Source organism: Trichosurus vulpecula, chromosome 6 (genome assembly GCF_011100635.1).
Source record: "Trichosurus vulpecula isolate mTriVul1 chromosome 6, mTriVul1.pri, whole genome shotgun sequence".
Lineage (NCBI taxonomy): Eukaryota > Metazoa > Chordata > Mammalia > Diprotodontia > Phalangeridae > Trichosurus > Trichosurus vulpecula.
The window spans coordinates 243,943,623-244,187,838 of record NC_050578.1 but is presented as its reverse complement, the minus strand read 5'-3'; the positions used below and the strand labels follow the sequence as shown (position 1 = coordinate 244,187,838).

General features: G+C 38.9%; 2 protein-coding genes across 2 annotated transcripts; one reads left to right on the top strand and one right to left on the bottom strand.

Moving 5' to 3' along the window:
• Window positions 1-2,707: 2,707 nt before the first annotated feature.
• On the top strand, window positions 2,708-129,443 carry CCDC73 (coiled-coil domain containing 73). The gene is made up of 17 exons (XM_036763670.1): window positions 2,708-2,854; window positions 42,106-42,177; window positions 46,679-46,750; window positions 48,700-48,735; window positions 53,527-53,601; window positions 60,329-60,367; window positions 65,190-65,325; window positions 65,598-65,677; window positions 89,582-89,710; window positions 90,512-90,571; window positions 96,508-96,612; window positions 102,763-102,873; window positions 105,639-105,779; window positions 109,339-109,534; window positions 111,387-112,970; window positions 117,965-118,098; window positions 128,827-129,443. Exons 1-17 carry the CDS (start codon window positions 2,723-2,725, stop codon window positions 129,052-129,054), a joined length of 3,330 nt encoding a protein of 1,109 aa, XP_036619565.1. The 5' UTR covers window positions 2,708-2,722; the 3' UTR covers window positions 129,055-129,443.
• A 5-nt stretch (window positions 129,444-129,448) lies between these two features.
• Window positions 129,449-154,315, bottom strand: EIF3M (eukaryotic translation initiation factor 3 subunit M). The gene is made up of 11 exons (XM_036763671.1): window positions 153,868-154,315; window positions 144,278-144,410; window positions 142,648-142,786; window positions 142,352-142,475; window positions 142,122-142,216; window positions 138,372-138,455; window positions 137,520-137,619; window positions 136,539-136,620; window positions 131,144-131,287; window positions 130,281-130,341; window positions 129,449-129,740 (listed from the first exon to the last, which is right to left on the bottom strand). Exons 1-11 carry the CDS (start codon window positions 153,907-153,909, stop codon window positions 129,620-129,622), a joined length of 1,125 nt encoding a protein of 374 aa, XP_036619566.1. The 5' UTR covers window positions 153,910-154,315; the 3' UTR covers window positions 129,449-129,619.
• Window positions 154,316-244,216: the final 89,901 nt, after the last annotated feature.

Below are 244,216 nucleotides of genomic sequence, written 5' to 3'. Positions count from 1 at the left end.
AACACCATACTCAGCTAGTAAGTGTGAGATTTGGGAACAAGAGTCATAATACTTTGACTCTAAATCCATTGCTGTTTCTGCTATATCATTTTACGCTATACAGTTTGACCCTTAATAGTTTTCAATCGGCTTTGTTGTTCAGTCATTTTTCAGTCATGCCTGACTCTTTGTGACCCTGTTTGAGGTTTTCTTGGCAAAGATACTGGAATGGTTTGTCATTTCCTTCTCCAGTTCATTTTATAGGTGAGGAAACTGAAACAAACAGGGTTAAGTGACTTGCCCAGGGTTGCACAGCTAGGAAGTGCCTGAGGCACTCTATCCACTGCATCACCTAGCTGTCCTTTTCAATCAATAAGCCTTTATTAGTTCTTATCATGGGCTGGCACTGTTCGGGGTATAGGGGGCTACAGAGAAAAAAAAATGAAACAGTTTCTCCCTCAAGGAACTCAGATGCTGTTGTACCTAGATGTTTATAAATACAAGGTAATTTTGGGTGTGAAGACACTTGCAGCTAGGGGGATCAGAGAGGTTTCATGTTGAAAGTGGCTCTGGCCTGAGATTGAAGGAAACGGAATTGAAAGGCTGTGGTGAATTTTGTGTATGTTGGTTTTATCTCTCCATGTTCCCGGAAGGGAAAAAAACATTTCATATACCTCTTTTCTCTTCCTTCTTGTGTATTCAGATGTATTTCGAGGAAGTTTGTGGTTAAGCTTATTTTGTTTGTTAAGTGAATAATATATTTCATAGTGCAGTTGAAAGTCCATTGGCTCATTAGTATGAGGGCTTGAGTTTGAAGCTCCATTCTGCTGCTTACTTCCTCTGTGACCACTGGCAAGTCACTGTATGTCTCTGGGCCTTATTGTGCTCATCCATGGCACTGATTTCTAGTGCCAACTTGGAAGTTCAGTAGGTAGGTGTTCAAAGAAGGGAGAGACTAGCAAGGGATACAGTTGCTAGAGGTGGTTTCGTGGAAAGGTTAGGAATTGAGCTGGGCTCTGAAGAATAGATTGGATTTGATTAAGTAGAGGGGAAATCTGGAGTATTTCAGCAGTCTGCATTTTATGTCTTGCTCAAGGGCATTTTAGAAGCAATACTGGATTGGTGATTCCATCAGTATAGGGAAGACTGTTCTGTAGGACAGAAGTTGGTATACCGTGTGTGGCAGCATACGCCAGCAGCTCACACCAGTGGCTCTGAGTTTGAATGCAGTTGTGGCAGTGTCTGGCGTTTGGGACCATAGTGGCTTGATGGAAAGGGCACTGGGTTTTACGCTCAGAAGACTTGAGTTAAATAAAATCCTGATTCTGCTGTTTACTTACCTGTGTGATCTTGAGCAAGTCACTTCCCTGGGCCTCAGTTTCCTCATCTCTCAAATGAGGAGGTTAGAGTGGATGACTCTGATGTCCCTCCCAGCTTGAGAGCTAGAGTCCTGTGAGCTCTTTCTACCAGCGCAGATTGGCGATGATGGGCAACTGTGTACGGAAGGAGGGTTTCACTATCCTTTTTAGAGTTCAGTTTCTCAGGATCCATGGCTATGGCAACGTCTAGTTTCTAGGTGTTAGATAATAACTCCCGGAATAGCCCCAAGGATCCTAGAGAGTAGACAGCCCTACTGCCGCTGTGCCATGAGATATGGGGGGGTGACGTAATTGATATTTACTACACTTGTGCAGAATGACCACATTGCTAAAGGTAACCCATGAGCACTGGTTAGTGAGTGGGGAAAACCATGGGGAAGCCGTAGGGGAATCTATGTGTGCCTTGACTGGCTTGAGGGGATTTAGGGGACTGCACAAACTGTGCCTGTCTTGATTGACCCTGTCGAGATGTAGGGGTAGTTGCCCCCCTCCCCGGCTTCTTGACCGCTCCTGCGAGAAGGGTGATTAGGGAACTCTGTAGGAGCTGGTGCTCCCATTATCAACAACCCTTCTGAGAAGACTAGACTAGGATAAAGTAAAGATTATTAACCCCTCAGAAGCTGTCTTCCCTGCCTTCCTGCCTCACCAGATCAAGAGTGGACCTGGTAGAGGCTGGAGTCCAGAAACTCCAATGCCTCCTGTATGTTATCTGTGAAACAGCAACTTAGAGCCTTGGGCACTCAGGGTCACAGTGCCTGGGGTACTGATAGTTGAAGCACTATTCGAACCTGGGTTTTGAGGACTCTTGAGTTCAGCTCTCTGTTTTCTACTTTTTTTTGGAGGGGGAAGGCAGGGTAATTGGGGTTAAGTGACTTGCCCAAGGTCACACAGCTAGTAAGTGTGTCAAGTGTCTGAGTCCGGATTTGAACTCAGGTCCTCCTGACTCCAGGGCTGGTGCTCTACTCCCTGTGCCACCTAGCTGCCCCTAGCTCTCTATTTTCTAGAGGAAGCAAGGTGGTATAGTGGGTAGTATGCTGGCCTGGGGATCAAAAAGACTTGAGTTCAAATATTGCCTCAGACAACTTATTATGCAAATTACTTGACACTTGTCGGCCTCAATTTCCTCATCTGTAAAATGAGATAATAGCACTTACTTCACAGAGTTGTTGTGAGGATCAAATGAGAAAATACCACCTAACTACTAGCCAGCTGTTATCATTCGCTGTGCCATGCTGCCATGTCAGAGGTGTAGAAGTCAAAATTAGTACAGATTGAAGTTTTTACTATAATTATGCTTCATCTAACACACTAGTATTTAATCTTTTTTTAAAATAACTTTTATATTACAGGAACCAAATTTTATTATGGATAAAGACTTTAAGACTGAGTCAACTTCCTGTTCCCTTCAGAGTTCTTCAGAACCATTGTTTTCAATCCAGATATTAGCATTCAAAACAAGTTTGTTAGAAGCATTAGAAGAATTACGCATGAGAAGGGTAAGCACTTTTTAGTTGTTATTATTTTGAAGACAGTATTTGATTTTGATCATATCTTTTTTATCACTTTAAATATTTCAGAAATTATTTCCCTAAAATATTAGTCCTAATGTAATACTTAAATGGGTCAGTGATCTTTCCCAGTGTAAGTGTTTCTCTAAAGGTAAAGACTGAAACCCATTGATGCTTTCTCATTCTGGGTAACTCTTGTCCACATCTTTCCACTGAACTTCCATATGGGATCTGCCCACTGTGCAAATATCCTTGTTTAGGTCTTTTACCTTTACCAGCATATCTGTGCAGCACCTGGGCTATTTGTCACTCCTCACTCTCCGTATATAACTGATCACTTCCTCTTCTAATCAGACATTTCCTGAATAATTTCTTTTATTCTACTATACAAGTCATCATTGATGATATGTAGCAGACTCCTTACTCCCACTGTATGTCTTTCCATTGTCCTTTGTGTCATCCAGAATTCTGATTCATCAGAGATGGTGGTGTTCCATGACTTATTGCTCTATGGCACTATGAGAAGAATATAGGTATTCACAGATGGATTCTTGTTTCAGGGAGCAACTTGGGATCATTGACCACATGAGCAGCTTCCCAAATGCAGCCCCTACTAAACACTGTTAGTGCTAGGCACCGTGCCAGCCACGGGGGCCACAAAGGCAAGAATGAAACAGCTCCTCAAGGAGCTTATGTTCTAGGAGGGGAGGCAACATGGACATATCTAAGTGAATATACAAAATATATGCAAAGTAAGCTACAAGGTAGTTTTGGTCAGGGGGTGTTTTAACAATCTGGCTAGCAGCTGTTGTGGGAGTAAAAGACCAACACAAGCCCAACAACAAGAATGCTAGCAGCACACTGCAAAAGCACAGGTTCTTTTGATCTGCTTTAGTAAGGAAAACAATGTTAAGGGGTTGACAAACTTATTTTAATTCAGCATACAAATACCATTCACTTAGTTCAGGGGAAAAAGCCAGCAGCCTGAATTTCGGAACAAAATACAAATAAAGTACAAACGTCGACAGACAGACCTTGTCTGATTCAAATCCCAACACATAATTACCAGAGTTCAACAAAATCCTAACATCCAGGTTTACGAGCTGGAGGGCTCTTAGCTACAGTTGCCTGGAGTCTCCGCTGCCACCAAGAGTGAGAGCCCTAAACAAATTACAAACATCGACAGACAGACCAAATACAGATTCATAGTTACCAACATTTAGGTTCAGCCCAGGAGCTCATAAGGAGGACTGGCCCAGAGTCACTCACGCCACCACTGCTGTGAGTAAGAGCTCCAAAGAAGAGAAGGCCAACCCCTGGTTTTATATCTTTTTCAGGGTCAGGAGTGAGCCACACATACGACTCACCCGCATAACCTAGAATCATCACAATGAGGCGACTTAAACCCATGTGGTCTAAAAGCCTCTGCTGTCCCAGACATGTCACTCAAACTCATGTGTAAACTAGGCCCTCCCCTGAGGCAAGGAGGCACCAAGGACACCCAAATCTAATCAAGGAAACAAAGGCCAAACTCTCCAAGGGCACTTAGTTGAACTGAGTGCTAAGAGCCCGTTTTGCTTACCAACACAGGAGGACACTAGCCACTAGGGAGATCAGGAAAGACTGAGTGGAGAAGGTGGTGCTTGAGATAAGTTTTGAAAGAAGCAAGGAGGTCTTGGAGGTAAAGGCATCCCAGGGAGAGAGGGTATGCCAAGCAATGCAAAGGCAGAAAATGGGCAATGGAGTGTTGTGTATGACAAACAGCAAGAAGAGCAGTTTGCCTGGATCACAAAGGGTAGGAAGGGGAATGATGTTTGGAAAAGTAGGTTGGGACCTACTAATACGTGAAGGGATTTTAAAATCAGCCAAACCTAAAGAGAATATTTTTGATCTAAAAAGCAATTCATTCAATAAGCATTAAGTACCTGCTATTGTACCAGATGTTGTGCTAAGTGCTGGAGATACAAAACACAACCTGGTCTAGCTCATTACCCATCTGTTCAGAGATGTGTACTTAGCTCTGTGTGATCTAGCTCAATGGGCTGCCTGTACCGACTGCCTATCATAATCTGTACTCAGCTCAGCACTTGAGCTGGCCCTGGGGCAGAGTTGCCCTGGCTGAAGATTGAATTAGGAGTAAATGAACCATACCTCACCCCTCTTTGGCTATCCAGGCTCTAGACTTGGGTCCTTCTAGACTGCAACACTTGCCTTTGACTGTCGGGCCACTGGTCTCTGGGCAGGACCAGGGATTTGCCATCTGTCCTACCATTGTCCATGCATAGCCCAACCCCCACTATCATTTCCGCTTTCACTTCTTCTAAGAATGATAATCAAATCAACAGTCTCATTGCTCCTGTGAAGGATTTGACACTCTTATTCTGTAGTCTTCAGAATCCCTGTTTTATATTCAGAGTCCCAGGCTGCCTAGGCAGAAGCTCCCTTCCCATATTGCCACCCTTTGTTCCCTCTTACTCATCCATCTCATTCTTATGTCTCCTCTCTCTATAGCCCAATCAAGTTTCCCTTCTAGTGTGCCCTAGGGATCCCTTGTTCTTTTGATAACAAACTGCCTATCACATTAAACTTCCTCGTTTTATGTTCTTACTTTTCTAAGTTTATTTCACATTATTTCCCTTTGAACACTCTGCATTCCGGCAAAATTTACCATTCTCTGAATCCAGGATTCTACCTCTTGCCTTTGTGTTTTTGTCCAGACTATTATCCTTAGGATATACTCCCTTCTTACATCTACCTTAGAATCTTTGCTTAGCCCTTATAGTGTCTGCTATGGAAAGTTTTCCCTAGTGATGGTGCTCTTTCTTTCCTCAAATAACTGTGTATATATTTATCATTTTATTTATATGTTGTATTATCTCCCCCTCAACATCTCCCCTGTTGCACAGAATGTGAGCTTCCTGAGGTCAGTGACTGTTTTTTTATCTTTAGTTCTCCACAGCCTAGTACCTTGTTGTCCTGATTTATATCTTGCCCTGGACTTAGATAGCTACGGAGGAAAAAGTGAGGCTGATGACTTTGCACAGCCGCTGTCCCTCACTTAGATTCAGTTTACTTGCATGTCTTGGCATCACCTCCTTGAAGTCATGGTCCTCTTCAAGAGTGAAGGACAAACGACAACCCAACAAGTATCTGCCATTGTCTTCCTATCATGCCCCAGTGCTGGTTGAGCTTGTATTCTATTAACTTTTATCTAGAAGATTCCTGAGGATCTGGGCCTGATGGGGTCTAGCCCCTTCAACCTAGAGGACAGTGCTGTACTAAGAAGGCTATCTGCCATCCCTCTTGGTTGGATTGTGGGCCATGAACCAAAAAAGGATTGAGGCCACTGTAAGGTTGTGTCCTTGGACCTCAGCTGGGCTCTAACATGAGATTGCAAATACAGGAAGGGTCTGTTTTCAGTGAAAGTTGGCTATGCTTGTGACCAGTGAACTGTTTGCATTAGAAAAAGGCATTGCTAAGGTTCTTGACTATCATTGGATAATTAACTTAAGGATTCAACAAAATAACAATTAAATTGGCTGACTGACTACATTGGTCTAGAGGAACTATATCATGAAAGAACTGGCTGGTTGCTGCTAAACTACCATCAGCCGTCGTATCTAGGAAATCTGGTGCCTAGGGCCAATTATTTGCATTTGGAAGGAGATCAGCTTATATGAAAGTTTGCCTAAGTATAGTGTTGACAAGAAATGAAGTGGCCTATGTCTCAGAAAGTCTGGCCCAATTTCCCTGCAGCATTCCATGAGGTTGCTGGCTGTCAGTAAGCATTTATTAAGCACTTACCATGTGCCAAGCACTATGCTAAGTGCCAGGGTTGTAAAGAAAGGGAAAAGACAGCTCCTGTCTTCAAGGAGCTTATGGTTTAATGGGGTGACAATAGTCAGACAAATATGTACAAACAAAATAAAGAAGAAATAATTAACTGAGGGAAGGCACTAGAACAGACCTGCAGAACTTGGCAGTAGGAAGGGGCCAAAATTAAAACAGGGTAAACTTCTTCGGGCAGCAGATAGGTTTTTAGTGGCTCACTTTCCAAGTAAAAGTATAATAAATTATTAAACTATTTTGCAAATAAACCATATTTAAAAAGGGAATTTCAATTACTATCAGTTAATTACACTTATTACTTTGGATTTTTATTTATCATGAAATCACATTAATGTTAAAAAAATTACTTTGCTAAGTGGTACAAGTTTTTTCAGGTTTTCTTACTGTTTACATTTTGTTAATGGGACTTATTATATGTGTTGTTAGCAATCAGTTTATCGTACTCTGGAATCATGTTTGGAATTTGAAATTTGATTTCTTTAGAAATCTGAAAAATAACCTTAGTAGCCACCTCATTTTCTGAGTTTACTTTCATGAAAAACTGTTGATCCTCACTGAGATTTTCCACAATTTGGACACTTTAATTGGCTTTTCACTGGTGTCCAATTTACTTAAGCCAGTTACTTAAGTTTTGATTTGAAATGGTGACGAAGATCATATTCCTTTGGGATGGCTATTACTTCTCGGCAAATAAGGCACAATATTTTGTCTCTCGTGTTAGTAAACAAGTATCTATTTGTTCATGCTGGATTAAACACTCTGTGTTCTGATTCGATCTTCTGTTTCTTTTTATCACCCATTTTACAAAGTCACCCCAAAACTTTAATGTTAGAACCAAAAAATCCCCACAGCAACTGCTCACATACAAAGAAATACTGAACTGAGTGTCTGACCTTGGAGAGAGCTCCAGACACTCATGTAACTTGGAGGATGACTGCGCAGCGAGGGTGGGGAAGAAGCCCTTGTATTGTTGCAGAGCGTCAGCTGTGGCTACACTCACTTTGTCCCTGTTCAATGCAAGTGATGATTGAAAACACAGTGAAAAGATACAACTCTCGATCCTCTCAGACTAGAAATAGACTGATGATGGTTGCCAGGGGTCATGTGACAAACAGGAGAGAGTGCTGAGTGGCAACCTGCCCACCAAGTTACATGATGAGCACAATAGTGACTAGTGGAAGGTGGGTTAATGAGGACATGGACAAAGCACTTGTTACATCTTTTCTTTCTTTTACATCTTCTACATTTTTCAAATGCTTCCCCAAATCCTTTGGCTGGCCACAAACAGCCCATGGGTCATACGCTGTGCAGGCCTACACTAGACCAAGGATTGAGAAAGGTTTACTGTAGAAGTTGGGATGTTAGCTGGGAAGCCAGTTGGCAGAGATGAGGAGAGAGATTATTCCTTTAATGGGGAGCAGCCAGTGAAAATGGCCAGGCAGATAAAATGTCTTGTTGATGTAACACCAAGGAGGCTAGTATCATTGGCTCACAAAATATGTTGTGGGGGAGGGAGAGGGAGAGGAGATATCCCATGACCTCCTGAAGTGATCCATCTCACTTTTGGATAGCTCTAATTGTTAGGACATTTTCCTTACAAGAAACCTAAATTTGCCTCTTGGTGACTGCTCACCATTACTCCTAGCACTGCCCTCTAGAGACAGACAGGAAAGGTCTAATCCTGCTTCAGGTGGCAAAGTCCTAATCTGAAGATATTGAATATGTTACTCCAAGTCTTCTCCAGGCTAAACATCCTCAAGGCCCTATACCAATACTCGTACTCTCTTCTGAATACTCTCTAGCTTAAAAATGTCCTTTCTTAAATATGTCACCAAGAACTGAACGCAACACGTCAAATATAGTCTGACCAGGGCAGAATACAACAGGATCAGTGTCTCTTTATTGCTTCAAGCTATGCTTTTTTTAATGCAATGCAATGCAGCAAGATCTTACTAGCTTTTTTGACAGCCAAATTACTTTCAACAGAGAGCACAGTCCACTAAAACTGCCAAATTCTCCTCAGAAGAACTTCTCTCTAGCAATGCTTCCCATGTTTTGCACTTAGGACGTTTAGTTTTTGAACTCAAATGAAAGAATTTGTATTTATTCCTGTTAAATTCCATCTTATTCAATTTAGTCCAGCGTCTTAGCCTGTCAAGATGTTTTTGAATTCTGAGTCTGTCATCTGTGTGTTAGCTATCCCTTCTAGCTTTCTGTCATCTTAATAACTGATAACCAGTCATTGATAAAAATATCAAACATAAAAAGCATAGCTCTCTGGGGTGCCCCATTGAAAAGCTCCTTAGAAGCTGACAAAGCTCCATTAACAACTCTGTAGACAGTCATTCAGTCAATTCAAATCCATCTAATTGTACAACCAGTCATCTAGCCAACATTTCTTCATCTTGTCCATAAGAATAACATGAACATTTTATTAAATGTTTCACTAAACTATATCTCCAGCATTACTCCTGATGAGGAATTCATGACACTTTTTCCCAAGTGAATTTGGGTGCCTGCTTCTTGAGGGGGGAGATGATGAGATTCAAATAGAGTGGTCAGTGAGAAACCCATTATCTCAAGTAACACTTAAAGCCACTTTAGGAGACAATGAGATTCAAATAAGCTAGTCAGTGAAATTTTGAAACTAACTGGGGCCTCTATGCCCTGAACAAATGGGCTGAACAATGGAATAATGTTGTGTCTAGATATTTGTGAAACACTAAACTACTGTCCTTGGTCACCTCATCTCCCTGCCCACTGCAGGTTTTACTCATTTACTCTATAAGAATTCCTAGCCTTTCCTGGCTAATCAGAGGGTATGCCCCTTAAGGGCATCTTTCTTAAGGACCCATCTCCCTTAAGTGGCACTCTCCCTTAGGGGGTGTAACCCCCCTTAAACTGCATCTCCGTCAAGGGGCAGAGGAGCCTGATTGGTGTGTTATGCTTGGTGTGTTGTGTTACCCCCTATAATGCCTTTACTTGATCTGGAGACAGCCTGAGCAAATTCTTTCAAGACGTACACGCTGCACCTCAACGTTTTGGGGTGCCCCTAGGCCTCATCACTCTGAGCTACAATTTAGCAACTGTGTTCAGAAAGGAAATAAATAAGGCCATGTCTATGTATGGGCTACTCTTGATGAACTTTTCTTTTTCTAGATTTACACTAACCATGTCTTTAATAGTATGCGAAAGAATTTGCCGAAATCAAAGTCAAGCTTACTGGCCTATATCTCCCTCCTTCCTGGCTCCCCCTTCCTACAGTCACTTTTAGAGCATGCTGTAGAAGGAATTCTTTTCACATGTTGGTTGGGTAAGATGGTCCCAGAGGTTCCTTCCAAATTGGAATTCTATGATTTTGTTACTTCAACACTTGGTATCTAATGAACTATATGAGAATATAGAAATGGCATTTAAGGACATGAAGTAGAGAAGAGTGTGTAGACAAGACAAAATATTTAGGTTGGAGGCAACTCAACTTTAAAGAAACTCAGGGACTGATTTTTCAAGCTCTCTTAAGGAGGAGGAAACTCCAAAATAGTAAAATAGATCATTATTATCAAAAAAGGTAACTAAGAAGACATTAGCAGCTGGGTGACTTGTTCACCTACATTCTCCTACCTGTAAATTTCTTATAAGAATGCTAAAATAACAAAACAGGAAAATGATGAATGCTAGAGAGGATGTGGGAAAATTGGAGCATTGTTACATTGCTGGTGGAGTTGTGAGATGATCCAGCCATTTTGGAGAGTAATTTGGAACTACGCCCAAAGAGCCACAGGAATGTTCATACCCTTTGACCTAGCAATACCACTTCTAGGGTTGTATCCCAAAGAAATCACACAAGCGGGAAAAGGACCCATATGCACAAAAATATTTATAGCGGCTCTTTTTGTGGTAGCCAAGAATTGGAAATCAAAGGGATGCCCATCAATTGGGGAATGGCTGAACAAGCTGTGGTATATGAAGGTAATGGAATACTATTGTGCCATAAGAAATGGGGATGATACGGACTTCATAACAACCTGGAAAAACCTACAAGACATAATGCTGAGTGAGTGGAGCAGAGCCAGGAGAACATTGTACACAACCACAGATGTATGGATTCCGTGAGGACCAACCCTGACAAACTTCGTTCTTCTCTGCAACACAAGGTGCAAGGACAACTCCAAAGGACTCACTATGGAGAATGCTATCTACATCCAGAGAAAGAACTATGAAGTTTGAATGCAGATTGAGGCACACTTCATGCTTGCCTTTTTTTTCTTCTCTTTTGTTTTTGTTTTTGGGGTTTTTTTTTGATTCTGTTTCTTCTTTCTCATGATTCATTCCATCGATCATAATTCTTCTTCACAACTTGACTAGTGTATAAATTAATTCAATATGAAGTTATACGTGGTAGTTATATGAGATTCCATGCCATCTTGGGGAGGGAGGGGGAAGGGAGGGGAGAAAATCTGGAACTCAAAATTATGTAGAACTGTGTGTTGTAAACTAAAACTAAAAATAAAAATTGAAAAAAAAGAATGCCATTGAGATGATGGGCATTCCACTGCATTAGCTTTTCAGTACATAGATCTTAGCTCCATCCTCCAGAAAGACAATGAGCTTGTCCCAGAATTGCATAGAAGAGCAGCTGGTGTCACATTTGGGAAATGGCACAGCATTTTCAATAATCCTGAAGTTGTTCCCAAACATGAAAATCCATCTTTTGAGTCATTATTTCCTCAGTGTTACCATAAGGCTATGAATACTAGGATTTTAGAAGAATGAAAATTGCAAGTACTGTAAAAGCTATCAGAAGGGCATATAGTTGCTGCAATAAATTTTCAAGGATGACCTAGGTATAGGAAGGGATAATAGATAGACACCTTAAGTATTGCACTAATATCCAAAAAATACTAAAAGGTTCAAAGGAAGTCCTTCAGTATATTAGATAGGTTTTCTTCAGAGAATTTATGAAAGAACACGGACAAGAATTGAATAGGATAAGAAAATATCTGATTGCTGTCTGTGTTGATGGAGAGAATGTTCACATCAGTTAGATCATGGATTTATTGAAGTAAATGAGAGTGAACAAGTTCTCAGAGGTTGAGTATAAAGAGAAATTCAAGCACTGGGGAGTAAGCATCAGTGAACAATGACTGTTATGGTTTAAAAACCATGACAGGAGACAGAGAACGAACAAAAATGTAAGAAGAGAATCAGTATATGGTGGTAACAAGTGCTTCAGAGAAGTCATAGAGAATTGATAACTGAGGTTTAAAAAAATCTTCTGATTTTGGTATTTCATTATGGGGGAGAAATTAAAGCTTAATTACATGGAGGTTAAAAAGTGAATAGATAGATGAGGAAATGAAAGCAGTGAGTATAGAGTACACATTCCACAAATCTAACTGTGAATGAGAGAAGAGAAATAGAATGTTAGCTTCAGGAGATTATGGGGTCAAAGTTTGGTTTTCTCAGTTTAGAGGGGATGTGTATATCTGGAGGTAAGTGGGAAGTGGGTATCACCTATTGGTGATGGCCACTTGGTGAATAAATTTTTGGTTGTGGCAATTCATGAAACAAAGAAAAATACGAAATGGCTTTTAGTCCAATGCTGCCCCTTATGCTTCTTCAGGGATAGTGGTGGGGAAAATGGTGGAAAAGGGACAAGAAGGCACCAAGAATCAATTTTTAGATGATCTTAAACTTTAATTTGACTGTTAGTATTTTATATGTGAGATCCTTGTCCTTTGACCCATGAATTAATGTACCTATCAGTGGAGGAACTTAATCATATCATTATTGATATTGATTTGCTATAAATGAAACCAGAATAAAGAAAGAAATTGCAGGTTAATGGAAAAGATGGATCACAGGGTACTTCTTCTTTTTTACTATTTATTTGCTTTTAACATTTATTTTTAAAAAATTGAGTCCTGAATTCTTTCCTTCCCTCCCATGCCTCTTTCACTCACTGTGAGGGCAAGAAATGTTATATTAATTATACATGTGAAATCATGTAAAACATATTAACCATGTTGCAAAAAAAGGCAAGAAAAATAAAGAAAGTGAAAAAATATGCTTCAATCTGCATTGAGACTCTATCAGTTCTTTCTTTGTAGGTGGGTAGAATCACATGTCTTCCAAAATTGTATTAGAATTGAATTATTGAATTAGAATTGATCATTGTGTTAATCAGAATAGCTAAGTCATTCACAATTGGTCATCATGTAATATTGCTGTAACTGTGTGCAATGTGCTCCTTCATTTTGCATCTATTCATATAAATCTTCCCAGGTTTTTCTGAAACCATCCTGCTTGTCATTTCTTATAGCACAATAATATTCCATCACAATCATATACCACAACTTGTTCAGTTGTTCCCCAATTGATGGGCATCCCCTCAGTTTCCTATTTTTGCCACCACAAAAAGAGCTGCTATAAATATATTTGCACATATAAGTCCTTTTCCTTTTTTAAAAAATCTCTTTGTGTTACAGATCTAGTAGTGGATCAAAGCTGGATCAAAGGGTATGCATGGTTTTATAGCACTTTGGGCATAGTTCCACATTGCTCTCCAGAGTGGTTGCATCAGTTTACAACTCCACTAACAGTGCATTAGTGTCATAATTTTCCCACATCCCCTCCAACATTTGTCATTTTCCTTTTCACTCGTATTAGCCAATCTGATAGTGTAAGGTGGTACCTCAGAGTTGTTTTAATTTTCTTTTCTCTAATCAGTAGTAATTTAGAGCATTTCTTCATGTGACTATAGATAGTTTTGATTTCTTTATCTGAAAACTGCCTGTTTGTATCCTTTGATTATTTAAAGAGGTCTATTCACTGAATGGGCATTACCTCCCTCAAAGTAAGAATCTAAAAAGACCTTAGCCTGAAAGGGCCAGGGTCTCCCAATGCATCCTGGGCTATCTCCAGTTGTCCTGGTGTCCTGGCTACTGGACCCAAATGGCTCTGGAGGAGAAAGTGAGGCTGGTAACTTTGCACAGCCCTCCCTCACTCAAATCAAAGTCAACTGCAAGTCATGTTATCATTTCTCTGATGTCACAGTCCTCTTTAAGAACGAAGGACTAACACAACAACAAGTTGGGGAATGACTCGTGTCTTATAAATTTGACTCAGTTTTCTATATATTTGATAAATGAGGTCTTTATCAGAGAAATTTGATACAAATCCCTTCCCCCACCCCTAGCTTCCTGCTTTTCTTCTAATCTTGGCTGAGTTGGTTTTGTTTGTGTAAAACCTTTTTAATTTAATGTAATCAAAACTATCCATTTTCTATCCTGTGATCCTCTTTATCTCTTGTTTGATTGTAAATTCTTTCCTCATTCATAGATCTGACAGATAAAATTTTCCATGTTCATCTAACTTGCTTATGATATCACCCTTTATCTCTAAATCGTATATCCATTTTGACTTTATCTTGGTATGAGATTTTGGTTTATACCTAATTTCTGCCTAACTGCTTTCCAGTTTTCCCAGCAATTTTTGCCAAATAGTTAGTCCTTGTCCCAAAAGCTTGGGTCTTTGGGTTTATGAAACACTGGGTCATGATAGTCTACTTAATACTGTGTCTTGTGCACTCAATCTATTCCACTGCTCCACCACTCTGTTTCTTAGCCAGTACTAGATTGTCTTGATGATTACCACTTTGTAATACAGTTTGAGATCTGGTACTGTTAAGCCACCTTCTTTCACATTTGTTTCCCTGTTGATTCCCGTGATATTCATGACCTCACTGGTACTTCTCGGAGAGGCAAAGAGTGGAGTTGATGTAATTGCTTTTTTATCATATTTCTAAAGGTAACAAGAAATATTATTTCATGGAATATCTAGTTATCTCATTTTCTAGTACTTAAAAGTGTTTATAAAAAGACTATCATGCAAATAATTGCAGATTATGAATCAGCCTTAGTTGTCAAAGATGAAGAAGTAGAGATATATGAAAAAATCAATCAGATTAATCCAAATTAAATCAATATAGGATTGTGGGATCTTAGATTCAGATGGGAAGGGACCTTAGAAGTTTTGGAGCAGGGCCTCCTCATTTTGCAAATGTATTCTGATAAGTCAGTAACTTTGACGTAAGGGTGGGAAACAGTGAGGAAAGTTCAAATTGTGGGGAAACCATGGTTCAAGAAAAAGGAACACAGGAGGCCATAAACTTATAGGCTACCCAGAAGCCACACACTTATACAGAAAGAACAGTTTTGTTGAAAAAGGAAATAGTAAGTGCTAGACATAATGATTAACAAGGAACATTGTGAAAAATGGAATCAGTTATATTTTAATAGACAGGAAAAGACTTGTAGTTAGTGTGGGAAGTATATTTCAGTCAGTTGTCTATATATATACTGACTTGCCAATGTGAAGATCAGAAGTAGTTTTTTAAAAAAAGCAAGTAAAATGAGTAATAATGGGAAAAATACAGTGTGCAAGTAAAGGAGTTCAATTCTGAACTATTTAAACAAGTAATAAGTAATTAGAAATGGGAATTGGACAAATGACATCAGTGCCCACTGTAATACATTTAAGTGTTGTAAATTGATTGCCACAACCAGAAAACCAAAAGAACCCAGAAAGTAACTTAGCAAACGTGTGACTTGCCAAATGGAAAGAAATTGTGGACAGAGGCAGCATCATTTTAGAATATGAACTTATTTATAAAATCTTATGAAAAAGGATGTTAAACAGATATATTAGAGTGTTTCATAAGGCAGAGAGAAGTAATGGGAGTAAAACTAGCTTAAAGAAAGCTTGACAAGAAGTTCAGTTAGGCATAGACATCCCAAGAGGATTTAAGAACAAAAATGGAAGGAGGAGAACAAATAGAAGAAAAATAGAAAAGATCTGCAAATATTACTATAATAAACTGTTTTTGCTGTCAAGAACAATGGAACCACCACACTTGTAGAGGTAGAAGTGTCAGTGAAGTGAATGAAGATGGGGAAAGCAGCCAGACTGGACCAAGTATACATAAAGGACACATTGCTGGAGGAAACACAATTGTGAAAATGCTGAGGAATCAATATATAAGATATTTGAAGGGGAAGATACCAAGATGATGGGAAAAAAATCTGATTGCTTACTAATACTCCAAACTCCTGCTTTGTATTCCTATTATTTCACTTATGCAAGTTGTTTGTTTGTTTTGTGTGCAAGTCATATCTATAAAAATGGGGGCTTTATAATGAGGGTATTAGTAGGGAATAAGAAAGCTTTTATAAGCTGTATTCAACAATGAACTTTATCTTTACCATTTTGCAATTGACTAAAAGATGTAGAGAACATAAGATCCCATTGTGCTTATTATTTGTAAATTACAAAAAAAAAAAAAAAAAAAGAAAAATTGATTTGGTAGTGTCTTAAAGGCTCTTTTCTAACAAAGTGTTTCCCATTCATGCTTCAAAATCATTCAAGATTCCTTGAAAGACTTAACAGAAACAACTCTAATCATTGACACTGATTATAAATATCAAGTGAGACACAAAAAAGGGAGATGTGTACTCACCAAAGGTGTTTTCCACTGTGAGGGAGGAGAGGCTTCATAAAGTCCAAGTTGAAGATGGTTTCTTGGTTTATAGTAAGTTCTTTCAGATGCTTCTGTTTGTGGGTAACATTATACTGATTGCATTAAACTCTGAAATATTAACAGGTTCCTGTAAGAGATCTGTAACCATTCAAAAGAGTTTGATTTGATCACAGGAAAGACCAAATGAATGAAGAATATGGCATATATTTGGGTGGAATATCTATAGAACTTACCTGTCTATTTGAGACAGGTAGTACAGATAGTCAAATAGTTGGTTTTGTAGTTGGTCAGGAAAAGACTGGGCTGGAATGCTTTTGGGGAATTGCAAAGTTCCTTTAGTGATTTAATTACAAATTCCTTGAATGATTCCAAGTTTTCCATAAAACAAAGGGTTATCTTTCTAATACCAATATTCTGTTGATGGTGTATACAGTGAGCCATGGAATATAACAGTTTTTGAAGATTTAGAAATATATATCACAAGGCAATGGAGAAGTACATGGTATGTGTGAGCAAGCTGCAACATACAACTGATATGGAATTTGAAGTAGAGTGAATAGAAATAAATGATCATCAAGGAAATGTATGATAGTAAATGAAAATGGGTTGGTCATGTGGTGAGGATGAGAGATGACAGATGGATAAGAGCCAGAGTGCTACACTGGTACCCTTGAAATGTCAGAAGAAATTGAGGAAGACTTGCTGCACGTTGGGTAGTAAATATATGAGAGGACATGGGCAAGAGTGATACAGGATGGTCAGATATGGATGGATTGCAACCTGCTTTGTTGGAGTAAACACCCATATTGATAAGATCACAGATCCATCTGATTATTTGAGTAAGAGATGGAGACAGTGGAGAGGGCAATATTGAAGATGCTAGATAAAAGGGAGTACATAATTTAAGGGACAAGATCCTAGAGGAGAAAGATGAGATCAATAGCATGGGTGAAAGGGCTAGCCTTGGAAAGGAGGAGAGACAATTGTTCCTGTGAAACAATGATAGAGAAGATGCTTTGAATAGGAAAGAAGGGAGAGTGAAGGAGCTTTCAGTAGATGACTTTAATGTTGTATCTATTTAATCTCTGATTGGGGAGAAAGTTTCATAAGCCAGATTATAAGGGAGTAGAAGGGCTTGTGGAACCCTTACCTTGTAGGAATTTGTGTGGAAAAAGAGTAGTATATCATTCATAGGATAATCCTAGACTGTTTAGTACCACACTCTATCCTAATTTTAGCATTCCATTTTCCTCTGACTGATAGAAGAACATGAGGGCAGGAATGGATTAAAAGGCTGAGGGAACAGCTGGAGATCTTAATCTTAGACTACTAAAATTAGTATTAAAAGGCAGTAGAATGGTGAGGATCCAGCTGGAAAAATTCTTTGGCAGAAACAACCAGAAAAACTTTTCATGATTTTTAAAAAAACTTTGAATTTGACTCAGAAAACAGTAAGCCAAAAAACAATTTTAAGAAATTCCATTGGATTTGATTTTATTGCAAATAGCTTCATAATGAATGATTTGAATTTTTATACTTTAAAAATAGATTTCTCACATTTCATTATATTTTCTTGAAATTTTTTCTAAAGAAGCAGTTAGTATATTTTCATCCATAAAACTCAGGTCTATTTTGTATGATTAAAAGGATGATCCTATTTCACTTGAATTTTGGAAAAATAATATAATTAAAGAAACAAAATATTTTATAAAACAAACAAACTTAAAAGAAGTTTTACACATGTGGGCATTTGAAATATTATGCAAAAGTATTTTTGTACAAAACAAGAAATAGTGCTATTTTAAAAATATTTTGACCCTCTAGTATATAAAATAATGGAAATTAAATATTTTGGTGACAGTTTGAAGGAAATTCAACACATCATTTTATAAGATAAAGTTACTTTTTAAAAAAATTGTGGAACTAGTAAACACTGTACTACATACATATTTGCTGTGAACTTTGTAGAGCACATGTGGGATAGAAAAATGGGCTTTGGAGTTTCTTTCTTTTGATAATTTATCAGACAAGCTGGCTGGCAGTTTTCCCTCTAGGCTAATATATTTTTGTCTTGTGGTGGCTTATCACCCTTTATATTTTTAACACAGCCACCTCTATTATATTTGGTTAGAGTGCTAACCTGTAAAAATGACTGTTTTAAATTTAAAAGAATTTTATGAGTTTGTTATTTCCTGTTAGTATGTACTAGAAAGAAAACTTTTGTTCTATTTATATTATTAAGATTTGACTTAAACATTAGGGAATCGAAAGGGTTACTACTGTATTTCTACTTTTAAATGTTGCATTTATTGGTTATCTGTGCTAAATAAGTTTTTTTATCATAAACTCTTCAAATTTATTTTGCAATGATTAATTAGATTTAAAAGTAAAGTAAAAGTGGGTATCAACAAATGAGAAATACTTTTATTTAAGCAAATACACTTCCTCTACGAGACTATTATTTTTTTAATTATTACATGTAATGCCCTATTCTACATGCACTCCAATTTTACAAAGACATAGCATTTTAATTGATTTATATTAATCAACAAATGTTTCTTTTACATTTATTGCGTGACTACTACTATGTTAGGGACGATGAGTCATACAGAAGAAGTATAAAACAGGATCCTTGTCCTCAAAGAACTTATAATTTAATTGAAGAGCTAAAACTAATATGTGAAGTTAACTCAACTGTAAGATGGGGATAATAGTAGCACCCACCTGGCAGGGTTGCTATAAGGATTGAATGAGATAGTTGTAAAAAGCACTTAGCCTTGTACCTGGCTCATAGTAGGCACTACACAAATGCTTTTTTCTTTCTTTGGCCCCTGAAGTGATTAAGAAGCAATTAAGTGATAATAGTATGTTTTTGACTGCAGTTATGGTAGAAATTACAAGGTGTGGAGGGAATGTTTTTTAGGTATGGGCTGGTCTAGAGGTCCACTGAGATCCCCTGTAACCCTGAAATTCTGTTATTCTAAGTTTAGAGAGGAGAAGACGAATTTGCATTAGAGAAGGAAGCTTTCTAGACAAGTTGGGAATTAAATTAATCTTTGAAGGAAGATTAGGAGTTTGGTAAATTGGCAGAGGAAGAACACTGCAAGGGTCTACATAGCATAAGAACAAACATGGTGTGTTTAGTTGAGAGTGAAGAGATTGATTCGCCTGGAGAGGAGGTGTTCTTGGTGGAGAGAGAACTGGACTTGGGGTCAGGGAACCTGGATTTGGGTCCCTCTTCAGACGTTTACTAACTGTGTGATCACAGGTAAGTAACTTAACCTTTCTGTTTCCTCATGAAGGCTATTGTGAAAAAGTGTTTTACTATTGTGAAGAAAGTAATTTTCAAAACCTTTAAATTATGTAAGTGTGAATTATTATTTTTTGTGGGGAATAAGGTTGACAAAGTAGGGTGAGACCAGATTAGGAGAGCCAGGCAGAGGAGTTTAGATTTGATATAATAAGGTAGTAGAGAATCATTGTAGGTTCTTGAGATGGGAATGATAGGTTGAAAACAGTGGTTTGAAATGACTAGTGTGGCAGTGGTATACAGGAAGGACTGGATAAGGGAGAGACTGTAGGCTGTGATACCGTATAGGAGGCTGTTGGAGTAATTCAGGCTGGAAATAATAAGGCCTTAGACTAGGCTGTGGCAGGGGGAATGAAAAGACACTATGTATATGTGAATAATAAATAATAATTAAAACCAGAAAGACACAGCACATCTCTCTCCATACAACAGAAGGCCCAGGCCTGGAACACATTCCTTACCAACTTCCACACCTTCATATCCTTTTCTTCCTCAGCACCAACTGACCTTTCCATAAAACCTTTCTTGATACCTGTAGCCTAAAGTGAAATCAGTCACCTATGGATCTCTTCCTATAATAGTCTGCCTTCTGACATATTGTTTGCATACGTGCTTGATTTCCTCTTTGGCTCCTTCCTACTCCCTTCTGACAAAAATTTAAGCTTCTTAGGACAGGGAGTGTCTTGACATCTTTGTATTCATGCACCTGGCACAGTGTCTTGTGCGTAGTTGGTGCTTAATAAAGATTTGTTGCTTAATAAATTCCAATTGAATTGACATGATGAAATGAAGATTGCCATTTTAGTTTTCTTAACCTGGATTTTACCATTCTCTTCTCCCTTGACTATTGACAGAGTGATTTATGGTAGAGTGAAAGGGAAGGAATTGAGCAAGCTTTTGCACTAGGGTGAATACTTGAATAAATACCGGGATACATTTTTCTTTCTGAGACTCTACAGCACAATTATCTTATTCTAGAAAAGATGGAAAATAATTTTTAAAAGTGATTTAATTATACCCTGATTATTTGATGTAGCATTTCAAAAGATAAAGAAAAATGAACTCTGGATCTATTTTCCTATTATTCATATATGTTTTTTACTCTAAAAAATACATTGGAACAGTTTGTTCAAGGTGAAATTCAGGTCTTTAACACAAATACTAAATGGTATTTGGAAAGTTAAGACTTTTATACTGTTATGTTTATTTGAGATAGATTTCTTTTATCTCTAATCAAAAACCAAACTCCTATGAAAGAATGATAACTACTTGATGGAACTATATGAAAAATTGAATAGTTCAATTTCGTAGGAGTTGTATCATGAGTTTGAAAAACATAGTACAAGTACCTAGCTGCAGTTTTGGCTGCTTGGTCATGAGCCAGCTGTACTTTGTTCCTAAATCTGTTCAGGGTCAAGAATTGAAGAGGCCTGACCAATGCACAGCCCATCTTGTAAAACTACAGCCTGAAGCAAACACTTTAAAAAAGCATGACACTTTCTAAAGGTTATAACGAGTAAATAAACCATCAAATTACTCCTCTTTTATTGTTTTTGTAAAAACACTTAAATCCTTGTAGTCCTAAGGCATATAATAAAAAAAAAATAAATGGTAGGTTCTGTTGTACTTTATTCAAGTTACACTGCATGCTCTTCCTAAACTTATTAACTTTTTTATGAGCAACTTAATTTAGTGAACATTTTTTAGTACTAACTTTTGAAAGTGCCCTATTAGGTAGATGGAAAAAAGAAAAATAAAAGTTTTTAAAAAGTAAAATGACAAGACTTTTCTGTAAAAATCATGAAATTTAATGAAAACAAATACAATAGTAGAGGCTAATTAAAACTGGTGTTAATGAATGAAGATAGTCACTTTTTAGGCATTTTGTTTTTGTTATAGTGAGAGATATCCTGTACATTACTGTTAGAGACATGATTTCACCCACAAAATGGCAAACTTTTTTAGAATAGTGAGATGTTATTTAATATGGTTTACAAATACTATTTACTGTGTTATTGCTGGATTTTTCCATACAGTATTTCTATCACATCATTATAATTTATTTGAAAGTCAACAAAAGTTCTCCAAAATTGTTGTGGCTTCCTTTATTGCTAATTGAGAATGCCAGAGTTTCTTTCTGCTTAGTTTACTCATCCATCTGAACTTCCATAACACCTGGTTTGTAATTCTTTTACTCCAGTTACTTAAATCTGCTTTATTTGTAATAAACTTCTTGAGAACAGAGACTGTTCTTTATTCATCTTTGTATACCTCACAGTGCCCTGCAGGTATGAGGAACTTAATAAATATTAGAAGGAATGAATATTATATAGGTGGATAAGGAAGTTGGAAAAAGTATTTTTGAGGCATTTCTCCCCATCAGTTATCTTTTAGAGAATCTTTAGAACCTGTGAGGCACATATATTCAATGTGATCTCTGACTTGTAGGAGTTTAAATTATAGATTCATTACAAATTTTTTAAATTTGAATATTTAAATTTATGGGTTATTACTGATTTAAAACAAAACTGTTCAACTTATAAAATCCTTAAAATTATCATCAGTTTGAAAAAAATTCAGTATTCTCCTAAGACACTCCCATCTCACTGTTGAACCATCCCTTGTTACAAAGAGTTAAGCAAAAACATCCAATATAGTAACTGTATCTGATAATCTAGATAATATTTGGTCCTGATAGTTCTCCACTTCTCATGAAGGCAGAGATATTTTCCATTATCTATTCCCTAGGGCCTTCATTGATTTTTCATTTCATTGGATGACTTTTTAGCCAAACAACATGAGAGTTTTGCATTCATATTTACTGAGTAGTTTTCTTCTAGGCACACTTTTAGTTACTTGAGACCTAGAATATTATTTCTGAAGTTATACTTTTTTCTTTTGTAAGTAAACATACTTTCCTAAAATCAAAGTGGCTTACTTCTGAGAAGGGAAAGAAGTAAAATATTGGCATGTATAGACATGTATAACCATGCTGGTACTTGTAGGGGATTCCTGGCCCTTAAAAAGGGTTGAAGGTCTCAAATAGCAAATACCACTCTATATTGATAATAGGTTTGGGAATTTTGAGTTTCTTTTTATAGTTTGAAGCTATAGTTCTTATATGAAGTGGAGTACTTGTACAAATTGGGGAAATGGTAGTAGCAAACAGTTTTAAGATCTAACGGTAGATTCTGAATTATCATTTGAAGACTCCTGCTGTAAAAACTTAATAAGTAAGTCAATCATTTGTCTTGAATTATTTGTAGATGTATTCGTAGCATTGGGGAGGAGAATGAATGAGATTAGACTCTTGGAGGCCATGTTAGCTCTAATATTTTGTGACTGTGACTGATTTCTTTGGGGATTTTACAGTCCAGGTGCATTACACTATCATTGTTATTACAATCTAAAGGCATTTATTAAGTACCTAATTATGCATGACTTTGTACTAGGTCATGTTCCCTGGAGTTTTACAATTGAAGGCAACACTGAAAAGGATAAACATTTAAGACAGACAGAAATAGTAAACCAATACCGAGTTAGGAAAGTAAATACATTATAGATATATGTATATATATATTTTTTTTTCCACTACCAAAATAATGATCATTGTCCCTGGCTACAAGAAAAAAACAGCAACTCTAAAGTAGAAAGCTTTAATATAAATAGATTTACAAAATCTCATGCAGTATCTTTGTGGACAAGATAGAGAGGTATAGGCAGATGGATTAAAAACAGGTTGAATGACTGGACTCAACTTGGAGTGAAGTCTCTAGTGACATATCCTAGGGATTTCTCTTTGGTCCTGTGTTTCATTTTGCTTTTTAAATATTTTTATTTAGTAGTTTTGGATGAAGAAGGCATAAATAGAATATTTATCAAATTTGCGGCTGACAAAAAGCTGGGAGGGATAGCTAATAGGTTGGGTGACACTTAATAGGATTGATATTCCTTCATGGTCTATGGTACCTTTTAGCAAGATGTAGTTTCCTTTCTTATCTCTTTTAACTAGATCTATTTTTGCTTTTGCTTTGTCTGAGATCAGGATTGCTACCCTTGCTTTTTTTTTTTTTTACTTCTGCTGAAGCATAATAGATTCTGCTCCAGTCACTTACCTTTACTCTGTGTGTGCGTGTGTCTGCCTGCTTCAAGTGTGTTTCTTGTAAACAACATATTGTAGAATTCTTGTTTTTGATCTACTCTGCTATCTGCTTCTGTTTTATGGGAGAGTTTATCCCGTTCACATTCACAGTTATGATTACTAATTTGTATTTCTCTCCATCCTTTTTCTCCTGTTTGTCATCTCCTTTCACTCTTTCCCTCCTCACCAGTGTTTCACTTCTATCTACCACCTCTCCTGATCTGCTCTCCCTGCTGTCAGTCCTTCCCCTACCCTGCCCCTTTATATAATTTCCTCCCCTCCTACTTCCATGTCGGTTAAGATAGATTTTTATATTCTACTGATTGTATATATTTTTCCCTCTTTGAGCCAATACTGATGAGAATAAGGTTCAAGTGATGCTTATCACCTACCCTTGCATCTTCCTCTACACTCCAATAGGCCTTTTGTGGCTCTTCATATGAAATAATTTACCCCATTCTACCTCTCCCTTCCTTCTGCACCTACTGTACTCCTGTTTCTCATACCTTAATTATTTTTACATCATTCCCTCATATTAACCTTATACCTGTACCCTCTGTCTATGTGTATTCCTTCTAGCTGTACTATTAGTGATACAATTTTTAAGAATTACACCTGTCTTCTTCTCATGAAGGGATATAAACAGTTTAGTTCTATTGAATCCCTTATGTTTTCTTTTCCCTTTTTAGCTGTTTATGCTTCTCTTGGGTCTTGATATTAGAGCTCAAATTTTTGGTTTAATTCTAGTCTTATGAAAGCTTGAAATCCTTCTATTTCATTGAATGACCATTTTTCTCTTGATAATGCTTAATTTTGCCTGGTAAGTGATTCGTGGTTGTAGTCTTAGCTTCTTTGCTTTCCAGAATATCATGTTCCATGACCTCTGATCTTTTAATGTTGCAGCCTAAGTCCTATGTAATCCTGATTGTGACTCCCTGATATTTGAAATGTTTCTTTCTGGCCACTTGCAGTAATTTTTCCTTGACCTGATAGTTGTGAATTTGGCTATAATGTTCCTTGGAGTTTTTAATTTTGGATCCCTTTCCTGAGGTGTTCAGTGGAGTCTTTCGATGCCTATTTTTCCTTCTGGTTCCAGAATATTAGGGCAGTTTTCCTTGATAATTTCTTGAAAGATGCTGTACAGGTCCTTCTTTTGATTATGACTTTCGGGTAGTCCAATGATTCTGACATTGTCTCTCCTGGATCTACTTTTCAGGTCAGTTATTTTTCCCATGAGATATTTTATATTTTCTTCTATTTTTTCATTCTTTTGAATTTATTTGATTGATTCTTGATGTCTCATAAAGTCATTAGCTTCCACTTGTCCGATTCTAACTTTTAAGGAGTTCAGTGAGCTTTTGTGCTTTCTTTTCTATTTGTCCAATTATACTTTTTAAGTTGTTTTCTTCAGTGCATTTTTGTATCTCCTTTTCCATTTGGCCAAATCTACTTTTTAAGCGATTGTTTTCTTTTTTCCAAGCTCTTAACTCTTTTTTTTCATAATACTCTTGCATGACTCTCATTTCTTTTCCCATTTTTTACCTCTCTTATAAACTCCTTTTTGAGCTCTTCCATGAGTTCTTTCTGGGCTTGAGACCACTTCCCTTTTTCTTTGGGGTTTTGCCCATAGGTGTTTCGACATTGTTGTCCTCTTCTGAGTTTGTGTCTTGATCTTCCCTGGCACCATGATAACTTTCTAGGGTCAGATTATTTTTTTTTGTTTTTACTGATCTTTTTTTTGTTTTTTTTTCCCTTTCTTTTAAATTTGAGCTCTGTTCCCGGGGTAGAAGGGGCACTATCTCAGGCTTCTTGTGCTAGTGGCTACAGGCCCTGGTTGTTTATCTGGTGCTGCACTGATGTTGCCTTGAAGCCTTGGGGATCTTGTGTCTGGCACTGTGCAAGGGGATGGGGTGGGGAGTAGTTGGTGCTGTTGGAGTCCTTAAGGGTCTGACAGCTTACCTCCTGTTGAGCTGGGATCCTAGTGGTAGTGTCTGGCATGTGCTTAGGCCAGTGGGGCATTTTTGCTTTTCCCCAGGTTACACTGAAGCATGTGGCAGTCTGGCTGCTGGAGATTGTCTATTAGCAAGCTAGAGTCTGCCAGTTCCCCTAGCTATGCTGAGATAGTAGGGGGTCATGGTGTTGCCTGTTCCACTGCACTGGGGCACTGGGACTCAAGGTCTACTGCTGGTTTGCTGGGACACTTCCTGTCCTGGACTGTGCTCCCCTTTTACCTGAGTGAGACAGACCTTTCCTGCTGCTCTTCCAAGTTTCTTGGGTTCAAAGATTATTTCACTCCATCTTTTTGGTGGTTCTGCTGTTCCAGGATTTGTTTTGGGGTGCTATTTTTTGTTGTTTCGAGGTAAATATGGGAGAGTTATGGTGATTTACTGCTTATTCTTCCATCTTGGCTCTCAGAAGTTCCAATGAAACTTAATAGGGATAACAATAAGCTGCAGATGACTACATGGTTATAACAGGTCATATCACAGGCAAATTAGAGGAAAATGGAAGAAGATATCTTTCAAACTGTGAATATGGGGGAAAGAAGAGAAATTTTCAAGTATGACAGGAAGATAAAATGGCCAATTTTTCTTATATAAAATTGAAAAGCTTTTTCACAAGCAAAATCAATGCAGTTAGAATTAGAGGGGAAAATAACTGGAAAAAATCTCCACAGCAAATTTTTCTGACAAAAATCTGTTACGCAAGCTGTATGAGGAATTTGTACAAATATGATAAGAATGAAAATAACACGTAATAATATAATGATAACAAATATATAATAACAAGAGCTTTTCCCAATAGACAAATAAATGGTCAAAAGATTATGATAGGCAGTTTGCAAAGGAAAAAATGGAAGCTGTCAACACCTCGTTGGCAAAATACTCCAAATCACTAATAGTGAGAAAAAATTAAAATAACTCTGAGATTCCCTATTAGATTGGCAAAAGGGAAGAAACTAGAAAATGGAAATTATTGGGAGGATGCTTTGGGAAGACAGACACACTAATGCTCTATTGGTATTTGGAACTGTACACAAAAAGTCATTGAACTTTGCATGCTTTCTACCCAAAGATACCACTACTAGGCTTGCACTTCAAAGAGTTAAAACAAAGAGAGAAAGGACCTATCTATGCAAAAGCATTTATAGAAGGCCTTTTTATTGTAGCAAAGAACTGGAAACAAAGTCAGTACCATAATTAGGGAATGGCTGAATAGATTATGGCATATAAATGTAATGGAAGATTATCATTCTAGAAGAAATTATGCATCAGTGTATTGTTGGTGGAGTTGTGAACTGATCCAACCTTTCTGGAGAGCAATTTGGACCTATGCCCAAAAGGCTATAAAACTGTGCATACCCTTTGATCCAGCAATAGCACTACTAGGTCTGTATCCCAAAGAGATCATAAAAAAGAGAAAAGGACCCATATATGCAAAAATATTTATAGCAGCTCTTTTTTGTGGTGGCAAAGAATTGGAAATTGAGGGAATGCCCATCAATTGGGGAATGGCTGAACAAGTTAATATGATTGTGCATGTATAGCCTATATTGGATTGCATGCTTTCTTGAGGAGGGAGGGCAGGGAGGGGGAAAAAATTGGAACTCAAAATCTTATAAAAGTGAATGTTGAAAACTAAAAATAAATAAAAAGAAATTAAAAAAAAGAAATGACAGCTATGCTGGATTCAGAGAAGCCTCAGGGACTGCAGAGTAAAATGAGCAGTACCAAGAGAATAATTTACACAGTAACTATAATAATGTAAGGGAAAACAACTTGGAAAAAGCAGAACTCTTATTAATACAGTGGAGATTCATGACTCCAGAAGACTGATGATGAAGCATGTCACCCATTTCTTTGTGGAAAGGTGGAGGACTAGAGGTCCAGAATGAGACACGCATTTTCAGAATGGCTGATGTGTTCATTTGTTATATATGATTATACCTCTTCATTTTTTTAATGTTTCACACTGTTTGCTTTTTATAAACTATATAAATATTAAACATTGTTTTCAAAGCCACTCTGTCATCTATGCTTCCTTCTAAATTTTCTTTTATTCTCTACTGTTCACTGTTAGTATTTTTTTCCTCTCCACCCTGCCCTAAGGGTGGCTACCATTTGATGCGCATGCACACACACATACACACACACACACACACACACACACACACACGTAGAGTTATGCTATACATACTTCTATTTATCAGTTCTTTCTCTGGAAGCAGATAGCATCTTCCTTCACAGGTGCTTTGTAGTTGATTTGTATATTTATAATACTCAAAATGAGTTAGTGACTTAAAGTTGTTCTTAAGGCAATATTGCTGTTACCATGTACAATATTCTCTTGGTTCTGCTCGTTTTGCTCTTCGTTATTTCATGTAAGCCTTTCCAGGTTTTTCTAAAATCACCGAGTTCATCATTTCTTATAGCACAGTAGTATTCCATCATGATCATATACCACAGCTTGTTTAGCATCCCCACAATTTCCAGTTTTTTGCCACCACAAAGAGAGCTGCTATATTTTAGAACATATAGGTTCTTTTCCTTTTTCCTTCATCATCTTAGCAAACAGATCTAATAATGGTGATTATACCTATTCATTATAGTGAAGGCCTTCTGTTGTGGTGGGAGAGAGGGAGGATGAGTTGGTGAGGTCTGATGGAGATACAGAAAAAATCAATAAAGGAAAGAATAGAATTATCAGTAAATGTTAAAAATATACACAGAGGAGAATGGAAGGAAATTCAGGGAGGAATAGACAAGTAGACAAGCTTTGTTACTACTGTGTTAAATTTAATACAGGTTGTCCCAAAAGCCCTTAAAACTGCACTGTATACATTAGGAAAAAAACCCCAAATAACAGAGATTCACATCTTCATATTGTGTCCTCTGTTCTTTGTATAAAGAAGTGTTCAAATTTGCTAAATTCAAATGAAAAATGAAAAAGACTTCATAGTAATAAACATAATCAACTTTACATATACAGTATAAGAAAGGTATCAAGAAAGCAGTTTATCTGGGACTATACATTCAATATGAGGCAATTGTATGATGTGGCAACCAGAAAAAGCCAATGTTATCTTAAGTTATGGTAAACAAATGTGGTGGTCAGATTGAAGGAGTTGATAATGGCACTGTCTTTTGTCCTCTGTCACATCTTGAATACCGTGTTCAGTTCTGAGTGTTGTGTTTTAGGATGGGCAAGGATAATTGGAGAACGTGCTGCAGTTAGTTAAGGTGGTGAAGAGCCTTGAGACCATGTGTCTTAGGCATTACTCCTTCTGCCCAGACCTTGGACTCTGTATAGCATTAGTGATATAAAGCACATAGGTAGCTATTACATAGAAAGAGGATTGGTTAAATGCATGAAGGTCCACTTTTGGGTGTATCTTGTATAAACCAGTGTCAGGAAGAGGGTGTAGCTCTTTGGACCTGATCGACTTTTTTTTCCTGCTCAGCAAAGTTGTTGTCAGTCTGGGTGCATTCCCATAGGTAATGATCTGGAGAATTGTACCTATTTATTTATATTCTTGCCAGATGTTTGTTTGCATTTGGCAAAAGGTTTTTTGTCTTGTATTGTTTTTTTAACCATTTGCCTCACTAACTCAGTCTCTCCATATCCTAATCCATCACTGTGCACCAGAATCTACTTGGACTGAAATAACATGCTCTTTTAGGGTAAGTTGGAGGAACTGAAGAGATTGTCTGCAGAAGAAAAGACTGAGTAAGAATCCAGCTGGCAATCAAGTTTTACAGAGAAAATCAAGCCAGATAACTCTTAGGAGAACTTCTAACAGAATTTAGCAAAGGGGACAAGAGAATTCTCTTTTTCACGCCTCTCATTAGCCTTTTAGCAAAGTTCTGAAACTATCAATTGTAGGTAAATTGCTGATTTCTATCAGTAGAGGGTGTTTTCACATAGGTAGCTTCTCACAGAGATGCAGTCATACTCAACCAAAGCTCAAACATAACCAAAGCTAAAACAACTGTATGATGACATGTACTATGGTGAAAGATCAGTAACTTATAGGAAAAAGTACTTAATTGTGAAGTGTAATTGTTATCTGTTTTATAGTCTTCATTAGTATGCCTGTGAAACTTTTGTAAGGGTTGGGGTCTGCCCACTCCAACTGGAAACAATAGGCCCAGACTTCTTGGACATCTCTGACTTCTCAGATTGCATCAAACAATCTATCAGTCACCCCATAGTTCCTAGGTACCTCTGTTAAATAAATAAATTAGCTAGAGGTATATACTAGTTATGAAAAAATCCTTAATTTGGAAGGAGTGAAATGCTTTAATCTATGGGATAAGATGTGATGATGTTACTCAGAAAGTGTACTGAGATTGGTTGAAGAGAATTGTTCAAACTCTTGGAGTGTGGATGAAAGAGTAAGTCATTTTGGAATCTGGTATTCAAATAGCAGGCCAACCCAATGGTGTATAAATTTCTAGTCAAGCCAGAGGGAATTGCATGGTGGAGGAAGAAGAATCTTTCTTTCCTACTTCCCAACAGCTTTGAACTTCAAATGGCTGGAAGATTTGGACTTCTTATTGATGATGGTAAGAGTGTCCCTGGAGGCTGATGGCAGCATTTGCATTGAGAGCCAAGGACAAACTAGATACAATGAGGAAAAGCAGCTTCAGCATTCTACAAAGGTACCAATCTTCAGAGCCCAACCAAGAGTGATACTAAAGGAGAATTCATGAAGACTCCAGGAAGGGAGAAAAGAACTTTCAATAACCAGCAGTGATCAGTAACCCTTTGGCTTTTTTAAAAATTTATTTGTTTATTTTTATTTAAAATTTTTTTGGTTTTCAACATTCATTTCCACAAGATTTTGAGTTACAAATTTTCTCCCCATTTCTACCCTCCCCCCTATTCCAAGATGGCATACATTCTGATCGCCTCATTCCCCAGTCAGCCCTCCCCTCTTTCACCCTGCTCTGCCCCCATCCCCTTTCCCCTTACTTTCTTGTAGGCAGGCTAGATTTCTATGCCCCATTCCCTATATATCTTGTTTCCCAGCTGCATGCAAAAAAAAACTTTTTTTATTTGTTTAAGCATCTGCTTTTAAAACTTTGAGTTCCAAATTCTCTCCCCTCTTCCATTCCCACCCACCCTCCCTAGGAAGGCAAGCAATTCAACATAGATCACACATCAATCATTAGGTAAAACACTTCCACAATGCTCATGTTGTGAAAGGCAAACTATATTTCCTTCCATCCTATCCTATCCCCCTTTATTCAATTTTCTCCCTTGACCCTGTCCCTTTTCAAAGGTGTTTGCTTTTGATTACTTCCTCCCCCATCTGCCCTCCCTTCTGCCATCCTCCCTTTTTTATCCCCTTCCCCTTTCCTGCAGACTAAGATAACCAATTGAGTGTGTATGTTATTCTCACCTCAAGTTGGATCTGATGAGAGTATGATTCACTCATTCCCCTCACCTGCCCTGTCTTCCCTTCCAACAGAACTGATTTTTCTTGCCACTTTTATGTGAGATAATTTACCCCATTCTATCTCTCTCTTTCTCCTTGTCTCTATATGTTCCTCTCTCACCCCTTCAATTTATTTAATTTTTTTAGATATCATCTCTTCATATTCAACTCATCCTGTGCCCTCTGTCTATATCCCCTTCAACTCCCCTTATACTGAGAAAAGTCTCATGAATTACACACATCATCTTTCCATGTAGGAAAGTAAACATAACAGTTCAACTTTAGTAAGTCCCTTATGAATTCTCTTTCTTGTTTACCTTTTCATGCTTCTCTTGATTCTTGTATTTCAAAGTCAAATTTTCTATTCAGCTCTGGTCTTTTCATTGGGAAAGTTTGAAAGTCCTCTATTTTATTCAAAATCCATATTTTGCCTTGGAGCATGATACTCAGTTTTGCTGGGTAGGTGATTCTTGGTTTTAATCCTAGCTCCTTTGACCTCTGGAATATCATATTCCAAGCCCTTTGATCCCATAATGTAGAAGCGACTAGATCTTGTGTTATCCTGATTGTGTTTCCACAACATTCAAATTGTTTCTTTCTGGCTGCTTGCAGTATTTTCTCCTTGACCTGGAAACTCTGGAATTTGGCGACAATATTCCTAGGAGTTTTCTTTTTGGGATCTTTTTCAAGAGGCGATCGGTGGAGTCTTTCAATTTCTATTTTACCCTCTCGTTCTAGAATATCAAGACAGTTTTCCTTGATAATTTCTTGAAAGATGATGTCTAGGCTCTTTTTTTGATCATGGCTTTCAGGTAGTCCAATAATTTTTAAATTATCTCTCCTGGATCTATTCTCCAGGTCAGTGGTTTTTCCAATGAGATATTTCACATTGTCTTCCATTTTTTCATTCCTTTGGTTCTATTTTATAATATCTTGATTTCTCATAAAGTCACTAGCTTCCACTTGATCCAATCTAATTTTTAAGGTGGTATTTTCTTCAGTGGTCTTTTGGACCTTCTTTTCCATTTGGCTATTTCTGCCTTTCAAGGCATTCTTCTCATTTGCTTTTTGGAGCTCTTTTGCCATTTGGGTTAGTTTATTCTTTAAGGTATTATTTTCTTCAATATTTTCTTGGGTTTCCTTTAGCAAGTCATTGACTTGTTTTTCATGATTTTCTGGCATCACTCTCATTTCTCGTCCCAATTTTTCTTCTACTTCTCTTACTTGCTTTTCCAAATCCTTTTTGAGCTCTTCCATGGCCTGAGTCCAATTCATATTTTTCTTGGAGGCTTTTGATGTGGGCTCTTTGACTTTGTTGACTTCTTCTGGCTGTATGTTTTGATCTTCTTTGTCAGCAAAAAAGGAATCTAGAGTTTGAGTTTGAGTCTGAGTTTGAGTCTGAGTTCGTTTTCGCTGCCTGTTCATGTTCCCAGCCAACTACTTGACCCTTGAGCTTTTTGTCAGGATATGACTGCTTGTAGAGTAGAGAGTACTTTGTCCCAAGCTTTAGGGTCCAAGCACTTCTGTTCTCAGAGCTACTTCTACTCCACTGCCTCCCCAGGCTCTGTCCCAGCAGCACTCCTCCTCCCTCAAGAACTGCCAACCAGGACTGCAGTACAGATCCAAGCAGGGCACAGCAAGAGAATCTGCCTTTGTGCCCACAAAGTGCTCCTTGCATTCCTGCTCTGATCCGCTGCTAGATTCCTCCCACCATGTGAGCCAGGGACTCAGGAAGCAGCTGACACTGGAGTTCTGGAAGCAGCCTCAGGAGTTTCCTGCTGCTGCTACCGCTGGTGCTGCACCACCTCCTCCACCCCCAGAACTGCTGGCCAGACCTCTCTGAACTCCATCCTGCAGTTTCCCCCTAACCTGCTCTTTGGTGTTTGTGGGTTGAGAAGTCTGGTAATTGTCACAGCTCACTGTTTCATGGCCCCAAGGCCTGTTCCAGCCGGCTGATTCTGGGTCTGGTCTGTCCCGGCTCAGTCCATGCTGGGCTGCCCTCCACTCTCAGCCATGCGATAGACCCTTCCTGGTGACCATCCAGGCTTTCCTGGGCTGGAGACCTGTTTCCCTCTGCTATTTTGTGGATTCCACAGCTCTAGAATTTGTTTAGAGCCATTTTTACAGGAGTTTGGAGGGATTTGGGGGAGAACTTAAGCAAGTCCGTGCTTTCCAGCTGCCATCTTACCCTTTGGCTTCTTTCAGAATTTAAGCCCATTTTCCCCTGGGCTCTGTATGTACTCATGGAAGAAAGTGACCTGGACTTTTGGGAGGATGTTTGTACATTGGTTCTTTCTACATCTTTTTAGTAAATATTTCTTCGTAACAGTTAATTGATGTTAGTTGGTTACATGATATTGGGAAAATATCAACTGGTTTAATCAATATTGGGGAACACAGTGGTGAGGGGTTGTAAGTGATAGTATTACAAAAACCACTCATAGCTCTTCAGTGTTACCCCCAGAGCCCTGAAGGGGAAAAGTAGTGGCCACCTTCTGGTGACCTAGTTCACCAGTATGAGTGGGAGTTGGGAGGTAGTCTTGAAAGGGTATTATAGTTTAATTTTCTAATTTGGGATTTCATCAACATAGGTAGTCCTTCCACTGATGTGAATCACAATATTCCCACATCTTCTCGTTCTATCTTGTCCATGTCTTTCTGTAAATCTTCCATAGAGAATCTAATTAATGTGCAGGAGACCTTCTCTAGGCCTTTAAACATTCCTTGAGTAATAGTGTGGTAGTCAGTATGCCCAGCATACTGTGTGCTGGTACCTTTTCTAGTCCTACATGCTTTTTTATGTTGTCTTTTAGACCACTTCTAATATAAGTCATCCTTGGTGATATGCTGCAGCCTCCTCACTCTCACAGTTTGTCTTTCCATTGGTCTTTGAGTCACTTGCATTTTTCATGTTTTTGAGATATTGGTGTTGCTTGATTTGAAGCTATAGAGCATCATTGGAATTAAAGAATATCCCTGGTGTTTGAAAGATGAGCTTTGGTGGAACAGGGAGCATCCTTTAAACTCAAGGCATTGCTAATCAATTTATAATGACTTGTTGGACAGTTTAGTTACAAAACTTTGACTTCTGAAAAATGTTCACAATATTAAGATGTATGCAATCTATTTTTATGATGTACATACAGTATGTAAATAGCACATTTTAATTACATTTACAACTAAAATTATTTGGGATTATATTCCTCCTTCCATGAAGTCGTAAAATAATCCAGATCATCCTTTTGTTACTCATGAAGAAGTGAAGAGGAATATTTGGATTTATTGTTTATGTATTAGTATACAAATGAAATTTGTTGTACTAACAAAGTACTGTTTAACATAGTAACAAAAAATTTATCATATTTTATTTTATTTTCTCTCCTTGTTATGTGCTACGGAACATTTTCCATATCTGGAAAAAAATTAGGAAATAATTGTGAGTATGAGTACTGTGCTTACAAAGTAAAGGCAAAGGGAGTGGATTTTTAAAAATATAAAATGTCAAAGCTAGAAGGGATCTTTGAGGTCATCCAATCCATCTCATTTTACAGATGAGGAAACAACTCCAAATCACACCTCGGGTTATTAGCAGAGCTTATGTCTCCCAGTTCTCTATTATTTCCACAATTCTATACTGTTTACCCATCAAGTGAGAGCACTGCTGATAGTCTGCAACTGAACAATTCTAAAACATCTAGCCCTCAGATTTTACCGTGTCAGAATTCCTAAGGACCTTTCAGGGTAGTCCAGAGATAAGCATAAAATTCATTTCCACATCATAAATGGAAGCGTTATTCGGTACTGTATAATTGCTGTATTTTATATTTAGAAGGTAGAAATTCTTTATATGAAAAAATTGCCTCCATTTTCCGACAAATTTAATTAAAAATTTTAATGCCAAGATGTATTTGACTGAATTTAACTACATGTGCGAAAAGTCAATTGAGGCACATAGATGTGAGGGGAAAATAATTCAGAATTAAAAAAATATTTAGAGATTTGTTGGATGACAACTGGCTGGCAAGGGTTGCTGTTAGTGTCTAGTAATAGAAGGTGGTATTTTAGGCATGGCCTTCATACCTACTATCTCAAGGGTAGGAATGAATAGATGATGAAGAAAATGGGGGCAGTGCCTATAAGTCACATATTCTCACCCCTCTTCCCCCCACAGAAGCTGCTGTAGGATGAAATATCTATATCAGAAAATGAGATGGGCTAGTAACATGACTAGAGTAGGAAAAAGCAGGTGACTACTGCACTAGTACTCATGGAATGTGCTGAAACCCAGAGGAAGGTGTCTTGTGAATTGGGTAGATTCTCTGTGGATGAGTCATAGGAATGCATGGGAAAGACTTTCTTAAGATGAAAATGTCAGTTAGCAAGCATTTAATAACCATCTACCATATGCCCAAGCATAGACTGTGCTAAGCATGGAGAGATGTAAACACAAAAGTGAAATAGCCCCTGCCTTCAAGAAGCTTGCATTCTGGGGGATAGAATGTGGAGAAGAGGGAGCAGAGACATAGTGGGTATGTTCCAAGTATAAACAGAATATATGCAAAATGAATATGGTAGTTTGGGGTGGGGGTCCCTAGCATAAGGGGGTGATGATGTAAGATATGGCTCATGTAGAAGGTGGAGTTCAAGCTGAATCTTGAAGGAAATGAGGGATTCCAAGAGGTGGAAGTGAAGAGGGGTTACATTCCTGGCATGGGGGATAGCCAATGCCAAGGCTCTGAGACAGGAGATGGAGGATTGTGTGTAAGAAATAGCAAGAAGGCCACAAAGTATATTGATAAGAAGGATGCATAAGAAAACTGGCAAGGTAGGAAGAGACAGTTTGTACCCTTGAATGGAATCCCACATTGCTATGAATGGATCCACTGAAGTTTTAAATGATAGTCAGCTGAGAATAAGCATGGGACACAGGATGATCATTTCCTGCTGTAGATCTATAGTACTGTGTTTGATTTTTGGAGGAGGAAAAGGTACCAAAAAGAGCTAAAATGCTCCAAAATATTACCTATACCAACCACTCATTTAACCTTTGCCACTGATCTAGTGTAAGTATTGGGAGGACTGCTCCTGTCTCTGACTATCAGAATCGCACTTATCTTTAAGGCCCTGCTTCTAACTCCTCTATTGAGTCTTTTCGAAATACCCTGGTCCACACTGATTTCTCTCTTCTCTGGTGCCTCCTTCTGTAGCTCTTATTGTCTGTATTATTCATTTGGGACTTGTAAAAAGTTAGTTTGAGGCAGTGTGTGACATATGTATGTCTTATCTTCCCAATTGGTCATAAGTCTATTGAGGGAAGGGCTCATATCTTATAGAGTCATAGATTTAGAGCTGGAAGGGACCTTGGAAGCCACAGTATCTATCACAGCGCATTAAATATAGTAGGCACTCAGTAAACACCTTTTGACAGATTCATTTGTTGACTGATTGATAAAGGTGGGATGCAGGGGAGGTGCCAGCCTCCAGAAGTCAGCATATTTTGGGCAGGAAGCCACTCTTTATTAAGGCTATAGACAAATAGGTCCTTGTCTGTGAGCTGCTTGTGGGCCTCTGCTCTATTCTTTCACTGGCATTATTAATAAGGTCAAGAGGTGCAAAGTTGCCAAGAACAGTACTATGTATTCCTGAGGTCCTCCCTTTCTGTAGATAACTGAGGCTCAGGGGAAACCATAGTAGAGGGAGTTTCCTCTCAAGGCTGAAGTTGTTGTTTAGTTAATCTTTTTTTGTCTGTAACAGCCTCTTTGTTCCATAATAGATTTAATGTAGCTGAGAAGACCTATTTTAAAGTTATTTAAAACAATTGAACATTAAAGTTTCATGTACATGCACAGATTGACTATTTTGACTGCCTAATTAGTTAATGGTTAATCACTGTAGCCAAATAGCCACTTAGTACAACTAGTTATTTTAGTTGTACCAACTGGTTACTGGTATTGGTTAAATACACAGATCATCTCAGGATCACTTAAAGATGAACTGGAAAATCAACAAACAGGAAGAAAAATGGAAAATACCTGTCAAGATTTTTATAACAAACTATTTCCTTTGTTAACAACAGTGGAACCACGCCAGGTACAAGCTAGTTATTTTAGTTAAAACATTTTAACTGAAACATAACAAACCCTAGTCTCTTTCTCCAAATTCCAGTCCCATATCACCAAATGCCTATTGGATATTTCAAACTGGAAGTCCTGGAAATGTCTGAAACTGAACTCATTGTCTTCTCCCCAAGCCCATTCCTCATCCAGACTTCCCTACTTATGTCAAAATGATTTTGTCATCTTTCCAGTGACTCCAGTTCTTAATCTCAGCATTATCTGGAGCACTCTTCATTCTTGCTGTTTCTACCTTCACAACATCTTTCACATTTGACCTCTCTCCACTCACACAGGTGCTACTTTGGATCAAGCCCTCATCACCTGTCACCTCGATTATTGCAAGAGATTCCTCATTGGCCCTCTGCCTCAATTCTTGCTACATTCCAACCCATCCTACACACTGCTGCCAAAGACATATTCCTGAAGTATAGATCTGCCCAGGAGACTCCCCTGCTCAGCCAACTCCTGTGTCTTCCTATTGCCTCTAGAATAAAATCTAGACTCCCCTAGTTATTTTCCTACAGAACCTGGGCCCAGCCTTCCTTTTCAGCCACTTTGGACATTGCTCCCTCTCTTACATGCTGCAGCCAGTCAAACCGTCCTTCTCTCTGTTCCCTACTCAAAACAACCTCACCTAATGGCTTCACACTGACTATCCCAGATGCCTACCTTTTTTTACTCCTGCCTTGTAGAGTGTCTTTCTTTAAGATGCAGTTCAGGCACCATCTTCCACATGAAATTTTTCCAGATCTTCCTTCCACCCCCAACTGCTAGTGCTCTTCTTCCCAAACTATCCTGTATTTAACAATTTTTTGTATGTATGTATCTATACATACATATACACATATATATCTATGTATTTATTTACTTAATATTTTTGTTGTATATCTTTATAGATGTGCTACGTATTTCTATTTGTTCTATATCTTATATGCTGTACATTTACATTTATTCTATATGTCTGCATGTATGTATATTCTGTATGTTGTACTATATAATCAAGTGACATTGTCATTCTTAATATTCCTTATATACAGCACTCACATTTCCCACCTCTGAGTGTTTCTGCTGCCTGTCCTCTATGCCTGGAACGCTCTCCCACCTTGTCTCTTCCTCCTGGCTTACCTGGTTTCCTTCAAGTCTCAGCTAAAGTCATTCCTTCTGTAAGAAGTCTTCCCCTATGCTCTTAGTGCCTTCCCTCTGAGATTACCTGCAATTTATCTTGTATGTATCTTGTTTGTATATGTATATATCTTTGTATGTAATCTCCCCCATTAGACTGTGAGCTCCTTGCGGGGAGGGATTGGTGTTTGTTTTTTTAATCTTTGTATTTCCAGTACTCTGCACGGTAATCTGGCACAGAGTAGGCCCTTGATAAATGCTAGTTGACTGAGTGACTGCATATATTTTATACATACTTGTTGTCTTTCCCATTAGAATATGAATGATATGAATAGGGAATACTTCGTTCTTTACGCTTGTATCCTCAGTGCCTACTACAGTACCTGGAACATATTAGCATTGAATGCTTGTCGATTGATTCCAAATAGTTGAATCTTGGATTCTGGCCAAGATATGGTATTTGGATTCTAAATCCTGTGCTTGTTCCTATTAACTATACCGTGCATCTTTAAACTTCATTTTACTCTGCCTTTCCATAATGATTGTCTGATTTCTTATATCCTTAGAATGTCAGATTTTTAGAAAATAAGCAATAATATTTGTTTATAATAATACCTAACATACAGCACTTTGAAGTTTGCAAATTACTTTTTTATATGTGATCTCATTTGATCCTCACAGCAACTTTATGAGTTAGGTGCTATTTATTATTTTCATTTTTCAAATGAGGAAACAGGCTGAAAGAGGTTAAGTGACTTGCCCAGAGTCATACAACTAGGAAGTATCTAAAGTAGGGCTTGAACTCAGGTCTCCCAGATTCCACTCTATCCACTGTACCACCTAGCAGCCTAATATATGCATCATAACATTCTTTTAAAATTGCATAGCTTGTTAAGATACTAAGACATAGCAAAGGAAGATACTGCAATACTTCAGTGAATCTCTAAACCTTTTTGTCCATTGTATGACTATAAAGATGTGGACTATTCTAGAATATTGTCTGCAAAACCATGTCTGTTTCCATCTCCTATTTTCATCAAAGATTCCTCAGTATGTGTAGAGATTATTCTTATGAAGGTTTGTAGGTATGAAGAAGTAAGTGTGTTGGTTGGTATTTATGAATGTCTTTTTTATGGCAATTTTTTGATAGTATTAGCATCTGTGATTTTTTTCAGTAACTTGGTATTTTATTTATTTCATGTCTCTTGAGAATTGATCTTTCAGGGCTCTCAAAACTGTGTTTCATTACCAATGTATAATTGGTCCAATCCAGCTACTTCTTCACACATCACCAAAGGTAATGTGATGTTACAATCCAAATGCTGTGGTTCCACTGTTGTTAACAAAGGAAATAGTTTGCTATAAAAATCTTGACAGATGTTTTCCTTTTTTTTCCTGTTTGTTGACTTTCCAAGTTCATCCTTAAACGATCCTGAGATAATCTGTTTAATTGTGTACCAAACTCTCTGCAAATTTGTTTTTGCCTCTAGCATTCTTGTCTTTTAAGAAAATACTGCGCATCATCTACTGTTCTCCTCCATAAGACTGTACCATGGAGTTTATATTCTAAATTATCGTTGCTTCTAGTTGTGATTTGTGTCAGCTTAACAAAGATATAAATCATTTGTTGAGTGTGGCTGTTCCTAAGGTTGTAAATTGGTTCAACTATTTTCAAAAACAGTTTGGAATTAGGGGAAAAAGATTCTCAAACTGTTCATTCCCTTGGGCTTGAACCCCAAGGAGGTTGAAAAATAGAAAGGTCCAATATGTGTCATGTTTATATTAACACTTTTTATATTAGTAAAGCAGTGGAAACAAGGTGGGTGTCCATTAATTGAGGATGACTAAGAAACTGTGTTTGTGACTTAATGAATATTATTGCATAATTAAAAATGACAAGAAAGCTAATGTGGTATATTGGATAGAGACATGGCTTTGAGTTAAGATGACCTAGATTCATGTCCTGCTTTTGACACAAACAAAATCAAATTCCAAAAATGACATTAAAAGTAATTTAATCATGATTGTGCCCCTATTCCTGTCCATTCAGGAGAGTTAGTAAACATTCTTTTTAGTTTATACCACATTATATAGTAATTTTATGCCGTTTGTTCTATATATGAAAATGAGCGTATTACTCCTTTTATAATTTGGCTTTCCTATCTTCCCTCATTTGTTTTTAGGGGTAAAGAGATTTTATTCCAAAATTTGAATTATTTAAAATTGACTTGCTACTGTATTATCAAAAGGCGAAAAAAACCGTATTAAAATCAGATCATGGGGCTGTGAATTAGAAAACAGGGATTGTTCTCAGCTTTGGCAGTTAACTTCTCTGAAACTCAGCTTCCTCATCTATAAATTGGGAATATTTACTCTACCTACTTCACAGATTCATAGGAAAATTCTTTGTAAACCAGGACATGTCATATAAATATGAACTATTATCATTATACTGATTTAGTATTCATATGCTCTTAAAAATTAATTTTATTGTTATCTTTTGTTTTTTGACATTGCCTATATTTTTGCTGTATCCTTCTCTTCCAAAATTATCTCTTATCACTAATTTTTTTAAAAAAGAAAAAAACAAAAAGGAATGAAGAAAAAAATTGAATAAAAAATCTAAAATTATATACAGTGTTCAATATCTGTGGACTCCTCATGCCTGCAAAGGAGTGGGGGGAGGTGTCTTCTCCTATCCTTTTTTGGGGGGGGGTCAAACTTGTTCTTTGTAATTTTGCAAAATTCATTTTCACTTACTTTGTGGTTGTTATTTTTTCTGTGGACACCATTGTGTTATAGTTGATTGTTTTCTTGACTCCATTACTTTGTTTTGCATAAGTTCATGTAAGTCCATGCTTCTCTTCTCGTGAAATTTGTCATTTTTATAGCACAGTAGTATTCTATTACATTTATATAAAATCAGCTAGCAATATAACAGCTGGAGGTCTCCTGGAGAGGCAAGCAGCCTGAAGTTAGCACCAGAACTCTGAACTATGCCTATAGAACAGGAACTCCCAGAGCTGATCTTGGACTCTGGACACATCCCAGGCCAGTAAATCTGGAATTAGGGCATGCACTCAGATGAGACCAGATTTTCTGATCCCTTAGCACATGACCAAGCAGAGCAGGTAGGGAGCCCTTTGTTCAGGAAACCAGCACAGGATGAATCTTCCAGAGGGACAGAAACTTGGCCTCAAAAGAGGTCCCAACCAGGCCAGCAATGCTGGGTTGTCTGAGCAGATTGCTAAAGGAATAACTAAACCAAAATAAAGATAAAGAGCTTTTATGAGGTAAAAGATGCCCGAGATACAAACCCAGAAGAGGAGAATGGCTTCAAAGTACCTAAAGCAAAGACTCAAAGAAAAACCAAGGTTACTCACAAGATCAATTAGAATTCCTAGAAGAAATGATGCAAGAGTTAAAAAAATTAGCTTAAAATGATATTATAAATGAAATGAGAGTGATAAAGGAAAGAATTGGAAAAGAAATAAGAGCTGTAGAGGAGAGATTTAGAAGGAGAATTAACAGTTTTGCACAAGGGGTACAAAGCCATGACCCCTCTAACACGGCTATTCCCATCTTTTCTTAGCTTTGCCAATTTGCTGGCAGAATTTGAAAACTCAGAATTGTTTTGATTTGTATTTCTGTTATTATTAGTGATGATTCATGTGCTTTTAGATTTCAATTAGTAGCTAACTTCTTTCATTTTTTAAAACTAGGAAGCAGAGATTCAGTATGAAGAGCAGATTAGGAAGATAATTGTAGAAAAGCAAGAACTTCAATGGCAAAAGGTGGGTATTTTTTATCAAATTTGAATTTTTATACATAAATTTCAGGTTAAATCTGATGCTTATTAAGAATTTGGAATTTTACACTTGAAAATATGTTAAAAATTATCATGTCATGAAAATAAAATCTTAGGCTTAAGCCTTCCTTAAATTCTCAGATTTTAACTGACAAAAGCCTAAAAGTAAATTTTTATCACAAACTTTCAAACATCAGTATATTTAGGATTACTGTGAAAATTAGCCTAAGCCCTCGTTTCAGGGCCTGGAAATGATAAGGTTTTGCTTTAAAGAAATAATCTACAGTTTAGTATATTGGAAGCAGCTGTGGTTCTGGGTTCAATTCCTGTTGTGGACATTTACTCCTTGTGACCTTGGGTAAGTCAACCTCTATGATCTTCAGTTTCCTCAACTGTAAAATGAGAGGATTGCATTCATAGTTCCCTTCTAGCTCTAAACCTATGCTGATGTGTATCTATGAACCGCAATATGCCTTTAGCACCAGAACTATGCTTTCCTCGAGGCCGTTTGTGGTGGAGTAGGAGTAGCTGTTGTTCAAGCCCTGACTCAAACACTAACTAGCTTATTAACCATAGGTAAATCACTTTAACCCTTGAACATCACTTATCTTACTTATAAAATAACAATACCTGGCTTGCTTTACCTCACAAAGTTGTTCTAAGGATCGAATATAATAATGTGAAATCAATATTTAATATACTGCAAAACACTATAAATTTAAAATGTTGGTGTTGTATAGATTAAATTAGAATGATTCATTCCCTCAGTCTCTCTAGACCCAAGGACCATGTGTCTGCTGATTGAGAGCTTCATAATTAGAGGGCACTCTGCTCATTATTGATAGCCAAGATGTGTGCTTCTTTAATCTAGAGAAATTATTTTTATATTTTCTAATTAAATATTCATGTTCTCTCACTTCAATATATTATCTCTTTTGATGCTCTCTGGAAACTTCTACTTTACAGGTACCCAGACAGTATTATTTCAGGTGCTACCCTCCTTCCCCCAACTAAGTATGTGGTCTGATCTTATCATTTTGATACTAATACTCCTCCTTTATCAAATGGATTATTCTTACTCATTCTAGGTCCTGAAGCTAAATTTCATTTTGTATTTCTTATCAACACTCTGGTTTACATTTAATGCTCTCCACACAGGAATCAGTGGTCCTTCTTCTTCCTCCTCATCTCTCATCACTCAGACATCTTCCTCCACTATATCCTCCTTTACCCTTGTCGCTCATGAAGAAGTGGACCTTCTCCTTGCCACGGCAAACACATTTACTTGTATCTTTAATCCCATCCCTTTCCATCTCCAGCAGATTGTCCCCTCTATCATCTCTACTCTCTTGATAACCTTTAATCTCTCCCGATCTACTTATTCCTTCTCTATTGCCTAAAAACGTGTCAAGTCTCTCCAATTCTTAAAAAACCTTTATGTGATCCTGCCATTGCTGCTAGCTGTTGTTCTGTATCTCTCTTCTTCTTTTTCTTCTTCCCCCTAAACTCCATGAAAAATTTGTGTATATTGGTGTCTTCACTTGGGCTCTTCTCATTCCATTTTAAACCCCCTGCAGTCTGACTTCTGATTTCATCATTCAACCAAATTGCTCTCTCCAAAATCATCAATGATCTTTTAATTGTTAAAGCTAGTGGTCCCAGGGGTGGGCAACCTGCAGCAGCCTTGAGGCCACATGTGGCCTTCTAGGTCCTTGGGTGTGGCCTTTTGACTGAGTCCAAGTTTTACAGAACAAATCCTTTTATTAAGGGGATTTGATCTATGAAGTTTGGATTCAATCAAAAGACCACACTTGAGGACCTAGAGGGCCACATGTGGCCTTGAGGCCACAGGTTTCCCATCCCTGGTATAGATTTTTGTGACACTTTTCTCTTGTTTCTCCCCCTATACCTTCTCATTCTCCTTTCCTAGTTGTTCATCCAGATCACACTGCTTAGCCATGTGTGTCACTTAAAGCTCTGTCTTGGGCCCTATTGTCTTCTCCCTCTCTTTATTTCACTTGGTGATCTACACAGCTCCTGTGAGTTCAGTTATCATTTCTATGCGGATGATTCCCAAATCTGTATGCCTAGCCTCTCTCCTGAGCTCCAGTCTTGCTTCACCAAATTCTTTTTGGCATCTTGAACTCAGCAGGTCCCAACCAGAACTCATTATCATTACTCCTGAACCCTCCACTCTTTGCATCTTCCCTAGTACTATGAGGGCAACACTATACTCCTGGTCACCCAGACTCACAGCCTCAGTAGCAGCTAGACTTCTTTCTCAGACTCATTCCCTATGGCCAGTCTCTCCCGAAGTCTGGTCTCTGTCATCACAACATCTCTCGTATATGCCACCTTCTCTCCTTGCTCACACAGCCACTACCCAAGTCAGGCTGTCTACTCTTCATGCCTTCAGGTTGGTCTCCATGCCTTCACTCTCTCTCCACTCAAGTGATCTTCCTAATATGCAAGTATGACCATATCACTCCCAACTCAGTGTTCCAGTGGCTCTCTCTTACCTCCAAGATCAAATATAAAATCTTCCGTTTGAATTTTAAATCCCTTCGCAACATGACCCCTGCCTACCTTTAGAATCTTCCATATATTCTGGGATTCAGCTTCACCGGCTTACTTCTTCCCTCTCCCATCTCCATACCTTGGTACTGCCTACTCTCCATGACTGGTTTGTTCTGTCTTCTTACCTCTGTTTCCCAGCTTCCCTGCCCTCAGCTCTATTCCCACTTTCTGCAGGAGGCCTTCCCTCCTCCTAATCCCTTCCCAATGGCTAGTGCCTTCCCTCTGAGATTACCTTCTATTTACTTTGTATATCTCATCCATAGATTGTTATTTGCATATTGTCTCCTCCCTTAGAAGGTTAAGCTGCTTGAAGGCAGACAGTGTTTTTTCCTTTCTTTGTGTCTTTGGTACTCAGCACCTTGCCTGGCACATAGTAAAAATAAATAATACTTGTTGACTGATTGACTGGACATGTGGAGATATGAGTTACACACAGTAGGTCAAACACAACAGAGTGCAGGGAAAAGAGCATTGGATTTGGAGTGAGAGAACTTTTGTTCAAATCTTTGTTCTGCAATGTACTACCTTGTTATAGACGCTGAACTTCTCTAGGTCTCCATTCCCTTATCCGTAAAATGAAAGGGTTGGGTTTCACATTGTTACAGAGATGAATCATTTCATTGATATCATGCAAGGCCACATAGGACTTTGATCTGGAAAGAACTTTATAGATTATCCAGTCCATCCAATACCCCCATTTTATTTTTCCTCAGTCTTTTTAAAAATTAAATCTTTTTTTCAATGAACAGACATTTATTTTATCTCCTATCCGCTTCTGTCCTCCACCCTCCAAAAACTATAAGAAAAACAAAACCCTTGTAACAAGTATTTATAATCAAGCAAAACAAATTCCCACATTGGCCATGTCCAAAAAATGTATCTTATTGTACAGTTCGTTTGTTCTGTTTTACTGCAAGAAGTGACACAAGGGATGGTTTCTGATAAACCTGGGAAGAATTGTATGAAGATCATGACGCAGAGTGAAGTAAACAGAACCAGGAAAACAATTTATAATATGATAACAGCATTGTAAAAAGAAATAACTTTGAAAGAGTTAAGAGCTCTGATCCATTCAGTGACTAACCATTATTCCAAAGAATCAGTAATAAAGAGTGCCAACCATTTCCTCATTTTAGGTAGTGGAAACTGAGGCCCAGAGAGGCCCAAAGTGACTTTCTCAAGTTTATGCACTTGGTAAATAGCAGAGCCAGGGTTCAAACCCAAAGACTACTGACTCCAAAGCTTTTAAGTACACCATAGTAAACTAATTGCTATGTCTAAAAGAATCACCTATATTTTTGGTACGTTTAGCTGAAATAACATTTTAAAGAACCTGAAATTTTCCTTAAAAAATTAAGAAACCAAAGGTCAGATGGTACATTTATTATATTTGTATATTTAGGTAAATGATGTTCAAGTTATATTTATTGGCTAGTCCAACAAATTTATAAGAACATATTACAGTATGAACCTCTAAGTTCATTTTGTGAACCTTGTCTCAAAGCTACCTTCTGGGAGTCCTAAAATGTAGTATACTTAACTAATAAAATTATTTCTTTCAGTGACCATTAATTAACAGCTCTTTTCCTGAAGGAAGCTATGTCCAAATTTTCTATGCCAGAATAATGGCACATATTGTGAAGGGGAAGTAAGTGATATCAAACATAATTTATGTTGATTTCAGAAGAATCAGTAAATCCAAAATCTCATATAGTCACCAAGCATTTTAAAGAGCTTACTGTGTATTAGACACTGTTAAACATAAAACAAAGTTAATTTTTGCAAGAGAAGGAAATGATACATTTGAAATGTTTAACCTTTCTTTAAATTTCAAATACATGAAACATAAGAAATAAAATAATATCTAATTCTTTTGAGATTTTTTTTAATATGCCTCAATTTAAAAACAGGAAGATCTTCAACATCAAAAAGAAACATTAACAAAGCAGCATAAAGAGGCTATGGCACTTTTTAAAAAGCAGGTAATTCAATAAAGATAGAAAGAAGTTCTACTTTTAAAACTTAATCTTTACCTCTTTAAGGTCTCATTCATTACTAGTCTGCATCTTCCCTAAAGACAGAAGAAGAGGAATGGTGAAGTTTTTGGTAGCTATAATGGATTGAAATTGACAGTAAGAATTAGGTAGTAGAAAGAATTATACAGTGGTATTGTGGAATCATCTTTTCAAAATACCTAGAAGTACTTCTGGGTCCTGAGCTTTAAGTAATTTGTTTGAACTTTTGCCTTTCACCGTAGGGGTTCTGGCAATCTCTCTTTCCCACATTGCCCCTGTGCATACACATAACATGGAAAACTAGCAGAATTTCTAGAGTGTTGAGAAGTTAGGGATGGTTAATGAGGTGATAGGGATGTTAAAGTTCAGAGGAGGAGATTACTACAAAGTAGGCTCTCAGTTGAGCAGTTAGTAATAAGAAATACCTGTCAAGGGGAACAGATACCTATTTAAGAAAACAGTTTAGAAGAACTGAATGACCATAGTCTTTAGTTATTTGGGATTCCAGAGTTCTGGCTTCTGTGACTACTCAAAACTTCCCTTCTTCTCCTAACTATTTCTATAATGTTTTTACACAGGTTTAGGTGGCACAGTAGATAGAATGCTGGGCTGGACTCAGGAAGCTTCATCTTCCTGAGTTTAAATCTGGCCTTAGACACTTACTAACTGTGACCCTGAGTGAGTCACTTTACCCTGTTTGCCTTAATTTCCTCATCTGTAAAATGAGTTGTAGAAGGAAATGGTAAACCACTCTAGTATCTTTGCCCAGAAAACCTTACATGGGGGCATGAAAACTTGGATATGACTGAAAAATGACTGAACACACAGGCTTAAGTGTGTCCTAGAAAAAAGAGGATGCCCCTTTCAGGCTTTTCCCAAAACTTATGTAGTCTCTTCCTCTTCTCTTTATCCCTCTTTCCACCTACAACAGACACTCCATACACACATCTATATATCCATAGCCTTTCCCCACATATATACATACATATGTATATGTATGTGTATATATATATGATATGTGTGTATAAAAGGGATATGGAGATATATGTAAAAGCATATATATATATACACACAGAGACACGTATGTACGTCACATGCACACCTGTAAATGCTGTATATACATCTATCTATATAGCTTAAATGTCTGATGGGAAAGAATTTTGGGAGTTGGCTAGGGATACTTGGAAAGACTTCTTATTAATCTCTCTGCAGTAATTGACCACCTAGACATTCATTTAGATTTTTACCAAATTTCTCTTTTAAACTGCCACTGCTTTTATGCCCTCAGGGTTAAACATATTAATTATACCCTTTGTGTGAATTCCTTTATCCCCATATCTTTCTTCCTTATTCCCAGCTGAGGTCAACCTAACCAAGAGAATCTGAGCTCTTTTTGGAGGTTGGGTTAATTTGGGAGGATGGTAGGCTTAGGGAGAACCTGGCTGGAATGCTATAGAGAGAGGCTTTGGGCTTCCAGAAAGCAACATAAAGACTCTGGGGGTGGAAAGCAGAAAAGATTCCTGCTAGGAAAGTAACAGAACCAGAGGATTTCATATGTGGAGGGCCCAGATAGGTTAAGGAGCCAGATCACACTGCTAGCCAGTGTCAGGTTTGGAACTTGAATCTGGTCCTCTGTCTCCCAGGCCACTGGTAGGAAAAGGGTACATTTTTTTTTTAAAAAAAAGCTTTATTCTTCAAGCCTTTCCCTCTTCATCTCCTTTTCATCTCTCTAGGATTTAATTTTCTGATTTATGAAATAATATAATTAGATAGAGTCTTTTAGTTAGAAAATTCTATGATTTTATGAATGTAATATGCATTATGATAGAAATGTACATTTATTTTATTGATTAGAACATAATATCTAATTGGTATGTTGCTATTTTGTATTTTTAAATTTTTCATTGTTTATCAAGTTGCAAACAAGGATGTGTGCTATGGAAGAAGAAAAGGTATTTATATTCATTATTATTAATAATTTACAATGTAATTGAGAGTTAACTATCAAATGATAGTAGAGACATCTGAAAATATTCTGTATTTACTATTGGATGCACTCTGTAATTACTTCCTCCATAAGATTTACCTTTTTAAATATGGTAGACTTACACAAACTAATTTTGATATTAGCCTCGTTAAGAATATACCAACTAGAATCATGAAGACATGGCCTAGAAGTGTGCTAGATAGGTGGAGGCTAAGATGTTCATAGTGAATAATTCACAAGCTATTAAACAGTTGTTGATTGTAGTAGAGAAAATCCATTTAAGACTTGTTAGGATTTAGAGATCTTGTGATTTTTAGCATGAAGAGCTTTAAAAAAAATTCTTGTTTTATTGTAACTGTAGGGCATTTATTATATACCTTACTATAAATGGGTGGTTTTGGGTCCCCTCCACAAAGTCCTACTCTGTTGTATTGCTGTGTTGAGTTCACCCTGGGTTCTCGAAGGCATTACCAGGTGATGACGAGCTCTGGGAAGGCTTTGAGTATAATCCCAGGAGCAGATTGAGTCTGCTTTCTGAGAACCAGCCTGAGTATACAGAGACTTATTACCAGTAGACTGGCTTACTTGGTAATAGATTCTTTAGCCACAGCAAACCACGAAGCAAAGAAAAATTTAAGAATGTTCTTCAGTGCTGTGTGGCACCCTCTGCTTCTGCAATAGTGGCGGCAGAAAAGGGGGCAGAGGGTGCAAAGAATCACAATTTTTATGTCATTTATAAACTTTAATTTAGTTATTGGCAATCCAGATTTGAGAATCTTGTGAGACAATGAGTTTAGGTAGAGAATATGAGAGGTGTGTGTAGCAGTGTATTGGTCCAGCCTTAGCTTCTTCTGCTGCTTTCTGCCACTCAGGAGAACAAGCAGCAGGCTATCATGAAATTGTAGTGTATGGCTTGGCCACCAGATGGTGCTTTGGCTGCCTCTGAATTGTCTCTTCCTCTCTCCAAACCCTTTTGGCTTTAGGGGAGCCCCTTTGACACTAAGCTGGTTTCTAGGTTCAGTAAAGGTCTATTGATATGGTCTGGACTATGCCCCAAAGTAACCAAAAAATGGAAAATCTCTCTCTTCTCAACTTGTTCAGCCCTCTACTTGGGCATTGGATTTGTCACTCCTTCCCTCCTTCTTCCTCTTTTCCCTAGTCACAGCTCCCCAAGTCATAGATTTGACAGTTTGCTCTTAATGGCCACGGGGTTTTATTAAAACCGTCAGGTGGCATAGAAAGCCAAGCAAGCAGTAAAACGGAAGGCTGTCAGGTAGCAAGTTGCAGGATCTTTCGAGCTTGAGTTGTTTCTCTTTTCTCCCAGCTCTGGGCTGGGGGGGCAGTGGCTTAAAAGGAAAAAATTAGATAAGTTTTGGAACTCAAAGTAGATTTCTTCCGTAAGTACTTAGTAAACAGAGGAAGAAGAAAACAAAAGGAAAAGATCTCATTAATGGATGTGTTCCTGGCAGCTGCTAGTCTTATTCACTCCAGTTTGAACCTCAACTGCCTTGAGGCTCCTCTTTTTACTGTTCCCCCACTAGAGTCCTGGACCCAGCTACTTGGATTCTGCTTGGGAGCCTAGGCTAATTTCAGTTCTCATTCCACTCTTGTCATCATACCTGTTTTAGCCACTGATAAGGAAAACTCAATATGGAATTTATATGTTGGTTTCTCTCTTCTTTTTACCCATATGGCCAAGAAAACCCCAACTGGAAATCTCTACAAGGGCAAAGGAGTATGGATACTTGATGACTCTGAAAAAATGTATGCACACCACATATTTTCTAGCTTAGTTGAGCCTCTAGAATCCTCGACCTCGGCTCCTTCTAGGAGTTCTTGGAAGGCCAAATTTCACTTGTCTGGCAACCAACAAAGGAAAAATTGCTACTGAAATTTTGATTAGAAATGAAATTAGAAGACCAAAGGATGTTGAAGATAAGTGGAAGGATAAAGCAGAATCTCCTTGGAGTAGCAGATAAAAAAGGTGCCTTTATTGTGTTTTCAAAGGCAACAAGAAACAATTTCATTGAACATTTTTTCTGTTAACAGTGTTCATGATAAATACTTACAAAATAATTTTCAAGCTGGATGCTTCATATATATCTCAGATTCAATATGTCTGAAACCCAACTCATTGTCTATTTTTCCAAATCCACCACTCTTCTGAACTTTCCTGTTTCTTTGAAAGGCACTATTTTCTTTCTGGTTACTCACTTCACAACCTCAGGATCATCCTGAGAGAGGGGGAAGGGAGGGGAGAGGGAGAGGGGGAGAAGGAAGGGGAGAGAGAGAGAATAAAGGGAGAAGAAAGGAAGATGACCTAGGAAAGAACTTTGTGAAATATCCACGGAAAGTTTACAAGAAGTGGATCATGAGCCAGCTAAGGAGACTGAGGAGTGATCAAACAGGAAGTCAAAGAATAGTGTCATGGAAATGCAAAGGAATGAGTAATCAGGAGGTGAGGGCAGTCACATAGGTTGAGAAGCTTTAGGACTAAGAAAAGACCATTAGATTTAGCAATTAAGAAATCATTGGTAACTTTGGGTTCTTTTTTTGTTTTTGGCAGGACAATTGGGGTTAAGTGACTTGCCCAAGGTCACAGGCTAGTACATGTATCAAATATCTGAGGCCAGATTTGAACTCAGGTCCTCCTGACTCCAGGGCCAGTGCTCTACTCACTGCACCACCTAGCTGCTCTGAAGAGAACATTTTCCATTGAGTGATTGTATCAAAAGCTAGATTGAAAGTGTTGAGAAGTGAGTGAGAAGAGAGGAAGTTAGTGTAGACAACCTTTTCTATGAGTATGAAAGAGAAAGGTGATATAGGATGATAGTTTGAGGAGATTGTAGAAGCTAGAGAAGGGCTTTTTTGGGGGGGAGCGTGATTTGAGTATGTTTGAAGACAGTAGGGAAGGAACAAGTTGATAGGGAGATGTTGAAAATTTGAGAAGAGGGGAATGATTGAGGAAGCAATCTGCTAGAGAAGACATGAAATGATAAAACTGTGCATATGTAGAAGGGTTGGCCTTTGCAAGAAGGGCTACTCCCTTCTCAGAGAGTGTAGAGGAATGATCACAAAACTATGTCCCTATTAACAAATTCCAAGATCTCATTGGCCTTCTTGGCTGTTGTCATGGTGCTTGCTCACATAGAGCTTGCAGTCTGCTAAAAATCCTAGTTTTTTTTCAGACAAACTGCTATTTAATCATGTTTCTTTCATCTCATATTTGCAAAATTGATTTTTTGAGTGCAAGTGTAAGACTAATTTATCCCTATTGAATTTTATATTGTTGAATTCAGCCTAATGTTCTGTCAAGTTCTTGTTCAATCCCAACTATCATGTAAGGTGTTAGTTATTGGTCTCAGCTGCCATTTGTGCCTCTATTCAAGTAATTGATAAAAAGCATTAAAGACTGAAGGGCCAAGCACAGATCATCAGGGTGCTCCACTGGAGACCTCTTGCCAAGTTGACCTTAAACCATTAATGAAGACCTTTGATTCCCACCATATAACCAGTTCTGAATCCATCTAATTGTATCATCAGCTGGTCTGCGTTTTTCTCTCTTCTTTACAAGAATGGTAGGAGACATTTTGTCAAATGCTTTGCTAAAATCTAAACTATGAACATTCTGTTCAAGGTTTGATTTCCTTCCTGCTAAGAGCTACTGCTATGCCAGGATGCAGCTCTTGGGAGTAGAAGGTATTTTTAAAAATGCATTTATTAGAATTAATGAAAGTCCTTTCTGTCTTGTATCAAACTTTTGTCTGTTTTCAGCCTCATATACCAATCCACTTATTAATTTACTTTGTGTTAGAGTTTTCTTATTTACCTTGCCTGTCTTTCCAATTATCATCTTTCCTCCTTCCCCTGCCTCCTGCCCCAAATTTTTCTTGATCTTGTCCTTTCTCCATCTCCTTCAGCCTTCTCTTCTAGAAGACAGAAGTAAAACCTAGACTGGTATATGGACCTGGAGATGTTTTACCTCCATATTTTTATCAATTTCCCCAAAAATCCTTTTCCCCAATTCAATCTCTGGGTTTTACTAGTCTAAGTCACCTACGCAGTTTCCTCTTATTCAGCTCAATTCTTGTCTTTCCTCTTGTTTTTTCACCCACAACTTTCTCCCACAAAAGCCAGTAAGATTATGACTTTATGCCATGGAACACTGCAGGCTCAGAAGAATTAAAAATAACTCTCAACTGGAGGACCACAGAGAGGTGCATCATGAGTTTGTCATATAGCTAGAATGAAAGGTAACCAATGGAAACTCCTGCATGCTCCACTGGTGTCCTCAGAGTATCAAGAGAAGGCAAGAAAGACCCCTCAGATGGTCCTCAGAGCATCCTCTGTGGTGAATTTATGGGAGGACACGATTGTATAGGATGGGCCAGCATAAATGTATTGCAGTTTGCTTTGTTGGAGGAAAATAGCCATATTGATGAGGTCACAGGTCCATTTGATTATTGGGCACTCATTTCTAGAACTACTTCCTATTATGCTTTTTTGTATAATCATCATACTAACTCTTAGGTAGGCATATTTCACTAATGAAATGATTTGTAGCTATACAAATGCTTTGGTTTCATAGCAAAAAACCCCCAAAACTTTAAAATATTTTAAAATTTAAAAAATTAGAACAAACAAATGTTTATTCTGTTAAATATAATATTTTAAAGTAGGCCTTTTATCTTAAAGTCTTAGAGTTTTATCTTTTTGTAATGACGTTTATACTTGAACATCAACTTTTGATTTAAAGGGGCAATATCAACTTGCTTCAGAAATAAAAGAAAAAGAAATAGAAGGACTGAAGGAAACATTAAAAGGATTACAGGTAGAGTAACTGTTAATTTCAGTCTTTTTTCCTTATGTTCCCTTATGGCTCACTTTCTTACTCCTTCCCTTTCAATGGCATTCGTGCTCTGGCAGGGAGGTGTGGAATGGGGTGGGCAGGAGGTGCTTGACCTTAAAGTTGTGCCAGCCCCTTCCCACACTGGGAAATTCACTTTTTCACTGACCTCAATCTCTGTCTCAAATGACTTTTTGGGGGGCAGAAGTGTCCTCAGATGTATGCCATTCATTCAAGCCTGTTAGACCACCCCTTCCCACCCCCATCCCCACACACTGTTATCCCGCTTTTGTTCCAAGCTGACCACTTTCATAGCACAATGTACTGCCATGCTGCCCTCTCTGGTAGGGCAGGCTTTCTACTTTCCTTAGTGCATGGGGATGCTATACAGAGTTGAGTTCTTTTGTAAGCCCTGCCAGAGTATGGTGGCAGGTGGGGGAGGGTATGCTGAATGAGCCCTTTAAAGATTAGTTTTCTCTGTTTTATTTTTCCCCAATTACATGTAAAAAGTTTTAACATTCTTTTCTTTCCAAATTTTGAATTCAAAATTCTGTCCCCTCCATACTGAGAAGGCAAGCAATTTGACATAGGTTATATATGTGTAGTTATGCAAAACACATTTCCATGTAAGTCATGTTATGAAAGAAAACATAGAACACAAAAAACCCTAAAAATAAAAGAATATAAAGAAAAAGTATATTTGATCTGCATTCAGGCTCCACCAGTTCTTTCTCTGGAGATGGAAAACACCTTTCATCGTAAGTCCTACAGAATTGTCTTGAGTCCTGCCATTTTAGGACTTAGAAAAGATGTGCTTTTCAGTGGTCATGGAAATAGGGTAAGGGTGAAGAATGTGGTTTGCTTAAACTATGACTTCATGAGTCTTTAAAAAATTACTTAGGGTGTGTTTTATATGCAATATGAATTGTAGCAATTTAATTACATTTAGTAGTTGAATTTTTCAATTAAAAGAGTGAGTTTAGAAAATAAAGTCTGGATAGCGGAGTACTAGCTCTCCTAACTACTAACTTTTTGGTCTAGTCACTTAAGATCTCTGAGCTTCAGTTTTCTTATATATATAACATGAACATGTTGGACAAAATTATCTCCAAGTGCCTTTATAGTTCTCTTCTTGCTGGACCCCCAAAATGTACTTTGACCATTTTGAACTATTGTAGCTGAATTATAATAAGTTGTGTATACCAGAAGCAAGAATGGGAAAAACCATAATTTATTGTAGATGGAAATGCTATTTTCTAATAGTTTGAAGATGTTTTCATACATACATATATATATATATATATATATATACAAATATACAGATATAAAGATATGTCTGTTATTGGAAAAATAATTATTATTGAAATTTTCAAAGGTTTACCCTAATTTTTATGAAATATTATTGTTTCATGCCTTAAGAAAATTAAATTCCTTGATTCTCATTAAATCTTTTTCTTAACTATTGAGTTTCCTCTCTTAACTATAGCACCAGTTGATAAAGGGAGCCTATTTGTTAGTATTGCTATTTACACTCTATTCTGTTAACATTCCTTTAAAAATAAATTGGTTTCTTTTGCTGTCATTCTCTTTATGTTTAATTATCTGGTTAATGTAGAGAGTATTTTAAAAGCTAAAGAAATTCCTTCACATGGCTGACCTTCTGTGCAAGAGCTGTAAGGATTTGTTTTGCCTTGTTCAACCCATGACATAGTACAGGTGATGTATAGTGTACCTCATGGTCTGCTGAACATGATCCATGGATACCATAGAGCAATAAAAGTTTGAATTTTTCCGAAGTAAGAAAAACTTAAAGAAAGAGTCTGTTAAGGATCTGATTTATATTGTTAGAGCAAAAGAAAGTACTAGACAAAACCCAAACCCCTTATATGTGCATCACTTAGATTCTTCTGCATTATGTTTTTTTTCTCCTCCTCTTTTCTCTCCTCTTGTCACAGGATCCTTCTAATCCCCTTTCCTTAACCTCACCCCCCATAAAAACCAAAAACCAACAACTCACAACGAAAACATTGAAGAAATTATTTATTGCTTAATGGATACATCCATTGAGCTCTCTCCATGAGCATCTAAACTATGTTTTTAAGTACTTGACAAATACTAGACTATAGGAGGCAGTGTTACATTGGGTGTGGTGGAATGTTGACAATTTCCATTCAAATAACATTATATGTAAGTCACTGTGTATGGAAGTCTTAGTGTCCCTGAGAAGTACAACTGCATTAGAGGGGTAACCAAATTGCCAGTGGTACTAGAGGATTTAGGTGAACTAGTCCTGGCTCTGTCAGTGACTTACTGTCACTGATACTTGGGCAAGTCACTCATATGAGTGAGCTGGAATTCATGAGAGCTACAGGTCCCTTCTAGTTCTAAAATTCTGTGTTCTAGAAGGCAGCTAGGGGGTGAAATGGACAGAGCACCATGCCTTAAACATTTATGAGCTGTAAGACTCCTTCGCTCTCTGCCTCAATTTCCTCACCTGTAAAATGGAGATAACAATAGGATCATGAGATAATATAAGTAAAGTGTTTTGAAAACCATAAAAGCGTTGTATAAATGAAAGCTTTTATTTTAATATTAGCAAATTTCAAGCTAACTGAATTGATAAATGGATAAATTGAGTCAATCAATCAACCGATAACCATTTATTAAACATCTTTAGTATAATTGAAGAAAAATATTGTTCTCTACATTTTCGTAAAAGCCTGCCAGAGGCAATTTATCATATTATTTTAATTTTAACATTTTTGATTAGAGAGATAAGTCCTAACAGTCACCATGCCTTTAGAATTAGAGTCATTTAATTAGTAAATCATCTCTGGAAGGCTTATGCCCCAAAATGCGATAATATAATTTTGTACTTCTGTGATGTAGTGTGTGCTGAGCACTATGCCAGGTACTGGGGTTAAGAAAATGAAAATGAAATTGCCTCTGTCCTCAATGAGGGGACATTCTTTTGGGAGAGACAACATGACCGTATATAAGTTAATGTTATGTGAAAAGCATTAGTAGCTGAGGGGATCAAGAAAGGATTCGAGCAGAAGGTGGCATTTACACTAAATTTTAAAGGAAACAATCGATTTTGTGAAGTGACAGTGAGGAGTGAGTATATTCCAGGCATAGGGCACAGCCAGTGTAGCAGAATGGAGCCTGGAGATAGAACATCACATTTAGGGAGCAACAAGGACATTCTGGCTGGACCAACAAGTGGAGGAATGAATAACAAGGCTGTAAGGGTGATTTGGAGACAGGTTGTAAGGGGCTTTGAAAGTCAAGTAAGTACAGTTGAATTTTCATTTGACCCTAAAGGAAATAGGGAACGTTTAAGGTTTATTGGGTAGGGGAGTCACTTGGTTAGACCTATTTTTTTGGAAAATCACCTTAGCCAAAGTGTGGAGGATAAACTAGAGCAAGGAGAGACTGAAGGCAAGGAGATTGCTCAGGATGCCATTTCAGTAGTATGGGAGAGAGGTAAATAGACCCTGAACAAGGGTGGTGTTTGTATGAGTGGAGAGAAGAGGGCAGACACAACAGAGGTTGTAGAATCAGAGTTGACCTTTTTTGGCTACCAATCGGATCTGTAGAGTGAAGGGAGAATGAGAGCTGAGGATAACTGAAATTTCAAACCTGGACGACTGGAAGGATATTGATGCTCTAGACAGCAGTAGGGAAGTTTGGAAGAGGGGTGGGTTTGGGGGGAAAGATAATAAGTTTTCCTTTGATCATGTTTAATTTGAGAGGCCTGCATCCAGTCTGAAATATCCAATAGCTATTTGGTGATCTGAAATAAGAGCTCAAGAGAAAAACTGGGGCTGATATAGAGATCTGGAAGTCATACACAGAGATAATTAAACCCATGGGACTTAATGAAGTCACCAGGTGTGAATGTAGGGAGGAAAGAATCTAAGGTAGCACTTTGAGATAGACCCACAGAAGAGGACATGATATGGATGATAAACCAGCAAAGGAGACAGAGGAAAAATGGTCAGAGGGGGGAGAATCAAGAAAGAGAAATGTCAAAAAAAAATCCGGAGAAGAGACACTATGTTACACTAGAAAGTGGCTGAGAAGGATGAGGACTGAGAAAAGACTGTCATATTTGGTAATTAAGAGATAATTGGTAACTTTGGTGAGCTAGGTGAGGTGGTGGATATAGTGCCAGGCCTGGAGTCAGGAAGACCTGAGTTCAAATCAAGTCTCAGGCACTTCCTAGCTGGTAACCCCAGGTGAATGAGTCACTTCATAGTATTTGCCTCAGTTTCCTCGACTGTAAAATGAGGATAATAACTACCTACTCCTCAGGGTTGTTGTGTAAAGCACTTAACACAGAGCTTGGCATATAGTATATGCTATATAAATGCTTATTCCCTTTCTCCCCAACCTCCTCAGCACTTGGATGAGAGCAGTTTCACTTAAGAACTGAGGTTGACAGCCGGAACAGAAAGAGTTGAGAAGTGAGACAAAAGACAAAGAGTATATCATATATTGCATAGTAGTGCCTCCTGTTGAAACCTAATGCCCTCTAATTAATCAAAAAGAGGAAAGGGAAACTAAGTTCCAGCCATGTCAATATGGAGTTTCTAGGGGATTTTCAAATATGAAAAAAAATCTGTTGTTTATAAAGAAATAAGTGAATGAAGACAGTTCTTGAAAAAGAAGAGATCCTGGAATTGAGAAAGCAGGCTTGGCTCTACAGCTTTCACTATGACACTGTCCAAATTATTTCCTTACTCAAGGTTTTTAAATGTTGAGAAATTTTTTCCCATGGAGATAACTTCCTAAATATGTAGCAAAAATTGATGGGAAAATAGCCTTCACCTTACAGAAATATCTTTTATTAGGCAAGGTTAAATGTAACATCCTGCACTTTAAACTTGGGTTTAAGACGTATAAAATGAAAGAGGCCTGGTTGGATGACAGCTCCTGTAAAAAAAGATGTGAAGGTTTTAGTGGATTTGCAGCTTATTTCGAGTCCATAGTGTGACATGGAAGCCAAAAACGCTGATGATAACTTAGAATGCCTCCCGAAGAAAAGGGATGTTAATACTGTTTATTGTACAACACTTACCAGACCCCTTCTGAAGGATCCTGTTTAGTTCCAGGTGCCACAGGCATCAACCAACCAGGGTGCAATCAAAGAATGGTGACTAGTATGATGAGAGCATAGGAGACCATAGGATCCAAAGAGCAGTGGGAGGAACTGGAAGTATGTGGCCTGGAGAAAGTACTTATTGGAAACTGGCTATTGGTCTTCAGGCGTTTGAAGTGCTGATGTAAGACTTATACACAAGGCAGAATGAAGAGCGATGTATGGAAAGTTTCATAGGGGAAGATATAGATTTGATCTAAGGAGAAAGCTTCTAAGAATTAGAGCAATAACACAGTGTAAGTTATCTGAGAAAGTAGTGGTTTTCTCGAATTGGAAGGTCCCAAGTGCTCTCTGACATGTTGCAGACTGGATTTCTGTTCAGTTGCAGGTTACAGAGGGCATCTGAGGTCCTTTCCAACTCTGAGATCCTGCAGTTCTGTGATCACATCTTTTACACAAAATGAGCAGTACCTGTAAAAGAGAAACAAAAGAAAATCAGTATCTGAGATTGAATTTTACAAATAATGCAAAAATTGGCACTTGCTGAGTTTTTTTCTTATGATGGGGAGTTGCTTATCATAGAATTGCAAAAACTATGTAGTTGAAAGAAACATTCTTACACCTAATCCTCTAAAAATCTATGATTTCATAGCAGTGGGAAATTTTAGTCCATCTCTAACTTAGTAGAAAAATCTTAGAGAGTTGCCTGATGTTCAGAAATTAAGGGCTCACAGGCACACAGCTGGTAAGTAACTGCCAGAAAGAGGATAGGGACTTCCTGACTTCAAGGACAGCATTCAGTCCACTTAAGCCATACTGCCTTTCCAAATGTCAATATGGCTGCAGAAATATTTCTATGTATATTATGAAATAAATATTCTTATTGAAAACCAAACTTGAATGTAGTGCCCAAGTGTGCCTATAATCAGATAGAAAGATATGGATAAAAATAATGTTTGGCCTTAGCTTTCATTTAATGTATTTTAGAGTTTTATTTCTTCTTTGTTGCTTTTTAGTGTGGTGTAGGATTTGGCATTAATTATTGTCAGGTGGGAAGAGGGCATCAAGTTAAACTTAAAATTTAGAAGGTGCTCTGGAAAGGTTGTGCTGGTTTGGGAGGTAGTTTCTGATGAAACTTGATTGTGAACTGTTAGGCAAAATGTACATCGAAGAGAATATGGTGGTGTTCAAAGAATAAGAATGAGAATTCATTTGACGGATTTACCCTGGATTCCCATCTTGCAGTTGTGAATTAGGTAGCCTTTCCAGTTTGAGCTGCCCTTTCATCCTTTTCTCTTGTCTCTCAAACACCTCTGCCCCTATAATTTATTATTTTTTTCTGTTCCATTTAAACACTCTCTGACCACACATTCCCCATTCTCACAAATTGAAATAGATTATCAGCTAGCTAGGTTGTAGTTGTATGCGGAGAAATGTGCCTCTCCAGAAGTGCAAAGAAATATCTGTCACATTTTTATTTGAAGATGCACTAACCAAAAAATAAATGTCACATGGAAAATGAATGCCACAGTTTACAAAATGCAGTTTTAACATCAGGAGGAATTTATAAAAAGTAACTAATGTAAAATGTTTTTCTTATTTTTCAAGGTTTCAAAATATTCTTTACAGAAGAAAGTAAATGAAATGGTAAGGAAGTTACAGCATTGTTCATTATTTCTAATGTGGTAATAAGGGACAACTTAATATTCCTTTCTATTAATGTAAAATTGAGATAGATAAGATTGAGATCAATAAAGTAGTTGATACTTATAAATTTGTATCATTTTAAGGTTGAACTCATTTAAAATATTATTCTCAAAATTGTTTTCTAAATTTAAGATTGCTTAATATTTACCTTGTTAAAAATAGATTTTTTGAATAGCTACCAAATTATTGATAGAAGTGGTGACATTTAAAAAAACTACTTCATTTAATGAAGTTATTATTGAGTATATATGCAAACCTAGATTTTAAAAAAAGTTACAGCCCTTGATTTTTAAAAAGAAACTTCATTTTGAAATAGTGCTTTAGTTAGATAATATTTTAGCTTTACAGTACCTCAATGTGAAGCTGCATCTGAAAATCAAAATTAGGAAAAGATTCATTATTTATCAAGGGAGGGCTTACTGTGTGCCCAGCATTATACTGTGTATTTAAAAATTAATATTTTAGCATGAAAAAATAAGATTTTTGTGGAGTATTAATTACTTATGGTAGTGTGCCTTCTGAAAACTATATTTTTTCCCTCTAGTACAGTACTCCTTTCCCATTTCCATCTGCACAGGACTTCTTTGCAGAAGTTAATCTTATCCTAGTCTGATTAGAGAATGGGAGGATAGCAAAATTTTTTATGGAATTAAATTGAGGTTTGTTATTAGGAAAGGGCTGGAAACATGAGAGGATGATTTCTTGTGACATCAAATACAAAGCTGTACAAAGTAACTGTTGTGCCTCTTGGAAACCTATTTTTGCTGTATTAGGAAATAAAAGAGAGCTGTATAAAGATTGCTAAGCTTGATTGAATAAAAGCTGTGAAAATTCTGCTGCTGTTCAACTGGAAAGAATAAAGATAATATTGTCAGACTATTATAAACTGTGATTTTAATTAAGAAGCCGAAAAACTAGAGTCCGGTTTAGCTTTAAGTACCATGACATTTGTACTGAAAGTCATCTTCAACGCTACAGTGGTTTTACACAAAATATGGTGAAATTGAATAATATGTCCTTTGACCTGGGAGATAAAGCTACAAGTTAAAGATCAAAGGCAACATAAAATGTGTTTTGTCTTATTTCACTTTTAAATTTTATTAAACAAATATGTATAATTTAAAGGGTGTTGCAATATTTAAGAAAATCTCCATAGTTTTATGTCACTTCTAGGTTGCCTTTTGTTATGAATTACAAACTCATAGAAGGAAGTTATTGGAATAATAGTTATGGCATAATTGCATCATAGTTTTTATCTAAATAGCAAAGAAAAATATTATTTGCTAAAAGCAAATGTTAAATGTATGCCTTATATTTATTTTATAGCATCTGAGAACATTTAAATTTCTTACATAATTGTTTAAAAACTTGGAAATCAGTTTTAAAATTATTCTCATCTTCTATAACCTAAATGTTTTTTATCTTTTTTTTGAGTGATTCTGTGATTTCATATGCTTGTGGATCTCTCTCTACCAATACATATTAGCACCTGTTCTACAATTTATGGTTTCAGGGAGTTGCCTGGGGCACTAAGAGGTTAAGTGACTTGCCCAGGGTCACACAGTCTATCTGTGTTAGAGTCAGGACTTGAACTCTCTTTTATCTGTTTGTAATGGCAATCCCAAAATGTTCTGTGGAATTCACTCCTATTGTTTGATGCTATGGCAAACCTAGATGACCAAGACATTAACTGGAAATAAGATGCTTACCCATGACCAGTAAATCAAATTTTCAGGGCACTAGTATATAAAATATATAATTTGGTGCTCTGAAAGAAGTAATTTTGAAAATAATCCCCTGCAGCTTTTCTCCCTGCTTTTATCTCCCATGGGTAAGCATTTAACTTCTAGTGAATTTCTAAGTCTTCCAGAGGTACCATTCAGCCAAGTTGTGACTAACCAAATAACTTAAAAGAGAATATTGAAACTGCCATAGACAATAAACAACTATTAACCCAAACTACTCCCCCGATAAGAATAATTCCTTTTCCTCATGAAAAAAATAATTACAATCATTATTTAAAAAAAACCAATGGTAACAAACTCTAGGGTGACAAAAGAACCACTATTTATAATCTAAATATTGACTTATTAAGGTCACCATAGGGAAAAATCTTAAATTTTGATCAGCGATTGCTTTGGGGACTATAGTGTCTCATTAGGTTCTTAATATAGTTTAATAAGGGGAATGAAAACTTATTAAATCACAATTACAGGACCTGAAACCATGTCTTTCCAGGACATTCTAAGGACCTGGGAATATTCAATCAATATAAGATAATACTTGGATACAATGGGCATATTTGAAGGGCTGGCATTTAGAAGATGGATTAGACTTGTTTTGTGTGGCCCCAGAAGGCAAATTTTGGAGTACTGCCAGCCTTGGAGACGGAAAGATCTGGGTTCGAGTTCTATCTCTGACACATACAAGCTATTTTACCATGTTACACTTAAGTTCTCTGCCTCCCCAGGCACCTCTCTAAGACTGTCCTTTATAGCTGTTGTCATAGAATGGAAGACCTCCCTCCTTATTTTCTGTGATTACATGTCAGTTTATCTCTAAAGAAAATGAATGCTGTCTGGATTGAGAGGAAACAATAATTTTTCTTAAAATTAACTTGATTAAATTTTAATATTGAAGCATTCAATAAAATGATCAGTGAAATAGCCATTCCCTTTTATACAGTGTTTGTTGAACTAAAAAGAGAGACTAATAGCTTTGTTGGGTTTTATAAATAATACTACCAACATGTTTATATAATGTTATGCCTTTATGTAACTTTAGGTTGTCATTACAGTTTAGAGTTTGCTTGATAATTATGACTCCAAAGATTAAAGTCTCTTAAAAGAATGGACAAAAAAATTGATTTTTTAAAAACCATGACAGTGAGGTTAACCAAAGAAATTTGTATAGCAGCTTGCAAAAGAGAAAATAAAAGTTTAAGTTTTATTTCTGAATTTTTATCCCGGCATCCAAAATTCGGTGATGATGGAATTAAGGGAAATTTCTTTGACTTCTGAATATCCTTGAATCAGGTGAGAAGGTGTACAGGTTATATTTTATTTTAACCAGCAGATATACTCCTGAATATTTGCAAATCTGATTGTTACAAATATTTTTGTAAAGTCTTACTCTGATAAGTCGGTCTTGTTGAGTTCACCCTAGGTTCTCAAAGGCAATGTTAGGGGACCCCTCTGTCACAGATTTCTTTATGTTCTTCCTGACAACCAAATTGATATAACAACTTGCATTTATGTAAAGTCTTCATGTTTACAATGTGCTTTTCTCACAATAACTGTGTGAAGGTACTAAGTTATACTTAATACAGATATTATTACCTCCATTTTCAGATGCTCACAAAGGTTAAGTCACTCAATCACTATCAAGTGTTGGAGCCAGGATTTGAATCCAGGTTTCCTGCACCCAAATTTAGCAGCTTCCTGTTATACCATGGTGGCTCTCAATTCAGTAAATATTTGCTGTGTGCTGTATTTATGATGTGCTGTGGGGAATGCAACATGAACAAGACACGGTCTGTCTGCTCTCAACTTACAGGCTAGTAGGGAGATGTAAGACAAATAAGCAAGCAAGCTAAGTATAAATACAAAGTATAATATGGCAAGTGTTATAAAAGGGGTACAAAGTACTATAGGGGTTTAGAGGTAGGAGAAGTTGTGTAGCTGACAGGATCACAGAAGGCTTCCTTTGGACTGAGCCCAGAAGAATGGTAGGATTTTGACAAAGGGAGGGTATTAATTGTGTTAAGAAGACCTTGAACAAAGGCAGTGAAAGTTAAAGTGGAGGACATGTTTAGGAAATGATGACAAGTCCAATTTGCATGAAACATATGGGAATAATGAGAAATAAGGAAAGGAAATGTAAGCTGGGGTCGGAGCATGTGGGACCCTGAATGCCAGGCTAAAGAGAATGGACTTTTACTTTGTAGGCAGTGGGTAACCACTTTAAATAGGGGGATAACATAATCAAAATCGTTTTAAGAAGGTGCATCTGATAGTGACATATAGAGATGGTTTAGACTCAAGTGAGGAGATCGTGGAGGCAGGGAGAACAGAGGATTACAGGAGTCTAGGTGAGACTTGATGAAACACAATGAGACATGAGGTGGAGCAGTAGACGGATGATGTTGTTTTGTACCAGCTACTCTACTTGGTTGTAACTCCTCAACGTCATGCTTCCTCATTGGGTACCTTCTGGCAGCATCCCTTGGTTGTCTTCCCCCACTGGATTATATAGTCCCTGAGGACTGCAGCTGTCTTTCTTTTTCTTATTTGCATCTCCAGGACTTAGCATAGTGCCTGGCACATAGAGGTACTTGATAAATGTTTACTGTTTTACAGTATTTATTGAAATTGTTCAGGGATTTGATTGTTTTATAACATGAGCCTAATTTTTTATACTAGAAAGGAGAATTGAAGACATTTAGGTGATTAACCAGAAAATTGCTTTATTTCTGTTCCTCATTTGCTAATTGATCTTGAATAAAAAATTGGATACCAGAGAGATATAGCCCCTAATATGCATTTCTTATGAGAATAAGAAAATTACTACAAAAACCAAACTTATGTAGATTTAATATATCATAAAACCTAAACATTTCCACACCTAATTTTGAGAAATCAATAATATGTGTACTCTGGAATTATTTGTTACAGTTGTTATGAAGTAATGCATCTGCCTAATGTTATATACTGAAACTAGGTATTATATAATATTTAGAGTTTAACATTATTGTACAAAATAGGAACAAAAGCTTCAGTTACACCTTCTGGCTAAAGAAGATCATCATAAGCAACTGAATGAGATAGAGAAATATTATGCTACAATCACATGTCAATTTGGAATGGTAAAAGGAAGCCATGAAAAATTAGAACAGAATGGTAGGTATTACACTTCAGACATTTTATACATTTATTCAATGAAAAATATTTAAACTGCTTTAAATGAGATGATTTAAAATGGGTTTTACTGTAGTTTTCAGTAAAAAAAAAAAAAGAAAAGGCAATTTGAATACTTCTCAAATTCTCTCCAGTAAATAATTATGTTATCTTTGGTTTAATTTTTATTTTATCTGGGCAGGTGGTTGCACAATAATAATGATATAGCATATTTAAAATATAACATTTTTCTAAATATTTTTATCTATTTGTAGTACATGAAGCAATCCAGTTAAATAAGAGACTGTCAGCAACAAATAAAAAACTGGAATCTGAAGTATGTAGTTTAAAACAGGTATGAGCCATAGAGTTTGCTAGTATTCTATGAGATTATGTTCTAAGATTGAAAGACAGCGTGGGATGGTGGAGAGAGAGCCAGAAGGCCTGGGTTTAAGTCCCACCCTCTGACATTGAGCAAGTAATTTAATCTCTCATTTCCTCAGGCAACTTAATTAGACTATCAGCTTCAGAACAATCTGCACTGGTAGAGAGTTTCCTCTCTTGGACTTGTCTGTGCCAATGAAATCACAGGTCTGATCTCAAAAGTTGCTTTAAGATTCTTAATCTTGTAGGATAATGGCTGAAAGTTGTTACGTATTTGGTAGTAGGGCTGCAAAAAAAGTGTTGGCATGGTAATATGAACTTTAAGTTGTCTGATTTTTTTTTCTAATTGAGCCACAATTCACTCATTCTTATTCTTTGTGACCAATGGCATGAACTTTGAAGATGGCTTAAAGAGCCCACAGAACCTTTGACATTTGTCTAGTTATTAGCATCTCTAACAAACTGAAACAAATTAGACATCCACAGATAAAATGGCAACTATTGCCCAATTTCACTATCATTCTTATAGCACTGATTATGTTATGTTGTGGTGGAATCATCAATGCAATCCTAGTGGAATAAAACCCTGGGGTTGAGAGTCAGGAGTCCTGGATTTTGTTTTGACCCTGTCAATACTGGGAGTTTGACCATAAGGAAGTCTCAGTCCCTCAACACTATCATCTGTTAAATGGGCATATTATTTTCTTTCCTACCTATCTATATATAGGGTCATTGTGAATATGAAATAATAATGTTAGTGTTTTCACTTCTAGTGAAAAGAGAGCTAGACTAGCAGTCAGGGAACTCTAGGCTTGGCTCTGCCACTAAACAATTTTGTCACTTTCGGCCATTCCACATGCTTTGGCCTCAGTTTCTTCTGTTTAAAGATGAGAGACTAGATCAGGGGACCTTCAGGAGTCTATGAATTTGGATGAGAAAATAATTACATCTTTATTTTCTCTAACCTCTAAGAGGTATTTAACATTCCCTTCAATTATGAATAAAAAATAACAATCTGAGAAGGGCATCAGATTTCCACAGGGGTCCATGACTTGAGAAAGGTTAAGAATCCTGGAACTAAATTATCTCTTAGGCCTTCTTTATGCTAATATTCTATGATTCCGGGTAAAGGTGCTTTGAAAATTAAAATAAAACTCCATTCAAATGTACAGTATCCTTCTCTTTGTAAACCAGACAGCTCCAGGGTACAGTTGGATAGAGTGCCTGACTTGCAGTTAGTGTGAATTGAGTTCAAACCCTGTCTCAGATACTGGTTAGCTATATGGCCTTGGACGAATCACTTTAGCTTCTTTCAGCCTTAGCTCCTTCAAATGAAAAATGGGAGTAATAATGGCCCCTACCTCACCCGATTGTTGTGAGGATGAAAATAGACGTTTGTAAACCTTAAACCTTTGTAACCTTAAAGCTATGTAATGATAGTTCTTATTAACATTAAAATACAGTCTTGCCAAACAGAGTGTGGGGGTCCTTGAGTCCAGCTAGTACTCAAATAAGAATCTCTGGTATCACATTCAGAAAATCAAGAAGTGAATCAAGAAGTACTTATTAAGCGCTCAATGTATGCTAGGCCCTATACTAAGTACTGAGGATGCACGGGAAAAAGCAAAAACCGGCTCAACCCTTAAAGTGCTTACATTCTAGTGGGGGAAACAACATATGTGTACAAAGAAACCTACAATGTCTATAGAGAGGAAGAAAGATAGCTGGAGAGATGAAGACACAGCAGTTAGGGGCTGAACTGAACCTTGAAGGAAGCAAGGGAAAAATGGTTGGCTAGCTTTTGTATTAAAACCTCAGTCAGTAAACATTTATCAAGCACCTTTTGTACACCAGGCACTGTGTTAAGCAGCGAGGATGCAAAAAGGTGCAAAAGGCAGCCGGGTCCTGAAGGAGCTTACAGTCTAACATGGGAGACAGCAAGTAAATGAGTATTTACACATGGGGAAAATAGGAAACAATGAACAGAGGGAAGACATTAGAATTAAGAGGGACTGGGAAAGGCTTCCTTTAGAAGGTGGGATTTTAGCTGGGACCTAAAGGAAGCCTAGGAAACCAGTAGATGGAGATGAGGAGAGGGAGCACTCCAGCCATGAGGGAAATCCAGAGAAACTGTCCAGAGCTGAAAGATAAGATTGTCTTGCTTGTGGAACCACCAGGAGACCAGTATCTCTAGATTGAAGTGTAAAAGTTGGGGAATGAGTTGTAAGAAGAATGGAAAGGTAGGAGGGTGCTAAATTATGAAGGACTTTGAATTCCAAATAGAACCTCCAATAACAGGGAACATATCACTTCCCCAGGTAATCCATTGCACATTTGAACACCTCTATCAAGCACAATTCACCGTTTTGCCACTTCTGTTCATTGTTCTTCCTTCTGCCTTCTGGGGCCAAGGAGAATAGTTTAATCCCTTTTCATATGACAGGGCTTTAGGTACTTGAATACAACTATAGTGTGTCCCCTAAACTTTATGTCTGTGTTCAGCAAAATCTATCCCATTGTCCTTTTCCACTTCTTTAATGTATAGTTGACTGAGAGTCTGGAAGATCAGGGTTCTTCCTAGAATTCAGAATTGGAAGGTCATCTAGTCTAATTCACACCTGAAAAAGAATCCCATTAGGTAGAGCCTTTGCTGGAACCTACCACCTCCCTTCATAGAATTGATCAGCTTTGGCCTCTTCAGCTTTAGTGGCTGGAGCATAGGCTTTTGTTACTGTGATATTGAATGGTTTGCCTTGAATCCAAGCAGATATCATTTGGTCATTTTTGAGATTATACCTCTTTACAGTATTGGACTTTCCTTTCATCACCAGATGCATCTGTACCTGAGTTTCCTTTTGGCTTTCACCCAGTCACTTCAGTAGTACTGGAGCTACTTGTAGTTATCCTCTGCTCTTCTGCAGTAGCGTGTTGGACATCTTCTGACCTGAGGACCTCATCCTCCAATGTCATCTCTTTTATCATTTTAGTACTGTCCATGGGGTTTTCTTGGCAAAGATACTGGAGTTATTTGCCATGAATAACAGGCAGGTTTGGCCTTGGAGTACAGAATGAAGCAGGGCAGAGAATAATAGAGTTTTTCCAAGATAACTCACAGGTCATAACAAATACTTTTTTTCAACAGCCCAAAAGGTGACTGTACACATGGAAATCACCAGATGTTCGATATAGAAATTAGACTGGTCATTTACTTTGCAGCCAAAGATGGAGAAGCTCTATGCAGTCAGGTAAAACAAGTCCTGGAGATGACTGTGGTTCAGATCAAAAGCTAATTTTTGCAAAATTCAGACTTAAATTGACAAAAGTAGGGAAAACCATCAGATAATAAAGATACAACCTAAATAACATCTATTATGAATATGAAGTGGAGGTAATAAATAGATTTAAGTGATTAGAACTGGTAGATAGAGTACCTGAAGAACTATGGACAGAGATTTGCAATATTGTATAGGAGGCAGCAACAAAAATACTCTAAAGAAAAAGAAGAGCAAAAAGGCGAAATGGCTGATGAGGCTTTGCAAATAGCTGAGGAAAGAAGGAAAGAGAAAGGGAAAGGAGAAAAGGAAAGATATGCCCAACTGAATGCAGAATTCCAGAAAATAGCAAGGAGAGATAAGGTTTTCTTAAGCGAACAATGCAAAGAAATAGAAGAAAACAATAGAGTGGAAAAGAGCTCTTCAAGAAAATTAGAGTTATCAAGGGAAACTCATGCAGATGATAAAAGTTTCATGCACAAAAATAGTAGAATTTAATGGAAGCAGAAGAGATTAAGAACAGGTGGTAAGGATACACCAAAGAACTATATAAGAAAGATTTTAACATCACTGATAGCCACGATGTAGTGGTTATTGATCTAGAGCTACATCCTAGAGAATGAAGTCAAGTGGGCCTTGGGAAGCATTACTAACAATTAGGCTAATGGAGGTGATGGAATTCCAGGTGAGCTATTTAAAACCCTAAAAGATGATGCTGTAAAAGTGCTTCACTCATATGCGAGCAAATTTGGAAAACACAACTGTGGCCACTGGATTGGAAAAGATCAGTGTATGTCCTGATCCTAAAGAGGAGCAATGTCAAGGAATGTTCAAATTACTGAACAATTATACTCATTTCACATGCCAGTAAGGTTATGTTTAAGATTTTGCAAGCTAGGGTTCAGCAATATGTGAACTGAGAATTACCGGAAGAGCAGGCTGATTTTTGGAGAGGCAGAGGATTTTGGATTATGGAGAAAGCAAGGTAGTTCCAGAAAAACATATACTGATTCATTGACTACATGAAAATCTTTGACTATGTGGATCACAACAAAATGTGGCAAGTCCTCAAAGACAGGTGACTAGCAGATCATCTTACTTGTCTCCTGAGTAAGCTGTATGCAGACCAAGAAACAACAGTTAGAATTGAACATGGAACAACTGATTGGTTTAAGATTGGAAAAGGAGTATAAGACTGTATATTGTCACCTTATTTATTTAACTTATGTGCAGAGTACATTATGCCAAATGCCAGGCCAGACAAATCAAAAGCTGGAATTAAGGTTGCCAGGAGAAATAGCAACAATCAACAACTGTGATGTTAGAGAAGACTTTTGAGAGTGTCTTGGACAGCAAGGAGATCAAATCAGTCAATACTTAAAGAAATTAATTCAGACTATTCACTGGAAGGTCAAATACTGAAGCTAAAGCTGAAATACTTTGGCTACATAATGAGAAGACAAGACTCATTGGAAAAGACAGTGATGCTGGGAAAAATTGAAGGCAAAAGGTAAAGTGGATGGCAAAGGATAAGATGGACAGATAGTGTCATCGAAACAATGAATGTGAGCTTGGACAGACTTTGAGAGATCGTGGAGGACAGAAGGGCCTGGTGCGCTGTGGTCCATGGGATAATGAAGAGTTGGATAGGACTGAATCACCGAACAACAACACCTCCCTAAGCAGCCCTTTTCTTTATTTGGATAGCTCTGATTGCTAGCATGCTTTTTTTTCCTTTATCAAATGTAAATTTGTCTGCCCAGGCAACTTCTACCCTTTGTTCTTGATCTGTCCTCTAGGGTCAAGTAGAAGTCTAATTCCTCTTCTACATGACAATCCTTCAGTTACTTGAAAACAGTGATCATGTTCTCCATGGGCCTTTTCTTCTTCAGGTTAAACATGCCCATTCCCTTCAGTGATCTGTATATGGCATGAACTTGAAGTTCTCAACCATGCCTATGGCTCTCCTCTGGATTTCTACAGCCTTTGAATGTCCCTTCTAATGAGCACTATACACATCAGAGGTGGTCATCTCCTGTCTCCTCAAAACTGTGCATCTCAGTCCAGCCCAAGATCATGTCGGCTTTCTTGACTGCTGTTACACTGTTGAATCTTGTTGAGTTTGTAGTCCACTAGAACTCCCAGATCTCTTTGAGACAAACAACTGTCAAACCATACCTCTCCCTGTCTTGTACTTGTGCAGTCAATTACTTGAACTCAATTATTAGACCCAAGATTTAGCCCTAATAAATTTCATCTTATTAACTTGGCCCATGTATCAAGCCAGCCAACATTTTGGGGAGATCTTGACTGTGGTATCCACTGTGTTGGCCCTCCCTCCTAGCTTTGAATCATCTGAAAACTTGATCAGCATCCCACCTGAGCCTTTATACAAGTTATTGATAAAAATTGTTAAATAGCATGGGGCTTTTCCACTGGAGAGCTCCTTCCCTGTTGATGCCAAACCATTAATGACTATTTGGGGCCCATTATTTTACCAATTTTAAATCTACCTAAGCATACTATAGTGTATTCCACATCTTTTCCTCAAGAATAGCATTAGAGACTTTATAAAATGCTTTTCTAAAATCTAGGTAAACTATTTCTACAGAATTCCTCTCATGTACTTTTTTAATAGCCCTGTTAAATAAGGAATGAAGGTGAGTCTGATATGATCTGTTCTTGAATAAGCCATGATATTTGTAATCATCACTTCCTTTTCAAGGTACTCACTAATCATCTCATTAATAATCTGTTCTAGGATGTTGCCAGGAACTGAATTCAGACTCTAGTTCTAACAACCTATTCTCTTCTCTTTTCTGGAGAGCAAAACACCATTTTCTCTCCTCTAGTCCTGCATTACTCTTCCCACTCTGCCTATTCTTTCAGATACCATTGACAGTGGCTCAGCAATCATATGTGCCAGTTCTTTCAGCACTTGATGATGTAACTCATAAGAGCCAGATGACTTGAAGTCATCAAAGAGGTACTTTTGTGCTATCATCCTACTTATCTTGGTACCACCTCCTTATTAGCTGTTTTTATTCCTTCTAGCCCAAAGACTCTTTTACAGAGAAAACTGAAGCAAAATGAGAATGGAGTAACTCTGCCTTTCTCCCTCTTCCTTGTTATCATTGTTCCATCTACCCCAAGCAGTTCTATCCCTTTTTTGATCCACCTCTCTTCCAGGAGCATGGATGTAAAAAGCACCCTTTTTTATTGTGCTTAATTTTCCTCATCAGCCTTAAGTCATTCTGTGCATTAGTATACTTTTAAAAAATTATATATATATATATATATATATATATATACATGTATATATATATACACACATATATACTTTTCAATCAGCAAGAAATTCTCTCTCTTTCTCTCTCTCCCCACCCCCACCCCAGAATGAAAAAAGAATCCCTTTTGCAAACATGTATAGTCAATACTCTCTGTTTCATTGAAGAACCATTCTCCCTCACCCCACCCCCTGAAGGGTTATACCCTGTCTTGCTGGATAAGTTGTAAACTTATATTCTTCTGGAATATCATATTCCAAGCTCTCATCTTCTTTATGGTGGTGGCTGCTGAATCATTTGTGATTCTGATTGTGGCTCATTGGTACTTGAATTCTTTCTTTCCTGCTGCTAGCAGTGTTTTTTCTTTGACCTGGAAGCTCTAGATCTTGGCTATGGGGCTATTTGGCTCCTGAGAATTTATGTTTTGGGGGTTTCTTTCAGGAAGTGAACAGTGGATTCTTTCCATTTCTATTTTACCCTCTGGTTCTAAGAGATCTAGACAATTTTCCTTTAAAATGTCTTGAAACAGGATGTTTAGGATCTTTCTTTGGTTATGGCATTCAGTCTAATGATTTTTAAGTTATTTTTCTTTGAACTGTTTTGTAGATTAGTTGTTTTTGCTATGAGATCCCTTATATTTTCTTCTACTTTTTTCAACTTTTTGATTTTGTTCTAATATTTCTTGCTGTCTCATGGAGTTATTAGATTCTATTTGGTCCATACTCATTTTCAAGGAGTTTGTTACTTGAGCCAGGCTTTGTACCTCTTGTGTCATTCCTCTCTTAATTCCTTTTCCAATAGCTCTTATTTTCCAATTTTTTTCAATTGTTCTCATTTCACTGATTAAATTTTTATTTAGCTCTTTTAAAGTTCTTTTTCTTTTCCAGGGATTCTAGTTGAATTTGTGTCTGAGCTATGTTTTATTTTGAAGCTTTGCTGGTAGATGTTTTAGAATCATTTTTTTCTGAGCTTGTATCTTGAGCATCCTTATTGCCACAATAGCTTTTTATGGTGAAATTTTTTTTGCTCATTTTTCCTGCCTACTTCCTGAGTTCAGACTTGATATTAGGGCCAGGCTCTGCCCCCTTCTGAAGGGAAGGTCTGGGCTGAGTGCCCAGGAACAGTTCAGACTGGGGACTTGCAAACTTCCAAAGCTCTTGACATGATTGGATTTAGGACAAAGTCTGACTGCTGCATCCCTCCTCCGCCCCCCACCCCTAGTCTGAACTCTACAAGCTCTTGACCTAATTTTGAGTCTGAGCAATAGTAGACTGCTGCTGGGCTCAGTCACTATTGGCCAGCTGGGAAACTCTGCTGGCTCAGAGTGACAGAATTGCAGGCTTCACTTTGGTATGGGATTCCTGTCTTGAGGGCTTCGGACTCGACTAGTAGCTAGAATTTAGACCCTACTCTGCTCCTGGCATCTGAGTCCAAAGCATCTGCTTGCTTCTAAACCTGTTTCTCAGTACACCACTTAGGGCCTAAGATTATTCCTTTCCCTGGAACATCACCCTCCTGAGCAGGCACCCTTCTCTATGTACCCTGGATTCATGACCTGAAACTGAGTAGTGAGTGACAAAGCTGCCAGTTGTCACCTCTTCTCACTGAAGTGCCTCAGTATGGATCTGTGGCCTCCTCAACAGTGAATTCCTGGCCAGACTCTGTAACCAGCATCTGCAGATCTCAGACCTTTTTTTCTGTCTTCCTATGCTGATCTGGGCTAGAAAAATGACTCACTGTGATTTTTTTCTTGGATTTCCCCATCATGATTCTATTTCATTTTTTAGATCTGTTTTGAAAAATTTGGGGGTGGGGAGGGAAGGGGCTCACTGCACCTCTTCCTGCTATACTGCCATCTTGGCTCTACCTCCCTGACACAGTTCTTCTTTTTAAAGTTGTTTTTCGTTTTCAACATTCACTTCTATAAGATTTTTGAGTTCTAAATTTTCTCCCCCTCCCTCTTCTCCCTCCTCCTCAAGATGGCATGCAATCTCATATAGGCTATACATGTACAGTTATATTAAACATTTCCACATTAGCCTGACACAATTCATAAAGCAGTATTCTATCCTTTCATATTCATTTTTAGTTATTTGTTCTTGAATCTATCTTCTTTCCATGTCCTTTTAAAATGAGAGTTAACTGGTAAGTTCAATATGCCTCCACATCCTTTTCAGACACCTTCCCTTTTTCCTCTTCATTGAAATTGTTTGTCTTTGTATCTTCTGAAATTCATTTTTGAGTCTTCCTGGACTAATTTTCTCTGCTGAACTTTAGGCTTTGAGAATCTATCTGTCCCATTACATAGGAATCCAAAGAAACAAATACATTTAATGTTTATTATTTATTTAAAATATTTATTATTAGTAGATTTTATTTTAGAGGTAGTTACTCAAAGAGTAGCCTTCTTAGTTTACTATGTTCAAATGTGATGCTAATGAGGCCAGTGTTGTAAGGTCTTTTTCTGTATGGACTATTCATCTTTGCTTAAAGGCAATTCTGTTTCTGTGGGCCAAGTTGCCCATCCTGTTGTTCTCCAGATATGTGCCATTAGTTAGAAAGAACACTGGGTAAGAAAGCATGAATAGTTCAGTCCCATATTCTTATAATCTTGAAAATTTCTTAGTCTTTTGGGTCATCAGTTTCTTTTTCTGAAAAATTAGGGTGTTGAACTCTGTTTTTGAATTTTCTCTCTTGTTCTAGATCTGCTATCCATGGTACTGTTACTTTGTTAAGAAAAAAAGCTTTACTGATTGTGCCATGCATAATACTGGTTTGCATTATTATTATTATTATTATTATTATTATTATTATTATTATTTTAAAACTAGCTTTATTGATACTTTGTGTTTTTGCATCGTATTGATTTCTGGATATCCTCCTCCTCCTTCCCTCAGAATCGAATTCTCCTTTGTAACAGACAGTTAATAACAAAACAGTTGGATAAAAAAGTGATAGGTGACCTTGTCTGACATTAGATGCAACATTCTCCCCTTGTAGTTCAATATATCTCTGCCTAGAGGAGTAAAGTGTGTTCCATTATCATTGCATAAAGGACAAAACTTAAAAAAATTAAAATGTGGTCCTGAGAGAGCAAATATATTCTTTTTGTGCACATCAATGATAGTCATTGCATAATGCCACTGTATCTTTTCATTTAACTGTAATTTTGCCCTAGATAAAATCTAGCCAAATAAGGATCTAAAAAGGGCAGAATTGTTGACAAGGGAATGTTTTGTACTGCCAGGTAGAATGTATTCTTTAATAATTAATTATGAAATAATACTACTTATTTAACACCATTTCAGGGGAGCAATGAAATAATCAGTTACCCAGGTTGCAGAATTGGGGTTATGGGATTGCTAATGTAATGTGCATGCATACTGAGCTTGAGGTGAAAGATTGTCTACAGTGGAACACTGCTTATAACTATATGCAGCTCTTTATGTATACTAGATGTCCAAAAGATGTGTCATCTTTTGGATCTCTCTCTCATACTTGAAGAGAGGGGCACACGTAGAATGAATAGCTGAGTCTATTCACTTAACTCTATCTTCCCTTCAAACTGTCATCCTATATCTTTCACTCACAACCAAATTCCTAGAAAAAAAATTATCTGTTCTCATTGTTTCCAATTCTTCACCTCTCCTTCACCCCTCATCCCTTTGTATTCTGGCTCATACAAATGATTCCTTAATTTTCAAATCTGGTAGTTTTTTCTTGGTAGCTTTTTTGACTTTTCTGTAGCATTTTACTCTTGACCAATCACTTCTCCTTGAAATTCTCCTCTCTCTGTATTTTGTGACACTGCTTTGTCTTGGTCTGACTCCTCCTTCTGACTCCTCCTTCTTAGTCTCCTTTGCTGAATCCGTGATACCCCCTAACTGTGGGTGTTCCTCAGGGCTCTGTCATGGTCCCCTCTTCATACACATTCTTTCTTGGTGACTTTACCACCTCCCCATGGGTTTATTGTATCTATGAATAAGACTCCCAGATCTACATATCCAGCCCCAGTCTTTCTCCTGAGCACTACTAATCTGATATCAGTATCTTTCTATTTAAAGCTATTTCTCCCTGGAAGTTCCATAGCCACCTCAAACTCCAGTTGTCCAAAACAAAACTCATTATCTTTTCCCCAAAACTTAATCTTTCTTCTGAACTTCCCTCTGTCAAAGACATCTTTCTCTTTCAATCACACAGGTTCACAACTTCAGAGTCGTCTTTGAGTCATTACTCTTTCTCCTTCCAACATATATAATCCATTGCCACGTGTGGTCAATTGTGTCTCCATACCATCCTTCACATTTGTTTCCTCTCTATTTGTGAAGCTATCACCCTAGTTCAGGGCTTCTTCACCACTTAGCTGGACTATCTGTGGAGCCTTCCTTAATTGATCCTCTCTCCTCTCTAATCTATTTTGCAAAGAACTGCTAAAGTTATTTTTCCTAAAGTAATGGTCTGACCATGCTTGCTTCTGTGCTTAAGATAATCTAGGTTCCCTATAATGCTACAGTTAAATATAAATAGCTCTGTTTGGCATTTAAAGCCCTCTATGACCTGGTTTCAAATTAGCTTTCTAGCCTTATTTACATTACTTCTCTTTATATACTCTTTGGTCCAGCTACACTGGCTTTCTTGCTGTTCTTCACACATGATAATTATACCTTCCATCTTTCTTCTCTACGCCTTTGCACAGACTTTCTATCCCATGTCTGGAATGCATTCTTTCTTCTGACTTTTTGAATCCCTTTGTTTCCTACAAAGCTCAATTTAAGCACTACTTCCTATACAAGAACTTTCTCTTATCTCACCTTCTTTCCCAGCAAATTACCTCATAGCTATTTTGTACCTATTTTATGTATAGGTATATATGTACATGTTCTCTCTTGCATTAGAATGTTAACTTTTTGAGTACAGAGACTGTTTTATTTTGTCTTTGTATCCTCAGTGCCTAGCACAGAGCCTGGTCTATTGTAAGTGCTTAAATGTTTGTTGATTGATTGCTAGTATGTCCTAGACTTCATAAGCCTTATCCCCAACAAGTTACCCGAGAGAGAATGTTATGTATGAATCATAGGAGGAAAATCTTTATTTTCACCCAAGTTGTAGACTATAAAAGATTTTCTTACTATATTTAATAAGAATGCACATAAAAAAGATGCCCCTTTTAATTCTAAAAACAGCTGATTTTGGACCTCCAATTTAAATTTCAAGAATCTAACATTATGTAATACTTTGAAAAGGTAATTCATTTGACTAAATAGAAGATTAAAATGCAAATGACAACCAAGAGTTCATTCATCAACACACATAGGTATATTTGCAGTGATTTATACTGTTTTCAGTTCCGCATCTTATATTTTTTAATGTTTGTTTTCTTGAATTGATCAAATAACTTATCTTTTAATTTTGTACATATTATTAAGGCTTTATTTATGTAGCCCTACTTTCAGAAATGGAATTTTTTCCATTTTGGCTTTGCTTCATGATGACATGATAATGCCTCAGATATTGTTTATTTCATGTGATCACTTTCAGTAAAATGAATTTCTATATTAGAATACACATTTTCTGCATAGAGTAGGATAAGTATTTCATTTTAGATAAATAGGATATTATATTTCTAAAATATAGCTTGATTTCTTGCTTAGAGATGAGAAACCAGGCTCATATAAACTTTAGAGACATATTCTTGGCATATTTACAGAAGCATGTGGTGAATGTCTCTCCCCAGGTATGAGTGGAATGGCATTATGATCAAAATCACTGTATTCTTTTTCCCAGGCTTTGTAGCTCTGAGTCCAAGACAAGGGCAACTATAGTCCCTACTGGGCATACTATAGGATATAAAATGATCTAGTAATGGCCCCTGACATTTGGATACTTTTCAATCCTTTTTCAAGTAAAGTATTGGAGCCAATGACTACACATTATCAGCTATGGGAGAGTGCCAGATTGAAAGGAGAGTATATATAGTCTATAAAGTAGAATGGCTTTCTTTTCTTTTCATGGCTCCTCCAGAGGACATATAGCTGGAAGGTTGATAATCAGGACATATTTTTTAAAAGTTGAAATGTCATGCTTTATTTTATTTTAGCCCTTAAATTTTTCAGAAGTAATTTATTTTCTAAGGGTAATGTTAAAAATTAATTATTTGGAACATCAATTGACAGCATTAATATTATTCATATTACTTATTTCTAATATATATTCATTAATTTCCCCAAAGATAATCTTCATTTTTCTTTTATGCTGTACTATGATTTTCTCCAGAACATTTAAACTGTTGGTCTGTGATAAGATGGAATTCCAGTTTTGTGGAGAAAAGTTAAACAGACCAAACTTAGTTGTTAGATAAAACTAGGTATTGCAGTTCTGAATGCTTGGTTCACCATTATGGCATCATGAAGAATTCTTGATACTATCTGTGAACAGCATTCATAACCCCTGCTATTTGTCTGAGTAAACGTCAGAGCGCTCAAGGAGAGAGCGATATTAAACAGACTACCCCATTCCAGAAAGGGAGGGGTGGGGGAGAAAAGGGCACAATATTTATGACTCCAGGAACTATAAGTTGTAATTTAATGAGATCAAAGCATGTGCTGTTTATTTGCTGCACTAGCAGCTTTGAATAAAATAGTTAGAAAACAGACAATGTATTAAAGTACAGGATATTTAAAAGACTATGAGGTTATAAAATCAAAGGCATATTTTAAGTGGAAAATCATGCTGTGGATGTCTCTAATATTAATTTAGTGCTCCCTTGAGATTAAGTAATTAATATGTTAGAAGAAAAGAAAGGCTCAGAAATTTATTGTCAATACTTGTTTCTGCCTGCTATCTTCCTTCCAGTTTTACATTTCTCTTTTCTCTTGCTGTTTACAGTATAGGTTGGTATATTTTTAAGGCATTTTTTTCTTGTGTGGCATTGCACCAACTATAACTCAACTGCTCATGTTCATTCATTGAAAGAGGTGAGGAGATGATGGGTGGTGAGAAGAATGCAAAAAGACAGTATTTATATAGAAGCTTTTAGTATGTTGAAACCTTGAAAAAATAACATAGTACCTCTTAAAAATCAACTCTATATTTGACTTAGGTTAAATATCTCAGAATATTGGAGGTCAGCGTGCAAGTTCAGAGCTTCATCAGATTTCTAGATTTTCATATCTACTTTTATTGCCTTACATAAGTTAGGCTTGGAAGTTAGCTTAAAGGCAGTGATCTGTTGCAATTTTTTGGGAAAGCTCTTTTCATCAAAGTCCCACTCATAAGCTCTTACTCCAATGCTGTTTCTGCTATATAGTAATTTACATGAAATTTTGGGGAAATCACTTGCCTTTCATGTAAAGTAGATAGTCTTGCATCTCTTGAGTATTTTAAGAAAAGCCACAAATAAGGCTACCATTATAAATATTTGTCATTATTTTTTATTTTTTTACTCAGACATAGTATGAGCATTACAAAAGTACATTTTATCATCTTTTGTTGTGATATCTGACAGGTATCAAGAAAGTTCTACCTTCTGAATTAATGTAGAATGAATCTCCATATCCTTAACAAGTTTAACTGTTTCCTGAAATCACTGATTTACTTTGATGTCCCTTTATTCTCTCTAGGCCTTTTAGTTTTCTTCCCAAAGCAAAATACTTATTTTCTCTGTGTATGTGCTTGGGATATTTATCCTTTGTGGAAACAGTGGTCAAGTCCTAGAATTCTATAATCTCAATGAAGTCTACAGCCACTTAAAAAGAGAACAGACTGACATCCTCTTTTCAGTCTTCATCTTTCTAGACTTCTCTGCTTTACTGAATCTGTTGATCACTTCCTCCTCCTGGATACTCTCCTCTGGGTTTTTGGCATTGTAATCTCTTGATTCTCTTTCTATCTGTATGACCAATCCTTCTTGGTCTCCTTTGATGTATCCATATTGCTCTGTTCTGGGTCTTCTTCTCTTTTCTTCCTACATGCTGTCACTTGGTGATCTCATAAGTTCTCGTGGGTACCATGATTATTTCTATGCCAATGATTCTCAGATCTAGATATTGAGTTGTAGTCTCTCTCTTAACCTCTAGTTCTACATTACCAACTATCTTTGAACATTTTGAATGAGATGTCTGAGAGGAATCCCACATTCAGAACCTCCAGAACTGAATTTACTGCCTTTGCTCCTAAATATACCTGTCTTCTGAACTTGTGTATTTCCATCAAGGGCACTAATCAGCTTCCTGGTCACTCAGGTTCACATCGTTGATGTCATCCTTGATCTCCATTCTCACCCATATAGAAAATCAGTTGCCAAATCTTTCTTTTTCTCCCTCCACAACGTCTCTAACATGCATCCCTTTTTCTCTATTTATATAGCCATCATTCTAGTTTTATTACCATTTGCCTAGACTATTGTAATAACTTGCTAACTGGTCTCCCAGCCTCAAGTCTTTCTCTATTGCAGTTTATCTTCCACACAACTGACAAAGTGGTTTTCCTAAAGTTTAGGAATGATCATGTCACCCTCCCTCCCCTCACTTAGTAAATTGAAGTGGCTCATTATACCTAGGTCAAAATAAAAATTCCTTTATTTGGCATTTAAAGGTTCCCATAGCCTGGCCCCATCCTGTTTTTCCAATTTTCTTCCCTCCATGTACCATATGATTCAGCCATTCTTTGACCATTTATCAACAGGGGCTCTTATTCTTATAAATTTGAAACAATTCTTTATATATCCTGGAAATGAGAACTTCATCAAAGAAACTTGTTGCAACTCCCTCCCCCCAGGTAACTGTTTCCTTTTTAATTTTTATCAGCATTGGTTTTGTTTATACAAAAAACTTCAATTTAACATAATCAAAATTGTCCATATAATCTTATGTGATGGTTTTTTTTTATTTGTCGTTTGGTCATGAACTCTTCCTCTGTCTGTCAATATGAAAGGAAATTTCTTCCTTGTTCTTCTAACTTGTTTATGATGTGATCTTTTATATTTAAAACATATATCCATTTGGAACTAATTCTGATCTGTGGTGGTAAGTACTGGTCTAAACACTGTTACTGAGTTCTTTTGCTTCTGTATGTCATATACCTAAACTGTTCCACTTGATCTACCTTTCTATTGTTTACCCAGTACCAAATCATTTTGATGATTACTGCTTTGTCCTATAGTATGAGATCTGATACTACTAGGTCCTTTTCCTTCTAACTTTTTTTTAATTATTTCCCTCGAGATGCTTGGCCTTTTGTTCTTCCAGCTGAATTTTGTTAAAAAAAATTTTTGTTAAAAAATTTTGCTTTATGAATCAATACTTTGATAGTTTCATTGGAATGGCATTGAATAAATAGTTTAGGTAGTTTTGTCATTTTTATTATATTGGCTCTGCTTATTCATGTGCAATTTATATTCTTTCAGATTTGTCTTTATTTTTGTAAAGAATGTTTTATGATTGTCTTCATAGAGTTTCTGTATGTATCTTGGTAGCTAGACTCTCAAGCCTTTCATACATTCTGTAGTTATTTTAAATGGATTTCTCTTTCCAGTTCTTCCTAGTAGGTTTTGTTGGTAACATATATAAATGCTGATAATTTATGTGCATTTACTTTATATCCTGCAACTCTGAAGTTGTTAATTGTTTCAATTAGTTTTTTAGTTGACTCTAGGGTTTCTTACGTAAACTATCATATCATCTGCAAAAACTAATAGCTTTATTTTCCCTTTGCCTGTGTTTATTCCTTTAATTTCTTTTTCTTGTCTCACAGTATTTGGCATTTCCAGTACTATATCAGATAGTGGTGATGATAATAGGCTTTCTTGCTTTACCCTTGATCCTCTAGAAAAGGTTTCTAGTTTATTTGCATGACATATAATGCTAGCTCTTTGCATTAGGTGCTTGCCCTATTTCAAAAAAGGTCCTTTTATTCCTATGTTTTTCTAAGGCTGTTTTTTAAACATTCACAGGTATGATATTTTGTCAGAAGCGTTTAATGTATCAATCAATACAATTGTATGATTTCATTGCTCTTATAATTAACATGTTAATTTTCCTTATATTTAGCCAATCTTGTATTTATGGCATAAATCCAATTTGATTTTAGTGGATTTTTTTGTGTGTGCTGTGTTGCTGTAGCTTCTTTGCTAATATCTTATTTAAATTTTTTGCATCTAACTTTGTTAATAATATTGGCCTATGGTTTTCTTTTTCCATTTTGACTCTCCCTGGTTTAAGTACTAATACTATATTTGTGTCGTAGAAAGAATTTGGTAAGATCCTTTCTTTTCCTATTTTTCAAATACTTTGTGTAATATTGGAATTATTTATTCCTTCAATTTTTGGCAGATGTACTTATAAATCTGTTTGGTTCCAGGGTTTTTTTGACTTGGGAGGTTATTTGTGGCTTGTTCAATTTCTTTTCCTGAGATTGAATTATTTAAATTATGATCAAAATCACTGTATTCTTTTTCCCAGGCTTTGTAGCTCTGAGTCCAAGACAAGGGCAACTATAGTCCCTACTGGGCATACTATAGGATATAAAATGATCTAGTAATGGCCCCTGACATTTGGATACTTTTCAATCCTTTTTCAAGTAAAGTATTGGAGCCAATGACTACACATTATCAGCTATGGGAGAGTGCCAGATTGAAAGGAGAGTATATATAGTCTATAAAGTAGAATGGCTTTCTTTTCTTTTCATGGCTCCTCCAGAGGACATATAGCTGGAAGGTTGATAATCAGGACATATTTTTTAAAAGTTGAAATGTCATGCTTTATTTTATTTTAGCCCTTAAATTTTTCAGAAGTAATTTATTTTCTAAGGGTAATGTTAAAAATTAATTATTTGGAACATCAATTGACAGCATTAATATTATTCATATTACTGCCACCCACCTTCACTAAGAAGGCAAGCAATTCAATATAGGCCACCTGTGTATCATTATGCAAAACCCTTCCACAATACCCATGTTGTGAAAGACTAACTATATTTTGCTCCTTTTTATCCTATCTCCCTTTATCCAGTTTTCTCCCTTGACCCTGTCCCTTTTCAAAAGTGTTTGCTTTTGATTACCTCCTCCCCCCATCTGCCCTCCCTTCTATAGTCCCCCCTTTTTTATCTCCTTCCTCCTTCTTTCCTGTGGGGTAAGATACCCAATTGAGTGTGTATGTTATTCCCTTCTCTGGTCAAATCCAATGAGAGCAAGATTCACTCATTCCCCCTCACCTGCCCCCTCTTCCCTCCCAACAGAACTGCTTTTTCTTGCCACTTTTATGCGAGATAATTTATCCCATTCTATCTCTCCCTTTCTTCCTCTTTCAATATATTCCTCTCTCATCCCTTAGTTTGATTTTGTTTTTTTTAGATATCATCTCTTAATATTTAACCCGCCCTGTGCCCTCTGTCTATGTATATGTAGATAGATAGATAGATAGATATAGATATAGATATAGATATAGATATAGATATAGATATAGATATAGATATATTCCCTTCAACTACCCTAATATTGAGGTCTCATGAATTATATACATCATCTTTCCATGTAGGAATGTAAACAAAACAGCTCAACTTTAGTAAGTCTCTTATGCTTTCTCTTTCTTGATTACCTTTTCATGCTTCTCTTGATTCTTGTGTTTGACAGTCAAATTTTCTATTCAGCTCTGATCTTTTCACTGAGGAAGCTTGAAAGTCCTCTATTTTATTGAAAGTCCATATTTTGCCTTGGAGCATAATACTCAGTTTTGCTGGGTAGGTGATTCTTCGTTTTAATCCTAGCTCCATTGACCTCCAGAATATCATATTCCAAGCCCTTCGATCCCTCAGTGTAGAAGCTGCTAGATCTTGTGTTATTCTGATTGTGTTTCTACAATACTCAAATTGTTTCTTTCTGGATGCTTGCAGCAGTATTTTCTCCTTGATCTGGGAGCTCTGGAATTTGGTGACAATATTCCTGGAGTTTTCTTTTTGGGATCTTTTTCAGGAGGTGATCGGTGGATTCTTTCAATTTCTATTTTACCCTCTGACTCTAGAATATCAGGGCAGTTCTCCTTGATAATTTCTTGAAAGATGATGTCTAGGCTCTTTTTTTGATCATGACTTTCAGGTAGTTCAAAAATTTTTTAAATATCTCTCCTGGATCTATTTTCCAGGTCAGTGGTTTTTCCAATGAGATATTTCACATTGTCTTCCATTTTTTCATTCCTTTTTTTCTGTGTTATAATATCTTGATTTCTCATAAAGTCACTAGCTTCCACTTGCTCCAATCTAATTTTTAAGGTAGTATTTTCTTCAGTGGTCTTTTGGCCCTCCTTTTCCATTTGGCTAATTCTGCCTTTCAGGGCATTCTTCTCCTCATTTGCTTTGTGGAGCTCTTTTGCCGTTTGAGTTAGTCTATTTTTTAAGGTATTATTTTCTTCAGTATTTTTTGGGTCTCCTTTAGCAAGTTGTTGACTTGTTTTTCATGGTTTTCTCACAGCACTCTCATTTCTCTTCCCAATTTTTCCTCTACTTCTCTAACTTGCTTTTCCAAATCCTTTTTAGCTCTTCCATGCCCTGAGACCAGTTCATGTTTTTCTTGGAGGCTTTTGATGTAGGCTCTTTGACTTTGTCGACTTCTTCTGGCTGTATGTTTTGGTCTTCTTTGTCACCAAAGAAAGATTCCAAAGTCTGAGTCTGAATCTGAGTGCGTTTTCGCTGCCTGGCCAAGTTCCCAGCCAACTACTTGACCCTCGAGTTTTTCATTGGGGTATGACTGCTTGTAGAGTAGAGAGTACTTTGTCCCAAGCTTGAGGGGTTGCGCTTTTGTTTTCAGAACTATTTCTACACAGCAAGCTCTGCCACACCAGTGCTCCTCTTCCCCCAAGAACTGCCAACCCAGACCTCGACTCAGATCTTAAGCAGGCTCTGCATTCCTGCTCTGATCTGCTACTTAATTCCTCCCACCAGGTGGGCCTGGGGCCAGAAGCAACTGCAGCTGTAGTTGCTCAGAGCTGTACCACCTCCACTGCCCCTGGGGTGGTGGCCGAACCACAAACTCCTTTCATTCTGTCCCCGCAGTTTTCCCCACTAACCTTCTCTGTTGTCTTTGGTGTTTGTGGGTTGAGAAGTCTGGTAACTGCCACAGCTCACTGATTCAGGGCGGTAGGGCCTGTTCCGCCCAGCTCCCAGTCTGGTTGGTCCGGGCGCAGCCCATGCTGGGCTCTGCTCTGCTCCACTCCCAGCAGGGTGCAACAGACTTTACCCAGTGACCATCCAGGCTGTCCTAGGCTGGAGCCCTGCTTCCCTCTGCTATTTTGTGGGTTCTGCAGTTCTAGAATTTGTTCAGAGCCATTTTTATAGGTTTTTGGTGGGACCTGGGGGGAACTGCCATCTTGTATCAGCTCTCTGAAAACTTTTGGAGAGAATATTATAGCCATGTGTGTTCCTGATCTTTATTTTCTAGCCCTCTGACACTTTGTTCTCCTATTATTTAGTGTCATGTTCTTGAATGATCATGAAGCATCTCAGGCCTGGGAGCTTCAAACTTTTAGAAGGCCCTAAATGATCTGACCTAGGATATAGTCTTTCATTGGCTTGGATGTCCTAAGCTCTAGTCTAGACCCTAGTTTAAGTCTAGCCCATACAGCTGTAGACTTGCCCCTGGATTAGAGTTCCAGTAGACAGTTGCTGGCCTCCATCATTGTTAGCTAGCTAGAAGTCTCTGTAGGCTCAGAAGAACAGAGTTGCTGGTTAACTTGTTCTAAGCCTGGAAGAGTGAATTTGGGTATCTTCTCTGAGGTCAAAGTGACACAGCTCCAGGCCTGCCTCTGTTCCACAGGTCCTTTCTTTATCACCATCCTGTGGGCTGAATTCATGATCTCTGGCTGGAGAAAAATGGTCCCTCGTATGTTATCTTTAGATTTCCTGATCACAGTTTATTCTGGCACTCTTCTTAGATCTTTGTTGGAATGTTTTGCATGAATGCACATATATAACCTGTGTCAAATTGCTTACTGCTTCAGGGAGGGGGGAAGGGAAGGAGTGAGAATTTAGAACTCAAAATTTTTAAAAAGTGAATGTTAAAAGTTGTCTTTATATGTAATTGGGAAAAATATTGTTTAAAAAAAGATCTCTGTTGGAGTAGCTGTGAGGAGAGCTAGGCTTTACTGCTTCTTCCCACTCTCCCTTTTTGTAGGTAATTGCACTACTAGGATATTGCTTTATTTTTCTTATCTCTTTTAAGAGAATAAGAAAAATACGCATACGCACTCCAAAAGTATGTTGATTTAACTTCCTAAGTATGCAGCATGAGTTAGTAACATTTTGCTTTGAATTTGTCTTGCACTTCTTAAAAGATTCTGTTGCCATTTTGGGCCAGTAAAATTCGTTTCATACTAATCCATGTTTTCTCTTTACTCAGGTTTCAGAAATCATCATGTGTCTTTGTACTTATATCCTCAGGGCTTAGCACAGTGCCTAGCCCATAGTAGATACTTAATAAGTACCTTTTCCCTCAGATGGCACCCTACTGTTGAGAAAATGGCAGAGGTTTAAGCTATGCGACAATTATATCATATCATTATGTGATGCTGAATGTTACTTATTGGTGCTACCAACATGTTGCCCTACTGCATGCTAAACTTGCCTATCTCTGAAAGACACCTTTCAAGTTAGCATTGGTGAAAAAATTCTTATCAATGTATTACTATCTGCTCTTTTTAAAAATGATTTGTATACCTATAATCTTTTTTTCAGTGATAACCTACTTCAAAACTAAGAACATTTTTGCACGAGATTATGAATCATATTGTTAATAAGTCCTGTGCTGGCAAATGCACTAAGTTTCTCGTAATTATCACTCTTTTGGTGTAAGACTCTTACCATGCTACACAGTAATAGCAATATTGTAAAGATAATCAACTGTGAAAGATTTAGCTACTTTGATCAATACCATGATCTACTACAGTTCCAAAGGACTCATGATGTAAAATACTATCCACCTCTAGTAGAGAACTGATAGACTCAGATTGCAGATTGGAGCATATTTTTCCCCTTTATTTTTCCTTGCTCCCCCTCAGAACATAACTAATACAGAAATGTTTTGCATAACTTCATATGTGTGATGGGTATCACATTTCTTGCATTTTCAGTTGGTAAAGGGAGAGTGGAAGGAAGAAGTAATAAATAAAATTAAAACAAATGTAAATTATAATTTGAAAAGACTTTTCCCATGCCTTCCAGGCTAACAATGTGGAACAGAAAAGGTTTGCCTCAGTCTGCCTAAGCCAACACTGATGCATGAGGGGGCCAGTTGATTAAGTCCTTAAAAACCTGTTCACACTTTTTGTTTCAGAAATATCCAAAAAGTATCAAGGATTGGGTCAAATTGACCTTTCTTACCTGTCTATTTTTGGTTCTTCTCAAACTCCATTCATGGTTGACCTAGTGATGATAGCATAGTTCCTTAAAAACTGTTGATAATAGCCACTAAATCCCAGAAAATTCCTTAGTTATTTTAGGTTATATGTATTGGCCTGCGGTGAGTACTTCTATCTTCTCTGGGTTAGTCAGTCACCATGCATTTATTAAGTGCTTATTATGTGCCTTATGTTGTGCAAAGTGCTGGTGATACAAAGAATGACAAAACAGTCCCTGCCTTTAAGGAGCTCACATTCTAATGGAACAGACAATATACAAAAAAAAATTGCATACAGATTACCTCCAGTGTAAATGAAAGGCAACATCAGAAGGAGGGCATCTGGAAGGGCCTCCTGCAGAAAGTAGGATTTGAGGTGACTATTAAAGGAAGCTGGGAGAGAGAGCATTCTAGGCATGAAGCACAGCCAGGGCAAAGGCCTGAAATTAAGAGGTAGAGTGTTGGGTGTGAGGAACACCAAGATGTCCAGTGCTCCTGGATCGTAGTGTATAGAGAGGGGACGAAAGATAAGAAGACTGGAGATGCAGGAGTGGGTCAAGTTTTGAAAAACTGTAAACGCCAAACAGAATTTGAGGGTCCATAATCATTCCTTCATGAGACAGGGTATGTCCCACATTCTTTGCAGAGGCCTTTTAAAACTGGCAGTGGTCAATTAACAGCTTCAGCTGAATTTCTTCCAGCTGATCTAACACTCTCATTAATCTTTTCACATGCTTTTCTCCTGTCATCTTGAAAATGATGAAATCATCCAGGAATTAAAGTTCAAGGATGATTGATTTGCCCAAGGTCACATAGCTGGCAAGTGGTGAGGACTTCATCCCAGGTTTTCTGACTCCAGTATATACACAAGTAATTGTATGGATTGGAGCAAGGAGAAAAATAGAGAGACTCAGGAAATTATTGCAGGGGTCCAGGTGAGAAGGGATAAGGGCCTGAAGAAGAGCAGTGGTAAGAATGGAAAAGGAGGGGATTGGGCAATAGATATTTTAGAGGTAAAATTAGTAATACTCTCACTAGGGAGAGAAAGGAGTCAAATATGTCACATTCATTTGGGTTTGACTAAATCATCTTTGGAGATTTGGGAGAGAGCTTAAGTGAATCCCTGTTTTCCAGCTGCCATCTTGGCTCCGCCCCCTTAGACTAAATCATCTTTAAAGTTCTGATCTTTAAAGCGCTCTTACTCTTGTTCAAATCCAACCCTAGACACTTACTAGTTATATGACCTTGAGCAAGTTATTTAATCTCTGTTTGTCTTAGTTTCTTCAACTATAAAATAATATCCACCCCCAAGGTTGTTGTGAGGATCAAATGAAATAATGCTTGTAAAGTGCTTAGCACAGTGCTTGGCACATAATAGGCACTATATAAATGCTAGATATTATTATTAATGAATGATCTTTGGTTGACTCAAATACTTGATTCATTTAGAGACAAAATGGTATTGCAATGTAATCAATAGCATAACAATTTATAAAAATATTTTTGGCATCCTAGGGATCTGTTGAACTTTGGGGGAAAGGAAATGTGGGAGGAATGGCTAAAGAATTTCACAAATGTCCTTCTTTATGTACAATATGCTACCTGTAGTTGGTCAGTTGGTTGTGTTCATGAGACCTGTATGTCCCATTAAAGCATTTTGCCTGGCTCCATAGCCAGAGGCTATATTCCTACCCTTGAAAGTTGTTATAGATATATGCAATTGGTCAAAAAGAGAATGAGGGACAGAGTATGGATAGACCAGCACTATTAGGAAGACAACTCAAAGTGCACTGCCATATTGGGGGTTGAACATTATCTTCATATATGAAAGACAACAAATTATTATTTTAGATGGATTCAGGGACTGTCAACAAGAAGCTACCGAGATGTGATAGTTGTACTGAATACACTGTTTAATATTGTTTTCCTTTGTTAAGGAACTGAAGAAAGTAACTGCAGATCTGATAAAGTCCAAGATCACATGTCAGTCCAGGGCAGAAGGAGAAGATTTTAATCTTACAATAAAGCAACAGCAATTTCAAGAATTACAAGAGAAACTCCGAATGGTATTTAAGCAAAAATTCATTTGGCTGATATTCTTTGGCTATTTAAAAAAAAGTTTTATAATAGCTTATATATCATAAAACAAAATCATTTCTTTCAAGTATGAAATCAATATATATAATAGAAATAATTATAGCTAAAATAATTTGGTTTTGTTTTACTTAGTTTTTCAATATTTTACTTTTTTAGATCAGAAGATTTGGTTTTAAGACCATTAGCCCACCGTGCTCTACCAAAGAGCATTTGTTTATGTGGATTGTGGTTATTGAAATTTACTACTTTAGAAATTAAAATGTCTTAGTATTATTTTGAAAATAGTTTTTATCTTTTAGGCCCCCTGAAAGGGTCTTGGGACCCCCTGGGGTCCTTGGACAACACTTTGAGAACCAGTGCTCTAAACTAACAAAATTTGGTAATATAAACAATTTAGAAGCCACCAACAGAGTCATACATCTCACACGTTTCAGTGGTCCAGAGATGCTTTTAGGTTTAGGAGGCCCTACAAACTTTCATTATCAGTTACCATTTTCACCAAGCTATATAGTAGGAAACCTTCTGAATTTCACTGGAATCAATGCCCCAGGGAAAGAAAAATTATGGTTAAGTGGAATATTATGGGGTATTTAATATATAGGTTTCTCCAAATTTATTGGGCAGCCAGTAAATCAAGTGACAATAGATGATGTTAAATTTTAGGTTGAAATAATGAAAGTTCCTATTTTGAAAATATGTTAAATAAAAGGATTTTTTCGTCATTATGTGTCTCTAATTGATAACCTTTGGAATCATTTAAATTTTTAAAGGAAATTGAAATAAGAAAGAAGGTTAGTGAAAAAGTTACCTACATTCAAGAAGAAAAACAGGTAAATAATATTTTCATACTTGAAACACAATATTTTTGTGTCCTTTATTCTGGGAAAGTTTCCATTGGGTTCACTTAGAATCTCTTTGGCATAAAGTGATGGGACCAATCAACCAATGAATGTTTGAGTGACTACTACATTTTTTGCATTGTGCCAAGCACAATGGAACACAGGTTAAAAACAGATGTGGTCTCTGACCTCAAGTAGTTTGTACTTTGGGTAGGACCTGCTTTATAAATTTAACATGATTTAGTTGTATGACAATTCATTTTTTATAATAAACCTAATTGGAGAAAGCAAGACCAAAAATATATTTTGGAGCTACTGTTGATGTTGCCTTGAATCTTGTGATAAGGGTATTTATTTCACTTCTAACCCTTCACCTATTTTCTCCAAGGTTAGTGATAATCTCTTAATTGCAAAATCCATTGGCATTTTCTAGGTACATGTTGTATTCCACTAGTGGAATGTAAGCTCTTTGAGGGCAAGAACTTTTAAATTTTTGTTTCTGTATCCCAAGAGCCTAGTATAATACCTTTCACATAGTAGGCACCTAATAAATGTTTGTTGAATTCAATTGAATTCTTAAGTATAAAAGAAGTATGTTTGTGCAAGAAGTTTGCTTACTATGTATTTTTGTCTTCTCTTTGCCTTGATTTTGAACGATTTTCATGGTCTCTCATGTTAGCAGCAATACAGCCTCTTAATAGCGTTGGTTTTGGGGAACATAAAGTACAACATAAAAGATAATTTTGTGGTAGAATTAGTTCTTTCTGTTTCTCATTAGCGTCAGACCTCGTCACTTAAACTTTTAGTAACATGTATGAAAAGTAATGTGTAAGTGTGCGATCATTTTCAGTAGTTTTGTCAAACATAGATCAGATGTTTATGAGCTGTTCACTAAGCCATGTAACTCAGGTCTCTAAATACAATCTAGTTCTTTAGGACATGTTTATTTTTCCTATCTGCTTATAGTTTAAAAAAACTATTAATTTGCCTGTGGTGAATTTGTGATCTCTCATACTAAGCACTTGATAAATATTGTTGAGGGATTTTGGATATTCTCTCCAGCAGTACAGGTTACGTGTTTTTTCTTATACAACTTTTGTCCAAGTCCTCCCATAAATCTTCCACCACAGGGGGTTCCTCCTAATGTGCTGAGGCTTTCCCCAGATCTCATCATATCATTTAGTTACCAATAAAGCACACGAGTACTATCACCAATAGGGCACAATAGTTGGACTGTCCATCTGTTAACCTTTCCTTTTGCTACGTAACAGGCTTATCTCCATTTCCAAGTCAATAGATTCCAATGGCTTATTTTCTTTAGGATAAAATATAAACTATTCTCTTTGACATTTAATGTTCTTTTCAACCTGGCTCCAACTTACCATTCCAACCATACTATACACACCCTTTACAAAAGTCCATTTAAATTGACTTCTTACTCCAAAGAGATCAAAGAAAGAGAAAAGGATCTAAATATATAGAAATATTTTTTGTTACTTTTTTCTGGTGGAAAAGAGGTGGAAATTGAGTGGGTACCTGTCAATTGGGGAATGGCTGAATAAGTAATGGTATATGAATGTGATGAAGTACTGTTGTGTTGTAAGGAATGATAAAGGGAACAGTTTCAGAGAAGCCTGGGAAGGCTTGTATGAATTGCTTTGGGGTAAAGTGAGCGGAACCGAGAGAGGAATTTATACAACAACAACAATATTGTAAAAATAAACAGCTTTGAAAGACTTAAGAACTCTGATCAACACAATGACCAACTACAATTCCAGAGTATTGTAATACAATACGCTCCCTACCTCCTGATGGAAAGGTGAAGCCCTCAGAGTGCAGACTGAGATGTGTTCTTCTTTTGGTCATAACCAATGTGGGAGTTTATCTTGCTTGATTTTGCATATTTTTACAAAGCCATCTTTTTCTTTTTTAGTTTGTGTGTCTATGTGTGTGAGGGGAGAGGTAGGAGAAAGAGAAGGTAAATTTTGTTGAATTGAAAAAATTAAACTTTAATTAAACAAACAAAAACAGATTGATCTTCTGACTCTTGCTTATATGTGACACTATTTCCCTTCTTCATATCTTTGTACCAGCTGACCCCTCTACTTGCCATGCACACCTTCCTCATCTCAGCCTCTTAGAATCCTCTGTTTTCTCCAGATTAGGCTACTCCAGTAGTGCCTTCTACTTGATGTCTTTCCTGATCCTCACAGGTCCTAGTGTCCTCCTCCCCACAGTCACCTTGCATTTGCTTTATATACATTTTTTACACACTTGTATGTTTAAATGTTGTCTCCCCCTATAGAGTGTAAACTCCTTGAAGGCAAGTACTGTTTCATTTTTGTCTTTTGTAGCCATAGTGCTCAGAGCAGTGCCTGGCGCATAGTAGGTGCTGAATAAATACTTGTTGATTCATTGATACCAATAATATGTGGCTATAACTGGAAGGAGGACAACAGAGGAAAGATGAAACACATTTATCAATAACATGATAGCTGATGGTACAGTTAATAGAGCTCTGAGCCTGAAGTCAGGAAGACTTGAGTTCAAACCCAGCCTGAGACACTTACTAGCTGTGTAACCCTGAGCAAGTCACTTAACCACTGTCTGCCTCAGTTTCTTTAACTGCAAAATGGGGATCAATAATAGCACCTACCTCACAGCATTGTCAAGATCAAATAAGGTAATATTCATAAAGAGCTTAGCACAGTTCCTGGTATGTAGTAGGTGCTTAAACGCTTGTTCCCTTCCTCTCCCTCTCTTCCCCATTCTATAATAAATTATTTTTTCATCAATGACAGAGGAATGGTGTTTAACATGTTAGTTTCCAGTTTGGTATATGACAAAGTGAAAATGGTACTAATGGAGATAAGAATAAGAAAAACGGTTGGAACATACCAAGTACACACAGAAGAAATCTGTGCTGTTGAAGACACAATTTTGAAAGCATCAAAGGATTGATTTCCAGGATCTCTGAAAGAGGAGAAGATAACGAATGATTGGGAAGAAAATCAATGATTATACTATATATTTTAAAGGCAATATAACTACAGATCTGTGTGCCTACTTTCACATTTTTATAAAATCTTTCCTTTATGAAGTTAGCAGATGGAAACAGGAAGGCACATCACAAATAGTCGTGATTTACAGTAGACTTGGGAGATGGGCAGAGTCAAGATGTTGGAGTAAGAGGAAGAAGCACAGCCCAGTTCTTTACCATATCTCCTCCACAAAGAAAATACCCCTGACTGAATTGTGATTGGGAAAGACAAGAAAAAATCCCAGTGAGTCATTTTTCTGGCTTTGGGTAGGTTAGGGATATAGATTCTCAGACATTAGGGACATGTTTGCTTGTAAATGTTATAAAGTTGTCCTTTGCTTTTGTGTTTGTGTCCTGGGCGTTCTTGAATCTGGTGCCTTCTTTTCTTGACTCATTTTTAAGCATAATTCCTGAATTGGGGCTTTTTTTTTTTCAATTCTAACTCTATACATCTGGGGGAGTGGGCAGGGGCTGTTTGTTCCTGGTCTGTATTATCCTGCTGCAGCTTTCTCTTGGTATTGAGCATGTGTATTCTTCAAGGATCTTAGGTGTTAGAGGGAACTTTTCAATTGATGAGATCACAGATCCATTTGAATATTTGATGCAAATAATTTCCCCACTCTATAGTTTCTCTTTTTCTATCTTCATGTATTTTGTTTGTGTATGAGACTTATATTTTTATGTAATATAATTGCATATTTTGTCTTTTCTGATTTCCATCCCTTGTTTATTTCCATCCTTGTTTGTCCATCTCATTCTCCCCTACCTCTAGTTATAAAGGATAACTTCTCTCATTCTCCTTTAATTTTTAAAAAATTGTGAGAACTTTTATATTTTGGAGGACTTTATTTTGAATTTATTGTGGTATATGGTGTAAGATGCTTAGTTGAAGACTAATTTCTGTCAAACAGCTTTCTTTCACTTTATTTTTTAAATATGTTATTTATTTCATGAAATATTTCCTATTTACATATAAAAAATTTTTAACATTCATTTTGAAAAATTTTGATTCCCAATTTTTTCTCCTTTGAGAAGTTAAGCAATTTAATATTGATTATACATGTGAAGTCATGCAAAACATATTTCCATGTTAGCTATGTTGTGAGAGAAAACTGACAAAAAATACCCAAGAAAAATAAACAAAGTGTGCTTCAGTTTGCATTCAGAGTTCATCAATTCTCTCTCTGAAAATGGATAGCATTTTTCATTGTGGGTCCTTTGGAATTGCCTTGGATTATTGTCTTGATCAGAATAGCTAAGTCTTTCATGGTTGCTCTTCCTTACAATATTGCTATTATTGTGTGCAATGTTCTCGTGGTTCTTCTCACTTCACTTTGCATCCATTCATATAAGCCTTCCCAGATTTTTCTGAAACCAGTCTGCTCATAATTTCTTTTTTTTGTAATTTCTCCCACCTAATAGTATTTTATTTTTTCTTATTACATATAAAGATAGTTTTCAACATTCACTTTTATAAGATGTTCCAAATTTTCTCCTTCCCTTCCTTCTCTCCCCCTCCCCAAAATAGCGAGCTATCTGATATAGGCTATATGTGCACAATCATATTAGACATATTTCCACATTAGTCATGTTGTGAAAAAAGAATCAGAACAAAAGGGAAAAACTATGAGAAAGGAAAAACAACACAAAAAGAGAAAATAGAATGCTTTGATTTGCATTCAGACTTCATAGAGTTTTCTCTGGATATGGATAGTGTTTTCTATCATGAGTCTTTTGGAATTGTCTTAGATCATTGTATTGCTGAGAAGAGCTAAGTCTATCAAAGTTGATCATCGCACAAGGTTGCTGTTACTGTATACAATGTTCTGGTTTTGCTCACTTCACTCCGTATCAGTTCATGTAAGTCTTTCCAGGTTTTTCTGAAATCTGCTTGCTCTTCATCTCTTGTAGCCCAACAGTATTCTATTACATTCATATATGACAACTTGTTTAGCCATTCCCCAATTGATGGGCATCCCCTCAATTTCCAATTCTTTGCTACCACAAAAAGAGCTACTATAAATACTTTTGTACAAATAGGTCCTTTTCTCTTTTCTTTGATCTCTTTGGGATACAGACCTAGTAGTTGCATTGCTGGGTCAAAGAGTATGTACCATTTTATTACCCTTTGGGCATAGTTCCAAATTGTTCTCCCAAATGGTTAAATTAGTTCACAACTCTACCGACAACGCATGTGTCCCAGTTTTCCCACATCCCCTTCAACATTTGTCATTTTCTTTTTGTGTCATGTTAGCAAATCTGATAGGTGTGAAGTGGAATATCAGAGCTGTTTTAATGTGTGTTTCTCTAGTCAGGAGTAATTTAGAGCATTTTTTTCTTGTGACTATTAACAGCTTTGATTTCTTTTTTTGAAAACTGTTCATATCCTTTGACCATTTATCCACTTGGGAATGGCTCTTATTTTTATAAATTTGGCTGTTTTCCATGAGGCCTTAATCAGAGAAACTTGCTGAAATTTCTCCCCTTCTTCCCCCTAGTTTCCTGTTTTCACTCTAATTCTGGCAGCATTACTTTTGTTTGTATAAAAGCTTTTTAATTTCATGTAATCAAAATGATCCATTTACTGCCAGTAATGCTCTCTATTTCATTTGGTCATAAACTCTTCCCTTATCCATAGATTGGACAGGTACATTTTTCCATGCTCCCCTAATTAGCTTATGATAATCACCCTTTAGGTCTAAATCATGTATCCATTTTGACCTTATCTTGGTATGTGGTGTGACACGTTGGTCTATGTCTAGTTTTTGCCAAACTGCTAGAAAATATTTTAAAGAAACTAAAAGATTGTAATGAAAATAAATTTTGATAACACATCTATGCTGTTTATGTTTTATAATGTTCCTAATATATACTTTTTATTTAAAAGGGCATCATCAGTTCTTTTGAACATATTCAACAGTTACTTCAGCGACAGACTCAAAATAATATCAGAATGGAGGCAGAGTTAAAAGCACTGAAAGACAATAATCAGGTTAGACTTTTGTTCATTATGCTTCTTTGCTAGTGAATTCTATCCTGTTTATACACAAACACACAATACAAGTTCAGAGGTCGTTTTGAATTTTAATGCAGGGGTGTTAAGCATACTGTTAGTGACTCAAGAGCAGACTCTATTTCATCATCTACGTCATTGACCCACATTCGAAATGATAGGAGGCAGGAGGCACAACTTGATGTAGCGGGGAGAGTTCTGCAGTTGGAATTGGAGGATGCTAGATTGTCACAAGGAACTTCACCTCTCTAGGCCTGTCGTCTTCTACAAAAAGAAAGTGTTGTTATCTAGGTGACCACTAAGATCCTTTCCTGCTTTCAGTCTCTGATAGGTATTATTTGATTTCTATAGATTCAATTGAATTCTATAGTTCAATTGAAAAGTCTTAGACCAATAACTCTTTTTAAGAATATTTTGCTACCTATTGTATCTCTTCACAACAACAGTATGTTCTAGATAGTTTCCCAACTTTCTTTATGAGTATAATGGCTATTTTATCAGGACAGACTAAAAAAGCCAGACATAGAATTTTCTGTTTCTGTTTCAGAAAGAGATTGAATTATTAAAAGGACAATTTGTGAACACTTAGGAAAGGAAAAAGATCTATGAAGAACAAATTGTGCTATTCTCAATGCTTATCCTTTTGTAACAGGATTACTGCTAATCATCTACCAGAGGAATTCTGTGAAAGCAGCATATCTTAATTTCAGCAAGGCCTTTCAATACTAAGTTTCTCACGTTACTCTTATAGCAGACAACTGGAGTGACCTAGATTGGATAATAGTAGAATTCGTTGAGTTCACTGTTAATGAGTGTTTTGACCAATGGATCAATTTCAACCTGGGGTTGGGGGGTGTCTCTAATGGAGTAGCCCTTAAAATTATAGGATTTTGTCATTGACTTTATTCAGATTGTTTATCAGTGGCTTGTAGGAAAGCATAGATGGCATTACTTTCCAAGTTGGCAGATGGCCTGAGACTGTGAGGGATCCCTCAGATGCTTGATTACAGAATTAGGAGCCACAAAGATCTGCCTAGGTCAGAACTGTGAACTGTAGCTAATAAAGTGAAATCTAATAATCAATCTAAGTCCTACACTGAGGTTTAAAAAATCAACTGTGCAAGTGTAGAATGGGCAGTATGTGGTTAGCCAGAATTTTATGTAAGAAAGATCTAGAGGTGTTAGTTGACTTTAAGCTTGATGAGAGTTGTATATGAAATGTCAGACTAAAAGATCCTAGGTTGCATTAATAGAAATATTCTCCCAAGCAAGGGATATGGCAGTCCCTGGTCAGATCACACCTGAATTATTTTATAACTAGGATTAACGTATAGAAGTTATAGGGGGACAGAGTTTGTTCAACATAATTAAAAACTTACTAATAGTGCTATCTAAACCTCTCTGCTGATTTCCATTATCTCAAACTGAATATCCAGTAAACATCTTAAACTCATTATCTTTCCTCTTAAACCTCCCCCCTTCCTCTCTCCATTCCTTCGGAGGACAACACCATCCTTCCAGTTTCTCAGGCTTGTAATCTAGGAGTCTTCCTTGACTCCTTACTATCTCTCACTCCCCAAATCCAATCTATTGCCAAGGCCTGTTATTTCACCTTTGCAACATCTCTTAAATGTGCCCTCATCTCTCCTCTGATACTTCCCTGACCCTGCTGCAGGCCTTCATCACCTCAAATCTGGACTGTTGCAGTAGCCTGTTTAAAGGTCTGCTTGCCTCATCTCTTCTCGCGCCAATCCACCAAAAGGATTTTCCTAAAGCACAAGTTCAATCATTTCACCCCACTACTCAAAACTCCAGTGGCTCCCTATCCTCCAGGATCAAATACAAAATGCTCTTTTTGGCTTTCAGATCCCTTCATAATCTAGCCTCCTCCTCCCTTTCTAGTCTTCTTGTACCTTACTCCCTGTCATGTACTCTAGTAACACTTGCCCCCTGACTGTTCAACAACAACAAAAAAAAACCACTCCATCACTTAGCCCCGTACATTTTGTTTGTCTCCCATGGCTGGAATTCTCTCCCTCCTCAACTAGGCACTTACTAACAGTTGCTTGATTGTCTGCTATGGAATGATCTGCCTCAGGTGTAGTAAGCTCTCCATTACTCTGTGGTAGATGTTTAGGCTAGGTGACCGTTATAGGAAAGTTGTGGATGAGATTCCTGCTGTCACTAGAGGTTATAGTAAATGTCCCCTGAGAACTTGAATTCAAAGGTTCTATGACTCATCTTGTCCAACTTGCTTATTTTCTAGATGAAGCAGTTGAGGCCCTGGGAGGTACATTGACTTGTTCAAGGTCACACTGTAGGTTAGAGGCAGTCAGAATCACATTGGAGCTCTTCTGATGCCCAAGTTGATGCTCTTCCCATTAAACGATGCTGTGGAGATAGTCTTTTAGCCCTACCAGACCTGTCAATCTAGGATGGCGTTTTTCTTAGATTAGTGACACTCAGCTTGATCCCTCTTGAACTTCCTGTGATCCTTTCTGCATTCTCTAGCCGTAAGTCTCTAGACTTTGTACTAGGAAATATTATAGTACTGTACTTTTATACAAGAGTAATTTGGCTCTTTTAGTTGATGGCAGCTATGGTTCCAGAGTCATATAGCTGTGAATATCCCTGTCTTATATAAGCTAAATACATCTTTCTTGGTCCAGCACCCCTCCATAAGCCTTGATAGGCTTGTGTTGTATGGGGTGTAATAATATATTAATGTTAGAATGACACTGTGGATTGTGCTGTCATGTGGCTCAAGTGTTTTGCTCAAAGGGAACTCTAATTCCACCTGTACTAAAAGGGGTCATTACTCTTGATAATAGCCTACTGTTTCCTGGTGCTTTGGATTCATGCTGCCATCTATCTTGCTTTTTGAGCCATTCAGTTTAGTAGTGCTGAGACATAAATCCCCATGATGGAGAAAATTTTACTCAACAATGTTTTTAAATCATATATTTATATATAACTGTATGTACTACAATTCTTCTAGAAATACCATGTACGTCTATATGCTGTGTTTATATGTAACTAGCTGCAGTTGTCATAGTTGTTTGGTAAGTATAGTTTTCAATAAGATGATATACTTATAGTTGCTGTTAAGTGAAACTTGTAGCAGGTGATGTTTAGACCTTTACCACATGAAGTTGTTTTAACTTTTGTGTTTATTCAAGTGTAAGTATTCTTGAATAATTCATAAAGATAAGATATCTCAAATTCAAATGTGACATAAAGCTAAACTCTTTAAAAATACATAACAGTAATAACAGCTACTTAATAAGAATATTTCCTTTATCAACCTTTATTATTCCTTTATCATTACTGACCTTCTTTATTGTTATTCCTTTATTATTTCTGACCTTGATTTTTGAAGTTCATATGTCATAGTGATTGTATAGCTGACAGTGATTGTGATTCACATGTATGTGGATATAGTTGTATGCATATGTATTTATATACATATGGGAACATATATGGATATGGATATGGATGTGGTGGAAAAGAACTCTGAGATCAGTAATAGTTCCTACACAGTATGCCTGGAAGTTTATATTTTGGTATATCAAAAAAAATAGTTTGGTTTGCTTTTTTCCATCAGAACCAATTAAAATACTATAATTAAAATAAATTATACACAGAGTTTCAAAGTATATTCACATTAATGATATCATTTAAGCTTTACAACAATCCCGTGAGAGGTAAGTAGAGCACTTATTGCATTTTATAAATGAGAAAATTGAGAGGGTAAATAACTTGTCTATGATCATAGAGCTATTAAATTTCAAAGGTGGGTCAAACCTAGATCTGCTGAATAAAAGCTCAGTGCTCCAAGAAATCCTTTGTTTCAGACAAAATAGCTGGATTTCTAAAGCTTCCATGATGACAGTGATGCCCACTGAATCATATGTAGAATATTCCTGGGATTGCAATTACCTTTACTTTGCTATGCCCTTCAATACTGGGGAAAGGGGACAGTATTTATAATTTCTTTCATTTATAAGGAGAAATAAAAATATACCTGTCATGGAACATTACTAATGAAATAACATACAAAATTGTACTAGTGGGGTTCTGTTCACTTTGAGATTTTTCCTGTAAGTTTGGCTCTGAGCATCAATCTTCCTCCTTCGTTGAATTGTGTGGTGTTAACAAATCCAAAGCATGGATTTGGTCTCTCTATGGGCTGGGGAACCGAACAATTTGTGGCCACAGACTGCTGCCAGTTACCCCTCAAATGCCATTTCTTACCAGGAAAGATACACAAGAAAGTGGATAGATCAACATAAATCTATGCCTATTGGGGAAGAAACAAAAAACAAAAACAAAAAAAAACACAAAAAAGTTTAGCAAATTGTGAATCAACAAAACCAACACATATAAAAGACAGAATCTTGACTAGATAAGCTCTTATATGGTGGTCTGGTTTTTTTTTTAATGTTAAGTACTAATGAATTCTGCAATCAAGGTTGTTCTGTTTTTGTTTTACAAAGTATATATTTGTTGATGGTTGCAAATGTATTTGCTAGTTGCAATCTAACTGGTGAGTTGGTGGCAAACGTTACTTTTGCTACTTCCTTCCTATCTCCTATCCCCTTACCTAAGATTTCCATTCCCACAGTGACAAGTATTACGACAGGAGAATGATAGCAAGCCTAGGAAACATAGTTTAGTCTAGTAATAGGAGCCCAGTGTTAGGAGTTTGTAAAAAGGCAGTTTTTCATTCATGCCTACCTTTATGCTCATTTTTTTGAGTTGAAATTGACTCAAAACGACACCAAGCATCATGTGAGTAACTATCCCAAACAAGTTTCCTGTAGTTTCTGTTTTACCTGACTCTTCCCTGCCTTTCCCTGGGAGGCCAGTTAGTACTACCTCTGCCTTTAAAGTCCCTTGGTTTGACTCCAGACTCAACTGAATTTCATTGTGAGCAAAATGATTGCTATGCCATTCGTAAGCCCTTTTGGATGTTTCTGTATGAAATCTTCTATGTGGTTGTTAGCTATTATTAAAACATCACAAAGTCATGTACTATTGCTTAATTAAATAGGAGCTATGGTATATTCTCCCACATGTCCCTCCTATTTTCATATGTATAATGATGTGCCCACTATCTTCAAAAGTGCAGTATATTGTCTTCATATTGTAAAGTAATTGTGAGGGTGTGATTATACACCTGTTAAAAATCATTGTTAAATAGATCAAGAATTTTCCCATTATTATTTATACCGAGAAATGAAGACTAAAAAACATTGTTGGATTAAACATTCTCCTGAAGAGGATGCAATGAAAAGTTGTTCAGATTGTGAGCTAGTAAGTATTCATGGAGTGCCTAGAAAGTACGTAGTACCTTATGAACCTGAAGAGTTTCATATCAGGTTATTATAGTCACTAGCTTTTTGTCTTTATTTGACAAAAGTGCATCACAATTTCAACATTCCAGATGTACTTGAAACATGGGAAGGAATTCTTGCTATTAGTTTGTAGAAGTTAATTTTATCAATATGACAGTAGGGCAGACATCAAGGAGTTCTTACTGGTGCTGGTAGCTCTGGTTACATAGCTTCAAAAACCTTGGCTGCATATTTTACTTTTTAGTGCCTCTTTATAGGATTCTCTTTCATGAATCAAAGTAAGTTAAATAAACATGATAAAAATTTTAGACTCCTGTGAAACACCATTAACAGTTTGAAAATAAGAAATTAAACTTATTCCAAGAGGTATTTTATTTTTTAGTAATTTGAATATGAAGAAAATGTTATGAGATAGTTTAAAATTTTAATTTTAGTACAGTTAGGTTGGATTATGCTACATTTCATATTTCCCAGCTCTGTACTTTATAATACTTTTTCAGCACATTAAAACTTATGCAGTGAAACTGAATAATGGCAATGTTTTTATACCCTTTTATAGCCATTTCTTTTCCATAACCTCCCCCTGTTTCCTGTTAGCTAAACTATAAGCAGCTTTCTGTTAATTTATGAAAATGATTGTTGAGATGGCACATTATCACTGCTCTGGATGGCCCTTTCAGCATGTTAGAAGCAAAGGTCCAAGCAACATAAAACACATCAAAATTCATTAATGTGGTATTGATTATTTTTTGGATAATTAATTTTATTGCAGACCCTTGAAAGAGATAATGAGCTGCAAAGGAAGAAGGCAAAAGAAAATGAAGAAAAGTTCCTTAATCTTCAAAATAAGCATGAGAAAGCACGAGGAACTTGGGAAGAACATGTAGGTTTATTAAACTAAGTATTACAGTGCTAAACAGATTTTGAAATAGTTATAAACATTTCAAATAACTACTAACTACTTATATTGCAAAAATAATGCATGAGCCAAATCAGACACTCTGGTTGTTCTTGTACATATTTTGTTTTAGAAATGCTCTTGAAAAGCTAAGTTACAATGAAATTCTGGCTAACGCGGTTGAGTTTGGAAAGCTAAGAGTTCAGTGTCCACATATATATACATAAATGTACATTTACAAAGCCTGTATGGCCTTCCACAATGCAGGAGGCAGAAATCTCCTTACTTCTTCCATTAAACCATTGGCTAATGGATATTGTAGTATATGGTTTGAATAGCTAGCAGATGCTCTTATTGGTAGCTAAGCTGTTCAGTTCTTCCTTGGCTATGATGCAGTATATGATGGATTGCCATGTTTAGAGACTATGTATGGTATCTGAATTTTGTATGCTTTACCATCTTATCATAAGGCTTTGCTGTTTTCCTAAACTGTATCTCAGATTTTTTTGCCCTTAATTTTAATTTCAGTGAAGTACATAATAAAATAATGATGTAAAGCTGTGTAAATTAAAGTTGTAAAATATGAAGGCTCATTTTGAAGATCGGTAGACCCCAAAATTAGCTTTACTTTTTAAATATGCACTTAAATTGTTCTCTTTATTAAGTATTCATATAATAAAAAATCACTACCTCTAAGCATATGGAAAATATATTTTTTTGAAAGTAAATAGATTTTATTTCAAACTATTACTGTTACAGACATGATCGTAGAATCCTTTTTCTTATTTTTTTTTATTGTACTTGTATACCAGCTTGGCAGTGTTTTTCCTGGTTATTTTTTCTTTTATGTATTTGATCTACTTTAGGACAGGAACCATATCTTTTTTTACCTCTACATCTCCCTGTGCATGTCCACTGCACATAGTGGGGCTTGACAAATATTCTTAAAATTTGGTACACATTGTTCTTTTTTAGGCTTTTCAATGCAGTTGTAGCATCATAGTTTCCAGTAATGATTGAATGTGATTATAATTAATTTAAAGGATATTATTTACCAATTAACTATTGCTTTAAAATAAATAGCAGACGGTTGGTTGGTTCATACCTTTTTTGTAAGTTACATTGTTAATCTTTTCTAAATACATTTTTAAAAATAGTAGTATTACTTTACACTCAGTAAAGGATAGTTTTTAATGTCAAGAAACATACATAATTATTTCCATTTTTGTTTATCATAGTTAATGCATATGCAGAGAAATAAATAGAAAATAATATTAACTAAGAGACCATAGAACAGAATAAGGGAAGCTATAATAGAGAAAGAGAATATGGCCCTAAACCTTCCACCTGCATAAAAATGTCAACTGAATTTTAAAAAAATTACTCATAGTACCCCACATATAGAAATTGTAAGAAATCAGTCTTATTCTATAGTTTCTAGCTTCAGCAACAATTAAGCCCACTCCCACAGCATTTCAGTACTAAGTAGAAAATAGTTTAGTAAGGCAAAGCTTATTCATGGCTGTAAGTGAATGTTTTGGAGTAGGAGATAGGCTCTATTTTCTTTATTTCTATTTTGATCCACATTTAGTTTCTCACTAAATTTAAGAAGATGACTAAGAAAATAGGAATGCCTAAAAATTTGTGAAGGTATAGGTAAAATATTTTAGAAAATATATCAGAGAAGCATAAAGTCATGCTTTATGTCACTGATTCTTTATATTACCAATTCTACTTTTTGTCAAATAATCAGTTGACAAAAAAATGAATCAAATTCTATAAAAACGATTGAATATTTTTGAGCACTTGAAAGAATCATGTTATGCATACCAGTTTGTATTGTGGCTAGGTATAGGGATAGTGAACCTGGATTTTAAGTCATGCAAGCATAGAGCCAAAAGTGGGAAAGTAGTTCCCTTACCTGTAGAATGAAGTCAACTACACAATCTTTAAGTCCACCTCAGTCTATGAATCTTGAACTAAATGAAGAAATGAAAGAGAGACAGAGACAGGGAGAGATCCAGAAAGAGAAAGAGAGCCAGAAAAGAGAGAGATGAGGAAGGAATAAAACATAAATTTAAATGACAACAAACATAAAAAGCACTGCTCTCTGTGTGCTGTGAAAGAAAAGTTTAGGTTCATAGTCTCTGTCTTCATAGGGTTTATAGTTTAAAAGAAGGATCAGACACATACACAGATAACTAATATACATTACGTGATGCAAGTTTGCAAAGTGTAGAGTCCCAAGGAGAAGCTTATTGACTAACAAGGTAAGTGATGTTAACACTGAATTATTTCAGGCTTTCTTGCCAGCAGGCACTTTCTTGTGGGTATGATTTTACTTATTGCAGAACTGGCACTCTCGAAAGAGAGAACTTTATGAATTTTCATGATCAGGCGAACAAATGTTGGCTATAGTTGCTAGGTTGAATTAAGCTTCCACCAAATGCATAGTACTTCTCAATTAGCTTACTAGGGTAAATTAATTTCAATGCAATTTGAAGCAAGCATTGCAAAATTTTAGAAATGAATCAAGTAATACATGTACATATAGCCTTTTATACTTTTTCATTTACTATATTTTGCAACAACTCTTTTTCATATTCCTTAGAGATTATTTTTATTTTTGATCATTTTCCAAACTGTCATATGTCATTAATATTTTTAAATGTTAACTCAGGCACAGTAGATATTTCTTAGTTCCAGATAAAATTTAAATTGTCTTGCTTATTTATTTGTTATTATTATAGGAGAAAAAACTCATTGAAGAAATAGATGAGATTAAAAATGAGTTGATGTCAGTTAAAGAAGCTCATCTTAAATTACAAGAAAGCTGTAATGAATTATCTTCTCAGAAGAATGTATTTTTTGAGCAAGATAATAAGCTTCAGGTAAAACTTAGGTATTTTAGTGGGTGTAACTATGCAAAAATTAAAACCATTATTGAAGACTTCTCCCTACTTTAGCTATATTTCATATTTTATAACTTTTTAAAATGTGTACCCATATTTTATAGCCTTTAATATTTGATCATGATGTAATGTAACATTTGATTATGAATGACTAAAATCATCAGAGCAGTAACTGGTCTTCTACATTAGGTTTCCAATGAATTAATAGCTTTTTATGGATTTCAGCAAACTTTTTTTAATCCTTAAAAAAAACCTTAATTCATACTTAATCATGAAATTTCGACCCCTGTTTTCATTGTTTAATTTGATTTATTGCTACCGAAAAACAGAGTGAAATTCTAAAAGATCCCATAAATGCATAATTATCAAATGTTAATAAAATTGCTGGTGTTTTCCTTTGCTTTTCATTTGAAGATGAATAATATTGTTTTTAAAACTTCACAGAATTTGACATCACCATTGCTCCATGAGTTTTATAATTATTAGAAAGTCATTATAGTTATTTAAGAATTGTTTTGTACATTCAAAATATGTTCAGTTGAGAAAAAGAACAGGTTTTTCCCTTAAGGGAAAGTAATAGTTAGTTATGAAGTTGTTGGAAGTATCCACTTATTCATCCAACAAACAAGGCCCATTGTGTATAAATTATTAATATAATGCCTACTACTATGCAGAAGTCACAGTGCTAGAAACACATCAGGAAGGGATTATAAGATTTGTTTTAGTTAAGCAAATTCAATCGAATGTTAAATAACCTTTGGGGAAGGAGAACCTATAAGAATAATAAATGGATAAGACCAATAAATACCTACCTGTGTTAATAAACTAGTCAATAGTGTTACTCTCTACGAATTAGAAAGCAGGCATTGTGAGGTCTTAAGTAGATATACCTGTATAATATGTTGATTTTGTTTCTATTGTGATTGAGACAAGGAAAGATGGAAGAACATTAGTGTAGGGGAAAAAGCCAGCTGGAGCTATTGAGTGATATGGAAACAGTGGAGAGGTGATGGGGCAAAGGAAAAAATGTACCTTCTGCTATTGCCACTATACAAAAATGTGTCAAGTAAAACTGATACTGCTGATAAAACAAGCAGCCAAGGCTTTCAAATGGCAGAGCCACAAACAGATGGAGCAGGCCAGATAGAACAAAGACCACGAGCCAGTGCGGTCAACATTCATATTGTAAGTGTTCTGTAGTTTTAGGGACCAAAGCACCAAATGACATAGCCTAGAAAGGCCTTGGACTCTGGAAAATAAAATCCATCTATAATGTTAGATTTAATTAAATAAGGATTGATGATAATTTAAGTTAGTTAAAAGTACTAAAATTCTTTATTTTGATAATAAACATAGATTAATCCACAAGCATTTATTAAGTATCTACTATGTCCCAGGCATTAGGTATACAGAAACAGAAATGAAACAGTCCCTGTCCATAAGGAATATGAGTATGTAGGTATATGCAAATTATAAACAAAACAATTTAAGTTAATTTTGGGAGGGGATCAGGAAAGGTCTTGAGACATAGGATGTGCTACTTGAGGTGAGCTTGGAAGAAAGCTAGAGATTATAAGGTGGGGGGAGCTGAGGAGGGAGGGCATTCTAGGTATTATGGTGGATAGCCTGTATAAGCCGGGTGATATGTCATGTGTCTTGCATGAGGAAGACTAAGGGGGTCACTTTGGCTAGACAATAGAGGATGTGATGAAAACTAGTATAAATTGAAGTTGGAAAGATAGATTGGAGCCAATTTGCAAGGTGCTTTACATGCCTACCAGTAGAATTTATATTTGTTCCTAAAGGTAGAAGGGAACCACTGGAATTTGTCGATCAGGGAAATGACATGGTCAGAACTATGCTTTAGGAAGATGTGTTTGGTAGTTGTGTGGAGAATGGAATGAGATAGGGGAGGGACTTGGCAGAGAGACCAAGTAAAAGAATATTGTAAGGGTCTGGGGAGAAGCAATCAGATCCTGAACTAGGGTGTTGGCCACGAGTGGAGATAGATACAAGAGATGTTATGGAGGTAACTGATTGGTTATGCACAGTAAGGGAGAGTGAGGAATCAAGGCCAAGCTTATCAGTTTTTCAGATAACACAGAAGTGAGAGGGATAATAAACAGAGGAGGGCAGTCAGGATCCACTCTGGTCTAAAACAATGAGCTAAGTCTGGTAACATGAAATTAATTAAGATGTAAAGTTCCTGACTGGTTCAAAAAAATCTACTTCACATGATGGGGGAAGCATGGTTAGGCAACAGTTTATATGAAAAAGATCTAAGGTATTTAAGGGATGGAAAGCTCAAAATATGCCAACAGAGCAAAATGTCAACCCAGAAAATCAATGAGACCTTAGTTAGGCTGCATTAAGAGAGGCCCAGTGTTGTCCAGATCATAAGTGATACTTCCACTATACTTTACTCTCACCGGATTGTATCTAGAATATTGTGCTCTGTTTGGGGTGCCTCATTTTGCACAGGTCATTGGCAAGCTGGAGCCATTCATATAGGGGTTCCAGTATGATGAAGTCTCTTAAAACCATGCTATATCTTCATATCAATTAAAAAATTGCTCAACCTAAAGAAGACTCCAGGACCGGGGAATGATTGTCTTTGAGGGTTTGAAAACCTGTTATATTGAAGAGGAATTAGGTTTCCTTTGGTGGGCCTCAGAGGGGAGAACTGAGAGTTGTGGATGACAGTTGCTTAGAGGGAGGTGTGAGCTCAGAACCTAAAGGAAAGCTTCCTAACAATTCGAGCCATCTAGACATGGAATATACCGCCTTTTGGGGTAGCAGGTTGCCCCGGTAGAAGTTGTAAAATGACGGCTTTTTGACCTTTTGTGGGTGTTGTGAAGGAGAGTTGTGTCAAAATTCAGGTTTGATTAGGTGACATTTGAGGTCCCTTCCAGTTCTTAGAGACTGTGATTTTTGTGAATTATTTGGTAACATAAATGATTACTCCTATTTTGTTTTATAAGTTGGTTGGGCTCCTTAAAATATTTATTTCTTAAGTTATCATTGCCAAATCATTGTTATATATGAAGATTTCAGAACTTGAAAATGGCCGATTGTAAGTAATTCTAGCATGAATGTCTGTTTGCCTATAGAAGGAAATGTAGAAAAGCACATAGGACCAAATAATTGGGCAATTGTTTTAATCCTTGGAGAATTGCAATCATAAAATTATTACTAAGATGTTAATATTCAAACAATACAATATAATGCCTAGCCTTTAATATACTAATTAGGTGAACTATAGACCTAATTTGCCCATTTGAATATTTTATTGATCATCATTTTATTTTAGGATAATTGATAGACCTATTAAAAAAACTGATCCTGATGACCATAGCAAGTGTACCAACTTTCATCAAAATCATTTGTCTTTTGAAAGATTAAAGAAGACAGACAAATGTGAACTGCTGATTTGAAATCCCACTTTGTTCAGTTAAATCTAGTCTCATAGTTAAATAAATACACTATATGTTCTTACAGTTCTTTTAAAATTTCAAACCATTTTTCCATTTTATATTAGAATGGTAAAGAAGCAAAGGAAAAAGGAAATGAAATTTCAACAGAGCAAAAACAATCCGAGTTGATAGAAATCACAACCATACAAAAATGGAATTCTCAGCAAGAAATAACTGCAGTAAATACTGCGCATTTTTGTTCAAATGCTGAATATATACTAATAGGAAAAAATAACCAAGGCCAAGAGAGAAATTCGGAAGGTAATATTATTGAACTAATAGTTTCATATTTGCATTCTGAGATCATTGTTTTACTTTTTGGGAGATAACAAAAATATATACACTATGGTTCTTTCTCTCAACACTCTTACATTCCAGTTGGGAAGATAAAATATTTGAAGTAAAAGTTACAAGGTAGACAACCAACAATACAAGGCCAAATGAGGTGTTTAGAGCTTAAGTACTATAGTTCAGAGAGTGAATCACTCATTTTAGACAGAGCTAATCAAGGAAAGATTGTCATACAGAAGGCAGAATATGAGAAGGGCTCTGATGGATGGATGAGATGTAAATAGTTGGAGAGGAAGACAAAAGGCCCTTTTAAAGAGGGAAACAGTATGAAGCATGGAGGTTGGAAAGTAGGTAGTGTGTTTTGGGAGTTTAATGAATAAGCCAATTGGGCTTTATGTAAGGATTTATATAAGGGAGTAGCCAAAGGTCATGCTATAAAGATCAATTTGGGTCAGATTGTAGAAGGTCAAGCTGAGCAATTCAGACTTTATTCTGAAGCTGGTGAGGAACCACTAAAGATTTTTGAGTAGTAATGACTTGATGAAAGCAGTGTCTTGTAAAGACCAATATGGCAGTGATTTTCAGTATGGATTGTGGCAGAGAGAAATCAGAGGCAAGGAAACTAGTTGTTAGACTTTTAAAATATAGGTATGACATAATGAGGATCTGAAAGTAGTAGTAGTAGTAGTAGTAGTAGTAGTAGTAGTAGTAATGGTGGTGGTAGTAGTAGTAGTAGGAGAAGAAGAAAAAGAAGAAAAAGAAAGCAAGAGATCTGTGTGAGAAACATTTTGAAGTAAGAACTCAGGTTTTGTGGTTGATGGGATCATTTCATTTAGCCTATATTCTCAGAGCAGAAAGTAGTAGAAACCAAAAGGCGTTCAATTAGAGGAATGAAGAAAACCATCACAACTTTAGATACTGAGGTTTTTCTCAAAGGTAAATCCAAGACTCATAATTTTAATCTGTGCTTAGTTGAGAAAAAATGAGCAGATTTATCATTGATTCCTCTTGATTTTAGATATTTTTACTCAATTTGTGCAAGCCAACTAGTTTTGTATGATGAAACCATTCCTGACATTTGAAAGATTCAAGTTAGTAAAAAAAATTGTAAATTTCTGATCTCAAGAAAGCATTTGACAATTTAGGTCTGAAAAACTTGGGTAGTGCTGGAGATTAGAGTAGAACCCATCAAACAAATTGGCCTTTTAATAATAATTAATGTCTAGAATTGTACTATACATATGAAAAGACCTAATAGTCTAGAGAAGTCAAAATCTTATGTATTAACTAATTTAATTATCTCTTTTAAATAAGATTACATATGAGTACTTTTCTCAGCCAAAACTGTTTCTGTAATTATACTCATAAGTCAGTTTGAGTAGCATTAAATATCTTTACCTTGTTTGTTTCTGTTTTTTTTCCTTTAGCATGTTAATTGTGTCTTTTACATAGATTATAGAATTAGAGATAGAAGGAACCTAAAAGGTTATCTGGTCCAACCCCTATATTTTTATATGGGGAAACTGAGGCCCAGGGAAGTCCTATAGTAATCACTGAAATTTTATATACTGTCTTAAAATTTATAAAACATTTTGCATTTATTATCTCTAGGTATTATGTCCCTTTTTGCAGGTGAGAAAACTGCCATCCTCGATATAGATAATGTCAGTAAATTTAAAACCATTTTGTATTTGGATGACATTGATATAATTACATTTGAGTTCTACTGATCAGTGAAATAGCATCTAAAACTAAATTTGACATTAAAAAAAAACAAGTATTCTGGTATTGACTTCTTTTTTGTATGTTGTCTTCATGGCAGAACTCCAGTTTTTTGAAAACAATGAGAAAAAAGAAATTCATCCAACTAAAGAAAGAAAAACTGAAGAACTCCCTGAAGAAAAACTAGTTAAAACTTCCCAAAGCAAAGCTTTCAGTCCAGATAAAGATTTACTGCGTCAAGGGCAGACCTGGCAAGTATGCACTGCTGACTTGAGAAATGCAGAAGCTACACAAACAAAAGACAAAATGTGCTTAGAAAGAGGTTTTGGTTGTGTGGAAGTTCAGACACTGAATAATCCTTACTCAGTGACAGAAATATCAGTTCAGACAGAAAGGATTCTTCAAGACAGAACTCAAGAGTTCATTCTCCATGGTGCAGATGAGGCTTCAGAAACTGGTCACAGGAAGTCTGTCCAGGAAAAGCTTCCTGATACCAATCATAATATGAGTAATGTACAATGTGGTGAAGATGTCTCTGGGAGTGAAATATCAAAACAAGAATCCAGAATGAGTCTTGGCACTGAAGAAAACTCTGTAAATGAAGAAATCCCAAATAATGGCCTCAAAAAAGCTGAATTGAATCCTTCCCTAATTGCAAAAGATAATTCTATTGAGTGTCTGAAGGACAGCTCAAGGGATTCCAGTTATTGTGTCTCAGATTATAAAGAATGTAAATCAAATCAAACACCTCCATCATACAAAAGAAAATATGATGGTCCACGACATAAGCAAACTCATTCTCATGCTCAAGAAACACATGATACTTTGGGGAAAATGGGCCTAAATAGTACCTGTGGTATAACAATTAATAACCCAATTTCACTTGCTGCCTCAAATGATGATAGCAAAGTGTATTGTGAGAATCCAAAAAAATCTTTTAATATGATGCCCATCTCAGGAAAAGCCACCCCAGATCTGAAGGAAATAGTTTGTTGGAAAAACCTGAATGAAATACAGAGCCATCAACCCAAACAGGATGGTCCTAAGCAGGTAGAAGGTGATGAAAATGCAACAGTTTGTCTTTTTCAAGTTAACACTTATAATATAGATGTTTCACAGGCCAAAGATGTGGAAACTGCTATTCGAAAGCTTCCTGTCAGAAAAACCACGGCAGGTACAGCAAGTCTTTCCAGCAAAGAGAGTCAAGTGAATGATACTCAGATGAGTGAAGCTAAGGATAAATTCATCACAAAAAATGACCTCTTCCTTGTTAGTCATGCTAAGGCACATCAGCATACATTGTTAAACAGTACAAGAGAGAAAACAGACTCATTAACTAACGCAGTTTCAGAAAGAAAATATATTGAAGGACAGCTGGAAGAATCATGCTTGGTTCACATAAAGCCATCTGGAGATTTAGTAAACAGAAGTGGAAGGTCAGCCTTTGATCTTTCAACTTCAGATAAAGAAACTGAGAAAACGCCAGTATACTTAGATTTTTTAGAACCTCGTCCTTGGTCAAAAGTAAATCAAGTTGAAAGTCAAACAATGAACACTTTGGCTTCCAAGGTGCCTTTGTTGCTAAAAGAGAGACTGGTGGTTTCATCAGAAAACAAAAAGATTCCTTCAAAGACACTTTGTCAAAATCTTGGCCTGGATGCTGTCACGAGGGAAATAAGAATGGGTAAGAGGAAAAATTATTTGACTTAGAATTATGGTTTTGTTTCAAATCTTCTGGTCTGCTTTTTTTTTAAGAAAGATCATGTTTCAATTAACTTATGAAACTTGGAATATTTTTCCTTAAGCTTTATTAAGGGTAAAGGTAGAGAAAGTTATATTTACATAAAAACTTATCTTTTTCCTTTAGCAGCAAACCTGGACCAACACCATCAGCTTGTATACAATGGGAAGTAAAATTGCATTTTGAAAATTTTAGTAAATAATTTATCTCTAAAAAGAAAAATGAACAAGATAAAAATTATAATAAAGTTGCTCTTTTTTAAAAAAGGCCTGGGATAAATGGAAATAGGACAAACATAGCCAAAGTCCTTTATTGAAATTTATGTACAATCTCACTGATTTTTTTGTATGGGTAAGGGAGGGAGAAAACTAGAAGACTGCACATAATATAAGATTTCTTTGTTTAGTTTTGCTGAATTGTTTTTTTCTCAGCACTGAGCATTCTGAGGGACTCAAAGGGAAGCATCTTCTATTCATCCTTAGGCTAAGGATTAATTGTTGGCCTATATGAAAAAATAGTAGCTTTTTAGATGAAAAGAACACTGTAACATTCCAGCTGAAGAGAGCGCAGTACTACCCAACTGAGACAAACCCAGGGAATCAAGCAAACTGGGTCTACCAGCAGATTCACTGTGCCCTTTAAGAGAAAAGCCCAGTGGCGAGATATGTGCTTGGTCCAGTCTGGCAGCAGCTTAGTGATTTGCCTGGCTCAACTCTGAAGTGTATTAACCTGTCCAGATGAGACACCAGACTCTATAGGGAAGCAGTAGACATACTATGAACTTCAAGAGGGCCCTCTGGAGAAAGAAAGGACATCAGGGTTATGTGGAAGTTACCCGGTCAATTCCTATATTTTAGGAAGACAACACTTTGGCAGCTGAGTGGGGAATGGAGGGTAATAGTGGGAGGAGGAAAGGAAGGGAGGCTTGAGGTAGGCAAACCAGCCAGAAGACTGTTGGCAATCATCTAGGTGAGAGGTGATGAGGGCCTTACTGTGGGCTCCCCACAAGACTGCCCCCTTGTCATTTACATATAAAATCCACTTTTGACTATTTAAAATGCTTAACAACCTCAACCTTTTCTACCTTTTGAGACTTCTAGTGTACTCCTCTCCATGTATACACCAATACAGCTACAGTGGTCTACTTGCTACATCATACATAGCACTCCATCTCCAAACTCCATGCCTAGAATGCCCTTCCTTTTCACTGCCACCTCCTGGCTTCCTTTCAATTAGCTCAAGTCTCACTTTCTACAGGAGTCCTTTCCTTCTCCTTACATGTCTCCCCCCACCCCAATGTCTTCCCTCCGAGGTTATCTTCTATTTACTTTGTATAGATCTTGTATTTACAAAATTGTTGTTTGATGTCAGTCCCAGTAGATTGTGAGCTCCTTGTGGGGAGGGACCACGTTTGTGTTTTTTCCTTTCTTTATGTCCCAATTGCTTAGAACAATACCTGGCACTCAGTTTCTTCAGAACCAGCAGTGGGTGGAAGTTGAGAAGATGTATATTTAGGCTTGATGTCAGGAAAGACTTCTACCAATCACAGTTACTCAGGAGAAGGATGGGCAGCCTCGAGAGGTGGGGAGTTACCCCTCCTTGGAAAGTTCGACAATCACTTGCTGAATCTGTGATAGTGGGGATCCCTTTCAAGTATGGGTTGGCCTAGCTGTCCACCTAGAGCCCTTCCAACTCTCAAATTCTATGATCCATATTATGATGCTAAAATTATAACTTGATAAGTTATAAATTTTTAAAAGTATAACTTTTGAAATATAGCTTATGAAAATAATACATTGTTCATTATGTCATGAACATTGGATGTTTTTTAATATTCATGATAATTATGATATAGTTTTAAATATATCATAATCATGAGGAAAATCTTGTTTATTTTTCTCTTAGTAATCTCATGCTAGAGTTTAGTAGGATTAGCTCCTGAGTGAATTGTGCCACTTTAGCAAAATGCATTTATTTAGTTAAGGGAGTGTAGAATCTAAAAATGGTTCTCTGGTGCTTTCAGATTAACAGCATATGGACTTCCAAAGGAAGCTATGTAAAATTGAAAAGAAAAATAGTTTTTCTATTTAAATTATGTAGTTTCTTCAATAGAATTTATATTCAATCATATTGTAGCTAATGCCAAATCATGTTAACATGCATTGATTAAACACCTACTGTGTGCCAGGAACTGTGCTATGCATATATTAATGTCACTAATTGGTTTTTGGCAAAGCACAGTGTTAGGTGAGACAGTGTTACATGGAACAGATACTAAGTTAATAATCAATTTTTATTTTACACAGTTAATTGGCTAAGTGACTGTGGGGTAGCATGATGTTATTCTGGGGGTCACTTATCATATATTTTAATGTATTAGTTACATTCATTTGAAAATGCTGAATTTTTACGTGGCTTATCTCATGCTACATGGTGGAGAATAATAGCTCATATTTATATAGCACTTTATATAGCACTTTACAGTTCCTCACAACATGTTATTAGGTAGATAGCACAAGGATCCTTATTCCTATTTTACAGATGAGGTAACAGGTTAAAGAAATAAAGTGACTTGCCTAAAGTCATAGAGCTAGGCAGTGTAGTGGCCTGGATTGGAATCTGGGTACTAGAGTCCTGACCCCCATCACAAGGCTTTTTCCACTGTACTATGTTTCTCCAATGAGATATTTCACATTGTCTTCCATTTTTTCATTCCTTTGGTTCTGTTTTATAATATCTTGATTTCTCATAAAGTCACTAGCTTCCACTTGCTCCAATCTAATTTTTAAGGTAGTATTTTCTTCAGTGGTCTTTTGGCCCTCCTTTTCCATTTGGCTAATTCTGCCTTTCAAGGCATTCTTCTCCTCATTGGCTTTTTGGAGCTCTTTTGCCATTTGAGTTAGTCTATTTTTTAAGGTTTTGTTTTCTTCAGTATTTTTGGGTCTCCTTTAGCAAGTCATTGACTTGTTTTTCATGGTTTTCCTGCATCATTCTCATTTCTCTTCCCAATTTTTCCTCTACTTCTCTAACTTGCTTTTCCAGATCCTTTCTGAGCTCTTCTATGGCCTGAGACCAGTTCATGTTTTTCTTAGAGGCTTTTGATGTAGGCTCTTTGACTTTGTTAACTTCTTCTGGCTGTACGTTTTGGTCTTCTTTGTCACCAAAGAAAGATTCCAAAGTCTGAGTCTGAATCTGAGTCCGTTTTCACTGCCTGGCCATGTTCCCAGCCAACTACTTGACCCTTGAGTTTTTCATTGGGGTGGGTATGACTGCGTGTATAGTAGAGAGTACTTTGTCCCAAGCTTGAGGGGTTGTGCTGTTGTTTTCAGAATTATTTCTATATAGCCAGCTCTGCCATACCAGTGTTCCTCCTCCCCCAAGCACCACCAACCTGGACCTTGACTCAGATCTTAGGCAGGCTCTGCACTGCTGCTCTGATCCACCATTTAATTCCTCCCACCAGGTGGGCCTGGGGCCAGAAGCAACTGCAGCTGTAGTTCTGTAGCTGCACCTCCCCCACTCCCCTCCAGGGTGGTGGCTGAACCTTGAACTCCTTTCACTCTGTCCCCCGCAGCTTTTCCCACTAACCTTCTCTGTTGTCTTTGGTGTTTGTGGGCTGAGAAGTCTGGTAACTGCCACAGCCCACTGATTCAAGGATCTAGGGCCTGTTCCGCCTGGCTCCAGGTCTGGTTGGTCCGCACAGCCTTTGCTGGGCTCTGCTCTGCTCCCCTCCCAGCTCTGTGCAATAGACCTTACCCAGCGACCATCCAGGCTGTCCTGGGCTGGAGCCCTGCTTTTCTCTGCTATTTTGTGGGTTCTTCAGTTCTAGAATTTGTTCAGAGCCATTTTTATAGGTTTTTGGAGGGACCTCGGGGGGAGCTCACGCAAGTCCCTGTTTTCCAGCTGCCACCTTGCCTCCATCCCCCTGTACTATGTTTCTCAACAGGAAAAGTAGAAACAACCATTGAAAAGAAATTTTGCCAAAACAAAATCAATATTTGTTTTTCCAGAGTAGGATTGTTTCTAAGTAGTAATAATTAGTTTGGATTTCATGAATTTCAAATTTATAAAAACTGGGACAGGAGCTGGGCCAAACTTTACCTTTGTCTGCCAAATTCTCCATAATTTAAATAGATGAGGCAAGAATGTTTAAAATATTGTTGAGAATCACTTTTCAAAATTCCCTCATCTATTATAGAAGCATTTACCTAATGGTATCACATTGATCAGCTAATTCTAAAATATTTGTACCTGTTCATTAAAGCCCAAGGACCTTTTCTGGACAGTGGATTGTTTACTGTCTGTTTCAGTACTCTGGGATCTGTGGTTCCAGGGGTGTGTTCAAACACTATTATTTCCAATCAGCCTTAGTGGACTGTCTTTATTAATTGCTCTATGTGCTCCAAATTAATAGGAGTGTATATCTTTAAACACGTTCTATAGTTTCAACTGTCCACTAATTCTATCTGCCCTCTCTCTCCCTGGTTAGTTTGAATTAGTGAATGTTCAAAAACAACAAAAACGCCCTGATTTCAGACTTTGCTCGTGTAGGCAATGAAGTGATCCATAGAAGAAAAGACAACATTTTGTATGTGTTACATTGTTTCAAAAGATATCACCTTAATTTTATTTCAGTTGTATTTATTGGTATTATTTGTGATAGCCTATACATCTTTACATTGTTAATGGATAGTAATCAGCAGGTTTTAGAAAGGCCTTGTCTTGAATATCTTTTTCTTTGCTTGTCTTCCTAAATGAAATGCCATAGTAGGAGATCAGAGCATAGGAAAACAGTAAAGTATTCATAGTAAAAATAAAATAGAAATCTGATTACTTTTTTTAAAGCATATGATCAGAGATAAACCAGAAGTTCAGTCACTAAAATGAGTGTCTAGAGAATAAAATGCAATTGTTGCCATTTCCTTTTTGTCAATCAGATACTACCAGCATTAGCAGAGAGGCTGACACTTGGACTAACTCAAGTATCCAGCCAAATCCCAAGAGAGATCCCAGGGAAGAGTGGAATGCGATTGCAAAGACTTTTTATGATTCTCCTTTTCCCACAGAACATGTGAGTCAATTAAAAATATGGCCAAGCAGACCTTAGTGAGCTAATTCCATAGATATGTGTAGAACTGTATGCATCTGGATGCTTTAAGACCTAACCCATCTCCAAAATAATATCAAGAGGGCAATGTGGCACTATTTTTCACAATTAAGGTTGATAGAAAACACCAGGAAAAAGTCACAGTCTATAAATCAAACAGATGTTATCCAGCCTGTTTTTGGAAGGAGAGTGTGAAGTGGTGGTGCATTGTGTACTTCCAGAAAAATAGTCGCCAAAATATAGGAATAATGCCGTATTTTCTCATTCTTTGTTTGTGATATTTTATAAGAATTATTTCTGGAAAAATAATCATATCAGATAATTTTTAGTTTTAATAATGGTTTTAATATAGATGTTTTCCTTGTGAACTCAGTTTTTCTTTTAAAAATATGTTTAATATAGTAAATGTATAAATTGATTTAAAATAGATACTCCAATAAGAACAAGGAGTACTGTGTGTGAAAATGCCAAATACTTTACATACCCTGCTATGCTATATGTACTGGAGCCAAAGTATCCAAAAAGAGATTATATGGCTCCCTAGAGTCCATTTGTCAGTGGAGAGGTAACTAACCATAGCTGACAGCTCATTTGGTTAGATCTATAAAGTTTACAATATCTTAGTGGGCAAAACTTTCAAAAGGAAAAATCTTTGGTTTGTTTGTAGTCCAAAAAGTGACACTTATGGGTACTACAAATTTTTTTTTAACAACAGGATTGGCAAAGATTGCTTACAAAAGTGGATCGGTCTCAAGTGCAGAGTCACCAGTGATGTTCACACCCCATGTAGCCAGAGACCTTCAAAGCTAGAACAAAGAACTCCTCTTTCAGTGTTGTTGAGTTGACTGTCTGCCCCGGTCATGTCCCCTACATGCAGGGAGGAAAAATGAGAGGTCAAGCGATTTGCCCACAGTCACATGGCTGGGCAGAATCAATGCTGAAAGTCACAAAGAAGCCTCCAGCTCCTAGGTCCAGTGATTTGTCTGCTATGGCCCATGGGGCCTTGTGGCTGATGTAGGTAAACAGTGATTTGTGTCCAGGTTTGATCCATAAGGCATTTCTGCTTTTACTGGTTCATATCCAGCTCTCTCCCTCTCCATCTGCTTTACTTATATGTATGTTCTCCATGGTATATAAACTTTCTTTCACTTGGAGGCAGCCAGGGAGCAGAGTGGATAGAGTGCTGGGCCAGGAGTCAGGAGGGCCTGAATCAACCTCAGACATTTACTGGCTTTGTGACCCTGGGCAAATCACTTAATCTCTCTCACCCTCAGTTTCCTCTTCTGTAAAATGAGGATAATAATGCCACCCACCCTCCCAGGGCAGGTGTGAGGCTCAAATGAGACACTTCTAAAGCACTTACCACAATGTCTAGCATGAACTGGACCTTCATAAATGCTTGTTTTCTTCCTTCCTTGACGCTATCGAACTTTGTTATAATTTTTACAGACGTTGCTCTAGATTATCAGGCTTATTTTCATTTTATTTCACCCTTCCAAAGTAACCTTTGCTCAATTTAGTGTCACATGCGAACTTAATGAACACATTTTAAATTTCTTCATTCTAGTCTCATCTCTGTTTTTTGGACTTACCTTAAAACATATTATTAAATAATGAAGAACTCATAACATTTAACCATTAGCAGTCACCCTCTGGTTGTGATCCTAGACAGCTGTGCATCATTTAACAATAATATGGCCTAGACCAGATTTTTCTGTTCTGTTGATGAATGTGTGGGACAAACTCAAAAGCCATCCTGAACCATTTATGCTTTCCCTTTGTCCCTATTACAGGACAAAAAATTAAAGTTGTTGAATGAGTGAGTGAGTTAATAAGATTAATTCCAGCAGACATAATTTGCTAGGTAGCTTAAAATACTTTTGATTGTCCTCTGATAACTTACATTCTTTTTGGTGATTGCAAATTGATTTTCCTACCATCTTTTTACATGATGTAAGGTTTTTGACTAGTGTTTAACACTTTATATTTGTAAAATGCCATATTCTTTTCAACTTATTTTCACAACCATTTTATCTTTAAAACAACCCTGTGAGATTGTTAGAGTGGTTGTTATTTGCCTATGTTATAGAGACAATACACAGAGGGTACCCTCTAGTAATTAAGTCAGTGACAGACTAAGGACCAGAACCAATGTTCTTTTTCCTGTATCACTAAGATACACTTGACATTTGATGTTTTCCAGGCTTCAGGTACTTTTCTTCACCTTCCAAATATTCCTCAAAGTTGGTGTCTCTATACTAATATTCACTAATTTCTTAAGGACACTAAGATGGATGTCACTAGACTTGCTGATTTGAACATACCCATCTCTTCACAGTAGTATACTCTTTGATTCATATATAAATTGGATTTTCTATTTATTCCCATCACAAATGATATTCATTCCAAATAAGCTGAAAGAACTGAACTTTTTCATAAATGAAATTTAAAAAAAAACCATACATGTTAAAAAGCCTCAGCTTTTTCTTTATCTTGCTATAAGTTTTCTGATCTGTTATAGAGACAATTTCCTTTGTCCCCTTCTTTTGCTTTAGATCAGGGTTGGGGAACCTGTGGCCTCAAAATTCGTTCTGTGAAGTTTGGATTCAGTCAAAGGGCTGCACTTAAGGACCTAGAGGGCCACATGTGGCCTCGAGGCTGCAGGTTTCCCACCCCTGCTTTAGATACTTAAAGAAATGTCTTTCTGTTATATTGTTTCCTACATGTTGCATGTTTTTTCACTTTCATTTTCTCCATTCTCTTTGCATAATTATGCTATTTCTTTGAATTCTCATTTAGTCATTTAACTTGTGATGTTTTCTCTACTTGTAAAATGAGGCTAATAAACATAAACCTCCCTGTGCATTTTTCTAAGTTTGGCTTGAACACATATGAAGCAGCAGGGCATAATGGAGAGAACACTGGGTTGGGAATCAGGCTGCAAATCCCGTACTTCACAGAGTTGTCATAAGAATCAAATGAAAGAATGTTTGTGAAAGCATTTTGGAAATGGCAAAGCCCTGCAGAAACGATGAGTTCAAGTGACCTGCCCCAGATGAACTCTTCCTCAAGCACACAGCCAATAGATACTTAGTAAGCCCCTGCTTCGTACCAGGCCCTGCACTAAGCATCAAGGATACAAAGAAAAGCAAAAGATGGTGTGTGCTCTCAAGGAACTCACAAGTCTAACATGCAAATGGTGATGGACAAACAAGTTCTGTATTCATGAAAAACTGGAAATCATCAACAAAGGGAAGGCACTAGAACTAAGAGGGATTGAAAACGGCTTCCTGTAGAAGATGAGATTTTAGGTGGGATTGGAAAGAAGCTAGGGAAGTCAGGAGGCAGAGATGACTGTGAGAGAGGACTGCATGCATGGGGGATAGCCAAGGAAGAAGTCCAGAGTCAGGAGATGGAGTGTCTTGTTCAAGGAACAGCAAAGTGCCACTGGATCCCATTGTATGGGGCAGGAGAGGTCTGAGAAGACTGGCGAGATTCTGAAGGGCTTTCAATACCAAGCAGAGGATTTTCTATTTTATCCTGGAGGTTATACGGCACCACTTCAGTTTGTTGCATAGTGAGGTGACATGGCTGGATCTGTGCTTTGGGAAGATCACTTTGGCAGCTGAGTGGAGGATTGATTTGACTGAGGACAGACTTATGGCTGGTTGACTAACTGGAAGGCTATTGAAATAGACCAAGTGAGGGGTGGTGAGGTCCTCCACCAGGGTCAGGCATTGTCAGGGAAGAGAAGGCGGGTATATGTGAGAGATGTAAGGAAGGTGAGGTTGACAGGCCTTGGCGGTGAGAGTGAGGAGTTGAGGATGACAACTAGGTTATGAACAAGCCTGGGTGACTGAAAGATGGTGGTAACCTCAACAGTAATGGGGAAGTTTGGAATGGGGGAAATTTTAGGGGAAAAGATAATGAGTTCAGCTTTGGACATGTTGAGTTCAAGATACCTACAGGAATCCAGTTGGTAGTAGGAGATGGGAGACTGGAGGACAAACAGATTTAATAATCATCAACATGCCACTACTTTGAAAGATCATGGAGAATGGGAAAGGTCAAGATTGGAGAAAGGTTAATACTTTATTGATTTTCAAAAAGGAGAAGAAAATGGAGTCCACAAATTATAGGCTATTGAATTTGACAATGATTCTGGCAAAATTTAAGAATGTATTAAGGAAATTAAACAAGTGATTAAACAAGTGATTAAGTACAGGCCATATCAGACTGATTTAATTTCCATTTTGGGCAGATCTATGGGACTGGTAAGTTAGGGGAATTCTAAAGATATTGTTGCCCTAGATTTTAGCAAAGCATCTGATAAAGACTCACATTTTTCCTGCGGAAAAAGTTGAAAGATATGGGCTAGGTGATAGTACAGTTAGGTGGATTCAAGATTGGTTGAATAGCCAGATCCAAAGAATAGTTAAGGGTTCCATGACTGCTGCGACCCCAGTAGAGTACCCCAGAGATCTCTGCTCATGATTGTGTGCTATTTAATAGTTTCCTCAATGACCTGCATAGATGATATGCATATCAAATATACAGATGACACAAAGCTAAGAGGAAGACTAAGTCCTGGATGACAGAGTCAGGGTTCAAAAAGACCTGTGTAGTATCAAACATTGGGCTGAATCTGTTAAACTATACAGAGAGATACAGTGCAAGATGGAGAAGGCCCATCTAGACAGCTTGTACCTTGTAGTGGAGGAAACATGAATCCAAGTACAATCTATAGTGTACTATACAAGTACAAGCTATAATGCTTGTTTTGAAAATGTGAATTTGTTCCAATCTGATTGATGTATGAGGGAACAATTGAGGCGTAATTTGAATTTTTTTGTTTGATAATGTACATCCTTCAAACATCAAGAAAACACAGAAGACTGTACTTCATAGTAAATCACAAGCTGCAACCCTTCTCATGCCCACTTTCACAAGCAAACTTCAGGTCCTTTTGAGGTAAAGCACCATATTTATTATCTGTCTGACGGTCCAGTGGGAGCTGTGGGCTAAGGAAAATTGGTTTGCTTCTCTCCCTTCCCCCATTCTTTATCATGGCAGAGGGCCCAAAGTGACTTCACTTTGCCAGCCCAGGCCCTGCGGGAACCAGGGTGTAGGCTGAATGGCCACCTGAGGCCACAGGCATCACCACTATTTATTGTAGTATTTAAGTATTTTTAATAACCATTTAACATGTATGAAACTGTGCTGTTTTAATTTGGTGCCTATGTTTTTATAATGTGTCAACGATGAAGTTTTGAGCGTTATGCTTCTAACCCCTTTTTTTCTCCATTCACCTTGTGGTTTTTACTGTAATTTTGCAGAGTTTGGTGATATAGGTCTCACTATAGCAGATTTGACTTTAAGTACTATTTATTTGTAGGTGTGCTAGTCATTCCTTCTAACAAAGAGTGTAAGGTCCTTTGAAGGTAAGGACTGTGCTATTTTTCATCTTTGTATTTCCAGAACCTAGTGTGTAGTGGGCATTTAATAAATATTGAATCATGCCAAGGGCCATAGTAGAGAAGATGATATAGACTTGTCTTTTTGTTTCTCTGAGGATTGGGAAGTCAGTGCTGGAAATTCATGGCTCTAGCCCTCCATACTTCTTTTCCTTATGGCTGTAGGCCAGTAAAAAGGTCACTTATTAACAGGTGAGCATTTATTCAACAAATAATCTTGATCAGGAGCAAGCAGCTAAAATTTTTATTTTAGGCTGTGTCAGTGATTCAAGCCATTCCATTGATCAAGATTGGAACAAGATGAGACACTTGTAGCCATCTACATTTAACAAAAAAGTTTATTTAACAATAACATCGAAAGGAAATAACATCGATTTAGTTTGGTGCAGCTCCCTCATCTCCATGTTTGCCAGGGTGGTGGATCTATTCAGAAGGATGAACCCGAGACACTCCCTGCTCCTTGTGAGCTCTTTTATACTTAGGCAACCAGAAATCTGTCAGTGGTTCAAGCCTCAGTCTCCTGAAGTAATCACTGCCAACACTCTCCTTCCATGGATAATTCCCAGATCTACATATCCAGCCCTAATCTCTCCTGACCTCCAGTCTCACATCGACAATCACCTCTTGTTCAACTTGACCTCTGTTTACTTTAGTTTCAGCTGTAAAATGGGGATGATCAATAAAGCACTTACATCCAGGGTTGTTCTGAGGATCAAATGGGATATTTGTAAAGCCTTACCACAGTGCGTAGGACATAGCAGGTGTTTTGTAAATGCTTATTTTCTCCCTCTCTTCTATCTCACCCCACAAGTGGTGAAGAGACAATAATCCCCCCTTGCCTTTGGGAAAGTAGGAAAGAATTCCCCTAGCATCTAAGGCCCTACCCATGCCAGAGACTAAATTGGCTGGTGGAATGTCTTGATTGCTTTTTTCAAATAAGTTGATTAGTTATTTTGAGATCATCATGGCACAGTATTAGTCTTCATATCCTATTTGGGATTTAAATCCATATAGAAAGACTTTGAGGTGTAGCAAAAAGTACTTCATTTAGAGTAAAGGAACCTTAAGTTATCTAAAAAAAGAATAAGAATTTCTGGACCATGGTTTAAAATACAGTAATTATGGTTTCTTAGCCAGGGAGAGGGTGTACTCCAAAACTGATAAAAAAAAAATAGATTTGCCTGAAGTCTTGCAAACCTGATCAATAAGGCTTTAAATTAAAACCTGTCCACAAATACCAATAAACCCTGATACAGAAATTTGGAGGCATTCACAAAAAGACTATCAACAGAAAGGACCAGTAATTCATAGGAGACAAGAGGGCACCAAATAAAACCTATGGTCTCAGTTGGCCACATGAAAATCACAACATATTACTATCACTGAGACTTATTGGGGTGTGACCCTTAATTGCAACATGGTCATGGAAGGGCATCCATCATTCAAAAGGAACTGCAGTAGGAACATTTATATAGTGCTGTAAGGTTTGCAAAATACTACATTATCTCATTGGAACCTGGCAATAATCCTGCGAGGTAGGTGTTATCCCCATTTTATAGATAAGGAAACCGAGCCTGGGAGTTTAATTAGCTCAGGTCATAGTTAGTTTCTGAAGTGGTATTTGAAGCCAGTTCTTTCTGACTCATAGTCCAGAGCTCTTAACCACTGTGCTACCCAGATGTCTCCACAACAGACAAAAAGGGGCAATGGAGTGTCCTTTTATATTAAGGTATACTTGTGAGGAAATACAGAAACCCAAGGAGGAAGCTGGGTGGAGAACATTTAGACCAGGATCAATGGAGGAAAAACGCAATACTGTACTGAGTAATGATGGGGAAGGCTGATTATCCAGAAATCTGTAGGGCTATTTCCAAACCAGATACATTCTTAACCTTCCCTGATAATTTCCTTTCTCTACAAGTCTGAGGACTTCATGAGGGAGATTGCTATTCTGGACAAGGTTTCAAGCACCTACTTGCTAAAAAGATGATAGGAACTTTAGAAAGATAGGATGTTAAGTTTATCCTACCAGTTGCTCTCTTCTGAGGCTTTTTAGCATATCGATAATTTTTCCTAAACATAGTACCCAGAATAGAATACATTATGTATTATAACAGAATGTACTAATAGAATACTGCGGATGTGGGTCTGACCAGGTGGGATACTGTGGGACTATCCAGAAGCCCCAGCCCAGGACCCCAGTAGCTTTGCTGACTGCCAGACACAGGGCTGCTAACTCGCAATGGTCTGTCAACTAAGAACTGATGCCTTAGTCACCTTATACTTGCTAGGCTGATTTTTTTGAACTCAAGTGTAAGATTATATGTTTATCCTCATTGAATGTTGTCTTCAGAGATTCAAGCTAGTGCTCTAGCCTGCTGAGATCTTTTTGGGTCCTGCCCCATCTCCTGGTCTTAGTTAAAAAACCTCTAGTTTTTTAGCCCACTTACATTTTTGAGAAGCATGCCATTTATAATTTTATCCAAGTTATTGGTAAAAATGTTAAAACTGCTCAGGAGTAAGTACAGATACTTGGGGCATGCCACTGGAGATCTCAAGCCAAACTGTTATCAGCTACTATTAGTAATTACTGGGTTTAACCTTTCAACTAGCTCTGAATACACTATTGATACTACCATTGTCTCAACATCTCTCCAAACTTCTCACAAGAATAACATGCAGAGTTCAGCAAGTACTTAGCCAAATTCTAGGAAAATCATATTGATAGACACCCCTGACAAGTCAGCCACCAAGTCTAAGTTCAGTAACTGCTGAAAAAGGAAACGAGATTGCCTGGCTTGGTCTGTTCTTGATGAAATTATGCTGGTTCTTTGTAATCAGTCACTGCTTCCTTGACTAGAACTTTACCAACTGTCTCTTTAATGATCTGTTCTACAATTTTCCCTGAAATCAAAAGCACTGCTCTTGAGTTTGCAGTCTGCTCACAAATCAGAACATTTCTCATTCTGCAGTATCTCCCACTCGCTATGATCTTCACATTATCATCAGCAATAGCTCAGCATTACATCTTCCAATCTTTCATCCTATCAAATCTCAGCGATGTGCCTCTATGGTCAAATTTGTTTCCTGAATTTGGCCTCTCAACTCTAGTCACTGTTCCTTCCACCATACCAGGATGCTTTTCCCTCTTCCTGGCTCCCCCAACCCTAATTCAGGGAAATGGAATGGAGATTAAGAGGGGCAGCAGCCATGAAGAAAAGAATCAAGGGGGAAAAGGGCACAGCCATTAAACTTCTGGTATTCTCTGCACAAACCCATTCTGACACTGAACAGATGTTAGCGCCAAGAGACTTGGGATAGCTTCGTTAGCAGCTGATTCTAAACTCCAGGAAAACTCCATTGCTTGTTTGTTTTCTTTCTCATAGACAGCATCTCCTATGTGCTGCCTTATCACACATTTTAGTCAAAAAGTTTATTTCTCTGAAAAGTGTTATAGAGGCACTTTAGTGAAAGCTGTTTATACAAAAGACCAGCATTTTGCACACTCAACATGCTCATCCCAATGGGCTCCAAGACAGTTTAATTAAGCCCTAAGTAACAGTATTAATTGTGCTAATATTCAAGTAGTATTGTTACCTCTGTCATTATTGACAATTAAACTAATCTATGGTCACACGATTTATCTATACCATTAATGGAAAGGGCACAGAGTTTATATACAGAAACAATTTAGAAAATGATAGATGAGCCTGGGTCCTGGGTTTGCCAAATAATTCAAATTTATTTTAATAACATGTTTTTATTGGTAGAAAGACTCGCAAAACTTAAAGTGCTAGGTAAATGTCATGTTATTATAAAGCTGAAAAAGGGCATGAAGCTAAAATTATTATTAAGTTTGGAAAAAAATAAAAATTAATACCCCATTTAATTTTATTTTCCAATTGGATAGCCTAGGCTTAGAAAAGTTCCTTAAGAAATAGCTTTTGCAGTACTTTCACTGCTAAACAGATTTTTAAATTGATGGGGGAAGTGGAGAAACCTAGATTTGGAGGTTTTTTTATTTGTTTTTAGTGTAACATTTTTCAATACACTGGGTTCTCCATTTTAAAGTTGTGGAATTGACAGGCCTTTATTATCAGCTAGGTTAAAACGCCTTATTTTGCAGACCAGAAATTTGAGACCCAAAGAGTGAGATAGAGAGGTAGGAAGTAGTTGAGTTTCAATGAGAATCTAGAATCTCGGTACTGTAACTTGGAAGTCTATTGTCCTTGCCCTTGTGACCCTTCAGTCCGAGGAAGTTAAAAGACTTTTAGAATCAGGTACTGAATCATACAGATCAGATCGCTGACTAGAGGAATACACAAAGAGGCCCCAGGATGTTAAGTGACTTATTCAGGATTAAAGAATGGCAGAGAGAGAGGGCCATGAGACTTGGGTTCTGGCTGTAAATCCATTTCACTTTGAGATGTACTCTTAACTCTTCTGTGAAACAGTTTGGAGAGAATAGCCAGGTTAAAGGCTGACTCTGAGAGCACTCGCTGGTGGAGAGCCTCCTGCCTCCTCTAGGGCAAAAAAGGTGAGAGCTATGCAAGGGGAGAAGTCCTTACAGTTCTGATTGTACAGGTTTTTAAAAAAAAAAAGACTAAGTAGAAACTATTTAAATAGCTGTACTTGGGGGGGAAGGGAACCCTTAAGTTAAATAACTCCATGTATACTAAAAGTCACAATATTGAAATGTGACCCAATGTGGCACACCTTGGAAATCTGCCAATTTCCACCTCCCTCGCTGCTTTCCTGTTCCTTCAACAATGGCATTCATTCTGCAAGAGGAAACTTGAAGGAAAAGGCAGTTTTCATGTTGTTCTTGACTTCCGCTAGTATTTAACCTTCAATTTTTCCCTGGCTTGGATAAAGTATCAGAAAAAAATAGACACTTCTTGTGGGAAGGGAAGGGAGTAGAAGACCAAAAGATTTTTATCTTGACTATTTTAATTTAAATCTCTTCTCCCTTTTTAATATCCACTTGAATTTTTTAGAGTTCCTCTGAAGACCTATTACCTATTCCTTAAAATGTAGTAAGATCTCTATGTTAGGCATAGTTCTAAGGATCATGTATCAATGTAGGCAAAGGTAATGCCAGATTTCTGTGCTGTAGCCACCTTCCCCCAGATGTTGTTTCTTTCTAACTATACGTAATCATGATGAATGATGTACAACAGACTAGCTTCCAAATGACAGCTGGTATGTTCTTTTCTAGGACAAACCACAACTCCTAAAGGCTGACCCGCTAGCCCGACCTTTTCAAGCAGTCCAGAGTAAAGATACAGATGATTTTACTGACTGTTCCCTCGGTGAAGAAGAGGATGATTGGCAATCCCAAGACATTTTAATAAAAAACCAAATTAGTGAAATAGAAAAGTTTCTGAATTTGGAAAAGTCTAAAGAAACCAAAAAAAGAAAATCTGAAGAGATGTTAGATAACTAGTTGAAGAAGGTTGAATAGTGAGTGGATGCTCTTTACAATGCAACTGGTTAACTAGACTGCTGTGTTTTGACCTAAATAAGTTATGATATAATTAACATTCATTTTATCCAATTTAAAAACATCTTCACTTTACAACTTTTGTTAATACAAAGAAGCCACTTTATTCCAGTCAAGCATCCACTTCTGCAAACACTTGCTTATGATGAGTGGCCATCCTGTTGGAAAACCTTCCCTTCGAAAATTAAATTCTGACTATTTAGAAATCTTGATTCCTTTCTTCTTCCCTCCATGAAGCCTTCCCCCTTTCAGGTCTTGATGCTCCCTTACCTCAAAAGAGTTATATCCAAAATGGCCCCTTTCAAGAACAAAACTTACAGCACAGAGATCAACAAAATGGTTTCCTTTATGTAATTTATTATTTTTGTTCCTAAAATTTCTGGTATAGCATTTTTTTTAACTTGAAATTTGAGACAATAAAATTCAAGACGGTATCAAAATTTGTTTTAGAATGTTTTTACTATGATTTAGAATTGTCTCTAAAGAGAACAAAATCATGTGTAAAAATTTAGGTATCAGAAAGACTGAGAAGGCTGTTTTTCACTTGGTTCAAGTTTTGTTTCCAGGCGTTTAGTGTGTCATACAGTTGCTGCCATTGCTGCTTTCCAAATGTCCGATGTGTGCTATGACTACAAAGTGAAGAATCGAAATAAAAGGTTAGCAAAATAGTGTTTTACTCTATAATAGTATTTTCTTATTAAAAGAAAAGCTGAATTTAAGAAAAAGCAAATGTATACCCTCATCAGACTAGACTTGTGTGAGATTATATACATGGGAATATATATATGTGTGTGTATACATATATATGCACACACATATATACATGTATATATAATGTATACAGTTGAAGTATTCACCACATTGACTCCAGACCTTCTACTGCTCTGCACAACTATATAAAGCAGACACAAAAGTCATTAGTATTCTTGCCAATGCTGGGTCATTAAATGAAATGTGCTGGAAAATAGGACTCTTTCATTAAATAAGCTAATCACATTCAGTCTGAACTTTAATAAAAATTATGATAAATAGCAACTATTTAACTACAGGCAACTGATAGGAACAATGCCTTGCTTCTAGTTAAAATAGTAAACAGAAATATAATAAGTTAAATAATTAAAATACATTAAATTGTCCTATAAAAAATTGCAAAGAATTACATGTCTTACCTGACAACTACTTTTTTCTGTGTTTGGTCAATTTTGCAGTAGACCATCTTAGTTCTTACAGCTAAAAAAAAAAAATTTTTTTTTAATATGATTTGTTTTAAGGAATACTTATAAAACATAGAGGATATACATACTTGAATAAGCACTCCATTAGAAACCTTTATATATGTTGAATTAACAGAATATTCTAATGTGTTTCTAATATTTTCAACAAATAAGATATTCCAAGCTAATGACACTCAAAGTAACATGAGGTAGTTAAGAATGAAGGTCATACATGCACCCTATAGTGGATATGCGAATCTGTTAATGCAATATCCTGTATAATTTTTATGAACTGCTCCCTTTTACAAATATATCCTGCCTTAATGACGGTAAGAAAAAAAATGACTAAATATTCTCTATAAATTATTAGACTCAGGTCACTGAGAGCCATTTAGACAACCTACATGTTTATAAACTTTTGCTTTATGAATCAATTTTTGTTTGCTAAATTTGTCTTTGGAAATTCATACACATATAGGCATATATGTAAAAAACAAAAACTACTCATAGCTGAACATTACTTAATGGTCTTAATGCAGCTGAATTGCTTAACATACTACTTCTGGGGGCTTAAGGAATAAAACCTATGTACGTACAGGCTAACTGCATATCCATCAGATTTTTATTGTTTTAGGGCAGTATGATTTAATGAATGGTATATCTGAATTCATACAAAACAATGTCATACCAAGGGTCTACAGTATTAACAGAGCTAATGAGGGTTTCCCAAGTACATCTGAAGAGCCAAATCTCACATGCTTAGGTATTCCAAATACAGAAGACAATTAACTCTTAGAAAAAGATCTAATGGCCCTTACCATCAATAACAAATGCTTCCACATCATCGGCTCCAATCTGAAGTTCTTGCTGCATTGTGTCAAAAGAGATTTCTTTATTCTCTACTGCCATTCCCATAAAAGTAAGGAGCCTCATTTTTGCCATATTCTGTTCATGCAACAAGCCTGAAAGATAAAAGAATTTTGAAGAAGCCCAATGAGTATCAAATTTTAACTAAAAAAAACCCAACACTTATAACTAAGTCTAACCTCTGGTAGAAATCATTGTTATAAAGGAGAACATTTGTCATTAGGCACTAATTATGCTAAAATAACTTGAAAAGAAAATCATTCAATAAATATTGGTGTTTTACGTGGGCAAATCACTTTGCAGTTATTTTTGCTATCAAAACCTTTATGAGGTAACCTTTAACTTAATGACCCTATATTAAGAACAAATTTCATGTAAAACAACTTTTTCTAGAGATACTTTTTCTTGCAGTGATATTAGCAGAGCCAGTCACATAATGCTAAAAGAAAGTGAATTACTTCCTTTTTAGGTAATGAATTAAAATATCATTTCCTGTAGTAGTTAGATCTAATAAGATAGTCCTATTGATACCCAGAACTCTCTTCCAATCATTACTTATTAGCTTTTATACTAATCCCATTTCTAACTTCAAATTTTAATAATTTTCCCTACCTAGCAAATGTAAAGTAAAATATTTGTATCACTATCAACTAACTAGTTGTTAGCTGGGCAAAATGTCCATTTATATGCTTCTTGAATAGTTAGACACTGAGAGCAAGAATTTATATAGAGAACAAAACATAATAATTAGTGCCACTTTCCTTCCAATTAACACTACCAAAAGCTGAAATATATACAAATAAACTTGTTCAACCTGTTCATTTATTGGCCAATTAATAAGCTGTATCTTGCATTCATGTATAGTAGTACTTGGATTACAAAGATCGGTGCTCCAGTCAAATGGTCTCATCTTACAGATGAAGAAAGTGAAGCTCAAGAAAGTGACTTGTTGAATGTCACATCAGGCCCTAACATTTAAATACTGACAGCTACAAACAGTAAAGAAGTATCCACTGGGTATTAAGGGCCAAATAGGGGACAACCTTGTTCAAAGCCAGAGATGAGAGATGACCGCGTATCAGTAGTTTTGCCACTAATAGTAATGCTGAGTTACAAAGTCAGTTAGTGTAACTGCTTGTATGAATCAATACACAGACAAGTTTCCAAAAAATTAAGATTCTTTTGCCAGCCTCTTTTCTCTTTGGTCATTTCTTAAAATAGTCTTAATAGCTTCAACATTTATGGAGTCCAGTTTGTTCAAACTGCCTTTAAAAAGATATAAATAAAAAAAGTATTTCTTCTAAGCAACTTGTTAATTTAGCTATTAGCACTCTGAAAATATTTAAGTTTGAAATTTATAACATTCCTACATTAATGGAAGATCAGGGAAGCACATTAATACAGGGCACAATCTTGTGTTAATTAGCTGTAATTATGATGCAGGCTCCCTATCTGGCACAGATTCAACAAAACCATGATCATCATAACTCAAATGAATGAGGTACACCAGCAACTATTGCTAACTGGGCTTAATGGAAATCTACAAGCACCAAAAAATCAATTAGTGCACATTAACCCTAATTAACAAATGCAAATGAGATGCTGATTAACTTTCTGAAGCAAGAAGGTAGCAACTGAGTAACATCAGATTAAATGTGTACATGTTAGGGCGATTCAGTTGACACAAGATTATGCTACTGTTGGCCCAAGTTGTCAGTGTTAATAAAACAACAAATTCTAACTGATGCCACCTGTAAGAATCTACAAAAGCTATCCAACAAGACAGCTTCTTCAACCTACTGAAGTTTTTAGTCATTCTCAAAGGCCTACAGCTACAATCTTTAATGCAGGTATTTAATAAAAGAGCTATTCCTTTAAAAAAAATTGGTGTTAAACCTTAACTCACATTTATAGTCTTTTATAATTAAACACATATCCCCAAAGATATGCTTGACATTAATAAAAAATTGATTTGAGAGGTTCAATTCCAACAAATAGCACACTCACTGGAAGATTTCATTACATTTTAAGAAAAAACTGTGAAATGTTTTTATCCTTCCCCCCCAATTATAGCTTAATTATTCTGTTTTCTTATCTAACACAAACTGTCCCTATACTATTCATTCTATTTACACACTAGGCATTTTACCTAAACAGCTTCTTAATAAAATGGGAATGTGACCATGACAAACAAAAAAAAATTTTTTACAACACAGGTGATACACATTTAAAAATATCATTGAAATAAAATGTAATTGCTGCATTTTAATATATATAATCACCACACACTAACAAATCCTAAGAGAACAAAGTTCTTTTTCTCCTAGAAGCAGCTGATAATTCTGACAGTTTTCTCTTTTGAGACAAAAGACCAAACCTTTAGCCTTTAGAGCTATCCTCAAAATCACCAACTGTTAAGCCAATGCTGTTAAGTGTAAAAGGCCCAATGCCCTGCACTGTGCTTTGTTTTGGAAAATGACACTATTTTCAAAGATGAAGTCACAGTGTGTTCAGTGTCATATTTCAATTTCAAAGTTATAAAAAAAATCTAATTTTATGGAAACATTTATTCATTACTAATATGTCAAAACCTTAATGCAGTAATAAAAAAATTTGCATCATTGAACAATTTCTGCATTGTCACTGACCCCTGTCCTACAAAGCTGCAATATAGAGAACGCAATTTTAATGCATGCAATAGCTTATGAACCAGTGCTCCTTTGAAACAGTCAATTACACATCAATGGGGGAGTGTCAAAGTGTTAATTACTACTCCTTTTTTCCACAGTGTGTAAATAAAGAGGTTGCTGACATTAACATTCCATCACAGAGCTTCATGCCATGAAACAAATTAACTGGGGCAGAATGTGGTTTTCTAGGTCTAATGCACCTGGCAAAGCATTACATAGAGAAACACATTTGCCTCTAGTTTATCTGACTGTACCTTCAGCCTTATGTTTTGCTACTTAATCAGTAAGCAGGAGAAGTTTAGAAAGACACCTCCCCCCCAAAAACAAACCAACCAACCAACCCCTTCCATGATTCCTACGTATTCAAATTTAGAATATAAACTAGCAAACGTACAGAGTATAACAGTGTGATATGGGGAAGATTCCAAAATCTTAACTGTGCAGCCCTCATCCAGACCTAAAACAGGCTAGGCTTTTTCTAAAAGTATATGTTTATGGATGGGGAAAACAATAATCCTAAAATCTTGCCTTTGACCTATATGGATTTCTAGACCAGATAAAGCAGTAAAAGCCTGAACCCTAAACTAGCAGTTAACCTATGGAACCAATTTCAGCACTAAGCTGTTCTGGGTGTTTTTTATTTAATGACTAAGTCTAAAGTATTTATTTGGCACATGAATTTTGAATAAATGGTTCAAAAATATGCCTTGGGAGGAAATTAAAGCCCTAATAGACTAGATTGTCTATAGAAAAGAAACTTGTTTTCTTTAAAGTCAAAAGTGAAGACAACAGTTACTTCACAGTCAAAAAATCCCTTGACTGCTCTAGACCCCCCCGTTTCTCACCTGTAAAATGAAGGGGTACACAAGATTATCTCTGAGGTCTGTTCCAGTCTTAAGCCTACGAGACTCAGGCCAAATTTAATTTCTCCAAATAAGAAATAGATTAGAACGGGTTTAGCACAATCTATATTGGTTTGGTCTGCTGTGTATTTTCTGAAGTTAATAAATCAAGAACACTAAGTAATACTGAGGGATAGGGACTGAACCTGTGCTTTGGAGGGAACTCCTGGGTGAAAAGACTCTCGACACTGAGATCAGTGACTTGTCCAGGGTCACACAGTCAGTTTGTGACAGAGGCAGGTCTTAATCACATCTCCTTAGACAGCTCACTACATGACACCTCACTGCTTCACCAAAATTCACAGCACTAAACACACAAGAACTATGTAACACAGGGCCTTGCATATGGCAGATGTCTTCTAAAAGTTTGCTGACTGACTGAAATATGTGAGAAAATTATTTTTTCCTTGTCTTATAACAATTATATAGATATGATCAAGGGAGAAAGAACTATTCAACAAATTACCCACAACAGGAATGTCTATAATGTTGAAGAAAACCACTACACTTAAGTCTGTTTTTATAATGAGTGTCTCTATTGCCATTTGAAAAATCTGTTAGTCTAATGTCTTTTTCCTATTGTCAAGAAGTCAGCTTATCTTCTACCTAAAGATAAGTGGCTTTATGTGCCTAATACAGATCAAGTTTAGCGGTAGAAGACACTCCCTCAACAAAGTCAGATTAGCATCTTGCCTGCAAGTTCTAGCCCTCACTAAGAGCAGCTGCCTAGAGCAGAGGCAGCCAACACACTCTCCATGTCAGGCCCAAGGCATGAACCAGGTCCTAATATAATTGGGAAATGTTTAACCCCACAAAAATAAACAAAACCACAGATACTGTTTTCTAAGTATCTCCTCACTGGAAAGGATCCTTCTAATTGATGCCTCTGGTCTAGAGCACCAAGGTCAGTGATCTGCCCAGAGTCATCCTAACTCTTAAGGCTGGCTCTGCACCTGTTCCCCTCCCCCCAGGGTGCCTCATTTATCTATATAACCACTTTGAATTTCAAGAAAAAAGTAATATAATATCATTAAAGTTCAGTATCTGAGTTTTAATCTTCTTAAATGCATGTCAAACTCAACCCTAAACAGTGCCCCTTGGGGAAAGTTAAAAAAAAAAATACTGGCAACTAAGTAATTTTCTCGGGGTTTCAAATGGGTAGATTTGTTTCATTCTCCCTAAATATTTAATCTTTTAATCTAAATAGACTCTCAACATGTTTTTTTAAATAAAAGGAATACTTTAAATTCTTTCATTCTTAGTAACATACTTGGATAATGCTGTTCACCTTCTTACTATTCCTTACTACTCCTTAGTATTCCTCCCCAGACACTAAATCTACACTTGGTTGGACCAGGTTCCTTTGTATTTCCAAACCCCTTGTTAACATTTTCTTGACTGATATTCCCATATTCACAGGTGGTATTTAAGAACTGGAAGAAATCTTAAAGATCATCAGTTTAACGTGTCGTTTTATAGTTAAGAAGCCTGAGGCTCGGAAAGGTCCCAAGGAGCAGAGAGATGGGGCCAAAGCCCAGGTCCCCAGTTCCTATAGTGATGCTGTTTCCATTATGTTCACAGACTCATCTTTTCTGTTTCCCACCCTACACCAAGGGCAAATGCATCTTTTTTCCCTTATTACCAAGATCAGCCCCCCCCCAAGAGACCCCAGATGACAAACAGAAGTAAAATGACCATGTACCCCTCTATCCCATTTCTAATAACAAAAAACAAAAAAAAACCTCAACACTTACCAAGAGAATCAATGAAGTCTTTATTATTCTGGTAAAACTTAACATACGATGCCAATTTAGCACTCACGAAAATGGTTAAAAGCTAGATAAATGGAGGAAAACAAACCTATGATATGGTAAAGCACTGTAAAAATAGAAGCGAGCCATGACATTTAAAAATTTTTCAAACTAATTTTCATTACTTCTAGTAACAAAAAGTAGCACAAGGATCTTTGAACACATTCCTCTAATTTACTTTGAGATATCATTTAATTAGGAGAAAGCAATAATTCATAGTAAATTCGAAATTATCCAAGTTAATGTGGGCAACAGCACAGATAATACAGAAACAAGAAACAATTTGAAATTCATTAAAACTTGCCCTTAGAAAATTTGGTTTAATGAATTCCAAAAGATTTCTCTTCCCAATTATGCTTTATGTTCATATTATAATAAGGTGAGTTTCTTGAATATATTGTTATTGTTGTTGCTTAGTCCTGTCTGACTAGTGACCCCATGGACTATCACAGCATGCCAATACTGTCCAAGGGGTTTTCTCAGTAAAGATATTGGAGTGGTTTAACATTTCCTTCTCCATTTATTAAGGCAAAAAGAAGTTAAGTGACTTACCCAGCAGTGTATAAACAGAAAACTATTTCCTATTTTATAGCTAGTAAGTGGTCTGAGGCTGCATTTGAACTCAGGGCTTTCTGACTCCATGCCCAGAGCTCTATTCACCGAGCACCTAGCTGCCCCCAAGAAGCAGTCTGAATATATAGATTGCTTAATACTAGAGACTGGACAGCTAGGGTGGTGACAGGTTGTGTGGCAAAAGCTAACTTATATCAGAAGCAGACCATATGTGGTTTCTCTCTCTTCTACCCACACCCTCTTGTTCACATTTAGATTTAATGTTCACTGATAAAGAACAAAGTCAGGTGTTGTTGGCAATGCAAACTTTATGAACAGAACATTTTTATGTTAAAGAGATAAACTACTTACATCATGAATAAGCTCCCCTTCCAAAAACTTGACTGGTTTTAAAGTAAGAAGGTGGTCAAAAAGGAAGGCGTTTGGATCTTTCAATGCTCTTACAATACACCTAGGATGAAAACAAAGCATCTTATTTTTAAAGATAAGAATCTTTTGAGAGTCCACTTGTTATTTTCACAGCTTTTGGCAGAGCATAACCTACTTCTTTTATAGTATCAAAATGCTGTGGCACAGCAAATGCGCAAAAGCCAAACTTATAAAACCATGGAAGATACCAAGCAAGGAGTTCAAATGTAAAGGCAATAAACTGAGTTCATTAGGCCCAGATGCCCAATTAAAGAACTCAGCTATGTCTCAGCAGAAGCATTACCCAGTTCGGGGCCTCTCCCTTTCTAGTCACATAAATTATGACTTATTTTGAAAATACTGGCTGCCAACGCTTACTGTGAACTTTAGAGTGTCGGCGAGGCACCAGATTTTCCTGACCTTCACAAACCATACTCATTAGGAAGGTCTTAGAAAACTCATCAATTTGATGGCTCCACACTATTTTAAAGAGCTCCGATTAGCTGGGAGCCTTCTAGTTCTTCATCTGGGACTGGAGGAGGTTTTAATCCCATACTACTGGTACATCATAGTTCTCAAATCTCATGTGGTTCTTTCATGCAATCTCTGGTGTTCTAACACCTCTCTAATTTCTGTTTATAAATTTAATTATGCTAAACTCTCTGAGTAATGCAGTCAAATGAGTTTTAGCTATAGTCACAAATCTAGCACAAGAAGGTACCAGTGTTACTAAACGAGTACAACTGTCTTACAAAAAGGTTTTGAGGGACTCTTCCGAAGCAATCTAACAATTACCTGTGGGCATCCACCCGAGCCTGAGAAGCATTGTCCTCTGTGTAACTTCCTAACAATTCCACCATAACTTTTGAAGCAGTGTCACTAAGGGAAAAAAAAAAAACATTTTATTTTAGGAACTCTGGAAAGTCATTACAACTATCAACCAAATATTTCTATAATTTCATTTAAAGACAGAGTTAAAATGAAATTATCCTCAAAATGACATGGGTGATCAATTTTAACCAGCAAAAAAGGGCAAATTAGCTAAACTAAATTGGGATTTTTACAAAATGTTTATCTTCACTCTTCACTTCATTTTCTTTAACTGATCAAGCACCAGTCAGAGAAAGCTTTTCCTAGCTAGAAGGAACAACATTTTGTTATTTACTAGACTACTTTTCATATACACATCTGGATTCAATCAGGGAAAAATAAGTAGGAGTTGTACCACTTATTTCAAAAATGTAAATGCTATTCTTAAAAAAAAAACCAAAACCCAAAGTAAGGTTTGCCAGAGATCTTTTTCTTTCCAATTTATAGTGAGAATTTGTACACTGATTAAGAGAAAATGTAAATGTAGCAAAAAAAATGCTAGGTGTCACCCTCCATCTCAAATAAGAATGACGTCCTAAGTATGATACCCATTTTACAAAATGAAACATTAAGTGTAGACTGCTGGTATATTGGACAAGTGTGCTGGGCTATGCTGCCTTGGACAAGTCATTAATCTTTCTAAGCTTCACTTTATTCATTTCAAAATATGATAATAATGGCACCTTCTTTGAGGGGTTCATTGTTGAAGACCAAATGAGAATCCCTGAACAGTTATCTCTTCCTCATCAAGCCTTGATGACCCCACTGAGGTTTCAATATGTTGCAGGTTGGCATAAGAAATAAACTGGGAATTTTGAGGGAGTTTTACGGAAGCCACAGACAACATGTGAAGGCCAGCAGATGACACAGAAAAAGTTTAGAAACGCAGAAATACATAAAATATATGTATAGTATTGTATGATATCAACCCAAATTTTACAATAAGGCACGTAAACACTCCACAAAAGAAAAATTAAAAACTCGGACTCCTTTTCTCAGGTACGAAGGGAGAGCCAACAATTTTTTTTGCAGATTTTAGACCACTGGGGTGCCACACCCAGAACCCCCCACAATGTGGAAGGGATAACTGTCAAGAGTTTTGTAGACCTTAAAAGTGTAAATGTCAGTTGCCATCTCCCACTGTTTTTACTTTATCTACAACTAGATGCCTTGGGGCATCACCACAAAAACTGGTGTTCTGTTTTGCCAGACCTCTTAACCTAATATTAAAGATTTCCCTAATGTATCAGTTCCATTATACCTCATTTTATCAAATGATAAATCTGTGAAACTCAAGGTGATTTTCCAAGAGGCATAACTTCATTTGTACTTTCAACAAATACAGTTACAAATCTTACTATAAGGGGATGCTCACCCAGTCTTCTGAAATGTTACTTTATGAGGAACAATAAAGTTCAAAATTTACTATTTAGGAGATAAAATCCACTTTTAGGTTTTGAGGGGAGAGGGAGATATTTGTCATTAAACATTCTTTCTCTGGTTCAATTTTTAAGTAGCTTAATAATCAGCCTGGCCTAGTTTTCACCCAAGTCTACGGAGAGCTGGAAGGAATCTTTGTGATCATGTCTAAACCATCATTGTACAGATAAAGAAAAAAGGTAACTTGTTCACACCACTCAGTGGCAGAATTGGGACTGTAACTCATGTCTCCTGACTCTTAACTCTCTCCTTTCCTATTTCTTGGCAAATGAGCTGACTCCAGAACTCAAGACTAAGGCAGCCAATTAGCTCATCCATGGCTTCTTCATGGTCCAAAAAAGTCTAAGTCCCTTTCCTTCTTCCACGATCAGTTTCAGTTGTCAAGCACAAGGGGGGGTAATTCTCTAATCACCACCATGACATAATGTGGATGGTGTGCCCTGGCTGAATTGGCAAGTGCAGGTAGGAAAATTCTGGGCTAGCAGCTTTGATAGCAACACTGAAGTCAACACTTACTAATTTTATATCATGACATAAAAGAAAATTGAGAATGAACCTGTTCAGGAGCAACCCTGGACTACAAAATGACAGCATCTAGTCAAGGGCAGACCCATTGTCTGACAATGAGAACATTAATAAAGGGCAGGGTGTGACTGGGGGTGGGGGTGAGAGGAGAGAACACTGGAGAAGATGCTTACCTTCTCACCTTCATCTAAAATACTATTTAAGGTGCTTGCTGAACCTTGCTACTTGGGAAAGGACAGACATAATCTGTATCTTATGATGAACTTAAAAGAATATTTGACAATTTTAAAACAATTTCAATCTCAAGAGTCTTATCCACAAATGGTTCTAAAAATCTGGGGAACTTTAAATTGTGAAAATCTGAAGCCAACAAAATATGGCTCTAAAGCAAAGGATTTCATTTATAAATGCCTGGGATTTTTTTTTTATTACCTTCTCTATACTGCCTCTACTGACATCTTAAAAGCATTAAGCCAGGAATGCTGCTATGGACTTCCCAGCCTGTTGTAGATGGTGCCCACTGACCCAGGACAATGAACCAGGTCATAAGTGCAAGGTCACTACTTGTTTTCTTTTCTGCCAAAGAGGGGTAACTGCTCTGAAAAACTTTCTGATTTTTTCTAATTCTTAAGATAAACAAAATTCCAAAATTTCCTACAGATCCCGTATAATAGGTTGTCTGCAAAAAAGATTTACATGATATTAACTCAAGTAATATTTAATAAAGAATACAAATTAATCCACCAGTCAGGAGTCAGGGGGAAGGGAGGCAGAACACTGCTGTTCTTGCTTGATCTCTCAGCCATGAGAACCATGGCAAAAGTGTATGCTGAAATTACCCTGAAAGACCAGTCTTCTAAAATAAATGAAGTCATTTAACAAACTGCTGTGGATGATAAGATTTCTGACCAGTCAGAAGTTGATATGATATCCCAATCTCAGGTTTTTCAATTTGAAAATGAAGGGCTACCCTTCACTAGTGAAAACACTATACATATTAATCCCATTGAATTGCACCAAACCTGTCATTTCTAGGTGTACTATTAAGTTAGTGGTACTCTAAAAAAAAAAAAAAAAAAAAAATGAACACTTTGTGTGTGAGAAGTCTGCTAGGTTCAAGACTAGCCTTAGAATCCCCAAATAATCTTTTGGGAAAAGCTAAATAGGTTCTCATTTAGCACTGTCTACCACAAAGTTTTGTCTCAAAGGTACTGTTTACACAAGAGACTTTGATTGTGTTAACTTTGATTGATAGACCCCCTTTGCCATTAAACAACAGAGATAGCACTACCACGCACGAAGACATCAAAGCACCATTAAATAATAAACTTGGCATAAAGCTATGAAGCTTGAGGATTAACATTTGTACCATTTTCAGAACAAAAGCAAGAGTTTTACTTTTTTTAAGTTTAAAGATTGCAAAAAGATTCCACTATTAACTTTACAGTCATCTTTCTAAATCGAATTGTTTAACTTAGAATTAAACGAAGAAGCTCTTAAGATACCAATCTGAACAGATGCGGTGAAAAACTATGTTCAAACTCAGTGGGGTAAAAGGCACAGAAAGATTTATGGCAATTTGGTGATTCCGAAAGTGGAGTCAAACTACTCGCCCTCCTTAAATGTTATCCAATATACCTGTCTATAAAAGGACCCTCGCCCGCCTCTAATCCCTGGACAATTCTAAATTCCTTCATTAGCTCTGAGTACCTCTTCTTGCAGTCCACAAGGGCTTCATAAAGTAGCCTCAAAAGAGTATGCTTTTTTTCAGTGTTGAGGTTCCAGTCAGAAATCCATTTCCGAACCTACAGGAGGGAGAAGAGTTCAAAGCTGAACTTGCAGGCTAATACAATTCCACAGTTTAAAAGAAGTATCATTTAGAACTTTGGACCTTTTTCTTTTTACAACTGGCAGGGGGTGTATTCCGTGAAATAACTTACTTGATCCAATTCAGTTGGAATGTACTGGATGGCACCACAAGATGCTGCTACTTTAATAAGACTGCAGTAGACTGTATATCTTACAGGGGTATTCTTATCCATTCCATGGAAAAGATTGCTCAATCTAGTCAAAAAGAAAAGGTTAAGAACAACTACTGCTACTTAAGATTAACTTGTATGCTTTCCTATATGTACGGTGTTAATCATTTATGTCTATTAAATATGGATATTTCCAAATATCATTCTAGTGTGAAAATATTTCCTCAAATCCCAGCCTCCTCTAAATTTTTGCTTACAATTGCAGCCTCAGGGATGGACGTTCACCTTCCCGAAATTTAACCAGCTTTTCACACAGGCTTTCAATCAAAGCTTCTTGTTTGTCAGGCTCCAGGATCAAGAGGAGGGACACGACGCTGTTCATCACACTCTCGACATCTGTGCAAACATCAGCGGCGGGATCAATTGGGATTCAGTAATGCTAATGCTTTTGCTAAAAGAATGTTTACACATAACGAGTGTTTTGGTGGAGTAAAGACCTTTACATAGGGTTCCATCTGTAAAAAGGTCTCATCTGCTTCCTTGCAACCCTCTGCTGCGAGCGAAGAGATTCTTTTTCTTTACCATACTGCCATCAAAAATGAAGTCCTTCATTGCTTCAAATTATGCTAATTTTTAAAAATTACAACATTCAAGGATGGAGATATATATATATAATATGTATGTAATATATGTAATATATACATTTATATATTCATATATAAATATCTGATAACTGTATTATTAGCTATATACATAAACGGTTAGGTTTGTATAATTCCTCAGGTTTTAAGACTATATTAATTTAATTCCAAAGTAGAGAAGACAGTTTAAATATTTCCACAAGTTTTTATTACAAAAGGAAAAGCCAACAAATAACAAGCAATGTTAAGCTGAAATATAATTGAGAATTCAATTATGAATGGGCCACTTCCATTTTTGAGTGTTATAAGCATATGCCTAATATAATATCAGGTTGTGGTGAGCTGCTTTAAACTTTTTCCACTTTTTACAATTTTCCTGTTTTATAACAGTAAACAAAACTTGGTCAATATATGTAATGTTCAGTTTACTACAACTTACTTCTAAAGAACCTGAAAATACATTATCTGTTCTTCTAATATAGATGTCTTCAAGGAGAAAGGTAAAACATCCTTTGGCCTTCTTTTGTTCAAAATCACTTCAAGACTGTCTAATAGTAAGGGTTTGTGGTTTTTCTGTTGTTGTGTGGATGCCACTTTCCTCAGTGTAGATTATCTTCACCAATTGAGGTAGGCAATGTCTCTGTAATCCAGTCTTAGAGAACTGCCTCAGGCACTTAAAAGTAGCTTGCATATGGTTCTGTAGCTAGTATATATATGAAATTTAATTTAGGTCTTCTAGATCCAGGGCTTGCCCTCTCTACTATGGCACACTGCCTCTCCTCTGAGAATTTACCTAGCCTAATAGAAATGAGTCTGTAATAAATACAGGCAGCCCTGGTCTAACTCTTTAGGTTAATATAATGTTTGGTAAAATAATGTAACTTAAGGGGCAGGACTGAGTCAAGAACTGCAGCTTCCTTGACAAGGAATAGTGTAGAATCTGGGAGGTTGAGCTGGAGGGTGGCTAGAGGTATTCACATCAGAGGTCAAAGAAAGTCAAGGCTGAGCCAGGCCAGTTCACAGGAGGCTGGCCTAGCATTACATCTGATGGGCTCAGGGACATTTTGGAAGAATCTGGCCATCATGCCTTAACTGCAATACAGGTCAAGAGACCTGTAGGACAGAAATTTTACAACAGCCATTACTAGAAAAGTAAATAGTAAGTTTCCTATGAGCGATAATAACACGCTCAATGAAATAGTACCTGTGAATTTTCTACAAAGAAAAAAGAACATCATGGACAAACCTTTATCATCTTCTTTTAGACAAACATCGCATGCTTCAATGATCTGAGCTAAATCTACATGGAGTCCGCCTTCAGAGTTCTCTTCTGAGATTTCAGCTCCTTTAGATTTCAGGTAAGCTCGAAGTTCTGCAGCCTATCAACCCGAAGAAATTGTATACAGGATTTATATTTTTATATACACACACATATCTATGTACCTGCCCATGGATCTGTACAAACACACACACACACACACACACGTACACAAACCTGTTTGGGAAAAAAAAAACCAGAAGAGTCTATAGTTATTGGCTGAGAAAAAAAACTCTGAAACCAAAAAAACCCCTAAATCCATTTCAGAATTCTGCATCCCCAAGTAGTTTTCCTTTGGAATGAGAACACTATTGCTCTCCCCCCGCCCCATCTCTAAACAGAAATATAACCACAATCAGATACAAAGAGAGAAAACTATTTAGAACTCTAAAGGACTTCATGATGACCCTTAAAGTATTCAAAGCTATAACAGGTTCTCCTAAAGTATTCTGCATGTCCCACGCATCCAGATATTTTAAGGTGGGGGCTCTTAACCTGGAACCTGTCAAATTTTTTTAATAGTTTGATACCTATTTTAATATAATTAGTTTAATTTTAATCTCAAATATTTTTGCCTTTAAAAGCATTATTCTGAGAAGAGGTCTATGACCAAAAAGAAAGTTAAGAATCTTTGCTTTAAGATATACATTGCTCCCCTCCCCAAGGAAGTCTTTGAGAATTTCTCTTCTCACCTAGGCACTTTCATGATACAGCAAAATTCACTCCAAAAAGGGTGAAGAGCAATCAGTTTGACTTGGTAAAAAGTCAAGGGATTTTTTAAAAAAAGCAGTATAAAGAGTACCAATGCTGATTGGAAAAGTATCATAGTAGTGAATCTTGTAATTGCTTTTACAAGTAATTATTCTTTCCTTCTATCAATAAATATTTATTGAGCCCCTACTATGTACATACAACTCCCTGGGACATCAAAGGCTGCATTAGACTCTTTAGGAATATATGGCTCTTTTGCATAAAATAAATGGATAAACCTATACTTGAGTGTTAGCTCATCTCAGGTGAATAGTGCACTAGGAATAATGAACGGTTAGCCTTAGAGGAAAGAAGCAATTCAAATCTAGAGCTAGAATGACCCTTTCTACCAAGAAAAACCCACTTAGGTCACTCTTTAATCACTGCCCCCATTCTCCAAATATCCCTTCCCCCACCCCAATCTAACCTTAAATGCCTATTTCTTCTTATTACCCATCCAACTGTTGTCCTGGAGTCCTCTGAGCTCTCTCCGCCTTCTAACACAATCATTTGCTAATCAACTAAAACTGTTGAACCAACGTGCTGAGACAAGGCAAGAAAGTCTCTAGATAGGCTTGACAGCTTTCCACAAAATCTGCTCTTTTACTTTTGGTCCTTCAATTGCTAGTGTCCTGCCTATCAAACTACCTTGTGCTTATTCTGGATATACACACACAAACAAACACACACACACGTTTCTCCCATTAAAACGTTCCCTGTTAGTAGGGATTATTTCATTCATTTTATTTGTTTTCCTGGAACTTAGAACTAGCACAAATCAGAGCTTAATACTTGATACTTAATAACATAATTTTTAAAAAATCCCTATTATGCTAACTGGTATATATTAAAAATTAAAGCATAAGTCCATTTAGAGAAGACTGGCATTACATATTTGGAACCAATGGAGATACAAAGTATACACATATACACATTTACACATAATATACACAAACTTTTCAAAAAGTTACAATCTAAGGATATTTTAAAAATGCCTCATCTTCCTTAAGAGTTTATGACTTCTGTAATACAGAAAATAACAGTGTTAAATATAATGCTGTTGTATCCTAAAGGCACTTACAAATAAGCAGGAAAAAGCATTTTGTTTGCCTAGACTATAAATTTTTTTAAAGGATGAAGTTGAATTGAAATTCTTTCCCCCTTTGGACAGAAATTTAGATCTTCAAATTAACAACCTTTTATGGTTGGTGGATGTTTTGAAGGATTCATGCTTCAGGTAAGCATCAGACTAGCAGACAGCTTGGGTCCTTCCAGCTTCAAGTTTCTATGATTCTAGACAGCCCTCCTCTCTAATGGACACTTTTGTTATCTGAATGCCACACTTTATTTGGCAGCTTAAAAACAAAAAACTTAGTTTTCACTGTTAAATGGGCAAAGCAACATCAACCTTTATTGCAATTATCCTCCTGGCTGCTCCCCAGGTACCTGGAACTTAACATGTCCAAAACAAACAGAACTCCACTGCACCTAAACCTCCCTACTTCCTTTGAGTGAATCACAAAATTCTACTCATCTCGGTAATCTCCGCCATCCTTGACTCTCCTCCACCATTTTTAAACTGTCCTTGTCTATTCTACCTCAACACTTTCAGTTCTCTCCGTATTCTCTGCACCCATCCTTGTTCAGGTCCTCATGCCACTTAATGGGTCTCCCTGCTTTCAGTCTCTCACCTCTCTGACCCATCCTCCACACAGCTGCCAAAAGAACCTGCCTGAGGCATAACCACCGAATCGTTCAGTATCTCCCAGACAGACTGCTCAGCCTAGCATTTAAAGGCCTCCACAATTCAGGTTCTTATTTACTTTTCTAGTATTTCTAGTATTTCATATTTCAAATCATTCAACTTGCCTTTATAAACTCTATGTTCCAGCCAAACTGGATACCAAGCTGCTCCTTGAACGTGGCATACAAACCCCATTTTTCCTGCTCTCACTCACTGTCTCATTCCCCTCTTACAGATATCCTCTTCTCTTCTGAAGGCTCAGCTCAGGAAGATGCAACCACCCTGAAGCCTTCCTTGATTCCTTCCTAGCTGCTATTGTCTATTCCCTTCTAAAATTATCCTGTATTATACTTATCCATGTATATGTCATATCCCTGGTATGGTGCAGGCTCCTTGAGGGTAGCCCTATATTTTTGTCCTTTTGTTCCCAGCCCCTAGGACAGGGCTGTGCACTGTGGCACTTAATATATGTGTGCACAATTATCACAATTTCTGAATTAGGCTTTATTGTACTCATAAAACAACACAAATGCTGTACCTCACATTAACATTATATATAAAGTCTTGTAAGAACATTTCTTCACTAAATTTGGCCTATTTTCCTTTCAACTTGGCTTGATTCTCAGAAAAGGCTCACTAAGTACATAGTTAGACTATAGGAACTATAATAGCTAAGGAGGGAGGGAGCAGAAGGCAGAAGTTCAGTTTGCTGAAGCTGCTGAATTTTTGTCACAGGCAAGAGAATCACCTAACTGGGAATGTCTTCGGCAGAACAGAGCTGAGCGCTTCTATCTTCTGGCCTTTCTGGTATCTCCCTGATCCTTCATGTATCTAAATCTTATGGTGCAAGGTATTTCTGCATTTCTCTTCCTTTTTCTAGGACAGGGGAATAACAAAGAAACATCAAGGGATATGTAAGTATAAACGTAAAAATAAAATATGAGTCTTGATCTTTTAAAAAAATGAAATCAGGGTGGGACCAAAAGGTAATCAGGCTACAAAAATTATATATTTAAGCATCTATCTCTATGTATTTCCCATTGTCCAGCATAGGCAATACTTGTGAACCAGCATGTATTAAGAACTCACTATACACCATGCACTGTGCTAAGTGCTGGGCATACAAAGAAAGGCACTTAAGGACATAACAACATGCAAATAGGCATGTACCTAAGAAACAGATAGAGTGTAAAGCAAAGGCAATCAGAGGAAGATGTGGGACTGCTGCTACCCTTGTTTAGCTGGATTCCTATGAACCCAACTGTAAGAACTACTTTAGGCAGATGGACAGATTTGTTTTTAGGAGTGAGATGAGGAACAACAGGTAAATACAGAGTCCCTAGTAGTAAATGGACCAGTAGTGAGCTATCTGAGCAAAACATTGTTTGGAGGCCTAGAGATGAAAAAAAGCCCTTAGAAAGTCTGGCCAACCCAATCAAACACCGACATTAAACTGGTTAAACTGATAGGGTTGGATGGGGGGAAGGGGGGTCCTTGGTCCTTTAAGGTCTCACTTCTAGTTCTAACTCTAGGCTATCATTATGACTACTCCATATACCAAGATGTCTATCTTCCTGCACAATTAGCTTTTTGGACCTTGACTGCAACCACACCAGAACACTTAACTATGAATGGAAATATAATGTTGTTGTCCTGTTCCCCTCAACCCAAGCATGCAATGGCCAGGTGGTCAATTAACTAGTGCCACAAATATTTGTAATCACCACCCAAGGGGCATTGGTGCCAAAGGAAATTATATCGTAATATAAAACATATTATTATAAATGGGATATGAAGTTATCAACAAGCTTTTACTGGGCCTGGGGTGTATAGGGTGGACAGGGAGAGCTAGCACCTCTGCTGTGAGGGTTTGCTGAGCCCTTTTCAGGGCAGTTCATCCATCTTTGGTTCTAAGAAGCTGTAGTATGTGCAGCAGCCAGATCCCGGTAAACTGTCTTAGCAGAGGAGCTAAACCAGGTTGAGGGTAACTGACAGGCCTCAAACCCATCCCTGACTAAGAGTGGTGTCTACCCTGACTTTCCCAGAAGAATGGCCAGATGAGAACAATTTGTTCCAATGGCCATGCACTGTGGAGTGCTTAGAGCTTGGTCAGGCATTGAAGACGGCCAAGGGTCATCCTTGCCATCCTGAGCCATCCTCAGTCTTCTTAACTTTGGGCCTGCTACTGGACTTGGATGACTCTGAGAGAGTGAGGCTGATGACTTGGTGCAACTCTGCTTCACTTAAATCCAATTCAGGCCATTAGTCAAGACATCACCCTGTGATGTCACTGGTCCTCTTCGAAAATGAAGGATAGGGGCAGGAGGGGTTGTGTGTTTGAGGGGATTATTATTAGGTGGAATAGCAGGAATGGGGCATCTGGGAAAGGGAGCCAGTAAAGTGTTGGTCTGCTTTCCACTAATCACACTAAGCCATGGTGCCTAATGCTAAGATTTTACTTGCCTCAGGAGACGAAAATAAGAGCAACAGATAGAAGCAGCAAAAGTGCAAGTTCAAGCTTAATGTAAGGAAAAACTCAACTGGCTATCCAACACAGAAATGGGCTGCTTCAGAAGGCAGGGAGTGCCCCAGAGGTCTTAGGTAGGTATAGGTTGGACTTAACAGCCCAAATTATCATACATACATACTTTTCTGTTCACGTATTGTTTTCATCCAAATAGAATACAAGTTCACTGAAGGCAGGGACTGATTTTTATTTTGTCTCTGTATCTCTAGTACTTTGTCCATAGTGTGCCCTTAAATGTTGTTTGGATTGGAATGCCTCCAAAGTTTCTTTCACTCTGTGATTTTGTGAAGGTAGAAGACTGACTTGTGTGAGATATATACTAGAATACAGTCCCAACAAATCAGAAGATACTCACTTTTTGTCCACATGTGAATCATCTCTAGTATTTATTCCATGAACATGTAGTTTTCACCTATCATCTTCACTGGCCCCAACTGCTAAATTTGGATGAATCGAGGAGTTTAAAGCAACAAGATACAACTCCAGATTTGATTAATCTACTACCTATTTTAGAGATGTGAAAATCATGACCTGATTTAGAAATTATACCATGATACTAAAAGATGATTACCAGACTGCGGATTCAGAGAAAAAGGGGACCTTAAAGGTGACCTACTCCCTCATTAAGAGGGGGTACTTCTGCTTTTCAGGGCAAACCTCTTTATGACCTTATTCCATTATTCTTCTCTGACAGCTTATCCCCTCTATTATCCAAACTTTCAGATCTTTAATCTGTCTACTAGTTGCTTCCCTACTACCTACAAACACACCCAACTTCCTCATCCTCAAAAATCTCACTTGACTTATCTGTCCCTCCTAGCTCTTATTCTGTATCTCTCCGACCTTTTACAAACCAACTTCCTTTCCTCTTATTCTCTTAACTCTTCAATTTGGCTTCTGACTTCATCATTTTTCACTGCTAAATTTAATGACCCTCTCTCAATATGCATCCTTGATCTCCCTACAGTCTCTGTCACTGTTGGATCGACCTCTTCTCTCTAGGTCTCCATGACATCACTCTGTCCTGTTTCTCCTGTCTCACCCCTCAGTTTCCTTTGCTGGATCTCCATTAAGGTTACAATGGCTATTAATGGTGGGTGTCCCCACAGGGCTCTGTCCAGGTTTCTCTTTTCTTCTCCCTCTTTATTATTTCACTTGGTGATCTCATCAGCTCCCATGGATTTAATTATCATCTCTATGCCTATGATTCTCAGATCTACTCATCCAACCCTGACCTGTCTGCTAACCTTCAGTTTCACAACTTCAAATGACATTTGACATCTCAAACTGGATGTTCCAAAGACATCTTAAGCTCAACCTGTCCAAAACTGAACTCCTCTTTCCCCTAAGCCCTCCTCTCTTCCTTTCTTATTCAGTCAAAAGTACCACAACCCCTCCCAGTCACTCAGGCTTAGAAGCTAGCTGTCATCCTTGTCTCCTCACTCTCTCTCCCCTTACATATCCATCCATTCCATTGCCACAGCTTGTCTATGTCTTCTTTATGCTTCTATGCTGTGACACTACAGCCACCCTGGTGTAGGCCCTCATCACCTCATGCCTGGACTACTGTGCAACAGCCTATTGGATGGCCTTCTTGACAAAGCCTCTCCCTATTCAGTCCATTCTTCTTTCAGCTGTCAGAGGATCTTCCTAAAGTGCAGGTCTCCCCACCTCCACTCAATAAATTCTGGTGGATCCCCATTACCTCCAGGAATAAATATAAAACCCTCTGTTTAGCTTTTAGAGGCTTTCATAACCTGGTACCTTCCTACCTTTACAATCTTCTTCCATCTTCATCCTCTAGTAAACATCAGGCTAATTAGTTTCCATCCTATCACCCCTACTATATATACCTTTTTCCTTTTCTTCCAACTCAGTGGCCCACACTTTTTCATTCTCTCCTGCCAATTTAATCCACTGTCACCTTCAGGGCTAAAGAGGTTAGAATCATAGAATTCTAGAGTTTGAAGGAAGCACAAATGGTATTTCATTTTACCTTGGATACAAGCCTTCTCTGTTAATCCCTAGCTTCCTAATACACTTACTTAAAATTCTAAGTTCTTGTTGAAGAAAAAAAAATAAGCTTTAAAACTTCAACTTCATCATTTCTTTTTGTTTTCAGTCTAGGCAAGGGATTTTTCAGAGGCCAACTACAAAGCCAGTAATGCTGCATTACCAAAAAGAATTTCAACAAGATTGAAACGAAACTATTCACAGTTAAAGAGTGTCATTTTATCTTAAATATGCATTTTACCACCTGATAATTCTTTACAAGGACAGGATAATCATAAAACGGTTCTTCAAACAGAAAACCCCACTTCCCACCTCCTTCCTGCTGCACAGGTTGCCCCCATATCTCTAATACATTCTTTCCTCACACTCATACCTAAGAATCTAGCTTTAAGGCTCAGGGATGCCTCAGCTTCTACTATCTCCCCCACCTCCAAGCACTACTTCCTTTTTTATATATTCTGCACATGCATTAGTATACAGGATCTCGACCATGACAGCATGTCTTCCTTTGAGGGCAGGGGCAGTTTTATTTTTGTCTTTGCATCCCCAGCCTCAACAAATTAAACCTTTCAAGTCACAGGGAAAACACTAAAGAAAGGCGAGCCATAAAAATACAAGTTTCACACAGATCAAACAACTGCCCCAGCCCCAGGAGAACATCTCATAAATTAACATAATAAAAAGTACAAGGTGTGACTACCATGAAATAGCGTAAGCCAACAATATGGACCAGTGCAATTCCAAAAGTGTGCATTATATACCTATATATAATAAAGCTTAAAACTGCACTAAGACTTTGGGCATCCTGAGCCAGTGGAACAGCAGACAGATGGCTAGCTTTGGAGTGGAGTTTTTCCTCTTGCATATTCTTTTTATCATCCTGGGCAAGTCACTTAACTCTTGTTATTGCCAAACAGCTGTATTCTAATTGTCAGTTACAGAGAAATTGCTGATTTGCTCAGCTAAGGGTTTCCAGATAGGATTTTTGATGTAGAGTTGGAGAGGACCTTAACAATGATTGTGTCAAGTTCAATTCTTCATTTTACAGATGAAGAAGGCTAAGGCTCAGAGATATTTAGCTACTTGCCCAAGGACACCCTGGGGTCTAACATCCAACTAATGGTCAACTAAATTCAACATGTTTAAAACTGAACTCATCTTCCCCCCAAACCCTCACCCTTCCAAATTTTCCTACTACTGTGGGGGGTATCACCATCCTCCCAATTGCTCAGGCTCACAACCTCCTAGGTGTCAAACTTTACTTCTCCCTACCTCTCACTGCCCCCTCCATCCAAGCTGCTGCCGAGGCTTGTTGTTTTCTTCTCTGACACCTCACCACCCTGGTCTGAACCTTTGTCTCTTCCTGTCACTTCACAGCCTGCTGGTGGATCTACCTGTCTCAAGCTTCTCCCCACTCCAATCCATCCTCCAGCTGCCAAAGTGATTTTCTTAAAGCACAAATTTGACTATGTCACTCCCCTACTCGAACCTCCAACATTAAAATATAAAATTCTCTGTTCAAGGTCCTTCATAACCTAGGGCTCCCCACTCCCCCTTTCCAGTCTTGTGCCCTGCCACCTACTCTTCAACTTCGCCACATGGGCCTCCTGACTGTTCCAGCAACGAGACACTCCACCTCTGAACTCCGGTCATGTCCCCCATGTCTGAAATGCTCTCCTTCCTCATTTCCGCCCGGGATTCTCTCACCGTCCTAAGTAAAACCCCCTCTCAATCCTGGTGCCTTCCCTCTGCTCGTTACAGTGGTTTTGGGCCATCCCTCCTGTTAGACTGTAGGCTCCTTGAGGGCAGGAAGGTGCTTAATGAATGGCATAGACCTGTCCGAGCCTAGGAGCCGCTCGTACAAGGGCCCTGGTCCACATGTCGGTGTCACACCTGGTGCTTTGTGAGCAGACACACACACAGAGCCCCCCCCCCCAAGTTCTCCTCTCGGACCCTCCCACTGGGGCGACCCTCTGAGGGCCCCACGACGCCTCTGGCTCCAGAGCTCCGCAGGGTCACAGGCTTCCTGGCTAGGAGGGAGGTCAGACACCATCTCTAGTCCAACTTTCCCATTTTACAGATGAGGAAACAGGAGGCCCAGAGAGGGGGCGTGACCCGCCCACGGTCACACCGCGAGGAAGTGGCAGAGGCAGGACCGGAGGCCGAGTTCTCCGTCGCCAATCCCGCGTGGGCTCCGCTCTTCTCGCGCGGACGAAAACCAGGGCTCGCCCGGGGAGAGACCCCCGCGCCCCGGGCTCCTCGGCGCCCGCTGCCGGTCCGCGTCCGAGGGCTCGGGTCCTCATCCAGCCCCACAGCACCGCCCCCCCTTCCCACTCTCCAGTCCCCGTCCCGCGTCCCCCACCAGCCCCAGGCCTCAGGCTCCGCCCGGCCCAGCCTGGCCGATTCCAGCCTAGCGGCTCACTGGCCCCCTCCGCCTCCGCCCGCCCCGAATCTCCCGCGCCCCGCGCGTCCCCCGGAGCCGACCTGGTCCTCCTCGGTGATGTCGATGAAAGCCGGGACGCTCATGACGAAGGCTCCCAGCGCCGCCGCGGCCTCCACTCGCTGCACCACGCCGACCGGAAGAGAGGCCTGCGTCCGGCTCTGCCGGCGCACAAGCCCTTCCGGGGCACCGCGGAGGGGGTCATGGGAGGGGGAGGAGGCGGGGCTGCGGGCCCGGGAGGTGGCCTCTCTTCCGCGCGGGCTTAGCGGCCTGGTCCCGCCCTGTCGGGGCTGGACCCCTCAGGGCCGCAGGCGGCCGCTGCCCCGCCCAGCTTCTCCTCACAGCATCCCTCATAGCTATCCTAGGGAGGCCGAAAGCTACTCCCGTTCCGCCTTCACCTCCGGAGTCCCGGAAACGGCTTCCGGCCTGGCTCGTCTCGTTTTGGTCCATGCGCAGACCCGCCTCTGCGGCCCCTGCAATGACCCCTCCGGCGATCCGTCAGTCCGCCCGGGCGAGAACGAGGGCTGGAACGCTCTCCCCCCTCCCCCCCCCCCAGCAATACAGTGCGCAGGCGCGAGGTGGGGTCCGGGCGGAAGCTGCCTGACTGCCTAGCGTGGCGCTGAGTCTCTGTGGACTCTTATCCGTCCGGAATTGGAAAGGGTGTCAGAGGTTGAAGAGGCAGCTAACCCGCTGTGTGACCCTGAGCTAGCCACTTCCCCTCTGCCTGCCTCAGTGTCCGCAGCTGTAAAGTGGGGACCGTAACTTCCGTCCCAGGGGCGTGGTGAGGTTCACGTGAGATACTCTGCAAAGCGCTTAACGTCGTGCCTGGCGCGTGCCAAGCGCTTTGGAGCCGCGCTCTCCTTACCCTTGTCCCAGGAGAACATCGGGAGGCCCAGAACCGGGGACAGACCCGCCTCCCGCGGTGCGGCGCCGGCCCGGCCCCAGCCCGCCTGGACCCTCCGCCTCCTGCTGTCCCGCTTCTTTTGAGCCTCGGCTAAAACGCCGTTTCTGCACCTTTCCCCGACCATTTCCCATTTATCCGCCGCAGCTCGTGGGGCAGGTTTCTTTGCTTGTGGTCCTCCCCTGCCCCATGTTGGATCGGGAGCTCCTCGAGTGCACGGACCGGCTTTTGTCTCTGTGCATCCCCTGCATTTAACGCTGCACCTGGCACGTAGTAGGTGCTTAGTAAATGTTGGTTGACTGGCAGACTGACGGATGAGAAAATGGACCCAAAGTGGTAAAATAACTTGCTAGTGAATAGTGGACTCAGAGCTCAAACTGAAGTCCGTTTGCTACATGTTCCTGCAACATGCTAACCCAATCCAAGAAATGACTCCAGAATGCAGACAAGCGTTCTTAACCTGGGGTCCTCGGGTTCCCAAGGGGTCTGTGGATGAATTTCAGAACATCCATGAAGTTGGGTAAAGAAAAAAAAAAAACTTAAATCCTTGCTTTAAGTAACCTCCAATTGAAATTTAGCATTTCCTTCAATAATTTAAAAAATATTCTGAAAAGGGGTCCATGAAACAAAAGCATTAAGAAATCTTATCTCACATAAGTCCCTGTCTTAGCCTTAGCCTTGAAAAGACTCAGAATATGTGAACACACAAAAACATTTTATAAAAATAAAACATTTGCCTTTTAGCTTTGACTTTTCATTTCACATGTGTGTATTCGAGGTTGGTGACTCATACAAAAGACTTTGGAGAAGAGTATATAAGGATGTCTACAGAGATCTGAGATTTCATTGGTGTGGGTATCCTCTTTACAGCAGTAGAGGATCAAAACCTCCGACTTGGTAGTCATTCTCCAATCACCTTGTGCCTAACAGGGTGAAAACCCTCTCCAACCTTAGCTGATCTGAGGTGAAAAGGGCCAGAGGGGCCACCTGGTCTAATCTGCAGGAGAATAAGTATGCTCTGATCAACATCTCTGGCAAGAAGCCATACAGATTTTGGTCCTCAAACCCACTCTCCTCCAAATCGGTCCACACTGCTTTGGAATAACTAATTATTGGGAAAAATTTTCCTTACATCAAGCCTAAATCTATTTATGCAATTTCCATCCTCTATTCCTAGTGTGGCCCTCTGGGACTAAACAAAACAAATCTTCAGATGATCGTCTTAAATTTTATACTTGAAGCCTTCCATTCTATCTTACTAGAGTCTGCTAGAGCTCGTGCTCCACCAGTGACCATATTTTGGTGTTGTGGTTGGTCTTGTTTTTTTTTTCTTCTTGCATTTTCCCCAAGCACTTGGATGGACCATTCCAGTGCTACAAAATAAAAAGTAAAATATCAGATGTTGTTACCTTTAGACAGTTGCCTTATGGACATTCTTCAGCTTCTCTAAACCTTTCCTCTTCTCAAACTTCTCCTTCAGCTATGGATGTTGCAACCTACTTTACTGAGACTATAAAAGCCATCTATCTTGAGCCCTTACTTCTATACCTTTACACCAGATGTGTCAAGCATGCTGCCCTCAAAGGGGTCCCACAATGTTCCCAAGTGCTATCCAAACCATATTAAAATGTAATTGGGAAATATTTAACAATATAAAAATGCAATAAAACAGTTAATACTACATTTTAAAACTTAAGTCAGCATTACTATTTGCAAGGATCCTTTATGCACAGATTTCAGTGGTGGTCGTTCAGTCACATCTGACCCTTCATGACCCCACTTCGGTTTTTCTTGTTAGCATTTCCTTCTCTAGGCCGTTTTGCAGATGAGGAAACTGAGGCAGGCAGGGTTAAGTGACTTGTCCAGGGTCACACAGCAACTCAGTGTCTAATTCCAGATTTGAACTCATGAAGATGAGTGTTCCTGATTCCAGGTCCAGCACTCTTATCAACCACGCTACCTAATTGCCCCCTAGGTACAGATTAGTGGCCTCCATTTCTATTTGAGTTTGATACCACTGTTCTACTCTATTATCTCTTTCTTTCTTTGCTCTAATCTTTGGTAACGAGGAGGAACTTTTGGCCAATACCAACCCTTTCTGCTTGTGTTCGTCTCATTTCCATTTCCTTTTGGACTGCCCCCTCGGTCTTCCTCCCCTTCCCCATCTTCATATTTCTTTATCTCCTGGCTCCCTAACTACCTACAAATACTTCCAAGTCTGGAACCTTAAAAAACCACCTTTCATTTGATCCTACCATCCTTTATCTCCTCTCCTTTTTTATAGGTGGGAAAATGCCATTCTACACTTGTATCCACACTCTCACCTCCTACCCACTTTTCAGTCTCACCACTTGATTGAAACTGTTCCCTAAGGTTATCAACAATCTCTTAATTGCTAAATTGTCATTTCTCAGTCTTGATCCTTCTTGACCTCTCTGCAGCTTTTGACACCATAGACCACTCTCACCTCTGGAATACTCTTTCCCTCAATCTTGGTACTTCTCTCTTGGTTAGTCCTAACCTCTCCCCTAAGCTCTGGTCCCATACCAACAACTGCCGGCTTGAAGTTCACTTAGGTATCTCATACCCAACATGTACAAAATGAAACTCATTATTCCCCCCCACATTTCCACCTCCCTGAATCCTATCCCCTTTCCAAACTTGCCTGTTTCTGATGAGATATTTCCAATCCTTCCTGTGACCCAAGTTCATAACTTTAATCACCCTTTCCTCTGCTTCCTCTCTCATTCTCCACATCCCATCCATTTCTAAGTCATTTCACATCAGTCTCTGCAACACCTTATATTTATACACTTTGTTCTACTCACAATTCCATTACTTTTGCTCTTTATTGTTTCATTCCTAGGTTAAAATAGACTTCATTAGCTTCCTAATTGCTCCCCCCGCTTCCAGCCTTCTCTGGTGTTACTGGGGTCTTTCTGATTAGTAGCCCAGAAGGGGTCTAGTTGCCATTCTGGGTATCTCCCCTCATGCTTTTGTGTGAAAAACAAAAGCTTGTACAATAATGGGCTTTCTATAAATTCTTATATTGTTGGGGCCCTGATCCTACCTTCAAGTCTCAGCTAGTTATTTTAGGGGTACGTTGTTCATTTAGAAAAGCATCTCTCTATATTAGATAATTTTACATAATAGATTCTGAAAAATATTAAAAACTATACTGCATCAAGGTAATTCATTCTAAGTTGGCTTTGTGTTTGACTACAATAAACTATGTGTTAACATTCATTAGAAACTGAAAGTTTTAGTGTATAAACTCTGTTGTTCAGTCATATCCAACTTTTTGTGACCTCATGGACCACAGTACTCCAATGCTGTCTGTGAGGTTTTATTAGCAAAGATACTGGAATGGTTTGGCATTTACTTTTCCAGTGGATTAAGGCAAACAGAGATGAAGTAATTTATCCACTGTTACACAGCTAGTAAGTGTTTGAGGATGGATTTGAACTCAGGTCTTCCTGACTCAATGCCCAGTGCTCTAACCAACGCTTCTAAGCCACACTGAGATTAAGTGATTTATCCAACTAGTCACACAACTAGTAGATGTCTTGATGCTAGAATTGAACTCACATCCTCCCGACTCCAGGCCCAGCACTCTATCCACTGAGCAACCTAGCTTCCCAGGATAAACTCTAGTGAAGCAGAAAACTAGCAAACTTGCTCCTGATGGCAAAATCAAAATTCAAACATAGGCTTCTGATATCAAATACTTAAGTAGAGATTTTCATTCTGAAATAGGGCTGGAAGGTCCTAGTCATGAAAAATTATAAGAGAATGATTAAATCCTCAGTCATAAGTTTAATAAGTATTTTCTGTAAATGTCAATTGGCCCATTTAAAAAATGAATGAATGAGGAGGAGGAGGAGGAGGAGGAGGAGGAAGAGAATGGGGATCTCTTGAGTCTTGTTGTAATGTAACATATCTTTCATCAGAGAATCTCAATAGTTTATAGGTAATTCAATTTTACCGCAGTCTTAAAACATTATTAAAATACTGTTATTGGTGACTAAACTGTTAGTTAAGCAGGTGGTTTGGTAGCTTGCTGAAAATCATACAGAATCTTACTTATAAATCCAAGTACAGAAATTAAAAAATAGTTCTAAATCTAGAAAAAACACAGCACCAATTTCCTCATTTTTCTTTGTAGAAAGCAAAAATTCATGCAACACATACAGTCACTGGAATGTCCCCAAATTCTTCGACACTAATGGAGAAACAATCATGACCCATGACACATGACTTCAAAATTGGTTCAATAATGTATATTAAGGGGGAAGAGGGGCCAAAGATGAACACACTGCTCATGCAGCAGAAAAACACTGTCTCTAATTGAAAATGAGGGAAGGAAGGAAGGAAGGAAGGAAGGAAAGAAAGGAGAAAGAAAAAGAAAAAGAAAGGAAAGAAAAAGAAAGGAAAGGGAAAGAGAAAGAAAGAAAAAGAAAGGTGAGTGACATCAAGGAAGGGGAGTGACACTGAGTAGGTGGAACCACTTTAAGTGGACTAAGGGAGCATCAAGGAATTTCTATAACCTTTGATTTGGACCAGTTGTGCCCTCTGTAGCATGTGCTTTTTTGCCCCTGTCAGTTCATAGGGCCAATCCAGCACAGCAATTTACATGTTCTTGTGTTCAAGATTGTTAAAAGGCAGGTGACTTGAATCCCAAGTTGCTTTTAACTTTTTGTGAGCCTTGATTAATATTTTTTCTGTGAGTTAGCTGCTTCTTCTTCTCCATCTCCTCCTTCCTCCTCTTCCTCCTTTTCTCCTCCTCCTCCTCCTTCTTCTCCTCCCTCTTCTTCTTCTTTCCTCAAAGCTGACATTTGGCATAATTTTTTTCAAAAACTTTTTTTCCCTGTAACCTCTCTCCTATAATGCATAAAGTTGAATTGCTGGTGCAAAAGTTCTAGCATCAAACAGAAAGACTCATATTTCAATGAATGCCACCTCCCTGATTTTCTTTCTGTGTATCATGAGATCAAGGTGAACTGTCTTCCCTCCAGACTGGCTCGATAAACTGTTAACTTCAGAATTAATCATTTCTAGCTTTTTTTTTTCTCCATCATCATAAAAGGGCTTCCTGAAGCATAGCTCATTGGGGGTGGAAGAAATCCAGTAAGTTTCAGTTGAAAGTGACACTAAAAGAAGGCCAGCTTGTCTGATATGAAATGATAACTGCGTGCCAAATTTAGGTGTAGTTTTCGTTGGAATTAGGGTTAGAGGCAGGGCTACCAAACAGTGTTTTAATTGTAATTATGGCAAAACAGTCCCCAAAAACAATCCCACCTTGGCTTACATGTTAGATATGCAGAAGTTTTTGTGTAAAAGTGGGCTCTGGGTAGAGTGAAAGAGATTAGGACTAGAGGTGAGTAGACCTGGGTTCTAGTCCTCCTTCTGTCACCAATTAGTTGTGTGGCCTTGGGAAAGATCACTTCCATCTCTTTGGACCTCAGATCTGTCACATGAGAATAATACTACCTCAGCAAGTATTAGACAGTTCTTCCACTAACAGGGAATTAGACCATTGAGAGACAGTTTAGTTTTATCCTCCAGAAATGGGCTGTTGCCACACTAGTCCTCAATATGAGAGGACCTTTACTAAATAGGGTTGCTGTTTAAATAAGAAATGGAGGTGAAAACATTTTTAAAAAGAATGACATAAATACAAGGTATTATTGTTAAATTCCTTTCCAACTTTGGCATCTAAACTTCTCTATTAGCAAACTGTGTCTAAAGCTTTGTACAGGTAGACCTTTTTTTAATCACACTTCACTTTGTTGCACTTTGCAGATACTGAGGTTTGTTTTTTTTTTAAACAAATTGAAAGTTTGTGACAACCCTACGTCAGGCAAGTCTGGCAGTGCCATCTTTCTAACAGCATGTGCTCACATTGTGTCTCTGTATTACCTTTTGGTAATTCTTGCAATATTTCAATTTTTTTCCTTATTATTACATTTGTGATGGTGATCTGTGAGCAATGCTCTTTGGTGTTACTATTGTAATTGTTTTGGGGAACCACGAACTGCACCCATATAAGAAGGCAACTTAATAAATGTTGTGTATGTTCTGACTGCTCCACCTACCAGCCATTCCTCTTCTTTCTCCCTGTGCTCAGTCCTCCCATTCCCTGAGGTCTAACTATTGAAATTCGGCCAGTTGATAACCCTACAATGGCCTCTAAGTGTTCAAGTTAAACAAAAGTCAAACTTCATTGTTGTCTTATTTTAAGAAGTTGCCACAGCCACCCCACCCTTCAGCCACCACCACCCTGATCAGTCAGCAGCCATTAACATCGAGGCCAGACCCTCCACCAGCAAAAAAGATAACAACTCACTGAAGGCTCAGATAATAGTTAGCATTTTTTTAGCAATAAAGTATTTTTTAAATTAAGATATGTACGTTGTTTTTAGACACAATACTATTACACACTTAATAGACTACAGTATAGTATAAGCCTAACTTTTATATTCACTGGGAAACCAGAACATTTGCGTGACTCACTTTATTGCAATATTTGCTCTATTGCAGTTGTCTGGAATGGAACTCTTCCATATCTCCAAGGTATACCTGTATTAGATGCTAAGGAAAATACATAGCAGAGAGGAAAATCATTTGCCTTTGAAGAATTGATACTTTGCTGAGGAGTATAAACTACTTACCTCAAACATCAAGAGAAAAAAAGAGAAATTTGTGATAAAATAATCCAGAAAGCAAACAATGAGGAACATTTTCAAATAAATGTGACTTTTAAAAATGCCAAAAAAAAAAATCTGCTCTTGAACTAATGAAGCATTTATTAAGCTTTTTCTATTTCTATTAAGAGCTGGGACAGTTTTAGCTTCAAGCCATATGGAAAGGTCCCATAGTCCCCCAGGCCAGGAGACACAGCAAAGTGATGGTCAGGCTTCTTCAGGCTTCATCGTTTTGATAGATAAAATCATATCAGTTGTTGATACTGAACTATTTGACAGTACCAAGGACTTCGGTGGCAGGAAATTCCTTTTCTGTGTCTTTAGTAGCTATGGCTATGCCATCGGCAGGAATAGTTGCCAGACTGCATCTCATCAGCTGCTTCCCAGGGTGATAGCTATGTTCCTCTTCTTGGTACATTGGTATTTATTTTGTGGAGAGTTGTTCCATATATTATAGCAGAGGCTTAGGGTATACAGTTCATAATATCAACAAATTAGAGGGAACAATTTTTTAAAAATTACCTAAGACACCCAAATATCACATGCCAACTCTGCTTGTGCCATATACAATCTACTTTGTGCTATATATTTATGTATACATTTGTTTTATTGATTCATTTATTCATTAATATACTTGTCTGTTTATTCTTACTACCACCACCACCACCACTGCCACTGTTGCTACTTATTCATTTTCCTTACTAGATTATACCTCTGCCAGTTTCCTCCTCAAATCACTTATTGTAGTGTTACAGATGATTAGATTCTCAAAGGTTCTGCCAGTGATTTCAAGCCCTAGCTTGAAGAAACTTCAAGTCCTAGAAATGTGAAAGACTGTCAATTATCTGAGGACCAGTCTAATTAATTTAGAATAGGCTCAATAATAGTTTAACCACGAGGTGATAAATTTTCTTGGCAACAGCAATGGATGAAAACCACCTATGGAGGCAAAGAGGTTATCAAGTACAAAGTATGAGCTGTGTCGTGGATGAATTCAGATTATAAAGTATTGAAATACTAAATCCTTAACTCCTTGAAAACTTATTGATTGATATCTCCCTTTAATACCATGAATAGTATCTTATGCAAAGCAGGTGCTGAGTAAATATTTGTGGAATGAATAAAAAAAAGCAATTGTTCTGAAAGACTCATGGAGGAGGTGGGCCTTAACCAGGTGAAAGGAGAAAAGGAAGCAAAAAGCATTCTAGGCAAAGGGAACAAAAGGCAAAAACTTTGGCATAGCTTGGTCTCAGAAGGGAGGATCCTGACTTTTTTGGAGGGGTAGGTAGGAGTCAGAATACAACGAAGGTCCTTGAAGCTAGGTAGAAGAGTTTAGAGTTGCCATGATAGGCGTTTGTAAGTTCTATGAGATGGTGAAGGCAACATTCTGATAACTTTGACTTAGATGTTGGTAGTTGAAAAGGGTAGAGTAAGAGCTAAATGTAACTAAACATCACAGGAAGAATCAAGGAGGAGATTGATACAATAGACACTCTGAAGGAAGATTTGCTATGACTTATTAATTACCAAGTAGAGATCATGAGGCCAAGATAATTAGGAGTTCGAAGATTGGGTTATTGGAAGAACTGTGGTTCCATTGACAGAGACTACAGCTAATTTGGTAATTGGGCAGGCATAATCACCGTTAGATAGTGGTGTTAATTTGGGGGTGGTTCTTCTATTTTCATCTTTACAACCTACACTCAGGCATTGTTACTGTTTCATATTTATGTTGTCTCCATAATGTTCCAGCAGGCTGACTATACTTTGTAACTTTAATTCATGTGCCAAAGTAGCCAAGAATAGTAACCAACCTTGAAGACTTAATGCCTCAACTAATATCAAGACATTTGGGAATGGAGTAATAAAAGCGATCTATAAACTTAATAGGATTTATAGTACACTTAAATCTTGCCCCTTGTCCTACCAGATGTTAATAGATAAAGCTATTATGACATTCAAGTACAATTTATGTAAATATAAACTCCAGAGGCCACATGGTGGAAGGAGCACTGGACAAAGAATCAGGAATCCTCAGCAATGAACTAGCCATTCAATCTTTCTAGACCAGTATTGTCATCTGTAAAAGGAGGGGGCAGGACTTCATGATCCCTAAGGTCCTTTTGGTTCTATCATCTTGTGATTCTATTTCAAGGATTTGTGCTTATTTCAATCTGCACTCAGCAACTGCTTCTTGCTAGAAACCATCAAGGTGTTTGGTCAGCATGTTGACTACAGGACAAGTCTCTGAAGCCCTGCAGTTAAACACATTTAGTTGCCCACAGTTTAAATCATGTTTCATTTTTTATTTCTTCCCCAAAGCCCTAAAAGTTTTTGTTTTAAAATTTTAGTTATAAATAAAGAGCCAGAAGATAGTGTTTATCATAAGACTTACCTTTTGTTGTTGTTGAGTCATTTCGGTTATGTCTGACTCTTTGTGACCCCACTGTGGATTTTCTTGGCAAGGATATTGGAGTGGTTTGCCATTTCCTTCTCCAGCTCATTTTACAGATGAGAAAACTGAGGCAGGCAGGGTTAAGGGACTTGCCCAGGATCACACAGCTAGTAAATGTTTGAGACCAGATTTGAACTCAGGAACATGAATCTTCCTGACTCTAGGCCCAACGCTCTATCCACTTTGCCACCCAGCTGCCCAAGAAAATGATGCTGTAATTTTTTATAACACCAGTTTTAAGGTCCTTTTATATAGGACTCTTTCCTCATTGGTGAAAGTGAATACTCTGCTTTGTGTAAAAAACAAAAATCACCTCCCCTAGACTAACAGTATTTAAGGGAGCAAATAGATATAATTCTAGCCTGTTACCCCCTCTCTCTGAGGAGAATAGGGTGTCAGCCTCTAGCACCAGCTTCCTGGTTCCCCACTCTGGCAATAATTGAAGTCTCCCTTGGAGAAGAGTCAGGGGAGAAGAGTCTGCAGAGGTCTATTTTGCTTCTTTTCAAGCCATACAATGATAGCCCCATACTATACATTGGGGACAGTCCCTTGTAACACATGGGGCCTTGACACATGTGGAAGGTCTGTCCATAGGAATATAATTTCTGGTCACTTGTTTTTGCAAGAAATTGTGGTTTTTAACAATTTTTTTTCTAAATACTTTGGCCAACTTTTTTATTCTTTGTCCTTTCTGTGGTTTTCAGTTAATTTTCTCATCTCCCTATCCTCTTCCTTCAGCAACCTAAAGTGGGGTTGGCATCTTCTGCCTTGGAAGCCAGGAGCACCTGAAGTCTGAAAAGACTCAGCCACTTGGAGACAACTTGAAGACTGAGGAGTTCTCCTCTCTTTACTCCCACCAGTTCAGCCTGTCCCTGTCCAGGTGCAGGGCATTGCTCTCTATCAATGAGCCCATCCCAATGGGCCTGGGACTGGGGTTACATTCTCATGGCAGCCCTTCTTTGAATCTAAAGAAGACTTTGTAGAAGTCCAGAACCTTGAGGATTTAGAAAAAGTAGAGAGTAAAGAGTTTGCACTTTCTCACCCAGTTAGCTTCCAGGTTTCCTATCACTTGCTCCTTCTCAGAGCTCATTGGTTTGAAAAGGGTGGGGGGAAATTGGTCTAACAAGGGCCACCAGAGCTCTCTGACAAATCAATAGCAGTTTTCATTCAAATGAATGGGGAAATATTTTTTAAATCAGTAATTCATCTGAAACCATACACAGGTCTCCTCTATCCTAAAAAAAAATCATTGACTTTGACAATGCTTCAAACTGTCATCTTATGTCTCTCTTCCCCGCCTTGCTGTTAAGTTACTAAAAAAGAGTAGCCTACACTCTATTTCTACTTCCTCAGTACCCATTCTCCTCATCCTGTGCCCTCTGGTTTCTAACCCCACCATTCCACTGAAAATCTTTTCTCATTTAGTAAAAGATTACCAATGATCTCTTAATTGCTAAGCCCAAAGGCCTTTCCCTGCTTCTCATCTGCCTTGATGTTTTCAAGCTTTTGATACTGAACTACCCCCATCCTCCTGGATATTCTCTCCTTCTGTGGTTTCTGTGATGCCGTTTCCCTCTGGTTCTCCTCCTTCCTGTCTTTCTGATGGCTTCTTTTGAGTCATTTACTGGTCCACAATCCACCTCTTATACCCTGAGCATTGCATCCCCTAAGACTCTGTCTCATGTCCTATTCTATATCTTTCTCTTAGTGATTTCCTCTGCTCCCTTGGGTTTAATTATCTCCTCCATACAGGTTGCTCTGGAATGTTTATATCAGCCTTAATCTATCTTTTGTCCAGACCAGTGATTTTTTTTCAGGACAAAGAATTCATGCTATGGATCATAGGATTATAGATTTAGAGAAGGAGGGACTTTAGAGGCCATTGATTCCAGCCTCTGCATTTTACAGTTGAAGAGACCAAGCATGATAGAAGTTACATGATTTGTCTGGGCCATACAGCTAGTAAATGTCTAAGGTAGGATTGGAATTTAGGTGTTCTTGAGTGGGAGATAATTCTTGTGAAGACTTCACAGAGAGAGAAAATATAAGAATTATTTCTGGAATAAGCAGGGGCAGTGAGAGGATGGAATAGACCTTGGGATTTAACCTTGTAGGAATGTGATTACCTAACTCTCAGGAATTCGGGGCCTGGAGCAATAAGTACCTCTCTCTCTCTCTCTCTCTCTCTCTCTCTCTCTCTCTCTCTCTCTCTCTCTCTCTCTCTTTCTCTCTCTTTTTCTGTTTCCCCTCACCCCCCAGCACAGAGTTGTTACCAAATCCAGGAAGACTCCCCCTCCCCTCCCTCATTCCTCCTCCTCTTTACCTTATATTGGCTGTACTTGATTTCCTGGTTCTTTATCTAGCTTTTTGTGCCTAGATTGCAAGCCCACCTCCCAGCCAATGGAGAGGAGGGATAGTAGTGGGTGGGAATCTTTTTTGCATTAGGATGTAAATTGTTCTCTTGCCTTTTGTAATTTGCCTCCTTCCACTAGTCTGTCCTACTGGAGGTGACTCCCAAATCTCGTGAGATTTGTCAAATAAAGATTAATTCCTTTTCTGTCCCTACCTGAGAAACATCTGTGAATTATTGGGGTACTCAGGTGGTCTCACCACCCCACACATTCTTGACTCCATACCTGGTGCTCCATTCACAGGGCTACATAGCTGCCTCTAAATTCCTTCCACTGCTGAACATGGGCAGCTCCTCTCTACTTTATAGTTTTGGAGGATCAACAAGCATTGAGATGTTAAGTGACTTGTCTTGTGTCAGAAACAGGATTTGAACTCAAGTTCAATTGATTCCAAGATCTGCCCTCTGTCTAACTTGTCATGTTACTTCTAGAACTCTAGTCCTACCTCATAATAATGATCACTAATATTTATTTAGCATTTTCAACTTTGAAAAGTGCTTGATATGGATTATTTCACTCGTTCCCCACCACAACACTGAATAATAACATATAATAATAGTCAACACTGTGGGCATTACTATATTTTACAAATGAGGAAGATGAGGATGAGAGAAGCAAAAATAACTTATCTGTAGCTATATACCCATTACTTGTTGTGTTTTATAAGATGCAGAATTTAAACTCAAGTCTCTTCTGAGTCTGATGTATTTCCACTATACTGTGTTGCCTCTCTCCAATTCCTGGCTCGACATCTGCTCCCAAAGGTCCTAAAAGTTCTTCAAAGAGGCCTTTCCCAGTTCCCCTTAATGTTAGTGCCTTCCCTCTGAGATTAGCTCCAAGCTTAATTATATGTAGTTGTTTGCAGGTTGTCTTCCCCTACTAGATGGACAGCTCCCAGGGGACTATTTCTGCCTCTCTTTGTATCCCCAGTGCTTAACACAATGCTTTTGCTATTTATTTACATAGTAAATGATTAATTAATGCTTGTTGACTTGACTTGAACTTATCATTTTCTCAACTAAATCCATCCCTCTTACAAACTTCCTAGTTTCTGTTAAATGGATCACAATTTCCCTAGGCACAGGGGTTCAAGGCACCTAGGTTAAAAATCTGACTTTTCCTTCTCCCCCCTGCCCTTACCCCCAGCTCCAACTGATTGCCAAATTCTGTCAGTTCAAATACTACAAAATGTCTTACATATATCCCCTCCTTTCACCAACACTGCTGCCACCCTAATTTAGGCATTCACCGTCATTTGCGTGGAGTATCATAACAGGTTCCTAATTGTTCTCCTTGCCTCCAGTCTCTCCCCTTTCCAGTATGATCTACATAGAGTTTCCAGATTCACAGACTCTCAGAGTCCAAATTGATCTTCGGGACCAATTTATGCCAAAATAATCTTCCTAATGAGTTTGACCCTGTCACCCCTGTGTTCAAAAACCTTCAGTGACTCCCTAATGCCTCTAGGATCAAACTCCAACTGGACCTTGGTCCTCCCCAATCTAGTTCTAACAGCTGATCTCAGGTGGAGCCAGAATTTTGGGGGAGATGCCTGTTCAGCCCATGACCCAATCCTCTACACTGAACATGGGAGAAGTGGCGGTGGCTACTAGAGTCATCGCTATTTGGCTTTTCTCCCTGCTGTTTATCCCTCTTATAGACAGGGCCACTTATTGACTTAGAAAACCACAAATTAATATTATTTGTATTGAATTGTATTTTTAAAAATTTATTTTGTTAAACATTTCCCAATTACATTTTAGTTTGGGGTAGGGAGGGGACTGAACACCCCTGGCTGATTGAGTCTGACATTTCTGGCTTCCTATAGACCTCAAGCCTGGACTACTATTACACCGGCCTCCTAATCGCATGTAGTCTCTTCCCTCATCAATCTGTCTTCCACATGGTTGCCAAATTGACATTCTTAAAGTATAGGTTTAATTGGGCTATTCCTCCATCCAGAGGATACTTTAATGATTTCCTAGTTTGACAATAAAGGACCCAAAGATCCCAATCCTACTTCACTTCTTATTTCCTGGCTATTTTCCCACAAGACACTTCATGGATGGACCAGAGACCATGCCCTGGAGCTCTTAACCCTTTCATTTCCAGAATGTCCAAACTGGCAGGCTTCCCCAGTTAACTGCTTCCCTTGGCCTACTACTGAAAGCAGTTTGCAGTCATGTTTGACTTTACTCCGTACTCTGAAGTCATCTTCTCATCAGCTGCCTTACAGCCTCAAGAGTATGTCCCCTTCTTCCTGTTCTCCTTTCAGCTTTAGAACTGAGATAAAATCAACTCTGGGAAGGTAGGTGGTACAGTGGATAGAGTGCCAGGCCTGGAGTCAGGAAGACCCATCTTCCTGAGTTCATATCCAGCCTCAGATACTTCCTAGTCATGTGATCCTGGGCAAGTCACTTAACCCTATTTGCCTCAGTTTCCTCATCTGAAAAATGTGCTGGAGAAGGAAATGGCAAACCATTCCATTATCTTTGCCAAGAAAACCCCAAAAGGAGTCATGAGAAGTCAGACATGAATGAAAAGACTAACCAACAAAAATCAACTCTGCTGTTGCTCCTGGAAGGGGTGTGTCCATCTACTGCCCACCTACAATCCCAATAACTTTCAGACCAAAGTGCTCTTACCTGGTCATTACTCCTCCCTGTGTAGTCTCTTTATATTGGAATGTAAGATTCCCTCAGGGCAGGGGTGTTTTTGTTTTGATATATGTATCCCTAGTGTATAGCATAGTGTTTGGTATGCAATGAAATCTAATTCATTAGATTTATAGTGGTACTTTTTGTTTTTGTTGAAGGTAATGTATTTACCTTCATTTCTGAATATATCTTTCCCTCTCCTCTCCCCTTGTCACAAAGACTAGAAAAAGGGAGAAAATCAGTTCAATAAAATTAACCAACACATCAATGGAGTCTAACAATGCATGCCATGTTTCATACCCATAGTTCCCTACCTCTGCAAAGAAGGGAGAAGTGCTTTCTTCTCTCTTCTCTGGAACCAAGTATGGTCATAATATTTACACAATATTCAGTTAATCTTTGTTGTGGTTATTGTTATATAGTTTTCCTGGTTTTGCTTACTTGACTGTATCAGTTTATCTATATCTTCCCATGCTTCTCTGATTCTTCATGTTCATAATTTCTTATGGCACAGTAATGTTCCATTATGTTCATTTGCCACAGGTAGTTTGTGCTCCCCACCTTATGGGCATCTCTCTCCACATGGGATATTATACAGTATTATAGATTTAGAGCTGGAAGGGTCCTCCTGGGCCATCTAGTCGAAGTACTAAAGAGTAGAAGCGACTTACCCAAGGTCACCATAGTAAGTAGCAGAGCCAAGATTTAACTGACTCAAAATCTAGGGCTCTTCATTATACTATGAAAATCCTTCCCAACATAGGTTCACCTTATCTCCTCTAGCTGATGACAAGTTAGTCCCCCTCACCTGCTCTCTGTTCCCTCCAAAATGACCCACTTACTATTCCTCACACATGTGTAATATGATAGATTGTCTGACATAGATGAGTTGTCCTGAATGTGGCAAAGATAAATAGACATCTAATTCAGGATCTGGTTCATCCTGTCTCCAAATGAGAGTGGGAGGAGACCCATGGCCGAACACTCACTCCCTATTCTCTTATCTCCAATGGAGCCATTGTATCTACCTCCCATACATCAAATAGTTATGGTCTAGAGGCACAATGCTCTCTTGCAGGGATTCAGAATAAAAGCTACTGTCTCTGATCATTCTAAAACGAGAAGGTAACAAGTTTTCTCTCCTAAGCTTGGCTCCCTCCCACCAAACTCTTATTACAGAAAAACCAATCTTGGATTGCTAGCAAACACATTCTCCAAACAAGCATTAAACAGAAAGTTATTAAGTTATACAGATTGAAGTAGATGATAGGATGCACAAGAATAGAAGAGCTCTTCAACTGGGGAGATGATAAAATCTCAACCAAGGCAAGTCTGCTCTTATCAGTCTCTGGGGTGTGGGCACTGGAAATCAAGGGATATATTGCAGGGGATGATTTCCCCACACATCTGCCACTCTGGGAAGATCTTCCATCTGCTGTTCAAAAGTTTGTACCTTGCCTCTTTCCAGTCTCTGCATGTATATACACACATACATATATATCTAATAATATACACAATACATGTGTGTATCTAGAGCTATATCTCTGTGTGTATGTATGTAACATATGCAATGGCCATACCTTGGTACAACCATCTTGGCAGACAGGCTAAACTGGGTTGAGTGTAACTGATAGGCCTCAAACCCATCAGTGAGTTAAGAGGATGTCTACCCCAAGCATATGATGACTTTCCCAGGTAGAATGGGCAGATGAGAATAGTTTGTTCCAATGGTCATGAACGTGGCTGAAGTTGGAGCTATGGAGAACTTAGAGCTTAGTCAGACATGGAGGACACCAAGGTCATCGACTACATCCAGGGTCATCTCCAGTCACCCTGACTTTTACCTTGCCACTGGGCAAGATAACTTTAGAGGAGTGAGGCTGATGACTTAAGCTCTGCCCCACTTAAATCCAATTCACCCATGAATCGAGACATTGCTTTTGTGATTGATCCTCTTTGAGAACAAAGAATGAACAACAGCAGCAATGAACACAACATATATCTCTTCTATTTACTTATCTGTGAACATGTTGTCTCCCTTTCTAGTAGAATGTGAGTTCCTCAAAGGTAGGGACTGTATCTCATTTTTATATTTATGCCCCTAGCACATAACATAGTACCTGGTATATAGTAGGCACTTAATAGACGCGTGTTGATTAGTTGATGGATTGTCTAGGCCTAGCCCTATGTATAAATGGGAAAACAAAGACAGCCTCACCAAAGCAGCTGTTCGTCTTCACTTCCCTCTGGAATTCCTGGCTATGTTGTTTTTACCTTTAGCTGACTTACGCATTCCTTTCGGCAGCTGGAGGGATCGCTGTTAGGCATGCTCCAGTGTCAGAGGCCTGATAGTAAGCAGTGGTAGCCAGTCATTAGAGCAGTGTCTGTCAGGAGTTTGGGTACCAGTGATGTGCCATGTAGCATCTTGGTTTTCTGTAAGGCTGGTCACCGTATGGATGCAGGAAAGGGCCTCTCAGGCTCCCTGTCCATGAGCTACAGTAGCTGTTGGTAAACAGTAAGATCGTCTCACAGCTAAGTCAAGAAAAGAATTCCAAACCTATTTCAGTGGGAAGGAATAATAGAATAGTGTAGTAGCAGGAATATAGGAGCTGAAGGAATTGATTTTTTTTAATGGAATTCAGAGGGTGGTTCTTCCACCTTCCACTGCCCATTGTTTACACTAGTAAAGAAGGTTCATCCTGCCCATGGAATGCTTCGTAAAGTCTTATCCTCGATGTAAATAACTTAAGGTTTCGTAGACAGACACTGGCTGTATTGGTTTCATGCTTCAAAAGTTTAAATAAATAACCTTACACTTCGAATCTGCAATGATGGGAAAAAATGATACTGTTTTTACTCCTCCTAGGGATGGGGAGGCCTTCTGAAGTGCCAGGCTTTCAAGCAGAAAGAAAGCATTACCACCAATGGAGCATGCAGTACTTTCGCTCACACGCCACCAGCCAAACTGCTACCGCTGAGGAAAGATGGATGCCCACACTAGAAACTTTCACAGCAGTTATTTTTCCTGCTCATGGCAGGACGTTCCCATAAAAAGCCGTTCAGGGAAAGGCTTTTGAGAATGATGTTTTTCTTCACACGGGTAACTGAAAGTTTTTGATACTTGGGTGAAAAAGTCAGAAGACTTTGTCGCTTCAAGAGGGAACAGAAAATATAAGCTGCTGAGATGTCACAGAGCCTGGAGGAGGCCACACTAAGGTTACCGTCCTTAGTAAGACGAGAGATGGATGTCCTTTTAAAATTCTGCAGATTTCCTTTCATAAAAGTGTATCAATCCCCATTAAAAGCACAACTTGATGGCTCTGGCTTCCTTCTTTGGCATCATATCCACAAGCATTTGCCATCAACTGGACTTCAAAGAACCCACATATTTAAGGAAGAGTTTGTAACCCTGAAAGCTCTCCAGCTAGGATGCTGTACCACAGCTCTGTGTGTTGGGAAAGATTTATGATTCTAATTAAGCCCTGCCTGCCTCTTCTCAGAAAACTGGCTTAAGCATGGTCCAACCAGCAGGCTAAGGAGGCAGTAGCTTAGGCAGTATGAGTTCAGGAGGGCTGGGGAGGCCCAAAGCAGCAATCTGCACCCCCTCAACCCCCATCTTACCCCACCACCACAGAGTCTAGGATTCCACTATTAAACAAGCTGTTTTCTCAGGTCAGCTGCCTCACCAGGTGACTCTCAAAAAAAAAAAAAAGAAAGAAAGGAAAAGCAAGCACTTCTCTTGAGACTGTTGACCACTCAGAAAACCACTGACACCTTAGTACGAAATAATTAATCAGATCACTTTTCTCTGTGAAGGCATAGTACTAGGGAGTGGGATTGAGAGACTGCAGACTGCAGAGAAGGGAAGGAGAAGGAAGGAACACAAGAGAAGAGAGGCTGACTGATGGGAAAAGGTGAATGATGAAGAAGAGGGAAGGGAGAGATGCTTCCTCAGTAGGCCTAGGATTGGCCCTGAAGCTTCCCAGTAGTGAAAAGGAATGTAACATTTTCTTTAACTTTTTTAAAAAAACATTTTATTTTTAAAAATATCTTACTCTTGTAGGTCAATTGTATGGATTGTTTAAGTAGGGTAAAATGATATATGCTCACTGAATGACTCATGTCTTTTATAGAGTATCCATTCAATTTTAAGCTCCTTGAAGGCAGGGACTGGTTTTGCCTTTCTTTGCATCTCTGGGACTTGGCACAGTGCTTGGCACATAGCAATCACTTAAATGCTTGTTGACTTGATGGGTAGTGCCCTCATTGTTGTGTACCGGAAAGAATATTGGACCTGGAGTCAGGAGAATCCTGGGTTCCAAATCCAGCACTGACACCTATTGACTGTGGTTCTTTGGGGAAGTAGCTTCAACTCTTTGAGCCTTTGAAGGGGTTTCCTCTTCCGTAAAACAGGGATTATAGCACTAGAAATAGGAACCTCACAATGTTGTAAGGAAACCTTAAAACACTACAGAAATTGGATGCTTTTGCAGCCCTTCCAAAGAGAAAATGGAAGCTTGTCTAAGTCTATTTTAATCTGGAAAAGGAATGCAGGATTAATCCATAGTACAGTGGGATACTCTGCTGGGTGTGTTCATTGGGCTTGGTCTGACAGTGAACTCTGAGCCGGTTTATATAAATTTAGAGATCAGAGTCCCAGTTCTTGTGTGCTTCCTGCATACCTACATATCACACAAACACGTGTGTATGCATATGGCCAATAAAAATACATTCTCCCCTTAGGAAGTTGAAGGCCCTTGGGCTGAGCTTAAATTAGCCACATCTATCTCAAGACTTGTGAAAGATATATAAGGTGCAACCTTGTCTGCCCTATGTACAAGATTCCCCATTTGGTGCTACTTTTGTCTGATGCTGCAATGGACTTCAGAAATAATAACTCTCGGCATCTCAGGGAAGGGAGAGGGGAGGGAAGGAAGGATAGAATTTGGAACTCAAAACTTAAAAGAAAGAATGTTAAAAATTGTTTTTACATGTAATTTGGGGGAAAATAAATTATTTTTAAGAAGAAAAAAATAACTCACACCATTTGGAACTCAAAACTTTAAAAAAAAGTGAATGCTAAAAATTGCTTCTAAAGGGTGGGTGTTATAGAAAGGAGGGCAGATTGGGGGAAGGGGTAATCAGAATGCATGCCATCTTAGGGCGGGGGGAGGGGAGAGATGGGGAGAAAATTTGGAACTCAAAATCTTGTGGATGTGAATGTTGAAAACTAAAAATAAATTAATGAAAAATTGTTCCTACACGTAATTTCAGGGAAAATAAAATATTTTTAAAAATAACTGTTTACATTTCTAGAGCATTTTGAGGTTTACCAAGTACTTTCCCCACAAAAGCCTTGATCTCTGAGTCTAAATTTATAGATGAGGTAACTGAGGCTCAGAGAAAGGTTAGGTTTGCCCCTAGTTCATACACATAGCTAGGAAGCATCTATGTCAGGACTCGAACCCAGGTCTTGTGAATCTATATTCTTTTCTACTGTGAAATTTGTGGAAATTATCATGGCTGATATTCATAGAGTGCTCCGAGGTTTATAAAGTTCTTTATGTTCTCATTTGACCCCCTCAGGACTGCTCTGAAGTTGGTCCTACAGATATGATCGCTCCCATTTTGCAAATAAGAAAATAAACAGAGGTATTAGGAGACTTGCCAGGGCTCATTCAGCTTTTAAGGACCAGAGCTGGAGTTTGAACCAAGGCCTCTCCTGCCCAGGTCCAGCATTCTCCACTGCATCATATTGTCTCTTCATATCTGCCATGAGGCAAAACAAGGCATCGGGAATCATACAATGACATTCGAAATTACATTTAAAAATGAAGGAATATATCCCCAACCTGCTAATGCAAATTAAATTTGACTTAAAAAAAATGAAGAAACGGATGCTTTGAAAACTCCAGAATAATCCCAGGTACTCATCTGACAGGAAAATATCAGATTAAAACAAGCCAATATACAATGAATATTTGTATGTGTGTATATACACTATAGTACCATCAGAGGATTTCCTGATAATTAAGGATATGATTCTCCCAGAGTCTCTGAAAGTCCCATTGTTAGCAGATGGATAGATGTAGCCAGAAGCTCAACATACTCTGTCCAGCTTATAACCCAGCTGAGACTTCATGTGCTGTATAATTCTTGTCCGTGTTCTTCCGGAAAACCTTCATGGGTGAGCCACCAGCTGAGGGTTCTCAGAGTCTCTGGACATTTTGTGCAGGTTACAATGAAGAGCCAGGCTGTCCATCTCCTGGGCATTTGCTGTTGTTACATGGTATATCCACCTCTTTTGCTTGTTGGATCCCTCCTAGGGAGCTGGTGTGGTGGAACAGATGGAGTGAAGGATCCAGTCAGGAGAGACCTGAATTTGAATCTTGCCTGACATTTACCAACGGTGGGACCCTCAGCAAGTTGCTTTGCCCCTCGAAGTCTCGGTTTTTTCATCTATGAAATGAAGATAATAATACTTCACAGGACGATTATTAGGATCAAATGAGAACCTGTATGTATCAAATGTAGATCCCATAGCTGGGAAGGTCTATGAGGATGGGTTTTTGTTGTTCAGTTATTTCACCTGTGTCCAACTCTCTGTGATCCCATTTGGGGTTTTCTTGGGCAGAGATACTGGAGTGATTTGCCGTTTTCTTCTCTGGCTCATTTTATAGATGAGGAATTGAGGCAAACAGGGTTAAGTGACTTGCCCAGAGTCACCAACCAGGAAGTGTCTGACACCAGATTTGAACTCAGAAAGTTGAGTCTTTCTGATCCAGACCTGGTACTCTATCTACTATGCCACCTTGAAGGTGAGGCCACTTTGATTTTGTCTTCTCTGCTTTACACAATAAATGTTTGCTGAATTATGAGTGGATGGATGGATGGATGGATGGATACAATAGGGGGGAAAATAATTCCAGTTTCTCCTAATAAATTTGCCATTACATGGAATTAATTTAAATTATACTATGTACATAAAAAAAATTAGACGCTAACAACTGTCCCCATAATCTCTGGTCTAGTGGCTTTTGTGCTGTGCTGAAAACTCGAAATGAGTTTTCAAAGTAAACAATTCCTTGTATTGTTGATAAAACAGAGTGTGAGAGTTTATGTATTGATTTGGTAGTGCTGATAGTACCATGGGGAAGGATTGAAGAGGTTGGGTCACATTCTTTAGGTGACTTTTTAATGAGCAGTTTAGGGAGTATGGCTGGTGTGGTGATGGTAAGTGGGGACAAGTGGCCAAGATGAACCAGCTATTAATTTTTCCTGACTGCTTGGTTTACTAGCTCAGTGCTGCTGGTACTGTCAACACAAATGTCACCCCAGCAGAATGGAGACAACACGCAGTGCGTGGACTGAACATCTGTTCTTAGTAGGGTCAGCTTTGTTTTTGCTCTTTTTTCTCGGTTGTTAAAGAAGATATGTTGATTGCTTGTAATAATAGACTAATGGTATATTACCATTAGCATGAATACCAGTGTTCTTTGTGGAACTTACCTTAAGTGTTGATGGCTAATTTTTTGTTCTTTAGTTGGCAGAGGAATAATATGAGAAATGATAGGAAAAGGAACAAGGAAAATGACAAGAAATTACAGATGGAGCCTTAATGATCTAGAGGACTGATTATGTGTGTGTTTGAATGCAACATGAAAAAGATAGAACTTGCACTTTGAACATAGAGCTAGAAAGGATGTAGGGAACTTCTGACTCTACCTCTTCTTTTTACAGATGAGTAAACTGAGACCTAGGGCAGGGAAGGGACTTGCCGAGAATTTTGTGAAAATTGTGAAAATGATTCTTGGGGCACTCTTTCTTTCACTTACATTGGATCCAATCTTGCAAAATGGGCTACCATCCAGATGACTTTTGCTTCAATTAATTACAATTTCAGATGAAAATGGCATTGGGAGGCTTGAGTTAACTGTGTGATAACATCTCAAGTATCTGCTTCACTTACTTTTGAAAGGGGTCCTGCCCGAAGAGGACAAAGAGAAAGAGATATAAACCAATATTTAAAGTGAATTGATTTTTTAAAAAAGTTTGGCTAAGGATTTGATTTAAATTTAGGGTGGAGGAAAGAACTGCCAGTTCCTGGCAGTTCCTGCTGAAAATGTAAAGTAAAATGACATGACTGAAGGAAGGAGAATCTAAAGGCTAAGGGACTGGGGCATGTGAATATCTTTTCAACAAAAGTTGAATACATATTTCCTCCCACCCTTGCTTTAGGACACATCTAGGGACTGAAAGAATCTGTGAGCTCTGTTATTTATCAGAGCTATAGCTCAACGTCTTAAAAAAAAACAACCCACAATTATAGCATAATTTCCAGTTTCTCGAAGCTGCCTGATGTTCTTCATTACAAGAAATACTCTTTATAAAATGGCAAAGGGCAAAAATTATTTAAGTACAGGAGCTACTCAACTAAGACAAAGAAAAAAGATGAGGACTAGTGAGAACTTTCTTGAGTCTAAAGGAAAGAAAAATGTCCATTCATTTATTTGTTCAACAAGTATTTATTGAGCCCCCCTACTCTGTGCTAGGTGAAACTGGGAATAGAACAAACAGTACTAATTACTATGTGGGTTAGATCAGACAGGCACTGAGGTCTCTCATAATTTTGAAATTCTGTGGAGACACCTGTCAATTCCTGTCCTTGTGGAGCTTACTGTCTAATAAGGGAGACGAGAGATTCTGTACAAATGATGGGGATACAGGGTAGAATGTGAAAGTGTAAGAAGGGCAGACAAGAAGTTCCATATCTGTTACTACTGTTGCTTCTAATCAGAGTTAATGTGGACTGTTTTTTTCCTTGTCACATTGTGTCAAGGACGATCCTGATCCCTTTAATTATCAGTGATCTATGCCATTTCAGAGAACCTCTAATGATGGAGCAAAACCATAACTAGGGCTGAGCAACTGGACTTTATCCCAGGTCACTGAAATTTAGAAGGGATACTAATAACCATGTACTGTACTCGGGCAGTATAGAAACAACTGAGCCTAATTTGCAGCTAAGATTTATTTTGTCTTTGTCTTCCTTCCTTTTAGTATGGAAGAATAATTAGTTAAAGTAGGAAGCTAACAGATAGTAGCTCTATTCCCAGTGGATGCACCCTGGGAGTCCTTCCCTGGCTTGGTCCTGCTCCCTGCTCTCCTCTCCCATCTGTCTCACCAGCAGTGACCTTATAGTCAATCAGTATCTTCCTCTCTATTTTTCATCCACAACTGAATAAAACAAGGGAATTTCTAAAATTTTATTTTCTTTGGAAAAAAAGATTACATTAAAAAAAACAAACCTATTTTCTTAGTGAAACTTGCCTTGGAGGTAACAATTCTTAGCTATAACTTTGTGATCCTCAGAGGACTCTTCTGGTGCCATAGAATCAGTGGGAAGAGATCTCAATGTGGAAATCTAATGCAATGGGACTCAGAATAATCTAAGATGATTAACACTAAATTTATTCCAAACTCAGGTAAAGGAAGCCAGAGTTTAAAAATGTACAAAGAATAGGTCAAGTGATATGAACATAAAATTTAAAACTCCAAGAGGAAAAATGAGTCCACAGGATTGGTAGTCTTGGTCTTTCAGTGTTGCCATTGCATAGAGGAACTTGGGAACCAATGGGTTGGGGGTCATTTGGGGATCCAACATTCTTTGATGTTTTTAAGCAATGCTGGCCCTGCATGCCTCTTTACTGTGGCTCTCCCTAACCTACCACAGGCCAGAAGTTCCCCAAGAGGAGGTTTACCCAGAAAGGACCATATTTTTGTTTCAGTGTTCTCTGGTTTGGGGTGGGAGCAAACCCAGTTTGTGAGTGGCTGGAGCAGGTGTTTTTCTTAACCTTTCTTAGGAGAAGTTCTGAGTCTGGAGGAAATGAGCTCTCTTTTATTCAAATTTCCTGAGATTAGAGGAAGGACATGTTGCCAAACAATGCCTCTTCACTTCAAAACCTCTCTCCATAAATTATGTGAAGCAATCTTATTAAAAGTCTGTAAAATTTCCTATTAAAAATGGTTGATTGCCGTCCAGCCCATCATAGCTTTGGTGCTTCCAGTGAAATACCACAGCTGTCGTGGAGAAATATACTTTGAGACAAAAGGTTTTGTTTCTCTAGTAATAAATTATTTTAGTGATATCCCAAGATAGATAAAACTTTCACTTATGTTTGAGTGAAGGGAGATTCTCCTGATAACTTGTTCAAAATTCTATAAAAAGAATATAAGAATGTAGATCTAGATAGCAAATTAAAATCAGACTTCCTTTAAGTTAAGCAAAGCAATTACTTCTCAAGCCAGTGAAGATTATCACCATGGATAATGAAATGACTTACAAGAAAACATGGAAACTATAGACTTCAAGATGTCTTGCTTTCAGTAGAATCTGAAGTTGGTATTTTCATTGCAGCCTTAGAGACTTTGGAGAGAAGTCCTGGTCTATGATAATGTTTTATATTAGTATTTGGATGGACTTGTGATGTGGGTACTTTCTCCACCAGCCTGGTGTGACCCCTCCATGCCTTCCCATCCTATGCAGTGCTTGGCCATGCCCTCCCACTGCTGTTTATCCTTTGTTCTCAAAGAGGACCGTGGCATCAGGAAGGTGATGCCATGGCTTGCAGGTGAATTGGATTTAAGTGAGGGAGGGCTGTGCAAAAGGCATTAGCCTTGCTTTCTCCTCCAGAGCCATCTGGGTCCAGGGGCAAGATATAAAGCAGGACGACTGGAGATGGCCCCAGATACAGCAGGAGACCTTGGCTTTTTTAAGCTAAAGTCTCTCCCAGGTCTCAGTTTGACTGAGGTAACACCCACTCAATGATTAAGGCCAGGTAAAAAATGAGACAAAGAATGGCCTCTTTTATCTAGTCAAAAAAAAATCAATCCGGGAGGGGAAGACCCTCAGCGTCTCTGGCCAAAACAGAAACAATTGCTATTTACATTTACTCTGAGCTAACCAGTGCCCAGACAATGGTCACTAAGTGGGGCTCGGGCTGGGACCTATTGTTGGCTAACCAATGAGAGGCAGAGTGATATGGATTTAAGGCATGGTGCTTAAGAAAGAAATCTAACCATAAACCCCAAGATATCTTGCAAGGTGTCAGCAATTAAAGTTTATATTCCTTTGGGCAGAGCACCCACAGGTAAGGGTGTGATACCCTATGTGGACAGAGATGCTGTCCCATAAAACCACCAAAGAGGACCTACCTATCAAGCCAAAGGCCTTCTTCTAGTACATTTAGTGTTTTACAGATGAGAGAGTACTCAGCCTGTCCATCTGTTAGCCCTCCTTCTAGATCCTCATCAAGCATGTTCTTGATATCTTTTTTATACCTCTTTATACCTCTAAGCACATGCCATTATCGATATGTTCCTCCATGAATGTTTCTATTGCCCTTTGAGGAAGCTAAGTGTCACAAAAGATAGAGTGCTGGCCTGAGGTCAAGAGGACCTGAGTTCAAATGTGGCCTCAGATATTTACTAGCTGTGTGACTCTGGGTAAGTCACTCAACCTTGTTTGCCACAGTTTCCTCATCTGTAAAATGGGCTGGAGAAAGAGGTGGCAAACTATTCCTCTTTGCCAAGAAAATCACAAATAGGGGCATAAAGAGTTGGGCGTGACTAATCAACAACAACAAACCACCATCACCACCACTAACAACAACCAAATACTCCCACCCCATTTTGATTCTTTCTGAGATCATAATATTCCATTTGGCTTTTCAGTCATCTAGCATTACCTAGAGAATTTTAGTATAAAACAATGGACTTTTGTGGCTGGGGTCATATGGAATTTCATCTCAAAAGAAGTACCTCCATATATATGTACAAGATTATACAAGATTCTTTACTAATATTTTACCCAACTGCCACTCACAAACCAGCCCAGCTGAGGCAGCAGGGCACCCCAGGGGGTGACAGGAGGCAGATGTGCCAGGCAAATAAAACTACCACCCCCACCACCTTGGTCACCATTTCCCCTCAGAGCCTAGTGGCAATAGTCCAGAACTCTGAGCCCAAGGGCTTTGTGAATAGCTTCTTTTCCAGGCCAGTGCCCACAGGCATCATCATGGGATGCAAACCCTGTGGACATGCTATGGGGTAGGTGAACAGTTGCGGTTACTGAAGACACAGGAAAATAAGTTCTTGTTACCAAAGTCCTTGACACTGTAAGATGGTTCAACATCAGAAATGGATATGATTTTATCAGTGGAAATGACATTGAAGAAGAGGCATGACCACCTGCTTTGCTGTTGTACCCTGAGGACTATGGGACCTTTCCTCTGCCTTGCAGTTGAAAGCTTCTATATGCATGGTCTCCTCTGTTAGAACAGGAACTCATTGAGATCTGGGGCTATCTTACTTTCTTATTTGTTATGCTGACACTCAACACTGCAATTAGTAATATTTTTGGTGTTGTTATTTGATTGTTTCAGTCCCATCTGACTCTCTATGACCCTATTTAGTATTTTCTTGGCAAAGATACTGGAGTGGTTTGCCATTTCCTTCCCCAGCTCATTTCACAGATGATGAAACTGAGGCGAACAGGGGAAAGTGAATTGCCCGGGGTCAAACAGCTAGTAAGTGTCTGAGGCCAGATTTGAACTCAGGAAGATGAGTCTTCCTGATGTCAGGCCTGGTGCTCTGTGCACCATGGTGCCACCTAGCTATCCTACTAAGTGTTTAATAAGTGCTTTATTCATCCATCCACTCATTCAGCTATTCCTCATTCACTTGAGCAAGAATAAATAAATAGTGATGTGTATGTTGCAAAATAGGGAAAAGTGTCTTGTTTTTACTATTCATATGGTAATTTTCAGAATCACAGAATCTCAGAATCGAGAGGGACCCCAGAGGTCTACTAGTCCAACCTATACATGATTGAGAATCCCTTCTATAATACCCCCAACACATAGTTGTAAAGCTTATACCTGGAGGCCACTAGTGAGGAAGAATCTGTCACCTCCTTTCAAATTTATTTATTTTATAGTATATTGGCTCTGCACTTACATTTTTCTCTCCTGATCTAATAAAGGAGAACTATGCTCCATCTCCAAAACCTCAAATCAACAAGATATTTATTTGATAGGGATATGGTTTAATGGATAGAGCTCTAGAACTGGATTTAGAAAGAACTGATTTCAAATCTAGCTTCAGCTACTTACTAGCTGTATGACCTTGGGCAAATCACTTAACCTCTGTCTGCTTCTGTTTCATCATTTGTAAAGTGGGGATAATACCTCCCAGAGTTATGAGTATAAAATAAGTTAATATTTGTAAACTAGTAAAATACAATTTAAAAAAATAATAAAAATAAATTAATATTTGTAAAACATTTTGCAAACCTTAAAATATTATATAAATGCTAGCTATTAATATTATTGGAGGATAGGAAGAGTCATGCCAGAAGGGAACTTCATGAAGACTTCACAAAGGGAGGAAAAGACTTCTAGAAGCCAGAAGCTATTGAGTTACCCTTTGTCAATATCCTCTTTAAGCTTGATTCCGCTCTACCTCAGACTCTGTATATACTTATAGAACAGCATGTCTAAGAATTTTGTAAAGAATATTTTGTGTTAACTGTTTTTACTTAGTAAATTCCCACTTTTGAATTAAGACTGGCTGGTAACCGATGTCAAGTACATTAGATCAGAGCTTATGAGCAACAGTGATAGAGGAACCTCCAAGCTGTCAAGATTACCTGGAGAGAACTCAGACCTGCAGTTGTGAATGGGAGTTGGTAGATAGCTTTGGAAGGTGTGTTAGAAAGGCACAACCTGCCTCTCACTTTACCAATGAACAGTTTTTTCCTATTTGATCACAGGAAAAGGCCATGAAAATACATTTTTTTTATTTGTAAGTAATTATTAATGGCAGAAAACTCCTAGGGATTTCTGATGGTTTCATGTAGCTCCACAGAGGGAGAATTTCTCAGTGCTGAACCAGTGGCAAAGTGGAGACCAGTGACCCAAACTGCTTCCTTTGTCCATTATGCACAGATGTTTACAAAAAAAAAGTCTTGTTTGATGGACCACTACAGCAGAAGACCCTGCTACCAATTACAGGCAATAAATACAATTGTCTTACTGTGATTTTCACAATGTCCTTTTGCAGCTTACAAAACCAGGGAGTAGGAGATAAATCACACAATATCAGAGTTGGAAAGGTCCTCAGTGGCCATTGATTGCAATTCTGAATAGCAGTTATAGCTAGAACATTGCCAAAAAGTAGTCATTTATCATATGCCTGAAGACCTCCAGTTAAGGCGAACTCACTACCTTGGGAGCCAGCCCATTCCATTTTGGGTTAGCTCTGACTTTACAAAGTTCTCCCTTACATCAAGCCCACATTTGCCTCTTTGCTACTTGGAGCCATTTCTTCTAATTCTTCCCACGTCTAGAGTCTCTCTTCCGTGTGACAACTCTTCAAATACTTGAAGGCAGCTTACTATGTTCCCTCTTGACTCTTTGTGGTCAATTAGATAGTCTACTGGCATTTATCAAGGGCCTATTATATGCCAGGTGCTCTACTAAGCACTCTTCTCCAGGTTAAACTGGAGAACTTACTAGTTCCTCCAACTGGTTCTCATATTACACGAAGTCAAGGTGTTTCACCATCCATATTACCCAACTCTAGATGCTCTATAGCAAAAAAGACAAAACCCAGGTCTGGCTGCCCTGAGAGTGAGCAGAGGACCCTGGCAGCAGTCTTTTCTTCTGTCACCCATTGCTACCAAATGGCCATTTATTGATTTATTGTTGTTGTTGTTTGGTCTTCTTCACCATCCTTGTGACTCCACTCTACATGTTTAGTTATTTTCAGTGGTATCCAACTCTTGATGACCGCATTTTGGGATTTTCTTAGCAAAGATACTGGAGTGGTTGCCATTTCCTTCTCCAGCTCATTTTACAGATGAGGAAACTAAGGCAAACAGAGTTAAGTGACTTGCCCAGGGTCACACAGCTAGTAAGTTTCTGAGGCTGGATTTGAACTCAGGAAGATGAGGCTTCCTGATTCCGAGCTCAGTGCTCTATCTATTATGCCACCTACCTGCCCTTAGTTTTTTTTTTTTGAGGGGATTAGAAACAATACAGAGCTCAAGCCATATATGCTGGCTTTAAGAAGGGCTTTGAAAACCTTAAAGTGCTGGACAAATGTGAAATATTATTATCAGTTTTAGGGGTTGTTGCTAAGTACAGAAAATATGACCATCACACCAGAGCTTGTACTATTTTTCAACCATTCTGCACAGAATTAAAGACCTATCCTCAGTGAGCAGATTGCAGTTGTTAAGAGACCATCAATCACTTAAACAAGGTCACAAGCAACAAAGGCCAATGAGGGTTCAAAGTTTACAGGTCTAGGCATTTATCAGGTAGAAATATGCTACATTTCAATAATTCATAAAAGATCCTTTTATGAAAAAGCGATCCATCTTCGTCTATCCCAGGCAAGACTCTGGTTACTCCACTGAGCACAATGTGAGTGGCGATGAATCAAGGAGTCCCTTTATGAGTTTGGATTTTCCCTGGACCACCGTGACTTTCACATACGTTTCCAATTTCTCCTAGGATGTGATTATTATGTGGCTGTGTTTTCCTCCCACCCGCCATCACTGGGCATCTGTCAAAGCTGCCTATGCTTCTGATAGACAGACTAGGAATAGCAAGGTGAAGCTTCCCCAGAAGTAATATCACCAAGTATCATGCAAACCATCGTTTTCTACCTACTTATGTGTAGGGGGCTGTGCGTGTGTAGGTTTATATGTATGTGTTTGTGCATGGAATGTGAATTTAAAAAGCTGGATTATGAGACTCTTTTAAGCATTAAAAATCCCCAAACTTTTCAAAGAGTTTTCACATCTGCAAAAATATTTAATTTCTCATTTCTAGAGGTGCCTTTTGCCCCTGTGAATCTCAAGAGAGCATGAGACAGACTTCTATGACTGCATTGGTTGGGAAGAGAGAAGAAAGGGGAAAGTGGACGAGGTTATAGACTGCTGATTGAGGGGAAAATTCATGAGGGGCCTCTATGTTTATCCGATACAGCAATAGCTGCTCAATGCAATTAAAGAGAAAAATCACTTCATTTAAAAAAAATCAGTTGCCCAATTACTCAAGACCTTATGGGTGAAATTAGCAGCTGATGACCTTTCAATCGCTCATGTGTGTGTGTGTGTGCGCGTGTGTGTCTGTGTGTGTGTGTCTGCGTGTGTGTGCTCTAGAAACAGTTATGGAATGCCCTCAGGAGGTTGGGCTGTTGATACAAAGCAGATAGTGCTCAGCGAGTAAGAGGTTCATCCCAAAGACCCCCACAGAGCTTGCTAAATCAGGGACAGACCGAGAACTCAATTTATCTGTCTTAAAAGGTTAAGCCATCATGCTGACCCTGCCCAAATGGGAACCTTTTGCTTCCAGAGGGCTACACATTTTCAAGCTGCTGTTTACTCAGATTACGTATCGTCTATTCCACCAGCCAAACCAATGCAGTTCCCTTCTTCCTCACATCTGAAAAACAGGACAACTGAAGTGTAGGGAAGTAGTTTTCCATTTTTAGCCAACCTCTGAATAGTGCGGCACCCCCACCCGGCCCATGTCTTTTTCTTTTCTATTGCATTATAGACATAGCTCAGGGTAACTTGAAAGAAATTTTCTTAATCTTTCCTTTAAGGTGAACACAATTGCACAAGAAAATCCTGTCAAAAACTTTCCATGTGGGAGTAGATGTAGTTTGACAGTCAATCTAACTCACAAACCAACTATTTCCAGAACAAAAATCTTATTGGGCTAAGGAATGAATAGAACCTTCTGAAAATAATGATCTCCTGAGACAACTTATTAACTCTCCTTTATTTAAAAACTTTTTTTAATGTTACTGTAAAAAAAATTTGATCTGGCCTGTGATTGCGTTGGTTTATAGAGTTCCCAGTAAAGTTAATTTCCTCTACCAAGGAAGATCAGCAAGGGTTCTGCAGCGTATGGCCTGAGAGGGTTGCCTGGGGCCCCTGAGAGCTGTCCAGGGTCACAGAGCAAGTGTCAGAGTGTCAGAGGCAGGATTTTTAAAATCGGCTTTCTGACTCCAAGGCTCACATTCTCTCTCTCATCACTCCCTCCTCACCTCAGATTCTTAGAATTTCTATTTCCTTCAAAAGTCTAACTTTTTAAAATAAAGCCTTGGCTGGATCCCTGTCCTGACCTGCTAGGAGCTTCCAAATCTCAAAGCTACTTTGTATTCATTTTGGATACATTGTGTGTGTGTATATGTATATATATATGTATGTATATATATATATATATACATATATATATATGTATATATGTATTTGTGTATGAGTTGTCTCTCCCAACGTGTATAATGGTTTTAGGGCAGCTGCTGCTTCCCTTTTTTTTTTGCATCTCCAGTGCTTAGAACAGTGTATCACACACGAATCGCACCTCTGACATGCTGGCTGGGTGAGAGGGATGTGCCTGGAGCCCGGAGCCCATAGGTGTGGTGTTGTCGTCTTTAATTTTAGCATCCTATGTTCATAACTCTAGTCAATACCAAGCACCCATTTAAAACTAGTTGGTTAATGAATTCACCTACCAATTTTAGGAGTGAATTAAAATTCCTAGCTATGGAAAAGCTATATCGTGTGTGTCTTTATTTGCTGTTAATTAGTTGTTCCAGTCATGCCTGACTCTTCATGACCCCATTTGGGGTTTTCTTGGCAAAGATACTGGAGCGGTTGCCATTTATTTCTTCAACTCATTTTACAAATGAGGAAACTGAGGCAAATGGGGATTAAGTGACTTGCCCAGGGTCACACAGAGAATAAGTGTCTGAGGTTGGATTTGAACTCAGGTTTTCCTGACTCCAGGCCCAGCACACTATCCACTGTACCACCTAGCTGCCATATCATGTGCACATGTACATACAAACATGCATATATAGACATACATGTATATGCACACACATATTTCCATGCACATACATATATGTGTTATAAAAACATAGGGGTAAATATGTTATCTTATAGGATGTTCTTGTGCTATAACTTTGGGTAACTCAAATCTCTTTGGGCATCAGTTGCCTCATATAGAAAATGGAGAGATTGGACAAGATAATCTTTGTCTAAGGTCTCTTTACTCTCTAAATCCATACTCTCTGTGCATTCATTCCACATTCTCATAACACAGACAGCAAAGGACAAAGTCAAAATCAGCTGCTGTGTGTGACTGGTCATAGTTGTACCATATATGCTAAAAGACTTTTATAAAACAGTCATCTCCTATCAATAGAAGGCCACTCTCCACCCCACAAGGCAGCTTGCTGGAGCATCTGCACCTGGCTATTCCAAGTCTTTTAGTATGCTTGATGATTGTTTTGATGATCAACATTCCCTTCGAATGCTTTTCCATACATGCTTTGTTGATGTCAGCCTTGACCCTTAGTAAAAATAAAACTAGTATTTATATAGGGCTCTAAGGTTTGCAAGATATTTTACAAATAGTAACTCATTTTTATCCTTGCAACAACTCTGAGAGCTAGGTGCTATTATTATCCCCAATTTACAGATGAGGAAACTGAGGCAGAGGTTACATGACTTGCCTAGAGTCATATAGCTAGTAACTATCTGAGGTCAAATTTGAACTCCTGTCTTCCTTACTCCATGTCCAACTCTCTTTCTACTGTGCCCCCTACCAGTCTCCCTAGTACTACTTCATCCACCAGCTCCCAAACTTTATATTGCTGCTGTTACTGCCTATTTGAAGCTGTGCCACTCTGATTCCACATTTATCAGAACCGATCTGATGCTATCTGCTTTTTAAGAATTTCTTTACTTTTTCATATGTGTACATGATACAGCAGAATCTCCTTTTTTAAATTATTTTTTGTCTCCATAGGAAGCTTAATATTTTAAATCTCTCTAAAATATTCTTTGATTTGTTCTTCAGATTACCTGCACTCAGATGTCTTACAAAGAGTTTTGAGGAGGGCTAAAGGTTTATTATTTTCAATATAGAATTCTAGGGACTAGGAGACACAAATAAGCGTGTGCTAGTAAACATTTAACAACTGACTTGGGGGGGGGGAAAGTATGTGAGGCATATTTTTAAATTTAAATGGCATGATCAACACCTTCTCCATCACTTTATCAAGTCTAAGCAATCAACCAAACAATAATTCAAGTTCTGACTTGTAGCCTTCATCAATTTCACTGAAAATTTAACAATCCATTTAGCACACCCATGGCTAGAGATATAATCAGGATATAGTACCTGTCCTCAAGGAATTTAAAGCCTCTTAGGGAGGATAACCTAAGTACACAGATTAATTATAATTCAAGTTAGAATGCGAATGTCTAGAATATGATAAATATGAAAATGGAGAAGTAGTATGGCATAGTTGATAGGCAACTGGTCTTAAAGTCAGGAAGAACTAGCTAGACTTGTCTTTCCTTTGACACATAGTGACTATGTGACCCTGAATAAGTCACTGAAATCCTCAGTGTTCCAAAGCAACTCTTTTAAGGTTATAAATAGCCAATCTGCATTGGCTGTTGACCATCTAAGAAGTCACTCACCAGGAGATCCCTATGCTAGAAATAACAGGTCCAATAAGTAACAACAAAAATTAGTATTTAAGCTGCTCAAGGTTAAGAATAATTTGTCCTTTTGGTTTCCATATCCCCAGGACCTTGCTTATTATGTTATAAATGCCCCACTCCATCGGAGATGGCCATACCCTTGATATTGCCATCATCACCCTTCCCACTCCATCCAAGCATTCTACTTCCATATTCATGAACTCTAAAATTCTTTTATCTGATCATAATAGTTTATCATGCCAGATTCCCCTATGACTTATTTTATTTTTAATTTATGAAATAAAACAAGCATTTCCATAACACATTAGAATAATAAAAAGATGATTGTACATGAAACTGCAAATCTATTATGTATGACTTGCTATTCCTTTTAAATATAAAATAAATTTATCATGGAAATTTCTTTTTTTTCTTTCCTCCTCCCCCCACTCCCCCTGCCTTAGAGATAGCTACCATTAGATACAAATATGCACATATTTGTAAAATCAAGTGATTTTCTTAAAGTTTAGGTCTACCCATGTCACCTCTACTCAGTAAATTCTGGTAGCTTCCAATTATGTCCAGAATCAAATATAAAATTCTCTGTTTGGCTTTTCACATCCTTCATTACCCAGCCCCCTCCTCTCTTTCCAGCCTTCTTACACCTTACTCTTCACAAACTCTATGATAAAGCTCCATTGGGCTACGTGCTGTTCTTCACGTATGACACGCTATCTCCAGTCTCCAAGCCTTTCTGAGGGCTGTCCCTCAAACCTAGAATGAGGCAGACCATTCCTTTTCACATTTGCTGCCTTGGCTACCTTTAAAAATACAGTTCAAATCTCACCTTTGACAGAAGTCCTTTCCTAGGCTCGGCAGCTGCCTTCCCTTCCAATGTTATCTTTCACTTACACCGCATAGAGCTCATATCATATCTAGTTATATGCATGTTGTTACATCCATTAAAATATAAGCTCCTTGAGGGCAGGAACTATTTCTGCTCTTCTTTGAATCCTCAGGACTTAGCCGGGTGCTTGACACATAGTAAGTACTTATTAAATGCTTCTTGACTGACTGACCTTATGCAAGTCCTTTGATCTGATTAAACAAATTATACTCAAAGATTTAGTAACAAGAGCATGGGTCTGCCCAACATTGAACATGAATCAACAGAAGAACAAGACAAAATGCCATAGGATGAAGGGGGTAGAGAGGGTGGCTCAGGCCAGATGTGCCAATGGCATTCAGAGAAGGAAAAGAGAAATAGCTGGAGGAAGTTTCATTGGCGTATCCTATGAAAGCGCAAGGTAGCCCAGTGGCTAGAGCTCTGAACCTAAAGTCAGAAAGATCTGAATTCAAAGCTGGCCTCAAATACTTACAATCTGTGTGATTCTGGTGAAGTCACTTAACTTTCATGTGTCTCAGTCTCCTTGCCTTTAAAGTGGTAAAATAATAGTACCTGTCTCCCAGAGTTATTATGAGGGTAAAAAGAGATAAAATTTGAAAAAGATGCTAGAAACCTTAAAGTGTTACGTGAATACTACCTATTTCTGTTATTATTGTTGTTCTGATTCTGTCCCGTGCTGTTTGAAGCTAAGAATGAAAATCAAATGAGAGGGAAGAGGAATTGGGATTGGGATTGGTATATTGGTAGCCCCAAGCTTCCCTTACTCCAATTGCTGCTATGTTCCTTGGACGGAGACTAGGTCCTGCAGGAGCTTTCCCATCAGAGCAAAGGCCATGTGACACCGCAGGTTCTTCAGCACGAAGAAGTAGAATAAATTTGTAAAACTGCATTGAGTATTTTGTGCAATTGGCAAATGGATTTCCCTTTAGTGATCAAGAATAAACCAGATCAAGAAAAGTTGAATTCATTGTCCATGTCCGTATGTTGTGCGAGATTAAGTTTGGAGAGATGAGATCATGGAGGGTCTGGAATTCCAGGTTAAGAAGTTTAGATCTGATTTCACAGGCAGGAAGGAGCTCTGTCCACCTTGCTGCCAGGCTTACTTCTGAACGGCTCTAACTTGGCTATTGCTCGCTCTAACTTGGCTATTGCTCTCATCCCTCAGTTTCATACCTGCCTTTATCCCACTGAAGGTCATCCTACTGGTGGTAGTGTCTATGGGCGGCCCCAAATCCCAAACACATCATTATCCTAAAACTGGGTTGTTGGCAAGGCCAAGATTTGAGAAATGATACTGCTTAGCTTGACCTCCTAAAGAGAATGAGAATTGCAAAAAAAAAAAAAAAAAAAAGGGGAAAACCCCCAAACAAGCAAAGAAACCCTGATAACTGCTTCCTCACTGTCATATACAGAGAAGCATTGAGGATTCACTATTATTTTTGCTCCAAGCCTCCCCCCCCCCCGCCCCTGGCCAATCCAAAGCGGAGTGTGTGCTGATGTCAAGGAGGAGTTGTGCACATTGCGCCAGGAGTTCAAGGGCAGTGCATGGATCTCTGTTTCTTTGTTCTCTCAGATACTCAGCCTGTTTGCCTGCTTTTAGGAAGCTGTCCTGCCCTTCTGGGGAACAAACATTTTCAAAAACTTCTAGTCAATGGTACAGAATTTGCAGCTTCGCACCTATGGGACCCATAAATAGGAAGCCAATCTAGAGCATCAGGAGAAGAGAAAACAGTTGTCAACTTGTCTTTCCTCCGTGGAACAGATCCATTGAGGTTTCATTGCCAGGTTCTTCATGAAATCTGTGATTACTGTATTGAAAGGTTTAGCCGATGTCTGTACTCTTTTTTAAAAAATCTCTTCCTCTTATGTCTCTTGAAAAATAAGATTCATGGTGTCTTTGAAAGATGTTGTTTTTCTTAATTTCACCTTCATTAATCTTATTTGGTTTCTGCAAGGGGTTTTTCCATGACTGCCAGTGATGGGTAATGTTTTCTTTGCCAAAGTTCATGATTCTCCTATTGAAATCGCTAATTTCCAACGTCTCGCTTCAGTGCTTTAGTGCTTCCCAGGCCTTTCAGGAATGAGTTCAATTAACAGCGTGGAATAAATCCTGAAACCTGATTCATCTTTCATATGATCTGATTAAAGTAATTGTACTCAAAGGTTTAGTAAAAGGCTATAAAAACAACTGAGAAAGAAACTCACCAAACCTAGGATGCTAGTCTTAGCCTGGCTAGGATTTCCTCTTTTAAACTCATACATAGTTGGTTTATTAGCTTTTGGGCAGTAAGAGCAGGCCAAATAGTTTCTACACTGGAACTTATGAAGGCTCTTTCTTTGCAGAGTTAGGACTTGACTTAAACAAAACAAAACAAAACATACCACTCACCATAATCCTTAATGTGCACATTCCAGTGCCCCTCCCCCAATCCTATCAGGAGACTGGCAGTTTTAAAATTAATTATTTGAGCTTGACCAATTCAAAAGCATCTTTGAATTAAAACTGGGTAATTTGGCCCAGGGGTTATTGCCCATCCTTGTCTCTTCTAATTACTTTTCTGTATTTTGAACAAACAAAAACAAAGCACAAAATGGCTGAGCTAATGAAATTTGGGGGCAGCTGTTTTGCAGCAATCCCCCTGTCCATGATGAGAGAACAGCTTTGACTTCCAAATACACCCCACCTGATCTTTCTCAGCAGGGCAGCAGGATGGAAGCTAGCATTCTGGGCATAGGGCAACCATGACAGAAGTGGTAGAGTCCTCCAACGCATGAGCCAAGACTACCCAACTTATTTGCCAAATCATAAGGGAGCACACCAGCAGAAGTGATGGCAGAGGAGCATCCTGGGACAAGACATGGGACCTAAATTTCAAAAGAGAAAAGGATTTGGTTCATATTTTTGTGGCAGGGGACACCCATCTTCTCCTCCAGTTCTTCCCATTGTCCAGTTTTAAACTACAGTGATAGAGAATGAAAAACTGCTTTTTGCCAATGTCAACATGTAAAGGAACCAGCCCATTTGCACATAGACATAGTTTTCTGTGTAGATACCATATGGTACAGTGGGAAATGTATTCAGTTTGGATTTTGAGGACTAGGGTTCAAATTCTACCTTTCAGCTGTCATCTTGTGATCTTGGACAGGTTACCTAACATCTCTGGGCTTCAGTTTCCTTATCCATAAAACGAGGGTCTAGGGTCTGTTCTAGCTTTAAATCCAAGGATGGATCACTTAAGCCTTCCAAAAGAGAAAACACGTTTAATGTAAATGCGATAGGTACAATGGACGAAGAAAACCCATTAGGAGGTACTTGTAAGACATTGAAACTTGGAAGAGTTGGGCGTGATGTAGAATTAAAGGCCTGTGGGTGCTCCTGAATTCTTAATGAATATGCTCAATCCCTGGTAGATCAACCAAGCTGGAAAAAAATGTTGGATTCAGTTCGGCAGTGGATTGTAATCTGTCTACTCAATAAATGGGTGTGTATGTGTGTGTGTGTGTGTGTGTGTGTGTGTGTGTGTGTGTGTGTATGAAATGTTGAGTTTGATATAATAGCATCATAGATTTATAGCTAGAAGGGAATTTAGAGTTCATCTAGTCCAACACCTTCCTTTTACAGGTGAGGAAACTAAGTCCCTAAGTGCCCAAGGTCACACAAATTTCAAGTGTCAGAAGCAGGTTCTGAACCCAGGCTTTCTGACTACAGAGCTGGTGCCATTTCCATGGGGCCATTTTGTTTCCCAACTGGTCATGCACTGCTACCATCAAAACCTTTCAATGGATCCTTATTTCCTATTGATTAAATGTGAATACCTTAGATTGTTTGAAACCCTTTCCTTGAAAGGGCCAATGTAGATGTTTCCTGCTCCATCAAGCCTTCTTTTGACTTCACTCTCCCTTCTTCTCCCTTTGGGTGAAAAACTTCCTTCCTTCTTCAAATACTCATCCATCTTACTTGGACCTCTCTTTTGCACTTACCTCATCCACTCCTGTATAACAGTATTTTGGGGTGGCTCTCCCTCTCCATTCATTTGTAAATTCCTTGAAAGCAAGGTATATGTCAAATGAATGAATGAATAAAGCATTTATTAAGCACTTTTTATGTACTAAGCACCAGGGATACAAAGAGAAAAGCAACACAGCACCTGCTCTCAGGGAGCTTCCATTCTAATGGGAAAGATGACACCTATAGAGGTTTTAGCTACAAATCAGATGGAAAAATCCCATGATTCTTTTCCTCTCCCTGCATCCTCAGCATGTCCAATGAGTTGTGTATTCACTCTCCACAACATCTCTCATCTGCTTCCCTCTACTCACTTGCCTACCACCTTAGCTCAGGCCCTTAGCACTTCTTACATGGATTCGATTGTAATATCCTCTTATTGGTCTCCCTCCTTCTAGTCCCTTCCCTCTCCTTTTCCCTTCCTCCATCCAGCTGCCCAAAGTATTTTTCGACCAAGCAGTACTGCTCAGTATTCCCTGAACTCAATAAGGAGGAGAAAGGAAGGAAGCATGCTACACATATAGCCAATCAATCAATCAATGTAATATTTATTAAGTTAGGACTTTTTTTTTTACTGGTTTAGAATGCTAAATTAATTGTCTTTGATTGAGCCTTACTAGGTGCAAACCCCTAATTACTAGGTGCTAAGCCTATGTGGGAGCGAAGCCCTCAGGTCCTAAGGAGAGTTGCTAAGATCAGAGCCAATAGTAGACGCCTAAGTTCTGGTCACTAGGATGACATTTGATGATGTCTAAAGACTGTATAAAAAGAGACAACAGAGTTGTTTGCTTGAGGCTCTCACTCCTGGAGGAGTGTTGGTTTGGGACTCTAGGCAGCTGCTCTAAGAGCCTCCTGGCTCGTCAACCCAGATGTTGATGGTTTCTTGGTAACTATGAATTGTGATCTGGTCTGTTTATATTGTGTATGTTTATAATTTGTTTGTATTTGCTCTGAAGTTCAGGTTGTTGGCTTTTCCTCCTGAACTAATTGAGTTTGTATGTATATGTTGGATTAAAGTAAGATTGTTAACCCCTTGATTTTGCTTTCCTTAGTAAAGCAGATCAAAAGAAACTGTGCTGGCAGCATTCTTGTTGTTGGGCTTGTGTTGGTCTTTCACCCCCACAGCAGCTGCTAGCCAAATTGTTGCAACAATCAGTCAGCCAATAAACACATATTGAGCACCAACTATTTGCCTGGCACTTTGCTAAGTTCTAGGGATGTCCTTGCCCTCAAAAAACACAGGGTGGAGAACATGTACATAGATAGGCATATACAACGTATTCATGTCTCCACTGAACAGGGAATAGCAAAGCTAAAGAGAGGAAATATGGACTTGAAGCCAGAAATTTATGTTTGAGTTCCAGCTCCAACACTTAACTGTGGGACTAGGAATGAGCCACTTCCTTTCTTTGTGTTTTAATATCCTAATCTACCAATTGAATGGACAGCTACATGATGTAGTGGATAGGATGCTAGGCCTGGAATCAGAAGGACCTGAGTTCAAATCTGCCTTCAGATACTTACTAGCTGTATCACCCTGGGCAAGTCATTTTACCCTGTTTGCCTCAGTTTCCTTACTTGTAAAATGAGCTAGAGAAAGAAATTGCAAACCAGTCTAATATTTCTGCTAAGAAAATTCCAAACGGAGGCCTGAAGAATCAGACATGACTGAAATGACTGAAGTATCAAATGAAGATTATGAGGGTTGTTATGAAGAATACATCTTGTAAAATATATGAATGTGAGCTGGTGTTATGAGCACTTTTTTCTGATAAAACCTATATTTGAAGTCTGTTCATCAACGAACTTCCTGGAATCTGCTATTTCATAAAAGAACTGTCCAAAAAGACATATTTGGTTAAAAGGTCAAGGAATGCCTTCTGTTTATTGAGTAATAATTTCTGCCTTCTGGTCTTGGCTTCTTCCATTTTGACCTTGTTTATGAGAATTTAAGATGCTCAGCTGCCCAGCATATCCTTCTGGATTTTGTTATTTTTGGGTGAGCTATGAAATGATGTTTCCAAATAGTTTCATCTTTTGGTATTGTTAGGTGAATCTGGGCTTCTCGTAGGTGATAAATCTGAAGACCGGCCATTTCCAGGTGTTCTTGGCAAATGCTCTATTACCATGTGATAAAAACAGAAACATTTTCAGAGATAGGTCAACGCTGCCAAACTCCCTTAGACATACACTAATAAAAGTTTGCTTTGTGGAACTTAAAAAAATTCTAATGAGATAACATTATAGAATTATAGTAGGGATCTTAGTGATCATCTGGTCCTTTCATTTTACACATGTGGAAACTGAAATGAAGGGAAGTGAAAGCATGTATTCAAAATCACACTATTAATTCTATTAATTAGTTGTGAGAACCAGGATTAAAACTCAGGTCTCTTAACTCCTGGCCCAGTGTTCATAAGTATGATGTTTTTTCAAACAGAAACTGAATTTTGGAACTTGATGCTTTCTTCCTCCCCTCCTCCATCCCCTTCCTCCTTCTTCTCCCTCTCTTCTCCTCTTCCTCCTCCTCCATCATCATCATCATCATCATCATCCTCTCTTCCTCCTCCTCCTCAACCTTGGAATCATTCTTAACTCTTCTTTCCCACTCTTTATCTAATCTGATGCCGAGTTTGTTGTTTCTACCTCTGTAACATCTCTTAGGTCTTTTCCCTTCTCTTTGCTCACACATTATCATCCACAATTCAGGCCCTGGACTATTAACAATGGCCTCCTCATTGATCTGCTTCTCTCAAGTCTCTCTCATCTCTAATCCATCCTCCACACAATTGCTAAAAATCATCTTGCTAAACCACACATCTGACCGTGTCACTCCTGTTGCAGTTGTTTCCTATTACCTCTAGGATCAAATACAAACTCCTTTGTTTGACATTTCAAGTCCTTCAAAACCTAACTCCAACCTATATTTCCCACTTTATTACTCAATACTACTCCCCTTCACACATTGTTTGTTCTAGCCAAATGGGATGTCTTGCTGTTTCTCACATAGAATATTCAATCTCAAAAGTGTGACTCTCTCATGCCTGGAATGCCCTCCTTACTCAATTTTGTTTCTTAAAAGCCCTGGTTCCTTTTAAAGCTCAACTCGGGTGCCACCTTCTATGGGAAGCCTTTCCTGATTCCTCCCATCTCCAGTTGCTGGTGCCTCTCACTGCTAAAATCACCTTCCATTTTATGTGTGTGTGTGTGTGTGTGTGTGTGTGTGTGTGTGTGTGTCTTTTGTATACGCAAACATATGTATATGTTGTCTTGCCTGATAGGATGTAAGTGCCATAAGGGCAGAAACTATATAGCTATTGTCTTTGTATCTTCAGTGTTTCCCATTGTCCTTGGCACATAGTTGATACTTAATAAATGCCTTTTGGTTGATTGGTTGATATAGGAGCATAATAAAATTATATTGCATTTACATATTTGTTTAGGCATTCCTTAGTCCATGGGCACCCACTTTGTTAGGGTAGCTAGATGATGTAGTGGATAGATCACCAGATCTGGAGTGAGGAAGACCTGAGTTCAAATGTGGCCTCAGATACTTACTAACTGTGTGACCCTGAGGAAGTCACTTAACTGTTTGCTTTGGTTTCCTTATCTGTAAAATGAAATGGAGAAGGAAATGACAAATCACTCCAGGATCTTTGCCAAGAAAACCCCAAATGGGGTCATGAAGAGTTAGACATGATTGAATAATTCTCACTTTGTTTCCACTTCTTTGCTACAATAAAAGTGCTTGCTACAAATATTTTAGCTGCACATGGAGCCGTTCTCTGTCTTTGAGCTCCCTGGGGTGTAAATTCCAATTTTTTTTAAGAAAAAATGAAACCTGACATTTATGATCCAGATGCTCCCACATACTTTTACTGGTACATTACAGTTTTCACCAAACTACCCCTAAGCCTCAGCTACTACTCTTTTGTGTGCTTAAAAAAGAAAAGTAACATACTTTCCTTCCCGTGACCTTTTTCATTCTGTCTTTCCTCTTCCCTTTCCCCCTTTCCCTTCTTTCTCCCCCTCTCTTCTCTCTGTCTCTGTCTGTCTCTGTTTCTCCCCTTCCCTCTTTCTTATTTCTACTGGTGTGCATTTCTCTGTTCTGTGTATGTTGACATGTTCCGCATATGTAGACAGTCTGCCCATTTTCTCTTCTAGGCTCAGCATTTTTCCCAACCCAGGTTGGCCTTTCTATTCTGGCAATGTTAATGTTATGGGCAGAGTTAATTAAGAATTCCTGGCTGAAATCTGAGACCCTGCCTGTCTTTCACTGCATGCTCATCAACACTCCACCACAGCAATCCCCATACAAACATTAGGTGCTCAAAAGATCTCCCTTTCCCTGTCTCCTCCAGTGAGTGACTGATAAGCAGCTTTGTCAATGACTTTCCTGTGGCCTCAAAACAGCTGATTGCCACTCCTACACAGACTACAGTTTTGGTACAGTGGAAAGCAGTCCATTCTCCTTTCAGATATCTCTAATTGTCAGGAAACTTTCTTGACATCAAGATCTAAATCTTCCCCTTCACAACCTCTGCCCTCTGAGACCAATCAGAGCAAATTTAATCTTCTTCTCCATGAAATCCCTTCAAATATTGAAAGACAATCTGAGTCTTCTCTCTTCTGGACTAACCACCTCCAGTTCCTTTAAATGATTTGTTTGGTGCAAACTCAAGACCCTTCGCTGTCCTGATCATTTTCCCCTCTATTTTCTCCAGTTTATGGAGATCTTTCGTAAAGTGACTCTTGTTTGAATTGAATCATATGAGTTTATCTCTTTGTCGTATGTGTCTTCTGCTCTCAAGTCCTATTGGCATTCAGAATTCTCGTGAAGTTTCTGTGGTGTTCTCTATGTACAAAAACATTTATAGTAATATATTTTTTTGCAGTAGGGAAGAACTGGATAAAAAGTGTCTGTTGACTGGGTAATGATTGAATAAATTGTGATCTACGCATGTAATGGAACTTCATTGTGACATAAGTAATTCTGAATACGGAGAATTCAGAGAAACTTGGGAAAACTCACATGAACAGATGTAGGGACAGTTAACCAGAACTGGGAGAAAAATATACATGGTAATATAAAGAAAAACAGCATTGAAAGTCTTCGGAACTCTGATAAATGGCTTCAGAGGGGTATTGTAACATACTTCCTGCTTCTCAGTAGAGACATGGTAGACCATAGTGGCAGGATGAGACATACATTTTCAGACGTCACCAACATGTTGGGTTTTTGGCTTGGTTGTACATCTTTGTTGCAAGGGAGCATTCTACTGAAGGTGGGGAGAAGGGGAGTCCTTGAGAAGTTATAGGGATGTTAGAAAAGATAGGGCTAGGGACTAGATCTTTGATTTTATTGGTACTGGGAACTCCCAGAGGAGGAAATGCCCCCTACCAAGGCAGATTAGACCCTTCTCTGCAACTAAAAGTCTTGTAGAGTTGCCTGGAGCCCTGAGGGGTTATCTGATTTTTCCAGTCACATGGTCAGTATTTGTCAAAGGGAGGACTTGAGCCCTGGTCTTCCTGACTTCAAAACCATCTCTATACACTCTGCAATGGCTACCTCTCACTTTTAAAAAAATGCAAATAAAATGTTTTAACAACAAGCGGCTCTAATGATTCCTTTCAATTCCAATCTCACCTGCCCTAAGCGAATGTCAGATCACTTTCTCTTGTGGATTGATACTCAGCAGAGTGGGCAAGTGATTAAATATTCGTGATAGCTGTTGAATCACTGGGCTTCTGGTGGAAACAAGACTTGTTTTCCTTATTGGTGCTAGATGGGATTTAGGGCTTTGAGCCTGGTGTCAGAGTACCCTTTTCTCTCCCAAGATACATGGCTTTTTATGCCCTTATCTTGACAAATTCAGACACATCTTTTTATTTATGCTTTGGCTCCATTTCTTCCAGACTGTGCTGGTGTGTTAGTATCTGGCCTTTTGTGGGGAGATTGGAAGGTCACCAGTATAGCTCATCATTATTACCCAAATCTCCCAAGTACACTCATCCTGCCTCAGACTGTTATCTTCCCATTGACATGGGAGGTGCGTTTAAAGGAAGAAAAGGTAGCATGCCAGTAAGGTATGAACCAGGGGTGGGGAACTTGTGGCCTTGAGGACACATGTGGCCCTCTAGGTCCTCAAGTGTGGCCCTTTTTACTGAATCCAAACTTCACAGAACAAATCCCTTTAACAAAAGGATGTGTTCTGAAAAATTGGACTCAGTCAAAAGGCTGCACCCAAGGACCTAGAAGGCTACATGTGGCCTCGAGGCCACTGCAGGTTCCCCACCTTTGGATGAGCTATTGGGCAACTCCACCCTGACAACATAATGTCAATTGATTCTCCCTGTAACTCCAGCCTCTTCCTCACTCCCTTTTAGAGGTGCTAGGAATTATAGCATAATGTGATGGAAAACACTCAATTTGGAGTCAGAGTCCCGAGCTTAGCTGGAAGCCCTAGCCTAGAGGTAGCTGGGTGGCACCATTGTGCACAGAGCATTAGTCCTAGAGTCAAGAAGACCTGAATTCAAATTCAGCCTTAGAGGCTTACTAACTGCATGACTCTGAGCACTTAAACTCATTTGCCTCAGTTTCCTCACCTGTAAAATGGGGACAATAATAGCACTTCTTCCCAGGATTGTTGTGAGGATCAAAATATTTGTAAAGTGCTTAGCATAGCGCCTGGCACATAGTACGCACTTAAGTTTCCTTCCTTCCTTCCTTCCCACCTCTGCCACCCACTTACTACCTGTATCATTTCACTTCCCTGGGCCTCAGTTTCTTCCTCCATAAAGACAGGGGCTGAAACAAATGGCCTCCAAGTCAGCTCTTCATCTATGAGCCTATGATGAATGAAGCTAAGCAGTAACTAGGCTAGGTTAACTGGGGCTTTTTCTCTAGGTGCTGACATCTAGAGAATGCTAACAGTATTTGTTCTCCTTAAGCAAGTAGAAGTGATTATCTCAGTGTGTAATTAAAAAGAATAATTAGTTAAAAATAGGAAGTTATCATTTTCTTTCATCCCTCCCCCAGTAGAGACTTTTGGTAGCCCTTGGATGAGGGCCAAAGTCCAAGATTCTCCGTCTTCTATTGGGGGGAGGGGTTTCCTTGAATCTCCCCCTTTTTAGGGCAAGGTTTGAGGTTGCTCCTAGCCACCCTAGGCTTATTTTATTGCATTTGGCCCTAGGTTGAGAATTGCTAGAAATGTCTCTGAAGAAAGATAGGCCCTGGCATCTGGTATCTCTCTTCCCCACCCCCAGCAGCTTTCTGTTTTTCAGCTTTCCCTTTTGTCCGGTCTTGTGCCATTAGATTGCAAGCAACTGCAGGGCAGGGACCATTTTTTTTCCTTTTGTCTGTGTATTCTTAAAGCTTAACAAAGCTCCTGGCTTGATAAGATACTTGATAAATGTTTATGTACTATAGACTATTTGTTTTGCTTAACTGTGTGTATTTGTTGCAAGGGTTTCCTTTTTCTTTTCCTTTTCCAAAGGGAGAGGAGATGTGAAGGAGAGAAAATAGATTTCTGATCATTGGGGAAAAAAGATTTAATTAAAAAAAGTTATCCTGTATAGGCATTGTATTTCTTTACTTCCATATTACCCCATTCCAGGAGAACATAAGCTCCTCCAAGGCAAGCACTGCTTCCTTTTTTTTCTTTGCATATCTGGCACACAGTAATTGTCTAATAAACATTGTTAAATTAAAATTAGAAGTTATTTGATTTTCTTCAAAATTTGGTTTACAGGACCAAAGCACGTTGACTTAGAATCACAGTGTAGATAGATTTAGACCTAGAAGAAGGACCTTAGAAATTCTCTAGTTTAGGGGTCCTTAACCAAGAGTCCATAAATTAAAAAAAGTTGATAGCTGTATTCTTTTTTTTTTTTTTTTTATTAAGTGCTTTTTTTTTTCTTTTTTTTTATTTATTTTTTATTTATTTTTAGTTTACCACACACGGTTCTACATAGTTTTGAGTTCCAGTTTTTCTCCCCTCCCTCCCCCCTCCCTCCCCAAGACGGCATGAAGTCTCATATAACTGTCATGTATAACTTCGCATTGAATTAATTTATGCTCTAGTCAAGTCGTGGAGAAGAATTTTGACCAATGGAATGAATCATGAGAAAGAAGAAACAGAACCAAAAAAAAAAAAACAAAAAAAAAACCCCAAAACCAAAAACAAAAGAGAAGCAGAAAAGGCGAGCATGTAGTAGTGTGCCTCAGTCTGTATTCAAACTTCGCAGTTCTTTCTCTGAATGAAGATAGCATTCTCCATCGTGAGTCCCCTGGAGTTGTCCTTGCCCCTTAGGTTGCTGAGAGAAGCGCAGTATGTCAGGGTTGGTCCTCACGGAATCCACATATCTGTGGCTGTGCACAACGTTCTCCTGGCTCTGCTCCGCTCACTCAGCATTATGTCGTGTAGGTTTTTCCAGGTTGTTATGAAGTCTGCATCATCCCCATTTCTTATGGCACAATAGTATTCCATCACCTTCATATACCACAGCTTGTTCAGCCATTCCCCAATTGATGGGCATCCCTTTGCTTTCCAATTCTTGGCTACCACAAAGAGAGCTGCTATAAATATTCTTGTACATATGGGTCCTTTTCCCGCTTGCGTGATTTCTTTGGGATACAACCCTAGAAGTGGTACTACTGGGTCAAAGGGTATGAACATTTCTATAGCCCTTTGGGCATAGTTCCACACCGCCCTCCAAAATGGCTGGATCAGCTCACAACTCCACCAGCAATGCAACAATGTTCCAATTTCCCCACATCCTTTCCAGATAGCTGTATTCTAATGTAATTGAAAATGTGATTGGCTTCCTTTGTAATTCTATGCATTTTATTTTATATATTTAAAAGCATTATTCTGAAAAGAGGTCCATAGACTTTACTGGGATACCCAGAGGATCGTGTCATAGCTTCTATGACTTGAAGAAAATGGAGAAGCCTTGCTCTGGTCCTGCCTTCATATTTTATAGATTAGGAAACAGTCCCAGACTCCTCCAAGGTCACCTGATTAGTAAGTGGCAGGGCTGGGTTTAAAATCCATATTTGCTTCACTCCGAATCTAAGCTTCTTTCCATTTTACTGTATTTCAGGAAAATTCTGAAGCCTTGAAATGAGTTTCCCTGTGTTTAGGAAGAATCAAGCAGATGAATCCCACTGACCATTAAGAGCATCCTCTAGAACCCAAAAGAGACGTTAGTAAATACCTAATAGTCTTTTCAGCATCCTCTAAATAATATCTGACAGCTCTGTGGATGGGCTTGGGGCTCTCTGAGAGCCAGGATTAAAACCTGAGCCTCCCTACTCAGGCTGGAAATTTGTTAAGCAGCAGTGAACAACTTTGACAGAGGCAGAGAATGGCTCGCTGGGTTTTGTAGCTGACAGGGTTTGATGAAGCTGGCAGCTCTAAGGTCAGCAGCAGGGGGTCTGTGGTCTATCAGCTGTTGACATCCAGTAGGTGTCCCGGCAGTCGACTGGGGTGATCCATCAAGGGTCCTGGAACTGAGGGAAAAGGTTATTAAAGCTGGAATGAGCACTTAGGTACAGCAGGGATTGCTGCCGGTCAGGCATGCCACAAGGCAATGCTCAGGGTTCTGGCATTTGTCTCCGTGGTCACTTTCACCCACTTGACTAGCAACACCATGAGAGTCTTTGGGCAAGAGGCAGAAAATCCCGTTCTTCCATTGAAAGTCTGCATGATGGAACTATAATAATCATAAGAGCTTATGATTCTCACTTATGCAGTGATTCCCTACAGACAAGCCAGTGAGGGAGGGAGTATAAGTATTATCTCCAAAGATAATTGACTTTAAGCCCAAAGGTCTAGATTTGGGGTCACAGGCAGATTAATGTAATGACAAACACATCTATTAAGCACCTACTACTTACAAAGCTCAGTAGGAGGTGATGAATATACAAAAAGAAAAAGAAAATAGTTCCTACCCTAAAAAGCTTATATTTTTGTGGGGTGGGAGGGAGACGGAGGATGGAATACAGCACCAATCAATCAACGCCATAGATTAACCCTTACTTTGTGTTAGACTCCATACTAAGCTTTAGAAAAACAAAGAAAAAGGAAAAACAGTGCCTGCTCTCAAGGAGCTTACCTTTTGATAGAAGACAGCATACACATACATCAGCACATCTAAGATTAATCCAGAGTAGATAGAAAGTAGCCTTAGACTATATAGGGATAAACAAAGTTACACAAAGTAATTTCTAGAGACTAGGGGAAGGGAGAATCTGAAAATGACTTATACAGGAGGTGATAGCAGAGCTGTGCTTTGAAGGAAGCTTTGAAAGGAGTCTATGAGGTGGAGGTCAAGAGGTTGGGTGCTGGGGACATGGGGGATATCAGGAGATGGAAATTACAGATGTATAGGACTGCCACTGGCAGTCCATTGGTCCACTATTACATTCAAGCATGGGAGGGAGTCATCTATTGGCTGTGCCATACTCAGGAATTAACTTGGTGATGGTGGAAGAAGGTTGTGTAGCAATGATCTTAAGTTTGATTCCATTTTCCCCAGGGATTGACATGGGTAGAGGAGAGTGTGCTCCGGGTTTGGCACACTATGGTAGTCTGTGTAATATATACCTTCTCAGTGGATATCCTTTTATAAAAGCTAATTGATGTTAATTGGTTAAATGACATTGAGGAGATAATAACCGGTGATCGATATTGGCGTAACACACCGGGTAGGGTGAATTACAGTATGAAAACCCTGAGCCCGATACCTCAGGGTTACAACAAGCACCGTGAGGGTAGATGTAGCTGTCAGAAATCTGTGCACCTTTTCAGCCAGCGCTAGCGGGCATTGTCAGGAGTGAGGCCATAGCCAGTGCTAGTAGGGAATGGCTAGCAGGCCAGTTTTACTGGAAAAGAGTGAAGCTTGGGGAATAATAGGAAATAAGGCAGGAACTTATATCGCAGAGGACTTTAAATTCCAAGGCTGGGGATTTTGTATTGTAGCATAGAGGCAATGGGAACCACAAGAAGGTTCCTGTCCCAGACCCCTCTCCAGGGTTTAGGGACCCTAAAGCTCCATTTGGCTTCATAAATAATGATTCTTTATCAGAGGGAGCCCATGTAATGGTTGGGTCCCAGCCGCTTTTCAAAATTTTAAAATTTAAAATTTGCTTCTCTGTAAAATAAAGACAATCCTATTTTTTGGTGGGGGGCTTCTCTTCTGCACAGCTACTTATTGCTCCCCCTTTCTCCATCAAGAACAAGTACCATCTGTATCTGGACATCCAAAGACCAAGCAATCCCCACCAAGGAATTAATCTGTTCAGCTTTGGCATTTCATCTGGCTTTGGATGAACTTTATATATGTAAAACTCATGTGATAAGAACAAAAACAATAATGGCTAACATGTATATAGCACTTACATTTATATAGTATTGACTATGTGCCAGGCACTGTGCTAAGCACTTTACAATTATTATCTCATTTGCTCCTTACAAAACCCTGGGAAGTAGGTGCTGTTATTATCCCACTTTTACAGATGAGGAAACTGAGGCAAACAGAGGTTAAAAGGGTCTAACCCACTATATACAGCCTGTTTCATCCTATGCTTCATACTCAATCCAACGTGGAACCCCTTCCTCCTCGACTCCTCCCCCCTTCCCTTGTCTACCTCTTGCTGTTGTCCTGGAAACAGCAATCAAACCAATGCTACAAATTCGATCATAAAAGGCGTGATAATCTGATTACCCTATGGCACCACTCACCTTCTCTATGATTTCCTAGTTAAGAACAGAAAAACAAAAAACAAACAAATCTTTCCCTTCCCTGGTCTCCATTCTCCAAAATTTGTGATATCCTCCTTTTCGAATATAAGCTCCTTGAGGACTCGGATCATTTTCCTTTCTGTCTTTTTATCCTTAAGGCTTGTCACAATGAGTGGTGCAATGTAGGTGTTGGTTCATTCATTCATTCAATACTTTTATTGCCTTTCTCACAAGGTTATGGGAGAAAGACCCAGCACATGCATAAACTGTAAAACACGAGACAAATGTGAGCCGTGATTATAAGAGGCAGGTGAAGGTAGTCGTGCAGTAATGGAACACATTAGGGAGCATGATTTTATTGGTAAATATTCTTTCTCTCTTCTTCCTCCTCCCACTTGTTCTCTTTGTCCTCCCCTTCCCTTTCTGCAAACATCAGAGTTTATATTACTTGGAGAGGAAAAGGATGTTAGCATCAGGCAATTTCAAACTGTCTCTCCAGGACTGATTAGAAAAAACAAAAGCCTTCTCAGTCACACTAAACAACTCCAGTCCAGATTGGAGCTGAATTATTGCCAAAAGGATTTAATTGGTACTGTGTGACTTTTGACCTTTCGTACAGACTGATTTATGGCGTAAACTTACCATCTACTTCGGAAAAAAACCTGAGTTGGGTGCATGGTACAGGGGCTAAGCTGTTATTTGAGAATGATATTAGCATCCATTAACCTCCATTGCATGTCTCTGGGTGCTTGGAAGAAAATTCCAGAATCCTACCAATGATCAAATCATCTCTCCTTGCTACAATTTAGCAAAGTACTGAAGAGTGGAAATGATAAATGCCCTGAAGTGGTAGCATGTATTAGAATTTGAACTGTGTAAAATATAGTAATTGTTGCAGCCTAATGGAAATTTGCAGACAAATCAGACATTATTAGAATAATGCAGCCACTTCAGGGGAATTCATTGTTCTTGGGAGCTGGAACCTAGCTGTACCATGGGTTCATTTTTTTTTATGTTTGGAAAGGTATTCTATTTTGCAAGATTGTATGGGTCAAAAAGGGTTGTAAGCATAAGCTTACACAGAAATGCTGCTACTTTACAACACTGTCTCCACCCCTGAGGTCCTTGTGCCTCAATTACATACTTTTAGAATAATGGGAGAGTTTCGTCCAATTTTCTTGCTCTCCAGAATAATCAGGGCTTTTTAAACTTTTTTCCACTCTTGACCCCTTTTCGTTTTGCACTGGCCTGAGGGCATGTGCAGTGCAAAGTGTGTATGCTTTGTGTTCAGAACCAAAGCTGCAGTGAAGTTGCATGATGTAACATGGACAAGTCCTGCCAGAAAGACCTTAGATTCATCATGCATTTGTTTTTAAATCAATTTTTGGTTGTTGTGCGTTCAGAAACCTTTTACTGTTGCCAAATTTTTCATGACCCCACGTGGGGTTGTGACCCACAGTTTAAGAAGTACTGGTCCAGATCACCTTATTTCCAGATCCCAGGATGGAGCTCATAGTCAATTTCTAGTTCTTAAGAAAAAAGGTTTAGAAATTAGAGAAACAGTCATTCATCCAATTAACATTTATTAAGTACCAATTGTACATGGAGTATTGTGCAAGACCTGGAGCGAAATGCAAAGTTTAGATAAGACACAGTCTCTGACTTTATGGAGCTCATAGTTTAGTGGGGGGATGAGAAACACAAGTAATAATATGAAATCTTATGTAACTGAATCACAGAGGTGCAAAGACTTATGTGGGGTCCAAGGAGGGAGGGCGTTACTCACTAGGGAGATGAAAGAAGGCTTCATGGAAAAGTTGGCATTTGCATTTCTGATGCAAGGAGGCAAATTTAACTCCCTGGATATCACCGAGACTTGGGGAGATGAGACTCATGACTGGAATATGACTTTTAAGAGTATACCTTATTTAAAATGAATAGTAAATGGATAGAATAAATGAAGAGGGAGTTGGGGAGCAATACACAAGATGTATTTATGTGAAGAAATCCAGGAACGAGAGAGGGGAAACATGGTGGAATGCATTTGGTTAAGGATCAATGGAGAGGAAACAGAAGAAATATTATTGTAGAAATGTGCTACAGACCACCTGGGCAGAAAGAGGAAATGGACAAGGAGTTCAAGAAATAGATCACAAACCTGGCAGAGACATGGCAATATAGTGATGGGGAGGGGAAGGGGATCAAATTATCTAGACATCTGCTGGGGCTCACCCTCTTCCAAAAAGAGAGCAGGTGATAAATTCTTGGCTTATCTAAACGATGAATTTCATTCTTCAAAATAAAAAATAGAGGAAGCAACAAGGTGGACTATAATTTTGGCACAATCCTTACGGACAAAGAAGACCTCACTACAAAGCTGAAATAATGGGAACCTTGAGGGGGGGATAAGTGATCACTCTGTCCATGATGAGCCATAATTTTCTTCTTATTATAATATTTTGATTTTAGAAAAAAATTTGATAAAGGCTCTTTGTGCCGTCATTGTAAATGGAGAGGGATGGGCTAGACGAAAGCAGAATTAGGCAGATTTGGAACCGATTGAAAGACTGGCCCTAAAACACAGTCATTAAAAGGTGACTGTCAACTGTAAGGGTTGTCTCTAGCGGAAAGCATCTGCCCTTGGCCCTGTGTGTCCAACATTTAAACCATTGACTTGCAAGAAGGTACAGACCAATCAAGCAATCAGTCAGTGGAGAAAAGTGTATTAATACTTGCTACGTGCTAGGAACAGGAAGACAAAAAAAATGAACCAACCCTCTGTCAAGGATCTTATATTCTCTTAGGAGAAACATGATAATGGTAATGGTAATAAAATGACTGACATTGACATAGGGCCTTAAGGTCTGCTAACTGCTTAATTTATGTTATCTCATTTGATCCTCACAAGGATCCTAGGAGATAAGGGCTATCATTACAGATGGGGAAACTGAGACTGACAAAGCTTAAAAAATATGCCCAAGGTCACAGAGCTAGTAATTGTCTGAAGGTAGGATTTGAATTCAGGACTATATGACTCTTAATATACTACTGGGCTTACCCGGATGGCTTTTTCTGTACATATATATATATATGTGTATATATATATATATTATATACTAGGTGTAGAATACATATAAACATGCATACATGTACAATATATCAAGCACATATGTTTATTCATGCACATACATATATGTATGTATATTTATGTCTATATGTCTATGTATGTATATATAAGATACACAACATAGATAGATATGAAAGTGAATCCACAGGAATTTGAGGAAAGGAGGACCCTAAAAACTGGAGGAATCAGGGAAAGCTTTGTGTGGAAGGGGGCTCGTGACTTAAGCTTTGAAAGGTGCCAGGGGTTCCGAGTGGCAGAGGTCAAGAAAGAGAATACTTCAATTAGAGGTGAAAAGCTAAACGGATAAGCTAATAAACCCCAAGGAAAACTCTTCAATTCTGACTCGTTCTGTGATAATAACATTGGCTGACAGTCCCCTAGTGGCCAGAGGAAGGACTGAGCCTCTCAGAACACCTGCCTTCCTAGAAGGGAACTGGCTCCCCTCTCCAATAAGCAAGGAGGAGAGAAGAGGAGAAGGCGAGGCAGGGAAGACATCAGCCAACATGCCTGTTTAGTTGAGGACCAACCCAGAGCTGCTTAGGAGGCAGGAGGCTTTTTTAAAGTCACTTCTATACTAATTAATGACCATTCTTCCTTATGATTTTTTTTCTGTTTTGCTCCCAGGTTTCCCTGGTTTTCCCCTTTCATCTTTGGAGTAAATATTTTCTGGTTTGGTCACCATATTTCCATTGATTCAAGTGGCCCATTTCTAAATTAGCCTGGAGAACAGTGACCTATAGCTACTGTGCTGGTTTAGGGGTGGGGACCCAGGGAGGAAGGGGTCAACATGTGCTGGAAATTGGGACAATCAATGGGACAGAGGTAAAGCTCCCTTCTGGAGAGGTGAGCTTGAAATGGGAATCCAAAGCAGAATGCAATATGCAAATTTGGATATATACAAAGAGGGAATCTGTTTTACTTAACTTTACATATTTGTTACAAGAAGTTTTTTGTTTCTGTTTTTCTTTTTTTTTAATGGAAGGATGTGGAAAGGAGAGAAAATGTTTTGTTCATTGAAAAAAGTAGAAATCACATCTATCTTAGAGCAGAGGTTGGGCCAAGGTTTCTGTGAGTAAGCAATTCAATAAGTGTTTAATTATAACTCATGTTTTCATGACGTGTTAAGGTTTGCAAGATATCTCACACATCTTTTCTTATACTCACAATAATCCTGGCAGGTAGGTGCTAACATTATTCCCATTTCATAGATAAGGAAAATGGAGGGAGATAGAGGTTAAATGACCCGGGGTCACACAGATGATAAGACTAGGAAGGAAGACTGGAACTCTGTCTTCCTGATTCCAAGTCCTGGGCTCTATCTACTGAGCCACCCAACTGCTCCAGGAATGTTTTGAAAATCCTACTGTATTCATAGCACTGTGGCAAGTTTGGGGCCTACCAAGACAAACAATGAATTTTAACAAAAACAAAATAGCCTTAGTCTTTGGAAAACTTACAAAATTTCACATTTAAGGGACCAAGATGGAAGTGGGAAACCTGGGGCCAGAGCAGAGATCTCAAGCCGAAGAGGAGTGCAGTGCATCAGCTCCCAGGAGTGTCGGCAGAACTGCACCCTCCAGGCCCTCCCTCGGGGCCTGGTCCTGGTCCTGGCCCTGGCCAGGCTCCAACATGTATGACCTCGGGCATATCACTTAACCATCCTTGGGCCTCAGTTTCTTCACCTGTAAAATGAGGATATTGCGTGGAAATTCGAGGGCGGCCTCTGAGTGAAGTTCTTTCAGGTTCTTTCAGATCAGGGGTCCTCGACCATTTTGGTGTCAGCCCTGTGGAACTGACAGACTCTTAGAAGAATATTTTTAAATACATAAAGCTAAGGAAACCAACTCTATTGAAGTGCAATTATCAAACTAATTTAAAAAAAAGTTCTTGGACTACAGGTTAAGAATCCCTCCCCTAGCCCAAGTTTGTTCCTCCTTTTTTTTCCTTTTTCTTTTTTTTTTTGAGGGGGGAAGGCAAGGCAATTGGGGTTAACTGACTTGCCCAAGGTCACACATCTAGTAAGCATGTCAAGTGTCTGAGGCCACATTTGAACTCAGGTCCTCCTGACACCAGGGCCGGTGCTCTACTCACTGCCAAGTTTGTTCCTATATCTGACTGGTTACAGACCTACTCCCACCCCACCCCCCAACCCCTCCCGGATCGGCTGGGCCAAGATGGATATACATTTAGAAGGAGCATCGGTGATCCTGGCTACTGATGTTTCCAAATCCCATAAGCACATCTCAAGGTGTTTGGGATGTGGTGCTAACTCCCTTTGGAGGCCTTCCATGATTCTTGGCCCCTTTATTGTCCTCTCTTACATCCCTTCGAATTTTCTTGGAAAACTTGGAAACCTACCACTACCACTACCACTACCACTACCACTACTACTACTACTGCTGCTGCTGCTGCTGCTACTAGCTAGCAGTTATGTAAGACTTTAAGGTTTATAAAACCCTTTAAATATGTTATCTCATTTGAGCCTTACAACCCCAGGGGGTAGTTGTAATTATTATACCCATTTTACAGGTGAGAAAACTGAGGCAGATAGAGATTAAGCAACTCACCCAGGGTCACACAGCTGTCTGAGGGCAGAATTAGGAGTCAGAGGCCCCAGGTTCAATTCTTGGCTCTGACATTCATGATCTGAGTAACCTCGGTCAGTTGCCTCTTCTCTTCAGGCTTCAGTTTTCTCCTTTACAAAATGAGGAGGTTGAGGAAGATGATGGCTGAGCATCCTTTCCCGCTCTGGATTTCCTAGCCTGGGACATTTCCAGGTGTGATCAGTGGCTTCCCCTGGCTTTAGGAACTCTGGTCCTAAGTCTGGGAGTTGGGGGTCAGGAGAAAACCTTGGGAGGCGGGTGGCAGGGTCAGACTCGGCTTGTGCCCACTTGGCCCACGTGAGTCCAAGGGCCCTGAAGGGCTGGGGGCCTGATGTCCAGGAGAGCAGGGAGCTTAAGGGCCCTTCGAAAGAAGGTGCTCGCGCTCTTGGTTCTGAATACTCAGTGGACGTGGAGCTCTATTCTGGACAAACGAGGGTAGTGCCAATGAAGGGAGTAGGGAGGATTGGGGAGGAAGCGGGGTGGTGGGACTGGAAGGTCACTGGCCAGCCGGGGGCTGGGATAGTTATATCCTTGTTTCCTTGAAGGTATGTGCCCGACGTCCTTGGGTTGTTCCAGTTTCAGTCAACGCCCTCCCCTTAGAAGGGGGGAAGTTCACACCTGTTTTGGTCCCGATTTCAGCCTTTCTGGCTTCAGACTCAACTGGACAACAATACGTCTGTTGACATTTTCAAGGCCGTGTTCATAACTCAAGGAAAGGAGGAGTTTTATTTTGGTCTTTCTTTTTCTTCTGAATGAAAAAGGGGGAGATCACAGCACAGGGAATGAGTACTGGATTTGGAGACAGAGGAATTGAGTTAAAAAAGATTTGCTATTTACTACCTGCATGAACCTGGGCCTCAGTTTCCCCATCTGCAGAATAAAGGATATAGACTAAAAGGCCTCTGAGGTTTCTTGCAGCTCTGATCCTATGACCCCGTGGACCCAAGAAGATTTAGGTAGAGACCTTGACTCAACGTATTTGGATCCTTAAATTGTTCCTCCCTACCCCAAACCTGGCAATACAGAGGTACCACTGCCCTTCTGGGTTTCTCTTCCATTTGGACCATCTCCACAGATGTGCCAACACGATCGGTTCCTCATGATCTCTTTCTTAAGGGAGATAGCCTAGCTCAGTGGGGAGACAGTGTGCTGGACTGAAGAAGCACCGTAGTACAGAATGATTCAGTGGACCTGGGTTCAGATCCTACTTCTATCCCATCCTACCAGTGTGGCTTTGGGTAAGTCCCTTAATCTTTTAGGGCTCCAATTTTCCTTAGCTATAAAATGGTGGGGTTGGACTAGTTGGCTTCTAGGATCCCTTCCAACTTTAAATCAATGAAAATTGGAGTTCAGTGGAGATTCGAACCTGAATTCTAATCCCACCATGGATATTTGTATATTGCTTCACTTTTCAGAGCCTCAGCTTCCTCATCTGTAAAATGGAACTGACAATACCTATAGTGTAGAGTGTCTCCCAGTGAGGTGGTGCAGTGGATATAGAGACCTAGGACTGGAGTCAGGAGGCCCTGAGTTCAAATCCAGCCTCAGATACTTACTGGCTGTGTGACCCTGGGCAAGTCACTTCACCCTGTTTGCCTCAGTTTCCCCATCTGTAAAATGAACTGGAGAAGGAAATGGCACACCACTCCAGTTGTTGTTGTTCGTCCTTCATTCTCAAAGTGGACAAACGACATTACGAGGCTGATGGCTTGACCTGCAAACTACTCCAGCGTCTTGGCCAAGAAAACTCCCTTATGGGGGTCATGAAGAGTCAGATGTGATTGAAAATGACTAAACAATAACAATAAGGTGTCTTAAAAGTCTTAGTGCAGCTTTAAGCTTTGCTAGTTTAAAGCTATGATGAATTAGTATTTTAATCATGAAATTTTAACGTTTTATATTTTAAGCAACTAAAGCTTCAGCCTTAACAGCTTAAACTTGCACTAAAACCTTTGGAATACCCTATATTTGAGAGGTAACCTGGCATAATGTAGAGACTTCAGATTCAGGAAGACCCAGATTCATCATTTGATTTAGAGCTGGAAGTGACCTTAGAGACTATGTAGTCTAGGGGTTGGGGAACCTGCAGCCTCAAGGCCACATGTGGCCCTCTAGGTCCTCAAGTATGTCCTCGAGGCCCCAGGTTCACCACCTCTGATCTAATATCTTCATTTTAAGGATGGGGAAACTGAGACCCAGAGAGGTGGTTCAGTGGATAGAGCACCAGCCCTGCAGTCAGGAAGACCTGAGTTCAAATTTGACCTCAGGGAAAAGTCACTTAACTTCTGTGTTCCTCAGTTTCCTCAATTGTAAAGTGGGGATAGTGCAGCCACCTCCCAGGGCTGTTGTGAGGATTAAATAAGATAATTATTGTAAAGCATGTAGCTCAGTACCTGGCACATAGTAAGCACTATATAAATACTGGCTGTTTTTGTTATTACTGCATCGAGTCACACAGAGAGCTAAATAAAAGAGTCAAGGCTAGAACCCAAGTCCTCCGACTCCAAACCCTGGCCTGCTCTCCACTCTTCTTCCCTTTATCAAGCAAGGGAGCCCAAAGGCACCTTCTGGTGAGCTCATTCCATTCTTCGGAGATGACCAGCTCTCCAGCAGCTTTCTTAAGATGAAGTATGCGTGAAGTTACACTTTTATCACCTCTCTGAGTAATGGTGACACTTGGGGAGATGGGAGGGAGCGGTTCCTGGGTCCTTGTACCCTGATGTATCTCAGCGAGACAGTTCCACTCTGCCGACCAAGTACTGCTTCTGAATCCTCCCCACGCCCCCCAAACCAACAACAAACCAACCTTTCAGCAGGTGCTGCTCCCAGTCCAGAGAATGGGGAATTCTACTTTCTTGGCAAATTCTTGATTTGACCTTGGTAGCGATAACCATTAGCTGCAGATACTAAATATCTCCCAACTTTTTGTTTGTCCTTCGTTCTAAGATTAGAATGATGTATTCTTGCTATGATGCCGATGAGCTCATTCTTGGACCACATGAAAACAACCATAAAAATGGGGCACGGCTCATGGAGCTATTCACGCCTGGCACACAGTAAGCATTTCATGCATGCTGGCTTTCTTCCTTCCTTCATGGGACAGTGGAAGAGCCCTGACCAGAGGTGGTGATGGTGGTGGTGGGAGTAAAAGGACCTGGGTTCATGCGTGGGTTCTACCCCTTAGCTTAGGCAAACCACTGTGTAAGCCAACTGGGTAAGGTGAGTCACTAAAACTCTTTAGCCTCAGTTTATCAGCAGAATTGGACTGGATCACCTCTAAGGTCCCTTCCAGCCCTCACTGAGTAAAAAAAAATATTTATTAAGCACTTATTACATCAGGATGCAAATATAAGAAGGACAGTCTCTCTCCTAAAGGAGCTTACACTCTGACCAGGGAAACAACACATACAGGGCCCGGGGAAGCATGAAAGGGGGGTTTGGTTTGGAAACTCTATGAAACATGACAATAACCATAAACACTGGCACTCATGATTTTGTGGAAAGAAAGCTCACTTAAGTCAGAGATTGTGGCTCTGTGAATTACTTACTACCCGTGCGATCTTAGGTAAGCAATTCCTCCTCTGGGAGACTCAGTTTCCTCATCTGTAAAACCAAGGAGTTTGATTTGTTGATATCAAAGGTCCCTTTCAGTTCTAAATCTATAATCTTGTTTTAGTCTGATGTTTGTGGTTGCAGATACCACCCCGTTCCCCCCGCCCCCCAACCTCCTCCCCCCCTCCCCGCCACCACCTAAGGAGACCAATTCTAGGTGCCCAAGTCACTATGTAGGGATATAAGAAAGAATATGCTGGTGTGGAGGGAGCACTGAGGAAGAGGAGGATCGGAAGCCTGACTCTGCCATTTACTAACTGATTCAGTTTTCTCTTCTGTAAAGGGGAGGAAGGCAAGGCAATTAGGGTTAAGTGACTTGCCCAAGGTCATACAGGTAGTAAGTGTGTCAAGTGTCTGAATTTGAACTCAGGTCCTCCTGACTCCAGAGCCAGTGCTTTACTCACTGTGCCCTCTAGCTGGCCCCCAAAATCATTTATTAAGCAATTACTCTGTACCAGACAACAGGCTAAATTCTGGGGAAACAAATGCAAAAAGAAAGAAAGACAATTCCTGCCCTCAGAGAGCTTACTTTCTAATGGAGCAAGAAGACAACTCAAAAAAGGAAGCTGTAGGGCATGAAAGTACAAATGTACCCCACCAGTACAAATCCATACCTCATTTCTAACTTGTGATCTGAGAGAGCTGCCTGACTCGTTAAGTATCTTGCCATTGGTCATACTGCTAGTATGTGCCAAAGACCCAGATTTTCCTGATCCAAGGGTGGCCCTCTGTCCCCTATGCCTAACACTTGCACGACCTAACTCAAAGGCTTGTTGTAAGGAAAGCATTTAAGAACTGAGCCTTATGGATGTGGGAGCAAGTCTCATATATACACTCTGTCCTTTCTCTCATCAGCTTGGACAGCGGGTTTCTGAACCTTTCTCTGTGATTTAATGGAGATAAGTTGTGGCCAGCCCAGGTGCTGTGTCTCATCCCCCTGCTGACTGGAAGGGGAACATTTAATCTATTTACTTCATTCAGTTATGCTGCTCTGGCAGACATTGGTACCTGGAGCTGTAAATTATCAAATGGTTCATTTGTTTTAAAATAAAGAAAATCTCTTGTTTCTCAGGCAGCCAATAGTAGGAGAGTGAAAGCCATTTAGATTGGAGAAATCATAAAAAAGGCTAATAGTCAGATGTCTTGAAGGCAATGAAAGTCTCCATTGCTGTGGTTAGGAGTTGGACTAGGACATATTTAGCTCGATGTCCACGACTAACTTTGTGGTTGTTTTTAACTTAATTTTGTATCTTGCATTTAATAATGACAAGAGAGCATTTCCATACCTACAGCAGATCACAAAAAGAGGATTAAATATGAAACTGTGACTGCCTCTAACTTTGTTGTGTGAGCCTAAGGAAGTAAGTCGGCATCTCTGGTTCTCAGTTTCCCCATCTGTAACAAGATTGAGTTGGACTCCATCTCTGAGATCCCTTCCAGCTCTGATGAGCAATGATTCTATGACCTTGGAAACAAATTGAGAGTCCAAACAAATAATGTAAACACACTTTTTTCCCCCTGGGAGAGAGAAATTAGGGGAAAAACATGTTCCTATCAGTAGAGAGATGGAAAACAAATGCTTCCCCTTGGATGATGAAAGAGAACAGGGATGAGTAGAAAGACTTGGTCCCCAGTCCCTTTGGTGTTATAATGGAATTTTAATTGCTGTGTATGAAAGGGCTAAGGATGACCCTGCACCTCACCCTCTCCTCCAGAATCCAGAAAGCTATCCATCTCTTTCCAAGCCTGGGCCATGGGAGGTTTCTTGTGTTGGGTCAATTCCTGGCCAGATAACGAGGGTGTCTTTGTCTCATACAGGAGGGCTGAGTGCACTTGTAACTTTAGATTAGCCTAGGCACAGGAGAGTTTAGCATCTAATGAGCTAGAACAATTGAACTGAGAAATTGTCTGATGGCAGACTCAGCTCCCCCATTTACTACCTGTATGACTTTTGGCAAGTCACTTGCCCTGCGTGGGCCCCTCATTCCTTAATTATTAAATTAGGGGAATAGTCTAGGTCAATTCACAGAGCTCTAAATCTATTGATTGTTTGTACATATTTATTTGCTTATTGCCTCCTGAGTTAGATTGTGAGCTCCTTGAGGGAAGGGACTGTCTTTTGATTCTTTTGTAGCCCTAGAATTTAGCATATTGGCTGACACATAGTGGGTGCTTAATACAGACCTCTAGATAGCCTTCGGGATTCAATAAACCAATTATACTAGAACCAGACCATCATTACAGATAGAACTGTTGCCCCTACACAACGTAGATTTCTAACAATTTAAGAGTATTTTTTGATAAATGACACTATACTAAATACTGATCTGCTTCAAACTACATGGGACAAAAAAGCTTTCAAAGAGACCTAGTAGAGGACCTGAGTACAAATTTGGCTGCCGACACTTACTAGCTGTGTGACTCTGCGCAAGTCACTTAAACCCAATTGCCTCCCTCCCAAAAAACAAAAATAAAACAAAAAAGTGGGCAGCTAGGTGGTACAGAGGATAGGGCACCAGCCCTCGAGTCAGGAGGACCTGAGTTGAAATCCAGCCTCAGGCACTTACTAGCTATGTGACCCTGGGCAAGTCACCTAACCCCTATTGCCTACTCCCCCCTGAAAACAAGCAAAAAACCAAAAAAGAAGCCTAGGGAAGAAATCAAAATTGTGGGAACAGAGTGAGACGTAGATCATCTCTGTCATCCTGTCAAGTACTGGAGCTGTCTCAAAGATTCTTTCAGTGACTCTACCAAAGATGAGCTGATGTCTTTACATTTTTATTCAGTGCAAAAAGCAGGTATTTTCTCCACCTCTGAAATGGTCCCTAGAATATCAAATATAAATGAGTGATAGCAGGATAGTGGCTTGCCCCAGGACCATTTGAACTCCATTTAAAAAAATGAGATTAATGATCACAACAACATTAGTTCACATTTATTTAACTCTAAGCTTTGCAAAGTACTAAATATAAATTAACTTGTACCTTGCCCCTCTGGCAACCTCTGGCCCTCCCTTTCTACTGGTAAGTTCCTTCTAAGGTCTCCATTTTGGGAACGGGCCTAGCCTGGCTCTCTTTTATTTCCTTCTTTACCTGGGACTTCCCTCTGCCCCTTGGGCCCTCTCCTTCCATTGGTGCCTCACCCTATCTTCCTTTTCTCCTTCTTTTTATTTTCCCCCTTTAGAACGTAAGATGCTTGAGAGCAGGGACTATTTTTGGTTTGGATTTTTTTATTGGGGGGGGTGTTGCATTTATGTTCCAAGCACTGAGCACAGTGCCTGTTGCTTGCCTGCTCTTCCCAACAACACTGTGAGGCAAGAGTTATTATTATTATTATTATTATTATTCAAATTTTACAGATGAGTAACCTGAGGCAGAGAAAACTCTGGCCAGGTTTAATGACTGGCTATGGGTTACATAGCTAAGCATGTATCTGAGGCAGGATTTGATCTCTCTGATGCCACGTGGAACACCCCGTCTCTGTCTCTGCCCTGTTGGTATTGGCACAATATAGAAACACAGCCAGTGAGGTGAAAACTGATGTTTTGAGCAAAGGTTTCCTTTTTTTTTTTGCCAAAGGGATCACAAGAACAAATTCTTGGCTGGAAACCTAGAAGGCTCATTTTGGAATGTTATCTGTCTTAATGCATGTTACAATCTTGGAGTTTCTTGTCATAGCCTCTCAGATAAAGTACTTTGTTTATATATAATGTGTTTCTATGCTAAAACAGCGAGGAGAAGGCAATGGTCATGGGCTCCCGTCTGCCCTCACTCTGAGGCCCTCCTTGCTTTCTGTCTAGTGAGGTCCATTCACTTGGCACACTGGGGTCTGACTTCTTTTCCTCTGATCCCTATATGTGATGATCACACACAGCAGCAGATAGTTCTACAATCTAATGTAAATACCGCATGGGTCTGAGAAATGGGGCTTTAAAAGACCACTTCAGATCCAGGAAGAAAATTTTATCTGTGAAAAGTTTAGGAGAAAATATCAAAATGGTGAGCTGGGGGCAGCTAGGTGGCACAGTGAATAGAGCACCCGCCCTGGAGTCAGGAGGACCTGAGTTCAAATCTGGCCTCAGATACTTCACACTTACTAGCTATGTGACCTTGGGCAAGTCACTTAACCCCAATTGCCTTGCCTCCCCCCCCCCAAAATGATAAGCTGTCAGGATTCAAAGAGCACCACTAATTTTATATCCACTTATCTCAAATTTAATATGGTTCGGTACTTGTAGAGATCCGTAACTAAGAATATTTGTGATTGGCCAAAAAAAGAACAAAAAAGGCCCCGGTTTCTCCCTCCCCCCTACCCTCTCAATTGCTCATGTCTTCCTTCTGAGTCTACATTCTACCCACTCTGTGTATATCTTATGTGTATCTAGGTGTTTACATGTCTCCCCTGTTAGAATGTGAACTCCTTGTGGGCAGGAACTGGTTTTGCCTTTCTTTGTCTTACTAGGTTCCCTGACACAGTACCCAGAGCTTTTTCCCTGGTAGTTTGTCTAAGGAAAAACTCTACTATGAACAGATTGACATGAAGGATGTGAATCTAGTGCTGGAATTGGAAGCTTCAGTGTTTGTTGTCCCGAAGAAATAGAACATTTGCTACATCCCAAGGAAAGGCGGAAAGATCTAGTCTTCCTGATAAGTAACAAAGTTTACTCATGGGAAACATTTTCTAGTTCTAAAAGCATATGCTCTAATGACGTATATTCTAAAGTGGAAGGTCCCGTCTAGCTTGGAGATTTTTACCAATTTATGCCTTAACTTCTAAGCATAAGCTGATGGATCCCCTGCTGAAGGGTGATGGGTCTGCAGGAAACATGGCTAACTGGACATTCCAGAGACACATTGTTTGAGGGAATTCATCCAACCCTGTCCTCTTTTATCATAGTTGTGAATGTTACTACTATTTGCTTGAGAAGAGTTGCTATGCGCTGTATGAAATTGACTCTAAATCCTTATCTCTGTTTCTCTGCTCCAATTTTCCATTTTTACATCCTTATGCTGAAAAATTTCTCCTCTTAACGGAAAATACCATTCATCTCTGGGTGTTTCTCCCCTAGTCTCCAAGGTTTGAAAACGTGGAGAAAACTTAACCACTTATACACTCCCTAATACCTGGTATTCCTACCATGGAAAGGTATGTAGCAGAAGAAAGTACAGTTATTCCTTCCATATCACAGGAGTTAGGTGCGTGAAGCCCCCTCAATCTGGAAAACCCACATAAAAATTTTTGGCCCTCCTTTCATACAGAGAATTCTGAATTTTTTCTTTTTCTTTTATGGGGTGTTAACGGTACCTTACCATAAATTTATGCTGATATTATATGATGCTATCCATATATTTTATGCATTTCTGAGTTTCTTAACCTTTTCTGTGTTTCCTGCTAGACTTTGTGTGTCATCTACAGCTTCCACAAAACTCCCCCCAAATTCCTGTTTAATTTCTTATGCCAACCTGCAATATATCGAAACCATGATAAGGAAAGTTATGATGTGGAAGGGATAACTGTATATAGACTGTACTGTGTCTGAGAAAACTTGCATCCTCAGGCTTGGATAGTTATTCTCCTTTAGAGGGTTATTAAAGCCATGACTATGGCTTTATGCCTGTTGCTCTCAAGAAGGGCCTAAGGGGGAGATCTGAGGCAATCATCCTCTTATCAGAGATGGAATTGGTCTGTCTCTGAATGGCCTTATCATCACATACTAACCTATCTTGGAGTATTCACAAGAAAGATGCCAAGAGCAGCCAAAGCCTGCCAGCATACCCAAGGGGGAAGGAAAATGCAGGTATCCCACGTTGTTCCCCTGGACAGCTTCCTTTTAGGGCACCACAGGAGAGACACACAGAAATATTCCCATTTCAAAGAACTTTCCCAGGATGCCTGAATAATCAACCACACCATAGCCAGGCCCCAGAGGCTTACTGGGGTCTGAATTTCACTCTGCTAACAACTGAAAACTCCAAAAGGCACCACTGTCGTGGCTAATTTAATTATCCATGGCCTCCACCACTTCTTCTTCCTTAAATCTGCTGAATATGTTTCCCTGAAATGTCAGTATTTCCTATCTGATGCAGCTCAATTAGAGCCCAGTCTGCTGCTACCTCTAACTAGTATACAGACTGACCTAGCCGTGGTGCTGATAATTACCACCTGTTGCCATCTTGCAGAAATCATAAGAGCATTGGTTCATAGATCTAGACCCAAAAAAGACCTCAGAGGCCAACTGGTCCAGCCTTTTCAATTTCCAGATGAGAAAACTGAGACCCAGGAAAGTTTAGTGACTTGCCTTTGACTTTGCGGGCAGCTAGGTGGTGCAGTGGATGGAGTTTGGGGCCTGGAGTCAGGAAGACTTATCTTCACGAGTTCAAATCTGGCCTCATACACTCACTAGCTGTCTGACCGTGGGCAAGTAACTTCACCTTATTTGCCACAGTTTCTTCATCAGTAAAATGAGCTGAAGAAGAAAATGGCTAACCACTCCAGGATCTTTGCCAAGAAAACCCCAAATGGGGTCATGAAAAGTCAGACACAACTGAAAAAATGGCTGTACTCTTACTCTAGAGTTAGTCTTTTTTCAGATCTCTGAGAGAATCGGAAAGAGATGATGTGAGTTTCAGTACAAGGACTGAGGTCTGGGAAAGCAGTGGAACCAAAGTGATGTTTAAGGAGAGAGTCTCAGATGGGCATGAGGCACTGAGAAGGAGGGTACCAACAGGGTGGAGCTGAGGGGAACTGACTTTGCCTAGTTCACAATGTCGCCTACAGACAACCCTGGTCGAGATGGCAGACAAGGAAGGTTCATTAACCTCCATAAAGCAAGCTAGGTATATTCTCATGAGGCCAGGCCACTGGGCCAGAATCTCCCCACATGACAGATGGCAGGTTCCATATCTTCTTAGGTGGTTCAATGGCTGGAACACTAGACTTGGAATAAGGAAGACCCGAGTTCAAACGCCATCTCAGATACTAGGGGAGTGATCCAGCTCAAATGGACCAACCTTTCTCAGTCTCAATTTCCTAATCTATTAAAAAGGACCTACCTCGAAGGGTTTTTATGAGGATAAAATGAGATAACATATTTACATATAACATATGTATTACATATTACACACAACATATTTACATATAACATGTTACATTTTTACATAACACAAGCTTCAAGTGCAACAAAAATATTATTGTTATTGTCTTAATCTCATATGATCAATATTAATACTAGCTATTAATGTTAAAGATGAATAATATAATTAACCATTTATTATTAATAATAATATATTAATATTGTTATATTCCCAACTCCCCTAATCTGGAGAAAAGCAAAAATCGCAAGTCACCCCCAAATCACCGGACGAATCATGGGCCCCTGTGCTTGGTCTAGCCTTGTTATGTGGTAAGCAGCCACATGTTGGGCAACCTAGCTCAGTGGAAAGAAGGCTGACCAAGGGGGACATTTCTCTTCTCTGAACAGAATGTTTAGGGGAGAACCAAGATCAGTACCCAATGGGAATGTCTCTGATAACCAGGAATGGACAAACCCTGCTGACTAATGGAATCCTTCTAGGGCAGCCCCAGGAGACATGGGCTCCAGCCCTGGATTTCGATGAATTAGCTATGTGACCTAGAGTAAATCACTTTCCCTCTCTGGGCTTCAATTTCCTCACCTACACCATGATGACTAGATGATCTCCAAGGTCCCTCTCTAAACTGATGTTTTATGCTTCTAAAAGTTGACAACAAGTTAACTTCCTCCAGATCCTAGGAAGTCATGTAATATAATGGAAAGAATATTGGACTTGGAATCCAAGGACCTGGATTTGAATCCTAGCACTACAACTTATTAGCTCTATGAATCACTTCATTTATTCATGCCTCAATTTTGTCATGTCAAATGAAGGGACTGGATTGGATGATTTCTCCTGCTCCTTTCATCTCTACAGCTATGATCTTATGACCCCCAGTAGGGCCTCTCTTTCTGCATGGGGAAAAGAGGAAGACCCTGTCCCATCTCTCTTCTTCCTCAAGACAAAAATGTATGTTTTGAGCCCTGATCAGTTTCATAATATGTCAAAAATGACAGTCAAAAGTTCCCCCACAGCAGAGCTTACAAGGCAGCTGCACGGAGAACATAGCTTTGGGATCAAAAGCCTGGTATTTTCTCAGGGAAAAGGATTAATAGTCAATCAAATATTAAAAGCCATCTCTGAACAGATTCCCTGCCCTCACCCCCCAATTCAGGGGATAAACAGGATCAGTATCAATTGGAAATGTCTGTGATAACTTGAAATGCCCAGACCCCACTGTCTAGGGAAGGCCCTTATGACATTGCCTTCCAGGAGCCTTGCTTAAAATTTATCTTAGAGAAAGGAAGGGGGTGATTGTAAGGGCAGAGACTTGAGGCTCTCTGTCTCTTGGTTTTCTCACAGCTCTTCTGGCTTCAAAACTGGGCAACAAAGATTTTTCCTTCCCTCTCGATAACTTAGATTTTCCCTCCAATCTCCCACAAATCTCACGAGGAAGCTATAAGCCTCAGAGAGAAATACGTAATATTACAGACCCCTCGTGTAGGACTGGCTGTCTTGGGGCCAGGGTTTTGGGGCAGGCTGTTGGAACACCCATTTATCTACAGCCGGGCCATTTTATAGATCCATTAAATCTACATTTTCTCTTGGGTTTTTTTCCCCACTCCCCTCAACTCTGTTCCAGTCACATACACTAAAACCCCTTTAAGCCCCGGAAATAAATCTCTCTAAACCACTGAGGGCTCAGTCAGGCTTTTACTCTATCTCTCTCTGCAATTAGAACAAATTTACTGCTCAGAGAGATGGGGGACAATGTGCAAGGTACTTCTTGGATAAATATACCTCTGTGAGAAAAGTAGAGACTCTATGGAAATTATCTTTTGTGAATTCAACAAGCATCAAGGTCATTGGCATGGCTACATACCACTGAACATTAATTAATGAGCCTGCAGCTGGCGGTACCACTTTGGCTGTTTTCAATACAGCCGCTGACTCCATATTTCTCCAGTTTGTGTGATGATTCTTGGAACCAATCCCACCTTTCTTTTTTTCTTCAAGTACAAAAAGTGCTTAAGTCTATCCTGGAAGGATGCCAGTCTTTCAGAGAACTAAGAAAAGTGTTGTTTCTTTGCTATTTTTATCTCTCTCTCTCTCTCTCTCTCTCTCTCTCTCTTTCTCTCTCTCTCCTGTCTCTTCCCCCCCCCCCTCCTCTCTGTTTCTTTCTCACTTCTTTCTCTTTCTCCCCCTCCCTTCTCCCCCTCTCCCTTTTGTTCCATCTCTCTCTCTCTCTCTCTCTCTCTCTGAAAGGGCACTCAATTAATTACCTCTGGAATGAGTCAGAAGCAACATTTCTATTGCATCCTGGGGTTACTGCTGGAACAAAGTGGCATGGGTATTTTTCTAGAATACACATGGCAAGTTGGATAGTGTGTGCCTTTTTGCCAAACCAAAATTAAAAGAACACCTTTAGAACATCCCTCTCAAGGGCAGCATGGTATTGGGCCAACCCACCGAACTTGGCCTCAGAAGACCTGGAATGGATTCGAGTTTCAGCCAGACCCTTTAGTAGCTGAGTGACCTTGAGTAATTTCTCTGGGCCTCAGTTTACTCGAAAATTCTAGCGTCTGGCCTGCCTGCCTATCTCAAAGGGGTGTGAAGTTCCAAAGAAGGCTCCCCACCCCATATATAAAAGCACTTAGTAAATACTGAAGAGCCGTGCAAATTCCAGGTGGGATTATCATTTGTTTGGCCCTGATCTGTGCTTTCATCCAGAAGGGAGTTCCGCATGAGGAGGCCTCCTCTACGAAAGCTGGTGATAATCTGCTCTTCCATTTAGAGTTTTAGCATGTTGCCTGGGGCCACGAAGAGGTTAATAGGTTACCCAAGGTCCCAGGGCTAGTCTATGTCAGAGTTAGGACTTGAACTCCAGTCTTTCTGCCTCTAAGACCAGCTGCCCGTCCAGCATAACACGCTGCCTTTCTTGTTATTACTACTATCGATCCTATTTATCTTGACAATATTCAATTCAAGGGTAATTTCTTAAGTACTTGCTATGCTCCAGGCATTCGACACAAAAATAAGACTCCCTGACTTCCTCAGTTCAAATCCTTGCTTCTGCAGGAAGATTTTCCTGGTTCCCTTCCCCTCCTCCAGTGGCTAAGGCCTTCCCTTTTGAGATTGCCTTCCATCCACTTTGTATATATTTTGTATGCATCTAGTTATTTACCTGTTGACTCCCCTATTAGACTGTAAGCTCCCTGAGGACAGAGCTTACTGCTGTGCCTGGCACACAGTAAGAGGAGCCTTTCCTGTTCCCCCAAATCATTAATGCTCCCCATTCTACTCTCATCTGCTTACATGATGTGTCTACACCTTCCTCCCTGTCAGTCCCTCCCAAGGCCAGGGCTATTTCCCTGATGTCTTTGGACCAGCAACCTATCTCATTACCTGGCACATCAGAATAATACCAGCCACCAGAATTATACTTCGAATAGTGGCCTCACTAGCCCTGGGCTGTCCATTCAGGCTGCTCAATGATTTTCAAGCTAAGCAACTTACCTGGGTAATACTGATGACATAGCTATTGTATTGACATAATATAACGTGCATATATTAACAACATAAATTACATGTCATTACTGCATAGTAATATAATATAGGATGGTTATTATGTAACAGGACACATTGCATAATATGCACCATACTATATTTCATGTGATATTACATAATCATTACACATATGACACATATATTACATGATATAGATGACACATTATGTTACATAGATTATACAACATACTTTTTAGTATGACACATCTATTACATAGAAGAGGAAACTCCCTTCCCCTTTTCTAGAACTTATAGTCCTAAGAGAGTTGTTTAGAGCACTTGGAGGTTATGTGCTCTGCCAGGGTTCACCCAGCCAATATGGAGCAAGGGCAGAGCTCAGGCCCAGGTGGTTCTAAGTATGAGGCTGGTGTTCTATCCACTAGACCACACTGCCCTTCATCAGAGGGCAAATAATAAATACTGATTGGATAGGATTTCTCTGAGGACACAGTATGAAGATAGATAAGTAAATGCAAAGGATAAACAAAGTCATTTCAAGGCTGGTACTGGCACCCTTGCAATTAGGCAGGGCTCAAGGTTAGAGGAAAATGGAGTTCCAGGTGGTTCCATCACACACACCAACCCCCAAACCCTAGTTCTGCTGACAATTAGCTGTGTCGGGCTTATGCAGGGGAGGGAGATCAAGAAAGAAATGGAAGGCGATGTGTATCTCATCAGAAGGCTGAGTTTGAGAGTCAAACCACCAAGAAAGCACTGAGAAGTAATAATGGACTTGAAGCCAGAAAATTCTGGGCTTGAATTCCACCAGATCTGTCCATGTCACTCCCTTGCTCAAGAGACTTGGTTGGCTCCCCATGCCTCCAGGAAATAACAAAAGCTCCTCTATTTCTCTATTAGAAGATTAAAGCCTTCAAATGTCAGCTTCATCCTGTCTCTCTAAACTGATTAAATGTCATACCCCCAATTTCACTCTATGCTCCGTCCAATCCCCATGTTGTTTTTCTCAAGATGTTCCATCTTTCCCCTTAATGCCTTAATGGAGGTTGTGCTCACTGCCTGAAATGTTCCCCCTTCACCTTTGCTTCTTGGAACGGAAAACTCCATTCTAGGCTTTTCTTAAAAGCCACCTCCTTCAGGGGGCCTTCTCTGATTGCCTCAGTGTTTGGGGCTCTCCTTCACCAAATTAGTCCTTCTTTGTTTCCTATAGAGTCATTCAGTCTGTATCTGTCAGAGGCAGGAAATGAGCCCTGGTTTGCCCTGCTTCAAGACCAAGACACTGCACTGCCCAAGTGAATTGCCCATAGTAGAACGGATAGCATTAGACATAGGATTTGAACCCAGGTCCTGTGGATCCAGTCAGAGTTCTTTTTACTGTATCTAAACCTATTACCACCTCCACCAATGTGCCCATCTGGGTGTGCCTCACATCCAGACGTGTGCCAGCTTGACCCAGCTTGGAGAGCAAATTGGTCAATTTTCATTGTGAGCATTTACACCTTGGAAATAGGCAAAGGTTATAAACTGGGGCTTGATTCATTGTTTTGTCTCTCATGTAGACATACGTGATGAAAAAGGGTTAACAGGGCAGATTAAACTTAAGTGTGTCCTATATACAATGTTTCCCCCAGATAGCTGATTGTCAAACATATTTACCAGCACACCACTGCCCGCATTTACGAGATCACATCTCCAGTCCCTATCCCCATCCTTATTTTTGCCTATCATTTTTATTTTCCTTTTTCCTTTCCTTTTCTTTTTTTGGAGGCAATTGGGGTTAAGGGACTTGCCCAGGATCATAAGCTATTATGTATCTGAGGCTAGATTTGGACACAGGTCCTCCCAACTCCTGGGCTGGTGCTCTATTCGCTATGCCACTTAGCTGTCTTTTGTCTGTCATTTTTGATGTGTGTGTGCGTGTGTGTGTGTGTGTGTGAATGTGTATACATATGTATGTATATACATGTATATAGATACAGACATACACACATATATACACATACACATACAAAGACACAATACACATATACATACATATATACATAGACACATATACCTACATAGACACACATATACATATACACACACACACACATACACATATATATCATCTTATTTTTGTCTTCGTATCACTAGCACCTAGAACGGTGCATGGAACATAATAAATGCTCATGGATTGAATTACATGGAAGTCTCACCTCCTTTCCCTGCTTGCTCCCTCATTTGTAAAATAAGACTCTTGGACCAGGTGACCCAGAGCTGATTCAGCTGCCAAGATCTACAGACCCTTGCTCTTCCCTGCCCTCTGCCCCCACCCCAGTTCCATATTTAGTTAACACAAGCCCTGTGCTCATGAGGCCTCTTGGTCCTGCCCCAAATTAAGAAATTGTCAATGATGAACAGGGATGGTGGACAGTCTTGTTTTCCTGGTCACCTGTGGTCTGAACCTAAGCAGATTGATTTATTGATTACCTTGTAGCACCATGAAAACAGTACTGTCCCCCACCCCCACCCCAGTATCCACTTGGGAAGCTAGGTGGTGCAGTGGGTAGAACATTGGATATGGAGTCAGAAGACCTCATTTTATATCTGACCTCAGACACTTACATCTGTCTGCCTCAATTAGCTCCATCTGTAAAAATGGGTACAAGAACAGCACTTACCTCTCAGGATTGATGTGAGGTTCAAATGAGATAACATTTGTAAAGCATTTTGCAAACCTTATAGTGCCATATAAATAATCCCACACTCCTTCTTTCCCCCAGCCTCAGCTTAAAGACCCTTCCCTTCAGAGGTACCTAGAATATGGGATATTCAGGGAGGCCTAGCACCTTGAACTTACTGAGCCCTTTTTAGAAGTGCTCACCCACCTTTGGTGTCCACCTGTCCCCTAACTCTCACCTGTGGCTCCAAGAGTCTGTAGCATGTGCAGCAGCCATACCCCTGGAAACGGTCTTATTTCAGCAGATGGGCTAAACCAGGTTGAGGGTAGCTGACAGGCTTCAAACCCATTGGTGACTTAGGGGGATGCCCACCCGAAGCATGTGAGGACTTCTCCCCGTGGAATGGTAGATGAGAATAATTTGTCCAATGGCCAGGAAGGCAGCAAGCACCGTGAAACGCTTAGAGTGCGGTAAGACATCGAAGATGCTAAGGTCATCCACTGCATCCTGGGCTCTTGCCAGTCTTTTGCCCTGCCATTGGACTTTGATGACTCTGGAGGAAAGAGGAGAGAGCGAAGCTGATGACTTTGTGCAAGTCTGACTCGCTTAAATCCGACTCACACGCAAGTCAAGGCATCGCCTGTGTCATTGTCTCCTTTGGAAACAAAGGATGAACAATCAACATAGAGCTAAAATCTCGGAATCTTAGAGCCCATCTAGTCTAATCTCCTCATTCTGTCGATTCCTGGGGCCCCAGGAAGAAGTCCTTTGCAAAGGTCACACTGGTGGCAGAGCCAGGATTTCAACACAGTTTCTCTAACTACAGACCCAGCTCTCCTCCCATGGCACCACCCCAACGCTCCAATCTCTTCAGGCATTACATAATAGAAAGATTGGAAGTTGTTCCATCCAGTGACAGAAGGAAGTTGTGTATTTGGCCCAAGAATGACAAAGAAACACATGCTTTTGCTCTGGACTCAATTTACCAGCCGTCAAAAGCCTGAGGCCAAGAGCATCTCATTCCCTTTCTCTCTCCCTGCTCTACAATGGGGCCATCCACTGGGGTCCATTCCTCTATTTGACAAGGATTCAACCATTCTTAGCACATTATTAAGGAAGGAAAAATGTTCTCCAAAGCTGGGAAATAGTGCTCCGTTACCCGTCTCAATGTGTAAAATGATATTTGGGCCTGCTCAAAGACGTGGGAAAGTTTCTGAAATTCAGGGGATGGATAAAGGAAGCCTTGAAGGATTAAAATTTTTAAAGCCCCTTTGAAGCATTAGAGGCACCTTTTATGGTACATTTCAAGTCTGCTCAGAGTTTGATGCAGCAGGCAGATACATTATCGTTGGCTTCCTCTGGGCATTTGTCCTTCTTCGACCCATTTGGTTACTACGCCCCCTCTCTCTTAACTTGCTTTTACCTTGAATTTACTTACTTACATACATGTTGCGTCTACCCGCTGCCAACCTCAATAGAATGTAAACTCCTTGAGGGTAGGGTCTGTTTTGCTATTTCATTGGGTGGGGAGGTGGTGAAGTGTGTGAGAATATCAGGAAGACCTTAGTTTAAATGCCCACCCCCCAGATACTTGCTGTGTGACGGTGGACAAGTCACTTAACCTCTCTGAGCCTCAGTTTTGTCATCTTACAAATGGGATAATAGCATTTACCTCTCAGCTATTTCGAGGATAAAATGAGATACATGTATGCCACTTTGCAAATCTTAAAGTGCTTTATAAATAGCTATTATTATTCACTATTATAGTTATCCTTATTATCTTTGATTTGCTAGTGCCTAGCACATAGAAAGGATTTAAGAAAAGCTTGGTGAAGGGAATGGAATCTTTGCTTGGCAGTGTAATGCATTGGAAAGAGTGCTGAAGAAAAATGACCCAATTTGTGTCTAGGCTCTGCTATATGGTTCCACAACAAGATTATTAGTTCTGAAGTCAGAGGAGTCAGAGTCAGTAAACATATTCTAAGCACCTACTATGCGCTAAGCACTATGCTAAGTGATGGAGATATGAAGAAAGGCATAAGACAGACTGTGCCCTTGAGCATCTACCATTCAAATATTTGTGGTTTACCTTAGGTGGCCCAATGAATAGTGTACTGGGGGCAATTCATCATGTCACTTTGGGCTGCTATGACAGGCAGTCGATAGACATTTATTAAACACCTACTGTATATTAGACACTGTGCCAAGTGCTAGGAATACAAAGGAAGGTAAAAGACAGGCCCTGCTCTTAAGATGCTCAGTCTGGGCTCATAGATCTATAAGGGACTCCAGACATACCCAGGCCTTCTCTTCACTTTACAAATGATGAAATTGAGTCCCAAGGTTAAGTGATTTGCCTAGCCACACATGGGTACTAAGCATAGGAGGTGTGATTTGAGCTGAGGTTTTCTGACGGCAGAGACTGCAGTGTCCAAGTTTACTGACCAATTCTGCCCCCCTCCCCAAGTTTTCTGTAGTTGAAATGAGATCAGTCCCTGCTCCTTATCATCCTTTGGGGAGCTGCTGTCAGAACAGAGCATACCAGAGGCAGCTTTCCCAAGAATCCTTCTTAGGGCTAAATCAACCTATTGTTTGCCCAAGGTTTCCAGGGAAAAAATGTGTCAAATGAACCCAACTGAGACACAGAGCTCTGTGTAGGTCAACCAAACTGGGTGGACATCCTGTCCATTTCAGGAATGCTCCTGACACAGGCCCTCAGGAGATAGAAGCAGAAAGTTCACAATGAAGCCATTTGGAAAATGAAATTGTGGAATGGTTACAAAACTGGCCAGTGGCCTGTAAATGCTGAGTGGTGATAAATTGTGCTGTTATCAAAGTGGGGTGGGGGAGCAGAGTCTGGAGAGGTGAGCAGGCAGGGGAGGAAGGGGGCACCCGCCTGTCCATCTGGGGCTTTAATAACCTTGAAACAGAGCAAGGAGATAAAGGGCATAATCTAAATTTGCCTAGAATGTCAAAGAGGGAATGAAAACCCAATGGAGGGGATCCTCAAAAGCACCTACGATATTGGAGTTTCAAGTAAGATGGAAAATAAGCATTTAGAAAAATGGTGGTGGTGAAATCCAGGGCAAAATTACACTCAGCTAGAATTAGACAGGACAGAGTAGAGAGGAATGGAATTAGGAAGCAGAGCCAAGTGTAGGGACCAGGAGAAGCCTGTGCCAAAATATTACTTCCATTTCTTCTAAAAAGAATTTTTTCTTTAAAAATATTATCGACAGCCTTTTTTGTTATTCAGTCATTTTTCAGTCGTGTCCTAGTCTTCACGACCCTATTTGGGGTTTTCTTGGCAAAGATACTAGAGTGGTTTGCCATTTCCTTCTCTAGTTCATTTTACTAATGAGGAGACTGAGGCAAACAAGGTTAAGTGACTTGCCCAGGGTCACACAGCTAATAAGTGTCTGAGAGACCAGATTGGAACTCAGTAAGATGAGTCTTCCTAATTCCAGCCCAGTGCTCTATCCACTGTGCCTCCTAGCTACTGGATTTTTTTTAACAGTACCTTCATTTCTGCCTATATATCCTTCCCGTATGCAGTGAACAGTCCCTTATAAAAAGGGGAAAAGTAGTTCAGCAAAATCAATTAATGCATTAATCACATCTGACAATATATGCAATATTCCACACCAATAGGCCCTCACTTCTGCGAAGAGAGAAGAGACCTGCATGTTTTCCCTCTTCCCCAGACCAAGTTTGGTTGGTCATTTTGATTATAAACTATTTAGTTTCATAAAATGAATTAATTCATGCTTTATTAGAAACTTAACATTGAGGATCAATATAAACAACTGAAGTCGTTTACTCAGTAACTGCTTCTATTTAAATTATTAATTCTCAATACACATAAAATGGATAAGTTTTCAGTTATTTTCTCTAAATCCCCAACAGGACTCTCTGGTTCATTCAAATTCTCATTCACCTTTGCTCATATATTTGTAGTTAATTTACTGCTCATTCTTTTGGTTCTGCTTTTTTTTTTTTGCTTTGTGTTGTTTCAGAAAAATTTCTATAGATTTTTTGAACATTCCTAAAACCTTTCAACCTTAATTATATTATCCAATCCCTTACCTTTGTGTACCTTAACTTATTAGAATATTCTCTTTTGTTTGACATTTAGATTGCTTTCAGTTTTTTTCCAATTACATATACAGCTGCAACGAATATCTTTGATTAGGTATTACTTTGAAAAAATAACACCTTCAGGCTATTTTCCCAATAATAGGATTTTTGTAACAGTCAAAGACTGATTAGTTTTTGTAACTTTCACTGCAGAATACTAGATTGCTCTTCAAAATGGTTTTATAAAAATTTGTAATTTCACATCTTTCTTGGTAACTGGGAGAGAAACACTTCATTAGGTTCCTCAGTCTCCTCGTCTCCTCGTCTTTTCCTCACCTCCTATCCCTCTGCCACTATCCCTATTTTGTCCTATATTCCATTTTCTGATGAAGAGGTAGCCCTTCACCTTGCCAGGGCCTTACCAACCCCTCAATTTGCAGTCTTGATCTCATCATCCCCTTTCATCTTCTCCAGGAGATTGTTCCCACCATCATCCTGACTCCATATATTTTTAGATTTCTCCATTATCTATTATTGACTCCTTTCCTGCAGCTTACAAAGAAGCCCAGCTCTTCCCCATCCTTAAAACAAAACAAAATCAAAACAAAACACAAAACCTCACTTGATCCTACCATCCTCATTAGCTATCCTAAATCTCTCCCCTTCTCATGAGCTAACCTTCTTGAGAAAGTCATCTGCACTAGATAAGATCTTTTCCCTCTCCTCTCACATGCTTCTGACTCTCTGTAATCTGACTTCTCACCTTATTATTCAACAGAAACTACTCTCTCCCAAATTGCCACTGATCTTTCAATTGCCAACCATAATGGCCATTTCTCACTCATTCTTCTTGACCTCTTTACGGCAGTCAACACTGCTGATCACTTTCTTCTCCCAGATAGTGTCTTCTTTCTGGTTTTTATGACACCATTCTAGACTGGCTGGCTATCCTCTTGCCTGCCTGGCTGCTCTTTCAAAGTCTCCTTAGATAGTTTTCCTTCCATTGCTTCATCCTGATTACTGTGGGTATCCCCTGTGGGTTGGACCTCTTTCCCCTCTACACTATCTTACTCGATGATCTCACCAGCTCCCATTCATTTAATCATCATCTCTATGCTGATGATCTATATAGGCGGCCATCATCTATCTCTTGAGGTCTTGTCCAGAATCACCAGCTACTGATTGGACATTTTAACTTGGATATCCTACAGATATTTCAAATTCAACATGTCCGAAGCAGAACTAATTATTCCCCCAAAACTCTTGCCTATTCTGTACCTATATATTACTGTGAAAGATACAACCATCTCACTCATCCAGGTTTTCAGCCTTGATGTTAGACTTGACTCTTCAGTCTTTCTCATTCACCCCACATATTCGATGTCATGAGATTTTGTCATTTCGACCTTCACAATATCATATACGTGTATGCATACATGCATATGTGTGTATATGTATGTATATATGCATTTCTTTCCACTAGTTCTGGCCCTTACTGTCTCTTGCCTGGACTATTACTAAAGTTTTCTAATTGGTGTCTGCCTCAGATCTCTCCCCCACTGTGATCTATCTTCCATATAGCTGCCAAAGTGATTTTCTTAAATGTCACCTCCCTCTTCAGTAAACTCCTGTGGCTCTCTATTATTTCCAGGATCAAATGTATACTTCTTTGTTTGGCATTTCAAGCTCTTCCCAATGTGGCCCCTTCCTACCTTCCTGGTCTACTTTACTCCCTTTCAACCAGCCTGCAATCAGACAGGCCACCATATTTGCTGTTCCTCACATATGACATGCCGTCTCCTGTTCTGTGCCCTTTCATGGGCTCTCCCTAATGCCTGGAATGCTCTTCTTCCTTATCTCTGTCTCCTGGCTTCCTTCAAAACTCAGCTTACATCCTATCTTCTGCAGGAGGCCTTTTTGGTTCCCGTCCCCTCATCCCTCTCTGCTAGTGTCTTCCCTCAGAGATTTCATTCCATTTGCTAGCCGTATATGTTGTATGCAAATATTTATTTGTGTATTTTCTTCATTAGAATGTGAGCTCCTTTGCAGGAACTGTGTTTTTGCTTTTCTTTTTATGCCCAGCCTTTGCAGAGTGCCTGACTTATAGCAAGCCCACACTGCGCTTGTGTTATATTGTGTTGTGTTGCATTACATTGCATTGTATTGTGTTACATTGTATTGCATTGTAATGTATCTATTGTATAACTACATAGGACAGTGGAAAGACCACTGACTCTGGAGTCAGTAGATCTAGGTTCAAATCCATTTATGATATCTACTTCTGTATGACCTTGGGAAGGTTATTTTGTTTCTTTGGACATATCCATAAAACATTTGAGGACCCTTCTAGTCTATAATCCAACAAACAGAATTCAATTGCCCTTACTCAGGTAACAGTAAGGGCTGGGGATCATCTACTGAGAAGCATGACCCTGCTGTCTTACATCTGCTTGAAAGACAGTTTGATACCCCAGCCAGGGTAGGGATGCTGGCCTGATTAAAGACAAAGCTGAAAATAGGTTGGTTGTCATTGAGGCAAAAGGCCTAGGTGATCTTAATTTCCTGGAGGACATTGACAAGAATGGTACCAGATAGGCAGGCAGAGATGGGTTGGAAGGAATGCCAGGCTAGATGAGATCAAAGCTCTATTGGTTTATAGGCAAGGTAGTTGTGTTAGGGAGCATGTACCCTAATAGCATTAGGATTCTTTGTCTTTTTGCAGATGATTTATACCTCTTGAGTGTGGCTTCAAAGGAAAGGAGGTGGCAGGAAGCTACATGGATAATACAACCTAGCATTTATAGAATGCTTTAAGGTTTGAAAATATCATCTAGGTTTTTTCATCACAACAACCTGGGGAGGTAGTTGCTATCATCATCCCCATTTTAGAGATGGGGAAACTGATGTAGATAGATGTTAAATGACTTGTCCAGGGTTGCACAGCTAGTTAGTGTCTGAGGTCTTGCTGACTCCTGTTACAGGGAGTCATCCACTGCACCACCTTGCTGCAGGTCACATGAAGCAGGTGAGCAGATGCTGGGATCGCCAAGAGCAAAAAAGGCTGGGCTGGTAGAGAAGGATATAAAGTTTGATTAACAAAGAAAAGCATAAGAGATCAATATGTGGGAAATTGGGGAAAATTAGTTTTGATTTCTTTTAGAGTGGAAAACAGAGAATCTTAGAAAGACAATGACAAAGGCTCCAAGATGGAAAGAGCAGAGTGGAAGAATAGTTCTGTCCTGTAGTTCAAAAGCCAATGGGGTGAGGCTTGGGAGGGAGGGGGCTGCCATTCAGACAAGGCTCAGGAGCAAAGACTGAAATTCCAAATCCATGCTTACTAACCACTGCCAATAGTTACACACTGGAACCATTGGCCAGGAAGCATCCACCCCACCGGCCAAAGCCATGGCTCAAGGAGCTGCTTGTAGAATTTAAAGGAAATGGGAAAATAAACTGGAAACCACAGGATTGTGACAGGGTGGGAAGGAATATTGGGTCTGAGGAGGGGAAGGATATTTCTGTGCTGGATGACTGGGAATGCAGACCAGCTGCTAGGCAGCAGTGGTGGACAAGGGCTGAGAGCATGGGCAGAGCTATTGGGTCAAGGTGAATTTGGAGCTGGTCTTGGGCTCTAAACAAATGTCTGAGATTCTTTATCCCCAAATCTAGGACACAGAGGTTGTCAGCTGCCAAGATCCTGGAAGTCTGCCGCTCAACTCTGGCACAGAGAGCCTTGCTGGGTCCACAGAACTTGGCCTTTTGGCCCTAGCTCTTTTATTCTCCAACAGACCAAGAAACCCTGTCACCCAATTGCTCCAATTCCCTGAATGATCATTGGAAAGATGAACCATTGTATAGAATGATAGAATGTCAGACTTGGGAATGGCCTTGGTGGCCATCTGTCTAATCCATATCTGCAGTAGATTGAGCTCAATCCTCCCTCAGACACTTATTAAATGTGTGACTCTGGATAGATCAGTTCATCTCTCTCAACCGAAGCTTCCTATCTGTAAAATGGTGGTAAGAGGGAGACTAAAAGCATCCTCGGACCCCTTCCAGCTCTAAATTTATGATCTCTTTACAACATCGCCAACAAATGGTCATCTAGACTTAGCTTGAAGGCCTCTGATGAGCGAATCCTGAGTCAGCTCATTCCATTTTGGGATATCTCATTTTTTTTTTTCATTTCTTATGACTCACCATTTCCTTTATTTATTAAAAAAATAGCACACATCATGACCTGGCTGAGGCATACAACAACAACTGTGGTTTAGGGTTTAACAGTCCTTCTGTTCTGAAGCATCTAATTTGAAGGCTTGGGCCTAAGTAGCTTTGGGACCAGGGATCTTAACAGAGGCATACCTTATGGTTGGAGAGAGCACTTAAGGTTGGAAGGCTTAGAGTTAGTAGGCTTAGCAGCCTTGGAACCATTGGGCTTGGGAGACTTAGAATTGCTGGGTCTAGTGACTGGAGCTGAATTTGTTGACCCTAGTTTTAGACTTAGTGACCTTGGGGTCAATAGGCATAGTATATTCTGGTTCAGTGGGCTTGGCAGCTTTAGGGCCAGAGGGTTTAGTAACCTTAGGGTCAGTGGTTCTAGTAACCTTAGAGTCAGGCCTGATGATCTTGGAGCCTGATCTTAGTGCCGACTTTGAGGTCTAGGACCCATGGGCTTGGTAATCTTGGACTTTGGACTTTGAATATGAGATTGCTGCTGTTGTTGAGCTGTTTCAGTTATGTTAGACTCTTCCTGACCCATTTGGGGTTTTCTTGGCAAGGATATTTGGAGTGGTTTGCTATTTCCTTCTCCAGCTCATTTTCAGATGAGGATACTGAGGCAAACAGGGTTAGGTGACTTGCCAAGAGTCACACAGCTAGTAAGTGTCTGAGGCCAGATTTGTACTCGGTCTTCCTGATATCAGCCCTGGTGCTCCATCCACTGTGCCACCTAGCACACCTAGCTGAAGGCTTCTGTTCACTCACTATTGGCTGGAACATTGCTTGCTTGCATTTTCCTTAGTCCCTTCTTGGGATGCTTTCTAGCAAAGCATGTCTCTCAAAAACTTGAGGTCAACTTCTTTATATTCTAAAATTTTTTTAAAATTAATTTTATTTTTAATTTATTAAATAATACAAGCATTGCCATAACATAGTAGAATAATAAAAAAAGATGATTGCATGAAATGGCAAAATCTATTTTGTAGAACTTGCTATTCATTTTAAATATTTAATTAAGTTATCATGTAATTTACTTCCTGCCCCGATGCTACCTGATACCCCTGGGATCTCAGGGATATCTCTAATTGTTCGGAAGGTTTTCCTGATGTCTAGAGCTAGAAGGGGCATCTAGCCTGAGCCCTTCCTCACCCCCCAACTTTATAGATGATGTCTGGAAAATTAAATGACTTGTGTAAGGCTCTATAGGTTGTTTCAGAAGCAGGATTTGAACCCAGGACCTCTGACTCCAGAGCCAGTATGTCTGCTACTGTACCACACTCCACCCTGGTTCTCTCTTTTCTGGAATCAAGTAGAAAAAATCTCCTGCCTCTTTTACCTCACACCCTTGCATTGAGGGCCATCATCTGCTCCATAGTGGATAGAGTACCGAGTCTGAAGTTAGAAAGACCTGAGATCAGCTCTTTCTCTGACACTTAGAAGTTATGTCACCCTGGGCTGGTCCCTTAATCTATCTCCCACTGCCAGAGCTTTTCAATCAGAGGCATTGGGAACTAAGATGATGATGATGACAATGATGCTGATGCTGATGATGCTGTGGGGTGTCCCAAAAGTCTTAGTGCAGTTTTCAGCTTTAATACCTTAAAGTGCACTACGACCTTTGGGCACATCCTATATTATTATTCATCTTACTCTTGCCTTTTTCAATGCAGTGTAGGAGACTATAGGAAAAAATGTCTAAAATGTTTCCAAAACAGCTCACATTTATATTATCAATTAGAATGTGAAATGATCTCAGGGCTCATCCTGACCAGCTCCTCATCGGTAAAGATTTCCATCAACCCTTGGCTTGATGATCTCAAGTGATGGGGAACTCACTGCCTGTAAGGTCGCCCGGCTATCATTATTAAGAAACTTTTCCTCCTGTTGAACCAAGTGTGGCTACTCTGTAACTTCTTCCCCCAAACTCTCCCGCCCCCCACTTCCTCTGTATGGTGTCAAGCACTACCAATGCAATCCTTCTTCCCTGTGATAGCCCTTCCAATATTTGAAGGCACCAGTCTGGTTCCCTTGAAGTCTTCTCTAAACACCTTTAGGTCCTTTAACCAATACTAATACATCATGAGTCAGTTGGATGGCACAGTGGATAGAGCACTTGGCCTGGAGTCTGGAAGACCTGAGTTCAAATTCAACTTCAGACACTTACTAGCTGTATGACCCTGGGCAAGTCACTTCACCCTGTCTGCCTCAGTTTCCTCATCTGTAAAATGAGCTGGAGAAAGAAAGGGCAAAGCACTCCAGTATCTTTGCCAAGAAAACCCCAAATGGGGTCATGAAGAGTCAGACATGACTGAAAAATGGCTAAACAACAACAACAAAGTACATCATGGCTTTGAGACTCTTCCCTATCCTTGTCCTCCTCCTCTAGGCTTGCTCCATCCAGCTTGAGGATACAGAGTGTAAGTAGGGTAATATTTCCATTTTAGAGATGAAGAAACTGAGCCCCCAGAGATATCAAATGCCCTCCCCAAGATGGCACCCCTGAGGGCCCCAAACAGATCTGCAAGGTAATATGGCCACTGTGTGGAAGCATTAGATTGGCATCTTGCAAAGTAGGATTTGCATTTGCCAGACTATGAAGAAGTTTCCTTAGCACCTTCTCTGTAGCCACAAACCACACCAGCTCTGCTCCTGAACAGCAGACCCTGAACACAGAGCACGTCATTTCTCAGCAAAGCTGATGTCCTGTTAGCAGGACCACAATTGGGAATTTTTGTACCTGGGTCAAAAAGAGTTGAGTGATGGTGGTGGAGAGGGCATGGCAGTGACTACACAGAGGGACAGTTAGACAACAGCATTAATCACACTGGAAGAGGAGGTGCCCCGTTCTCCATGGAGTCCAGTTCATGCCTCCATTAGGGTTGGGAGGAGGGTGGGCCCTGGAAGAGGGATCCCAACAGGGCAAGACCCTAGAGGTGGGAATCTGGGGCCAGATTAGAGAGTAGATCACATTGCCTAACACAAGCTAGACAATACCCATGAGGCACGGGGAGAGGAAGTATGCCTCCTTTAAAGAGAAAGTAACCCCCCCCCCCGGGATATCTATACCCAGGCTCAAAGCTGCAGTCACCACCCCATGATTATGGCTCTTTTTGTCAGCCGCGAATTAACAATGAGTCATTGCCAAAAGCAATGCCAACATCACATGGAAATGAAATCAGATTGAATAAGAATTTTAATATGAATATAGAATGTCACACATTGCCTTCCTTCAAATGTATCTTTGCTGACCCTGAGAAGAGCTGAGGCTAATGGTAGCAAACTGGAAGGCTCAAAGGTACCCTTCTTTTGAGATGGAAACCTCATTTTGGGGGTGATTATGGTATTACTAGCCCCCTAAAAAGAGTAAGCACAAGTCACTTTCTGGCCCATCCTGCCCAACTCTTAGCCTGGCTCCTTCTTGGCAGGACTAAATGCCATAGCCTGAAAGATGGTTATGGTTCCCAGGGCAGTGCATATATTTGCATAATTTTCACATGAACCTCAAACAATCCTATAAGGTCGGTAACATTAAGAGTTACAATAACCCTCATTTTACAGATGAAGAAACTGAGACTTATAATGGTTAAGTGGTTCACCCATAGCCACAGAGCTTGTAAGTTGGAAGAATGGCATTTGAACTAACATCTTCCTGATTCCAGGTCCATTCAGAATCAATCAATCAACAAATATTTAGTAAATGCCTACTTTGTGCCAGGGACTAAGCTAGTGCTGGGGGTATAAAGAGAAAAGGAAACAGCCCCTGTCCTCAAGAAACTTACATTCTACTGGGGGAGACTGCCATATACACAGGCAGGTGAATGTGTGTGTGTATAAACGTATATATATATATATATATATACTTTTATATACGCGTGTGTATATATATATACATATGTGTGTGTATTTATATATGTGTGTGTGTGTGTGTATATGTATGCATATACATACATTTGTGGGGGTGAAGGTTGGGGTTGACCAGGAAAGAGCTCCTGCAGAATGCATTGTTTGAGCTGAATCTGGAAGGAAACCTGAGATTTTAAGAGGTAGGGGTTGAGGGGAGAATTCTTTTCAGGCATGGGGGAAAACCAATGCAAAGGCCTGGGGGTGGGAGATGGAGTATTGTGTATAAAAAAGAAAACAGTAAAACTTTCATAGAGTTCATCATAGAGTTTGTGTAGAGGAGTAATGTATAAGGCGGGAAAGGGAAGTTGGGACCACATTATAAAGAGCTTTGAATGCCAAATAAAGGAGTTTATATGATACACTTTCTTCCATAGAAGTTTCCATCCCATTAGACAACGTGGGTTATGTACCAGGAGGTTTGTAAAACCCATTGCCCAAACTAGATTTTGGAAATGAGTAACTATAGCCCATCCCCCACCACACACACACACACACACACACACACACACACACACACACGCAGGTGGCTCCGATGGGGGCTACAGTGGAATATGGTGAGTAGCGACTGCTTTTGGCCATTAGGATTTGAGCACATTAATTCTCCTTTGAACATGATATCACTATAGGCCATTCTACTTTGCTCTATAATGGATTTTGGAGATGACAGTCATTTCTTGACATGGAATGTTAGCATCCTGGTTTCGTCATTCTGACAGTTGACCTAGACTTGGAGGTCCCCAAAGTCTTTGGGAATACTGGGGAGGAGGTGTGGGGCTGGTGGGGGTGGCCCTCACTGCACCAGGCTTTTGCCTTCCAGTCTTCCTGTGCTTAACTTCTCTTTGATAAAAACATCCTTGCCTATCCCAACTGAGATGGTTGTCAGGCAGAGGTGGTGAGTACAATCTTTCTTCTTCTTTTTTTTTTTTGGAGGGGGGAAGGCAGGGCAATTGGGGTTAAGTGACTTACCCAAGGTCACACAGCTAGTAAGTGTGTCAAGTGTCTGAGGCCGGATTTGAACTCAGGTCCTGACTCCAGGGTCCATGCTCTACTCACTGCTGCCTAGCTGCCTCCGGGTATGCTCTTTCTTAACGAGCTCACTGTAGTTTTATAGGAATCCAACTGTCTGCCAGGCAGTTAGGAAGCATCGTTGTATCCTGCAACATTGTTTTATCAGGCAGCTCTTTCTCCAGCTCTGATGCCTTCAAGGATTCCTCAATGCTCCCAAGGATAGTTCAGATTCTTGCCTGGCATTCAGGGCTGGTGAGATTGCTGGTATCACCCTACATATCCAGCCTCTTCTCATAGTACTCCCCTCCATGCATTCAGGAAAAGAAAACTACTCTCTGTCCCCCAAACATTCATTGTATTCTCTCATCTCTGTGCTGGGAATGCCCTCCCTCTCCCCCTTGCTCTGTCGAATTCCTACCTACCCCGTAAAATCCAATCTGACCAAAGCCTACATGAAACCTTTCCCTTTCCCTCCACACCCCAGGCCTCACCTAGCACTGGGTTTTGTACATCTCTAACGAATATGTCATATAATATTATCTATTATGGTGATCTTTGTCTGTAATCTCCACAAGGGCAAGAATGCTGTCCTAATTAAGCTTGTTCATAGATTCCAAGTCATCTCTGTCTCTCCCCCGCTCACATCCAATCACTCCTGTTGATCCTAACTGCACCAAATCTCTTGAAACTGTTCTATTCTCTATGTTCACCCCAGTTTAGGCCTTCTGCCTAAGGATCACTGTATTTGAGCTGATACTGGATTGGCTTGGACCTACTGTAGCTCAAAACTCTCAAGGTTGAGTGATCCACCAGCCTCAGCCTCCCCCAGTAGCAAGTCATATGATCATAGACTTCAGGTTGGAAAGGGACCTCAGAAGTCATTTGAATTCAACTCCATTTTACAGATAAGGAAACTGAGGCTCAGAGGAGCAAATTGCCTATAGTCAATTGCCTACAGTCAAACCCAGAGATTTTGAATCAGTTGCCCCAAGTCACAAGTGTAAAATTTGAAAGCGTGTCTTCCTAACCCCAAGACTTGTGCCCTATCTGTTACACCACACTGCCTAGCTGGTCTTTCAGGTCCCTTCCAGCTATAAAGAAATGATCCAGTGAATTCAAGAATCAAAGCTGAGGAGTTGTTATATTCACAGTGTGTTATTTTAGTGACAAAGAACTTTGAGAAATGACTAAGATCTTATTGAATTAAACTGAATTTGTGGTCCAGTCTCTGGCAGCAGGAAGACCCAGATCTTCTGTCTGCAGATCTCCTCTTTCCATCCAGCCACGCTCTATATGCTGCCATGCTGAGGACCATTGACCACGTGGAGGCTGAGCTCTTTGCCAAACCTCCATCAGGAAGGTCACTCCTTCCTCCCGCTCACTCGGCTGGCTGGCTCGCCCAACGGGGAGGGTAGCTTCTCTCCATTCAACCATGGAGTATCATTACCCTCAGCGGCGTCGGGGAATTAGCAGACCTTTGGATGAAGCACTGGGGAAATGTTTCCCTGTCTTTGCTTCAGCGAACAAGGAGCCGGGCCAGAGGAGTATGGCATCCCATTTGTATCCAAAAATCGGATTCAATTTCTCCAATGCTCGCTACAAATTCCTCTTCTGATCTCACTTCTGCTGATTGCAGGGAACCACACACCCAGGGTCGTCTGCCAGCAAACAGGCTACTTCGTGCAATGCAAAAACTCAGCTCCTTCATTTTGTTTGGCTTCTTGAAGGGTCAATTCCTTATCAAAAGATGTAAGTATCCATTTCTGCTGGGCAGAAAATTCTGCACAAATTGTTCTTCCTAATGAAGTTGTGGGAAAAGACCCTGGCACCCTATCCTATAAGGGTTGGAGAGGCATCATGGTGAGGTAGAAAGGGAGTTGCATTTGAAGGACCTGAGTTCAAATTATCATCCTGCTATTTGTTTCCTGTGTGATCTTGGGAAAGTCACTTCAACTTTTCTGGGCCTCAGTTTCCAAATCTGTTAAAAAAAAAGTTGGACCAAATGACCTCCAAATTCCCCTCCAGCTCAAAGTCAGATTTTTTTTTCAAATGTAACCAACAGATGCTGTATTTTGGGGGTAATTGTTGAAGAAGAAAAGCTTTTCTTTATAAAATCAATATAATTATAACATGAATATTATAATATTTTACAGAAATAATTATAAGTCATCCTCAAGTGTTTCCTTCTAATCATTTCCCAACAACTTTCACATCTGATGGGAAAACGTCTAATAGGAATCTCTCGATGATTGCTATGTACGTAGAATATCAGGAAACAAGCCTTGGTGCTTGACTTGAGACTGTGTAAAAGGAGGACAGAGCCAGCCCACCGAACTGGAGCTCACCTGGGATGGGACTCTTTAGTAGGGAAAGGGCAATTCATCTGGTTTTTGTGCTGCTTAAGGACCACAGATGCTATTAGAGCCTGCTAAATTTCAGTGCCCTGGGCTAAAGGCTCAGTTACTCCCACCCTAGTTATGACTTTGACCTTGCCTGTGCTAGATTTAAGATTAATTTGGTGCTGCATAGGACCTTAAAGATTATCTAGACCAGGGCTTCTGAACCTGGGTTCCATGAACCCATGGGATCCAAAGGATCCCTGGAGAGTTTTCATGGGGGTTCATGAATTCATTTAATATTTTGATAGCTGTATTCCAATTTCTTTCATAATCATATGTTTTGTTTTATTCATTTAATAACATCTTTCTGTGAAAGAGTTCATGGATTTCACCTGACTTCACCAGATGCCAAAAGGGTCCATCACGCACGCACGCGCGCACACACACACACACACACACACACACGAATTAATAACTGCTGATCTTTACCTATCCCCAATACCCCATGCCCCCTTCATCTTTGTTCAGATGAGGAAACAAAGGCTGATAGAAAAGAGATTTCCTGTTGGTTGTATGGCTAATTAACAGAAGGGCAAGGATTAGACCCCAGGTATACTGACTCCTAGGTCAGTGTTCTGTTGGCTGTTGGGCCAAGAAGACCTGGGATATGATATAACCTGGTACAACCAGCCACAACTTGGCCCTCCCTGATTTTTGACCTGCCAGAACAAGCTGAGATTTGTATTGGGGTTACTGGCTTCCTATGAGGGCTGATAATGACCACTGCCTCTCTCCTTTTCCATTCCCTAATTATTCAAGGCATTTCAAGATCCATTTGCTTTTTGGACCATTATTACCATCTTTTTCAGCTCTCCTTCCTG

Bases quoted from the DNA above. Each gene is read 5' to 3' on its own strand.
- CCDC73 (XM_036763670.1), top strand. From the start codon at position 2,723: ATGGATAAAGACTTTAAGACTGAGTCAACTTCCTGTTCCCTTCAGAGT. The intron at 89,711-90,511 runs GTATTTAAGCAA...AAATTTTTAAAG, and splicing joins TACAAGAGAAACTCCGAATG to GAAATTGAAATAAGAAAGAA. The intron at 112,971-117,964 runs GTAAGAGGAAAA...TTTGTCAATCAG, and splicing joins CACGAGGGAAATAAGAATGG to ATACTACCAGCATTAGCAGA.
- EIF3M (XM_036763671.1), bottom strand. From the start codon at position 153,909: ATGAGCGTCCCGGCTTTCATCGACATCACCGAGGAGGACCAG. The intron at 136,621-137,519 runs GTAAGTAGTTTA...CCATTTATCTAG, and splicing joins AAGGGGAGCTTATTCATGAT to CTTTTAACCATTTTCGTGAG. The intron at 129,741-130,280 runs GTAAGACATGTA...TTCACTTTGTAG, and splicing joins CAGAAAAAAGTAGTTGTCAG to TCATAGCACACATCGGACAT.